This window comes from Hypomesus nipponensis, chromosome 18 (genome assembly GCF_054491055.1).
Source record: "Hypomesus nipponensis isolate SF chromosome 18, ASM5449105v1, whole genome shotgun sequence".
Taxonomy (NCBI): Eukaryota; Metazoa; Chordata; class Actinopteri; order Osmeriformes; family Osmeridae; genus Hypomesus; species Hypomesus nipponensis.
In genome coordinates, this window is record NC_140378.1 from 13055690 (window position 1) to 13302062 (window position 246373).

Here is a 246373-nt window from a genome sequence, read left to right on the forward strand (position 1 = left end):
GGTTAGGGCAGTGGTTCCCAACCCTGGTCCTCGGGATTCAAATGAATGGTCGTTAACAGGCTTCTGCAGAGCTGGATAACGACCCATTCATTTGAATCAGGTGTGTTGGAGCAGGGAAACATCTAAAACATGCAGGACAGGGGGTCCCAGGGACCAGGGTTGGGAACCACTGGGTTAGGGTAAGAGCCTGGTACTCTGAAACCATTCACTAGAATTGGCCAATTTACAGGATAAAGTTACTCTGTGGTTTGGTGTTCAAATCTAATTCTAAGAATTCAATACAAACATTTCTGTCTTTGTAACGCTGACTACAACAATCCAAGTCACGTGCCTAGTTCTGTTGTCCATGCATGGGTCTCCAGACTTTGCATCTTCATACATATGCGGACATCGTGAAAATTCATTCTCCCCTGTTGGAACAATTGAACTTTATGGCCCTCTTCACACCTTGTGCCCCACACTATCTGACGGGAGGTCACATTTGGAGATGAGGGTTGGAGCTTCCTGTATGTCTGTCAATATAGTAAACAAGTATCATGTTCTTACGTTTCACGTTGTATTCATGTTTTTAGTATTGTATGCCTTTATAATTTGCTTCACTGAATGAATGTTTTATATCGATTCTTATAAAAAATGGTAAACAAAAAGCATTTATTTCAAGTGGATTATCTTGTAGCCTATAATTTAACAAACGCGGGTAAGAATACACTGTCACTGACCTGATCGGATCTAATTATACCTCTTCATCATGAACATATGCATTTGAACTGCTATAGGAAGAAAACTGGGGCCCTTGAGTCATTATTTTATTCTGTCTTTCCAAGCTCCGTGCAGTTCACCGCATCTTTTTCACCGTCCATTTTTATAGGCCTACTTGAATCGTTGATTGAACTGTTTCGTGAACATGCTGGCATTTATACTGATGCCTCTATTGATACTCTACCTACTGGATATGCAATGTTTTTTACTCGAGGATAGGATACACATTTCAAAGCTGTAGTCAGACATTATCAACGACTTTATTGCCTGCCCTGATATCGTCCTCCAGGGCAAACGCTATTTCCCGGCCTTGCAAAAACGTATTTTATTAATTCCATTGCAATAACGATACTGTATCAGTAGTTACATCTTTTACAGGGAAATATGTATTGAACGTCCGACAACTGTACTAAACAGTAGTTTCCTTGACCTGATCTAAGCAACAGGCCTATGTAAACAGATGTTCTGATACAAAGAAATTCATACAAACTGAGAAGTATGACAATGTTGGCTAGTCTCCCCTTTTCACTTACATCCAAATACAACAATTACCATAGCATGTGTCAAGCTCAGTGTTTTCTATACTCTGTGCACACAAGGTAAACTGAATGAGATCATGTTAAACATGCAAAGCTTGCATAATATTATACACACAAAAGATGCACTGCTTGTGTGTGTTACATACTATGTTTTGTGTTATTCCAATTGGATTCCCAAGTCGCATTCAATTTGCAAGTAGTAATATCTATTTATGTATTATACATATATTATTTTAATCTGTCTGTTGTATCAATCCAACTGTAGAATTGTAGTATTCACACTACTTTTATAGTTATAAAAAGGTGTTGTGTCTCAACATGATATAAAAACTGAGACTTGCTGCATGTTTAGGATGCAGAATTGCTATCTTTGTTCAAGCTTTAAAATCTGTCTAACTTTTTTCAAAGCAACAGTTGTTGTCAAGCTACCCAGTCCACAGTGCTGGTTTCCCCTATGAACAATACGGTCTGTCAGCAGGAACCACTGTTTTGTCATTCTTGAAGAGGAAATGGCCAAGAAACAGGAAGTTGTCTGAAAACAGCACTGTTTTAGACACTGTGACTGACTAAAACCTAACTTGAATCTAAAGTAGCTGAATATGCAATAGGAAACAAAGACATTGACTTCCAAGCCACGAGTCAACAACCACATTAGTAACAAAGTGACAGTTTCACAGTTTTAACGCCATTGGCTTTGTTGCCATAAAAAACCGTAATATCTGTTTTTCTCCCAACTCACATGGAAGTGTACCATCACTGGCTCACCTAGAGTTCTAGATGTACAGATGTTTGTCCTGGATAGTCCTTACCCAGTCTGGAGGTCTGAGGGCAGTCACATGGTGACAGTGTAATCCTCTCTCACATGCAGACGATGAGTCTTCCTACTGAGCCCCTGTCAACCTTGTGACTTACTTCAGAAAGAGTACACACACCAGTAATCACATGCAATCACAAACAAATACATACACACATTAACTTTTTAAATACTTGTATATGTTTAAACATAGTTTACTACATGTTTATATGCTTCAAGTTAGGAGATTTTGTGCCCCACGAACATACTGTCTTTCTCAAAACATGGACAGAAATAAGACCATAGCATAGATATAGTACTTAAACATGTGTGCATACATCTCATTTTAGTGTTATTCAGGGGAAGGCCCTGACGTTACCTAGGAAAAACTTTCACTTGCTTATCTGTGTTTTGGTGACTAATGCTTTAAAGAGAGCATGCAAGGTTTAATCCCATATTACTGCAGTTAAATCATGTGAGTATCTGACTCTCCCACAGTGCCAAGAAGAGGCTCATGGCAGCACTCAGAAATAAACAGGCTTGATAATACTGGAGATAAGACTGGACCATAATGTCATACACATCTTCATCCTGGCATGGGTCATGGTATGACATTGGAGAGGAGATAAAATGTGCAAGGGCAGCTCAAGTGAGACTAAATCCCCTTTCTTGTCAGGCCAATTTTGTAAACTGGATCCTCTTGGCAGAAGCTTATAGCTAAACTTTGTGAACCATTCTAAACGTTACCCTTTCTTACATAATACCTGGTCCAACAAAGTTGCAGCAGATACACATTTAATCTCCGACGCTTCACAGGGGATAATACAGTCTCAATACAGTCAAGTCTCAAATGACAATGATTGAAAAAACAAAATCATTCTTATTGGCGGCATGGTTGAGGGTCAAAATGATGTTAGGGTTTTGTGAGGGAGCATGAAAGGTAAGTTATTACTGTGACATAAGCCATAAAGGGTAAAGGTTAGTGATAAGTGTGTTTGTGTGTCTGAGAGAAAGAAATAATGGGAACAGAGATCGAAAACATAAAAGAAAAAGAGTGAGGGTGAGACTGATAGTTTGCTGATCAGACTGTGGTTCATTTTAGAGCAGTACAGCACTGTATTAAACTCTCCCTGGTGATAATCCTACTTAGCAAATTAAGACATTAACAGTGACAGTATTGGTGAATCATGTCTACCGTCCGTCAGTCTGTCATGCGGGCACACAGGCCATCAGACTAGGTCACAAGTCAGCTGTATACTGTGAAAAAGGACATAAGTACATATCATTTACACTATTTAACTCTAAGGTGTTACTTGACTCTTGTGTATTTCCTTGTCAGAAGTTTATTTTGATATGTTGTGGTAATTCAGTTGATGAGAATCTTCACCCGTGCTCTGACCACTGACTCTGCTACTTGTACCCCTTTTGTGATACCTACCAGAAGTTTTCCTAATTCTTAACAGCTTTTACTTGTTATTTTCATGTTCAGACTGTCATTTTGGATTCAATATTTGTTTTTTGAACTTTTGCCTGTCCTTGGATTCTGAACCTGCCTGCCGTCTTTGTACCCGTTTGCTGTGTGAATTACTAAACTCTCACTTGTAGTTTTTTTGGTCTGCAAACGGTCTGTGTATCTCCTGCCAGGATTAATATTCACATAGATCCATTTACAGCCCTGCAAACATGTTTCAGCCTGCATAGTTGCTTGATGGGAGCAAGTTCAATAATCTTGTCAAACAACATGACAGATGATAGATATGGCACAGCCTTGTATGTTTAAAAAACTGTCCATTGTATTTGTCAGTTCTCAGGGACATTAACTCCATTGGATCAGTTGCGGTTGAATGTTAAGAGAGGAATTATAACCAAACAAAGAGTCGTCTCAACTCCCACACAGTGGTGTTGACTACAAAAAAGGAAGACATGAGAAAATGGGAGAGGTAGTAAATTTCCACTAGCTAACAGTCTTTGGCCCTGTTCAGAAGGCAGCGAGACTGTAGATGCAACCAAAGCCACACTCTAGTGTATTCTCAGCCCGTGAGGAGGGGCAGAATATGGATGTAATGTCACATGATAACCTTCTGCATCCAACTCCAGCAGACTATGGCTTTTACAGTGAACCAGAAAGGTACAAGGGATGAAACATCAGGAGTTTAAAGGAACTGTTTGTCCCACCCATTGACTAAGGTCTCCTTACTGCTCTGTCCCTCAAGGAGAGGCAAATGTCACTGTGGCCTTAAGAATGAGTCAGCCCTGTGATGAATCAGAATCCTGGTTGTTTTATTTGACCCTTTATAACATTTGACAGTTATCATTTTATGGTATGGTAGGAGTAATCCTCTTCCTCTCTGCTTGGTCCCTATCTTTGCTGATCTTCATTTTTGCTTCAAAACACTAGGAAATTGTTCTGGTAAACAATGGTCTTTGAGAGAATGGTCGAGATGTCAGCGCCCGCTCTTACTCGGCATGATTCATGACCACTGTGAGAAAAATGCAGTTGTTATTAAAGAACACAATGTCTGTCTAGTGAGGTCATAGCTGCAACATGCGGTTTCTCAAGACAATTGTCTTGTTTTTATTTTGTAATACAATGTTACAAATGATTATGTATCAGTAAATTAATGGTTGGATAACCAGGGTCTGTTAATTTAGTTTTTTTGTCTCATCTTCTAATGTTGGGTGGTATCCATAAAATAGGGAAGCATGAAAATGATGCAGAGATTTGTTCTGGTATTCTTGATCCATCAGCTCTTCATGTCTGTTGCCATGGCAATTGTTTTACTCTTGGAGAGAACGAGAGCATTCGGGAGTGGAGGAATAATATGCAAGGTTCTCTCTTATTATGCCTGAAAAATGCATCAAAATGCATTACTTGTAACTTTCCAATGAAAACAGAACAGTGTCAGATCGGACATAACACAATGACGCACAAAAACATATTTACCCATCACTTGATTCATTTCTATTTAGAGAATAAGCAGTATATAGTCTGAGGACATGAAGTTGTAGGGTCATTTTCTTCAATAAAAAAACTTTTTTTAATAAGGGTATGCTTAAGCCTCATAAAGATTCCCTTGTCTCGCCGTATTATAAGACGACAAACTGAACTTTCCCATCACCCCTGAGCCCAGAACCAGGAAGTTGCTTAGAAACAACTATAAAGAATGTGTAAAAGCAACTCGCTGGGGTCGTAACAAATTGTGTTGTTTACTCTCGTCTTTTGAACATGTAAGCCTTAAAGACTCTTGGAGCACAGCCAAGGATTTAGTCTTCTGATGGATTGAATTGGTGTTTAGGTTGATATATGCTTCAACATGTTTTCTCAGCCTTGGCCACAAATTACTCCCTGTTGTGCTTTAAGTCTTTTCTGTTCCAGACACTACCAAGAAAGCCTTGGAACATTATGATGACATAGATTTTGCCTTACCTCTGTGTTCCTTTGAAATAAGAATGAAGCCTTTGTGGGGAAACATAATGAACTCCCAATGCACACACATACACACACATACAAACCTTGAGTTATGTCACCTTAAACAAATAACCATCCTTCACTTCCTGTTGACCTTCTCCACACCTTCGTGGGCTCCTGACAAACTACGGCTGAAATGAGGAGACAAGTTACTGGTCGAGCTGCAGGCAGAGTGCCATCGTGGACTCCTTCTCATGAGTAGAAAGCCTTGGTAACAAGGGTAATGTCTTACATTTGCACATACACAAGCTAAATGTCTGTGTCCATGTAATGGTTTTTGCTGAATGACAAACATCTTTACTTCAAGATAAAGCAGACTTTCAAGATTAACGGGGGATTGGCGCCATCTTGAGGTTCCTGCTGAAACTGCAGAAGTGGCAAACGTCACCATTCTGTTAATGTTAGAGGACGAATGAATGTCAATCAATTTTAAATAAAACTTTAGGATGTAATGAACATAAACTTGTTGTTGTTGTTGTTGTTATATTTCATTTCACTACTAAGTTTATTGGAATTCCAAAACACTGTTACAACCAATGGTAACAATATGCAGGATTAAAGCATTAGAAAACCACTATGTCCTCAACCACCTTCTGCCATGTTGGTATAGGATGTACATATCAGAAATCACTAACATTACAATGGGGAACACAGTGGGTCAGTTAGCTTACCACACTTAAATTGTACTTCTTAGGGGTCCTCCATTAGACCCTATTGCAATCATTAGTATATAAAAAAAAATGTTACCCATAGTTACCTGTAAATTATGCACTGAATATAAGCTTCCCCTACATTTCACTTTACAGCCAAACAATCTATAACTGTTCAGTGGTAACTTTGTGTTTCGATACATATGTAAAATACATTCATATTTTAAGAGATAGAAATATATTAGAAAGCACCAAAGTGGAATGTTAGAACCAAACAAGAACAGAGTTAAGATGACCTGTTACCCTGTAAAAATACATTTTTGTAATAATACTTGCATCATGATTGTCATAATTATCAATCATATATGCACAGGTGCAACACTGTAAATGAAATGCTTGAAATTATCGTTTGTGCTGTACTTTATTCTCATGCTGATGCTTTAAGAAGCATTTTTATTTCCAGGTAGAGGTTGTACCCGGAAATAAAATGGGGTATCCTTGTGATTCTCAACAGAGATGACCCTGTAACCATGTTGAGTATGGATTACAAATGACAAATCAGTTTTGTGTACTCAAGTAATGTTAAGATATACCAGATCGGAGCTAATTGAGGGTACCCTCACTCTGAAAGCCCTTAAGCACTTTCATATTAATTTTTTAAACGCAAAGGAACATTTCTCACTTGGATTTTAGTTTTGACATTTAAAAAATTACTTATCATAGGCTTTCTCATTCATTACAACCAATAGAGGAAAGGCTGCTTTATTTTTCTTTTAAATCAAATTATATTCAGCAATGTAGCTATATATTATCCATACAATACAGAATACATGTATTTATATGATATAGCATACCTTAATACATATATTTTAAATGATACAATGTGTATTATATGTGTACTTTATAAAAACATTAGCAAGCAATTAAAACTATAAATAATGATTTTGATGATATAACACTCATATTCTGCCAAATTAATTAAATAAGATGCTACCTCAGAAGTGCTTTTTGTGGCAAGAGTTTACCACATCAATTGGTATATGAAATATACTACAACTACCAAATCTGCAGTTTTATCTATCAATATTTCTTTTGTATTATATTTCTCTGTAACTCTCTTTCACAATACAAGCGACACTTAATAGAAAACACTTAATAAAGCCTTTCTCCTTCCACACTGGGATCCGATGCACATAAATCCCTGTTTCGGCCATCTTAGCCTGCTGGAAGCCCCACAATCACCAGGTCCTTCAACTTTAACACTCCAGCCCGATGCTGGACAGAAGACTCTCCAAGGCGTCCAGTTTCTGGTTAGCCTCTTCGATGGCGCTGAAGGTCTGGACGTTGCTGGCGATGTGGAAGCGTATGTCGTCCACCAGAGGGATGGAGTCTGTCTCGTGTCTGTCCTCTACCGCCCCAGCATCCTCTTTGATGATCTCAGCAAACTCAACCTGTTCAACCAACTAAGACAAAGAAGAGGTTTAGATGGTAGGTAGAAAATATTGCACTCAACTTTCTCCTAAGCATTTCAGCTTCTTTAAACATTCACAGTGGAAACCGTGTCTCTACTGGCCTCAGACAAATATGACATGGGTGTTCTGCAAAGTTCTAGAGTGTGGTGACAAAGACTCACTGACCTTTTCTATGATCTTGGCCATGTATTCTGTACACTGGTCCTCCAGACGGGACAGGCGGAAGAGCCTGGCTGTTTTCCATATGTACACTACGTTGTCCTCACACAGTGTCTGGGCCAGGGTCTTACCACACAGGCGCTTCAGGCCCGGGAGCAGGTACATGTCAGCCACACACAGCACATCATACACGTTCTCTGTAGTCAGCTGGACATGCACACACAGAAGACGGACAACACAATCAGACATACTCTGCATTATATACTCTGAAAGCAACAAGGTAGTAATTCATATCTGATCTAGGTAAAGCTTTGTGGTTGTGAAGGCCAACTAACATCTGTGTCATCGCTGTAGATGTAGTAGAGGAGGCAGATAAAGATGTTGTGGGGGATGTTGTGGAGTGTGAGAACTGGGGTGCTGGGCTGGGATTGCATCATTTCTCCCTCACTGAAGTGGTCCTCCAGCAAGGCTTTGAAATAGTCACTACGTCCACAGAAAAAAGCCTAGACACAGACATGTAGGTGAGGTGTGGAAATAATCAGTTTATGATATGATGTCATATCCAATGTGCCGTGCCCTTTGTGATAGCACACAATGCATACCTTATGACACAGGAAATTAAAACTTTCAACCCGGAAGCATATGTCAGCGTAATCAGGAAAGTTGTCGATTCTGTTAAAGGGAAGCTCACCAAATCCAGCCTGGAGAAAAAATAAAAAAACAAGGACCATATACTCCAATGAGAAAACTATTTTACATTGGCAATATATTTAATAACTTCTAAATCAAAATATGTGGATGCTGTTTTATTTACACTATAGGCAAATAAATCACATGCAAGTGTTTACACATTTTAAAAACATTATCCCAGAGAATTACAGCTTGCCAACTCATTAAATTATTCCCCTCAAATGCCCAACAAACAACTCCAGTGACTTTGGATTGTGCATGCTTGATTGTCATCATGCACACAAAATTGCTAATTAAAGGTCACAGTCATGATGGCAATCTTACTCTGAGCTCTGACGGGACAGCGCAGTCTGCAAGCAGAGCCATTTCCCCCTGAAGCTGGCAGTTCTGAGGCTCCAGAGTGAGCACCTTCACACAGGTTCCAGGCTTATTGGACACTATGGGAGCCAGAGAATCACCCCATAAATCCTCACACATGCCTATAAAAGGTACTTTAACAGAGAAAAAAGCAGTTGGGGGGACGGGCTTACCAAACCCATAAACTTGTTTGCATTTGCTCTCCAGTTCGTCAATAAGGTCTACCATTTTGCACTGCTTGGCCAGTCGTTTGCAGTCCTCAACATGGCTCACATCAATATCCATACGTCCTTAAAATGGATATAATAAGACAGTGTCAGAAATATGGCAATGCAAATATAGTTTAACAACATCTAATTGGAAAAAAAGCAGCTTCACAGATCCCTTGGTAGAGTCTTACCTGTGTAAATATATTGCAGGATGGCCCCAAATGCTGCCGGGTTGATCTGAAACAGGCAATATTTACAAACATTAAATTTTTAGCATACCAATGATTAAAAAACAAATATTATTGAAAATTACAATTTAATTGTGATTCAATATAAATACAATTATTAATAATACCAGTAATACTATATGATAACAGTTTTTAAAGATCAACCAAATGCAGTCATGCCATTCAAGGGGAGGCTGATGGAACATGACACCTACCAGTGGATGTTTGAGGGCGATCATGTTCTTCCCGTTCCATTTGGTCTCAAACATGGCAGAGAAGTACTCGGAGCGGGCACTGAGCACACAGCGGTGAGCATGGAACGTCTCGCCATGAACCAGGAACGTAACATCACTGAACTGACCTTGCTCCAGCAGCCTGAGTACAGATAGATGGAATGGGATGTGTGTGTGTGCATGTGAGAGTGATTGAGTAAGAGAAATAGAGAGTAATCAGGGTTGAGGATGATGGGAAAAACTGCCAACCTGCCAACCACAGACTTAATAAGTATTTTAAATAACAAGGGGGCCTTAACTCCTTACATGTTTAGAAAGTGGTCATAATAGTCCCGCTGCATGGTTTTGGCTGTGATACACTTGTACTCCTTGAGCAGACGTCGTATGGAGTCATTCAGAGAGCCATACATACACCTCTCACCATCAAATGTGTTGGCTTCACACTTAGCTCCTGTATGTAAAGAAGGACAACAACTTGACATGTGGCATGCCCAATCCATTATTTCTCCTTTTTGTGTATATTTTGTCTATAGGTTTCCAACTTACCATTAGCCAACATGTACTGGACTAGTTCCTCATGGCCACAGAGACAGGCATAGTAGCTGTGGAACCAGAATGGTGTAATCAAACAAACATTAAAGGTTAGTAACCATAAATGGTAACCAGTTAGTAACCATAAATGGTTACTAACCCAACAGGTTTACATGCTAAATGTAACAATCTATGCACCTGACAGATGACTTATGATGATGCATCCTCTGACAATGATACTTACAGTGGGGTGCTGTCCCATTTATCCCTTACATTGAGTTCCACATCTCTTTGTTCAACAAGGTACCTGTAAAAAATATATTAACTACAATAGCTGCAAACATAGAAAGCCCTAAGTGTCAACAAGTTTACTAACCATCCACAATAATTCAAAGTTTGTGAAAAGAAATCTAGTGAATACATACTTATTAGATCAAACAAATCCTATGTCGGAACTCTGCCTAACACAAATTGCAATCATTACTTGCTTGGATTTATTTTTTGCAAGTCAGGATGGGACTTATTTAACACTTGACCTACTTAACTAGTGTATGTAGCCTACTTAACTAGCATGACAGTATGCATGCTAGCTACAAACACTTTTGTGAAACATAGCAAAGCCAGCAAGCTACAATTCTTATTTGAAAAGTTAACACAAGGCAAAATGCTTCTTATGCATTTGGCACAGATATTAGCTAGCTAGCTCAAACCCAACTAAGCATAAATGTACCTGACTCTCCAAATGTCGCCCTTTCTGCAACTTGTAAACAAATCGTATGCGTCCATCTCCGCAACGTTTTAGAATCTCTGTAATGCATTGAATCGGCCTGTCTAGTGGACAGGTGAAAGGTAAATTGTTAACTTGGCTTACAAAAAAATAATTATTTGTTTTTAGGGTGAGTTTAGCTAATGTGTTGATCGCTAGTATCATAGATTTTTGGCTGACGTTGGTTGACGCGTCTATTAATAAGTCACGTGACTAGACGAGGGCGGATCCAAAACAATCTGTTTTCCGGTGTTGTGCCATCAGATGCACGGCTTCCATGAGAGGCACCCCCTCGCGGGGGGAGCGAGCGCGAACCACTCGGAATCAGAGTGAAGGATTTCGTCTTGGTATTGCAACCAAACTGGGAGGAGACAGATGTCTTACATTATACTTTCTTTGTTATAGAATTAAAGAGAAGAATGTCTGTTATCTGTGTAGATAACAGATGTCATTTTCATCACAAAATCTTTAAAACTCGTCATTCAAACCGTATAGTAGCCTAACGAACGCGAACCAACACTCTTGCTCCACGACATCACATTCTGAGGAAATATACCACAGCTATGATTACCAAAAGAAATGTATTTTGTTTAGCAGGTTTAAAGCATTTCACATGGCTCTTCATACTAATGTATAGGTTCACGTGTGTTTGTATTAATTCTTGCCACCAAATGCACCCCCTGTTAACTCTGACTAGGAAAGTGTTACATGCCTGAAACAGACTCTGGTCACTCATATTAGTCCCCTCAGTGTAAGAATCATTTGATGCTGGGATATACGGAACGGAAATTTAATAGGGGGGTGCATTACAGGGTAGGCCTTGTTTTCCATTTAAGTTTCATGCATGTGACACCTTCCTAACCGGAAATTACAATTTGACACAATTGCTTCAAAGTTGTCAAACTGTCAATCTTGCAGTCCTTGAATTACCATCAAAGTCACAGCAAATCTGTTTGGGTTGATGTTGATGACAGATACCTTTAAAGTTATGGCTCATGCCATGTGTACCTGTCAAACTGCAGGTGTGTTTGTTAGTCAATCTCTAGTAGGCAGTAGAAGTGTGTCGCGGACATAGTTTACACCTAACACTGTGAATTTAATTACAGACGCTAGTGGCTAAGCAGATGTTCCAATCATAGAACTGTAAAACTTTTTTAAGACGCGCAGAACAGCGCGCTCCAGCGTCTCCTTAACAAAATACAAATCTCCCACAATAACATCACGTTGGATTTTGAAAGGTCGCGAGAACTCACTAGAGGTTGCAAGATTTTCAACATGGCAGGCAGTAAGTTGGTTTTAGAGGGAAGAATAAGTATTATAAGCTTTACCTTAGGACTCGGTGTGGTTATAATTCCCCTTATCAGAACATTCTTTGGACATCTTGACTGGGTATTTGACTATCTTACAGAAACAAGGGGGAAAATAGCTATTTCTGTGTACATAGCTGTTATCAATGGCCTCTTGCTGATCATATACAAGGGACCTCTCTATAAGGTAAGCATACCTAGCTAAATATTAACCAGTTTTCAAGCTACATTTCCAAACATCAACGTGCCGCACTTCGAAAATGTATTGCTTGACGGCTACTAGTTTAACGTAATAACGTAGCTAGCTAGGTACCTTTTGTGAGGGCTAATCCTATTACTTGAATAGGATAGAGACAGCTGTCAACATGATGAGCTAAAGATAGAGGTGTTAACCAAATGACTAGCTAAGGCTGTTGTTGTTAACGTATCCTGGATTTCTACCAAATTGTTGGTACCTGGTTGGCATAATGGGAGAGATTTATTTCATTTTTTACTGCTATACACATCTAGCGTGTGTGTTGCTCGTGGGCAAATGCTCTCTTTAGCTTGGTACATGCAACTTTACTTCCTTTTTCCGTAGGTTGCTGTAAGAGCATGCTTTCTTGGTTTTACATTTGGGTGTGGCTTGACAATTAGCTGTTCCCAGACGACATGGACACATTTTGGCTGGTATGTAAACAAACAATGTACACACACACACACACACAGAGAATATATATTGTATCAGCATTGTAGTGCTGACAATGTATCAGTGCCATTAATACCTCAACATTGCATTAACGTAATGTTGGTACTTCCAGGCAATGGAAATGTGAGCTGCTAAGAGTGTCTGAGAGAATTTCCGCTAATGCACTTGTATGATTGCAGGTACATGTGCTCCCTGTCTTTCTTCCACTACTCTGAGTACTTGGTAACAGCCATCATTAACCCTCATAGTCTGTCCCTGGACTCCTTCCTGCTCAACCACAGTGTGGAGTACACCTTGGCTGCTGTGTCCTCATGGGTGGAATTCACCATAGAGAAGCTGACTGTACCAGGTAACTTTATGGCAATGCTAATTTCCTTTTTTATAAATCAACTAAACATTGCTTTCAGTTGCGCTTCTTAGGTCTTTGTAGTTGTTTACAACTAGAAGTATATGCATGGAAAGTATGTAAATTTCCTTATTTCATTTTGAGCAAATATGACCATAGAAAAGTATGGAATTTCCATTTGTGTCATAAGTTAGTCAGTGTGCTTGATTTTCTTTCATGTCAACAACCATCTATAACTTAGTGACCTAATTCAGACTCTCATCTCATATACTAAGATGTTCATGTTGAACTGATGGATCCTCTTGGTAGCTTGGAGAGAAAGGTCATGTTGACACTACAGTGGAAAGAATCCCTCTATTGCAAATGTCACGCTGAGTTCACTGATGTTCTTCTTTCTCAGAGCTGAAGCAGCAGACCTGGGTCAGTGTGGTGGGACTTCTCATGGTGATGTGTGGGGAGGGCCTGCGCAAGTCTGCCATGCTGACTGCCGGCTCCAACTTCAACCACATAGTCCAGAACGAGAAGGCCCAGAGCCACGTGTTGGTCACCACCGGGGTGTACTCCTTTTTCAGACACCCCTCCTACGTGGGCTGGTTCTATTGGAGCATTGGCACACAGGTGTGGCTACCAGGCTAATTGATAAGCTTGTTCATACCACCAACCATCTCACACAAACTATCCATTATGACAATGTCAAGCTCAGATTTATCGCTGTATGTCAAAGGCCTGCTTTTATTGGTTATATGAACTTGAGTCATTCTTTACCTCCATTAAATAATATGCCACAAAATAAACTAATGGAACCTTTCCCCCCAACATTTCAACAGCGAACCATTAAACAATGTTCACTACTAATATATTTTCAATGATTTTATGTTTCAGGTGATGTTGTGCAATCCAGTTTGCATAGCGGGATATACACTAGCTAGTTGGCGTTTCTTCCGTGAACGTATCGAAGAGGAAGAGATCTCTCTCATACATTTCTTCGGGGAGGACTACCTTGAGTACAAGAAGAAGGTGTCTACCGGCCTGCCGTTTATCTCAGGCATACGTGTCGGATCCTAGGTGAACAAGATGGGTCCTGGACATATAAACATGAGCAGTCAGGCACTCTGAGGGGCAGCCCTGGTCAGCGTGTGGCTTTGCCCCCCCCCCCCCCGGCCGCCCCTGTGGGCATAGAACTCATGGAGGCCCTGACACCTATAGTCATGGTGGTCAATAGAGCCCTCATAATATTTTCCCCCATTACTTCAGCAGTTGCAATGGTTTGATATGGTTTGGACAGGATAAAAAAAAAAAAAAAAAAAAAAGTATGTTTGTCCACACATACTGTGGACCACTTCTGTTCTGCAGTATTTTGTTTGGTTTGTCTAAATAGACATTTGAAGTTCTGTGTTTTGGTGACATTTTCTGACATCTGCAATTGCTGGATGCTAATAGAAATGCACATTTTTCTGTTGTCCTTCCAGACCAGTTGAGTACATGCAGTAGATCCTGCATTGATTTTAGCTTTGGTTACTGAATCAGAATTGCTGTAATAAGCCTGGTTGAGTGTCTGGTGTTGCTCATCCTTTTGGTGTCTAAAGAGATTTCACTATTGGGCTTTACAGTTTACAGCATAATATTCCCCACTAGTGATTCACAATAAATACAATTTATTCAGTTTGTGCAGTAATACACAATGAAATTACAGCCTACATATTCAGACACAGCTGCACAATCACACATTTTTGCTTTGTGGTTTGGGAATCAATAAGATCTGATATGTATGAAGTTCTGAGTTTGTGGATTACAGAAACAAACATTGACAATCTATTCCGTTTTTTTTTTGTATAAATGTTTATCACAGACTTCTGTAAAAAATAATAAGCCGGAACAAATGGATAATTAATCAAGCGTGTCCACTATAAATGATTGATAACATCCACATATAGACATACGCAGTTCTGGTTCATTCTTGGGTCTCAAAGCACTTTAAGTTGAATAAGGTCACCCCATGACAAAACTCCCCCCATCCCTCCTCCCCCTGCTGCCTCATGTGTTTTATCTCTACACTTGTAGCAGAAGGATTGTGGTAGCAGAACATTTAAAAAATAATAATTTTTCTTTACGTACCACAGCAATAGTGTCTTGTTTATCTAGAAGTTATGTCGACCCTTCATTAATTTATTTGTGTCTCCTTACACTCACTGTGTATTAAAACACCAAAAGAAGCATTCCTACGGCTGAGGAGTTTTGAGAGCTGAGGTTGTTTCCATACCAACAAGCTCACCTCAATTTGACTCACACCTGAACTGCTGCATGACTCAGGTTCACCTGAGTGTGGCTGAAAGCTCACCTCTGCCCTCCACTTGGTGCCCAGACTGTATGGACCAGAAAGTGTGTGCATGTGTGTCTGACAGAGTGCTTGACAAGACTGTCCAGCACAGTTATTTGTGAATAGCACTGAAAAGTGTGGGATATATGAAATCCTAATTGAAAGCATCTATAATTAATATAAAAGCACATCTAGTTGGCTTCTGATATAATGGTTAGCTGCGCCAAGCATGGTGCACCTAAAATAATGGCTGTGGTTTTGCAGTGCTACAGCATAAAGAGAATACAAGAGAATTGTACCTGCAGATTACTAATAGTGTCTGTTTTGGAGTGGTTACTGTGCATTTATTCACATGACTAAACGTGTACTGAGCAACACTGTTCTATGAATAAACACTTATAAAAAATAAAACATTTCTTAGAAGATAAAGGTGTTTTAGTGGAGTGCAATATATTTCATAAGTCACTGTTACCCTACCATTCCTTACAGTGTAATTCTCTGTGTCTTTTAATTGAGGTACATTATAGTTCTTGAAAATTATACCATTATGGGAAGTTAACATTGATCTTTATTTGTACTTTAACACAAGCTTCAGCTGTCTATTTGCCACATGGAAGTCCTCTTTCCCCACATTTTGTTCTACTTTTGTAATAACCTATACTCTTAATTGATCAATGTAAAACAGTATAATCACTGAACAGTTTCTAGGTTACTACAACATTGTAAGGTGTTGCTATTTAGTTAGTTACATATCTCATGCTTACGTAAGGAGAAGTGTTACCTTAAATTAGGCTAATACTCTGACACCATATTACATGAAAGGTAATTTTGAAAATATGTTATGTGCAGCTATCTAGTTGCATGGTTCTGCTGTGCTAGAAGGACATCTCTATCCAACTGGCAGTCTCCATCGTATTCTGCTTCCCTGAACAATAGAAATCCTTGTTCTTAAACAAGGCCTCATCTGATGGGTTGCTGATAATGCAGTTGTCATCAGTGACAAAGGAGAGGTCATCCCTGTTGGAGAAGTCATTCCTGCTGCAGTAAATAATGGTTACTGCATGCACTGTCCCATTAAAATTATGGATTAGCTCATGTTGTCGTCGACATACAGTATATTACCTGTTGTGTTGTGTATCAGTGGCCATTGTGGCCATCGTACTGTCCTCATAGATCTTCAGCATGGCCTCTGTGCGGTCATCTTTTAGCTCCTTAGGACCATTTAGTCTGCGATGGTAAAGGAATCATGAATAGAGACCAAACTTCCACAAAAGTTATACAAGTACATAGTTTAACAGATATTAGTCTCTTGACTAACTCATCTTATTAGATAGTGACAACATTTAAGGAAGCATAGTAATGATCCCATGTGGTTCATCGGAGGTTGCGCTGCTTGGATACCTTGGTTCCAGTCGTTCCTTCACCTTGGCAATTGAACTAATGTAGGGGCCAATTTGCTTAGCAATAGTAGTCAGGTAACTGTTCTCCTGCTTTAGTTGCATCAGATCGTGAAGTTGAGCTGGAATCAGACCAGACACACATAATGATTATTTAACCCTGTTTGGTTTATGGTTTAGAAGAAAAAAAAAGGATCAGTTAGTTTTACCTTCATATATTTCCTGTTCATTCACAACCCTCTGATATGTTTCTTCCCAGATCTGGATGAGGAAGTAGAAATAGGAGATGAGCCTTGTCAGTGTGTGCTAGGTTACAATAAAAACACAACATCTTACCTCCTCAAATATGGCCCTCATGAGTTCCACAGAGGAGTACTCAGCAGAGATCTGTCTGTCCATCTGTATAGAGTGGTCCAGGATCTCAGCCATGGTGTCTTTCCTGATAAGTGAGTGGTGCTTGGTCAGATCTCTGTGGGTTTCCTGAACCTGGTCCTTCAGCTGTTGGATCACAGTCTGTAGCCTCTGCTCACAGAAATAAAAACACAGCAGGAATGAAAATCTCATCTGTTCTCATTCTAAATGAGATCGTAGCTATGACGTCTAGTTGGCCTCACCTTGTAGCTGTTCTCATAGTTGCAACAGTGATCGGTAAAGGGAGTGTCCCCACCCTCCGACAGGAGGACCTTGGTGCTGATGTAGCGATGGGCAGTAGGCTTCCTTACTGCTGAGGATCCCAGGGACATGTCACTGATGGCAGGGGAGTGGCAGGCCACAGACAGGGAAGATTGCAGGCTGAGTGGACCAGGGGGACATCAGGGATTTCATTGGAGCTATACATGTATCTCAAGGTGGAATAAAAAACGTATTTCAAAAGGTACAGTGCTACTTACAGACCACTGGCATTGCTTAACCCCAAACCAGACACACCACCAGTCATTGACACAGAGCGTCTTTGGCCTAGTAGCAACAGAGACTCCAGGCAGCGGGCAAACTCTGACCGATACTCTGTGTTTATCTAAACCAGAGGACAAAATAACCAAGCACAAAGTACGTATGGAGAGTAGTAAAAATACACACTATACTTATATACATGATTGATTTCTTCAGTTACAAAGTCAGTGTTGAGTACCTTGCTACTTTGTGCAGGTCTCAGTCTGTGTGGCAGCTTTACAATCTTTTTGAGACGTTCCATAAGTTGCTAGAAATGATCGAGTCTGTCAGTTAAATAAATGTATTACTAATACGCGATCCAAACTGTCAGTGTATGCATTGGACTACACTTACATAACCCATGTCTAGAAACTCAAACTTGTTGGCTGAACTTAGGAATGCAGAACAGGTGACTAGATGAACCTGTAGGTTTAAGTGACGACAAATGGTTTGTGAAAAATGGATGCTGGATGTTCAGTGCGGCACTTTCAAAGCCAGTTTAGACACATTACCTGTAGAGTAGGTAGTAGGGCGGCCAAGTGAGACAGCTGTTCTTTAAAAGCTCTTTCTTTCTCCTCATGCTGACTGTTAAAAACAGTGAAGAGTTTGAATTGCATGGATTTTACTTTCCAGACAGCTGGCATACTGTATGCCACATCAAATGACAAACATATTTTTATTTTCATTTGATCTACATCCATGCCTTTTGTATAGCCTCTGCCATGCTATTAATTGCTGTGCACATTTGATACTGGTTTTGAATGTAGAGCCATGCAGTCTTCACATAAACAACATCTGACACATGATAATTGATTTGGCTTTTATCTGTATTCTTGATCTATTCTGGCCTGTGGCCAGACAGATCTTGTATGGAATGGGGAGTAAGGATACGCCGCTAAAATGGCAAGATCTTTAAATGTGTAACAGGATACATGGGAGACAGGCAGGCACAAGATGCCCTGTATCGATGTCATACTGTACTATCGGGCTTTATTTCCTGCTTCGAGAGAACATTAGGTTGCAGTAATTTATAATTGCTAATGGAAACCATGGAATGACTAATGACGGGTACTCTCGTTTTATTCAAACAATGATAGTCTGGAACATCCAAAATAGTTTGAGGATGTTTTAAGTAATATTGTTGTAATTGTTGTATATTTCCCTATGTCTTTTATTGTATATAGATATATAGAAGTATATTTACATTTACATTTTACATTTAGTCATTTAGCAGACGCTCTTATCCAGAGCGACTTACAGTAAGTACAGGGACATTCCCCCCGAGGCAAGTAGGGTGAAGTGCCTTGCCCAAGGACACAACGTCATTTGGCACAGCGGGGAATCGATCCAGCAACCTTCTGATTACTAGCCCGACTCCCTCACCGCTCAGCCATCTGACTCCATTAATATGTAATAATGTAACTGTATTCTGCTCCATTGAATGATACTCTATGCCAGATTACTATTGCTGTTATGGAATCTATTTATTCTTACCTTTGTGCTGCTTTCAGGAGGATTTTCTTTCTCTCTGCCAATTTTTCCTTAGAATAAAAATCAGTATTAAAAATCATCCACACACTTTTAGAAAGGTTAAAAAGAGTGACCTCTTGTGGTAGAACTGAGTTGTGAAACAAAGCTGCTTCTAAATTGAAATAAACCAGGGTTCATTTTCAGTTATGTGCATTCATCAAAACAAGCCCTGGTTTCACACCTGCATGTTGTTAAAAAGAGTACTTATGGCATTCTCCTCCTCTTCCACATTGGCACGGACCTCTCCTATCATTGCCTTGAGCAGAACAATGGCCTCCCTGGCTGAGGTTTGCAGTTCCTTCACCGCCTGTAACAAACAGATTTTACAATATGAGAACATTGCGCTGCAGTCTGGCCAAGGTTGATGCAAACAACACTTGTTGGATCAAGCAAAATGTTTGTTGGCATTTCCATGCTTTATTGGAAGTTAAGTATGATAGGAAAGGCATGAAGAAAGATGGGGGAATACATGTAGCAAAGGGCCAAGGCCAGATTCGAACCCAGGACGCCGCTGTAAGGCCTCAGCCTACATGGCACGTGCACTTTTCTGGTGAGATACCTGGGCCGATCATGCTGAAATGTAATTTACCTAATTCCACAAGTTAAGAAAATGGGTTACAAATGATAACTTTGCATTAAAGGGTACACTTACTAGGACGGCCTGGTCCAGTTTTTCACAGCCTTGCATATATGCCGTTTCAATATCAATGCAGTGTGCCCTGCTTTCCCTTTATGGAAGACCGACACACACATATAGAAACATGAATGTATGGACACTACATACTGTACATACGCAGTAGTAAATAGGAAAAAGTTACACACAAATGCATCCACATACACTTGCATGTCTCTGAAACAGTTGATGCATAACATTGACTTCTTCTCTGTGGAAAACATAATGTACAGTTCCTCATGGAGGGCTATTGGAAAAAAGATACAATTCACAATGTAGAATTAGACTTTCTGGAGAACAGAACTGTAATTAAGAAGCTTCGTAACATAATCCATCTACTTTTTCGAAAACAACATATTTGTGAATAAAATGACGGGAGTTTATACTCACAGCACTTTTTGTGGGCCTCCTTTGTGCGCTTGGCCAGGGAGACAATCTCATGACGGGAGAACATCTTGGCTTTGTGGGTGCTTTCCTTACATTCTCCACACAGCGGTTGGCTACAAGTGTTGCAATAATACATGGTATCCACATCCTGTCAACACCAAAAATATATAGGATCGGTGTTCCAGATTTGAAAAGTTGAAAAGCCCTTAGACAGAAACGTTGCGTAAATGTATGTCAACACCTGTTTTTTGCACTCCAGGTCACAGTTGGAACACTGAACAGTCTCCTCACAATCCGTAGAGTTATCCACCAGGAACTTCAAAAGACGGTCCTCCGGAGGCAAAGCACTAAAGCCTTTTACACTGGACTGTTGCCTGTACATGAAAGAACATGATCATTTAAATTTCTGATGAACAATGGATGTCCTTGTACAGTGACATCCTGCATATTAGCAAGGTGCAGTGAAACAAGTGAACCTAGAAAGGCTTGTTCTATTAAATTATTATTTGGCTATATAGAGAAGGATATTGCTTTGCAGCTGTTGTACAGCTATTGTGCCATTGTTCTCAGCTTTACATCTACTATCCACTCCGATTACCAAGTATTTCCCCATCCATGGAAACGTGGCCACAAATAGCATCACACTGTTTGATGTCACTGACAAAAATAGCAACACACACTGCTAATTAAATGCTAAATGCTAATGCTAAATATAAATAAATAGGTAATTTAGGTGCTCTAAGAAAGCACATGTATAGAATCATTTGCAGCCATTAAATAAACAACGTATTTACTTACTGAAACAAGACACTGATCACCACTGTGGTTGTATGGGGAATATACATAGGTCTCTGACGCATACAACAATATCATTTGCTCAGGTCAACACAGAAGACACAGGCAGGTTCTCAAGCATAACTAATTCAAACCTGTACTAAACATATTAAAACCTAAAGTTTTGAAAAAGTCACAAAAAAAAATCAGTCATGCAGAGCAAGTTTGCCAGGAGCGAAACCCCAACCATCACTTTGTGTTGTATCATACACAGAATCACAATGTTAACAATGTCAACAAAAACTAAGATGAATCATAGGAAATTATTTACATTGATAGTAATGGACATGACACTTCAAATTGCCAAAGTAATTACAGTATTTTACAGACATAAATCATCCTCAGATGATGCTTCATTCATACAAACCTCCTATACCCCTATAACTAAATGTTTTTACTTTGGACCTATTTGACTTACCCACAGAGAGGACAACTGAGGCGTCCCTCCACCGCCCTGCCTCGCAGACAGCTGGCACAGAAGGTGTGGTAACAGTCAAGAAGACAGGGGTGTTCGTATTGCTCATGGCACAAGTGGCACACCAAAGGGTGGCAATTGGCACTGTCTGGATCATATAGGTTTTCCAAAGGGCAGAAGATTCCTCCAGACATCTGAAATACAGCATCCCTCAGAAATGGATTATCAGATACATTATGATAAGCTTCTTATTATAAGTAAGCAGCAGGTCCTGTTTCGGCCATAAAAACACCTATTTGATTCATGAACAGTGCTATACTGTGGATACAGATAATAAACATGGTACTTGAACCTTTCCATATAAATCTGTAACACAAACCAGCATATTACTTCTTTGTTATAAAAAAAGGCATAGTAAACGTCCCTTCAACAACATAAACAGTTTTGTTACAAAAAAATATACAAGTAAACCTGGTTCTTTACCTTGCAACCGTCCTGTCTTCAGTCCCAAGCAGGAATGACAGATATGCAGAGGGTCACTGACGTCAAAGCGTAGCCATGGTAGTACCCAGCAGTTACAGTGTGGTGGGGGTATGAACAAAAGTGTGTCCATAGAACAGTAAGTAAATGACAAAAGAGGCAACACCTCTCATCTGTCAACAAGTGACCAACATACTTTCCACCTCTCTAATCCCACAGGCACCCTCTGGGACATGGCAGAAACAGACCCGCTGTCCAATTCTTTTTGTCCATCAGTAGGCTAAACTGAATGATCAAATTACTATTAACTAATAATCTACACCCTACAATAATTAAATACACAAAGGTGTTAATTTATATTTAACTAAATGTGAATTTCAGCTGATTTAGTGTAATTAGTAAAGAGAATCTGCCATGTTGGAATGTATGACCAATACATACCATGTAAAGTAAAAAATAATAATAAAAAATGTCAACTTTGTTAAGAGCACAATCCAAAACCAGGGCAACATAGAATCGAGCACCGGTAAGAGGATTGCATCGATTATATCTGTATTTGACCAACCAAAATGTAGCGCACGCGCACACCGGATTCTTCCTTTCTGCAAAATTCTTCGCAATGGCTCCCGTGGTGAGTCAAATCGCTTGCTACAAATAATCCCACAATATTTGTTTTTAGTGTACATACACGAACATGACTGGTCGGAGGCAGAACCGTAAAGTCTGCGCTTTTATACCAATATGTCAAGTTTTATCAGTTACCATTGTGGACATTTTAGTTGGCTATAAGAATCTGCCAAGCGAGGCCTGCAATATTTTGGCCCTTGCTAGTGCTACCTAGCTAGCTGGAGTCCACCACGTTGTGTCTCTTGGAATTGTTTGCAAGTGGGTTCATATGCCGGGTATTATATTTTGTTAGCTAGCTAGGGTTTATTTCGATAGCGTGTTGCTGAGTTACGAAAGCATTATTGGGATCTATAACCTAACTGATGAAAAATCTTCGTCTTGATCGGCCAGGCTAGCCGACTTTCTGGCTAACGGTAGCTAATTCAAGGTAGCTAACTCAAGTTAGCTACATGTGTCCTTTCCCAGCTTGTAACGCTAGACGAGTAGTAGCAGTAAGGAAGTGGGTAGACCATCTGGAGTGCTGGCACTTGAATGCGTAAACTGTTCTGAGGCCATACATCAGTATGTATACCATAATCAACATGTCTTGCAACAGTAGATTTCAGATGTCTATTTGATTTTTTTTCAGAAGAAGCAGACCACTAAAGGTGGCAAGAAGAAGAAGCAGGTCCTGAAGTTTACATTGGACTGCACCCACCCTGTTGAAGATGGCATCATGGACGCAGCCAACTTCGTCAGTAACTCTTAATATTCTAGAAGTTTTGTAATTACTACAAATTAGTTATTTTAATAAGTCTCGTTTAGAAACTAAAATGTGTACAATAGCAATGTGATGCAAGACCATTCCTAGTTTATTGGGGTGTGATGAAGGCTATTGACATTATCCTTGATGGTGAAGTCTTGCATTTAGTCATTTAGCAGACGCTCTTATGCAGAGCGACTCCCAGTAAGTACAGGGACATTACCCCGAGGCAAGGTGAAGTGCCTTGCCCAAAGACACAACGTCATGTGGCTCGGCCGAGAATCGAACCGGCAACCTTCTGAAAATAGCCCAATTAACTAAACCGCCAAAGAGTAACATCAGGAAATCAAATTTTATTAGGATAGTGCGTTCTTGATGTGGCTTGACAATGCTGAATCTACTGTAAATATTTGGTTTGTTCTCTACAGGAGCAGTTTCTTCAGGAGCGCATCAAGGTGAATGGAAAAGCTGGAAATCTCGGTGGAGGTGTGGTGTCCATTGACAGGAGCAAGAGCAAGATCACAGTTTCATCTGAGGTTCCTTTCTCCAAGAGGTAATTTAATATTTTTTATTATGCATCAGTGTATTGGTTTCCCCACTGAAGAAATTAAAAGAATAAATGAACATGGGGATGCCCATAGTCTGTTTTGATTCCTTCTGCATTAATACAGCTATAACACCTGTGGGTTTCAAGGGGTCCTTGTTTTTTCTTTTTAAACTTTAACCAGAATATTTATGTACACTGAACAACCACTACTACAAATCAACATTTGGAGTGATAGATCCAGTAGTTTACATCCTTTTGTCTGGATTCAAAGTTGACTGCCCTGTCTTGTGTATTTTTTGTTGTTGTTGGGCAAATTGATTCATAGCACCACTGAGATGACAGGAATAGGTCTAGGACCCATCTGACAGTCATTTGTTGTTCATTGACAGATACCTGAAGTATCTGACAAAGAAGTATCTGAAGAAGAACAACCTTCGTGACTGGCTGCGTGTTGTTGCCAACACTAAGGAGAGTTACGAACTCCGTTACTTCCAGATTAACCAGGATGAAGAGGAGGAGGAAGATGAGGATTAAACTTTTGTACATTCAATTAAATTCACAATAATACTACTTGTCTTTTGGCGTTTAATTGTGATATTAATTTGTGTCCAGGGTTATGAAATGCTTGACCTTGAGCACAATTTAAATGCTTTTCGCAAATACAACAGAATTGATACAAGTTTATCTTCATTACATTTTTTTAATGCTATGGTTACGATTCTAATCTTAATTATCAGGCTCTTGTTTAGACTTTTACATGAATGTGGACAGAAGAATGAACACACAATCACCAATTTACATGACTTTATTTATAATTTCCATGAAAAAGGTTTTGAAATTTAAAACAAGTGGGGTTTTTGACCCTGAGACAAACCACAATACCAAATTAATGCAATACAGATTGGCCAAATTTTAGAAAAATCTTTAAAACCAGGGTACACACTTTCATACCCTGTTGAGCAATTTATGACCACCGGATGTGCAACATTTAAATCCTCAATCTGCTAAATTTAATTCCTGCCTAGTGCTAAATCTGAATCGTATAACTGCATTTAACAAGTCCCTCAGGTTAATCTAATGACACTGACAAAAAGGCAAGAATCAAATCTAGCACATTGTGGCCAATAAGTTACATGTGAACCCGATTTAAACAAAACAGATCAAAATTTAAGGAATGTAACAGAATTCAACAAGTGGAGCCTATTGACTTGCCAAATAGTCTCCAATCCTGATTGTGTCTTTCTTACAGCACAGACACATTAATACTGCCACCGACCTTATTAACAAAGACTCCAACAAATCTAACATTGGTCTTTGGGAACAAAAAGAAATATAAATTCCATATCCTGAAAAAACATTAAAAGGCACAGATATGGAGTGTTGGTCTTTGAGGCATCTCCTAACTAGGAAATGACTTGCCCCAGAGTGGGACTGACTTGATGTAGCACCCATTATTGTGAGGGGGAGAACATGAGGAAGAAAAAAAAAAGGTACAAGCATGTAAATGGAGTGAATGCGTCAACAGACCTCCATGGGGAATCCAAGAAGGGGGGTGGGGTGGTAGCACTGTGGGAAGTAGTAAGTGCTTGGTAGAATCTGCAGCAGACTCCCTCCTCAGCTGTGGGATGTCCAATGACGATTCTGTGAGCTGAACAAGCACCATCAATGCAGATGAGCCGTCAGTGCATCTCAGTCTGTTGAGCTTTCTCAGATTAATCTTCCAAAACAGTGTAGACACGATTTGAGGCATGTGCAGTACATACCCATGACTCGTCATAACCTCCCCCATTCCCCAAACATCCCAGTACTATCCCATCATGACATACACAGGTGACCAAGAAGCCAGATGCATTCTGTTTAGCATCAGAAGCCTCTCAGAAGTGGAATCAAATTAAAAAAAGGTGAGAGGTCATGAGCTGGTGCCTTATCAGAGTGTGCGGGGATTGTACTCTGGAAGCTTCTTGAGTTTCTCCTGTTCCTGCTGGCTGTCCTGTCTGGCAATGACCAGGGAGTGGGCATATCCCATCACCACCTGAAACCCATTACAAATCATGCTCAAAATAGGATAAGAGGTGTTGTGCATGTCCAATATGCAAAAAGTATTAGTTTCATAAAATATTTCTCCCAAGTAGCTGTTGCATACCTGTTCAGCGTAAATCCCATCCATGGTTTTCACCTCTTGGGCAGTGGTGGAAGACTTGGGTTTATTGTCTCCATATCCCTGCAAGAGACAAACTGGTCAAAATGTATTGCTGATACACAGAAAAACACACAGAAAAACATTTGGGACTGAAATAATTTTTTATAGGGATTACCAGTGCAGAAAAAAAACCTACCAGTTCACCAAAAGTAGGAGATGGACCCCAGCTGATGGTACTCTCATCTGCAGCAATTATAATACTGCTCTTCCTAAAATAAAGTACATTCATTCAAACTCCTTTGTGGCACCGCTAAGCAAGTACAGTTTTAGTTTGTATCCCTGTTATGAGCCATGAGTGGTCACAAAGTAGTGGTAGCACCATCACTTACCCACACGCCAGATTGCGGATCTTCCAGCCACATAGGTCCTGTACAGACTTGGGGTACATCGTTGACTCCCTTGAAGTATTTGTGACCCCCCAGAAAAACAGTCCTCCTGCATGCAAAATGTCTACGTCAGCCAACAACGCAGCGGTATGTGAAGATGTGTGGCGCATGTTTGAATGGCCTACTTACCCATTTCATTGACTGCAAAGGAGCACTGGTAGCCAGTGTAGATTTGGGAAGCCCCACGTCCAGGGAAGTCAAAGAGCTTTACCAGTCTTGGCACCATCTCGTCCTTCTGCTCAGTGTGTCCCAAGCGGCCGTAGCCACCAAAGCCCCAGGAGAACACTCTCTTCTGGGAGTCTAGCACCAGCTGCACATAACATTCACAGTCAATATTAAGAACTACAGCACAGATGCTGCCATCTGGAAGCTCATTAATTAAACAGAGCAATGTCTTACATTTTGCAGTAATTATTTAAAAATGGAGGTGGACAGACAAATTAGTCTTCCCATACATATACGCTCAGCTTAGTTTAGTAGGTGATATTGGACTTCTGTTCTATATTGACAAATTTCTAAATTTTAATTTCACATGAAGGCTCAATAAGGGACTAAAACTGACTTCCTTACCGTGTGATTCCCTCCACAAGCTACATCTCGCACTACCACGTTGGGCACTGGCATCACCTGACCGTCCTTGGTCTTTTCAATGAAGATTGCGACACGACGTGGGATAAGCTCACAGTCAAACTCAATTCGCTGGGCACGAGCAATGAACTTCCCATCAGAGTTGTGTCCTTTGAAGGGGCAGACATGGTGAACATTTGTAACACTCAGATGTGAGGTGTCCAGATGGTATTTTGAATAGTGAGACGTCCTAGCTTGATGGAACATACCTAGCTGGCCATATTCTGGGCAACCAAATGAGTAGAGGTTCCCTTTGCAGTCCACCACCATGCTGAACTCTGCTCCACATGCCACTTTGACCAGGGGCTGTCCATTATACTGGATCTAAGAGAGGACAGGGAAAAGCTTAGAGCCTTAAAAAGGCCATTGTTCATTTGTACTAATGTGTAGAAGATGCAGGTATAGCTTACTGTTGCTGGGCTGAGGACTGCATCCGTCTGGTTTCCCTGGCCAAGCTGGCCCAGTTTGTTCTCTCCAAATGAGTATGCAATACCGTTTTCTGAGGAAAACAGACAGGGTTAATCACAGGTTTCAGTCCTGAGTTCAAGACTAAGGCCCAGGATACAATCTCATGTCAAATGCCAACCTGTCAATGCCATGGTGTGGTTCCGTCCACAGGCGGCAGCCACCACCACCTCTTCTCCCAGGGCCTCGATCAGCTTTGGGGCTTCCAGGCGCTTTGTGTCCCCATGACCCAGCTGACCCTTCTCATTACGCCCTGAAAAGAACCAGATAGAAGACACTCAGCAATCGATGGGTAAATGGTCTCAAATTGAACTTTGCTAGGAACTGCAGTGATGTTTGTCCTCACCCCAGCTCCAAAGCTTGCCCTCAGTGGTGATGAGGAGGCTGTGGGCAGCGCAGGGCCCAGACACCACACAGCTGACCTGCACGTCATTCAGACAGCCATAGCGGTGTGGGCCCCACAAGTTCTGGCCTAGGTTCCTATACGCCACTGACAGGCACACAGGAAAAACAAGCACACTTCAATACAGCTGTGAAGTCAACAATTGATCACCAAGTGGAGTATAAATAATGCAAGCCTTGTTGATCATCTATTGCTTGGACATCTGGCGCTGACAGTACGCCATCTAGTCAGTCTTAAAAGACAAATCTGTACCGCTTAGTTGAAATCAATTTATATGGGCTAAACACTGAAACAAGTGTAGTGTCACAACATTAAGACTGCAGCCCATACAGAAGAGAGATGCTTTTTGTGAACACAACGTATCTATGCAGCTGCTGCTTCTACCAGTGCGCCCAACCCCCAGTCTCAACACTACGCCAGCCTATCACTGAGTGCCCGTGTAGCCAGTCTCTATGGCCTTGCCATACCCTGAAGCATGAAAGGAATCCCAGCAGGGGGTGGGATTAGACATGCATACATTTGAATATACATTAGATTAGAATGGGCATGGGTTTTAATCGCCAGGGCTGTGCTCACATGGTCTAAAATCTATAGAACCTGCAAACAAGGAGTGTAAATTATTAGGCTCAAGATGTGCCAGGATGAGCCTCAGAAAAGAATCAACTAAAAAGCAAAAGGTGTTTAAAACAGTCAACATGTAACAGCAAAATAACTGCACTGGTATCATTTGTTTTCCCAATCACTAAGGTCAGCAACACACAGAATTCAGTCATATTTTCAAGTCTGGAATGCATTTGTCCTAATCAATCAAATTATGTTGAATTTGAAATATGCTATTTTAATAATTGTTGCACAAATAACTACAGATAAACCAACTCTAGACAGGAAGGGAGGGAGGCCCTGTAAGTGAACAATTTAACACTGACTCAGTTTGATCACCGACTACGTATCCACAGTCTAGCGTTCACCCCTCCTAGTCCATTGGCGAAAAGAGGAACTGTAAACTGAATCTCACCACTCTAGATCAAGTCAATTTAATCGTATATACAAAGCCTGTATACAAAGTATATGTATGAGGGGGTGTTCAGAGAAAGGACAAGGTCATACCTTGTTGTTTTGGCACCTCCTTCCTTCCAATCAGATCCCAGTTGGTGGCCCCGAAAATTAGAAGTTGGCCTTTGACTTTGGGACACTCAAGTTTCTACAAAAATAACACAATGTTGCTGTCATTATAGACCTGTTGCAATTTCAATGTCGTATATCTGATGTACTAGTGATAAAATACTTTGCATATGCAATGCCCATAAATAAACCATGCAGAGCAGGGCAACAACTGGTACCCTTTCTTCTATCATAGAATTTCTCTCAGGACACTTACTATTTTTTCCTTTATGTCATCAGCTACAGTTACTGGCTGAAGGCCTGACTTGGTGGCAGGCTTGCCAGGTTTCTTATTATTCTCCTGCTCAAAATCATCAAACTCATCATCACTGCTGAAATCTCTCTCTTTTCTTTTGCTCCCTCCTCTCTTCCTCTTCAATCCACCATTACCAGAGACCTCTGTCACCTTCTTCCTTGGCATTTTGGTAGAGGTCTGAATAAATAAATAAAAATAACACAAGTTAATGTCTTTAGCCATTCTCATTCAAATCAGTTTCTAGAGTGCTTTGTCACAAATAAGGAAGGTGGGTAATAAAAACATTAACAGTGCATCAATATATTGGGTTTGTTTTTCAGGAAGGCCTTTCACTCACAAAATGAACAATCAACTTTAAGTTTCTGTGAATAAGGTCGGAACGCCACCAAACTTGTAGCGAGATACCTAGTGCAAGTAGTCTATATTAGCAATGTAAGGCAAAATAATAGCTAGCAAATGAAGTTATCTAGGTGACATTAACAAATCTTCAAACTAGTCAGAGGATAATATGTTTGACGAGCAAAAATGCCAGTTACAACAAGCTAGCTACAAATCAGTATCACATCCATCTACGCTAGTACTACCGCTAGCTAGCTTGTTTCTTTGTTGTATTGGGCAACTGTGGATATCGTTTACCAGCAACATCGACAGCAGCTAGCTAACTGGCTAATTTGGAAAATGCCAACACGTTTATTGGGTCTTAAAAATATAGCTAGTTTACATAGTAAGCACAACATACAATGTCAACGAAATAACCCGTTACACCCCCAAATGATCAATTGGGAAGCGTTAGCTAGGTAGATATACATGTATTAATCAACTACAGTAACGGGAATGCTAGCTAGCTAACACAGCCGGTTTCTAAACAAAGACACAAACCTTGGCTACAATGTACCGATAAAAAACTTTTTTTATCTTTCTCAAACTGTGCTGGGAGGTTTAAAATGAAGTAAAAAAATACCCCCCTTTGCGTATTAACCCTCGACAGTTAACGATTACCTAAATATTTTAGCTTACTAATTAGTAACCTCGCAAAACGATTTCCTGATTCTGCAGCTCCTCTCGTGCCTGTCCGTCTTCCTCGTTTTTTGATTGATTTGGAACAAAAGAATCTGCAGTCTCCTCGATCAAACCACGTGGGTTCTGCCTCCTTACATTAATGAGACCTCTGTTACAGCTACGTTAGCCAAACAAATATGGCTGAAGTTTCAACTAACAAATGTACACTTGAGTCTAGATTTAACCCTGATAAAGTAAATAAACTAGCTATCAAAATGCAACAGCCAAAACTTTGTACATTTTTATTTTACCTGCGGTGGATAAGTCCGGGTTGGTTCCGAAAGCCTGAGCTATGTGCTTGTTTCACAACACCACTCTGTATTTTGTTAAAATGGTCTGTCGATTTTACATGATTGTGAAGAGCGGTAACGTATAGCCTAAATAACGAACCAACTCAGAAACTAAAGAAAACTACAACAGAAGGGATTTTGCGACTCTTTAAGTACAACCAACAAACTTAATATATCGCCCTCTTGTGCCTGGGATGAATTTTGAGTTTGCTTTGTCCGAGCCCTGCTGTAACAACAAGCTAGTTGAGATGCAATCGCGCTTTGCTAGTCTAAACTGCATTTGGACGCAATTAGATTCACTCCATGCCTTACGTTATTGTAGGCTATTGTTTTAAGATCTTGCCGCTAATAACACACCTAATTGGTGTTGCAATTATTTGGATGGACATTTGTTTAGAAAATATTACATGCCATCAAATGTATTCTGATTTGTAATTATGGTGTTAGTTTGTCAGTGGGTTCCTTTTTCTACATTTCTCTCCCCGTTATCCCAGATCAATGTAAACCTTCAGGATTCCCACAGCTCTGATTGGTGGAAGTAGCTCTGTGCTCTAGGATTGGCTGGTGTGTATTATGAGCATTGCGCCTTTCGTGTAGGCTGTGCTGATGCACTGCAGGGAGTGAGAGGGAGAAAGAAGAGAGGGAGGAGACAGCGTTAACAAACCTAGACAGAGAAGTTTTCGTGTAGCAGGAACTAGTGACAGCCTTTGTGTGTGTTTAGAGCACTGTGTTACTCTATTGTTTGAGAGTAACAACAGAGAAGAATATGTAGTTGGGAGGGAACAGATTGGGACATGTTCAGGGACACCCTGGGTTTAGAGTGAGTTGATCAGCGATGGGTGCACCCTGGACAAACCGGCTGTGTTAACTACCAGTATAGTCAGTGCCTGGGATTAAAGGATTGAAGGCAGACGTGCATGAGGTGGTAGCTGTCTACCCAGGACCTGGAGGTGAGAGCTCATTGTTTGAAATTCCCGTCCGTTTTTCTCCCAACCCCAATCTTGCAACAAAAAGCAAATGGGTGGTGAGTGGTTTGGTAGAGGTGACAGGATGGATATGTCCTTGATCAGTTTTTGATAGTAGTCTTGGAGGCTTTGATTAGTGTCTGAAGAGGAAAGTGAAGATAAGGGGATCATATTATTGTGTAATGAATATTATACATATTCTATAAATATTCTGTTGAAGAAATTAGAAGAATACATAGACATACATATTTAAAAAACATGTTGTACTGTAACTGTTCATCTACTGTACACATTAAATATTACATCAGTTTGTAGGCAAACATAAAAACCTATTGGAATATTCAGTTAGTTTAAATTATTATAAATATTTTTGGGGATAGACCATGATATCATAGCATACTTATGGCTTAATGTATTCACAGACACACCTGCTTATAGGACAATATTTATTGATGTGTATTGATTACATTTGGTCTGTCACATGCTATCGTTCAATCAAGAAACATGACTACCTGGACAGTTATTTCCTTTACTGTGGCAATGAGTAGATACATAGTAGATTCATATTTGCTGAATAATGTTATATTTAATGATTTGTCTGGGAGGAGGTTGTCATGAGAAAGGAGTAGGCGAAAGCACACTGGGGGCCTTAATGTGTGTTGACAGGCAGATGTTCCAGAATTTTTTTAGAGCTGCACTATTTATACAGCAAGCTTGGCCATCTCCATGACGATGGCCGCTTGAAAACCCTCATGTCTTCTTTTAGCCATGGAGGTTGACTGGGTCATTCTGCAAAAGCTGTTTACCCTAGAAATGTTCTGACCTTATGTAGACCCTGATCCTTACTCCATGCTAGATGAAGTTCTGAACAACAGCCAGAACAATTAATATGCTGTATGTTTCTCAACATAGTTTGAAAATGCTTATCTTGCTATAATGCTTATCATACTTTTGTCAATCGTGGTAATAAAAAACTTGTGTCTGCGAGAACACTGACAAACCAATTATGTATCATCAGTGAAATAGTATTTTTGGACATGCCAATCTAATCCAAAACCGATGAAACAGGCGTTTGAATTAATGTTTTGGCCTGCTACTACAAACAGTGACTATGGTCAATGCAAAGCTAAATCCACAACAGATAAAGCAAGCGACACATGGATGCATCCATACTCTTCTTTAGTGTAGCCTATGCTACTTTTCAAGCTATGCTGATGGAGTGTTGTGTACAGGTTTCTCTGGTAGTAAAGCACAGACAGGGGTTCCCTTGGCTCAAACAATCTATCTGTTGTTCTCACTGTAGATTACAGTGCTTCTCTATTGTCCATTGATGCACCCAGCCCACAGCATCTGGGGCCGCTGCTCTCCATAGCTTTCTGAATTATTCATCTAGTATGACGCCCACCATACACACACTTACACACACCCCTTTCCCCTTCTTCTTGATACAATGCTAAAGCAAAGACGATGCCCCCTCAAAGAGCAATGAAGCACTTCTGTGTACTTCCAACTCTCTTTGTGGGCTATTATGAATCAGTCTTTTAAACATGTGCCTACAACTGGGTAATCAGCTATTCAGATGTTCCTGTATATAATCCGTATTTTGGAAGCCTAGTGCTTGATTGGCCAACTCTGTTTACCTTGCCCGATTTGCAGATGAAAAGTCAGTCTGAAACCACATGTCTGGATCTGCTGCATATATGTGAGGAATTTGACACATGCAGGCTATGGTACAAACATCTGGTACAAACCCTCTCTCTCTCTCTCTCTCTCTCTCTCTCTCTCTCTCTCTCTCTCTCTCTCTCTCTCTCTCTCTCTCTCTCTCTCTCTCTCTCTCTCTCTCTCTCTCTCTCTCTCTCTCTCTCCCTCTCTCTCTCTCTCTCTCTCTCTCTCTCACACACACACACACACACACACTCACTTTCCTTCTGCACGCTCTGTTACAGGTGTCTGTGTCATTTTAGTTCCATACACCCTAAACCTGTTTGTTTGATTGTGGGTTTTCTACTGAAGATGTTATTTCAGGTCAAGTGAGTGTTTAGTCACTGACATGCTACAACAAGAGCCTGTGGAGTTGTCACTGTATAATTTACCCAGAGGGTTGCATATTGCTTTACTTAGACATCACACTGCCAAGCAAAACAATATACATTTTGATCATTGAAATTAAATATTGTACACTTTAATGTGTCCATCAGTTATGGTTTTCTTATCTTAGGGCTCTCTTTTTTTCAGAGAGACTGATGTGATCACAGAGGATCAACATGTCGTCACCACACCCACTTATCCCTCAAACATCAGGTGAGATTGAAGCGGCTCTTTGAATATGTCTATCACAGAGAAGGGGCTGGTAAAAAAGGCTTCTTAGAACTTTTTCATTGTGTTTTGCATTGTTGCAACAGAATTAATCTTGCGGAATCTTATTGCTCACAGATTGTTTCTACTATGTAATGGAATAAACGTACTCCACCTCAGTGTGGTCATTGCTTGTATAAATAAATGGTGTCACTGTTGCTTTGTGATGTTCTGAAGCACAGTCTCTGTGTGTGCTCTTAGGGTTATTTGTAAGCAAAGGGATCTTCACAGTGATTATGAACATGGTGACAACGACTTCTCCATCTGACCAGGAACTTATAAGGTCGCAGTAGCAGTGTGACACAGCAGTCTAAGCCTTCCCAGGAATCTGCACAATCATCCAACCGTTGACAGTACTCTATCTCTCTGTCTCGTCTGTAAAGCACCAAGTATGTCAGCCTTCTCGGAAACCGGAGATAAACACAGTCCCAGACAGTGCTGTGATTTGACTCTGACAACTCACAGCCAGCAGGTTAAACTCTTTCTAATCCGCCTGGGCTGGGGAAAGGGAGAGCATCCCATGGGGGCCTTAGCCTACTGACCATAAGCTGCATCACAAGCACCTTGATACCACTGGACCATATGTGCCTTAGATGCCCTTGACACAAATCCATCTGTCAAACATGAAGGCGGTTTGACTTGTACCTGCTCACCTAGCTACCTAAAAAAATGCTAACCTCTGAAAAAGAAAGTCCCTTGTTGCAGGACTGGAAGGAGAGAGCGTATGTACTGTGGGAAAATGATAGCATTTGAATGGCTCATTGTCATGTTCACTGTTTTATTTAATGCCTCAAGTTGCATGAAAAAGGAGAAAGAAAATGTTCACACAAACCCTCAACTGTACCTTCAGCTTTAATGATTTTAAAGACATGGTGTCACACTGTGTTTATGAAGCACAAAATCACAGCAACATAGAGTCATTGACCCTATGTAGAATCTGCAGAACAAGAGCTGCATGATTTATATGTCACTAATTCAGAGTTGTAAATGTGTTATTGCTGTCAGGTGCTGTAATATAAGCGCTAAGAGTCTTGGGTAGATCCAGGGCAAATCCAGGCCTGGTTACTTATAAGCCATATGCTCACCTACTGTTTGTTAGAGCTTAATCCTCCCTTTTAACTGTTCCCCTTAATCACAGTAGCAAGATGCCTCTTAATCTGTTTCTATCATTGCAGAGGTGTTCAAGTGTTTACCCTCTCTAGTGTCCTTCTGTTTTTGAAGGTGCTCAAGAAGGTTCTCATTTTCCAATGCAACAACCAAAAATCCTACTTTACTGAAAATATGACACACATATTCTTAATGCTTCTACAAGCAGTGGAGTTTGACTATTAGTTCACACCACATCTCTGACATAATTATTTCCTTCTTACTCCCCAGTCTTCACTATCTTCTGTCCCATAAGACTGACCGTTTCATTTTCTTGCTGAGCCAGTCACATGTTTTGAACAGTATTGACGTTGGACTACTGTCTTGGCGTGTCAAGAAACAGTATATTTTCCACCATTCTTTGACAGCTAAGACAACTCTTACAGAGTCTTTGAAGAGACACACCTAGTTACTCATAGCCTCTCCTTTGTCTGCTCATTCATTTTCATAAATAAAACCAGGAAAAATGGTTGAACCCGAGCTGGGTTACTATACGGAAATGCATACGCAAGCATAGAAAACATGGGATGAATAATGCTACGTTCTCTGTCTAACCTTTTATTTGTGTGGCTCTTGAGTGTGTTATGTGTACTGAATCTGTCATCCATGATATAATAATAACAACATTCAAATGAGTGCAGTGTCATACAGTATCTCCCTTTGATATCACTCATCAATGATAATTCATCGGTGATGAGCCCTGATGGCACACAGGAAGTGTACAAAGTTTTGATATACAGTATTTCTAAATATATACATTCAGAACAGCTTGTTGTGGAATATTTATGTCATGTTTAACAGGAATTTTCAAAAAATCTGGGAAAGATACTGTCATGTTTGTATTTGAAGCAGTAACAACACATGGGGTCATGGCTATGCTTCCTCATTAAGAGAGTCACTTAGAATATACTGAGGGATTTCCTATTTATATGAATATGAATCTGTTTTTCAGTGTCCATAACCAATGCTGCACTTCATCTGGAGGATGAAGAGGAGCAAGGAGAGAGTTTTGAGTTTGATGACAGTGAGGAGGAGGGTTGTACAACAGTGGACGTTGGGAAGACAAAGGGTTTTGGCACCGCTGTGCTGGGATCTGCACTAAACTCATGCTCCAACCAGAACAAAACTTTCAAAAGGGATACAATGGATCCTGCTTCCTCTGAAGACCCAGTAAACACACACAATAGAACAAATGGAAGTCCCTGTACTGGAGACGAGGACCCAAGCATTCAGCCACTCTATCATTCTAAAGGCTTAGGTGAGACACATGTTGCTAGATGCTAAACAGCATTTTACTGTAATGTTGACCCTGCTGCTTATGATTGTGTTTGATTTAATTCCTTGAAATCAATTAATTAACAAATTGGTCTGATTTTCTCCCTACAGATATGGTGGTCAGAGAATCTCCTGAAGGGTAGAATATTTTAGCTTTTTATTGTAAGGACTTTTATTTGAGCTTTTAACTGGTGCTGGAATTCCATAAAGGCTCATGAACTTTGTTTCAGAGGATGACAGCATTAGTTAAACAGTAGTGCATGTTCTCATATAAAGGTAGAGGATAGTTGATCATTTATTACCAGGATCGTTTGGTCACTGTTGTGTATGCTGTTGAATTACAAAACCAGAAACACTGTTGTGCATTGTAATGGTCTGGTGTTTCCTAGATGATCTCATCATTCCATCCATAATCCCTGTTACTGCTAACAATGAGGCAGCAGGGTCTCTTTATGTAAACAAATGTGTTGTTGATGGCAGATGCAATATGCTTATATGGTAACTGGGCCACACCATCTAGAAACATTGATGATATCAAAGTGAACATGAAGAGAGATGAATAGGAGTGCACGTTTCAGGAACTAGTTTTTGTCAATGTTTCAGACGATCAATCTCATCTGAACTGGGAGTGATCGGTGGGTCAGACAGCTCCTGGAAGGGAAGCAGCACGTATGAAGGTAAAGAAGGGGGGCAGTCTTTTACTCCAGAGGCTCATCGTGCCTTACGCATGCACTACTCCCTGGTACTCGTAATGATTACTTTCTAATATGTTTTTGAACTAATAATGTTCAAAAACCTGCTCTTGTTCTCAGCAGTATTAAAACAGTATGTAATACTCCTTCCTACTGTATCAAGCCTTGTCTCTGTCAATGGCATTTTTTAGGTTTGAGTTCTGGGACTGAGTACCTCTACACACCTGTTTTAAAAAAGGCTGACCGCTTGGGTGCTCATGCAGGTCTGTTGTCATCGTCAAAGGTGGTGGGGTCACATACTCACCATCCTGAACAACCACAATGGTCTGGTCCAGAAACAAACCCCTAGAACCTACTCCTGGGAAATTCAATCATCTAATTCAACTATAACAAATTAAGCCTTAAACCAATCTGGATATTTCAGTTGTAATATAAATATCCCTCAACTAAGGACTGGCTGGACCAGGGTTGTTTCTGGAATAAGTTAGCACAATCATGGCCTCTTCTTTTGGCGTCTTGCTAGAGTCACGGATTGTGCTAATCAAATTCCGGGCTAATCTCAGCACCAAAAATCTAATTCAAATTGATTCCAAATTATGCACGGATCAACCAGATTAACGTATCAAATAAATTTGTGCTGTTTTAAATGACACAAAATCACTGTCACTCATGCATAAATGAGCTACATTTGAGCAGATTCCTCTATCACCATAGGCGATGTTGATAGAGACGTGTGATCTCAGTGTGCGTGGGAGTTAAGGATGAATCAAGCCGCATGTGCATGGGGTCAGTTGTATCTTCACAGCAGAACATGTTTATTTGTTCAGTTCAGGCACCATATCAAGCCAAGGAATGGTTCACTGTGGTTTCAGAGCTCACTCTGCGACTGCATAAAGGTACACCAACTCCTCTAGACTAGTCTTAGCTAGTCTGTATTTGGTCCCCAGTCTATAGCCACCTCCGCCCTAGTCTTCTTTACTCAGTCCCAGTGCAAATGTATATAAATATTAGTGTAGCAAGTAAACCCATACACACCTCTATATTATTTTTATTATCAGTAGTTACAAAAGATTAGATGGCAATAGCAACCTTTACTAATTTATATTCTAAATATGAATCCCCCAAACTGTATCCCTAACCATTTATATATATTTTTTTAATCCTAACTTATGTAGTGAAGATAGAAACAAACAAATATAAACTGTACCTGTGAATAGAGCAAAGTTACAATGATAATACAAGTTTGGCTTTTCCACAGGGGCAGAAAGAGTAGTGTCTGTGTGTATCGATTCACCTTCACTGTGGTAACAGGAGAGTAATTATTGACTGTGCTATATTGACAAGGCCATGAACCTTATTCATTAGAGGCAGAGCAGACATACTGTGTGTACCAGGAATCAGGTTTTCTCATGACCTTGAGACACAAAGGCCAATGATGCAACCCCATTTGGTGGGGGTAGGGAGGCCAGCACTGCTAGCCCCCTTCTTGTTGATGCGTCCCATATAACAGATTTAGAGAGACGTATACACATACACACACACACACACCCTGCTACACACCCCCATCTGGGTCAGATGCTGACGTAAACAGTTTCTCCCTCTGAGATGTCCTTTATGATGACGAGACAGAAACCCACACTCAGCAATAAACAGCTGTAACCTCCCCAGCCGAATCTGGCTACATAACCTCAGAGTGGCTACATAGCTTGATGTAGTTCAGCACAAATTGATTCTTCATTTTCTGCTGTAAATTCTGATTAATTGCAGTGGACAGAAACCACAGACTCTTTACATGCTGTTCTTCCAATGCTTGAACGTTTTGTTTTTGTTCCTCTACCTTTTGTGTTAGCAGCATAAGCATGCAAAAAGTCATATGTTATGCATGAGACAAGTATTGGGTTGATGACCTCAGCTTTAGATGTTTTCCAACTTTAATTTGGCTTGGTTATCTTCTAGGAAAGACTTTTTCCAAATGCGATGCTGGGAGTCAGGGTGATGCAGACAGCATTCAGGATGTCTCCAGTCCTGACAACACATGCAGTCCAAACATGGTGTCTAGTCATGATGCTCTGCACTGTCCAGAGGGAATGGTTGTCACAGACAATGTGGCCAGTCCTGACCAGATGACCAGTCCAGAGGTCATCTATGACGATGTTCCCTGTGAGAGCCTACTCTCTCCTATAGAAGGTAACGGCATCATCTTGATTTAATGTGTACAGTGAGTGAGTGTCTGAGTGAAAGAGTTAAGTGTGGTATTTTCTTTTTGCCCTCTTGGCTTCCAGATGACATCTATGAGGATATCCAGAGGCCTACAGACCGTCATGGCAGCAACAATGGCTGGAGCTCCAGTGAGTTTGAGAGCTATGATGAGCTATCAGACAGTGAGACCAAACCCCCAGTCCGCAGTAGCAGTAAGGTAAGGCTCCTTTTATTAAAATCTCAAATTAGTCTGCCACAAGATGGTGCTGTAATCTTGGCACAAACTTGGCATCACATTTACAAGTAAACTGCATCATTGTTGAAAAAAATACCTCTGTCCCCTGAGGGACAGTCCACATCTGTGCAGTCTTAATGCACTGCCTGGTTTGAGGAAGTGAGCGATGGGTGTTTTGTCGGTTAAATTAGCTCTTTGCTCTGTCAGCAGTCTCTACTTGGTTCCTTTCTCTTCCTCTCTGGTTATTCCCTGGCCTGTCAGTCCATGTACCAGCTTACTGACTCTACTGCTTTTCTTGCTGCTTAGCCTATCTTGGAGGGATTGGACGTTCGAGACAGGATTCTGTCTTTTGTGTGACAAGTTCTTGTTTTTGTCTTTTTAAGTAAGGTTTTACTCAGTTTTGAATGATATTCTGATTGATGTTTTGTAGCTTTTCTATGATTTAGGAACCAGAGGAAGCAATATATTTTTTATCCAAAAGGGAGAAGTGTTTAAACACGAAACTGCATTTAGTTGCCAATGGTTTTTTATCCAAGAATTGAACCATAGGTAAAATCTTTATTTTTTCTCTTCTGTTCTTGGAATGGACTTTATGAGGATACCATTCAATGATTATTTCACCTGCTTCTGCCCTGATTCTCTGCTTCTTTCCCTTTTTAATCCTTCCATGTATCTGTCCTGCTGATCTGCTGAACTGTCCGATTCTTTGCGGTGTTTACCTTTGGCATGGCAATGCCTACCCTAGCTGTCTCCCGAACTGCGTGGACTAAAGGAGCGCTGTGTCAAGACCAAGCGTGACCTGGCCGTGCGCTTAGGGTCGCGTGATGTCACACACATCAAACAGAGCTGTGACATCAAGGTACAGGGACATCAGAGGACACACACGGGCATTCGCCGAATGACAGGCTGTTCTTTTTTTGACATCCATCAAAGAAACTTTGTCTCTTGTCTTCTGTTTTCTTCTTCCTCTCGGTGTCTTCTACATGTTTATTTACATTTCCTTACACTCTGTTTCTTTGTGTTCTCTTGTAGGTCCAGAAGCTTATGAAAGCAGCCAGAAATGGCACCAAGGGTGGACTAGAAAAGACAAAATTAGCCATGATGCGCAAAGTCTCTTTCCTACAGAAAAAAGATACCAGCGGTGAGTACCTATAATATTTGAAAAAATACCAGCTCATAAAACCAATGTTTGGTAGCAAAGCCTGCATTCAATCCAGTTTCGGTTCACTTAGATAGAGTGATTGATTGATTTCACTCTTCAGGAGACAGTGATGATGATGCTGGTTACCTAGATGTCACTGTGTCTGAAGTAAAGCACCCACCTCCACAGTTGAGCCCTATGCCTGAGGGTCTTACCACCCAACAGGTGTGTGTGTGGGTAGTTTGTGGGACCTCACAATTGACCTTTTAACTCTGCAGAGTTTATTCTGTTTTCCTGGGAGTGCTTATCATGACACGGTTTGTGTCTTGGTCTAGATTGTGAGACGCCACATCCTCAGTTCCATTATTCAAAGTGAGAGGAGCTACGTAGACTCTCTCAGGAGAATCCTACAGGTGAACAAATATTTTGGATTTACATCTTGATGGAATTTTTAAGTCTAGTTATTTTTTTGCTACGGCCTAATTTACAAGAAATGTATATGTGTCAAGATAGTAGGGTGCACCTGTTTGATGCCAAGAATATAATTGTACCAATATTATCAATACAGCCTCCATATATTGTTAGCTTCTGTGAGGAAGCAGGGGTATCTGGGAATTGTCAGATTGAATTATCAATCTGTTTCCATAGGAGTACCAAAAGCCCTTGTTGGAGCCAGAGGTCCGGATCCTAAATCCAAAGAAGGTCCCTCCCATATTCTACCGCCTGCGGGAGATCCTGCAATGCCACTCCATGTTCCAGATCGCCCTGGCGTCCCGCGTGGCCGAGTGGGAGGACAGTGAGAAGATAGGAGACCTCTTTGTTGCCTCGGTCAGTCCAACAGATGGATCTATTGTAGAAATGTTCAGTGGCCTGTCCCAAAATGTGCAGTCATGTCAAGTAATCTCTGATCTAACATAAAGTCTATATTGTGAAACTGGATTTTCAGAGTTGAGAAAGTTATAGTTGGTCCTTTGTTTTCTCCATAGTTTTCGAAGTCAATGGTACTAGATGTGTACAGTGACTATGTCAACAACTTTACCAATGCCATGGCACTTATTAAGAAAGCCTGCATCTCCAAACCAGCATTCCTGGAGTTTCTCAAGGTGAGCTATTCCAATCTATAGGATTATTATGCAACCATTGTGTTTTTGCCAGATGAACAAGTATTTAGGCCTATGCAGCATGTAGGCAGATTGTTCTTGAGTCTGATCATTCTTTTTGACCCTAACAGAAGAAACAGGCATCCAGCCCTGACAGAATCACTCTCTATGGCCTGATGGTGAAACCAATACAGCGCTTCCCTCAGTTCATCCTTCTGCTACAGGTAAGCTGTGAGCACCAAACCTTGTTTGTTTAAATCAACTGATTACAGTTTGCCTCATGAGTAAACCATTTCTGATTCATTGAAAAAAAGGAACAAAAAAAGACAATGTTCTGAAAGTCAATACTTTGTCAAGTGTGGCCAGGTAGAAACTCATGAGTCGATCTTATTAGCTGTAAGAGGTGAAATGTTCCACAGAACATTTATGTAAGTTTCCAGCAGGAGGAAGTGAGACGTGATGTTTGAATACGTTTTCTGTCTGTTTTGGAAATGGAAATGTTATCTGTAACTGATAGGACACAATTGTTCTTAAAATAAGTGTTTATAAGTGTGTAATAATACATGCCACTCTGCCTCTCTCAACCCCAAATACACCTCTCAGGACATGCTGAAGAACACTCCACCAGCCCACCCCGACCGCCTGCCCCTGCAACTAGCCCTCACTGAGCTGGAAACCCTTGCTGAGAAGCTCAACGAGCAGAAACGCATGGCCGACCAGGTGGTGGAGATTCAGCAGCTGGCCCGCAGCATTGGAGACAGGAACCTCAGCAAGGTGACATATATAAACATATAGACCCTCTGTCCCTTCACCCCTATCAGGTCATATTGACTTTTCTGTATCTTCACCTCCTCCCCTCTCCCTCTCCAGCTGTTGAACTCAGACCAGAGGCAGCTGGTGCTGTGTGAGGTGCTCATTGAGACGGTGTACGGGGACAAAGGACAGGTCCTCAAGTCGAAGGAGCGCAAAGTCTTCCTTCTCAATGACATGCTAATTTGTGGCAACGTCAACATTAAGTGAGTCTGCCCTCAGCTGTCCTCTGCTGTAGCATCAGAAACATGAGTCAGAATCTGTGAGAGACCTTTTGTTTCTGTCCCGTCCACCTGCTGTAGATCTGAGTGTGGTATTGATAACATCATTAATGAGCAAAGGTAATATTTATCACAAGTTTGCGCGTTCAAATGCCAAACTTGCTTTAAGATCAAAGACCTGAAGAAAGGACATCTTTCTGATTCCACCCCATTAAATTCAACTTCCCATCATTGCTCCCAATGAATCTTCTAAGAAACTGGATCAGGATGCCCCTCATGCATTATCATGAGAATGTATGAATAGTAATGTGCCCCAGAATCAGCAGGGGTCCTCTAGAGAGGAATTCATCTGATCAGAAGAATCCTAATGACAGAATTCTCCCTGGAGGAAATGTTTATGTTGATTCTAAGAATCTGGCCCATTTAGAGAGATTGCACATATTGCACACAAGCATGAATTATTTACAAATGTTTCATCATTTTTGTTGGAAACTTCCATTTCTTAAACCAGTAACAAACAGGATGAAAGAAAATTAACTAATCACTGATAGGTGATCCCATTTCAGAATGGGTCTTGCAAATGTTAATGTAAACTGTGTTTCGCCCACTAGGGGTCCCCCTGATATCAGCAGCCTGGTTCCCATTGGTCCTAAGTACACTGTGAAGTGGAGCGCTCCCCTGATGCAGGTGCAGGTTGTGGAGGTGGGACAGGACAGTGTCCAGAGCAAGGACGTCCCTGGTGGAGGGAAACGACTCAACTCTGTGTCAAGTGTTCCAGGTAAAGAACTCACCGCGTGGCTCACCAGGCTGCTCTCAGCTTTTATAGTTCACAAAAATCCTACAGTCACCTCATGTGTGGCTGTCATTTCATCCCATCTCAAGTAAAAGGCCTGCTGACTTTTACAAAGGCATTGAATAAAGTAATTGCCAAGGGAACAAAGAAACTGCCTTTTAAGGAAAATCTATATTATTGATTTTCTGATACGCAGACATAAACAAAACCAGGGCTTGGAGCCAAAAGTGTGTCAGTGAAATGTTGGACAAATATGAATATAACAGGTCAAATGAAAGCTCTCAGCGAGATCTTTTCAGTAACAAAAGGACACAGCTGAAATGATGACCCCTAGGTTGTAATGACAAAAGACTGAAAGGCATAACAGTAAATGTGGGTCTGTGGGTAACATTTGTTTAGGCTCTTAAAGGGGTGTAACGCACTTCCACCAATTTGGCTCCAAGCTCCTCAGAAATACAATGGCAGATACACAACAGTTATTCAGCTACATTCAGGTAGCTTGAATCAAACAAATTAACTGTTTAAGAAGAACTCCGATTTTAATTGACCAATAACAGCTACCTCAGTAAGTCAACCAAACACCAGTCAAAAATATGTTGGAACACACATACACAGACAAACACTCCCACACACACCACACGATTTGTCAACTCATACCAAGCTGTCGAAAGAAATCTGGTTAGACTGAGATTGTGTCTCTCTGGGCCCTTGTCCAAATCCCTACCCATATTCCCCAGCTTGAAAAGAACAGACTCATTTCAAAATCTCCAGGGCTTCAATGCCCTAATTGAAAGTTAAAAGAGGCAGCATATTGGCTTTGTGGAATATTTCAGCTGTTCTCCCCTGTGTTTCTCACTGCATAGGCATAAACATATAAGCATTATAATTTTTTTTTTTTTTAATCCTTGTTAAAAATGACAAATCAAACCGTTTTAGTGGAGAGCCTTAACTTGATGGTTTGTAACTGTATATCAAAAACCATTACATCTAGAAAACAGTTTTCTAGGACCATACATACCGCAATAGAGACAATGTTCCAAACAGCTTAATTTGTTGAATATAAATGGGAATTCTCTGATGAAGATCTTCCAAAGAAAATGTTTTGGATACATTTGCTGTTACTGAGGGACAGGATGGATGATGGTGATGATGAAGATACCAACATGTGTGTTCCAGGTAAACTGATCCTGGGTCCTCCCAGGTTGTACCAGGACCTGGAGGAGCTGCAGCATGACCTGGGTGTGGTGGAACAGGTCACTCTAATGGTGGGGACTCTACATGGAGAATACCAGGTATGTCAGGGACATACCAGGTAGTCAGGTGGCTAGGGAATCGGGCTAGTAATCTGAAGGTCGTGCCAAATGACGTTGTGTTCTTAGGTAAGGCACTTCACCCTACTTGCCTCGGGGGAATGTCCCTGTACTTACTGTAAGTTGCTCTGGATAAGAGGGTCTGCTAAATGACTAAATGTAAATGTTCACAGCCCTCTCCAGACCCTCACAGGATCTCTCCTCATACAGTGAAAGTTCATTTGTGTCTAAGATTATATACATCTACAACATCATTTGTCCACAAGTACATGGAGTATGAATCACTGCCTCCTCCTTCGCTTGATCTACCCATCATTTTCCCTCCTTTTCCCATCCCTTCTTTCCTTTCTTTTTCTCCCTCCAGAACCTGAACACAACAGTGGGCCAGGACTGGTGTTTGGCTCTCCAGAGACTCATCCGTATCAAAGAGGAGGAGATTCAGTGTGCCAACAAATGCCGCCTGCGGCTGTCAGTGCCAGGCAAGCCAGACAAGTGAGTGCCCAGAAGGTCAGCTGGGGTTTAAGAGTCTGGCCTGTACTGTCTAACCCTGTACTGTATTCATAAGTTATTGGACTAATGAGTAGTAGTGGTTTTCAGTGAAACATCCTAACTAGATCTGTGTGTGTGTGTGTGTGTGTGTTTGTGTGTGTAGGCATTGTTGTAAGCCCAGAGGCTGATCTCAAGGACTCACTGTGGGTCAGATGAGTTTGAAAGAACAGATGGCAGGGCAGCTTGGAAGGAGTAGGTGGCAGGGCCTGGCTCCCTTTGTCGCCAACCTGGGGATGGGATTCAATAGGCTGTGGTTTACCTTAACATGGCTTATATTGTAATCACAGTGCCCTTTAGACTAACTGTGCATAACAGATCCATAGCCAACAAATCTAATAGCAAAATTGGGTATTGAAGAGATAACAAAGTTATCATTTGCATTTCTCCCCTGCTGGGTATTTACTCAAGCAATTAAAGTTTAGTGTCAACAAAGCTCTGGGGCATGCAAGTATTAGCATGCTAATGTGTAGACATGGTGACAAGTCATCAAACCTGCTCAGGGCAGGGGCTTGGGCATGGCAGGGGCTAGTTTACCCACATATATCTCTTCTTAACATTCCCACCCACTCCTTCCTATCTTGTGAACCACTCTTAGTTTGTTTTTTAAAGCTGCAGGGAATGTCGTAAAGAAATACTAATATTGGCAGAATTTTAAATTGAACTACATAATTGAAGAGACTTTCCAGTGGCTCCATCCTCCTCACGGTATTGCAGAAGTCTCATATCTCTCTCTTCCCCGCTGTTGAAAATAACATGCTGGGCACTCTGGAATTAGCTTACACTGCACATATGTTTTTCTTTGCTCACTGAGTGTGTCTGTGTGTGTGTAAATGCATGCCTATATATTAATGTGTGTTTTGATTTTCAGATCTGGACGTCCGGTCAGTTTCATGGTGGTCTTCAACACCCCCAGCCCCCTCAGCAAAATCTCTTGGGTGAACCGACTGCACCTATCCAAGATAGCCCAGAGTGAGAAATCAGTCTACATTTCACTGTTGTGTTGTGGTGATGAAGAGATCATTACAAACCAGAGCGTAATAAGACAGCTTCTTGAAAGGCAGCTTTCTGAGAAGAGAAGTTTCAGAGAAGGTGACCATGTGTCTGTGTCCACAGGGGAGGAGAACACACCAGGTTGGGTCTGTACAGAGGATGATGGGAAGACCAAACCTCCACTCTGGTGCCCGCTGCTTGCCTACCGGATGCCTATTATCTCTGCCAAGGATAACCAAAAAGTGAGTAGAAACTACTATGGTAGACATGAGTGGAATTATAGCATGCATCGTAGGAAAACACAAAAGTGTAGTGTCAAAGCTGTATTTGATGTTTTTGATGTGAATATGCCTCAAAGATGTGTGAAAGCCTCCACTATAGTCGAACAGAGACAAAGGGAATGAAGATTGTAATGTGTCGCGTGAAAGGTTTTCTTTAGGGTGGCTTATTCGGTTCTGGATTTACTTCAGAATAGGGACAAAGGATACACTGGATGCTCAGGCTTTGATTAAATCCACAGGAGGATAAGAAGATTGAATTGGCAGTCAACAAAGTCACTGTGGATCTTTTGTGTGTTGTGTGCTATGATTAGAAGTTTTACTCTAACCCCAGTTATTTCAATGACAGTCTGTCCTGTGATTCGAAGGAGTGAGGCTCAGGGGTGGGCATAACTGCCAGATGAGATTGAGAACGCTGTTTGATAAAGGAAATGAAATCCTAGTCACATGACTAGCAGCAGTTCTGGCTCACCTGAGGGGAGCACTGTCTGTCTTGTGGTGTGAATAAACAGTGTGTGCATGTGTGCAGTACATGTGTCTGTGTGTCTGGTTTTCCCAAGCTAATATAGGTTTCAGTGATCTGGATTTTAGTTGAATCAGTATTTATCATAGAAATTGGAAAGGAAATTAATGATAAACCGTACAGTTTGTATGTTTTTAGAGGACACAAGAGGTAGCCAAGAATAGAAAACCAGTGTATCCCACTCCAGTGTATTACTCACAAGACCTACTTCATTCACCAAGTAAACTTTCCTGTCAATCTTCCAGAATGAATTTAAAGTTCCCTGGGTTTTAGAGTTAAAAAGTGTCTTCTATTTTGGACCATTTAGATACTGTAATGTATTTTATTTCCAGTGTAATTATTTTGAATATAACAAATGAGACTTTCTCTCCTGCTATTCCATTGTAGAGCCCCCAACTAAGGCAAGCAACCACAATAATTACACACACGATGCATTTTCTTGGGGAAAATAGGTATGTTAACTTGGATAAAGACAAATCAGATAACAGCTAGAACATTTTATTCTGCAATTGCTGTCTATTGATGTCAGTAAGTGAGTTGCTGAGGGATTGACAGCAATAGGTTCATCAGAGTTGGCATGTCTTTTATGTCACGTCATGTGATAGCAATCTGGAGTTACTGAATTATCTGTAGTCTGCAGGGGAGAAAAGAGTATGCTGAATGCTAAATATTTGAAGGGATGTCTGTCTTGAAAATCATCCAACAGATGTGTATACATTTTCTTTGCCAGTGGCAGGGTATTTACAATGTTAGTTCCTGTGCCAAATGTCTTTGTGATTGGATGTGAGGTTGATCATTTTGGTTGATTTTGTATGGAAGTGATGACCAAGCCATGGATGCTTGGGTCTTGATCTCTTGTGTTGACACTTTTCATCTGTTTTGATACATTGCAGCAATGGAGACCCACTTCACTGTGAGTTTCAATGATGCAAGGCCGTAGATCCAACCTGAACTATTCCCTTTTACCTACAAAAATACCCTGTCACCGAACCATGCATTTGAAGATGTGTGTGTGTGTGTGTGTGTGCGTGTGTGTGTGTATGTGTGTGTGTGAAAATGTCAAAACAAAGTTGTCTTTCAGTAAAATGTTAGTAAGGACATAAAAGAATACCTGAAGAAGTTATGTTCCTCCCAGAACACTATCATGCTGGGCCAAAACACAGTTTGCCTGGCAGGATTAAGAATAGAGAGAATGGTAAAGTATAAAGTAACTGCACTGCTGGAACCTGGGGATAGGCAAAATAAGCTTGCTCATTGAAATGGATTATACAAGGTATTTTTTGTGTGTGTGAGGGGTGTCTGTGTGCACACGCACACACATTCATGTTGTGTTGCACAACTACACACAAAAGCTAAGTAAGGTTAACAACATGGGTAGTCTCAAATTGCACGTTTGTCAGCTGTCAACCAACCCCAATCATCCCCCGAGTGTTTCTCTTTCAGAATATAGAACAGAATTGTCAGTTTTGTTCCCATTCACAATCCACTCATCACACTTCCTTTAAAGGTTAATCTCCTTTCATTCCTCCACTTTCAAACTCTTGATGTATGCATTAGATCAAAGGTTTTTTATCTTGCTTAAACCATTTTGTCCTGATGATAATCCACAGCTGTGAGGAAAATACTGGATGGTAATCTTCATTTGAGTTGATGAAAACTTAAAGATGTGCCATTTTCTTTAACTTTTTATGAAAATGTACAACGCATAATTCATAAATCTCATATCTACTGTTTATATGAACAAGGATTTATTTACTGTTATTTACTGTTTACTATATCTATATACTGTTAATATATATATATATTTTAGCCATGTCCCTTCATCTTAATAATTTGAAATTCAGATCCCTTCGTTGCTGAAATGTGGCACATGGCATTTCCAATTCAAAGGACCCCCTACTGGCAAAACCATACATTCTGTTTATTAGTATGGAAATGAATCTGCAGGTGACAGTTATCTAGAGGCCACACAACACTCAGGGGTGTTTGGTCTGGACGTTTACATAGATCAAATAAGCATCACTACTGCAACAAGATTATGTAGTTCATGTTCTTCATGTATTTGTTGAATGTTGAATTTTAGTTATGTTGTACACAAAAACAATAGTGGTGTACAAACGTCAATTATACACATGTCACATAAATAATGCAAGCAATAGATATCATAGATAAATTCACCACTTAAACAGTTTTGGGACTGAACAGTTTGATTATTTATCAAGTCATAGAATACTCTCAATACTCAAACTAACATTTCTGCAGTGTGAAGAATATTATCTCTATTTCTCTGACACCAAAGTCTTTACTCAGTCAAACTTGATCAAACATTCATAATCACAACCAGATAGAATTCAAGTGATCAGCCAACTATTCTGCACGGTGTGACAAAACAATTATGCAGAATACAGATGATTTTGCATCTGTCAAAGACTGACTGAGCTTAACATTTTGCCTCCAGAATCCTATGTTGATGCATGTTGAAGACAATGCATCCTTATTGCACAATTAAAACCTTTTTGCAGAGCTGTAGGGTTAAACAAATCTGAATGTTGTTCTATCCAGCCCTTTCTGTTGAAGCCAAGAGCTGCATGTCAAACACATTTTCTTCATGCTCTAAGGAATATGGTATTTGACTTGCCCTGGAAAACTGGATGATAGTTAGGCTATGTTTGCCAGAGCCAACAACATTAGTGACGAGGAGATCTAAGAGTAAACTATTACCTCTTTTTTGTTGTATACAGCTGACCACTGCCCTTCACAATCCTGTCCAGTTTGCCCTGCTTGGCTTCTCTGTTGCTAGCACATCATTGCCCCAAGGATACCTCTGGGTACGTATTATACTGCCTGTAACTGCTTGACATCCCCCAACACTACAACAATTGCTATAAATGTAGCAGTCCTATAACATTGATGAGGGACTACTAGATAATAGGACTAATTACATTTAGACCTTCTTTCAGACCAGATGTAATCGCTTTATCCGAACATTGGTTGACTCCTTCCACCCTGGGTATATTGTTATACAGGTGTCCAGTGGAGGTAACTCCAATGAAGGCCAAATAGAGATCTTCTCCTTAAACCGGTCCACACCTCGCACTGTCAAATCCATCCAGCTGGGGGCGCCAGTCCTGTGTCTGGAGTATGTGGCAGAGCCCAGTCTTCCAGAGGAAGGGGAGCAGGGAAAGGCAGCTGAGAACACAGCCAGAAATGGCAACACCATCTGTGTGGGTCTGCAGGATGGCAAGTGAGTCATCTGCACAAGCACAGCGTGATGAAGCTAGTCTTCAGAATACAAATCATGCTCAGAAATTCATTCACCGTCATCATGCTTCAATTGTGCCTTTTTCTATGTGCCTCTTCCAGAATAATTTTTTTCCAAACCTTCCTCTGTGATATAATATTTTCACATTCTGTTGATATAGTGACATGTTTTGTATTTAATGAGTTGTACAGCCATTACAATCTGTCCTATGAACTCTGTTTCCCAGCATCCTGGTATATAGTAGTGTGGACACAGCTGCCCAATGCCTGCTAACCCTTGCAAACTCTGAGGGCTGTCCAGTCCTGTGCCTGAAACACTCAGCATCCTTTCTGTTCGCTGGCCTGGCCAATGGAAAGGTTTTGGTTTACAAACAAAAGAGTGGAGGTGAGACACATCCCCAACATTAAGGTCAAATTATGGGCAACATTTGTACATTCAAACACTAAGCATGGGTCCTTTTTCTGTTTTCCCAGAGAGTCTTTGGGACCCAGAGTTGTACAGGCTGATTACTGTTGGCCTCGCCCCCGTTCGTACTCTTCTGACCCTGCAGGACTCAGTGTGGGCAAGCTGTGCCAACCAGGTTACTGTCATCAAGGGTGCCAGCCTCACTACCCAGGTCGGTCAGCTCTCTGGACCACTTGCTAAATCCCCTGTCAGGTATGGAAAGGAGAGAGAGTAGACTGTAGGGAAAGACACAGAGGGAGGGCAGCAGAACACAATAAAGATGGGTGGGAAAAGACATCCTCTAAGCTAAGTATGGTGTCGTCTAGTGAAGCTGCTGCACTGCATCCGAACTAGAAGGATTATGGAGTATGATGCATGGCCCTCCTTGTTCATGTCCCTGGTGAAGGTGGTTGTTGTTCAGACTGAGTGGGGATTATGTGCACAGGCCCCTGAGCTTCTTCAGACTTCTCTCTTTTGATCATGACTGACAGGTGAGCCAACCCCCCTTTCTAGCCTGAGGGGGGACATCCTCTCTCTTCTCTTCAACTCCAGACTCTCAGGAACTGGAGCAGCTATCTGGGATTCTGCTTGTTTGCAATCTGGTTCTGTCTAGTGCAGAGAGAAATTATTAGATTTCATCCACACATCGAGGACAATGCTTCCTTATGTTACAATAATAAAAATGCTGATGGCATTAATATTGAATTTTCTGTCTCTCTTTCCCTCTCGCTCTCATCCTCTCCGTGACAGAGGTTTGAGGTGCATCCAGAGCTCACTGCCAGTGTGAGTCACATGATACAGGCTGGCGGTGGTGTATGGATGGCCTTCACCCAGGGATCCTCCATTCGTCTGTTCCATACTGAGACACTGGAGCACCTGCAGGAGATCAACATCTCCACACGCATCTCTCACCTGACTCCAGGCATGTGTTCTAAAACGGGGCTAAGGTCAAAGAGGGCTCACAACCCCCAGGAATGACCCACTTGCTCTTTCAATAGCAATGCATTTGTATCTTTTGACAGTAAGTCTCTTCAACACACGTTCAGAGCTAATTTAGTTTAACTGTGTCTTCTAGGTCAGGGTGCTGTCCAGGTCACCAGCCTTCTCATCTGCCAGGGGCTTCTCTGGGTGGGCACTGCACAGGGCATCATCATCACCCTGCCTGTGCCAAAGCTGGAGGGCATCCCCAAAATTACAGGTCAGACTAAGAATCTCACATGGAGCATGGCATAATTCTATATTCGTAAACTGTATTCTGAATCTAATGAACAATAACGTAAAATGGTTTGTCCCCTCAGGTAAAGGGATGACCTCCCTGAATGCTCACTGTGGCCCAGTAGACTTCCTGGTCGCCACCTCCAGCACCCTGTCACCTGACATGCTCAAGCGAGACTCTGTCTATGAAGGAAATGACCAGACTAATGGCATTGGAGAAGGAAACGAAGTGAGAAGCGGAGGAGGAGGCGATGTGTCTTCGGAGCGAAAAGACTTGTCCCAGGACTGCCTGTCTCAGCAGCAGGATGGCTCCACAAGGAGAGAGGCCAAGCCCAGGGGAGTGCTGCTCCAGTACCAACTCCGCTCCACCTCCCAGCTCCCAGGGAAGTTGCTGACGGCCCAACCTGACCAGGGTCCCAATGAGCCCATCCTGGACTCTCCAGAGCACAGCCCGGAGGATGGCTCAATCTACGAGCTGAGCGAAGACCCTGACGTGTGGGTGCGGGGGAGGCCAGTGGGAGGGGCCAGGGAGGGACAGGGGCGGAGGGAGAAGGTCACCTCAGTGGCAATCTTCTCGGGAGGAAGAGGTTTCCGTAGTCTGAGCGATGGATCCACCACAGCCAGTGGGGGTAACACATGGGAAAGTACACTCATGGTTTGGCAACTCCCATTAGTTGTTAACCAATGAAGAAGAAAGGCAGTTTATCTGCTCCCCCTTGTCAGGTGCATATAGCATGAGAGGAACAGATAAGAAATGTGTTCCAGGATGGAACATTCATCCATTTCCATGTTGGTCAGTTGTGTCTAAGGAGTTACAGAGTGCAGTAGTGAACTCCTGTAACTGCAGCTTCTGTGTCAGCCATGTTTTAGTCCCTCAGGCCACCCATTGGACCATCTGAGAGCTTTTAACATGCACAGTTTTAGGCAGATGATGCATCAGTATGGCAGAACACATCTGCACCGAGGGGAGGGGGATGGCTACCATCAGATGAGATTTGAAGAGACTCAAACAAGATGACTCTGTATATCTATTGCGTGGATACAGGGAGAAATAAGGGAAAAGTGACTGAGATGTGACTGTCAGATTGGAATGTTTGGCTCCTGGAGGGGCTTGACAAATACACTTTCTGCATTGTCACTCATAAATGTCTCATAAATACACAATCTGTGTTCTTGAAACAGCTGATGATAGTTTACTGTTGAGACACTATTGGAGTATATTTAACGGATCTAACGGCTAGCCTGTATAGTTGTATAGTAATGTATCATGTATGAAAAAGGGAATTCTACAAATCTGTCATACTGTACACCCTAAAGTTTACAATGCATCCAAAAACTAAGTAAATCTATTATTGTTTGGTGAAGAACAAATACCGTAAATAACTTATTTTCAGTTATTCCTTATGATGTGAAGTGAAGCCAATGTTTTAAAATGATAGAGCCATGCTCTGCAACGTTCAATTGTTTGATGGTACATTTGACACTGTGTCACTTTGCTTTTAAAATAAAATGCATCATAGACCTTTTTCTTTCTTGACGGGAAAAGACAAAAGCTCAGGCTTTGTCAGATCTTCTACATATTATTTTGTGTGTATAGCTTAGAATGCTCTTACTTTCAAATTATATTAGAAGATGCAAACGTGTCATCTTGTATAGTCAGCACACAATGATTTGGGTACATGGAGAGATTAAGAAACTGAAGAAAAAAGTTATTGTATAAAAGTTAATGCTGCGTTGAGGTTAAAACGTGAACGTTCTTGTGTGAGCGAAGACAGAATGAGAGTGAGGGCAAGAGAGTGTGAGAGTCAGCGCATGAGAGACAGGGTGTGAGAGAAAGGGAGACTGAGAGAGGAAGAGGAGGATAATTTTTTCAAGCAAATCTGTTGCCATGTTTAATCCGAACACGATGTTTTCCTAGATGCAATAATGGGAGAGAGAAATATATCCGAAAGCTCAAAATACATGGCCGGTCCAATATAGCATGAAGCTTTCGGAATGCGGATTCGAGTTCGATCCCATGCCACGGGCAAGGTGGATGACAAATCGTCGGTGTCTGGTAGCAGATGGAGTCAACTTGACCAAGAAACAACGGAAGATGAGTGGTGCTTTTTCTCTGTGCTTTCTTGTGTGTGCCGATTTCTTACATTTAGCCGTTGGTAAGTCATATTTCGTTGTTTAAGTAAACGCTAGTATGTTTGATGGATTTAATTTCCCAGCATGGCTAAAAGTTTATTGCATGAACTTGTGAACATTTGTTTCTATCATGGTAGTCCTTTAAGTCCTTTCTGTACTTTGGTGGAAAAAACTATTGATCTATTTTGGAACTAGCTATTTTACATATTTCTAGAACTTGAATTGATGGCTGAGGCGGTTGACTCAGCCTTAAAAGACGGCAGCTCTTTACATTTAACATTGTGTTGTAGAGCACGTTGTCTTTGACAGAATTGATTGAAAGACTAGATTTGTTACCCTCTCATTCTCGTTTCTCCACCACATCAATCCGTATGAATACAGTTTTAATATCTAAGGGTTCTTAATGGAGAACATGTTTGATATAATCGAAAATTAATTTGGGTATTGGGTGCTCCGTGCTGTGATGTCCTAGTTATCCAAACCAGGTTGCTGATTGATTATCTGGGGGGATAAACTCTTTTGTTTGGCTCTGACCCATTTAGCAAAAGTAATCTGAACACTAAAATGATTAAATTATTCTGCCGTCCCAAGGCCAGTGGACTGGAAAAAACGCCTACAAACCAAACATTCAGAAAATTATTTGAAGCATTTATCATCAACATATAGAGCTTAAAGATGGATCATGATCATTAAAATATGTCAATCCCATCACAGGAGACTGATAGATAAAACGTGTGGAAATGGAGATGGAAATGACCAGCCTAAGCTAATACTTTCCATGATCAGTCCTTGAGAATGCCTCTGTCACCCATCGAAAGTACAATCAGGCTATGCTTCTATTCATTGAGGCAGAGCAATAGTTATGATGACATTACTTTGGCTACATAGAGGGCTTTCACTGTCAATCATCTGCTAGATACAGCTAGATACTGCTAGATACAGTCTGAGAGTTGTCCCTCAAGATGCCTGCCCTGAATAATGGAGCCTGTCAAGCCTTGTGATCAAAGTGGAGCTTTGAGGCACGCCCCTAGTTATACAGTGGAGACCATCTCAGGTGTTGACAGGCTTCGTCTCTTCATAAGTGACCATAATGAAGGACTTTTCCTTTCAAGCCACTGGTTGGCGTTGATCTGGTTATCCTTATCTTTGGTTTGGGGGCTAAGCAGGCATTATGTTGTCGTCTGTGAGTCAAAGTCCACAATTCAAAAACAGCAATGGCTCAGATAACGACTGATCTAAAGGAAGAAATATCTCTATACAAATGGAATGAGACCATACTGATACATATACTTTTCTAAGAATTGCAACTGTATGTTGTAAGGCACAAGGACATAGTGATAGGTCTTGAATACATACACCAGCATTCTTATTTGAAATGTATTTTGCTTGTACAACCGTGCATACATGTTTTCTGTTAAGGAATCAAGGAGTAGCACTATGTTTTCTTCCTCTCCCAATCGCTCAAGCCAATGTACGGTAGCTCTGCCCCCCTATGTATTAAGAGGAGCAGGAGGCAGTTGTGAATCGCTGGGTCTGTGGATGAAAAGCTGGGAGGATTAGGGGAAAACATGGAGAAAAAATAATCTGGTGGGTGACGTCAGGATGTAGAGGCCAATGTTGCGGAGGTGGTGCAGGCTGACTGTCTCCCTGAGGACCATATACTGGGATCTTTCCTAGGCCATTACACTGAGTAGCCTGAAGACCAATGGGGCCAAAAGGTCTTTAAGTAGGCTATAGCTACATGATCCTACAAGCATTAGCATGACTACAGCTTGATGCTTTAGATAATACTATATATTTATATTCATAGAAGTATTTTTTAGATTCTGTCGGTCACCATGTATATATTTAAATAGTTTACTAATAATGCTCTGATGGAAAGTATTCATGGCTGTGCATGAGAGAGATTATTTCTTTAAGAGCTGGAGAGTTAGGTAGAGGAGACAAGCTTAATTTTGTCCCTGATTTACAGAGGCTGGTTATTTTCTAGCCGTCGTAGAGGTCATTTAAATGGTTTAGTTGTCTAGATATTTAGATCCAACTGTTGCTTAAGCACAAAAAAGTGTTTAAATAGCAGAACAAATTAAAATTGAATGTTATAAGTTTATGGTGGGATTTCACTAGTTGAAATACAGTTAATCCGATACAATTTTAGCTTGTTTCACATAGAATAAACAACGTGTTAAATATAAGTGCTTCCTGATTGTGTTTTGTTTTTGTAACAACAGGTTATTTAACCGTCACCATTGAGCCCCTCCCTCCCGTGGTCATTGGAGACACAGTAACACTCAAGTGCAATTTCAGGACGGATGGCAACCTGCGAGAGATTGTGTGGTTTCGGGTGAGAAGTTGATCTTGACATGGTGAAACCACATGTCCATTAAGTAGCATGAGACGTCACATTTCTTTATGGGTATTTATTTATGTTTCATGATCTTATGGACAAGATTAAGTCTACTGAGAAAATCCAACAGTTAATTGAATGTGCTTCAAGTTGTGTAATTCTTGACTATAATATAAGAAATATTTACCAACGGTTATAGAGTTAACAGCCCATATCTAAGGGTTTTTTTTATTCTGGAAATCTCTTGACAGTTTGCAGTGTTTTTTGACACCTCAATTAAAACCCTGTCACTTGGATCAAAGCCTTACTCAGAGGCGAAGAGAAATATAGCTGTCCACAGATAGGTTGTTCTCTTCTAGCTTTTAGAAATTGGCTCAGTTCAAGCTCTCATTAACTGCACTCCCCACTGTGTTCATAGTGATGCACCTCAAATCCAGTTTTCACCTTGAATTTACAGACCCTCGATAAAATCATTTCGAAAAAGCCCACTTGCCATACATAACTGATCAAAATCTAAAAACTAGACGTTTTTGCTAAAAATTAAATACTCTGGCTTAAGAAATAACAAAATATTAGTTGCATTAATTGTTTATGGAACATACATACTACAGTAGTCATGCAAGTTATAATGAGCAACTGAGTAATGCTTTGCAGGTGATAGATGGTGGTGGTGCCAAGCAGAAGATTTTCACCTACGATGCCATGTACAACACCAATTTCTCCCACATGGAAGATAACCGCAAACGAGAGGACTTGGTCTACCAGTCAACTGTCCGGTAAGCTGTTTTACTTGCCACCCAACGATGCACAACAAAGTAATTTCAATGTACATCTTTTTTGATTAAATCCATAAATGTATGTGTGCTGGTAGGCTACCAGAGGTCCAGATGCAGGATGACGGGCCCTATGAGTGTCACGTGGGGATCTATGACAGAGCGTCCAGTGACAAGGTCGTCCTAGCATCTGGGAGTATCATGCTCCCCGTCATGGGTAAGAGTCAAGACAAACATTTTTAATGGTGAAGGTTGCCAGTTCAATTCCCGGCTGTGCCAAATGACGTTGTGTCCTTGGGCAAGGCACTTCACCCTACTTGCCTCGGGGGGAATGTCCCTGTACTTACTGTAAGTCACTCTGGATAAGAGCGTCTGCTAAATGACTGCTGTAAATGTAATGGACTGAAACATTTTTTTTTGTGTTGTTGTTAGTCCTTAAATCAATGTAAGACAAAAGAGTCAGTCAATTAATTAAATGGCTTGATTATAGTGTGTTTTGTTAATCTTCATGTGCTCTTCTGTCATAGTACCTCCCAAGTCCATCTCTGTAGTGGCTGCAGACCGTCTTGCGCCATTTAGTCGCTATGAAGCCCAGAATTTCACTCTGGTGTGCATCGTAACTGGGGGGAAGCCAGCTCCTGTGGTGAGTAAGGCACCTCCTGTTTCCTGTTTGTCTCCTGTTTGTCTCTAACCTTAATCTGCTTTGTGTATATCACAGACTTTCAATGTTTCTTGTCTCCTCTATCAGGTATACTTCAAACGGGATGGGGAGTTGATCGAGGTGGTCCCCTCAGCCCAGTCGTTTTCCATAGAGGGTGGCCAGAGCCAGAGCAGGGGCCTGGCAGGGCTTCGGGGGTCGCAACCCATCGTCAGCCGAGATCTAGATGACACCAAGCTTAAGAAATCCCTCTCTCTGCTGGAGGAGGGTAAACCTGAGCGCCTGGATCAGGACAGCCCTGGGGTCGTGGAACCAGGGAAAGAACCCAGTGCTCCTGGTGCTGACTCAAACTTTAATCCCACCACTGAAGTAATCCCAGAAACAGTGGTGAGTCGGGAGTTCCCACGCTGGGTCCAAAGCACAGACCCCCTGTACTACTTCCAGCACCGGCAGCGGGCCTCCAGTGATGGTACCATGGAGGTGCGTGCCCTGCTGACCTGGAGCCTCAACCCCCAGCTAGACAATGATGCTCTGTTCAGCTGTGAGGTTAAACACCCAGCCCTGTCCATGCCCATGCAGGCGGAGGTTACTCTGGGTGAGTTATCTCTATCAAATGTCCTACATGTTGGGCTGTTGGATGTGGCAATCACTAGACTCCTGCCCTGGCACAGTATCATGTCTCGAAAAATCGAATTTTGCTTGTGCATACTTTGAATGTTTCAACTCACACTACTTATCAGAGTATTTTGATTAATGGCTGTAACTGCCATGAGTCAGACACCACACGTCCACACATGAAATAAGATATCTGGTACAAAAGAACAAACTTACAGTTCATTCATCACACACACACTCTTTTGTATGAAGAGGCAGAGCAGGCAAGTATACAGTGCATTGCCTATAGGATCTGTAGTCGACAACCACATTCAGTAAAATAATCTTTTTACTTTACAGGTGACCTACCTCTTTGAAAATTCAGCTTTAGTTATATTAATTGTGTTGGGAATATTAAAATAATTGGATTGATTGCAGTGAGATTTTGCCAGACATATTTACCGTGTAACAAACGCATCTACTTTATTGTACATGTACTCAAGGGTTGCATACTTATGTCAGTGTGAATTATTATATGTAGGCAGGTAAAAAACAAACATTTATTTCACATTTATTATTTAACAATTTATTATTTAACAATTCAGACTGACAAAACTGGATTTTATCCACTGTATATAACTCACACCAGGCAAGTTAATTTTGTGAAATGTTTTTTTGCACATTTCAAAAGCTTTTATATTGTTCAAAGATTGCATCATAATAGTAACATTATTAAACAACTTCCCCTTAAGAAAAATACCACCTTCACTTTTCAACCCCCCCCCCCCTACACAGGACATGCCTGGTTTGCAGCCTAATAGTTATCTCAGAGCCACAACCATCACTAATATGGAACCAACGCCTACATGAAGCATTAGTAAACCTTTGCAGACCTCATCACTATTCAGGTTTACTCATTGGTTTAAGCCTAGTACACATGAGCCAATGTTTGCTTGTGACTGGTGAGTCACATAATTGAGGTGTGTTTTGACATGCTATTAGTCTGACTTGGTTTAGAATTCCCACAGCAGCCCAGCCATTCACATGCATACAGAATAGCTATTACTGTGTAATCCCATAAGAAGGCACACCTACACACAAGTATTCTGAAAGCAAGCCAAGCATGACTATTATAACATAAACCTCACTTCAGTAAATATGACTGGATTATGAGATATTGTAGAGATTTGTTCATTAATTCCGAAACTAAAAGCTTTTAGTGTAATACATAGAGAACATAACCATATAAGTTGTCAACAAACAAAAATGCCTACGGAGACTATGGTCAAATATACATATTATTAAGAACAATCAAACAATAATAATTCCTTTTTTTCCTGTAGCGGCCCCTAGGGGCCCTAAACTGTCAATGAGCCCCAGTAGGGCCAAGGTAGGAGACACTGTGCGAATCACAGTGCAGGGATTCCAGGTAGGATCATCTGGGGTAAGTGCAAAGCATACCTTTTATAAATTCATTGCTCATTGTATAAAGCATTTAAATGCAGTAACATTTGGACAAAAATGACCTAAGCTTTCTGCAGTAAGGCCTTAGCCCATGTGATACGTGTCCACACCCTGGGAGACACCAAGGCACCCTAGGAACAATATTTTCAAACCTTTTGAATACAGTTCACAATATGATTTACCTTTATTAAAAATAGTTTGCTTCCATGATTGACTATCAAACTAATTTAACTCTGAATTTACTAGTTTAGTGTTCAAATATTTATGTTCCACTGTATTTTTTTCAATATAAATGTTAAGTATGAAGCATTGATCTATGCATTTTAAAAGGTTTATGTATTCAAGCAGTTGCTTTGATGGAAATATGATCTTGTTTTATCCAAGCTTATCTAGGTCCTTTTGAGAAGGCATCTGCTGGATTAACACGTAAAATGTTCAAAAGCTCTGTAACCAAACCAACAGTGTTAATGGTTATCCACCAGATGTCTCTATAGAACTATATTCAGTTACCCTGATGGGAGCATTTTAATATACAAACTCTACCTTTCACAGTCAAAGCTGAAAGTAAAAATTAAGTAACAAAGCCTTACACACCTGTAGACAATCACAGTATAAAGCTTGTGTTCACGTATACAAGTTTACAACTGTATATATGAAAATACCTACCACCTACCTCACCTGTGCATCACAGAGGGGGGTTTATGAGGGATGTTATCTTGAGCTTTGAAGCTATGATGCCAAATACAAATAAATGTTTTGTGTTCTGCTTTACATGAACCCTAAAGAACGAGGTGTTCCCAGAGCCTCTGTTTACCTGGACTAAGGTTGGCGGCCCTCTGCTGGACGGGAGAGAACAGCATGATGGGAGGCAGCTGGTGCTGGACCGAGTACCAGCCGAGCTCAATGGCTCCATGTTCCGCTGCACGGCCCAGAATCCTCTTGGCTCAACTGACACACACACGCGCCTCATTGTTTTTGGTTAGTGTATGTTGAGATTTTCCTATTGGTTCATGAAATATATTAGAAAATGTGACCGTTGACTCTTTGTCTTAACAGAAAATCCAAGGCTTAAGAAGGGAAAGCAGAAATTTCCTGGTAAGCATTTCTCTGTAAGAATTTGGAAATAAGACGTGATCAATGAAATAAACAAATGCATGTGCTTTAATGTGTCTTTCTGTTGGTGCTGATCAACAGCTGATGCTGCATGCTGTAAGGAGATGATGGGACTGAAGACCATGCTGCTGCTTCTGCTGAGCCTCATACTAGAGATGACATGATGGAAAACTGAGGCGCATGTGCATGCTCTTTCAGCCTATGCTTGATTCCCAAACCAACACCTTGCCTCAGCCCACCACAGAGAATTCCTTCCAGCCAAATAGGAGGCGAAGTAGCAGTATAGTTGGAACCTGTTTGTTGGAACTACTAGTGGTCAGATCTAGAAGTGTTAAGGGCTAGTGACTAGGACTTGACATGGAATTCAGTATTATCCCTATCTGCTGATGTTTCCCCCCTTTGGCATAAGGCAGGTCTGACTAAAGAGTACAACATCCATTCCAAAATCTGAGCAATCCTGTTGTCATGCTGCCTCAAGGATTAACTATCAGGCTTTTGGCCTACTATTGTCTGAGCTCACAGTATTAGCGGTTCACAGAATTCTTCTAAAGACTTAACCTCACAAGCCCAAACATAAACAGCATGTCCATCCTAAGATATCCTGATAACCAAAAAGTGTTCTGGGTATAAAATTATATCCTCCCTTTTCTAGTCAATATCCCACAAAACACTTTTCCAATTCCAAACTGTGGTACATTCATGATGACTATAAGAACAGTAGATGTCTAAAGTGTCATAGATGTATTTTTATTTTCTTCCATTCTTTGAGATGTTGTGGGCTGGCCCACACCTGATGTTTTCTCCTATTCTACTATTTCAACATCAGGACACAGATTGCTTATTTTGCAAGTAGTGTATCATTAAGTACTTAAATAAAAGTGTAATTAAGTGAATATAAGACTGATCTTTTGGTTGTGGAATGTTATTTGTCACTTTCATTTTTGTATGAATGATTACATTTAGATATCATCTTCAAGAAATAGTGAGTAAGTGATGACAATGAAGACATGAAACATCTGAGAATGTCCCCATTCTCTGCTCCATTTACTGTGAACCGTAATGTGTCTGTCTCCCTCTAGTGACTCTTTTCTTGAAATGAAAAAACAAAAACAAGGATTGAAAGCAAATGAGTGTCTGTATTTTGTCAAAACATGAGACTTGACTCAGCTGGTGGGGATTCTGTTGAAAGAAAATTAGATCATTATAATTAGCAAAATGACTGCTCTGAAAATACCTTGACATGGATACACTACCATCTATCTGCCACCTACTTAGGTATTATGGTTGTGTACACAGTATTCTAAATGTTCACAACTTTCAAATTAGAACTCACACTAATGAATAGGCATCCATCCACTTCACTCTTCTTTCAGCCCTGGATGGTGGACATAGCTAGCTGCCATTTCAGACCATCCGTCTGATGGTAGAGGTAGGGATGCCCTATTGTCAAGGATGGAGTCTGAAACTAAGTAACTTTGAATAACAGGGCCAAAAGAAACTTTCCAAGATCCTTGTTTCTCATTCAAAGCAGTGGTCAAACTGGAGAAACTGTTTGAGTTGTTCTGGTTGGTCTTGCCATCACTTGCTTCTGGCTGGTTGAATTCATCTAATGAACTGGAGGTATGAAAGTTAATGATCTCAGTGGGGGCCTCCTTTGAAACCCTTGAAATGGGTTGGGGTTCGGCACGAGGTTGACATCTCTTCCTCAGGTCATTAGCGACACCTTTAGGCAACTCAAAGGCTCTTAGAGACTGCAGCACTCGTTTTGAGTAACCCCAGGACTTGCGAGCCTTCTTTTCCCTCACATTTCTCTCTAAGGCTTCTTTCCGGGCATCAGTCAGAAAAGCTAAGTTACTTGTCATCATTTTGATCTCATACTGTGGCTTAGGGACAGCCTTACTCAGGTCTGTCTTGCACTCCTTGGATAGGACTGCATTTGTAGACTTTTGAACTACCTGAGACAAGCCCAAGAGTTGCTGGATCTTCTTGCATTTGATGTGAAACTCTAGCTTGTCTCTGATCTCTTTACTGGGAAAAGGTGTCTCAGAGCTGACTAACTGTACCTTTGGGGATAGCAATGGTGTTTCTTGTATATTTTCTTGTAGAGATGCTTTAGGTTTGATTAAATCCATGGATTTATGAAAGAGGGTATGTGGTCCCAATAGATTTTCCAGATGTTTTTGTTTCAAGTTAATCTCAATTAGGTCAAGAGTTTCCTTCTTCATGAACAGAATGGGTTTCACTCTGGAGATAGAATCAAGCACTTCTATCACATTCTTAACATTACTCTTAGGGGAAGCTAACGTAATCTCGAAGTAGTTCCTCTTTAAAGGGGTTTCAGGGTTGATCTTTATACTAGTAGTACATCGCTCTTTCATCAAATCATGACAGTTTGTGTCTTTCAATTTGTCAAACTTACATGATTGTCCCTCGTTAAAAGAATCAATAGCCATATCTCTTGTCATTTCAGGCCAAAATATTTTCTTGGTTTCTTCTGTGGATGTTGAAGTTGCTTGGTCACTGCTTTTACTCTTATTCAGTTGGTCAGACAGTTGGTCAGCAACTTGAGACAGATGATCTATTTGTGAGTTATTCTCTACACTATTTCTTCTATTGTGGATCTTGTCAACTTGTTTTAACTTGGGGGCTTGAGCCATAAAGCCTCTAGCTGAGTGAGAAACAAGCTTAGGAAGACCCCAGCGGTGCTGTATGACTTTGAGTTTGACGTGAGACTCCAGTTTGTCTCTGTGTTCCTGGGGGATGAATGGTGTTTTTACACCTCGAAAAGACAGTAGAAAAGATGGCCGTGAACCCAATAACACCTTTTCAGCTTCTAGCTTTGCCAGAGAGTCAGAGTATAGAGTGAACACTCCTAGAAGCTGCTGCAGGTGATTTTGCCTGACAGTCATCTCAAGGAGATCTGTTATCTTCATACCTAGGTGGTAGACTACAAATGACCTTGACTTTGGGGGTTCAGATTCATTGGCAAGACCTTTAGTAGGACGGGGACACATCAACACTGACCTGAGTATGACATTTGAAGGTACTTTCCTTTCACGTGTCGAAATCTTCGGACACCATGACTTATGAGTAATGTAATTTATTGGAATTTTTCCGAGAGTCATTTCAGGAGCTGTGTGGATCACTTTAGGTTCAAACATGGCACGTTTACTTTGAAAACTGATTATAAAGCTGTCTACTTGGTCTGGCCCTGTTGCACTGTCAGACACTAGCTGAGCCTGCCTTTGTGTGTGGAGAGTGACATCACCATCAGGCCTTCGCTGCTTTGTCTCACGTTTCAGTCTATTGGGGAGTAACATGTTAATGATCCGCACCATCAGTATGGCACGTCTCCACAGCCTGCGAATGAAGGTCCGTCTGAGACTTCTCTTCATACTCTGGTCCCCATCAATCAAATGGGTGAGTGGCTGGTTCACCTTGGAGATGCTCATATCATTAGCCAGTTTGTCAGTGGAGACTTGCTTACCATAGAAAACCTCATGTCGGATGTGATCCATTTCCCTCAATCTGGACTTTGCAGATACAGCAGAGGTTTGGCTGGACTTTAAGGAACTGAGGGATGGCAGCGTGGTAAAGGTGTCAATGATGGATTCACTGTTAGAGTCCTGAGAGTCCATTTTAACATCAAGGCATTGTCCACCACTGTTGTTACACAAATGGATGGACTTGTGTTGCTTGCAGTTAGATGGGCACTGGACATGTTGAGAATAACATGAATCACCTTCATTGTCAGAGCAGGTATCAGGGTTAACGTATGTGCAGCAGCAGCAGCATGAGCTGCCTTCATCTCGGCTATAGAATGAGCCACATTTAGCGTGAGTATCTGAATATTCCTGTTCGTTCTCCTCTTGGTCCAACAAGTACATCTCTAGCAGTTCTTCGAAACAGTCCACACAGCTACTGTACAAGGTGACGGTGTGAGATGTAGCATCGTTCAACAGGTCCCTATTGTGATAAAACCATGTTGTCAGTGATGACTTTGCTAAAACATGGACACAAACACACATACACTACGACTAGATACATTTAAAGAATTGTACACTTACAAATCAATTTCTTCATAGCCTTCATCCTGGTTGATTACGGAAATAAAAGGGGCATTATCATTCCAATATAGTACAGTAACTTAGCAGATACATTTGAATGGTGAATTTATAAAAATATAAGATTTTGCTAACCTCCTGCTTTCGACGTTTTCGGTGGAGATGCAGAGACCACAACTGTAACATAATTAGGACGAGTAGACACACAAAACCATAGTGGAGAGGTCCCAAATCAAAGTCCAGCAAAGGAAACCGAGGTGGCACATTCCCTCTATTGTTAAAGTATTTCTTTGCAGTGGAGAACATTGTGGCAAAAAGCCCCATGCTCCGCTACATTTCGAGTGGTAAACGCCACACTAAGGTTTGTAAATTTGTTCTTACAATTTATTTAGTCAATTCACAATTAATTAACTATTGCGTCATAGTGCAAGTATTCCAAGTACCTACCCTGGCGCTGCTCACGGTTGTGGCTGCCAGGTATAGTGATGTCACAAAAGAGAACATAAGCGATATATCGCTATAGCTATCTAGCTTTGCAGTCAAACCAAATAGCAAATAATCTTAATTTAACGGAATTATTTGTTTTAGTAAAGCAGGCTTCATAGGCTAAATGTAGGATATAGGCCTACATGTGGGTTGTAAGCTATACTTTCACATGTTACACATTTAGTATAAATTATGTTAATAATAGCCTATTAACCAATATCAAAACGTTCCTCTATTCTTTGTGACAAAAAAGAATTCAATGTTTTGGTTGCTTCTGTGCGCTTTTCATGTAGGAAAAATAAAGCGCATTAGCACTACTTTAGTCGGAGGGTTTGCCTGTTCAACAACATTTAAACTGTCTGTCAAAATAAGTGGACTATAAACCCCCCCTTTCATTCACTCCCACATGCAGAATCAAATAGGAGCACTTGCAGTCGGATGCATGAAGGCACCGAAGTGATCAGACAGTCACTGAGTGAAGTCAACTGTGTGTGTGGTTTAGAGAGGAATAATCATTAGCCTATCGAATAAGGATACTCTTCATTTTCATCATTAATCTTCAAGGACGGTCGTCTCTTCAGTTTCACAGAAGTATTTATTTGAAAGGAGGCTGCAGCGCTTCTGCGGTCCCCGGGTGCACAGCCCACGACCAGTTGATAGAAGAATAGCTTGTTATATGTCCTTTAAGCAATCAGGGTTGTGCCCAGCACATAGGACTGAATCTATGAGATGTTGGTGTTTTGATTACCCAATTACTCAAGAAACCTGGATGAGCTCAAAGCTGTTCTGATATCTGTTCACTCAACTATATTTTCTTGGAGGAATCTTATATATTTATCCACATATATCTAGCCTACTAAATGGATATACAACAATTTGCACACGCGTTTTTTTTCCCATTTCATATGATATTCTGCATATTAAAAGCCACTTTTGGATTGTTGCTACCAACCAGACGGAAAGACCTTCAGGGCGAGGTGGTGCTGATAACCGGCGGTGGAAGGGGCATAGGACGGCATCTGGCTAAGGAGTTTGCTGGACAGGGTTGTAAAAAGGTACGCACTGCGTTGTAGCGTCAATTCAGTGAACAAAACTCACTATCAATGAGGCAGCTGTCACATTGCTGACTGCCACTTTAGCATATAATGCAACAAATAACATTTTATTTCAGACGTGTTCTAGAAAGATAGCTACTAAAATGTAACAACTGTAGCCTATTAGGTTTTGTATTGAAAGTGTGAGCTGGAAGACTGACCAAAGAAACTTGGCATGTGGCAGATACCCAGAAACTTCCACTGAGCTTCCAGTGAACTCTTACCCTGGCGTTGAGTATTATTTTCCCCATTGCTTTGTAGCCTAAGTAAGGCACGCATGCAGGTGTTTCCTTAGTCCCTGCGCTTTGACAAAGCTCAACAATGGAGTGTTGACAGGCTGGGCGGGGAGCCTCTGGCTGTTACAATGATGTGTGACTTTTTAACCTGCTGACTCCTGCTCCTCTGGGTACATTTAAGAAGGTTCACTTGGAGGGTATAGTGAAAGGGAAAATGTTTTATTCAAATTTGAATATATTTGTAATCCTTTTCTTGTTGTGAAGACAAATACAGAGTGCAATGCTGTAGTCTCTCTCTTTCTTCCTCTTTCACTTTCTCCTCACACATCATGTGAAGGCTACACCTTGAAAATCGAGTGTGGTTCAGAGGCTGGTCAACTATCTTTTTTCATACTTCAGTTAATTCTTCATTTTCTGTTGTGATGATCTCATCTGTGCACTCCTCTCCAGAGGAAACAGCTAAAGTGGGTATCACTACTTTTTCTTTAAATGCTTGCTGCTTTGTGGGATAATTAAGGATTAGTGCTGTCAGACAGCAGTAGATAGGAAATTATGTATGTCACACAGCTCCTATAGTAAAATGTAAACTAGGAAAAGGTGCACTCGTTCTATTACGTTAACATCTCACCCATCTGTTTGAGATTGTCTGACATTATGGCGAGCCGTATGATGACCTGCAGGAGGAGGGTTTGGCTTGAGATCTGATCCCCCCTCAGGAATGGGCTCTTTGATTTGCAGTTAGAAATGGGAATCCAGAGCACTAGATCAGTCTCTGTAGAAGCCCCTTTACACTAATAACCCTGGAAGGTTGGCCACTGGCCAGACTTCCTTACACACACATGCACACACACTCACACAATTTGTCTTTCTTTCAAATACAAAACAATACCATGGCTCTATGTGTCTATATATCTCGGTTCCCATCTCACTTATGTGTAATAATATAATAAACTTGTCAGTTAACCCTTGTCCCTTATCTGTCTTGTCAGGTGATCCTCTGGGGCCGCACTGAAAAATGTCTGAAAGACACCTGCCAGGAGATCGCACTTACAGGAACTGAATGTCATTACTTCCTGTGTGATGTAGCCAATCGCGAGGAGGTGTATAAACAGGCCAAGGTGGTCCGAGAGAAGGTGAATCATCCTGATATCATCAGATTATTTTATTCAAATTCACTTTTCATTCATTTATCCAAACTACATAAGAGCTCTTTAAAGAGTCATCATTTGAGTATAATATATCACAGCATAAAATACTTTTTAACCTGTCTGTCACCTTAATTTATAACACAAAAAAAATACAATTCTAAACTTTATCTTTCACTTCAAAACTAAACAATGAAGTGGATCAGGTTTTTGTTACAATCATGGATTCCATATCAACAATTTACAAAAATACCTAAATAAAAAAAGAGAAGCGCAACAAGCAACTTGACATTAAGAAGTTGTAATGCACATTTCACTGATCCAAAGTAAAATGCATCTTGCTTCATATGTCTCAATAGGTGGGTGATGTCACCATTCTAGTAAACAATGCAGCAGTGGTTCATGGGAAGAGTCTAATGGACAGTGACGACAATGCTCTGATGAAAAGCCAGCACATCAACACACTGGGCCAGTTCTGGGTAATTGGAAAATATTGATTTGTACTCTGATCTATCCCTCACACAACGCTTTTGCTCTGTCTGCAATCTCACTCTCTTCTCCTACACCTCTTCAGACTACCAAGGCCTTCTTACCCCGTATGCTGGAACTATGCCATGGCCACGTGGTCTGTATCAACTCCATCCTGTCCCTGGCCTCTATCCCAGGAGCCATAGACTACTGCACATCTAAGGCCTCTTCCCTGGCCTACATGGAGAGCCTGACCCTGGGCCTGCTAGACTGTCCTGGGGTTGCCTGCACCACCATACTCCCTTTCCACACCAACACAGATATGTTCCAGGGCATGAAAGTACGGTGGGTGTTCTGCTTAAGGCTATACATCCCTCTCTATCTCGTTATTTCTGATTAGTGCTTATGGACTACCTACTAGTCCTTCTGTAAAAAAAGACCACAGGAGTTTCTTGGTATTTACTATTACAAGACCCAAACACAGGCATAACCTTATTACATTATTTTTGTTAAGATGTTCCCTCAGCCTGACTTAGAGCCATTGTTAGGCATTGACACTATTGTTTCATTCAACAGGTTTCCTCATCTGTTCCCCCCTCTGAATCCTGAACTGGTGGCTCAGAGGACTGTGGAGGCAGTCAGGACCAACACAGCATTTGTCTACCTTCCTTGGACAATGAGGGCGCTAGTCATTCTCAAGAGGTTGTTACAGGATACAGTTTGTTCCTTAGTCCTGGTGTTCTCTGTTTCGGTGTAATTCCAACCTTAGGCTTCTCCTCCCTCTTTCAGCTTCCTGCCTGAGGTAGCACTGGAAGAGATTCAGCGCTTCTCAGGATGCTACACCTGTATGGACACCTTCAAAGGACGGACATAAGAATCACTGCACTCATGTCATATTGAATTAAATGCAATCTAATTTAATATGCAAAGGTGCCCAGGCAAAAGCGGATCAAGTAAGCACACCAAGATGTGCAGCTCAGAAACTAGTAGCAACAATACTGCGGCCCACCATTGGAGTTGGAACGTTGCTAACGCAACTGAGAACTAATGAACTATGAAAACTACAAATCTTAAACTGAAAAATTCTCACTTGGTGCAGTGTTGACTGACACACAACCATAGTATCTGAAACTGGTTGTTCTGAAGGTCAACATTTGGGGTTTGTGTCATCTTATACAGCTTGAACTGGTGATCATAGCTGCTAGGTGACAAACATATTCACTGTTCTACCAGGTTTAGGATTAGCTTTGTAAATTGATGAATACCATTGACACCGACTGAAATAAAGACGGTATGAAATACTGATTGTCTTTTGTGTGGAAACTTAGTGGGGTACCCAGTCTGTGTGTGCTGGTTCATACCTTGCCAAGGCTTTCAGTCATCTCATGGCCAACATTCCTGCACTGTTACCCAGCCAGTACTTAGCTCATTGTTGGTTTTGTTAAGGTTGTCATAACACTCCATAGGAAAGCATACCAAAGAAATATCTCAATTGGGAACTAAATACATTTAGTTTTAAGACAGGCACATACCTTGTAATAAGTTGATTCAGAGTACAAACACAGAATCGTAAAAGCCTTCAAACAAAAAACTAATGTTTGTGAATCTTCTCTTTGTAAGATGTTGATAGGAGTAAGGGAAAGAGGCAGTGCGTGTGTTGGAGAAGACAGCTCAAATCTCAGGGGGTGAGTTCAGAGTGAGGTTAGCCAAATAGCAGCTGGGTTTACGGAGGTAGTTGGACTGACGACTCCCCCAGAGCTGAACTCTTCACCCTGTGGCCAACTTGGGCTCCAGATCCATGACTGAAGAATCAGGTGGAGGAGATGGGGGGCAGAAACTAACTGACCCTGGTAGCTGCTCCCCCAAGGCAGCTTCTAAGGTGCTGAGGCCTGTTGCAGGTGTGATACAAGTAGCCAAAGCCAAATCTAAATAGTTGATTTGGCTCTGGCCTATAGGCCTTTTACTTGTACTCCATATTTGATAGACTGAATTTCACCGTATCTTTGAATCATACCCATAATATGATATGCATTCCTTTTATTTTTGATGGAAACAGATCTGTATTTGATTATAAGGTTAAGTGAAGATGCCTCAAACATTACATTTATTTAGAAAATCCTAGATTTGGATAATTGTCTTCCTTTACTTGCAAAGCTTGTGGCTGACTTAAGAGCCTGTGTCTTATTACTCATTAAAGATCTACCAAAACCCCTGTCAAACTGAGTTGGCTTTGCTACAACGGCATAAAGAAGCAATCTAGAGGAAGCAGGATACGGGTGTTTCCCAGCCAAATATCCCATCTTATTTGACGCTTTCATAAAGGCTTATAGTGGTTTGTCAAATGTATTTTACTGACAAAGTCATTTACAAATTCAGCTCCCACTAAAAGAAAATAAATCCTGTGGTGATTGTACGCCAACGTCAGAAGATGATGACCCATCTACAGAAATTTGACTTGCCTAACAATTCTTTGGTCATGGTATTACATTAAGTTATCATAATGAATGGGTCGTCAGACTTGTTTACACAGTGATTCATCCATCAGAATGCAGAGCAGGAGGTCTGGGGAGACTAACGAGGGCAGGCGTAGCCCTCCAGTAGGGGGGGACCCCATGCCTACTCTGGTCTGCCACTCCAGAAGATTGATGAGGAAGGCAGGAGTTTGTACACCAGCAGCGATAGCGCTAGATAAAGATGGATAGAGTTAGCACACACACATAAATTAGTATTGCAGTTGTGGTGCTTTATTTTAGGCAATAGATCATTTATTTAGTAATCTTTCACAAGGTAAATGCTCGTTTCCCAACTGTGACTAGCTTTGGGATATTAGGCCCCATTCCATCACAGTCAAATTCCTATCTTTAGAGCAGACCTAGATCCAAATATGATTTTGATTAAATACTTTGGTTTGATCAACCAATGGAGCAATGGAATATTGCACAACAAAAACAAATCAAACCAGCAAGAAATATTTGACTGAAATCAAAAGCTATTGGACTAGGTCTGGTTCAAGGAAGCATACCAACCACCTATCCAGTAGCTCTCTGGTGCAAATTTGTTAAAAAGGACACTGGTAAAAAAAAGTCTTTAAATAAAAAGTAGAGTGATACCAGAGTGAGGTCCATGATTGTAAAAGGCTAAAGACAAGAGTGGCAGCTCCCATGGTCACGTTACTGTGATCGGGGTGGGTAGGGGACACCCCAGTGTCAGTGCAATTAATTCAGTGTCTTCAACCAGGAAAAATACTTTTATACACAATATAAAGACATTTTTAAAGGCAGCTTTTTACAGCATTTCACATCAACCTCACTATCTTTTTTTTCTTCTCTTTTTTTATACTTCACAACTGATATGTACATAGTTGGATAGTGTTATATTGGTATGTAGCTATATATGTACATAAGCGTCTATTAACAAACATATTTAACACTACTTGGGATGTGTACATCTACATCAACGTATATTTATCGTCTTATAAACATCTTTGTAAAACAAAATAATCTCATCATCTTGTAAATGTACAGAATGCATTAAAACACGTTTGCATATGTAGTTATTTAAATGTGCTTCTTGGGATATCAAACCCTCACACTATGTTCTTCTACCAAGGGCACGGGTGCTCAATCCTGACCCCAAAAGTTACTCAAACTAATCTGCGACCTCACCAAAAGCACTCAGACACCTGCTTACAGAGTCTGCTGTGTCCACTTGTTTGTCTAACAAGAGGTGGACAACTTTTATTTGTGGCTTTCATGATGAGGACTGGTCAATATCTCTCTCCTTAGGTGTATAAACGCAAGTAGTAAGTGCAGATATCCTCAAACTATATCACGACTAAAGAAAGACAAGTCCACCTTCATGGCTAGATAAAGCCTCATTAGGACTCTAATAACAAGCAGTCTTCGTTCTCGTTGGGAGGCAGCATGAGCTGCTGTTCGTAGTAAAGGCTCTTGGCATAGTTGATTTCTTGAGAGATTTTCACAGCAAGATTCTCACTCTTTACATGAACCTGTGGAGGAAAACCATCCTTAAATACATACTGTTGGATTACTACAATCAAAAAGAAACATACCACATTATAATCAGAACAACGACACACTATATACTGTCTGCTTTCCACTGGTACATTGTGGGAGATGGGGAGTCTTACCATAGGCTTCTGGTGGGAGGGGCCTGGCATGGCCACCCCACTGCTGGTGCCCTCCGCCTTCTTGGTGAGCTGCACATACACCTTTCCATGGTCCTTGGAGACCAGACAGTGGTAGAGGTCATCGTACTTGACCTCCAGGAAGATAGCTTCACGGTCTACAAACTCACCAGGTTTCAGGAAGTACACCACCTTGGAGGAGATGAGCACACAGTAGGAGTCTATGGGCTCCACAGCGATGAAGCTAAGGAAGGTGGAAGGAAAGTGAGAAGGAATTATTTGAATAAAACTGTGAGAATTGTATCACGTTTCATATTTGTGAAAGTGTGTCCACTTGGCAGAAAATACTAGGTGCTAAAAGCCGAACGAAAAACGTTTATGATCAAAAGTGCTCGAAAGGAAAATCGCTATTCAGTCTCTGGCATGACAGTCTCACTCAAGACGGGCAGGAAAGTTCAGCCTGGAGAGAGAGGCTGCCTGGGGCCAAGTAATCATCACCTCTCAGGTCAGAGGTCGGGGCCGGAGACAGGGGATCCAGCATGCCTGGATTTATGGGAGTGGGAGCTGACTTGTACAAGAAGAAAGTGAAGCGAGAGAGAGGCGTGACTCACAACTCGGAGTGGATGTTGTCAGTGAGGTGGAAGAGCTGCTCCTGGCCATCCGCCTGGCTGGGGGAGAAGCGAGGGAGCAGGCCCTGGGGGCCCTTACAGCAGCGGGGCTTCCTGACACGCTGGACACTTAGCCTGGAGACATGTATTCAATCATACACACATCAGCTTAAAACTGCTACAACATTCATTCCACTGAACACTGCAGTCTAACTTGATACAGGGTGATTCAACCAGACATGTCAGATTTAGCACAGAAGCAAAAGAAACACTAAAAAGTCCATCCCTCCCAACTCTATATTTCTCATTCTCTCTCTCTGTCTCTCTCTGTCTCTCTCTGTCTCTCTCTGTCTCTCTCTGTCTCTCTCTGTCTCTCTCTGTCTCTCTCTGTCTCTCTCTGTCTCTCTCTGTCTCTCTCTGTCTCTCTCTGTCTCTCTCTCTCTCTCCTTCACCAGCTCCATAGCCCTTTCAGTATTCTGTATATTCCTCTTTCTTCCATCTCTGCTCTCAGCTGCCTGATACTCTATCTTTCTCCTCATTTCATTCATCATTTCTCATACTCTGACTTGGTTTTCTAGGTCCCACTCTGTCTATTCCTCCAGAACTCCTTTTATGTCCTACACACTAACAACAGACCTGCCCGGCTAGAATTCACACATCTGGCTTGAATCTGGTCTGGGGTGTGGGTGGGTACAGTGCTGCCTTCTGATTGAGGCTTGATGGGCTCTGCTGGATTGACACAGACAGGTCTGTGTGCTGGCCGGGTCAGACTCTGATCTGCTTCTCTCTGCTGCCGGGGGTTGACTTTTCTTCCAGGAGAGACAGGTTCCAGGCTGTCTGCAGCTGGAGGTGTGCTGCAGACAGAGGTGGCTGGACTGAGTGTGTGGGCAGGCTGGGAGCCATAAGACAGGGCATGTGTTGGTTGGATGGGGCATTTGTAGAGGGCTAGACTTTGTGGCTGGATGTGAGCGGGGGTGGTCAGGCGCCACTATCCGCCACATCCAAATATCTGTGCGAATTCCATCAGGTAGGCCAGGCCATGGCTGAATGGGTACTGGGAGTGGGGGGGGGGGGGGGCAGACATGGGGATAGTACATGGGGGTGAGGGGCAGAGAGGCGCAGGTGAATAAGTGTCGAAAAAATCCACATGAGTGTGATTCCCAGCAGGGCGTCCAGCTCCCCTGGCTGCTGACTGACTCCAGCATGTGAGGAGCGCCGAGGGAGCGGCTGGCCAACAGCACCGGAGACCTGCTTCGTCTGCAGGGTTCACTGCTGGGTCACACTCAGGGGCCTGGAGGAGAGCCAGACTGCTGTCAGCAGCCCGGCACAAACAAACAGTTCATACTGCCTCTGCCATGGCCCTGTTCCCCTGCACTGCCTGCTCCCACATCTACCTCCAGCACCCACCACAGCCCTGGGCTTCTTGCAGCTCCGCGTTCCAGCAAGAGGTGCTGGAGGTGTGTGTGAGGAATGAGGAGGGGAGGGAGCAAGACTTCACTCCTGCTTTGTTTGGGGATTGTAACTGAGCAGGCTCTGGAATTCTGCCAGAGCTCAGGGATGGGGAGGTGTGGTGTGTGTGTGTGTGTGTGTGTGTGTGTGTGTGTGTGGCTGAAGGGTTGGGTGAAAGAAGGGAGGGACAGTTCACGGGCAGGGCAGGGGAGTATGGACAGGCTGTATCTCTTTGACTTGTTGTTTGTTTACCGACTGTGCTCTTGAAGATGTGCTCCGTATGATCAGAGGGCATAGCTTTGCTTACTCGCTCATCACACAATTTGCTTACAAAGTCAGTTATCATACATTATACTGGTCCTACATCGCATTGAATATATATACACACACACACAACATGATTGTGTAGGTGTGCGTGTCTGCAAGTTTGCATGGTGGGGGGGGGAGGGGGGGGGCGAACTTTGGCTGAACTGGCGGACACACTGTGGCAGGCACGCTTCAACCTCCTCCCACCCCCCCCTCGCCCCCCTCAAAAGGCCTCTCTCAAAAGAAAACAGTTCATCAGGTCCCTTCCCATTCTCAGTGTTCACATCAGACATGTGAATGCAAGCCCACACACACGCCAACAAGGAAGACGCATGGAGACGAGCACATATTTCAAACGACTTATTCGAGCCCTCTGACATGCTTCCCTGTTCCAGCGTAATCCCATGTTCTGATGCACACCTACACAGATGTGTACAGAACACTGAGCCTCGGGTTGACAGGGTTTGTGTTGATGATGGGGGGGGTTTGGAGCTACTCTCCTTTTAGCATCAGTAGTGCCAACAGATATCAGCCTGCGGCCTGGGACCAGGCCCTTCAAACCCACGACTGAAGATCGCTTTCACAGGGAGGAACTCCACTGACAGGAGTTTCACCATCAGTGAGTCAAATGAAAGAGGCTGTCAGGGATTAAAGGCCATTCGTCAGACTATTGTATGGGAGTGTTCAGCAAGCGGCACTGTGTGAGTGTGACTCACTGGCACTGTGTGATGGTGTGAGTGTGTCAGGGTGTTTATGGGTGTGTGGGACAGCTTCCTGACGCTCTCAGTCCTCCTGAGCATCGTCACAAACTTCAGAGATGGCGGGAGAGGTGCTTGGACGTAGAGGGTCACACCAACCTGTGGTTACTGAGGCTGGCCATGTCACGAACCGTCTGTGCCGTCTCTGAGGCAAAGTCCAGCGCTCCCGCCACTGGTTTGGTTACCGTGCCGACCAGTCCTTTGCCCAGGCCTGAGAAGAAACCGCTGACCCCGCCCTCAGTCTTCACCCCCTCCACCGTGGATGTGATGACACTGGTCAGACCGCCGATGATACCTGCCCCAAACAATACAACAGCTGGTTAAAATCCCTGGTGATCCAAGGACAGATTTGTAATCTGGGGTGACTAGGATTAAAGAGCAATAATGTACTGCTGCCTAAGTGTGGAGCAGAATACCATGTTAAAGATCAACCAATGATAATCCCCGACTTGCATAAGCATTGTGTGGTAATATGCTCAATGACGTGACTGTGGTGGCTTAGATAGGGTGACATACTGCAAATGTACCGGGATATTCCTATCACAGTCCACCTTACCTGATGTTCTCCTATCTCTATACATCTACTGTATATCCAATCTTCGTTGAGACATGACAAAGCCTAACATGATTACATCTAACATCCAGAGGTATAGTATGGCTTTGGGGAATCAATTTCACTGCATAGAATCTAGAATCTTGTACTCGTGCAGATGTGATCCTGTTCTTACCGTGAGCCAGGCCGTGAATCCCCGCCACCAGGTGTTCCCCGCTGGTAGCACCATGGTAACGGATGTACTCTCGTTCACTCTGGTGCCGGTTGTCCATGGTCTTGCCCAGACCGTCTGACAGGGTTCCAGCAAACTGAGGGTGGCCAGAGGGGATATTTAGAGTTAGACAAAATATTTTGTGTTTTCGCTAAACCTCCAACACATTTGAATGTATTCCTTTAATCAAACATTGCCATTTGCCCAACCCTAAATAGTCAAAACAACCAGGTTAACAGAAAATCCACAAAAAGTGTCTTTATACTGGGGTCAAATAAACAAATACTGTATTTTGACAACATTTCTACACCAACACACAATTTTTGTCATGGCAGATGACTGTAGGCTAGTGTCTCTTTGGTCCACATCCATACTAAAATACTGTAGGTAGTAACTACTCTGACCACTTTCACCCTAACACAGGGCAATCAGCTTTGGCTGGTGTGGGCTTTTAACTGGAATGATGGATTAGGTATCATTTGTCTCAGTCAAAGACGCTCGAGAAATGCTCATTCTCTAACAAACAAAGATCCAGACTCCTCTCCTGTCCCCGTCCTTCCTCCTCCTCTCTCTCTCTTCTCCTCCCCTTCTTCCTCCTCCCTCTCTCTCCTCCATCTCTCTCCTCCTTCCCTTCTCCTCCCTCTCTCTTCTCCTCCCCTTCTCCTCCCTTCCTCCTCCTCCCTCTCTCTCCTCCTCCCCTTCTCCTCTCTCTCTCTTCTCCTCCCCTTCTCCTCCTCCCTCCCTCTCTGTCCTCCTCCCCTTCTCCTCTCTCTCTTCTCCTCCCCTTCTCCTCCTCCCTCTCTCTCCTCCTCCCCTTCTCCTCCCTCTCTCTCCTCTTCCCTCTCTCTCCTCCTCCCTCTCTCTCCTCCTCCCTCCCTTCCTCCTCCTCCCTCTCCCTCCTCCTCCCTCTCTCTCCTCCTCCCTCTATCTCCTCCTCCCTTCCTCCTCCTCCCCTGCTCTCCATTCCTCAGCAGGTGCCTTCTGGAAGTAGGTTTGTGTTACAGACAGTGGGAGGTTGGGCTCTGTGTAAACACACTCTGGGCCTCCGCCACGCTCACTAACTCGCTCTGCGAGCCAGCGCCAGGCATGAACTTGGGATGACCCTGCCTTGCAAAGTCCCCGGCGAGTTCATCGGAAGGCCAGCACCAACTCTCTCCTCCTCCTACTCCCCCACTCCACCCTTTGTGAAACTAAACCAATACACTTACCAGACCTCTCCCAGGGGTAGGAGGAGGGAGATGAGAATGCTTTCAAGTTTATGTCTCCCCTTCCAGCACGCACACACACACAGTGTGAGCGTGAGGGGTGTGTGAGAAAATGAGACCATAGTATCACTAATGAAGCGGGTGAAGGTGAAACTAAACCCAGCCAAGAACAAGGCAACGATTCAAAGGTGATTCAAATGTAGTAAGCAGCTGCAACATGATACACAGAGACGCACACACAAAAGTAATTGAATGACGTTAACAAAGCATCATTGGAACTCTGAGATCATAGACATCCAGATATTCTCCTTTTATATCTCAACTAAATGCTAAACAAAATGTAGCCTACCACTTATCTTTCTCATCTATGCCTCATCTATAGTCTTTTTGGGAAGAGTAAGAGTCATATTCATGGAGTTCTCAGTCACTATGGCTCTTTAACCTGTACTAGGGAACGAGCTGAACAGACCAAGCCATAAAAAAGAGCGAAGCTCCCAGAAGGCTTGTGAAAAGATAATAAACATCAACCTGAAATGCAGACGAAGAACCAGTGCCAATGGCAAACGGCACCAGGGTATAAAAACAAACGCAATCCGGAATCCAACTAAATTAAATTCACTGTCAACTAAGTCATACAAATAGCTTACCATACTTTTTGTAGAATTGTTGGAAGTTAGCATTGGGTTCTTAATTCACTATTAAACACTCACTGCTTTAACAACATTTTTTAAATAACTTTTTCCATTGGATACTGTTGAATGGAATTTTTATGAGTCAGTTTGATGTTTTGGCATGGATCGCCAATGCAGCAGGGGCTTGTATTTTGTTGATGCTCACCAGGCTTAGCGGGTGGGTATGAAGGAAAACAATGTTGTTTTCCCCCAAAACATAAAATAACCTGAAAATGAAGAATCTAATCCACCTGTGGCTGACAAATTTATAAGGACTACATACAGGCACAGCTGTCTTCTTTCACCTAAACATAGTAAACCAATGAGAATACCTAAATGAAGAAAGCCCACATTTTCTTCAAAGAAGAGATGAATAGCACCACACTCTCTCAGTTCTGCAGCAGGAGACTGGATAACTAAACGATTCTGTTTGTCACCACCAACAGCAGGCAGGGCCTTGCAGCTGAAACCTGGCCCGGGTGAGTGGTGGGTGTGGGGGCAATTGGCCGGTCAAGAGCTAGGGCTGGGGCTGTGTGACCTGGTCGACTGGCTGTCTCAAACTCATGACATCAATGCCACAGCACAAATGCGAGTAAATTGTGTGCAGCAAAAGAGGACAAAGAGACCACAGAGAGAGCGGGGACTTAGAGAGAGAGGGGGGGGAGAGGGAGAGGGAGAGAAACAATGTGAGAGTTGAGAGAGGGAAAGTGTGAGAGAGGGAGGACAAGCCACATAGAGAGGGAAGGAAAGAAACAAGAGGAGAGAGTTAGAAAAGGAGAGAGCCCTGACAATAATCTGGCTGTTACAAAAAGGCGGGGAGTCATGGCGTCTGGGGGATTTCTCCAGCAGCATGCTGGGAGCTGGCTATGGGACCCAGAGAGAGAGAAAAGAGGACTGGGTTGGGCTGGGCTGGCTGGGCTATAGACTGATGAACAGGGAAACAAGTACAAAATGATACATAACAATACTGCCAACACTACTTACTCTTAAAACCAATACATAATTGTCAACTTAGTAAGACTACAGAGCGGTGACATTTGCAACTGAAATTGTGTGAATTTCTGTTGAAAAAATACAAAAATAAAATTACTAGCCTAATATACAATTGTGTGTATAGTAGTGAAAATCAAACCTAAGGGCAAGAATAACAAGAGGTCAACAAAGGGGTCTAACCCATGATTGAAAAGAAGGGGGAATAAGAAACACATGGTCAACAAGCTGCGGGTCAACCTCAGAGAAAGGAAGGCATGTCCATGACCTTACCTTAGCTGCAGAGTTGGACACGCCGTGGGTGACGTTGCGGATGAGACCGCCCACGTTGCCATACTTGATGAGCTCAGACACGCCCTCGCTGACGTCGTTAAGGAGCCCCATGGGGTTACCAAGGAAGTCCACGGAGCCCAGGATCTGAGCCGCCTGGCTGATCAGCTCCTGCGGACAGGAAGGAGGGGGTTAGATAACGGCCCACATTCAGACAGCAGGTAGATGGAAGGGCGGGCCCCTCACCTCCCGGAAGTGCTTGAGGATGTCATTGAGGATGATTTCCTGGGTCTCGTAGGGGTGCACGCGTGTGAAGGGATACATGTTGATCACGGCGTCCTCAAAGCGGATGAGTGGAATTCCCAGGGTGCTTTTGAGAGCCTGAGTATGAAGGATAATGACAATTCCATTGACTCTCTGCCACTGACTGACTGATCAATTTGTTACTTCAAAAGCTAAGTCAATTCACATTTCAGTTTGAGATATTATGACACTCAAGATATTAGACAAAAGGTATACAGCACCCCCATGAGTAGAGAATGAGTAATACAAAAGAACTAATTCTTGCTTTCAACACAATTCCTTGTTATTTTTTTTGTATAGGGTTTGCATTGCAATGACATAAAACCAACAGAGCCTACTGCCTGGTTCAGTTTTAGTACCTAATGTCCATTTATGACCGCGGTATGTTACCTTGAGGTCTGGGGGGAGCTTGTGGGAGGTGAACACGCTCAGCTTGACCTGAGGAAGGCTGATCTTCAGGTTCTCAAAGTAGTATCGCTTAGCAGCTCCCGCCTCCTCGCTGACCCTCTCATACAGGTTCTCATCCAGCTTCTCCAGCTCTGACCCAACAAACAACACTTTGGTGAAACCTCTCCAAAATCAACCACGCCTGGCTGACACCAGTAGATGACTAGGGAAGCTGCCTGGGGAAGAAACAGGCATCCACCCACCTGCTTCTGTGTGTCCATAACCGAAGAAGCTCAGCAATTTGAGCAGGAGTTTCTCCTCGATGATGACGGTGAAGCGGCGGGCGGTGACCATCAGGTGCTGTGGAAATACCAGGGCGTTACCTCAGTCTCACGTTCACGTCTTCCTCGCAAGCGTAACGCAGGAAGTGTTACAGTGGATCCTCTCGTTTCGTCCGCCACCACGCTTACTTTAAGTTGCCCATTGGTTGAAGAAAGGAATTTGCAAGAGGGCCTCACCTTGAACAGGTCGGTGAGCATGAGGTTGCTAGGAACCTTGACCGAGTTGATCTGCAGGGCCGAGCCAGTATCAGCAATGCTGCTCTCACTGGAGCCAGGGCTCACACACAGCATCACCGGCTGAGTGGTGCCCAGGAGCTGGTTGTCCACCTGGGGGAGAGAGAGGACCCACTTTCACAATGCTGTGTGGAAAGCTAACTTGATGCTGAGGAGGGTGTTATGAATGGCTTGATGGACGATGCTAAAAGCCTTGTGGGTCATCACCTGGATGTTCTGAACGCTGAGCTCCAGGACCTCGTTGGTGGCCGTGCGGGTGAAGTGGATGTCGATGCCCGACAGAGTGGTGAACACCAGCTCCTCCGGCAGCTTGTTGACCAGGGACAGCCCCACGCCCTCCTCCAGGTTCACCAACACCTGGAAGCCAGACGGAGACGGCTCAGTACACCAACACACACGCTTCTGTTCTACATGACATGTTGTGATGGGACGAGGAGCTGCACCTCCAGCTCCTGCTCAGGGTCCTTCCTCTGAACGGGGTCTTTATTCTGGTCTTCCTCCGTGCTTGGGGAGGTTCGGTTCATCCGCCTCTGGTTAAAGTCACTGATCTAGACACAGCACCACACACCCAGTCAGCAGACTCCAACTAGTTCATTTAGTATTCAAATAAGCATGCATTATTTGGTGACCTCCAATCCCAAATCTCTTCAAATAAGATTGACTCGATTATATCTAGCATATATATATGCATATTGTACCAGCTGAAATCGAAACGGTGATTGGATGTGCAGTGGCAGGAGGAGTCTCTAACCTGCAGGACTCGTGTGGGTCCGTCAGGCAGCACCTGGACTGAGAGGACCCCAGAACCTGGTCTCATCTTCTGGTTGATGAACTGCTGCTCGGGACCTGGCTCCATCAGGACCTGGTTCTGTGCTGAATCTGGCCCCAGGACCACCTCCGCCCCATCAAATAGTCCCTCCACACCACCCTTAGCCTTGAAGAAGGCATGAGAACAAAGAAGGAAAAGCAGTTAGAGTCAATCAATAATTGAGCCAAGACAGGCCATCAGAGTCAGCAGTAAATCATCCTTAACCAACGCCAAATTGAGGAAATGAGCATCAAATGAGATTATCAGAGGGTTATGACAGTGGGCACTGGAAGATCTCCACCTGTACAACCAGACGGGGAAGGCCACAGGTCAGCATGCTGGAGCTGAAGTGCCATGTCTGGGTGGTGCTGCGACGTGGGTCTGGCCTCCTCAGCATCAACGGCTCAAAGCTGGAGGGACAAGCAGAGTGAAAACATGGATTATTATATACACGTACAATTACTGCTCTGTTTTGGGGTGAAGTCAAGAGGCGGACAAACTGACCTGTTGTCAGTGACGGCTGCCAGTCCAGCAATGTCCAGCACCAGGGATGAGTCCAGGGGGCGGGGCTGGGCAGGCTTGCTCTGGGGAGGGGAGGAGCCTTCATGGCACAGCATCCCAGTGCCGGTCATCCTCCACAACTGGGACCGCTTCCCTGGCTCCTAAGACAGAGAACGGGAACATTGGCAAGGACAATGCTGTCAGAAACCGGTTTCGACTGTGTGTTTGTAGTGGATAACTTGTACAGTGGGTGACTTCCAGGCACATTTTAGAGAGCAGTTCAACCTTTTTCTTGAGAATGACTCGCTGGGTCTTGGGCTCCACATCCAGCACCAGCTCAGCACAGCTCACCAGGCGCTTCTTCCCCACAGGCCTCTTCCCAGCGTCTCTGCAGGAGAACAGCACATCACACTCAGCCAATCATCTCAGCCGAGCACCACAATACTGCTAAATCATCTGCTGGGAGTCAGATGGCTGAGCGGTGAGGGAGTTGGGCTCGTAATCAGAAGCTTGCCTGATCGATTTCCCCGCCGTGCAAAAGGACGTTGTGTCCTTGGGCAAGGCACTTCACCCTACTTGCCTCGGGGGGAATGTCCCTGTACTTACTGTAAGTCGCTTTGGATAAGAGCGTCTGCTAAATGACTAAAATGTAAAATGTACGTACTGGGAGAAGGTGTGTGTAGCAGCGATGTAGATGAAGTTCTCGTAGTAGAGCTTGTTGTACTCCCGGAAGAAGTTCATATCGGCGGTGACCTCCGAGGAGCCTGCCCCCTTAACGATGAGGGTGAGGTAGGGGGGCAGAGTGGGCTCGTCACAGGCAAAGTCCAACACGGAACCTGCCTTCACCTCGGTGTGCAGACGGATGTCAACCACCCCATGCTGCCTGAACTGGATGGGCACCTGCCAAAGAACCCGTCATATTTAATACAGTATCCACACGTGACGTCCATTCTTTCCACATTTTTGGTTCATAAATGGACAACAGGATGGATTGATCCTTGGAGGCAGTGTAGTTCTACCTCTGAGATGTTGTCGATCCTGAACGGGGGAGGCAGTTGGTCGGTGTCGCTGAAGGAGATCTGATAGGTGGCGCCTTTCAGTGTGATTTCAGCCCGCAGGAAGAAACAGTTCCCCAGTGTGTCCCTGTCAGGAGGACAAGACACAGATGCACTTCAGCTGGTAGACCGAGCACGTGTTCTCACAGTATCTGTCGGTGTGGAACAGTGACCTTCTTAAGTTGATCCACATTCTAGGCTTACCTCATGTTGACATGGAAGGACTTGGGCTTGTTGACCTCGAACCCTCCAGACCAGGTGCAGTCTGGCGTGTCCATGAGGCGGACGCACAGCAGCTGGTCGTAGTCGTTCCTGGGCCAGTGGAAGACCACGCTGGAGCCCGGCAGGGTGGAGATGTAGCCCTCAGGGTTGGCTGTGCCCTGGCAGGCACAAGGGTCCAGCAGGAGTTACACAACAAGGGCCAATTTAAGAGTGAATTTGTATCGTACTCTGTAATGCCTCTGGTCTCACCTTTCCCCTGGCAAACTCTCTCTGTGAGAAGGCTAGTTTGTGCGTAGAGCGGTTGTCCAACAGGTAACGGGGGGCAAAGGTCACGATGTGGGTGTCTCTGTAGCGGCCCTTCCCTTTGCGGACGTTGATGCCTGTGGTGGACAGACACAGTAGCAACAAATTAAAGTATGTGATGCTAGAGTTGATTTTTAATATCTTTTATCTCTGTAGTTCAGTTTCATTTCAGACAATATAGTTCCACTAAAGCTTCATACCTATGTTGTAGATGAGTCCTGGCCTGTTCCCATGCTGGATGACCTTCACTGCTCTGACTCCACTGCCTCCGTCCAGAGAAAAGCCCTGACACCAACCAGGAACCCCGTCTGGATGGATGCCCTTACCAATCCGCATCGTGCACCTGGAGGGCGAGGCCGAGAAGAATATACTGATGGAGCAATGGGCAATAAAAAGCTAAATGTTTGAGACCTGGAAGTACTAGAACGCCTCAATGAATATGTAATCCACTCAGTCTATCTGAGAGCTTGACATGCTAAAGAGAGTACGGGATAGGTCGAGAGTTGGAACCACCACATGAGCCGTTGTCTTACATGGCCGGCTGCTCCTTGTCAGTGTAACAGAACAGCAGTGGGCTGAGGCTGCGTGCCAGCTCATGCTCCTCAAACTGGCCAGCAGCATCTGTTTTACCGTTGTCCTGGCGGAAAATCAACGGCAAGCCTGAGGGGGGAAACACATTGGGATTCGCCTTTTTCATGAGTGAATTCCAATTTAATGAATGGATGAACAAAACGAATCAGTGTTACATTTTACGTGTTAAAACTGAACTGTTGACCCTACAAAGATGTCGGGTGAGGATGAGTTTACCGGTCTTGTTGATGAGCCAGTAGGGGGAGGAGATGAGGATCTTGAGAGCGCCCTGTGCCCGTAAGATGATGCGAATGGTGAGGCACAGCAGCCGCTTGTTGGCGTCGTACAGCCGCATCCGCACCACGTAGTTCTGCGTGCCAGGAGGAATCAGAAGCTCCTTACACACCGGAAAGTTCTCCAGCAACACTCCTGAAAGGACAGCAACGACACCGTCTGGGTGAAAACTTAAAAAACATCATCGGGGCCCCGTTACTGTATCCTCCAGAAGTGAGCTACAGAGGAGGCTGGTTCTGACCTAGCTCCATGTTCTGGGAGGTGTCTGCCGCATGCAGCACGGCCTCCTTGCCAGGTTTCAGAGAGCCCTTGATGGACGTGCCCTTGATGTAGTAGTTGAGGTCGCAGGGCATCAGGTTGGCCAATACCAAGGTGGGCAGCAGGTAGATGGTGTGGCCAGGCTGACGGTAGATCTGCTTGGCACTGCCCGACACAGTCTTAGCAGGCTGCTGGTCTGGGTAGTTCTCTTTCTTGATCACCACACAAAACCTGGGACCAGCCAGATAAGAGAAGAGGGCGGAAATGAACGGTGCATTCGAAAACAGCTAAACATTACTGAGACACACCTCTGGTCTCTTCCCTTCCTGTACTGGACCATTACCATTTGCTGCTCGTGTTTACCTGAAGCTGCGTTTGAGGTGATCCTCAAAGTCTGCCGAATGGCACTCTCTCTTGCTGCTGTTGATTTCCCCGGGCCTCTCCACACTGGTCCAGTGGATGGGCACCTTACAGAAGAAGAGGCCCAGGCCTTTGGGCCGGGCCTGCAGCCTCCAGGAGGTCAGGTGCAGGGGCACTGCCAGGGCCTCGCCTGGAAGGATGGGGGGCAGCACCACCGGTTCTGGAGATGGAAGACAGGTTTGGCTTAGTCACTTCCTTCCCATAAACTAACAAATCTACGAAGTGTGTAATGTAGAGTTTGAGTGACAGACTCACTGTCTGGAGCGGAGGGGCTGTCCAGGCGGACCTCCATGGGCACCTCCAGGCGGTTCTTGACCATGAGGGCAGAGCGGACAGTGATCACCTTCCTGGCACTGCCCTCCATGGTGATGGAGAACACCACTCTGACAGGCGGCAGGGCAGAGAACTACAAAAGGGAGAGGATTTACACACATGTACATGCAGCAACCTACAGGAATGTTGTCAGTGGCACAAACTGTTTAGATAGATCACTTACATAGACATGTGGGTGTATGATGTTGGTCCTGCTGATAGGGCTCCCAACCTAGCCAATGAGAACAGTGTAAATACAGCATTATTATAGCACTTTGACGCTATAAAAAATGTCAAACAAGTATCTGCCAACACATCTGTTATTGAGAAAATGAGTTGTGAGCCAAGCACGCATTCTTGTGCCAAACTCACAGTGTTTGAGGGATTGTTGCGATCTGGCGCTGCATAGCGGAAGAACACTCCAACTTTATCCACAGACACGGGTTTGACCTGCTCCCAGCCACCAACACGCACCAGCAACTGATGCAGCTTCAGCTCATGAGTGTGCCTGCAGAGGCGAGTCAGAAGTGGCTTAGACACACAGACACAAAGCCCTGGGTCGACACATGGACACCTGCTGGCCCATGCTGTACCTGTGCCGGAGTTTTTCGCGAGCCTCAAACTCAAAGGGGATCTCCTCTCCTGGCAGCACCTCTCGCCACTGGCTGACGTTGTGGGTGTCGTCTGTTCCTGGCCCGTGCACGTCTGAGATGGAGTCTGCACTGCCACTGTGAGACAGCGCCACCCTGTGTCAGGGAGGAGAGGACACACAGGTGATCCAGGGGGGAGAGCGATAACACCACACTCCTCAGCTCATGAACTGGGACACAATATAGTCCTCAAATGTGTTCTCAGTAAGGTGAGGATGATCTTACCTGGTGGGGGTGGTGGTGAGCGTGGCGAACCACATGGTACATCCGGTGAGGTTCCGCAGGGCGTAGGGCACGAAGGGCTGCCTGCGCTTGGACAGCTTCACGTCCGCTGGAACGAGGCAGAGCATGGACAGTCAACCACATGTCTTTTATTAGCCCTCAATGACTCAAGAATCTCTTTTTTATTTTGACCTAATATGATTACTATTATTATATAGTCATATATTGATCCAGTATCTATATATGTATATAAAATAGACAAGCAGATGATGGCCATCTTACATGAATAAGGTACATTTATTATACGTGCACTAAATGTTAAATGCAATGTCCCAAACTGTAAAACAGCAACAGATAAAACACAAGTATCAATGAAGTCCTAAAAACAGAACATGAAATACGCAAGAAATAAGGTCATATTAGACATGATAACAAATGCCCACAAATGCTGCTGTAACGATGTATTACTCAGCAGGTACACTGGTGTAGACGACCTTTCACCAAGTTGGTGACATGGTCAAATGTGTACAACACCGTTCCCACAATGCAATTCCTAACAAGGTAAGAGTTCATGCAATGATAACACGAATGATGAAGAAACAGACCCTGCTCTTTCAAAGGTCATTCAGGGATGAGTAAACAAAAGACACATCACACAAACTGGAATTAAAGGAAAGGGCATGAGAGAAACAGAGAGAAAGAAAAAAAAGGAAAGTCTTATCACTAAGGGTAACCTTATAATCTGACTTCCCAAGACTACAGCCCTAATTCAATCAAACCTGCAAGGCATCACCTTTACTGTGTGTGTTTGAGTGTTCTCATTCAGCCAGCATTAGGCCAGCATACCTTGCACTGCATTGATATCACACAGCAGGTTTAACTGAATTGTAGCAACTAACACCAAACAACAGGATGACTGTTCCATCTAGCTGGTCAGGAAGGGAAGCTTGCTGGCCTGTCTGAGTCTCTGAGCTGTGAACTGTACCTCTGGAGTGAATCTGCTGCTCGAGGCAGGTCAAGCTGGCAGTGCTCCTAGTTCTAAGGTGGGAAAGAGGGACACCTGACAGCAGAAAGAGACAGTTATAACAGGGGAAAGACATGCAGGGCTCAGACAAGAGGGTTAGGGATCTGTAGTCATGTGACCATGACCCCTGTGAAGCTCCGGACCCGGTTAGCAAAAGCAAGATATTAGTTGAGGTTTGATTTTATGATAATATAGTTTTTTTTGTTTGTTTTCTTCTTTACAACACAGCTGACAAAGTGTTTGTAGTTCAAGCACGTTCAGTATTACTAAATCTTGGAATCTAAAACACAATTGTGCACATTCCATGCTAATGCAGTATTATTAGCTACTTCAGGAATATGTGTGTGTGTGTGATTGTGTGTGAGGTTGTGACTCACTTTGTGCGAAGCAGGGAGGGTCGACTGAGGAGCCCATCCAAGGCAGAGCAGCAGAGCTCTGCGGAGCCTGCTCTTCCTCCTTACAGTAGTCTGCCAACCAGGAACTCTTGGTGGTGCTGTACTGCTCTGTAAAGCCAGGAGACGGTGGCAGCAGGGAGAAATATGTCCACAATTAAATCAATAAAACCAACCGTCTGATCTATGCAGTATTAAAAGGGATTAGTGGGGTAATGAGTGGATTTAGGCAGCGGATGAAGCTAATCAAACAGACATAAACTCCTAGCGAACCCTGCCAGATGAGAGCAGAACTCTGACGACGTACCCAAGAGGACCGAGGTGATGTTGATGTCCAGCCTCTGCTTGGCACGAACGCCCATCTTGAGGCGTGGCGGGTGAAGGCGGCCAGCGGCCTGCTGCTGCCAGTTGATGAAACAGGGCCAGGGCTCGATGAAGGGCTCCCAACCTGTCATGACAACACCAATATTACTGTCCCACAGCTTTAACAAGGCCCGTGCTTCATCACAGCGGCGTGAGGCCTGCCTCACCAGAGAGTTCTCTGTTGTAGTAGTCTCCGGACAGGGTGAAGCTGGCGTTGCCCTCCTGGGTGGAGCCGATCCGCTGAAGCACATACAACCCTGCCGTGGCAGAAAAAAAAGAGGACGCATAACCTTTTACCTCTCAAAAAATGACAAGATTTAAGGATGGGCTGGATCCAAAAAAATAAAGGATCACAAGACTCACGTGAGAAGGTCACCTCAGCCAGAGGGATGTCGCAGTCCAGACAGTCGTCGATGAAGCAGATACACACGCTCTCTGCTTTGACCTCGACCCCAGAGAGAGGAGTGGAAGAGTGGCTGGCAGAGTCTGAGTCTGTCCTGGCCCTGGGGTGACCCGCCATGGTCTCTGCATTCTCCAGCAGCCAGGTGGCCGCCTGGTCCAGCTGGCCTGATGGGGCCACAAGGTTTCATTCAGTGTTATTGGCCGTACGTTATGGAGTGGCACCTTTACTGGCATTAGACACCATTAAAGTTTGCCTTACCTTTGCAGTGGACAAGGGCTCTCTTGCAGTCATCCTTCCTGAAGCCTAGATCCTGCAACCGTGTCAGCTGGCCCTCTAAAGACAGAGGAAAACGCCCGTTCAACTTTCCTCTGGTTACATTTGTCCATTCATATGTTTTAAGATCAAGACATTGAACGATTTGGATTCCTCTCCAAACTACAAACATGCTGGACATGCTAAATCCCCAAACTGAAGTGCCCACCTAGCAGAGCCTCAGTCTTGTGCCTGAAGCTGTCCTTCAGGCTGCTGGTGGGCTCCAGGCTGGCCGCTGAGGTGCCGGCATGGGCACCGTCCGCAGCATCGCTGGGCTCGGGAGTGCCCGAGGTCGGGATGGATTTGGCAATAGCCAGGAAGAGCTGGACGTCATTGTAAGACAGACGGATGTCCAGAGCAGGGAACTGGATCTGTGAGGATATACACAGACAGGTTGGGATTCGGCCATATGGATTGTTTCTATCTAGGAATGTCAGCAGTTTGAGAGCCCACCTCCAGCAGAGGGGGGAAGTCCTCCATGTTGAAGGCATCCAGCAGGCCGGAGCTGCTCTGGTAGGTGGGGCTTCCACACAGTTCCACCTGGATGTTGACAGGGTCGATGATGGACAGGGCTGTCTCCTGCTCGCTGCCCAAACAACAGGAGAACACCTGGGGTGGGAGGAGAGGGGAGTGAAGGTCGCGTTAGAAACAGCTTTAAACCCTTCATAAAACATTTGACTGCCCATGAACATTACTGAAGTGGTCACCTCGATGCCGGCCAGGCTGCCAGAGAAGGGGCGGTCCAGAAGACGAGGCTTATAAGTGAGAACGGTGGTGCCCTTCAGAATGATGGCACTGGTGTCCAGACAAGACGAGTCCTCTACCACCACAAACTCTGTGCCTGAGGGGAAAATAACATTCGAGACAGATTTCAGTTCACATCCAAGCATTCACGGTGTTCTGGTTGTATCCATGAGTTTGAATGTGTGTGTAATGTGTATCTGGTCCAGTCCAGTATGTCTCTTCTCTCACCTGTCACGTTGACCTTGACCTCTAGGTAGCGGTCCTGGGTGACCGTCACTGTGGACCTCTTGGTAACCACCCCACTCTTCACCGTCTTGGGCATGACCGCCCCGGTGGTACCGGGGTCGCTGTTGCCACTGGGCCAGCGCTGGCGGGGCGGGGCGCCCGCCCCATCCTCCGCGGGCATCCGCAGGAAGTCACGAACCAGCTGGAGCCAATCAAAAATGAGGAAGACCCTCAAGTTGTTGAGCACCACGGTGAAACAGGAGGAGTCTCGTGTGGATCTGACGTAGGAACGAGGGAAAAGGATTCTGTATTAGTGTCTGATGAAAAACCCACCCATAGTTACCAACATACAATTTCACTGAAGTGAACTGACATCACATGTACCTGTAATGCAGCTCAAGCTGCAGTGATGCCCGGTTGGTGCCTGTCTTTGAAGGCTGGAGGATGCAGTCAAAGACATTGTGCTTGGCCCTGGTACCTGTGCCCATATTAGCTCCATTGTAGCGAGTATCATATGCCAACAAGGAGTGAGACACCAGGTTGACGGACTTGGACCCGTTTGAGAAACTCTCAAACAGCAGCTTGGATTTCATGAAGTCAAACCTTTTGAGGGAGGGAGGAATTTGTTTCAAAGGGGAAAAGGAAAATGCCTGAGAATCCCTACCTCAATAGTATCATTTGCACGCGTCTTTGAGCGACAACACAAACACAAAATAAGAAGCCAAAAACCCACCTGGCTAGTGAGCATTTCTGGGCGCCAGCGTTGGGCTTGTCGAACAGCTCCAGACTGACATTCATCATGTCAACGAGGAAAGACAGGCTGGTGTACACATCACCACTCAACACCGTCTGCAACCAAGCCCGCCCCCCCAAAAAAGCAGTTTTAAAACTACTCTTTTTAGTATGAAATCATAAATCTATATTCAATATCCTCGCTCTACCCTGAGTGGAAGGCAGCCACTTGTTATTAGTGTACCATGTAAATGTGACAGGCTTTTGTGAATGAGGGTATGGCTGCTTGTGCGTGACTGGCTGTGTTCTCACATAGCTGCTGGGGTCCTGCAGGTTGTATGGGCGGAGGAACTCCTCGACCGGTTCCCCCAGGTTGTTATCCAGGAGCCCTCTGATCAGCTGGTAGCGCTCTAGGTCCAGGGAGCAGTGGACGGATGACAGGCTGCCGTGAATGGACATGTCCGGCACTGCGTGACTGAGCTCCCTGGTGGCACGTGGAAAAGACTTAGGATAAAGAATGTGTCACGTGTAAAGATCACCCCCTCAGGTACCTTCAGACAAATGTGCATAACAACAATGAAATTCAACCATGTTGATCCAGTTATTCCAGTACGCCCGGTTTCTGCTTGACACAGATGCCCATCTCCAGTTGGGTCCAGTTATTCCAGAAGTGAGAGGTACATGCAGACATAGCCTTACTTGTCTAGGTTGCGCTCCACCTTGAGCTTCAGGCGGCAGCGTTCCTTGAGTAGGTTGTCTCCGGTGCGGCGCACAGAGTAAGATGGGAAGACCAGGTCAGAGTCCGGCTGCTTCCCAGCACTGTCCCACGGCTGGCAGGGCAGACGCTCCGCAGCAAAGATGTCCATCTCCTGCAGGTCCAGGGCTATACAGTCCAGCAGGCACACATGGTCCTCCACTGCATTTACACACAGGAAGAATATTAGGGTCTATTCAACCCTATATCTATGCCATTTTTTAATATATATATAATACAATCAGGTTAGATAACATGATATATAGGGTTCTTGACAGCACAGGCGGTGGTTTCAGTCATTTGAACTGCCTGGTGTGGAGATGGCACTGATTAGGTGTTCACTGTGACAGACTCACCCAGGTAGAGGGACGTGTCCTCCTCAGGGATCCTCCCAGCAGCAGGGGGCTGGGGCCGGTCCAGGGTGAACCCTGAGGATGTGGTGGAGGAGGCGGTGGGGCCGGAGGAGGCGGTGGGGCCGGAGGAGGCGGTGGGGCCGGAGGCGGCCGGGCCGGGGGCTTTAGTCTTCTCAGCAGACTCCTCTTCACTGCTCTTGGCTGCTGAGCTCTGTGGCTGGGCGCTGCTCACACGGTCCTTCAGTCACAAATGTTAAACTGTTAGTGATACGTCTGATGTTCACAAAACAGTTCTCTATTTCTCTACAATTAACCTCCTTGTATGATTTTTAATTTTTTTATTAACAAAGCATACAAATCACAGCAATATAAGAAGTGTTTCCCCCATCACTGACTGACAATTCCTTTGGACAGCCTTTACTAAGATGTCAAATATAAAATGTAGGGCCATTCAGCAGGTGCTCAGGGAAACACATTTGATTTGGGTCAAGCACGGAAGGCATGGAAAAACAATATAGGCCTGGAGATTGAGGGTTTGCAGTTCATCAAGAAATAATCCAATAAACACAGCAAACCAAGCCTCACATCAAAAACATGCCAGAATACCTTGTAATGGGAGGGATCCTTGTAAGCATTTGCATGCAATATCAAATTCTTGACAGACACAATACAACAATCAATTTTCTATAAATAACATATTACCATCCTAAGGTGTCTAGCAAAAACTGTCACAGACAAATTTCAAACAAAGATGACACATTTCTTTGAGTTATGGATCTGCTTGCATAACCAACTCATGCTCAAGTTAAATCTCTGGACGTCTTGTATTCATGAAGCACTTCATCTTTGATATACTTTGTATACTATATAAAGATAACTTAACTGTAGCAGAAATGCTGTTATCATTCTTCCTTGATATAAAATGCTTCATAAATAGAACCATGTTAGGTCATGTCAGGGCAGTGGGAGTCTAACAAAAACAAAGTTGCGCTTCATGCAAGCAGAACTCACCAGAGATGGGAAAAAAGCATGTGCCATGGTAAGTTTCTCTACCTTGTCTCTGAGTGAGAAGGTACCATGGGTGCCTGCAGGCAGGAAGGAGTTGCGCACGCGCAGCTGGCCCAGGTTGGCCACGATGAGGCGTGGTGAGCGAGAGCTCTCGGGGATTAGAAGCACAGGGGCGCCCGCCTCGATGTCCAGGAGCACACGGGACGCTCTCTGGGGCCGCTCACGGACCTGTGATGCAGGCGCACAATCGAGGCAGAGGGGGTGAGGTTGGACGATATGGCTGGACAGACAAGGAAATGATGCGGTTGTCTATTTGTAGCCCTCTCTAATGAAGTTAGACAGACTGATCTTTGCTGCTACTCCTGAACAGGTGCCCAAGGCTAGAGAAAGATTGAAAAGGCTGACATGGTTTGAATAAAGGTTAAAAAGGACAGGAGACATGCATTTAAATCATATTTTTGTAGTGCTCGGATTCTTAAAGTATTCTGTTGGTATTACCAACAAGGCAAATTGGAACGAAGAGCAAATTGAAGTTGTGAACGTGATATAGTCAGTGACCGCCTAGTCAGTGACCTGTATGGGGCTGGGATTTAAGTGGCAGGTCGCCCAGAAATGGGCTTCAGTGTCCAGCCACAACACAATAAAGATGGCCACCAAGCCTTAGGTCAGTGGGAGGGAGATTAAAGGTGACAGTTTCTTAGCCAGGCCACCCATGGAACCAACTGGCCCAGCACAGAACATATTAGAGGGACAAAGCCCCAACAAATTATTTAATACTTTAATATATCATTTATTTTGTAAACGTATATTATGTATATAATACAGTGTTGACAGTGTGACACTTGTTTTGTTCAGAAGCTTTGTAAGATTGAACGTTGGAGAGAGCATAGTTACAGTACTTATATTAAAACCACCACTAGAGCTAGACAAGATATTTAGATGACCCAAGGGCCAAACCTACAGCCTGGCCCTCCATTGCCGCCCTCTGCCTGCCAAGGACGTCCTGCAGCTGGGTGAAGTGCTGGATAAAGGCCACCACCTCTGCCTGGAAGCGCTGTGTGTGGACATACTGGACAGAGGCCATCTGTAAGGACACCTTGATGTCACATTCCCTCTCCAGGTCAGGATCAGGCTGTCCATACCTAGACAGACAACAGCAGCGTCAACAGACTGGTAGAAATACAGGCCCGTCTGAAATATGATGTATTAAAGATACGAGTAATTGATGTGGTCCCGGGGTAACATACTTGTGGATGTTAAAAACGAGAGCCTCTCCACCTCTTGTGGTGAAGCGCTCCCTGTAGAGGTCACCATGTGGGGTCAGGTCACTCAGAGACAAGCTACCCAGACTCCCCTGCAACCCCAGGTCCCCCTCTAAAATACAGGACATTGGTTTGACATTACAAACACGTTTTTTGGCTTCACCAAACTCCTGCTTCTGCAAATATTGACACACAACATTTTGGATACTAACCAAGCATTTCTAGGTGAGCTGATAATTTGGACACACTCGCTTTAGCAAGTTCGTTAGTCTTCTTGTTTAGAACAAGAGACAGGGAATGGACCTGAGAGTGAAACGTTAGTTAGAACATTCAAGGATTTTAATGACTAATGACTGATGTATGACTTAATGTAACAGCTGAATTACCATTCTGAATTCACAATTATACAAAATAAAAAAATCCAAGAAGCAGGATATTACTACTGAAGTACCTTTAGATCGAGTTTGGTATTGACCACCTCCACCTCCTCTTCCACAATGTCTTGGTACATGTCTCCCAAGTCATGTGGTCCAGGTTGGTACAGAGGATGCCCTGGCATGGGCTGGGGGGACATGGTGGGCACCTTGACCGCATGGTTGTTGGCAGTGGAGCCGATGCCAAAGAAGTCCAAAATGACCACCCAGGTCTGCAACGTGATCAGCACGTCTAGGCAGTTAAAGTCAACATCCACACTTCGCCCAATGCTGCCATAGCGGGTCTTGAACTCTGGATGCCGTCTGTCCACCAGTAGCACATTGATGTGCACCAGTGAGTCATCAAATTCTGGGGTGGGTTGTGGGGAAGGGCTTTGTCTGGTGGGGGATGGTGGAGGAGTGCTGGGGCAGGCAGGGTCTTTCTTGCTCTTGCGGCTGCTGGCAGACGGGGTACTGGGATGCCTCTGGTAGAGCTGGAAGACATTCTGGGCCTCCTCCATGTGAGCAGGGAGGGAGCGGGGCATTTCTGGGTACAAGGCATTGGAGGAAGAGGGGCAGCTCTGCGACAGATACTCCTTGGGGCTAAATGTGGAGGGCTTTGGGGCACCACGGGATATCATCAGATGTTTGTACTTGGACTCTGGGTTCTGTTCCAGGAGGTCCTCCATCTGCAGGGAGCGCAATGTCAGCTGGACAGACAGGGAATGGGGGTGATCCTTGGTGAAGTCGCCCTCCAGGTCTTGGAAGCGTAAGCTGACAAGTCCCTGAGAGCCCTGGGTGAGGTCAGCACTGAGCTGCACCTGAAGTTCTGCCACCCGAAAGGTGGCACGCACCTGAGTGAAGGAGGGTGGCTGGAATGGGGGGCTATGTGCCTGCAAGGGCTTGGGAGCTGAGAGCGAGTTTGACAAGGAGGAATAGGAGAGGCTGATGTGGGGTGGGTCCCGGGCAAAGAGTCCTCCTTGGGGGTCTGGAAAGCGGTGGGGTTTGGTGGAGGAAGGGGTGGGGGGTGGCGGGGTGGGAGGCTGACTGGGACTCACTCGATGTTCTTCAATGAGAGAGAGGTTGTCCAAGGTCTGTAACACCTGCTCATACACAGGCTTGGCCAGGAACACCTGTGTAAATCAAAGTAAAATACTGTATCATCAAGTGACACCATTCTACTCACATTAAAAGGGTCAATTGGTTACAATGGAAATCATTATCAATCACAGAAAAACATTGATATACTATTGTTATACCTGAACTGGGTTAACAAATTTGCCTTCAACTCTGAGTAGTCCTGTACTTTGATATGGTTCCTCCGTAGTTAGAAAGGGGAACTGGGTATCTTCCTCATCGATAGAGACTTTCTCCAAGGTAAACTGAATAGTTGTGTCTTTCAGAATATGAAAGGCTGTGTGAGAAAATGGAAACAAGTAATGACTTCAATTATTACAAACTACGTACCAGGACACACAAACGTGGTCACTCATCCTGCAGTAAACTCATTCATCAAATAATTAACTCTCACCTTTTCCACGGCTTAGAGATTCAAAGAAGTCATGGCGGGTAAACTGTGGCTCCTCCTGATTAACATTGCTATTATGGGAAGGGGACATGCTGGAGCCAGCACTGCTGTCATTTCTGGTTGTCTTTCGTAAAACAAGGTGACTTGTATTGAGCGAGTAGAGTCGTATATCCTTTACCAACACCTGTAACCTCTCACCTTGAGAGTCCTGGCCAGTCACAAAGTTCTGTATAGTTATACTTCCTAAATGACCAACCAGAAGTTCGGGGTGACCAGGTTTACGAGGGATGGATACGACAGGTGACTCAATGCTGACGTTAAGGGTCAGTTTCACCATGAATGAGTCTAAAGTGGGTTCTTCCTCCTGTATAGTGAGATCCTCCTCATCCTCAAAGGGATATGTCCAGTTAGGTCCACTTTGGCTCTGAGTACGAGATCTCCTGGAGGGCGTCTCAAAAAGAGAAACCATCCCACTGTATTCTGCAGTCTTGGTGGCCAGCACTGTGGACACTTTAGTAGCAGCTGTTTTCAGCATAGATCTGAAGTTGTCCTCCACCTCGTTGGCAGACAGACTGAGCTCTTTCAGGAACTTGGCAGAATGGTTGTAGTGTAAGGATGCCATCTGAAGCTGTAAAGAGCACTCTCCTTGAGACTTCTCCATGAGGCGAAAGTTCAAGGCCTCTGAAGGGGAACTTCCAGCACCTGCAAAGAAGGCTACCCCTCCAACTGAAGAATCTTCCTCTACATTCCCAATGCTGACCACAAACTGACTCCTCCCTCCTTCCTGAGTAAGGTCAACCAGCTGCATGGACCCTAGCGAACCATTAACATCCAGACGGCTGCCCATGGACAGATTGACCTTGGTGCCATTAATGCTGGCAGTAGCAATCTTTATACCTTTCTTTTCCCTGCCAAGGACAGTCCCTGTGGCCACGGTACGAAGGAGTAGTAGGTTGAGCCGATGGATCTCCACCGTTAGCTCTTTGTTCTGATCGTAGGTGGACTGGAAGGTCTCATCCTGGTCCTCTCCTGTAGGTAATGGAGAGGGCTGCTGAGTTGATGGAGTCCAGGTCGTTTCCTCCTTGGGGAAAGACTGCTGTAAGAACTTTAATAGTTCCACCATGGTTTCTGGGTTGAGGATGATGTCCAGGTTGTTGACCTGCAGGGTGGTTACTTGGAGCGAGCTGTCCAAGTTCATGGAAGGGCAGTCGGAACTGACAAACTGGTACTCCAGCCTGATTAAGGCCTCCTGGTCCCTGAGGAAGGAGCTGAAGGGAGAGATTTTGTCAAAAAGCATCCCAGAGGATGAGCCACGATGAAAGGATGGGTGCTCAGGGGATCTTCCCTCAGGTGAGGTGGGGGAGGAAGGTTGGCTTTCACGGAGGCTGCCTGTGGGCACATCAAAGCTGAGGTGTTTGTGAGAGGCCACCAGGAGGTCAAAGTCAGAGCCATAGGTCTGTAACGTGTCCACCAGCAAGAGTCCATGAACAGTTAGAGAAACCTCAGCATCATAGGGACGCTTTACAAAGTGGGCATTGGTGCCAAAGACCTTAAGGACTGAAATGTAGCGTCCGTTGCTCTCCACGCCCAGCTGCATGTAATTAATGTTGAACTCGGCCAGGAGGAGCCGAGACTCCACCAGGACTTCTCGTGTGTGCTGCTCCAGGGTCATCACACTCTGGGTCAGGTTTTTAGCTGAGCCCTGGAGTTTCCACTGGCTGTCTTCTCTTTGAAAGATCTTCTCATGGCGCAGTGTCAAGGGGTCTGGGGATTTGACACTCTGGCCTTTTCCCTCCATTTCCTCTCCATCTGCAGGCGTGCTTAGACGAGCTAGACAGCTCCTGAGCGCAGTCATCTTCTCCAGGTTGATGTGTACCTTCAGGTCTGGTAGAGTGCCTGAGAGGACTGCCCCGGGGAGCTGGGGATCCGAGGTGTAACGCAGCCTCTGCTCCAGCTGCAACAGCACATTGAACTTCTCTACCACATGAGTGGGCCCAACTTCACTCTCCTGGAGGTGCTTCCAGTTGTCTTTGTATCGACCTACCATGATCTGCAAGTCTTTGAACGATAGGGAATACTTCTCATACAGGTTTCTGCAGAAGGCTTGAGCGCCTTCAGGGGACTTGAAGCTGGGGAGTTCATGGCTCTTAGTGTGGTCTTTGGACATGGTCTCAAATTCAGGGGCTGGGGACTCGGGAGGTGTGCCCAGTGGAGTCTGGTACTCTTCGTCACTCAGCTCCTCTCCCTCCGGCTGAGAGATCTTGGACTTGGCTTTTGTCTCCTCTTTAGAAAGTAGAACAAGGAACAGGTTTATACCATTCAGCAAATGCAGAAAAGAAAAACGATCTCAAACAAGCCTTAAGGGTGATAAGCTAATTTACCTTGAGAGTTAGTGAGAAGAATGCGGCCCAGATCGACCACAACTAGCATGGGGTCCTCGGATTGAAAGTCATCAGGAAAGATAACTTGGGGTGCACAGATGTCCAGCTTCATGGTCCAGCGCTTACTATTCTCCTATTGTGACACATGAAATACTTTTAGCACTAGCATTTAGCACGAAGGACATTTTTTGTATGTTTCGGATATTAGTTCAAACTAAAAGTAGATCAATCAAAGGATTCTGTGAGTATTCCCATTTAATTCAATCTTACAATGAACTCTCCAACCAGCAGCTGGTCGATAGTTTGTCTGATCTCTGCCTTGGTCTGCATTTTCAGCTTGTTGTACTGCCTCCTGGCAGCTTCTGCTACCTTCAGCTCCAGTTCAGACTGGTACCCAAAGCCTGAAGAACAGACAGGATGAACAGGACATGTCTTTATATTCTATTTCAATTCTCCTTAAGCTGCTCTGCTCCAAAGGATCAGACATGTACATTGCCGGACAATACATAACACCAGTCACCAGCTTATGATATCAATGCATGATGGCAATACACTGTGCTGTTGCAATGCTTTTGATGCGTCTTACCTGAAGTATGGACCCTTCCTTTGTAGAAGAAATCTGTCACTTTCTTGATGGCTTGGGGGTTATAGATGATATTGAGTGGGCTGGTTTTTACATCCAGTCTCCTCTCAAATGAACTTCTCACAGGGTTGCGCTCATAGATCATTTCAAACACAGGAGGTGCAGATGATTCAGGGCCTAAAATGCAACACAAATTACAATTACATTGATTGGAGCACAATTCAGGACTATTCATATATTTACATGAACTGCTATATTCTATACCTGAGCTGTTTATTTCTCCACTGTAGGGCTGCCCAAAAGGTTGATTTATGGCAACTCTGTTCTGTAAGAGGGGTTAAACAATATTACATTTTGCACATTTAGCTACAGCATGACAAATCTTCAAGTTCATCTTTGATTCATCTGTGACACAGTATGTCAACTGAACTGGTTTATTCACTGGCTCCAACTTGTGACTCACCGGTTTGGGGGAAACGAGCACAGGAAAGATAGAGCCCTGGGTGGTGAGGTCTCTGAGGAACAACCCACCCAGTTTAACAGAGAACAGAGAGGTCTCTGAGCGAGGCAGAGATTCCACTCCCACTTTGACCCCTAAGAAAGAATCAATACACTCCAATTCAGAACAAGCATGGTAAATAAAAAAGCTGTGTGAATGGCCTAAGCAGACCAAAAAAGCACCCAAAGCTCAATTAATTTCCCCACTGTTAGCGTATTGCATCACAAAGGATGTTTTGCCAGTGAACACTACCTATTTCATTTTGGTTCATATTACCACACAGCAGGCCTACCAGAGAACTCCAGCTGGATGACTCCACTCTCCTGGAGTGTGCCTGCCCTCCTGTCCTGGTGGAACAGTGTGACTGAACCTTTCTCCAGCAGGAACTCCAGCCGGGCAAACAGGTGGTCCCTCCTGGTGAAGGTGTTCAGTGTCTGAGAGTCTTCAAGGGGATCAAATAGGTCCTCTGTCTCTGCTGGAAAGGGTAATAGAGGGATATGCTGTTATTGTGTGCATTATTATTATTATTATTATGCAGAGGGTGTAAGGTATGGTTAGGTTTGATATATTTATTCTATTCTTGAATAGTCCTATGTATACGTGACAACAGTCTTCTGGATCACGGTACCCACCAAGGATGTCCCATGTGGCGGGGCCTGGTAGAAGCTCATCAGAGCCCCTCTCTGGGCCCTGCGTGTCTCCGTACCAACCTCCCCAACCAGGGAACCATGACTGCAGGTACTGGATCATCCCTGAGCTCCCACTCTTAGGGATTGAGCCAGTGGGAGAGCAGGGTGGGGGGTCAGAAATGGGTTCTCGTACATTCTGGAGCGATAAGAAGGAGTATATCAGATCAATTTGAAAATGCTAAATTGTAATTACATGGCACCATCATTTGTAACGGTAACCAAAGCCTTAAACCAGTCAGGTATTAGATATATTCTGAACAAAGCAGGCCATTTCTCTCCATGGGGGCACAAATACCTTAATGACAGTTCAGTTAATTCCAGTTAAGCTCTATCAGTGTAATAATCTTAGCTTGCCTCTGCGATCTCCTCCTGCTTGCGGAAGCAGTCATGAACTACTCCTCTTAGACTCTGCAACTCCTCCAAAGTCTGCTCCTCTTCCACTCTATCCAACTCACACTGGATAAAAAGGAAACAGCCCAAACATTTCAATATTCAACCTATGTATGCGTGAAAGGTTTGAGAAATATAGATATGATATAAATAGGATGTTTTTTAATACCTCTTCATGTGGGTCAAGGGGCGCTCCCTTTAGTCTCTGGAAGTAGAGGTTAGTGTAGACTTGTGCATCCCGCGCTCGCTGCAGGGCAAAGTCCCAGTTCCTCCTCCGCCTGAGCTCCCTGATCTCACTCAGGTTGGCATGGATTGCAAATGTCCACCACTGTCTGCAGCTAAACACAGCACCCACATAAATGCAAAAAACACTAACCTGAATGTACATACACCAGCATGGAGAAACAAATATAAAAACCATAGAGTCAAGTAAGCATGGTGGACTTATGCAAAGATATAAAACAAAGAGAGCAAACCTACTTTCCAGAGACTGGAACTTTGGGTCTCCACTTGCGAAAAAGCATCTCCCTCTCCCTGCGGTCCAGCTCTTTGAAGAAGGCCATGATCTGCTGATACTGGACCTGAAAGTACCCAAACATGTTACTAATATCTGGATGAGTCGGACTGCTGGACTGCTCCTTGGACTGGTTAAAGGCAGTGTAAAGGTACTAATATGTGTGACAGGTATGAGGCCAGGGTAAAAAGAAGACTTGGCTTACGGAGAGACTAGAGTATTACCTGTGAAAGACGTAGAGACAGAGGCTCCAGCTGGACCTGGCCCTCGATGCGAGGCGTGTGGCGAGACCTCAGAGGCTCCTTGGAGGCATTCCTCCGCAGCAGCACTGAGGCACACACAGGCTCAAAGATATACTGGTGCTCCCGGCTCTGCATGCATTTAGTCATGGCCTCCTAGAAAGTCCCACAAAGAAAAAACGGGGGAAAAAAACAACTGTTATTTGTCATGACAAAAGACGACCAAAGCATTTGGTTATAACATGGGAATTGTATTCATGAATCAAACTAAACAGTGTTGGTATCTGTTACCTGAATTTCACTAGTAGGGAGGGCTCCCAGCATGCTAGACTCTGTGTCCCAGTAGACACTGAATTCTTCAATCTCCAGCTGCTTTTGACGTAAGAGTTTCTGAGTCTAGGAACCAAAATATATTTCCATTGATTCAACATTAGCTTCAGAGCCCAATATTTCAGCTGTTGGCAATGTCTTAGGCTTGTTAACTTACCGGTTCTTTGGATGAGTTTTGAGCAGACACATTGTTAATACAAACACCAAAGCAAAAGGGCTTTTCTGGATTAGAGAAGTTGTCCTCAAATCGTAAGTGGACACCCTGTATCTTCAGCTAAAACAGGCAAACACAGGCAAAGTATGTGATTCTAATTACGCAACAGGGTAGCCAAGCATAATTAAAAAATTGATCTAGTGATCCTAAGACATCTGACTGTTTACCTCAATGTTTTCTACTATCCTGGTGACCACAGAGGCAGTGACTGAGTACCAGTACGACTCTCCTCTCTGCTCACACTCACTCTGCAAGAAACATCAGGCAAAAGAATCAGCACACATGCTGTCAAATCAGCAGAATTCCATTCGATCAACCTTTCAGAATAAATAAAACCCTTTCACTTACCTTCCATCTGTCTTCTAGGGCTTTTAGCAATAGTTTCTTGCGCTCCCTCTCCTCCTCCCGCTCCTTCTCTTCATCATACTCCTGGGGGCGTGCAGGGCCGATGATCAGATTGAGCTGGGACATTGAGATGACCCAGGGGTCACTGTGAGGTCGGTAGAAGGGGATCTGGAGCGTGATCTTCCCAATAAAGCCTATTGGAGAACAAGAAGGAGGTTTGATTTACAAACACCTGAAATATTCTATACATAAAAAATAGACACCAGTATAAAGATGACAACCTTAAAACGCATGCTAGAGATATTTTTTTATACACCCCTACATACTGATGCCCGAATAGGAAATAACTTTTTTTATAGATCCAAAACAGTGCTAGTAGCCCAACTTCACAACTCATAAGGCTGGAGATGCATCTGGTTAAAACATGACTAATGAGCACTTCCTCACCAGCTTTGACCTCAAAGGGTAGATCAAACTCTCTAAGGGCATCTTTTCTCAGGGGGAGGTTTTCCAGCTCCACCGCCCCTGTGGAAAAAATAGGGAGTATGAACTTTTCAAGCAGAAACAATTACACATAGAGGGCATACACAGTCCATTGATTAAGTGTAATTGACAGATTAAGTCATTAGACTGCATGAGTTAACACACATACAGACAGGCATGCATTCAGCAAAAATGCACACAGGATACACTGACAAGCGCTAAGTACCTTTCAATAAGGCGATGGAAAGCTGGTCGGTATTTAGGTTGCTCACATATCTTCCTAGGTATGTGTTGAGTACCCAGGCAACAAGTCCCTCCAACATTCTGAGGGCTCGGGGAGGGGAAATGGGGGGCGTTGGGGCTCAGCGAGGAAGGTGTGGGAGGGATAATTGGATGAAAGGATCTTGAGTCTTGCAATGAAAGCCTCAACACGATTAAAAAGTATGCCTAGAAAAATGACACAAAACAAACAATAATATCAACAATCAAAATCAAGAGTAACTTATTCTCACTGTACCAAACCAATCCATTGAAACCGGTTAGGATTCCAGTTGTACTGTATGCAGTGTACATGCCTCATTATTTGAGTGCACTTCCAACTTAAACTTAGTTACCTTACAGTTTAACACATGCATCCTTGCGTCTGTTTTACAGACACTGAACAAAACTGACAGCTAACTGGTATAACTTCAGCCTGACACTAGACACCACCAGACCAAAGCCAATGTCGAAATTCGAATTAACTGTAACTATCTACATGCTGAAGCTTCTATTCAAGTGCTTTACTTAACAAAACAAATCATAAAGCGCAAGATGTCTAACGTTATCTTTGACTTTTTGGCAGCTTCTGGCTATGTCGATAGTTTGTTAGTTGGCAATCTTGTTCACTGCTATGTAATTAATCTCTCATCTGACACAACTCAAGATCTGTAACGCTACAACTGGCTTAGCTTAACTCTGGCTTCTTCTCTTTTTAACAAACTATTACTATTATGTGAATGTTTGCTGACTGTCAATTTAACAAGGCTGGTTTAGCCAGATACCTGTCAGAGCGCTGCTACTAGTAAAGCTTGCAATGTCAACGCAGGTATTGCTGCATGCACGGGCAGGGAGACAATGGCGTTCCGCCTAGCAACTAGCAATCTAAACCAGAACAGGTTTACTGAATTAAATGGCGTCAATAGTGAAGACAAAGTAGTGACAACTCAGCTGGCACAAAAACACCACTTTGTTAGCTTCCTAGGAAAGAATGCTGGGTTGAGGACAAGGTTGTTGTTATGCTAGCTGCTTAGCTTGCTAGGAAGATTGCACGTAGGCTACTACCTAAACTAGCTACTTTCCTAGTGAAGAGTCACACAAACAACAATCGATTTGACAGCGCCAGCCAAGCAAGCTAATGAAAACGAATAATTGCAGCAGAAAGGCTTGCTCACTAGGTACTTGTGCCGATATCCATGATGCTAATTTATTCTCCAGTCATACTTCGCCCATAGTTACATGTCAGTGTCGCGAGCGTAGAAAATAACAGAGGTGTGCACTTCCTCGTACCTCAGAACCTCCAACGAGCGTTTTCCTGTCACGTGACCAAAACAAAACAATTTCTGTGGCATGATTCGCGAGCAGACGAGGACATCTACTGTTCGGAAGCCAAACTTATTTATTTTAATAGTAAATGTCTCCCTTTAGTTAACGTTTGGGGTTATCGCTGTAGATACTGGAGGGTTCTGATGTTTCTTTTTAGTTTTTTAGTTTTTGATTTACAGTGATAGACATCTAACTGTTCAAGCATGATTAGGGTGTATTGTAAATTAATCTACTGTGCGATTACACCGCAGGGAGGCGCATTTGTCTGGTAGTTTTTTGGACAACCACAGTGAACAAGAAATCTCCTCAAGGCAAACTAGGAAAGAGACGACGAATACAGTAGGCATATACTGTACTGTTACGTAGTTGAGAAAACTTTATGTTTAAATAGTTTAAGGTCCAAAAATGTGTAACTACATTTTACTCCTCACAATTAAATTAACTAAATTCGAACTTCTTATTCACTAAACACCTTAACATTTATGGAATGCCTTAAAAGTGATTTTTCAATAATATTTCCTGTCTACGATAGGTCAGATTGTATACTGCATAGTTGGACATGTAAATTGGCCTCATGTTGTGACAGAGCTTGCCAGATTTAACAGTAACTTAACCTTTATCTATTGTAAATGGCAATGCAATGATGAATACAGCAGATGGGTTTAAAGGTGTCAATGTAAGAAGACTTGGGTATGTTCAAAGTAGAATTGAAGTGGGTGTGTGTTTGCCTAGGCTGTAGCTTACTAATGAGTCAGCAAGGCGACGAAGGGGACATGGCAGGGGCTTGTGGGTATTTATAGATTAGGTAGTAGATTCCACATGAAGTTCAATTAATGTATTGTTAAAATATCTTCACCACTTTACATTGTCTTTCCTCAACTACAACATTCATCTAATACAATGCAGTTACACAACTAAAATAACATGTGTAGGGTTGTGTGATGTTGAAGGTGGGCCATCTGAAATTCTGCAGCAGTTATAATGAGTTGTGTGGCTTTTCATTGAGTACTAACACCTTTTATAAGATTCGCTGTCTAATGCTCTCCATCTTTTCTATCCATGTATCTCTTCTTAGACCATAAATTAATGACCGCATTCTCTAATCACACAGTGTGTTTCAGAGCACCAAATGTAATTACTGGTCTGGCCTGATCTCAATAGTTCATCAGATCTTCTAAATGTACTGAGAACACTAATCCATCCACACCCCACAAATCTAATCGTCCAAACCACACCCAACCATGGTGCACAGAGGGCTTTGTTGCACAAACAAACAGAAACACACAGGCACACACACACACACACACACACACACACACACACACTATAGAGTACTTTATTGCACTTTCACAGAAACACAGTAAACTCTTACACTCATACTTGGTGTATACTGACTGTACATCCAACCATCAAATCTTCTGTACTTTTAATATTACAGAATATGTAACATACAATGAATCTATTCCTACACCCCCAGTCCCACCCCTCCCCCCACAATAACAATAATCCCTCCAGATGTGAATCTCGCATCACACTACTACTCCCATGAACGCCACCCCCACCCTGTAGGCTGGTCCAGTGCCACCCACCCACATAATCCAAGTTAGGTGCACAGTTGCAAAGAGGGCCATCTGTTCCAGCTCCCAGATCTGCTACCAGCCACAGCTGGACATGGCACTTGGGCCAGGGGCAGATGGGTATGCCCCATTCACCCTCAACTGGGCTCTGATATGAAATGATTGCTGTCACTCTTACACACACACACGAATCCCGTCGTCCTTGATTTATTGATATAAGATGATTTTCATGCGTGCCTGACATTGTGTGTCATACATATTTCATTCAGTGTATTATGTTGTATGTTTGGCACATTTGACCCACTTACTATAGCTCAGTGTGACAGAAGCCTTAAGCCCTGGACATCCAGATCTCTTGCAGCTGATAACAGCTTCCTCTCAACACACCCGCTAGCACGATTTTACACAACCTGTTGTAATCACAGACTTTAAGTGGGTTAGAGTGTACACTGAGGAGCATCAGTTACTGAAACAGGAATCAAGTGTAGGAAAGAAGGTCATGTAGGTTGTGAACTAAGGGTATGAATTTCCTTTGGGTTGCACGTAGAGGAAGGTCATGTAGGTTGTGAACTAAGGGTATGAATTTCCTTTGGGTTGATAACACAGTAGAGGATGGCTCTTGAAATAAGTCAATGGTCAAATCTGACATGTACAGTAGATACAGTCTATGACATTAAGCATCATCTAACACTAGATTAATGTAGTTTGCACATAATGTTAAGTGTACAGTTGACATGATTTGGATCCAAGAAGGTTGAATCCTATCATTGCCAAGACAGCAATGGACACCAACATTGTGGTTTATGTTTGTGCTATGATTGTGCTATTCTGTGCTATATCTGTTTTAATTTACCCAGGGCTTTGTGATTACACCTGGAAGGACAAGTCAAATCTTGGTATTCTAATTGTAATTCAGGGGCTTCTTGTGACTGGATTAGATCATATTTCAGACAGTAATCTGAAGCAATCCCAGAGAGATTGGTAATAAGGGAGGGAGAGGAGCTGTGAGAGGAATGTGGTAGAGTGTGAGTGAGCCAGAGTGTTTGAGAGAAAATGGGGAATTGAGGGAGTGAAATAAAAAGGGTGAGGGAGAGAGATGGAGAAGGAAAAAGGCTGCAAGGGAGGGGGGGATGAGAGCAAGAGAGAGCAGTGACGTAGCAAATCTGAAAGCTCTTCCTCAGTGATGGAGCCTGCTTCCAAAAGGCCCCAGGCTACGTAACCATGGCGACAACTGAAATTTGCTGGGTGCGGGAATATCCTTATTTTCTGCTTTTCATTTCCCCCTCCTCTCATCCCATCATCGTTCCATCCTGTTTTCAGGCTCACCTGGCACAATGTTTGAGGAGACAGCAATATTGTACACACTTCCTTAATTCACATTTCTGTCTGACGTTAATTTGAGCCACATCACACATCTGCTTTTCCATGATTTCTTCTTGTGTGTCTGCAACCTAAGGGTACAACCATGAGTTGTCCAGTCACTTCAAAACATGCAATATAGGGCTGTTTTTCAGCATTTCAACATTCACCTCAGTGTAGAGAAACATTACAGATCGTCGTACACAAGGCACTTTTTCATGGTATTACTACACAAATCCAGAGAATAGCATATATTAGACTTTAACACAAAAAGACTAGGTACATAGTGCAAAATGTTGCAGCGAGCTAAACTTGCCGACCTGCCACATGTTTAGAAAGCTGCTTGGTAAACACTATTTGCAGTAACGTTTCATAAAAGAAAACTTAAATGTCCATATAAACTATGTAGTCAGTGCATATTTTATTTCAGTATCCTAGTAAACAAACCAGTTACCCTGTGACAAATAACAGCTATAGTCCTAAAAACATGTGTTGCCGTTGCCTATACTCTCTTTAACGTTCTGCTTTCATCCTCACCTCGCTGGACCCTTGCATGTGATGTGAATCCCAGCTGTAGCATACTGGGACCTCTGATTACTCGACCGAAGAAGCCGACTTTATCAAGCGTTAAGGGCACTCTATTGGTCACATATGGGTTCCAATGGGAACAGCGACAGTGCCTGTCACAGTGCGCTGCCAGGTCCAAATGCACAATTTATGGCTTGAGAAATTAGTAGAGGTTTCATTTATAAAGGCTGATATTCTGTATGAAGGGCATTGTACATTAATGGTTAGTTCTGGTTCTGCTTAATAGAAGAGGCTTATTACAATTATGAACCATCTACTAAAATGATTATCAAACCCCATGTGAAATTGTTAATCATGTCGCAGAACTAAGACAAAACAACGGCAAACCTTAATCAGTTAACGTAAGTTAAAAGTTGCTTTTGTTTTTACATGGCATCTACAGTATGGTATATCAATATCTGAATACATTATACTGCGTGGAAGTTGTTTATTTTTTTAACAACATATCAGAAATAAATGAAAAAATTCAAAGCACAATTGTTTAATGTATGACATACATCCTCCTTAAATTCCTCTTAAACGTAATTGATGATTCACCTCTTCATAAGGTATTAGTAAATTGAAAAAAAGCCCTTCTAAATGTTTTGGGGGGGGGGATGTCTCAAGATGAATGGGTTACCAAATATAACTGACATTTGAGTACACAACATTTGAACAGCCTTTTGGAGTACGTCTTCAAACAGTTTACAGACACTATGACGGTTTAGTGCTTTTATGGACTAATAACCATGTACACTTTACCAATGAAAACAACAAACACATTTGACCTACAATAGATCTGACATCACCTTCTGTCATTGCTACAGTATCAGCACTGAGGTGAAGTTTCTCCTTTAAACCGATCTGGAATCATTCTTCTCGAATCACTAGGGAGAAACCAAACTGACCACAACATAAGTAAGCATCTCTGATAACAATTCCAGTCATCAGTGGGATTAAAGGCAGACATACGGAGGCCTGTAAGGCTTAATAATCCTGGGGCAATAAAGATGTTGCGTATTTTAAATGAACTACTCTTACTTCATAATTACAGTATCTCAATGTTCACATCAGATGTGCTGTTACTGTTACTATGTGAAATCCCCCAAATTAATGAGGACAATCGCATTTCTGAACATTTTATGTTTTAATTAAAAAACTATATGTGCTTTAAGATGAAACAGGGAAAAGCATTGGTCCACTTAGAAGTTATATCTACTCCTAGTATAGCTTATTTTAGCAGCTTTAGTTTTACACAGTATACAGTCCTATAAGCTACACATTTTCTCAACAAGAATACATTGTGCTTCAAAAACTATGTGATGAAGCCTGTTATATCAACTTCCACATTTGCTTTCATGTGAGTGAAATCCTTTTACAACGTTAGTTTCAACAAACAGTCCCCTCAGTGTACAGAGATCAATATCTATGTCACCTCTACACATCTTTGGTAAACATGAAGATCAGTGCTCAACAACCTACAATACCAGTACTGTAAAGCATTAACTCTTTTTAGGTGTCAACCAATTGGCACCCAGTTATCTTTGTTGAGATGAAAACTGTTTCTGCATGTGTGTTTGTGTTCATGTGTGTGTGTGTGTGTGTGTGTGAGTGTGTGTGTGTGTGTGTGTGTGTGTATGTGTGTTTTCCTTTTCCCTATAATTGCATTCTGAGTTTAAATATATTTCCCGTGCAGTTATTTGAACTCTTTCCTCCAAATTATTTTCCTCTGTCCACACCTCCCAACTAACCCACATTCTTTTGCTTATACTGTATCACCAGGTAACGTCTATGGAAGGTATGGACATATCGCATTTGAAACTTGAATCAGAGCCCAGACTACCACTGGTGAAAATACCATTAAGGACAGGTGCAAAGTGGAAACTCTCAAAATATAATGAGTCGGTTTGAGAAGTAAGGCTGCAGTCAACAAATAAAATGTACTCAGTTAATGTAGCAGTTATCACAACACCTTACCATCATTCAGATTTTTCTAACCTAATTGATCGTAATATGGAATCAGTCAGTCTCTCCTTCATGGTATGCCGGTTGCTGTCATCATTATGTACAGGAGTACAGGATTTCACATGGGACTTTTGGCTCTTTCCACGTTTTCTGCCAATTCCAATATCCTATTCTGTGTTGGCCACTTCTACCTCTCTTTCTATGCCTTGCTCTCCTGTTTCTCATGTTTCCTCCATACAGGCCTTCGTAGAAGTTACTTAGTAGTAGTGTATTGTCATTTGTGACACTACACAATGTCCTAACACATTCGATTTTTCCTTCAGTCATTCCCTTCTTCCTCATCTGCTTTGCCACCCTTGCTGAGACGCTGGAAGCAGTGGACTGTGGAGGCTAGGAAGAAGCTGGCCATGATGGCTGCCACAGAAACTGAAATACCGGAAAAGATGACAATGAGGTAGTCTGTGAGGGTGAGGATACCCCGGCACTCCCGGAAACTTTCCTCTGAGAGCAGACTTAAAGACACCCGTTGTCCGTCCAATGGAAGCGAGCACTCCATTCCGTCCATACCTAACAGAACAAAGTAGGATGTCATACCATTATTTGCTAGTATTGTTTGCACTTTGCAGATAGATGTACCAGTATCATCACATCAAAGCTAGGTATATCGTAGTTAATGTGTAATAACCAGAAATAAGAGAGAACATATTTCAAATTTAAACATAATGTAGGTGTGCATACAAATATATATATATATATATATATATATATATATATATATATATATATATATATATATATATATGGTTAAGACTGAAAAGCTGCTAGTTTGGAATAGAATCTGTAGTGAATTGTCAGGTGTTAAACTTTTTACGTCCTGGATTGAAGATGGTTGTTTGAGTGCATCATAACATTTATGCTTTTCATATGCATTCATAACCAAAGGAATTTATTGTTGTCTTTAACAGACATATAAATACAGGTGTTTAGTGCCAGCATTCCCCAGTGTTGTAGATGTGTGATTTAAAGAGGCTTCATGGGACACATAATTCTTATGACATAATTTCACTACAATATGAGGATTCACATCCACTCCCAACAAAATGTCTGTCCCTTTTGTGATAGGAAAACACATTTGTAAAATGTTCACTATCTATCTGCTTTGGGGCTTTTCACAGAATGTTGGCCTAATCTGCTCCAACCAACCAGTGGTGACCAGACCAGACACCAGATGACAAGAGACAAAGGGGAACATCCCTCTGGTAAAAGTACATCACAGACAGATGCCACTGCTAGCATAGCATTCACTCAGAATAATCACTTTTACACTTGTTAGAATATCTGTTTGGGGGTCAAATATTACATTATTTGAAAATTATAGGACTGTTTAAGGTTTGGAACAGCAACATTACATTATTTTGTTCATATATTCATATGAAACCACTTTTCATTATATTCTGCCATTCTGACTTGTTTCATTACAAAACCATGGTAAAGGGAATCCTCACAATTTTGTGAGGATTCAATTTTGTATGATATTGGAAAGCTGAAATCACATGAGTGAGAAGATGAAGATCATATTAATATTGAGTATTATTTCAATACTGTCAGATTTTGGATACTCAAATCCAACTGAAATCATGCACAGCCCATCCTTTTCCTCCTGTGATCATGAAGGAAGAGTAAATGCTGTTTTAGGCTGTTTTTAGCCTGCCTGTTTTGTAGCCTTGTCCAGCAGTCAGTAGACATTATTATCAACTCCGACCCTGTATATATCTGTGTGTGTCTCTGGGTTTGTGTGTGTGTTAACATGTGTGCGTGTGTGCTTGCATGTTTGACAAGAATTTACGCGTGCATGTGTAGCACTGAGTCACAGTTAGACCAGAAGGGGTTTTCCAAATGCAAAGGGACTTAGTGACCTCATCACTCTGTGATATTCGAGTCACGTGGACTTCCTTGATGCACAACAAGCTCATCCAGACACACGCACAGACAAACACACTCCTCTCTGAGTGTGGAGGGACCCAGAATACAAAATGGATGGGGAAATTAAGTCAGCAAGTAGTTCTATCTGATACACGTTGCAACAGAATAATTTATTAAGTGGCATTCCCTCAAAAACGGTATCAATTATGTCTGCTCTAGATTACGTCTGTTCAAACCGTGTTTTGAATCTTTGGTGTGAATCTCTGTTGAGTCTATTTTTTTTGTGTTAGTGCCCCTTTGTGTGTGTTTACTTCAAAGAGGGCATGGTGTCTTTTAACTGTGAGAACAGTCTAGACTGTGTCACTGGCATGCTGTCCTTGGTATCAGATCGGGTGTAGCAGTGAATAATACATGCTGGATGTTCATCCTTCAACACCACTGGTGACAGGAGAACATGGTGACCTCTTTAAATGACTGACGCTTGCTTATCTTAAATACTATTGTAAAATGTCCACATTGACTACAATTACAGAAAGATCTAATGAAACTGTTTTCTTTTTCTCTATTTCTACAATGATATATTGTGTGTAGTAGGTCAATCCATCATCTAGAAACACCCACAGAGAGATCGTTAAACTGGAATATTCATTTGTGGTTACACATTTTGTACTCCAGCCTACCGCAATATTCGTAGATACTTCACGCATAACCTGATTCAGACCTGGGTCAAGTAAAGGCATCCATAGCAGTCAGGATTTTATTCACATAATTGTAGGTTATACAAATGTATAATGTATCCTCTGTGTGCAGCTCACAAGAACATCCATCTCCAGTCTGCTGCCTCAATAGAATGACAAGATTATCATAGCATGTATCTAGTCTGTCCCCCAAGGTATGAAATTAGAAGAGTAGGTCTGAGAGTGTGTCGTTGAGCTTTAGTGGAGACTTGTACGCTTGTACACATACTGTGGAGATGATGTGAGGATAGCAGTAAAGGGATGCTGTTGTACGAGAAGGCAGGGGACTGAAACACATGCAGCACAAGAAGACTTGTTTTGTCATTAAAGTGGATTTTGTCGATACTTCATAACCTACATGGTTCTTATACATCTCTCCATTCACTCCAAGCAAACACCAAATAAATATCATGACATGACATACCACAGCTGACATTTTGTTTTTACATTTAGCAAACGCTCTTATCCAGAGCGGTTCACAGTAAGTACAGGGACGTTCCCCCCGAGGCAAGTGGGGTGAAGTGCCTTGCCCAAGGACACAATGTCATTTTGCACGGCGGGGAATCAATCTAGTAACCTTCTGATTACCAGCCCGATTCCCTCACCTCTCAGCCATCTGACTCCACTTTTTAAAGTACACCAAGGCAAGAGTAACTCAACGTGAAATGTCAGAAGATCTGTTTCCAATTTACTGAGGACATATTTCCTTAACCTTCTCAGATTGCATAAATAAGGGAACTATTGTGTGCAGCATGCACTGAGTATAAATAGTTTGAAAACGGTTACCATTGCCCCTGTGGTTCCACAATTACTGAAGTTTCCTACAAGCGCTTACGTGAGATGTCGAGTACACAGGGAAATCTGGAGCTTGTCATAGAGCTAGAGCTGTAGAGTTTCCTGTTGCTTTAATTGATTGTTACAAGGCGGTGTGATGTAGCATGAATCAAATGATAACAAATTCAGTGAAATGTAGAACACCTTCAGAATAGTTGTGGTTGTTCAAGGATGATTAAAAGCATAATATTAGACCAGTATATACAAACAAACGAAAAAGTAGAAAGTCAGAAAAGCCCAGTTAAAACATTCATACCATATGGAGACCCTTCTGTGTATGAAGGTGCAGAAAAGGTGTTTGGAAGAGTTCATGGTTAAACAGTTGAGTTAGACATAGTTAAACAGTTGAGTTAGACAGTTCGATATCTTTTTAGGCCATGCTTACCATTGTGCAATTGCACAGATATGAAGTGAGCTTTGGACAAGGAGAACATATTACATATACTGTCATCTAATGTACTGTACATCCCCAAGTAAGAAGTGGTAGCCAATGCTGATAGAGTTCTGTGTTACGACAGTAACCTGATCATGTGTTACGACACTAACACAGGAAGACTCACATTTTATGTAGACTCGCATAAAAAAACTTCAAATTCTTATTTTCCAGGTTAAGTGTTCCTGTGTAATGGCACCTGGTCAAGTACATATACGTGTCCTGTTGTGACTTTGATTTTGCACAGGAATCATTGCAATCTATTCTAATATTTCCTATAGACATTTGTATTTATTCATGCAACATTTGAATCCGACATTCAAAATTATAAGCCTACGTCTTGCACTACTTTATTTTAGATTGGATGGATGGATTTTAGCAGGCAGTAGTCAAGCGTCAAAAAATGAGACCTGCACATATCATGTATGGGACAACACATTCATAATCAGAGGCCATTAACCATATGTTTCAGTCATTATTCATACAAAAGCAAATGTGGACAGATGGATTTGGGTAGATTTTACAATACAATTTTTTGGGGTGTACAAAATACATGAAACTGTATTAGATGCCTTCTTTGAAATTCTGAATTTCTATAAAGAACACATTGCATTTGAACGTAGCAATGACGTTGTTACTATATCTAAATGTCATTTTGTTTTTGGTCAGTATGTTTTTATAATTATGACATTTGAAAGTTATACTTGACGTATTTTAGTCTCACAAATGACCCAACCTTTGTGACATTGCATCAGAAACAAGTTAGTTGTTGGGATTAGCACAAAATAGTTATTTTCTATGTCATACTCTAGCATGGCATAAAAATTGTAAACACACTCTTTAAGCAGCTTAGCTCACCCGTTGGAAGCTTGTTCTGGTTCTCCGTCAGCCACACAAATAGTTTGGCAAAGTGACAGTTGCAGATCCAGGGGTTGCCCTCCAGGCGTAGTAACCGCAGGGAGGGCAGGCGCTCCAGGACCCTTACGTCGAGGCCTGCAAGGCCGTTTCTCTCCAGCCCCAGCTCCCTCAGAGAGGTCAGGCCTTGGAAGGCATCCGTGCCCACCATGGTCAGGTAGGGGTTATTGCCCAGGCGAAGTTTGATGAGGTTTCGAGACTCCCCAAAGGTTCCTGAGGGGATCTCTGTCAGGTTGTTGCTGCCCAGGTCCAGGAAGACCAGTCTGGAGGAGGTGCTGAGTGTTCCAGGCTCCAGCCTGTTCAGGGAGTTGTTCCTTAGGTCCAAGTAGACCAGGTCACTGTACAGAACCAGGAAGTCAGAGGGGATCCAGGAAATCCAGTTGTCGGAGAGCAAGAGGCGCCGCACGTCCAAGGGAATGGAATCCGGGAGGCGGGTGAGACTTTGGCCGGTGCAGTCCACTGTGTGGTGATCCGGACACAGGCAGCTGGAAGGGCAGTATTGGCCCCGCGTGAGCAAGGTGGAGGACAGCAAGGCAAGGAAAGGCTGAAGCCAGTTAATGCATGGTAACATTGTCAAGAGGAGGGGAGCTGAAAGGGAGAGTGGGTTTGTTTAGGTAGGGAAGAGGGAAAAGAAGACTGGTAAGCAGGTCCAGAAAGAAGTGAGGATGGGGACGCTGGGTAAGATGAAGGGAAGGGGAAATCAAGGAAGGGGAAGGGGAAGGTAAGGATGAAAGAGAGGAGTCAATGTCCTAGCGCTGGCATCTTTCTTTCTCTTGGAGTGTAATCTACAAAAGGCCGGCCATCGAGCGGCGAGAGAGACACGGAACGGCGTTTTCCAGGAGATCATGTAGCATGCAGTCTGGTTAGAATAGCAGCCTGCTGGCTTTTAGAGAATAAGGGGAGGAGTAATAAAGAGAGGGAGCGATGCGAGTGAGAAAGAGAGAGAGAAAGAGGTTGTGTGTGTGTCTGTGGGGGGGGGGGGATTAACACAGAGGTAAATAGAGACCAGAGAACGAGAGACACGGAGGGAGGGGGACACAGTAAGAAGTAGTGTGCGGGGAGGCAGGCGGTGTAGACTTGCAGGGTCAATCCTGTGTGCCTCATTAACCCTGTGTTAGACAGTTAATGAGGGAGGCCGACTGTGTGCGTGACCCAGAAGACTACCCCGCAAGGTTTCCAATGGGAAAACAATACTGACAGCTTGGACAGTTGTCTCTGCGCCTCTCTGTGCTTTTCACGCTGCAGGGTGTCAGAGAAATCCAGTGTCGTTTATCAAATCCCACGTTATATTCCCAGACCACATGTGATGATGTCAGAGCATCCTGGGAGGGGGCGTGGTCATATGGGCGGTGATCCTCGGGAATCGTGAGCATCTCTTCCCTCCCTTTCCCTTTTCGTTGCATGATTTCATGTTTGGTGGATAGGGACGTGTGGGGGGGGGTGTCCTATCGCTGTTCTGTTGCCATGACAACAGGCTCTAAACATCCACCATGAACAAATGTCCTTAAATTGTCATTTTGAGAAAACCCTCTCTTGACAGCTTACCACGACGAGGTGATTCAATTGTCTTGTGCTATCTTCTTCCAATGAGCAACAGGCTGAATGACTGACATCGAATAACACAAACACTGTGGAGCTGTTTGGAGCAAATTCCAACAATTGGTGGAATATCATGTGCACAAGATTGTGTGCATAAAATATGTTAATTGTATAGCTACAGTGCAAATACATTAAATTATATTTTAATTTATATTGTGTTTTATGTTGTATTTGTGCAATACATTTTTGTTTCAATTATTTGAAAAAGATTTATGAAGATGTTTTTCCTCAAACAGAGAATTGGCTATTCTCATGACCCTAGGCTTTTATAAACACAAGGACTACAAAAAAGCTTAAAGTCAACACAACAATATTGTTGTTATATATTATATTATAATATAATATATATATATATATATATATAATATAATTTCTTGAAACAAAAATTAAAATATTGTTTTTATTAGGTCAGTGTAGGGATTCCCTGTGGGGACAACTGACTGAGAGGAGGAACAGGCAAATGTTAAACCCACTTATATGTAAATAAATGATGAATGTCATTTGCTGCCTGGTGTTTGCCACTGTGGGTAAACAGGCAGATACAGGGTGCAGGGAGGTGGTCGGGTGCTATGGAAAAGACACTGGGCACAGGAAAGCTGCAAATGGCTCCAACTCACTTTGCAAATGCCACATCACTTTTGCAATGGCCTCAGTGTTCCAAACATCTAAGACACTGAGGCCCAACTGTCACTCTCTAAATTGTGCTTAAGCAGGTGTGACTCTGTTCTGCATGGCCAGCATGCCCGCTGGTGGTGTGCCAGGTTAGGGTGCCAGTCAAGGACAGAAACAGGAGAGGTGATGCCACTGTGCAAGGTTACACATACAGTCCGTTATCCGAGGGGATTTATAGTGGAAGGAAACCTGAGATGAGCTGTGTGTGTGCTTGTGTGTGTGTCTCTTTTTGTTGATGTGGGGGTATGTGAGTGAGAGGATATAGGAGGAGGTGGAGAGGCCCACTAATGTTTGTATCCTCAAAACAACACACACCTCCCAATGGCAAAACTGGAACAAGGCTAACAGAAATGTGAATCACCCTGCATGTCTGTGGTGTTAGTCTACACTGTTAATGTTGCAAAAAGGTAAATACTATTTGCACCAGTGAAAAGTACAAAAGGTTAGGCTCATTTGATGTCAAGATCTGTTAGACAATGAAGACCCTTTTTTGATAAATATATCAAGTGTTAAATACTGTACATCTTAGTTGTTCTTAGGAATAATGTCACAGTCATGAAGCTTTTAATGACACAGAACTATCAGACAAGGGACATACATGCTACACAAATCTTTATTTGATAAATTTGTGGCCATAGCCACAGCCAAGCTTACAATTCTGAAATGTCTTCTGAAAACATGACATTATTCAGGTCACATTTGCTAACAGTGATGGCCATGTACCTTGATGTGGTCTCTATTTCCCCCTTGTGTTCAGTGTCGATAATGACAGTACTTTCATGTTATGAAATTTATAAAATATTTTATCAATTCATTGATGGGCTAAACTTAAGTAAAGGAAGCCACAGTTTCAGCAGTTATAGAACATCTTCCATAGCTAGGTAACTGGCAACTGTAAAATATTTTAACCATAAGTCATAGGCAGCCACAGGAAGGTTATGGAGATGATGTCTGCGAAGGTAAATATGTTGCAAGATGAGAGAGCTTGTACCTTCACACTCCTTGATAGTCAGATTGATAGGAAAAATTATTGATCTGGCCTAGATACCATTGTTTTTGGTTACCTCATTGAAATATAAATGTTTTATTGTCTGTCAAAAAGTTACATAAATGTTACTTTAACAAAGCTCAACAAAAAAACAATCATGCACATTTTGAAAAACACAAACACACATATGTAAGCCGCATCAGGAGTCGTTCTGACAGAGATCCACCTCAAAAAGCATCTCTTATACCTACCAGGGTATCACTACTGGCGAAAACCACTTTGTAAGAGCCAAAGCAATTCCAAGGTGAGACACAATGGTAAATGTCCCAGTGATGAAAGGTGCATTTTGACAAAATTACATGGGTCAGAGACTGAATGTCATGTATTTTCTTTTATTTAGGACAGTCCCTACGAGGCCCCAGTTTGTTGTAGTTTTTTCTTTTTTTGTCTTTTTTTCTACAAAATAGACCAATAACAGTATTACAAATAATTAAAATCATTACATCATTCACAGGGATACAGTCATTTGTACATTTATACAGAAACAGAGATAAAGGTTCAAATTGCAATCACAGTGGCAGGGATTGAGAGGAGAGGTGTGAAAGGCCCAATGTGTTTTAGGGAAACCAGGAGTGGGATGACAGTGCGAGAGTGTGGACAGAATATTGTTTAAAGGTAAAGAGATGCCGCAGTGCAGTTCAAACTTGGGATCACCATATGAAAGGATATAAGTACAGTGCACAGTGTAAGAGTTATTTTATATATTGAAACAATTACAAAAAATGTGCATGAATACTGTACATGGAGAGGGAACAATAATGTTGACTTGAGGTCTGGTGGGGGCATCCATTTTGGTTTACTTTGTTTACTGACAGCCATACAGAGATGACTGAGTTCTGAAATGACAGCAGCAGCAGCAGCAGCAAAAAAAAAAAGAAAGTATTTTCAGCAACTTTGAAACGGTGTGAACTTTCTTCACACAGCCTCCTTTGCGTTTCAAAAAGAGTAAGATGCTGTGTTATGTCAGTCTTTGTCAGATGCTGTTTCTTACTGAAATTTATGTTCACGATAAGGAAAATGTTTCTATTGACAGCCATATGATGTTTGACCAAACATTAAGCAAACATGAATGAATTTGCTAAAGGTATGCTATGAATTGTCAAAAATTTGGGACAATGTGCATCCTTTTGTATGTTCAAGACTGGATTTCACTCCATGCTTTCCATTGTAGTTAGTTTGACAGGATATCTAGAACACAATTCATACAAGGACACACAAAATGGTACAACTGGTATTTGGAAGCACTTTAAAACAACAGCTCTATAGAAGTATTGTATCTTATCATAATTATTAATTAGTCACATGTGGAAGCCAAGAAGTAATATTGAAACAGAGGCTTGACCTAGATATTGATCATTGATCTGTCTAGTCAGATCATGATGTACTGTGTCTGGATCATATTGTACTACTGCTCTGGGTTGGAATGTTTATAAAAGTGTGACTAAATATGATGTTGTACAACATTTCAATAACATTGGTAGTATGATAGTAATATGAAGTGGAGATATGATTCTAAGGGGTACCTTAATTGTACCAATAGAACAATATCAATGACTTGTGGCAAATGGCTAATGGTGAAGTGCTGAGACACATTGGAAGTGTGCAGGCACTGCAGCACTTAAGGATCCCACAGATTTTTGGCTGCTTATAACAACACTTGTTAAAAACGGTTTAAAAAGTTTTCATGCTGATCCCTGAACCTCAAATACAGTACAGTATGGAGTATCAATGTGTAAACGTGTAGTGACCTGTGGTGGCACAATAAGAAAGAGGTATGCCTATATATACCATACTGTAGGTATTGTATGTTCCTATACAAAAGTGTTTACATGTAAAAAAAAAAAAAAAAAAAAAAAAAAGATGTTTCTAATGTCATCACTTGCAAAACAATCAGCATAATTGTCTCTGGGATGATTCATTACCATGTGCTTCTTTGCTTTTCTGACAATACCCCCCCGTGCATGACTTTTATTAGATTGAGTGAAAATTCACAAATCTATTGTCAAAGGTAAATAGTTGTCATAGCAGTACAGTATAAAAATCACAAAACATTATCTCAAAATATTTAAAAAGAAACAAATATGTATACATGTGGGAATAGTAGTTCAGTGGAGTCTTCTAAAACCAGACTCCCTTTAGAATAATTTCCCACTTTTTGTGGTGAGCTGCCATATTGGCAATTACAATACACCTGGCCTCATACCGGAATGTGGCCATTTTGAACCATAAAGGTGCTTTTGTCATAAAATGCCAAAAACTGTTCATAAATCCTCAAAACATACAGTAATAGAGAAAACCATGGGAAATATAAATCAAAATGTTTTGAGGAAGGGAACATCTTACTTAATCATTCAAGGTAAACATACAAACAAAAAATAAGAATGCTTTATTTTACAATCCTATCATACAGTTCATAGCAACTACTTAGGATCAACTCTAAAATGCCTTTGTGGCAATCACTTTCATGTGTATGTATTTACTTGACACTATGCGGCAATTAGAGAAATAATACGCTTAAATAATGAACTTCTCAAATGTTCATGGTACTGTAATTATGGAATAGGTGGTATAGATGTATTACTATGTTTCTTTAATTTAGGAGACTATAGAATAAAGCATTTCTAAAAAGCATGGCAAACTAAAAACACATTGCAACTGAGTCAGTCACATCCGCAATGACACAAATTGCATGTTAATGTTGACAGTTTGTTGTTTAAAATAGTTAGCAGCATTCAACTGCTGCAAACTATTGGTGTGACAAAAACAGAAAGTCAAATGCATCTGATATGTACAAGAATGACATGCATGGTTCAGTACATTTACAAGCTGTTGTTTCAGAATGTTGAAAGAGTGCTTCGGTTATAAAAAGGTTTTTTTTTTTTGAGAGAGAGAGAAATAGATAGAGAATAAGGGGAAGTGTAGGAAACAGAACTATTCATTACACCTTTTTCGGCGTGTAATCAGGATGTTATTCACAGGGTCAGTCAGTTCTCCTGGGCCAGGCTGGATGGTCAGAAGATGAGAGCCATTTGAGAAGCTCCTGTTTTTCCAGCCCATAACCCTTGTTACAGACCAAGTCAAAGCATGCAAGACCATGGAGCTACACAGTTCTTTCACTTGTTCATATTGCCTACCCACAAATCATTTGCTCCATTCAGAATGCTGGTCAGGTCTGCTGAATAATATCAGAGCTGGATGGTAGAGAATGATGTGGAGGTCCCACTAGGCAGGGTCCCAACACTTTTCATTAAAGGCCCTTTTAAAGGGCAGGTTCTCTGCTTCATTTCCACCTGGGAGTCAACATAAATAATATACAACATACATAAACAAAGTCATACTAGTTAACAAAGACTGCAGCTTCAGTAAGAATACGCAGAGAGACTGAAGTCAGACTTGACACGGTTGTAGACTCAGGAATGCTGCTGACTGCACACGGGGACTGCTGCGGTTCTAACTGAACATGAAACTGAGCAGACTGGACAGAGGATGTGAGGGCTGTGGTTTACTAACTATCATGGAGCACAGCGAGTAACTGAACACAGCTACCAACTGAACTGTCCAGTCCGGCAGAGGGTGTGAGCTGGGTGAGGTGTGGGGTTTAGTGGGGCCCACAGTCTGAGACAAAGACCAGGCTGGGGCCGAGGCCTGGGGATAGGGGTCCTGGCTTGATGTCCTCCCCATATTTAAGGTCAGACCTCTATAGAGGTTATCTGGTTCATCTGGGCCCTCATGGACTGAATGCTGTTCAGGATCTTCTTCTGGTGTCCAGCAAGCGTCACCCCAATTCTAAGAATGTCCCTGTAGAGAAAGTACAATCAGTACAATGACACAGCCAAGATGGTCCGAGCAATGTTTGTGAGAAGGTGTATTGTATATCAATGAGGATGCCTACAATACGGAAGCCTGCTGTATGGAGGGCAACTTACTCCATGGTCATTTGGGAGACCACGTCAAAGCTTGTGAACTCTGCATTGGCAAAGTTGTCTTTGTACTGGCCCATCTTGATGGCATCCAGCCATTCGTCCACTGTGCTGAAGGATGCAAAGTCTGGCGTGCTGCGGTCCAGCAGAGGTAGGTGAACACTGGAGAATATCACAAATGGCCAGTGAGAAAACAAACTGAACATAAATAGGTGTCAGCTACACAATGCTACTTGGGGTATATCAAGGAATTAATTCATTCGTTCCTCCATTCTTTTTCTCATCTTAGACCAGGGGACGTGAACTGACAGAGACTAGGAAAGGAGGTCATCTGAGAGTGGGTTGAGGTGGGGTGACAGTCTGCAGTACCTTGATGAGAGAGGTGTCATGGCCTTCAGACTGTTGGGGTTACGGATCATCTTGTCTAAGGTGTTGACAATCTGGCTGAACTTGGGACGATTGTTGCGATCCTTCTGCCAGCAGTCCAGCATGAGCTGGTGCAATGCACTAGGGCAGTCCATAGGGGGCGGTAACCGATAGTCCTGTTCTATGGCATTAATCACCTGTGTGCAAAAGACACAGACACAATAAAAACATCAACATTTCCAAACTTTTTCATTTTACACCAATTTGATCCACAATTACTTTACTTTATCTCTCACTCTCTGAGAAGAAGTATAAAAAGGAGACAAAGAAAAAGAAAAATGAGAAGAAGAAAAAAGAAGAAGAATTTGTAGTTATTCTTATTTTTTTGCATTTGGCTCAAATTATCCATGTTACTGGCTTCCAGTGCATGCTTACATCTTGATTACTCATATCCCAGTATGGCCTCTCTCCGTAAGACATCACTTCCCACATCACAATTCCATAGCTCCACCCATCACTGGAGGAAGTGAATTTCCTGTACTGTATAGCTTCAGGAGCTGTCCATCGGATGGGGATCTTTCCTCCCTGACAAGAAAAAGAAAACTGTGATTACACATCCACTACCAAACTAATGTTGACTGAGACTACCATTGACCTGAGGAAACACTCACCAGGGCGCTAGTATAGGTGGGGTCTGAAGTGTCGTCCTCAAGAAAACGAGACAAACCAAAGTCAGACACCTTGCACACCAGGTTGCTGTTGACCAGGATGTTGCGTGCTGCCAGGTCGCGGTGGACGTAGTTCATGTCACACAGGTACTTCATGCCCGAGGCGATGCCACGCAGCATGCCCACCAGCTGGATCACCGTGAACTGCCCATCGTTTTGCTACAATGCAGAGAAAAGAGAAAGAAACACTATTGTTGTTGTTTTTTACTCTTGTGACTTCAGATTTGTGTGCAATTTTTCTCTCGATCCTAACTTCTCGAACCAAAAACATGGAGATTAGGAATCTACAGTGTTGGCCTATTATTACCCTGAGGAATGAATCCAGAGATCCGTTCTCCATGAACTCAGTGATGATCATGACAGGACTGCTTTTGGTAACCACGCCCTCCAGGTGGATTATGTTGGGGTGGTCAAACTGGCCCATGATTGACGCCTCAGAAAGGAAGTCTCTCCTCTGTCTCTCAGTATAGCCAGCCTTGAGGGTCTTAATGGCCACCAGGATCTCTCTCTTCCCAGGGAGTCGCAGGTTCCCACTGCACACCTCCCCAAACTCTCCTAGAGGGGTCGGATGAGTATTGTTCAGGCTTATGGTTAGCTGGGATTAATACCATCTGACACCAGACATAAAGACCCCCACACTATGAATGCATTATCCTCCCCTGTCTGCTTGTACTGCCATCAACATTTGAATGTATTTTTATTTATTCAGTGTATGCCACATAACAAAATATAATTTACCTGCACCGATGACTTGCTCAATCTTCACACACGAGCTATCTATCTCCTTGGCAAACTCTCTGACTGCCTCATTGGGGTCCTCATACGTAAATGGGTCAATGTAGATTTTCATTCCGGGGGACACTTCTCAAGAGGGAAAGATGGATGTTATATAGACAGAGAAAGATGTGGGGACATACACAGAAACATCTTGGCTGGCTGGCTTGGTGAATGATCAAAACTGACAATAAGTTACTCACTATGCCCACTGGTGTACTGCTGCAACTTGTCTGTATACTCAGACTCCGGTCTCTCCACAGTTCTTCTGTTAAGAAGAAAGAAGAAGAAAAAAAAACAGTGTTAAGACCTTCATTACACAAACAACAGCACAACAAATGCATATTATAATAGGTCAACCACAAACCCTATAATATTAAAACTTTTGGCATTGAGTTGAGTGCGTTGTAAAAGTAGGCATTTTTTGTGGTAGGCCTACATGACCAATTGGCTCACCGATTGCAAACAATTACAAACACAACAATGGCGATGATGAAGACTACACCCGCAGCAGCTGAACCAATGATGAGCGGCAGTTTCTCCTGTATGCTGGACTTATATTCCTCTGCAAATACAAACAAATCCTTCACTGATCCTAAAACAACCTACTTGACATATGTAATTGCTCAGTTGACATCAGATCAATAAATAGATTTTCCTTTCTTTGTCAAGATGGTTGATAGTGGGATACCTTCAGTCATAGTCTGAAAGTACATCTTTCCGCTGAATCGTCCAAACCCAGCCACGGTACGAGCCCGCACCTGGAACACGTAGATGGCCCCGGCCTTCAGGCTGCGGATGACGGCCGTGTTGGTCTGACTCCTGACTACAGAGGAGTTCCACTCTGCCTGACTCTACAACAACACCAAAGTGTACAGGATCTCTGAATACTCCAGTGGTTTGAATACTATAACGTACCATTTGGAGATGACGTCATGGTAAATGGAGCCAAACAAAAGTACAATCTTCGTTTTGAGCTGAGGTACCTTTTCATAGTACTGCAGCTCATAGTCAAGGATGAGGCCGTTGGGCTGGTCAGGCTGGGACCAGGACAGAGTGATGCTGTCAGGTGTCCGACTGACCTGGTGCATGATGGACACAGCGGATGGTGCTGGGGGTGGGAGACAATAAAGACAGTGTGATGCAGAGAAGGAATCAGAGAAAAGACAAAGAGAGGAGAGTGGGAGGGGGAATCGAGAGCGGAGAGATAGAGAAGGAGAGACAGATGCACGAGAGTGCCTTCGTAATGAGGTCCTAATGAGGCCCTAATGAGTACATGTTTATGCAACATTTGCGCTTCTTATTATACATGTAATTGCTGCCTGGTGTGACATTTGAACGGGTCCCGGATCCAGAGAGTGAACTGAAGCTCATGGGAACCAGAGGTTTCTTCCTTAGTTTCAACTCAGATGCTAACTGAGACAGACAGGTAGTGCAGCAGAGAAAAGAAACACAGCAGGAGTTCTACAATACATACTGGCTCAGTGCAATGAGCACATTCATTTCAACCCTTTCAACATCTTGAAGAGACGGAAAGGTCTTTGAAACGAGTCAAGTATTTATCAATAAGTCATAAATCGTGATGAGTAAGTAATATCATTAGAAACAGTCTCATTGAGCACAGAGAGGCGCCAGTTGGTTCAGTACCAGCTTGGTTGGTGGTGATGTTGACTGAGGAGTACTGTGGTGAGTAGGGGCTCTGGTCTGACACCCCGTTGACCGCCTGGATCTCAAAGGTGTACTGCGTGTGTGCTAGCAGGTCGCTGATGTGCACGCGAGTCTCGGTCAGGCCCAGCTGACGAGGCACAAACTGCACGTTGTCTCCGCAGCGCGTGCACCCGCCCCGCCCGCCGCCGCAGCTCTTGCAGATGATGTTGTAAACCACGTCGTCCCGGCCGCCACCCTCACGCGGACTGCTCCACTCCAGCCTCAAGGAAGTCTCGTTCACCATGGAGATGACGTTCTGGGGTGCGGAGGGTATGGCTGTGTAGGGTAGGGTCAGGGTTGGAAAATTTATATTTCAGATGGATTAGATACCACTGTCATAATGCATTTAAGCAAGGCGATTGAATTGAAAATAATCAAAGTGCATTTTAATTACTGTAGCATCTAATAATAGGACACTGAATTCATGAGTGTCATGTGAATTGATTTAATTCAATGCCATTACGCTTCAGATCAACACCTCAAGAATGGGAAAGGCAGTGAAAAGAGCAGTATGCTTCAACAGCCCAGTTAGACATGAGACACAAAGGCTATCCATGCATGCTCATTTCAGCTTTTTCATCACAGAGACCCTGGTGTGAGCCCACACCCCATTGTGGTTCTGTTTTTACATTCTAAACAGCTGCACCGCCTCACAAGGGACAGACTTATGCAAATCTCTCCAGCTATTTTTCTCCAGGGTCCTTTCAGACTTGTTACACCAATGGAGGACGCATTCCACCAGCCCTCAGAGGTGGTGACAAAGGACGGCCACCTCATGCCAGGATGAAACATAACCTCCTGGCATGCCTTCAGGCGCCATGCACGTTGAAGTACTCGTCACGTGGGCAGATTCTGATGTGAAATTAATGATGAAAGGAGAGTTTGTAAAAGAGTGGGCTCAAAAGGTTTTTGATATGCATTTGCAGCTCCATCTTAATGCTAATTGTACTATGCACAAAAATGCATTCATCTACAAAATGATCAAAAGGAGAGGGAAGAGGATATTTGAGCAGCTTGCCTGCTCCAATGGCTACATATCAGTCCTGTGTGGTACAGAAGGATAAATCTCAGCCTGAATTCTGGGTTGGTATGCCATCTAGGAGGTAGTGTGGTGGTAGTGTGTCATCCAGTACGTACTTGTGCAGGGCATCTGAGGCGGGTCGGAGTCAGTGCGGTAGTAGCCATTGCGGCACACACAGTTGGTGGCTCCCTCATTGGTGGTGCGACTGTTGATGGGACACTGAAGACACTTGTGGTCTCCCTGTGCTGGCTTGAAGAACCCAGACACACATGCTGCAGTAGAGAAGGGTGGGAGGAGAAAGAGAGAAAAAGAGAAGAAAAACAAGCGAGGAGGCAGAGAAATAGTGGAGGTTAGTGGGAGGAGGTGAGAGAGAAAAACATGGGGGAACAATTCAGGGAAATGTATGAATGAACCTATTATGCTGAAGAGTGATACACTGTAAATTCATACATCCAACATAAATTCCCCAGACATATTATAAAAGATTGGTCTTGAAATACACAGAAATATTAGTCTCAGGATGTCACTTTTCATATGGTTCATTAAAGACAAGACAGGAAGCCAGGGCTCACAGTTCAGCTTTGGGTTTCATGGTACATTTGAACCTCTGGGAATATGGGAGATTAAATGGTTGTACAGGACACCAGATTTACTATTGCAGTTTTCCTGTGGCCTTTACAATATATATGAGTATTTGTTTTTGAAAATCATATATTATTTTCAACAGTCCCAGTGCCATTACATTGATAAAAAACAATGAGTTATTACCAAGTTCTTATGGTACTATTATGGGCAGCTGACCACATCATCTGATTCCCTGTGATTGACAGGACAAACTACGGCTCTATAGGCACAATGATTCTAGCAATATTCATATTAACCTTGTACTGACTCTAACCTGAACCCTTCCTGTTTGGGTGTTTAAATCATGGATGAGCTGAGGTTAACATTGCCACAGGTTTTGGGAACTACTGTACAGTAATTAAGATTGTTTGATAAACATCTCTTTGCCTGGCACAGCAGACAACATTGAGTGTTATTCTTAGGATATTCTAATCATGTTATTTTCCAAGTGGCCCAAGTTAAATCTACATTTGTTTGTAGCAATGCATCCTAGTCACAGTAGGCCACTTAAGAATGCCAGTCAGACAGGACAGCCAATAGGGTCAAACAAAAGGATGAGTCTGTGGGTGGAGGCATCAGAGGAACACCCACTGGTGGCTGAGGAGACGTGATGAGCGAGAGGGGAGAGAGAAAGACCTGATTGACAGCAGAATAATATGGGTCAGAGACAGAGCAGGGGACAACTGTGCATGTTATATATGGCCTTCAGTCTCAGTAGAGACAAAACCACCACCACCATCATTAGGAGTGTTATGAAGAGCAGTTAAATATCCAGGAGTATACATTTTTCTGCATATCCAGAGATCACCCAGGATCAAATTCCCAGTCTGCTGACAATATATGATGACAGATGTCAGGCTTGAGGATCCATACCACAGATCAATAACTGGTGTGTGAACTGTACTATATACCATTACCGCTTGGAACTGAAGTGGGTCAGCCTGTCTTGTGTTCAGAAATGTATGCCATCTGTAATACTAGGCTCCCACTGCAGGCAGTAAAGAATTTCCTAATGTACGATCATGAATAATGTAGATATGATGGAGAGGTTGCCAGTGTGTGTGTGTGTGTGTGTGTGTGTGTGTGTGTATGTGTGTGTGTGTGAGCTTGTGTGTTTTTTTTGCATGTGTGTGAATGTGCCAGACATGGGCAAACAGAGAAGCTGGCATTGTAATAGCAGTCAGGCTACACTGTGGGAACTGTCATAGCGACGTGTTGTCATTGACAACGTGTTGCCTGGGGCATTCCCTGAGCCTGTGTTTGAATGGCTGGTTCAGAAACTTTCTGTCTGTCAACAAAGACCGAGCCAGAACTCATTGGGAAAACAAACATACAAACACACACACACACACACACACACATACACACACATACTGTATATTCAGTCATCTTGGCCTGTGTGTGGTGTGTGGTCTACATTAAGGAAAGCTGTCGTAACTCATTTTCAAGCAGGGTGCTTTGGTAGGACAGAGGTTAAGGACAGCATGTATGAGAAAATAGGAAAATATTGGTGACCCAAGACGTTCTGTTAGTATTTCCTGTATGTGGGAACATTTTCTACACATCATATCCAAGACAGAGTGTTTAGTCTCAATGCTACATGAACCTTAATTCCGCCTGATCTTATCAACACTCTCGTTTATGGCACGAGAGAGTGTGGATTCAGAAGGGAATTGGATTATCTTGGAAGTTTTCTCCAGAGACTGATACACAAATCTCAGAAGGCTGTTCCTTGGTACACTGTAGTTCTTGTCTGACTGAACCTGAAATAAGTTCTTCTCAGTTTCTCTGTGTTCTAAAAGAGAACAAGTTATCGTAATGGGATATTTAGAAGCAACTCAATGATTATACGGCATATTGAGTGAGTGTGAAACAAGGCGAGGGATCCATAACCTGATATCCAGGCTTAGCTCAGTGTGGGATGAAGGAGGTGTAAAAATATGACAACTCCATCTAAACCACACAAGGGTGTTAACTTCTAAACAGTATCTTGTTATAACCATGAACCAATGTTGCCACCTACAAAAGCCTTTCTGTTGAATTGCAATAATGTTTTTCCATATCACAGCAGAGGGGCTTCATCATATTTCAGAAAAAAATAAGTACAACATAAAGTATATTTCAGCTCAATAAACAACAGATGGAAAATGTATCAAACATACTGACATCTTCATGACCATTTTCATTCCCCTTGGACTGTCATTTTATAAACTAAGAAGAAATCCTTCATTCTCATTGCCATCTGTCTTGTTACTGCCACTTTAGTACTTTATCCCTATGTACTGTGAAGTGTCCATGGTGTATTGTATATATTATTTGTTTTGTCTCTTTGCCTCCAGGGTGTTAGACACAAAAGTGTTACGAAGTGTTTGTGAGTCAGTGTATGGGTGTGGGTGTGAACAGAAGAGAGAGAAAGAGAGAGAAAGAGAAAAATAAAGAGTGAGAGGAGATTGGCAGAGAGAGAGAGCACTCAGGTTGTGTGTGTCAGCAGTTACTGTAGCACACCATCATTGACAGTGACAAGGAAAATTCCCACCTCTGCTTGTGTGCATTCTCTGCTAGCTGAATTAATCAGTACACAGAATCAACACTGCTCTTTGGCATCTGTCAAGTGAAAGAGCATAAGCATTGTGCACATAGCTCGCTAAAAAATGAAGAGGTCAACCGCAAGTAACCACTGCTCTCATGTGGACTGAATTTCAGAGCAAAGAGAGGGAGGATGTGGATCTTCCCCATTATCCTTCTTAGTCTGGTTTTGATGCAGTACTCTGCTTTTCTCATCTGGCTGTAAGTAAAACTGAGAGCTGGGAGGAAGGGAGAGAGATACAGAGCAAAATTTAGAGAGAAATGGAAAAAGTGACAGTGAGAGAGAAAGGGAGTCTGACAGGTAGCGTCTGTTGAAAACAGCTCCAGAGACCTTTTTCTGTCTGAATCCTAGGGGCCTGGATGCTGAGACTCAACTCCCACCGGGGGTCTTTGATCAATGGGGCTGTTGGTGATGACAACAGGACACCTGCACCCTGTCAAAGGAGGGGCAAGCCCCAGCAACAATGTGTGGACAGCCACCAATCAGCGGGGATTACGGTTCTCTCCACCCTATCAGAAAAGCCCTTCTGAAATCTAGACCAGGGGCACCATGAAAAATAAATGGAAGATAGACTGAATAGAACTAACTAGTGTATTTTCATGCTACAGTATGTGCTCTTATATACCATTGCAAAATTGGTAAATGCAATATGTACTAAGCACTGTCTACAAAACGGCATTCTTCCAAAGTAAATACATTCTTAAATCATTTAACTTTTCACTCTATCACTTAAACATTAAACATACGTTATTTATATATTTTCCCACAAAAATAAAGAATGATTCAACATGATGTTCAATACTATTCATATGAGGTGAAATTTTACTTTGCCCTTATCTGAGGCTTAAACAAACTGGACATATAGCAAAGGTCAAATTATAAACAACACCTGAGTTTGGTGCAGCATCTGGTAAAGAGCGGGAACGTCCATCAAAGATAGAGCACTGCCTAATTCTCAAGCAATTATATTACTAAAAGAATAACAGGAGAACAGAACACAGTACTCATTCTGTGTCCTTTTTGAGCCTGTTCATTGAAATCAGCATACAGTGAATTGTGGAGATTACGGCCCGCTGTTTCCCTGAGCTTGTGATCTGACCAGGAAAAAGGGTGGGAAGAGGATTTCTTCTAGTCTGATTACACATTCAGAAAACAATTGTGGTAGAACTTCAGGACATATGGCCATGTAGATCTCACAACCCAAAAATCACGGAATTAGCTTGGTGGACATAATAATCGATGGATGAATGAATGGAAGGATAGATTGACAGTTGCGTAGGACAGTGGGCTGACATATAAGTATGCTGATCATTTCTCAGGGATGCAATTTAGTCAGTTTGTCCACTGATAACGCATGGACAATTCCTGGAGAGCAATGCTAGGCAAGAGTGTACAAAGAGGTACTTACATACATCCTAGATAAATGCTCTAAGCATATTATTTCTACTTGAATTAACAATTATACTGCATATAGTATGAGTCTCAAACCTTTGTAGACAGCTGGGATTAACTCGTGTCATCGCTTCATCGCTGCAGTTAGAAATAAGGTGTTGACCAAATTAAGCCTGTTTTTGTTTTCTTTTATAAAATAACACAATACAGACTAAAATCAGGCTGGATTTAAATCATTCCGGGGTCTGTTAACTAGCGTCAAGTATGGTACCCATGTGTTTTTGATTGAAAAAAGCTTTGCAATTTATGTTCCTGTACAGTTACAGTTATGATGCCCTACAATGTAGTCCATAGGACCATCTGCCAGTTTGAGGTGATAGGGGGGTAAATAGTGTGTTGCTGTTCATGTTGCAGTAATGCATGTCTAATCTCATAGTGACCTGTTTCTCAGAATCTTTTAGTTTACTGGCTCAAGTACAGTAGTATTTTGCCACATGCATTTTTTATTTAATGTCAATTTTCTGTCATTTTCAGATTACTTTGCCAAAAAGACTCTAGAGTCCAATACATTTCAAGAGTATACTGTAGTCAGAATGTTCACTGTTTTGTGTTGATTTAACCACTGTAGGACAGCAAGTGAGGCAGTTGTCTCTCCCTCTACCAGATTCTGGCATTTTTCTGCCTTTTTCCCCTCTCTCCCGGAGAACATCTACTTTGGCAGCAACTTACATCGTCTCCCAGGGATAAGCTAAAAGTTGACCAAAACCATTTCTTTGGAGTCCCTGACCTATAAGGTGCCATTAATTTCCAACATAGCAAGGTTGACACAGTTTACATTTAGTATTTAAGCTGGGTGTGTTTGATTTTGCTGTCCCAGAACTATAGAGCCAGTGAAACATCAAGAAAGCCATAAACCTGCTAATTCCACAAGACAAATCAAGTGTCTCCAAGTCATTAAAAGAAACCCAATACTATGACTAGCGCCCGCACCCAACCCAAGGTCTTCACCTGTCTGGCCCCCCAATGGTGGAATCATCTCCCCACCTCCATCAGAGACACTAACTGTCTCCCCACCTTCAGGAAAAGGATTAAGACGCACTTGTTCCGGGAGTACAACGGTACTTAAGAAAGATTTGTTGGATCCAATGTTAGGTTATTTCCTCCGGGAACACAATGACACTTATTGAGGGAATTCTTGCACTTGTTGGTTAGTTTTTAACTGATTTAACTACTTGAACTCGCTTTCCTACAGGTACACTCTTGCACTTTTTGAGGTTCATGTTGTTTCATTTGTAATTTGTTCAACTACATGCTCTCATATTTCTTCCTAGTGGCACTTATTTTCTTTTCACAGTGTATGCTTCATGTTTTGGCTACCCGCAATGTTTTTGGGGCTATCTCGTTGTTTATGATCATTGACCTATGGACTTTTGTAAAGCTCTCTCTTGGAAATCGTTTTGGTTAAAAGTGTCTGCTAAATGAATAAATGTAAATGTAAGCGTGTCAATACTTCTCATCATTTCCAATTTGAATATGTCCATATGTCTGCTGAATCATTGTTTGTACTGAAGGTACCTCATCATCTCTGAGTCAACAAGACTATGTGTATATTTGTCTGTTCGCAAGCATAGCGTTAATTAGGCCCCGTTCTTCTGTTTTGGGGGCTGGTATGGGCCTTATTCTCACAACACAGAGAAGTGAGTTGAGCGATCTTGGCATCATGAGAGCATCTTGCTTAAACGGTGGAGCTGTGGCTGAGTTTTTGCCACATTATTGCCTAAGGGACTTGGAACTGAGCAACACTGAATATGCACCCTAATAAGGTCTTTCCCGGAATACATGACATTCTGGCTTTTAACAGGCCTTACATAAACCAAAGAGTACAGTTTATTAATATATGAGTTCCCTATAGGTTATATATAGCAGATAGTCTAGATGAGTAAGAAGGTGCCTGGTGGTATGCAGTCACTGTGCTCCAGCAGTTGTCTTAAGAAGCATGTCATGTCAAATCATAATCAAGATGTCTTCTGAAATAATGACTTCAGAAAGGACTGAAGCGAATGAGATGACACAGGGGCAGTCACGTTTCGGTCTCTGGGCGCAATTCTGGCTCTGTGACAGTGCTTTTGAACAGCTGGGCTATTTCAGGGCTTGTCCATTCAGAGAGGAACCAGTACGGTGTGCATACTGTTAGGAGAGGTTGCTCAAGGCTTCATTAGCTGAGCTTAAAATTTCTTATACAATTGTTGAGAGAAACTACCCAGGATACCCCCATCTACATGGAATGAACCTTTACATGATCATAATTAGTCAGTTATCACTGCCATTAAAGCAGGAAACTATCCAGGATTATTTTCAAGATATGTACAAGGTACAACACACACACACACACACACAAGCACACGCACAATTCCACACACACAGAGCATAGGCCAAGGATATTACCTGTGGGCTGAGGATATCTCTATCCATCAGCTCTCCCAGATGGTCATTGAGATTCTGTCAGCAGCACAGGGGCAAATTCTGCCAAAAACCCTCCCTTCCCTCCAGGACAGAATGGAAAACACCTTGTCACTTTGTCTCTCTATTCTTGACAACTTGGCTGACGTGTGTGAGTGCATGTGTGCATGCATTAATGTGTGTGGGTATGCATGCATGTGGGCACAGTTGATGTGTGTGTGTGTGTGTGTGTGTGTGTGGGGGGGGGGTTCTTCTCTCCACACTGACAAAGATGAAAGATAAATCACTTCTTTAAAGCCTTGTCATAATCGCTGGGGTGTCTTAAACATTAGACACAACACCAATTGTTTCCTTTTCTCATACCAACTATCACAGCTGCTGATTTTCTCAGCCCTACAATGTTTAGTAAAACAAAGACAAATATTGCATATTTGCCAAAAATAACAACAAACATGTGAGCCCACAAATCTTTCTAAACCATATGCTTCTATAACCAAAAACCCCAAGGGCAAATATCCAAAGGTATGCTCACTAGGTCTTCAGCAACCCATAACTTAATATCGTCTGGTTGATGTTTCCACCTTTGATAATGTGATTGGGCATCAATGGTCAACACCAGGTGAGCAGCGAGTCTTACCTCTGCAGACTGTGCCATTCTCCACCGCCTCAAACCCGGCTTTACACATGCATCTTCCGATAGGCACCATCCACTCTCCGTCCCCATTACAGTACAGCTTAATGGGCACATCCACCTCCTCCCCATTGGGGACACACACCCCCCTTGCCGCCACCAGGGAGGTGCTCTCTGCCCCTGAGAGCGTCTCTGAGAAGACGGCACCGTTCTGGACCACACGGGGGCACTTTCTGTAGAAGACGCGCACAGCGATGAGGGACATGCAGGCGCCATAGTCCTGGAAGGCCAGGTAGAAGCCGTGCCGTGAAACAGGGCCGAAGCTTCGCACCTCCGTGTTGATCTTCATCACCCGCCCGCCCAGGTCCACCTGGGAGAACGACTCGTCAGCCGCGATGGTGTCCACCTTAATCCAGGGGTTCTCCATCCAGGCCGGGGACACCTTGTTGGCTGTGTCTGAGTCTGACTCGTAGTAGTAGAGGTTGAAGGTCTCCTTGCAGGAGCCGGGGACATTGGGGATGGAGCTGCAGTCGCGCACTGAGAACTTCATCTGGACATGGATGCGCTGTGCTCCTCGTCGCCGTATGTACTTGGTCCTGACCCAGTTGTTCTGATTGATGTCGAAGACGTTGCATACCTGGTACGTGCGGATGGTGTTCATGTTCTCATCGTAGCCGCTCACTTCTTCCCACTGTGGAGAGAGAATGGGTAAAGGTAAGCCCCTGAAGCTAAATGCTTTTCTATGTTCTTGGTCCTCTTTATTGGCTTGAGAAGCTGGCAGTCAGAACATTAAGTGGTAGCATCGCCAAGAAATCCCACTCTACTCACAGCGTTGACATAATTCCACTCTGTTTATCTTTCTGACACCACAGACTTTGTGAATTATTCATCGAACCATGACACGACAATTTCTCTCACCGCTCCAACCACTAAGTGGTAAGGCCTTTTCATCTACCTTTACTAGATAAATTCCCGTAAAAATATATATTTATTTAATTCCTGTTTTACCATATTGTAGTCACATTTAACTGTGGAGATTTGTACTCTGAAAAGGAAAGAACAGGAGGGTGGCCTTTTGGAGCCTTTGAGCCATTGGTTGTCAAGGAGGACAGATGGGTCAGAAGATTGTACTTTAAATACAGCCCAATAGGTGTTTAGATTTGATCCTGTTGCCTATATTTACTTCAAACGGAGCATAAATATAACAATTAATTTTATGTACTTACCCCTTGTGATGGGTAAATGGTCCAACCCAGCTCTGCTGTGGCTGTGGTGGAGTCCATGAGGATTTCTGCAGAAAAACATAAAGAGTTTAATGGACTGGACTAGAAATATATATAATATCTGTAAAACACAAAATTTGGCTAAGCATGATCACTTTTTGATAATCATAGCGTATCTTTCTGTAAACATTCATAATCCTGGAGAATTTGCTTGTGCTTGTTTTCCCAAGTAAGATATGCTCCAATGAGTGGACTGAGAAATACAGTGAGATGATAAAATGTGCCAAGGAAGCACTACCTTCATATGTCATATTTTACAGATGGGACAATGATGTCTCTCGTGGGGGACCATATGCCTGAGCAGTGTTGGGTTTGCACAGTGTTCATGGCCATAGAGGGGATTACCAAAGACAGATATTAGATCATTATATTGCTGGTGTGCTGCCATTAGCTCGGAGGACCACACAGTAGCACACACTCTAGCTATGGTAGGTACAACAATAGATTGCGACATCTGCTCTCTCTCTCTTTCTCTCTCTCTTTCTCTTTCTCTCTCTTTCTCTATAATACGCTTACACATTGTCACTGATCCATATTCACTGAATGTCTGTATCCTCTCATCTATACTTACAAGCCCACACCAACACACATAAAGACACAAACACAGCCAAGCCCATAATCTCTGTGGCCAGTCCCAACAGAGGAGGGAGGGCAAGTAGATGAGTGTTGCCCTGCTCCACTAGTGTATCCTGACACATTTTAAATTATTCACAGGCTGCTATCTGGGCAGTGCTGCTGAGTGGGACATCCTAAAAAGCTGGTCTCACTTGGTGGCAGAGAATAAAGGAGTGGGATGAACTGGTAAAGCACCACCATAGTTAACAAAATGTGTCAAAAACAACAGAATGCCACATAAACGTTGAAAGAAAGACACTGTTTACTTATTATATCTGAATGGATATAACAACTAAACTTATATGATTTTTACATAAAACTGGGTTGGAAGAAACTGTCCAGAGTCTTTGGGACCTGAAGGACCCATGTTTGGTAAGGACGAGCATCCATACATATTTTTGCACAACTCTTTCTTATTACCTGTCATGTCACTATGGCCTTCATTCAAAAGAAAGGCGGTCCAATTACAGATCAAAATGAACCATGAACTGAATGAGCCAGGTACTGAAAGGGCCAATATGCTCATGTTCTTGTCTGTGTCCATTACCAGAAGAGGCCTACTGATCATCATCACCAGCTGAACCATGAGAGACAAACAAAAGGACACAGAAGAACATAGTGGACCATCATGCATACTGAATGGCTACACTGACTTTCAACAAACAAATGTGGCATTCTGAGGCATTTCATTATCTTTTTTTCAAGAAACTTTGAATAACCTACTGCAAGCTTGAAACCTAGGTTAACAGTGATTGCTCTAGACTCATAACACAAGGGCATTTTTTAGTCAAGTTTACACAAAACACCACCGGCATCCCAAATCAACCCTGAACACGAGCAACCACTGTTGCTTCCAAATGGGACATTTTTCCGGGTGCTCAGTTCCTGTTAGTATCAGTAGCGATTAATGAGGAGCAGGGAGGGAGCGGCGAGCCAGGTGTCAGAGCCGCCGCTAAACGGGAATAAAGAGGCCGTGTGCACTGACCCGCGACCAATTCCCATGGACTGAGCCAAGAGGGTTAGGAAGGGAGTGGGTATGGGTGGGAGTTAGATTTGGAAGGAGGAGGAGAAGGAGAAGGAGGAGGGTATATGTGGGTCTATGTGCCTTTGTGAGTCCTGTGTAGAGTCAAAAGACAGTACAGGTATATCTGATGATGTCTTAAGTAAGACCCAATGAACTTTAATTAAGTAACATCTGTCGGTTGAATGAAGGTGGTTGCGCCACACAGTATTCAACCTTGGGGGATGTAGGTTGACATTTGTGAAGAGGATGGCTTTGATGAGCCACAAAACTGTAATCCTGTACAAAATGTTTTTGTTCAGGATCTACAAATCCTATTCTACCTAAAGACTTCAGAAACATCAATTCATGTGGCACGGGGACACAATGTTTACCACAATGTGGTAAATGGGGACAGGGTGAGCTTAGAGGGGGTGGTGCATTGGTGTGTCATCTTGTTCTGTGACTAGACGTTCTTCACAACAATTCAGTTTCTGTGTAAGCATGAGAGCGTGCACAATGTTGCTAAAATGTACACACACAAATGACAAGTAATGTAGCGCAACAGCAGCAAATACTGTCATTGACACAATCTGAAAAATCCAGTTTACCACAGAATTATATTTCAATTAACACTTTAATTTTAGGAAATATATCTGAAACTGTAACTATATATTTGATGATTTTATGGTCAACATAATTTGTTGCAAATTGCAGTGGTCTGCGCTTCTGTGGATCTGCGGTTTTTAGCTGGGTGGTTGAATTGCTTTCTACACACAGTGGCTTTCAAAAATAACAAACACTAATCCATCATTAAACAATCACTTCACAATCAAATCCATTATAGATCAACCGTCCGCAATCTACGATCAATTCTGTAACCAAAATAATTATTAATGCATATAGAGAGAAAATAAAGTTTCTCTTTTTCTCCTTCTCCCTTTCTCCCAACTCCCCCCTTGCAAACCCGCTCACTCCATCTGTCCCTGCATTCCTGCAATATATAGAGCTCTCTCTTTCTTTCCATATTTCAATGAAAAGTAGGGCAACGAGGAGAAGAGTGGGGCAACTAAGTCCAGCACACGTAATCCTTGTAGGCTGCGCCACGCTCTGTACGCCACACTGGATTAAACCCAGGGGGAAACATCGTAGGGCTTCACTTGGTTTTATGTCACTGTGCCGCTGCACATCTCTAAGACCCACATTTGATATATTTCTGTTTGTTTGGCCTTGTGTTTACAGCTCTATATTGTAGCAGCAAAACAGATATACTGAAGCTGTTGCAAGTATTTCATTTAGAAGCATGGTATTTTTGGATAACTAAGATATTTGTGTGCAGACCTATTCTGATGTTAAAAGTGATACATGTTTTGCCCTGCACAAGTTAAAGCAATCAAAAAATACTTTACTTTATGTACAACACCCAGTTGTGTACCATTGTAACAATGTATCACCCCATACTGCTGCATCATTGCTGCATTTCAAGAAACTGGACAGGTAATGGCAGAAACTAAATGCAAAGACTGCATTTATAAACAGCATTTTTACTCATTGTCTGCTTTCTTAAGAAGAACTATGATAACTCTCATGGATAGCTTTAGAGCCATGTTGAATTATTCATGGGGTGTTAATTAATTCACAGCATAGCTTTGATTCACCATGACACGCTGAAGTTGAGAAGTCTCCCAGACCTCCCAGCCTTCCCAAAGTCTCAGATAAACACTCTGTGGCAACTGGCAACTATTCTACAGTAGCAGGGAGACCAGATACTTCATTGTTAATTTTATATTAGCATATCTCTAATTGTACACACCCACAAGACCTCTTTTTAACAGCGGGAAATGCTCCCAGCAGTGTCTGAGCTGAGGGAGTGAACTATACACTGAGATTAGAGAGAATGAACTCTTTGGTTAGTATTATCATTTGAAAAACATATTCTGAAAGCAGAATCTGTCCCTGTAATACAATCCCAAATGGTCCTTATGTTATTTTTGTCAGAAGCTTGAACATTTAGACTTCTGTGGGTAAGGAGGAGGAAAGCATTAGTGATGTGGGTTTGCCTTCGATAATTAATATATGTGGAGTTAAAGTGTTGAGAGTTTGTAACACTCACACAAGGTAGACTACTCACTAGATGTTCATATCACTCTGACTCGTGTCACATTTCTTTAAGTAACTAAAACAGATTTCTTTTTTTACTGTGTACATTTGGTTTCGTGTTTAGAAATGTAAAAAACGAAATGAAATTATTCTGTTTAAGTAAATAATAAAGTTGGCTATTATATGTTTATTTGATTTGGTGCTATTTCTCAAATGTGGATGCAATCTTATCAATTTAACATAATGACAGCTTGAAAACATCATTCTTTTTGAAGAATCACTACTTACCTCTCACTCTCACAATCAAAACACCATAAATTGCAGTTCTGCTGATACAACAACAATGGCTTACTCCACACTTGGATTGTGTATCACACTTTTTCAACTCTTACAAGAACCAGAGACAAGGGCTGATTCTCCTTAATAGAAGGGGCGAACTAGGGTGAACTAGGGTTGGGGAGAAAAGGGAACTGGTGAAAAGGGTCCAGCTGACATTAGAGATAAGGGAACTAGTACATATGATGAATCATGAGTAAATAGGAACAAATTAGAAAGTCTAGCTTTTTCTGTCTTCCTGTATCAACTGCTGCATTGCTTAATAAACCCTCAAGTTGCCTTGATATTCCACTCCAACTTTTTCTTTTGACCCAAAACCTTTCTGTTGAACAAAAATATTCTACATTATATAAACACAAAACAGATTCTGAAGATCCTTTGTTGTTATTTGATGAGCTCTGATACAGGGGGTCAAACACAAAATACACACACAAATGCACATTTCAAGATAGACATATACACATCGCATATGTGCACACAGACACAGACACACACACTCTCAAACAGTGACAAAAAATAAACAAAAAATCACACAAAATGTGTTTGAATGAATAGAATAATTGGTATCCATTGATTTTGTAATGCTCCAGTTCTGTCACTCACAGGACCTGTAACACTACGGAGGGGTTGGAAAACATGATTGATGACGCTCAAAGCTCTGAAATGTCACCATGTGAACAGTATTGCACTCATTAATATGGAGCAGTGGCTGAGCAGTACATTTGTCATTTTGTATGTGAGGGACTTCGAGCCCAACATATCACGTGTCTCACTCGCTATCTGTGAAAACTTTACATTGACATTCCCCGCCACTTGTCTAATAGTTGGCCCATCCTGTGCTGAGATGAAGAGAAAAAGTAAAGACAGAAATCCTAAACAGATTATGTCTGGCTGTCTAGTGTCCCCAGCTACATGAACACAACAGATAGTATTTGTCCATAAATAATGTCCATTGAGAAGACTTTAACTCATGATCCTATTTATCAACTCCATGTCCAGTTATAATGTATTGGATTATAATGGATTTGTAATCTTACTGTTTGAATGAGAAGTAATGTCTGTTTTTAAGCCATTGTTGAGCCCTGCGACTAAATATGTGGAACATAATACATGTACTGGTGTAAAATATGTATGCAAAAAGTCTAAAAACCTTTTAAATGGTGCTGTTGTGTTCATATGCCTTCATATGGGTCTGTAAACAGAATCCAATATCTTAGTTGATGAATGTCCAGACAGTTCCAAAATGTACCTTCCCTTTACAAATCTATCACAATTCTTAGGATGGAGTGTACATTTTCTTTTTGTTGTTTGAGATTTTGTTTTTTGTTTCAAAGTGTCTTAGTGTTTTGTATCCCACCATAGGGTAACACAGAAATATCTAACTTGCTGTTTTGATGGTTGATATGTCCTGTCACTGCTCCCACAGGGGAAAGACGTTGTGCATTGAATAGAATAACACTGAAATGGACTGACTAAGAATATTTATTTTAACAAGAAAAATTGTCTGCAAAGGGTACTGAGGCCCTGCAGGTCTTTTCTCAAACACAGTATTACTTTTAAATAGTTTATTGTCAACCACAATGTGTTAACCTTATTTTAGCTTGGCCATGGTTAGCGGGTTAGCATTAGCTTTCAGACAAAAGCTTTGCAGGACTAACAGTAGTCTGTCCACAGCCGTGCTTTGGGAAATGAGCAGATATCGCTCTGTCATAGGACTGTTTCTATGCCAGTGAACACGGCTAAAAGAAGAGAACAAATGTAACATAAAAGCAAGCACAGTGCACCGTGAGTGAGAGGGAACCAGAGAGTCAGGTACAAGACATTGCAATTATGTGGCAAACATTTACATCTGCCATTACTCACAGGCCTCAGTACTTGCCACATCTGACCAAATACCCAACCTCTTTACTAAAGCCATTCTTTTTGATCAAAAACACAAGCAATGTTTGTAAGGGCGTGAATAAAGAAAAAAGAACAGAGTAAAAGAAAGAGAAAGTAGGAGATATAGAAGAACGAGAAACAAGAAACAAGAAACAAGAGAGAGAGAGAGAGAGAGAGAGAGAGAGATAGAGAGAGAGAGAGAGAGAGAGAGAGAGAGAGAGAGAGAGAGAGAGAGAGAGAGAGAGAGAGAGAGAGAGAGAGAGAGAGAGAGAGAGAGAGAGAGAGAGAGAGAGAGAAAGAAAGAAAGAAAGATGTGATTTTCCAGACTATGCAGGCCAGAGATGAGTCGATGGCTTCTGACGTGGCTGAAATCGGTCAGGTCTGCCTGCTTACATAAAGGGCTAGGGAACATGGCGGCTGAGCTAGGGGGAGGTCTCAGTCCTGATCCAGAGGGACGGGAGGGGAGGGGACAGGAGGCAGAGACCAGACCAGGCAGACGTCACATGATGAGGCCCAGAGCTGACAGACAGACATCACGTGATAACCAGCACCACAACTCCACGTATTTGGGTTAACTGATGAGATGCAAGAAAATGTGGACCCACTCTGCTGGTGTGGTATGGTGGTATGGTCTCCTCACATACAGTCATGTGCAATAGTAAACCACACAGTAATAGTAGTGACAACTTTCATTGGTTTCATAGGCAATAGAAAAGACAGAGAGAGTCACATGCTGATAACTAACATTCAACTTTATCTAGGATATGGGAACAGTCACTGGAACAATATCATTGATTACATTTGGGAAAACGTACTATTTGTTTCGAGCGCAGACCATGCCAAACTAATTTAACCACTTTGTCTGATCAATGAGCTCTTACCCCAATAGAATTACATTTGATAGTCAGTGCACTATATAACTATAGAACTATACAGTAACATTATGCTAGACACATACTGTAATTGTGACCCCAATAACAATTAATGTATCACTGTTGTGAGAAATATTGTGTTGCAAGATATGTAACAAAAGAAAAGTAATATCACAAAACTTGTGACCTTATTTTTTGTCTTACTACAAGTTCTCCATCAGATCTTTGTTAGACACATGATGTACTTTCACCCAGTTACTACTACAGATCAACGAGTGTAGTGAATTGTATTCTTATTTAGGATAAACAAATGTCCTAATATTAGGCGAGATGGAAATCCAACTGCAGAAATGAAATTACGCAATAGTGGTGCAAGTTTAATGTAATCCCTTGAAGTTCTCCACACCAACTAAACTCTACTTAAGTAGTTTACTCTTAACTCCTGAAAATCCTCAGGACAGGCCAAACAAACTGCAGGACTAAATCAGCTTTTCAATCAAAAAAGTCTGTCCATGCTTTTAACAGATCTGCGGAATTTCCATTAAATGTGATCATGGGTTAGTTTTGTTTTCCCACAATTGGTCCATATTTTATTATTTCAAAAGTAAAAGAGAATATGTAAAATAGTGAATACGTTTAAGCATGTCTTGTGGTGTTTTATGGATGAACCAGGTCTAAATGGAGGTCTAAAGAATTGGGCCAATACAATGTTTGGCAAAACATATTAGTATAATAATTGTATAATAATTATAGTAGTCACTTTATTATAATTACACTACAATGGGCTGTACCTCAACAGGTGTGTGTCTGACAAAGAGAGAGATAGAAAAGAAACAGACGTGAAAATACTGAGAAAGAAGGACAGAGTGTGTGTGTGTGTGTGAGAGAGAGAGAGAGAGAGAGAGAGAGAGAGAGAGAGAGAGAGAGAGAGAGAGAGAGAGAAAGAAAAAACAAAGTGAGTGAGAGAGACAGGAAGAGAGAGAGATCAAGTTGATGAAGCTATGTTACACAAGGCACAAGAAAGCAATTAAAGTAATGTCAAAATGGCTTTGTTACAATTGCTAGTATTCCATGATAGGTGATAAGTGCATAACAAGTGTTCAATTTGCACTTTCCCATTGTATTGTTTAAATTTGATACAATCAAGTTAAGTACATATAAGGCAAGGTCCAACCTCACCTAGGACAATATATTACCATACCAGGATTGATATCTAGAAAGATTTCCATGCGTTTTCTGTCAAAATCACACAGTTCATGCAAAATCCAGACACAAGATGAGGACCACACACAGACAGCTCACACTGAAAATTGTTGAAGTTAGGTCATTGAAGCCGTTTTATCTTTTGGCAATATAAAACATTGATTTATTGTTTTACGAAGCTAGCAAGCATTTTCATATGTAATTGATATCCAATCAACGGCGCCTATGTGAGTAACATAACCATACAAATTCCGCCGATCTGCATTCACCATCGTCCGATGACAACAGTTACAATATATTTACGTTATTGCTTCATGTATTATAAGGATTTTGTAGGCTACTGCATAATTAATGGTCTTGCTGAACGCATTTTCACATTGACAGTTGCTCATGCACGTTTTAGTTATGCATATAAAATGCGTAATATCTTACCTTCGACAGCCCACACCGTTGGCAATATCCATAAAAAATATAAGAAATCCATAACAACTAAAATCCTTGGCATTTGACTATAAAAAGCCAATGCATTCATAGAAAACATGTCCACCAGCGGGCCATTGACAGCGAATTCATCTATGGATGGAAGCGCAAGTGTTCCCAACCAATAGAATGAATCGGTTATGCTGAGAGAACACGGATCTTAGCCAATTTTGGGCGAAACCAAAGGGGAAGCCTCTTAAGGGGAGAATAACGTATGCCCAAATGTCATATTGTCTTGACTTTACTACGTGTGGAAAAATTAGGTTAGAATATGGAAACCTAACATCCATGTCAATATAAAACTAATTTGTTAAGTGACAACTCACATTTTCATCGTATTGTCAAGTCCTATGTGGCTTCAAACCTTGTACATTGTGTACGACTTTTCACTAGACACGCTGCTACCCTCTGCACATTGCACCTACCACAACCAGTTGCTATATCTTGAAATTACAGTTGACTTGAATGAACATGAAGGAATTTGACAAAAACATCATCCATCCAACAGCCAACTGCAGGCCTACACCTACATCCTCCCATGTAAACAGAATCTGCAAAAACAATGTAATTATTGTTCAATGATTTAGTCACATCTTTACATTCCTCTTAGAGTTTATAATGACTTATGACTGTTATGGTTACAATAGCAGTGCACATGTTTAGATTGCATGAGCGATTTTGTGAGGTTTTTCCAAAAATATTACAATTAGGAACAGTCAATGGGTAGGTGAGGTCAATCAAATTGACACTTAGAGGACTTAATCATATAGACAGAATATAGACCTTGTACAAGTTGCATCATTGTACTCAGAATACACGCTTGTGGCATCCACATCACTGGGTTTGTACAATTTACTGAAGCCATGCTAGTAATACATTTTGAATGTATCTAGTAATACAAATACAAAAAGTTGTAGGTATTATATTTATTTTAGAGACCAAACATCATCTACACTGTGTTTTTGCTAACCCTATCCTTATCAGTCGACCAATAGTGCCACCCTGAGAAGACAGTGGAAACTACATGACATGCTGTGGATTTCTACTAAAATGAACAGAAAAATAATCTGAAATAAAGTAAATACTATAACAGTTTCATTATTTCAATATATGCTTACCATGTTTAAGCTGATGACTTAAAGGTTTTTGCAATTCACAAAAGTAAAAGCACACAAAGTTAATTTTATCTTTGGAAACATGTCTATTGCTGTGACTCTATGATAATATTGCTGTGATTAAACCTTTCAGTACTTTAACATTGTTATACAGACAGACAGAATATGAGGATAATCATGTGGGTGTTAAGGAAAAAGTGGCCCAGTGTCAAGCCCAAACTGGACTTGACACAGTAAACTGTGAGCACCCACTATTCCGTAGTTAGTCTCCATTGTTCACCTCAGACGTGGATTACAACACCTCCAGTGATTGTTATCTGGGCTTTTTAAAACGATACCCATGGATATTCAATGAAGCTGCTTAAAAAGAAAAACGTGAAAGTCATGAGTGGTTGAATGTGAACATAATGGGTTGAATAAAAACCATGACATCACAAATAAAACTGGGTGCTTTGGAGCAAGAAAAGGGCTTTTTGGAGAGATAGTATGATGTCTGGCTGGACCTAGCACATCCTCTCTTCTGGGACCCCCTCAGACATTTCAACGGAACCCACATGTGCATGTCTAGTATCATGGCACACTCTGTGAGAGACTGCAGATGAGCTCTGCTCACTCCCTTTGCTCTCTCCTGCCGCTTAACAGCTGAGAACAGCTCCATGTCAGGAGCCTTCAGCACAGAATACAGCTGAATAATAGATCACATATTACTATAGCATTAAAAGGTATTGTCTGTATGAGGTTTCATTTTAATCTTCATGTTATGTGGATTCTAGAAAATCTTTTAATATATTTGATTCCGTATTATTTATTTGTATTGTAATAGAACGTATTATTTTCAACTACCAATGGTGGAAAGCCTTGGCTAGAAATATGTTGTGAGATTTCATCTGATTCATCATAATTGTTGTGCAGTAGACAAAGATCAAAATGGGTTAGCAGCATGCAGACCAGTGAGGGGGTGAGAGGAGAAGAGGGGGGAGGGGGAGACTAGCGAGGGAGTAGGTCTAGAGAGTGAGGAAATAGAGCAGAAGAATATGGGACTGACATAAAGGAATCCAACAGAACTCAGCCTCAAGATGAGTGAGGGCTGCAAAACAGCAGATTAGAGGAGCCAATGGGTCGTTCCCATGGAAACCTTTGCCCAGGGAGATCGGCGACCATCCAGTCTGCCAATGCGAGCACAGCACAGATTGTAGGTCACACATGGCACCAACGATCCAATCAGGACTAATCTGTCCTGACTTGCGGGTCATAAATTGAACTATGAAGCTGGTTTCTCTCTGGCTTCTTTCATATCTTCATTAAAGATATATCATTATCTTTATTATATATATATTATATATATATATATACATTATATATATATATATATATTGCCTTGGAATATATATATATATATATATATATATATATATTCCAAGGCAATACAAGACAAATTCCTGACCAGCATGTGAGATGAAAATCTCTCTGTCGCACACATAAGAACATGCACACACAGGCACACACACAGAAACACGCACACACGTTGTTGAGTCTCTTACAGTACACAAAGAGCTAAACAACTGCATAGAAATAGCTTTTAATAGCCTTCTTTATTCTATGGAGTTACGTCATGCTGTAAGAAAAGCACACCCACTCTGCCTAAAGGCAAGTGCTGGAAACTCACACCAGGATCAAACAGCACCCCTGACCCTTTCATGTCTACAATGACACAACACAGTCCATGGGATTTAAGCTTTATGGTAAAAAAGTGTTTCCTCCAGGCTAAAACAAGTCCCTGAGAAACATAAATCAACTGGGCCAGTGATCACTGTATCAAATTATGTTTGACAGCAATTTTGCTTAGTACTGATTCAGTAGATTAGATGACACATCTGGTAAGATATACATATTTAGATGTTTGCTTCATGAACGCATTAGACAAATAAATATAGTAAATTTCCCAGCCCCACGCAGCCGTTGAAAGTGTGCTTGATCGTGATGCGTGCTGAAGTAAGGTTGCCCTTTAAGGCCTCTGCACTAAATTGAAAAGATTGACCTTGCTGGCGGAGGTGACACAAGCCTACTATTCCAGCAATGTCCAGAGGGTATGCACTAACATGACTACCATGCAGTCTGCAGGATAAGCTAATATTGAAAAGTTATTACACCTCTGGAGCAGACATTTCTCAAATGAAAACCTATTTTGTTCGATGAAGAAATTATAAAATTTTATTATCCTGAATTGGAACATGTTTCAAAGTTGGTAAAACAAAATCAACTCAGCTAGCATGTCATTTAATTCAATTAAATATGGATCAGGAACAGATGATCAGAATCACTATTAATGGCAACTGTTTGCGGCAGGGAGAGCAGATCATTCAAGCAAGTGGAGCTGATATCAGACTGTGAATCCACTGCTCAGTGACCTTCCACTGTGCTCTTGCCTGGTTGCAGTGATGAGATCACACAAGAGATGGGAGGGGTCACACATGAGCAGCAGGTGGCAACTTCCTTTTTCTCTTCCAGCATATATGGAATAAGCAAGACTTAATGAAAACAGTGCCTTGTAAAAAAAAAAGAAAAGGCTGAAAATGCATTGTGTTCAGTTATCTCTTTCTTTCTCAAATAGTATTGTAACTCATGAAACTAAATAAATACTCAACGTAAATCTAAATAATTTGATTGTAAATACGAGGCCTATATTAAATACTTCTTCACGCTGCACAATTTTTTTTGTTTTTCAACATCGTTTGCATCCAGGTACCATTAAGTTTGTCGTCTGGATTTCCTCTCCACCCTCGGTCTTTGTTTGACTTGATGTTTAGTCTACAGCTATAGCACAGCTACGACAAAAATAATTCCCAAATGAATACAGGCAAGCCAGGAAGTTGGAGGTCTTTCACTCTGGTAAGCAACTTTAGGGCGGAGGAGTTTTTTGGCCGAGGGCCACTGTGTATGCTCAGATCAAATGTGGGAGGTTTGATTGACATGTGATGTCATACCAAGGACAAAAAGAAGACGTTTTAAAATAAACAGTTTTAGATAACGGTATTTCAGGACAATATTTACATAACTAGTAAAACGTTTACATTTTTTATAATTGTATCGTGTTTAAAGTGATTTTATGATTCCCGGAACCTCTGAATGATCCACGAGGACCGTCTGGCAGTTTTCTGAGACAGATCTGCCAGCTTTCGTCCCATTTTCATCCAATCCTGATTTTGTTTAGATAGATCACAGTTTCTAAATAATCCCAAAAGAATCCAACCTGATGTGATGCGTTTTAATGTGATAAAATTACAGTATCTACCGCCCTCTTCTGGAAGGACTGGAATACCCGTCCGAGAAAGACAAAAAGAGAGACGAAGGCTGAAGTGAAGAAAAAGCCAAAGTAGCTTGAATAAAAATAAGTGTTTAGCCTTTCCTGATGCGTATGATAACATACAGTACATCCGTGTTCATATCAATGAGATCGTTAAAATGTCAGTGAGGATATCTCATGGACGCAGGATGTATTGACCTAAGGAGTCAAACCCAGCTGTCACCTGTTATTTACACCTGCCATCCATTCTCCAGGCCCACCTCAAAGTGCAGTGTTTTTCTATACATTTGGCAGCATGTGGTAAAAATGTTTTTCCTTGTTAACTGCGCATGTGTGAAGCTATTGAATTACCCTTAGGGATATCAAGGGAACAGATACGATGTCAAGTTTAGAATATAATGCATGCCTTGGTTTGGTTCTGAATGAGTTAGGCTAGCTGGTTCAATAGGGTTAGTAAAAAGATGTGAATCTATAACTATTTTTGCTTGTGATTGTGGGTATGGTTATGGTCATGGTAATGCTTATGGCAATGCTTATGTTTAAGATCAAGGTCAGTAAAAGTTCAACTATTGATATTTATTCATTTGTAAACCATCTATGGTGGACCCGAAAGTATTTGCAGGAATATTATTTATAACGTCACTTTAAGAGTAGTTGTACTGAATACCATTGAATTGATTGTAGTAGGAAACAATGGCATATATCTGATAATCGCCATCTGTTTTTCATCAAAGAAACACAGCATACCACACAGGCATTACAGTGTAATTTGGTCTGTCTAATCCACAGCCTTCAGTGTGTCAGTGGGTGGCTTTGATCAACAGAGCTTCAAACCAAGTGACTTGACAGTGTCATAGTCAAGATGGTTACAGAACCACCACTATCCTGATTCATAATTATTGACTTTCATAATGAATCACTTATTTGATTACTTTTGGTATGGATATCAATTTTGCCATTCTGTAACCTCCAAACAGCAGTCCAGTCCTTTTGTTGATGCCCTGTTGGAAGTATAATCACAAGAACCAAATGTTGGATGAGTGAAGCCAGTATAGAAACCCCCTCTACCCTCCTCCAAAGTGGAATGATTTGATTGCTGAGGATGACAGCTTAAGGGTTTCCCTCCTCAGCCCCACCGTCAACCGGTTTACAGCTGAATCTCCGCAGATTATGATGTCACAGTCCTGTAGTTGGTGGAGTGGGAATAGAATCACCCGTTCAGGGATCATGGGTAGGATTAAGTTCTTGTAGGTAGTGGGTGGCAAGTGAATGCTCAGGAACGATATGTCTGAGCAGAAACAGTACTGAAAGCTTGTCTTGTGAAGAGGTAATAGGAACAAAAACATTGGTTTTCTGAATGGGGGGTTAATTTTGATGAAGTCCCTTTGAAGATAAGCCATCCATAATGGGAGAAGTTTTGATCTTGTAAAGCTTTTCTTCTCAAGTGAGCAACTTAGTGGTAAGTCAACTGTACTACAACAGTTCAGTCAATCGGTCTGTAGATTACATATGTTTAGCTCAGGTTATATTTCATGGTGATGTTGAACTTGTTTGTGTCAACTGATATTGTTCCTGTTGTTAAGCTTGGTGTTGAAAAGTATTGAGCATTGCTGGGACACACAGACTCTAGGTTTCACAAACAAAACAAGTTGCTCAAACGTCAGGAAAAAACAAAATAGGCTATGGTGTGACAGAAAGCAATCTATTACATAACTAACATCTAACTTTCTATTAAATCCACAGAACACTCAGGATGAAGGTGAAATGGACCAAGTTAGGGATGGTGGTCTTTTTCCTGCTTTCCTGTGTGATGACTGGATGTTTTGTATGGCAGTACAGGATGCCAAAACTCCAAACAGGTAAAACTAAGGAGGTTGTTTCTAGAAAGACATGACATGTAACTCCCCATGCTCTCATTCGTTTTTGAAGACCATGTCTTTATTCCTCAGATGAGTCCTGTTCTAGTAACAACATTCTTAGATGCACACATTGTCCCAAGCAAACAATGAACCTATGAGAAACAATGTTTACATATGTAACCACTTTTGTACATTTGGCTTCCTTAGCCTCTTTGGCATAATTGCTCGTTTGCATGGGCTGCTGGGGGATTACACAAAGCTGGACATAGTGACTGCAGGATTACCAGGTCTTTTAAAGCAGGCTTTAAATGTGGAAAGGGGGGAGGGGGCCAGAGGAGGGGTACTGTAGGAGGGTGGGCGTTCCTCTACTGGAGACTAGCATGGTCTGATAACATGACCAGAACCTTCGATTTGTGATAGAAAACAGTATGGTACAGAAGTAATCACTTGTCTAATTGGGAGCACACTATAATTTATACCTGATATTGAGTATCAATGATGGTAGACAAATGCAGTGCTTTTTATCTTGGGTTTTGCTGTTGTCACTGGCAAGTGTAATACATCATGTGACTTCCCCTTTTCTATTGTTCAGTAGAAATTGAAGAAAGAAAGGGGGTGAAAGAACAAAAGATGTGCCCTCGCTTCCCAGAGCCTGTACCCTTGCAGCACCCTATTGCAGTGCTCAAGGAGGCCTTAGAACAGGTGAGTTGGTCCTAACATGTTGATGTCAAACAGGAGTGAATTTCCCTGTTCATAGTTGCAAACAAGATTTAAAGATGTCATATCATTGAACGCTTTTCAATTTCACCACTTCCCCAACAGATAGATACAGTTTTAAGGTCAAGTATTGACGACATCAGCCTACCAGCTCTTTCTGCCATTGTAGTTTTCAATGACTCTGTGCTATGGAATGGACACTTTGGCAAATTAAATGGAAGTAGCCCTTCCTCACCTCCACCCAATGAATACACAGTGTATAGGTGAGACTGTAATTTAAAAAAAAATCCAATATGATGTAATGCCACATTTTGAATATGATGTACGTATAAGAAATCATTGTGCAATAAACCTAAATCTCGTTCTTTTTACCCCACAGAATTGCCAGTCTGTCAAAGATCTTCCCTACTCTGATGTTGTATAAGCTTTGGGAGGAAGGAAAGATTGAATCCTTGGATGACCCCTTGGAGAAATATGCTGAGAACTTTACCGTTAAGAATCCCTTGGGGAAGAGATGGGACACAGGCATACCACTGGCCCGGGGGCCCCGCTTTCCATCTCTTACCTTACGCCGTATGGCCAGCCAGCTGTCTGGTAAATACATGGTTTTAATTCCACATTACTTTACATAATTACTTCCATTGTTTCATAACAGCATCTGAGGAGGCACCTGGTACAATGACACTTGATTACATTGAAGCACAATGGATAACAGAGCAACTGTGTCCCTGTACACTGTGTCTGTACACCATACAAAACAGATGAGTATACGGCGTACAGAAGCAGTAGCCTACCATTGGCTCCAAGAAAATGAGGACACTAGAGGGAAATTGGAAGGGAAATACCCATGCCTGGGTGCTAATGCTAATATGGCGTTCTCCTTCTTAAGGACTGGCTACCCCAAACCTTATCTAACCTAGAATCTATCATTAGCTCCAGGCTTGTCTCTAAAGATAGATCCACAGTAATGAGCTATCTGACCAGCTAACATCTCAGGCCAGCCCAGGACACTCACCTGAGGAGCCTTGCACACACACAGGTGCTGCAGTAGGGAGGGATTCAATAGGGTTTATAGGTATTTCACCTTATCAGAATCAAAATTTGGTTTTATTCGCCATGCAGGTTAACACAAACACGGAATTTACTGTGGCCGGAAAGTGCGAACAATAAACATATATAACATACAATAAACATAAAAATATAACCTACCTAATGACTACTTTAACATAATATGACTGTTCAAGATGAAAACATACTTTTGTTCTTTACAGGGTTGCCTAGAAGGCTGAGAGCAACCAGTCTCCTTTGGGATGGAGACACTGAGTCCGCCACTGATTTGTTAAAGGATGATGTCCTAGTGGCAGACCCAGGCACCAGGTAAGTAACCTAACCTCCCTCACTGTTTATCCTTGTCCTTCGGACACTTTGTTCTTGACCATGTGGATTACTGCACTTCTTGGAGTCCTGGCCCATTATATGCTCCCATTCATCAGTAATAGGTAACTTAATGAGTATCACATATGACCATATTTTTCCCGATCCCAGGTGTCACTATAGCAACGTGGCCTTCTCTTTGTTGGCTAACGTGTTGGCCCAGAAGATAACAGACTCAGACTATGAGCAATGGGTGTCTGAAAACCTCCTGTCCAAAGTAGGGATGGAGGACACAGGCTTCGACATCACCCCGGGCATTCAGAACCGGATGGCTGTGGGAGTGTACAGCAGTGGCAAACCAGCTCCCCTCTACGACCTGGGTTGGTACCGCCCTGCAGGTCAGATGTACTCGACAGCAGCTGACATGGCCAAGTTGGCTATGATTCTGCTGGGGGCCTATAGCCGGCCCTTTCTTCGGCAAGACACCCTGAAGACCATGCTGACCCCGCTATTCCGCTGCCACGATGGCTACTTTGCCAACTCCACTGGCACGCCCTGGGAAGTCAATGAGCAGCTGGGCTATGAAGTGGTGAGGAAGGATGGAGATTTGGATGGATACGCAGCCACCTTCTCCCTGGTCCCACAATTAAAGCTTGGACTCGTTGTTCTGATGGCAGGGGTGCGACCAGGGAAACAGGACCTTCTCACCCAAGCCTACAGCTCCCTCATCCCTGCCATGGAGAGCGCCTTTAGGGATGCCCGACGTAACCTCACTCCACCTCCCGACCCAATGCCCTACATGGGTGTCTTCACCTACAAGAACATGACCTTCTATGAGATCAAGGTGGATGTGGATGGGGTTTTGATCATGCAGCAGTTTGGGCCCCAGGTGGACACCTCTGTGCCAGTTAAGTACAGGACTATCAGGCTGGACTACCTGGAGGAGAGGGTGTTCAGGGTTGTGTTTGAGAGGGAGTATCCCTGCAAACTGAAGGTCAACAGCGCCTCCGTGTCACTCGAGGCCCAGGACAGACAGCTCTTTAACTTCTACGTCTTCAATAAAAAGGGGCAGTCACCTGGATTCGACTCCCCAGGACTAAACACGTACAACGTGATCCGGATATCTCGTCGACCAATATTTACCAAATAAACTCAGAGCACAAACATGAACATTACCAAAATGGAAGTGATTGAAATATCGTCCATCTATGCCCGTCGCTCACCAATCAGTAGCTTTTTCGTTGTATGGCAAATTACGTTTTCTTGAAGGGCGTATGTATGAACTTCCAAAGTTTAAAGTTCATTGCACCTGAGTGACTACAAAACTAGGAAATACAACATGGAGGTTCCCATGACAAAGTGCCCCATTGACTCTTTAGGGGAGAGGGAAGAAAAGAAAAAAAGTCTGAAGACTGGAGAAATACTTTTTATTGATAGGACCTTTTTATACCCATTGAGCAATTTGAAATGCCTATGTTTGAATGTGGATGAAGCCAAGTAAATGGTTGTGTATTTTTTTTAAACTCTATATCAATTGTCAGCGGCCCTTTTTTATGAGTTCTGAAGCACTTGATCAAGTTATTTCGCATCTTCTATGCAGTATATGTGCCATGAAGGGCTAATAATAACAAACGTTTTAAGCATTTAGCATCTAGCCACCTAAGGCAATGTCTTCCGGTGATTATGATGAACACATTTCCTTCTGAAGCACACGGCATGTTACACCTATTTTTAGACTTTCCTTCCCCTTGTCTGTAACCTTTCTGATTTATTTAAAGATGGCCTCCGGTAAACCTCTGTAATCCCCTCAGTCCCCTCAGTCCCGCCATGTAAGCAGTGACCAAAAGACAAATCACAACAGGAGCTGGAAACAGCACTTTCAATGTAAAACGGTTCAATCGACAATGAACAAATGAATGAAAACATTTAATTCTGGGGATTACCTAAAGCCAGGATAAGCAAGTAGCCTGAAAATGAAATGGAATAAAACATAAAAAGCATATTAGTGCAGTATGGCTTACAGAGTAGTGTCATCAACCAAGTGTTAAATGTATGTTATTGCATACATTTTCAAATAGAGAAGTAGAATTAACTATATGTGGTAATCCTTTTAGCTAAATTCAAACATAGGAGGATGATTACTGACAGCAAAAAGTTATTTATGAACAAAGATTGCATACAAAAATTCAATTTCACATTAAAGACTACCAAACAGCCAACAGGTCACATGCATTACACGCATCCAACAAAACACATTTCAAATCCATTAGTTCCTCTTTGATATTGCAACTATAGGAACGATTCCTAGACTTTTACAGCACCATAAAGAGTGACATGGTATTTACTAACTAAATAACACATTTTCTGGCCAATAATAAGCTCTAAGAGTTACCTACTGGATCCCTTATAAGGGAAGTAACACTTTTCTGTTATCAAATCACTTTTTGATATTAAAAGAGAAGGAACTCAGCTAATGAGAAACTCAAATGAAGACCAAGATGAAGACTGCATTCTCCATTGCGCTGGTTCTTCTGACTTTAGGCCATTTGTCTAATGCTGTCATTGTCCAGGTAAGAACTCATTCAAATTTGAGTTGGCAGTTCAGGTAGTCAAACACAGATTGTAATTTTTAACAATAACAAAAATGCATTCTGTAGTTGAGATGATGCATAAAACTATGATAACATTTTGGTTTTGACTCCTAAATACACTGCTTTACATTCGTTTTTTAACTAATATGAGGGTCTTGTAAAAATCAAATTTTATTTGGTTTTGAGTCCTAAACACACTGCTTTACGTTTGTTTTTAACAAATATGAGGGTTTTGTAAAAAAAAACCATTTTAATTTACCAAAACTGTCAAACTTTTGACTAGGAAAGAAACTTCATATTCTCACTTAAGGCTGTGATGAAAATCTGGTATCTGATGTCCAATGCTGATGCAACATCCAACAATCTTGATTCAGTACAGATCAACAGGGTGGCTATATGTGCTGACTCCTCTCTCCCTACCGAGATTCAACCCTTGTGTCAAAGCAAGGAGTTTGGTACTTCCTTCGCCAAGCTAGGTAAATAGGGCAGGGAGAAACTTCAAAATATTCTTATTTTTCCTTATCATTAAAGGTTTGAGGTTTGTGGTTCAAGTTAACCTCCTTATAATTAGAGTATGGGTGTGAAAGCGAAACAGTAAGAATGTATGTGGATTGTGCTTTGTGCCTGCATTTGGCTTGTTTCCATTTATTCCGGCATGCTTCTGCATTTGCGAGTAAGTCAACTAATGCTACTTCCTCCATGTATTTGAAATAAATCCTTAATCAACTTCACTTACTGTTTATTTGTGTCACCAGCATTTGTTGCAGCACATTATGATGCTTGTGAGATCTGCACATTTCCTGCCTGCATTCGTTGTTGAGTGGAGACCTTCATCTCTCCGATAATGTGCCATTAATTCAAGCTAAGATTTTGACTTTTATTTTCTGTAGTGTCTTATGTATTTAAGACCCATTTAATTAAAAGCATTTTAAATAATTTCATGATAAATGACAATATTGTTGCATTTCTTAATTTTTCCCACTCTTTAGTGTCAGAGATATTCTAATGAAAATAAGTATGAATATGCATTACCAATACTGCCTTGTGGCAACAAGGTCATCATTTGTTTCTGCACATATTTACTAGATATTTACATGCATACGTGATAGTTTACACTGACCTTAAACCTTTTTTGTGTCGTGGGAGACTAAATTTTGAGACATTGGAGGCCAAGTCAGTATTCATACAGTAAACTACACTTATTTTATAAAATACAAAGTGTCTCAACCTTTTAACCCTTAACAGGAATTGTGTTTTGCAGGCAAGTATGTAATGACAACCTTTATCATTTGTAAGTGATTTACAAGATTAACTCTAAAAAGATATTCAACCATAATGGGTGAGGGGGGCAAACTGAGCACTTGATTATGGATTTAGTTTTGCTTTGATTATGTCACATGTTCATGTTAATGTAGGATATGCCTAAAGGACACTGATGAATGTATAACATTCTGGCAAACATTCATTTCCTACTTTTATTGAATACAGTCATACTTGTTCTGACCAAGTAAGTGACCATCCTCTACAGACCCTTGATAATCTTCTTTGTACATCATTTTATTACAACAGTCTGTGGATATGCCAACGTATAATTTCCAGAAATGTTTACAAAATGTAAATTTCATGGATCAACAGGATGAAACATTTGATTTCATGGAAGGGGTATTTTTGGTGGTAGATATGGTTTAATGAACAGGCATTCATGGTTTAGATAACCATCACAACACAAGATCTAATATCAAATCTAACCTCACACATTACATGTATTGTACTACAAGCACCACTAGAGTGTCTGTTACATTCGACAAAGACAAAATATGAACAAAGGCATCTTGTGCTTCTTTTCTGAATATTTCATCCAGAATCCCGATACACATCCAAATATTGTGTATGAACCAAAATACTGTCCCCCAAGAAACAAATAATGAGTTATTCTAAAGCTGGTGACACATGATCAGGATTGAAAGCGCTCTGCGCTGGTTGTGCCATTGTTTTCGAATGGGGAGAGCAGTGGATCCCATGCAGAAGCTACCATTGGTGCGGCGCACTGCTCAAACTTGCCACAAAGCACCGCACTCAAAGTTCATACACTTGAACTCTGACCTTGGTTTTCAAAGCCCAACCGATGTGATAATAGTATGTGATTGTATGTGACACACATGGCACACATACAATTGGAAAAAAGAAATTAATACTCAGTGTTTCATAGTTCCCCAAACTGTATAATATAACGTTAAAAACTGATCAAGATCTTAGCTGGAAGAGCAATGCTTGGTGAAATGTCAGCAGTCCGATGGGAATTACAAGTTTTTGAATAGGCGTACAGGTTTACGAACTTGGCAAAATCCAATGCTAAAGCTAGCTTAGCTGTTAAAAGTACAATGCTATGCCTGCAAGGCAGACAGTGGCTGCACTATACTCTGTGCCCTACCTTGTGGTGAGCAAATGGAGAATCACATGTGACCACCTTTATTTTTTAAGCTCACATTTGGTAAAACCTGACCTAACTATTTGTAAAAGACTTGTCACACCTTTGTGTCCATTTGGGGTGTAGCTTGTTCATGCTACCCGGTTTTCATCCACAGTGATAAAATGAAGTTACTTAAACAGTAGAGGCTGTCCATCGACTTGAAACAAAGACATTCTATGGACTCATCTTCACTGTGCCACACATGATGCGCTATGGACCAGTGGTGCGCTAGTCTTACACAACCGCCCAGCATATTTAGGGTTTAGCTGTCAGAGGTCTGTTTTTGGAATTCTGGCCAGTACCATGTTCTTTCTGCCAAGACAGAGCTGGCCTAAAGAGGAGGTGGCTACGAGTCTCTGAGAATGCTGATTTGAGCGAAGATCTTGAGCGCTGGTCCCAATTTGATGTTCATGGTCCCCATTAAGTGGTCCTCTTTCAGCAGCAATAAGGCTTGGCCATCGATTTCCTGAGAACGGAACTCTTCAGCAATCTCCAAGCAACCTAGGACCAAAATACACAGCACTTGGTCAGTCAGGAAAACAACCTTGGTAACAGTATTGACTGCATTTGAGTATAATTTTTAAAACCTGGTAGTGCCCACCTGGCAGAGAGCAGATGAACTCATACACATGTTCTACGTTCCACTTTCCAGGGTCACTGGGCAGGAAGTGTTGGGAGAGGAGGGGCAGCTGTCTCCCACAACTTTCTAAGCGCTCAGGCCCTCTGCCCGTCTGCACCCGCAGGGTACCAGAGCTGGCAGCAGACAGTGGAGAAGGAGGACCGTCGTAACTTGACATGTCTGAGAAATGGCCGGACTCCCCCTGACCGGCATGGACAGACGACAAAGAGCCACCAGCTGGTTGCTTGGCAGCAGTAGTCTGAAAACAAATAGGTGGACCTCAACTAATTATTGTGTAATAGAGCATTCACACAAGTCACTTTCGGTTTCTAAAATACATTTAAAAAACACTTGTCCAATGCAGTAGCTGACCATCACTACCATTCTTTTGTTACACACTAGGTATATACCGCAAACTAGGACGCTTGTAGCTAACAAACCTGGCAAGCTAAATCTATGTAGGTGCCAACATAAAATATGCTCTCACACACACACACACACACTCACCTGTTTTTTGGACTCCAAGCTGGTATTCTGGTTGTTTCCATTGGAAGCCCTCTGTTTCTTTAGTTTCTCCATTGCAGTATTTCGATTGGGAAAAAGGCCCACTCTCTTTGTGCACCCCACATTGTACCTACCAAAGAATAAAAGATGAAGGAAAAAAAATCCTCTCAGATGAGAATTTCTGTACATAATAGGCATGTGCGGCACAAGACCATTTTTAAGAGTTGGTCAATAGTATAGCTGTGTGTAAATCAACATTCCTAAGCTAACTCACACAGGGAAACTCGGTTACCTTTTGGCACACACTGTGGAGCAGAACCTCTTGGACCTCTTGAAGATGTAGGCAAAGTCAACTCTGCCACACAGCTCACAGGTCAGCATGGGCTCTTCCTGCTGCTGCTGCTTCAGATCTGCACACACAGAACAGTCACAGATTCACTGAGCAAAATAGAGAACATGCCAAAAGTATTGACAGAATATTTTAAGATTAAAAGATGATGTCATTAAGACATTTTTCATGGACCTTGGTCTTGAGAGGGTCTAGCTTTTAAGTGGCTCCTACCTTGCTGAGACAGGTCCTCCATCTCGGAGTCTGTGGTATTGATGTGGGTCGGCTTCTGCTTCTTCAGGTTCTCGATCAGAAACGAGGGACGTTCCACCTGGAAGGACAGAAAGACACCGCAGAATTTAACTGAAAAGTTCCAAATTTAAGTGCTGCAAGGTATAGACAGGACCAAACTGTGCTGTTCTTCACGTTACTAATCATCAACTCCTAGTGTCATGGAACATGTTTCATAGTAAGATATATAGGATCCAGTGCTTTTGTTGTCCACTAGAGGGAAGTAAAATATCACTGTATTCTAGTGACTTGGACCTAGTCCAATGGCCCTGACCACATGGTTCAAATAACTCCAAAAACAACCAATCTCACTACAGATACATCCAAGAACCACAAAGAAATATAACTCAATTAGAGCAGGTTTAGCTAAGTACAAAAATCAGACATGATTATCATCACGAATGTGTATGAGTGCGCGCGACTAAGTGTGTGTGTGTGCATAGGTTTTCTACCAAGTTTTGTAGCCTACTCACAGGGAAAGGCTCGGCTCCTTCCTGGATAACGAATCCTTCTATAACGTGGGTTAGGATCTGAGGCTTGACTATGGCCTGGGGGGGTTTGCTCTCGCCATTCTGTGGGGTGCTGCCAGTCACCGTGGGCGCATTGTTCCCATTCCCCGATGTCATGACTGGGGCTGAGCACGCACCTGGTGGTTTCGCATTCAGCCTCTCGACGCCCCCCTTATCTGCTGGTGAAATTGCAACAGCGTTATTATTGCCACTATATATTTTTTTTTATCAGGTGTGCACGCATGCATTACGGACGTAAAATGCGGAATGCCCATTACCATCACAGACTTGCTGGACAAAAGTGGGTACCTGTGGCTGTGCATTTGTTTTTTGGAAATAAAAGCATACAGTCTACACTGCAGGAGCATTGCCTTGATCAAACAATAGTAGGCTACTTTTTATAGTTTGTTTACTCTTCTCCCTGTGGATTGTTAGACCACCAACTATCACCAAATTGAATGTGAGACCAACAAAACATTCACGTTTTGTTCAAATAGAAAAATAAATCAACTTTAACCGCCTATCTAGTTTATTACGCGATGTGGTAGGCTAAGCATGGTTAAACAGGGTAGTATATTATTTCTTATTAGTACGACAACGTGAAAAGTTGCCTGTAACATTTTTATAATACTATCAGTTTGGCCGAAGCACAAAGCAAATATATCCGCATACACGTTTCTTCAAATTACAAATCTAGCCGCTCTGAACCAGACGCCTTGACAATGGTCAACGGGGAAGAAAAGCACACCCCTTTGTTCGACTGCTCCAAACAACGCTTTCTTTCATAATCCCTCCGCCAAGGTAACCCAGAACAAGCACACCATAACCTTAAATACCTCAAAATATTCCATGAAACCACGCACCCTTTACATGAGTAGATGGGAAGTAGCCCACAAAATCACATCCAAACTTTTTCCAGCGTTTCTTCTGTTTAGTCGAGCACGATAGCTCCCACAGGCCACAGTTTGCATGTACACTATAATCGCCTTTGTATGCGGGAACTGAATAGGAAATAAAGGACCCCCACCATTGGCCCGCGCGAGTAGGAATGGTATCCAATGGTGGTGAGTAGCTGAATCAAGCTTTCTCTCTGATTGGCTAAATCCGTAAACCTAGAGCTACAACAACCATCAATGACACACATCGACGGAGGCTTTTATCCTTTCACTGCTGACTACATTGACACCAAGAAGCAGCAGAAAAAGACTTTCATATCATTCAATTCATTTAAAAATAAACTAGAAATAAAGAACTAATATCTGGGTAACATGCATGCTCCGATGGGTCCACAGCTTGGCACAAGGTCACTTTGGAACCTGGCGGAGGTCTACGGGGGTTACACTAGGTAGTCTAGCAAGTGACACCACCACAAAAGAATAGCTCTTACTTTATTTGCTCGACAGGACTTGCTAAATGGTTCTTGTTCTGGTTCTTACAGTTTTAATATTAATGTGTGAATACTCAGTAGATAGACAAGACACCATCCAGACATGATGGTCACCTTTCTTCTCCACAGACCCTCTCCCATAATTGCAGTGAAAGCTGTCTTTGGCGGAGCAGTACAATGGACACTAGGGTGTGACAGATTTAGTCTTCCGCTTGAGGGGAAAGCTGGAGTGGAGGCTGCCATTGTTACTAGGGTCTAGGGAAACCTACAGATGGCTGTGAATAAGGGAGGGAGTGATGTCATAGGCAGTCAATAAGCCTTCTCTTGCCAGCAATAGCCCACTCTGTCAGCCACTTTCTACTGGGCACACAACAGGCATTTTTGTTTCACATTATGGAGAGTTTCAGTTTGTATCTGTCTCTGTCTTGCAACAAACTCTGTACCCAGTCACCTCAACCTCATGCCTACCTTCAGTGTGAATGGTTGGTTTGCTCAGGGTATCTGGACCAAGTTCTCTAGTGGTGCCTTCCTGACTAGATTTCATGGTTAGCTGCTGGTTAAATGGGGTTGAGCTGTGGTCCAAGGCTAGCTCAAGTTTGGACATCACTTTATTGGCACTGTCCTACATCAGAAAAGGAGAATATGAAGAGTAATGTAATATACCATGTATGATGATAAACTGCAAAGCATAGTAGATGATAATAGCAAAAGCATCTCTTTCAGTTGCATTCTAACCTGGATTGGATATTGTGACTCAATCTGAAGATTGACTGCAGCCTGCTGCAGAGGTTTGGCACAAGGCTGACCAGCCTGGCTCTGGGAAGGGATGGGTCTGCTGTCATTCTGGGTGCAAGATGATCCATTCTGGGACTGGGTTGAACCATTGTGGGCTAGCACCTTAGGGGTAACAGTTGCATGGAAGATAGTGGTCTGCTGGCTGGGGACAGGTATTTTTGGGAGCACAGGGACTGGACCTTGTCTGGAATGGGTCTGACCCTGGAGATGGATTGCCAGGTCTTGCACCGTCTGGCCCTGTGTGTGGGTATGGAGGGACGCTGTGTGAAGCACTGCGGCCTGGCTCCTCTGGGGTGGATGAGACTGTTGCTGCTGCTGGATCACAAACTGCTGTTGCTTATGTTGTTGAAGTAGTTGGTGAGTCTGGATCTGGGTATATGCTGTAACAGACAGAACATGTCAACATCCTAAACAGCTAGAAAGCTTCTTTTAAGAAAAAGTTTGGATGTAATATGTGAATGAGTGGAAGCCATGTTGGACTCCCAACTTATGTAAAACGCTTCTCTCATGCTACATTAGATATCTGCTTGTGTTGAAGTCCCTTAAACACAGTTTTGCAAATGTTAACTTTTGAGAGCTTCTGCAAGTTTAAATTCAATATGTTTTTACATACTTTTCATTTCGTTTTCCATTCCACACAAGAATTTTAGCATTTTGCCGTCTAAATCGCAAAGCTGTGCCAACAATGTGTAGCATAATAGCTTTGACATCCCCTGGAGTCCCATCACAATGTGCAGCACAGACTGTGCGCCTTAGGTTAATGAGATCAGTCACCTGGGTCTCATTCTTTACATTGCACTCCCAAACGGATGGAGGCTGTGAAATAGCTCTGCTCATCCACATGTGAAACTAAGTTACTTTGTATGCAGGAATGGATAGAGATGGCCACAAAGAAATGTGAGGTCATATTTCAGATGTGGAACCTCTCATGGTCTTCGGCCCTAGATTATGCTTCCTTTGATGTGGCCAACTCATGAGATAAACTACAGTTTCTATGTAACCGTAGGCTTCAAAACAATGAGAGAGTAGATGGTGTGTTTCAACAACTCACTCTGCTATCGGTTCAGGGTTAGTTCTCTGGTAAAGTAGTGGGGAACTTTTGTGCTTGAGGCCAGAAAAGGGTACTGTAGAAGGGGTGTGCATGACTTTTTTATTTCTTATGTTGACCAATTCTAGGAAACATCCAGGAAATGTCAAAATGTGAAACATTACTTCACTTAGAAATAACACGTCACACAAAGAACATGTAACTAGGACAATATTACTTGACATCCATCCATCCACTGCTTTTGAGATATTTAGGTAAAAATCAGTGCCAAGAGACGTGAGTCAGACCTCCCATGTGCACATGTTTCTGTGGCCTCAGCTGGAGTTGGTGCAGAGTGCCACACCACCCTTATTCAGTTTACCACCCCATCTGCCAACCTCATACTCAAGTGCAGTGTTGTGATTTTCAAGTCCAGACAAGGCAGGCTGACCACAATGTGTGATCTCTGGCTTGCACTGAAGAACAACAGCAGCTGTTGTCATGAGGATCTGGATGGCTAGGAGTACGCTAGAGACAAGTTAACATGAGTCAGATGTACAGGCAAGAATTCATTTGAGCCCAAGTGACCCTTCCAACCCCAATATCATGCAGCTAGATCAAAGGAAAATTTACGGTAAAACAAAACGGTAGCCCAATCCCTTGCAACATGCATGTTAATAAAAAACAGAAGCTTCTGTCCCTGCCTATTGATTTTTAACCCCTAAAATGGGGGGATGGGTTTCCTGTGTGCGCATGCTTGGGGACATAGAAGATGTGCCGTCCTCTCAGCCTCCATCTGGTAGCTCATTATAAACAGCTCATAGAAGGGAGGCCCGGCCTGGGCCTTCGCTGCAGCCCCACACATCTCACCTTTAGCTTCCCCTGCACACTGGTCTGGTTTTGCTTAAGAACTATAAAGCAGCAGGAAATAGAAGACTGTAGAAGACTCTATGAAGATCTTAATGTGCTATTGAAATCTAAATATTACTTAAATCAGTAAGTAAATATAGAAATGGGAGGATTGTTATATTAGAAATGGTGTGGTCTTGAGCTCATGATTGCTTTATAGTTTATGTTACTTTTAGACCTACATGTTGCAGAAAGAGATCAGGTGAGTTAACTGTGATTAATTGCAACTGCTCTTTTTTAAACTGCACATAATTTTGCCAATATATGAATAAGACACCTTACTTTTTCTTGCTTTAGGACCCATCACAAGGTTCATATTGTCCGATGTGAAGCCATTCTCCCCATGAGCCATTTCCTGTATTACTGGGCGTATTTGGAGCGGCCTGACATTGCCTAATGAGGGGCTGGTTTGCATTTGGAGTAAAGCCTGCTTTACTTTGATAGTGCTGAAATTCCTGTCAGTACTGATGTGTGTGGAAATGGGGAAGCTTAAGGAGTGCACTCGGTTGGTGTGCATACAACTCAAAATCAGTTCTCTTGGCATGTGCATCCGAAATGTAGAAGAAGAGTGTCTACATTTCTGTGGTCTTACCTGGGCTGATGAGGGGGTGGCTACTAACAGCCGTCAAACTGCGGCTCACGCTCACCAGGTGTGTCAGCTCCAGTGGACCCTCTGCTTTCTGCCCTCCGCCTGAGGAGACACCCTGGGGACTCGCCCTTTGTCCCGGCCCTTGGGCAGGGCTCCTGGCATGGGCAGCCGGTAGGGAGAGCTGAGACCCTGTGGAGGTTTGCTTTAGACACAGGCCCTGGAGTTGAGCACAGGAGGAGGAGGTGGAGGTGAGGGTGGAGGGGCAGGTTGTGAGAGTCCCCTGCTGGCTGTGGATAGCAAGGTTCTGGACCTGAGAAAAGAAAGGAAATTGTCAAATAACAGCTTTGGATGATTCTTTTCCAGTGCAGTGCAATGAAAAAGCAACGCCCAGATACATAGAAGTGGTGATGATGTGGTGGACATCACCTGTGCGCAAGCAGATGGTCGGTTGGAAAACTGGGCTGAAGCCTTAGACTGGACAGCAGTAACAGCTGCACTTGGGGTGAAAATAAGCTGGAAGATGGATAGCAATGGATTTTTTTGCATACCATTTAAGGTGCATATCAATTTATAAAATTATCAAAACCACCACAACCACAGAAAAAGTCCCTGTTCCAAAATCTCAAAATTCTCTGTAACACTTTTGGCGATAAAAACACAGCTGCCACTCCACCTTCAATCTCTCTTCCAATCTACATTACCCTATATGTTAACAGTTAAATAACTGACTATCCAGACCACATGAAGACGATAATTCATACATTTAGGAGGATTTAGGAGAAATAACAAGTTATTAATTCCCAGAATGAACCAGTAGAAACATGCTGTGTCTAATTCTCTACAGTAGATGACATACTCTCACAGAATACGAATAAGATTTTGCACACATTCTCAAAGACCATAACTGCATGTTCAAAAAGGCTCCATGTGAAAGTATATGTGTGTAGGCTGGTACAATATATGCAAAGAAACCCAGTTCCTCACCATCTGAGCCCGCAGATACATCTGAGCCTGGCTTGCTGTTAGGGCCTGGCTGGAGGCATTACCTAAGAGCACTGCTTGCCGAGGGATGCATGTGGGGGCGGAGCTAACACACTGGGCTCTGTTGATTAGCTGTGCTGATGTTGTAGGTGTGGCCAGGTTGATCTGTGATGAGTTGACAGAGGCAGCACAGTAATCACTGGAACCATTTCTGTGAATCTTTTTGAACTTAATGCTCTTTTTAACTTAACGTTAATGCTATGTTCGTGTGAGTATCCCTGGACACATTACTCACAGTGGTCTGTGCGATTCCGGTCTGTTGAGTTGTGTTACTATTTTCATTGGAGCTCTGTCTTCCGGCCATCATGCTTGCCTTGGGGAAAAAAACATGTTAACAAAAAAGTATCTATTTTACCAATCGTTGTTGTATTTAAAGGCTAATCAATTTACGTATAGTGGTCAATTTACGTAAAGTACAGTGCTTTGCAAACCGTCTCTCTATTTGCAGAGCAATCCATGATCCCATGATGGAGACCCAAAGTGGTTTATTATCCGTCTTAGCCTACAGACCCTCATAGTGTAAGATGAGTGTTCCCCATGGGAGGGGCGAGTTATACATCAGGCCATGTTTACACCCCGGCCCCAGACAGATGGAGACCAGTGAATGCTGTGCTGTGTTCAAGCTGGATGATGGGAAAAGACTTGTCAGAGGTCCATTGATGAGCTCATCAGCACAAATGTAAGTGTGTAGTGTTAATGGTTGTAATTACTGCTGTTGTCAAGGGTGGACTATGAATTTTGTCAGTCAATGTGGTTAGTTTGTGCACTTTAGCAACTGTATCCACTGTATTCAGATTGATGTTTTAATACTGTCTTGTCTCACACAAACCACTACAAAGGGTGTGGTGCCATGCAATATCCCTCCGTAAAGAAAGAATGTGACAGAGACAAGAAAAACCACATAGAGCAGACATCAAGCTATCATATACATGTGTAGCTGATGTCTTCACTGATTGTCTGATCAAGGATATGAGGAAAGACGTGGGGGATGTTGTTGTGAGACCCTTGGCTGTACAGGCCCAGTATACCCCATGTAAACAGTCATTCGTCACTGTCAGAGTTCAGGAAATACCGTGGGCATAAGGGAAGGGAATAAAGGAAGTTCTTTGAGAGAGTCAGAGCACCATAAGTTCTAAATCTTCATGTAACCCCCCTGGACACAAGAGCTCCAACAGGAAGGGGAAAAGCTAGTAAGCGTGGAGGCAGCGTGGTGTCTCATCCTTCTGCAACAGTTGCATTTGTTTATTTATCAATCCACAAAAAGTAGCCGGTAAGTTGTGGGCAGTGTAGATCAGCTGACCTGCTGCACTGCTGCTAGACTCTGGAGCTGAGCACTGCTCAGGTGTTGCTGCTGGGCTGCTGTTTGCAGCATGAGGTGTTGCTGCTGGGCTGCGTACATCTGCTGCAGGTACTGAGCTGCAGTACTGGGCTGCCTGTGCAGGGCCTGCTGGATCACCTACAGCAAAGTAGGGAGGGAGAGAGAGAGAGAGAGAGAGAGAGAGAGAGACATGAGGTTACCACATAGACAGTGCAGGTTTATACAAGAGCAAGTGTCAAGATGTTTATCTTGTATCCAACATTAAAACTCGATTGAAAAAATGGAAAGAATTCTAGAACTGTCTGGTCAGTGCCCCATCACCCCCCAGTCATCAGTCAGAGTGGTGACAGCCGAGCCACATTCCCAACTATACCCCCCCCCCCCCCCCCCCCCCCGGACCCAGTGACCCCCAGTGGGCCAGTCCTACTCCATCACTGCCGCCACACTACTGAACTAGCCCTAGGGCCCCTGTTTAAACACTGGTAGACTGCAAACCAAACCAAGTGTGAATTGTTATGCCCGTTTGCAACATCTGTGTATGATTTCTATACATATACACAGTATATTTATGTTGTGATTTACGTATCAGATGTCTACCGCAGCCGAGTTAGTAAAAATATAATGCTATAAAAACTTTATTACTAATTAAACATACTCAAAGCATCAATATGAACTGCCTCAATAAGATTAATAATAATACAAATACAAACTTTGATAGACGTGACTGACTACTCACCACACTAAAGATATTTAAGAAAGAAAAATCATCTTGAGTGCCCTGAACAAAATGCATCCAGTAAAAAAAAAAAAAATACTATCTATCCAATTTTAGTGTGAACAATAAAATTATTATTGTCATTTTTTTTGTCAACTTCAAGAGCTATATAATGTAAGGAACTTAGAACCTTTTTGAACCTGGATTCACTAGTACTTGGTGAACTCCTCTAAATGCATGTTGTGTCTGTGTAGCCAATTGCTCCTGTGAGCAGCCCAGCTCTCCCACCTCCCCTTGGAGGACTCACCAGCAGCATCATCACATCTCAGAATAACTGACAGCCAATGTGAGGTTGCATGGCAACATGGAGATATCTGTGCTTGGCCTAAGGGTTGACCTGTGACCTGTTTTTTCATATGTGTCCACCCTCCTGGATTCCTGGCGTTCAACATGATAAGAATGACTATCGATGACGATAAAACATTAAACGGATTAAACATTAAAGACACCCTCATCCTCATGACAGCCTAGATTTATTCAGTGACCATTTTTAAATGGGTTGCCCTCTTTGGAAAGGTTGTCAACTATGAAAATAACTTCATTCAGACAGGTCCTTTGTTGCTGAACCATGGCACTGTCAATAGTGTCAGCAATAGAGATCAAAATGAAGACATGCTAACTACAACACAGACAACAGAGACTGTCTGAATGATCTGTGAGTGCCAGCCTTGCAAGATAAAATCAATTATATATAAGATAAATGTTGAATTTAATTTCAATTTTCAACTCATTTCAGATCCATGTGAATGTCTGAGTGTATGTAATATCTACCTGCACAGTGGTATGTCGACCAGTAGATGGCAACAATGACCAGCAAAGTTTCCTTTAAAAGGCCAGTCTTTCAGCCTGGTCCTAACCAGACCTAGCCTGGTCCTAACCAGACCCTCGTACATGTCATTTGTACAGAGGGTCTGGGATCTCTCCATTGACAAACGTTAATTTCCTTGAAGGAGGGTCCTCTGTTGAAGTTTAAAACTATTGGATCCGCCCAGAGCCACTCTGGTTTGCCATAACCAATCGCAAGCGTACGCCTTAGCCAACTCCTTCACCACTACTGTAACGGAGCTAGCTGCCGTAGCTGGAAAATCAAACTTTTCCTGAACCCCGTGGGGAGGAGGGCCACAACATCATGGCCACCTACAAAACTCAGCAAGAAATGTTCTTGCTCTGGCTTTAACCTATGGATATTCGGCTGCGTTGCTGCCACAACCGCGGAATAGTTTCGCTCGCATCTTTCTCCACCGCCATTACTGAACTACGCAAACTAGTGCACGACATTAACGTCATCGTTCTCAGCCACTCCCTCTGTTTGCTGATTGGGCCTACAAAAAAATTGTTTCTAGAAACCGACTTCAGAGCCTAGTTCCCAGACCTAGTACAGAAGCTAAATCCAAATTGAGCGGAAGTAGTAGGAGGGCAGAGCCGGGTTAAGTCTTTTCAGGGCAAAGAAATTGAAGTGCCAAGGGAATGTTGTACCTGGACAGTTTGTCTGTCAGGAATCCCTCCATAGACTGAGATTTGGGACACAGTAGGGCTCCCCGTGCTGGTAGTGGTGACAATACTGGCTGCCACACTGGTGATACTGGGTGTTGTAATGCCAGCACTAGAGGCTGATGGGCCCTGCTCATTCTGCATGGTGCCCTCCACCTCCACTTTCCACGATCCACTGTGACTGCTCTGTCTGACACTTTCAATACCTGAAAGAAACAAGTGAAAGGTAGAAAGAGACAGATTTTTAAAATATTTATCCTGGTACATTTTGTGTGTTTTCAATTTTAAATAATGGTTATTCATTTGTATGTGAAGCACGTGTAGAACAAACCAAACTTATTTTGGATCCCAATTCTAAGGTCACCTAAGAGTCATTCAGGTCTGATGAAACTAATTAAATGTTCTAACAGGTGTGTAGCAGTAATTTGAAGTTGTAAATGTTCAGTGCCCTAAAGAATGATTATTGAAATATGTTTTTTATTCCAATTGCTCTCTAAACTGAAGATAAATAGTTTATGACTGTGCATGACTTCATTAGCGTGGAAACCCCACTGATTCTGAATCCAGCACTGCTTCCAGGAGAAACCATCACACTGGCTAAAACAGAAACACACTTGTACAACTTGTGCATTTCTGTAGCACCTTTAAAATGTTTTGCCTGTCTCATAAAACACAGTCAGGGTGTTGTTAACATTATAGCTCTCTCCCTCCTGGCTCGTGACCCCTCAGCCCCAATATCACAGACCACTCCGAGAGGTGAGAGGCCAAGGACTCAAGTTTCAGACAAATTGCTCATTAACAAGTCACTCAGAGAAACTGGAGGAACATGAATCGCTGGCCTAAAACCACATTGCTCTCTCATGATGACTATAAAAAGCAGGACTAACTAATGACAACTTCTACAATGACACTAATTTACACAAACAGATGGTGTGTTTATATTTGACTCAATGTAGATAGTAACTCTACTCTATATCAAGAGATATCAACAGTTAAAGTAGTTTAAAAAAATGAATTAATGCTACCCAGGCAGTGGTGTAACACATTTGAGACATCCTCTAACCTTCCTTCAAACCTCCTCTCTTCACTTAACAGTTTGAACTTAAATGCCCAAGAGGGGTAAGAATTATGTGTCCCATCATCATTAACAAACTCTTTGAACTCAATCTTCTTGCTTCTCTCGATTCGCTGGGATCTCAAATAACTAAGCATTCATTTGTTAGTAAAGCGTATTGTTAGAGTCAAATAACATAATTTGCTGCATGTAAAACCACAGGCATATTCAGCATCTAAGATTATTGTTAGGTTAAGATTTTAAAATCCAAGTTAATGTTCAACAAATATCAAACTAAAATGGACAAAAGTACAATAAAGTATTTACATTTGTTAACCAAATTCATAAATATAAAAATATAGCTACACATAATAAAACAAATTAGTTTCAACATATGCGTTATATAGTATGTTGAAGCTACACATAATAATTGTTTGTGCCATGAAAGGTAACAAAACTGGGACCCACTGTACCCACTCATATAAGGTAGTGGACAGTTGCCATGAAATACTGCAGACAAGCTTCAGATCAACTAATTGTCCATGAATAATACTGAGGAAACGTTTGACAAATGTTGCTTTAAATTACTGGAATCAATTTAGTGCACACACTCCATGTTCTCTTTTTCTTTTCTCAGTCTTTCTGTCTCATGCCCTCCATTCCCCTCCTTTAATCTGAAGTCTAGGTTTGAGAAATTAGGGGATAATGGAGGGTGGGTAAGTTTGGGGCAAGTGGAGGATGACTCATGGACTTACAGTTGTGTGTGCAGAGCAGCTCCACTAACATCAGGCTCTCCCACACATTGCTGCCAAATGGGAGTGTGGGAGAGCGTCTGCTCAAGTCTGTTCACCTGTCAGCACAGGCACTTGCTTTGCAACACACACACACACATACAGACACACTAACATGCAATGCAAAAAGGAATTAACTGACCAATAGGGTAGAGATGTTATAAGGACACTGCACTCAAGTAATACCCCCAGAAAATACTGTCTCTTCCTATTTTCGTCTCATTTCCTAATCTCTCATACGTGTTTAACAGACCCATTCCTTTTCTCTCTTGATATTCAAACGTTGCCTGACAATAAAAACATAACCAAGATAAAACAAATTGCACTGCTCTATGCAATTGAAAACCCCACAAGGGACTGTGGTAAAGTTAGTATTAACCTGTCAAGTTTTCTTTAAGCTCAAATGTTATGCTATGTCACATAGCATCTGGGGATTTAGCTGCAAGAAGTTAGATATGACACCAAACATAGGCCTGTCTGGACAGGACAGGTTACCGAATCATCTAACAGCAAGTCTCAACCTCCCTTCCAGTGAAGGGAGATGGTATAATATCATGTCAATGTGACAAAAATAAATGTATGATTTACTTAATCTTCATTTTGCTTCATCATGTTCTTTATCTTATAATATGGCTGTAACTAAGCAACACAAAATGCACTTTGTCATTATGCCTGAATGTTCAGTTGTATCTTCAAGTCCTTCACAGGTTGTTGACAGTGTCACATGTTTCTGTCACACCTGAAAGCTTAGACTCTCAACCTGCAACTTCAGGGATAAGGTTACTTCACGGATTTGCTAATTAAACTAAACGAATTGACAAACTAAACCATGTGTTTGCTAGAATGTGAGAAAAAGAGGGGAATGAAAGAGAGAGAGTTGGGGAGAGAGAGGGAAAGATATGGAGAAGAACACCTGGTGGTGAGTGTGGACAGGGACAGAGAGAGTGGAGGGAGAGTGTAAGAGGGAAAAAGAGAGTAAGTGTAGGTTGGGGTAGCTTACACATCAGCTTATGTCTTACATTGCTTACCCATACACCATTAGCCCCCATCAATGTTTTGAGTGAATTTATTAAAGGTCTTTCCTGGGGAGGCCTAATAATACAGAGACTCAGAGAGCCAGTGCACTGTACAATACTTGTGGTTTGAAGAATTTTTACCTTATGACTCCTTTGCCACTACAGTATTTCAGGTAATGAGAGATGGAATTCTTAAGAAAGGTAACATTTTTCTTCTGTTTCCTGTAAAAAATGTCAGGCGCATCTGAAGAAAACTAGTAGAGGAGTAACTGAATTGCTGAAGGCAGTTCATATCCCCTTACTTTGAAATCCTCAATGGGTGTGTTGTAGGGGTAATTTCTGCTCTCCCTGACAGACTTGGAGATTTGTTGCCCTTATTTCCTTAAGATGTGCCATAAACCTGCCTGCTTTGTCTGCAAGGGATGACTCTTTGTGTGAGGGGAGGCCGAGTGATATACAACTTCTGTTGTCCTGGGCTTTCTTGTTTGGGGAATCATGCAGAGAAGGGACAGTATTGAGGATGCACTTTGTTTTCTGACTACTGTTAAGGAGGAAAACCTGATAGTATTAGATATTTTGGCTCTAATCTGACAAGAAACCCCCCTGATAAATGGTACACTATACATCATCATGCGTTATACTATATTATTTCACTGAGTTGCACTTTCAGTATCATAAAGACAACTAGGGATTTGTTTGTGTTTGTTTCCTTTTGAATTTGTGTGTGTGTGTGTGTGTGTGTGTGTGTGTATTTAGGGGGGGGGGGGTCTAAAATAGTACCCTTCAATTGTAAATTAAGGACAGAAAGATCATATAAGATGAGTGAAACCAATTTTGGCATGTGATTTTATTATTAGAACTATGTGTTTATCATGAAACTGAATCAGTAGATCTTACTATTAGCATGCTTATGTGCAGGCTACAAGGAAATAAAATGAGCAATATTGTTAAATCAGGTTAACATGATCATAAATCTCTTCTATAGCCTATTACCTGTTTATCACAGTAGAATCATAGGAATAATTCAATTCTCTATTCAAGGATGTAACATTAAACATGGTTTAAAATCACAAACTTGCTTTATCATGAAAATGCTACACAGTAAATTTAAAATTCAAGAACACACTAGAAGGTCATGTTTTGAGCGTTTTTAAGTCTAAGAAAAGGCGTCAACAATAGTCTGGCACCTGAACAAATAAGCCATTGGTGAAATTGAGAGGGAACGAAGGTTTTAGACTTGTCTCCAACAGTTGAATTGTCCAGTACAATGCCTCTCCCTCCAGTGGTTGGCTCCTAGCCAGTAGGAATGTGTGAGAAGTGTGTGTCCACTCCAGCAGTCTGCAGTACAGTACACAGACACATAAGAAACATTCTTAGATTGAAAGCTATAAAGCTGAACTAAATGATGGGAGACCAACTTCACACAGCTGCTACTCATACAGAGAGTTGAAAGGAGCCTTACTGAGAACACATGGAAAACCAGAATGAAAGAAAGAAAAAGAAAAAGAGGGGAGAGAGACAGTTGGAGAGAGAGAGAGAAATATAGAGAGAGAGTAAGAGAGAGAGAGAGAGAGAGAGAGAGAGAGAGAGAGAGAGAGAGAGAGAGAGAGAGAGAGAGAGAGAGAGATGGGGGAGAGAGTTGGGGGAGAGAGAGGGAAAGATATGGAGAGAGCGATAGGGGAGGAACACCTGGTGGTGAGTGTGGACAGGGACAGGATAGAGAGTAGAAATGACTTTCATCTGTTTCAGGCTTGTTGGAGCACATGAGCAACATCAAAAAGATGGGAGGAGGCACACCGAAATCATTCAACTTAAGAACCCCAAAACTCCAACCTGTCTGCACCAGGGTTACACTTTCTATCAACAGTCTCAGCTGTCAGTTTATTTCTTACGCACCTTTAGGGTCAGTTTTCGTACAGAATATAGGTTTAGCAGTCCCCAATGGTCTACATTACCACTAAATGTGTGAACAAAGACTTCATACTCAGATTCTAAGGTGAGCTTAAACTGTCTCTGAAAGTTCTTATTTCATACTCAACTAGGGGGAGTGGGATTTGAGCTTGGCTGAAGTTTCCCACTAATGACATTGCCGTAAATGAGATACATTAAGATAGTTATACCGTGTCATAACTCAAAAGTCTCCTTATTCCTTGTACTGTTGTCAAGAACTTTTGGGTGAGTATGGTCCAGATAGTAAAGACACACAAGCAAGTGTACGTCTTACTTTGACAAGGTGTTCAGCAGGCTAAACTGACACAGACACATGCACACAAAGATTCACACCCGTGTACATGTAGATTCAAACAGTATGAGTCCTGACACATCTACAAGTTTCTTGGGATTTTCTCAAAATTACAGAACTGGTAAAATGATCAATTCTGATTCACACCAAGCTAAGAAACGTGCTCTGCAGTGCTGTCGAGATTCCAATTATGTATAGACATGAATGTATCCTTAAATACTAGTGTACTCACACACACATACTCTTAGACCAAGGTTGTGGTAGCAGCAATAAGGCAGTAGAAAAGCCCTTAGAGAAAGACACAAAGCCATGCCTCCATACCTTCAACTCCCTCCTTGCCGCTGGTTTCTGTTATCCTACACCATATCTGGGTCTCACTCTGTCTGCAAGCCTTGCAAGAGACTGAGGGGAGAGGCACAGGAGGTGGAAAAAAAATCTAGAATGAATTAGCATTCCAAAAGCAACCATGTGATTAAAATCAGCCAATAGTTAGTGGTTGTTTGCCTGTGGCCCTCCCCCTTTCCACTGGCCCTCCTCTCTTGTTGTCTTGTAGAATGGCGATGACAGGGCCGTAGCACTGAAGTCTGGTCATTGTCTCCATGGTAGCACTCAAGGATTTAACCCTAACTAGACATGTTATGGCTTTTCCCCTTGAAACTGGCACCTGGCCCTATTCAACTGTGAGTGTGAGATAGTGATTCCAATTATTATCTAACGTTTCCCTATACATACAAGTGAAATTCATACTTTAACAATCAACCTTCATATTTCCTGTCATATTTTACATGTCTAATGTTCATGCGTTAATAGCAACAACAAAACAATAGGTGTGCGTGTGACTATGTGTGAGTGTGTGTGTGTGTGTGTGTGTGTGTGTGTGTGTGTGTGTGTGTGTGTGAGTGTGCGTGTGTGTGTGCATGTGTGTGTTAGCCTATTACAGTCACCTAAATCACAATTTTCTAATCCCAGTCTCATTAGTTGGGACAGTGGGGGACTTGTACAAGAACATAAAGCTTGACCCTGACTTTATGACTTCTTCCAGCATGCTGCCACAGGAGCTCCACCTAAGATTGAAAAGATGGTGCTAAAGTGTTCCTTTTGAAATGACTTGAATAATAATGATTTGGTCTCAAACATGAGCAGTATAAAATTAAATTAGATTTGGTTGGAGTATGCCGAGTTCTTATTGTGTTTGTAATTGTCTTTGACACACAGGTGCACTGGCTGCAGCAGTGTAATAGATCAACACAAAAACACGATGCTGGCATATAACTGCAGTAGAATGTGGAATTTAACATTTTAAATTAACACATCTTATCTGTCATTTGTCCCTTTTCCAACCGACCAATATGTGATTGGTCATCTATCTGATGTGAGTCACAGCACCTTCTTTATTGGTCTGGCACTTAAATGCTTAAGTTTGTAAAAACTTTGGAAAGAAAGTTGTAAAAACGTTCTTAAAGTCAAAGAGTCTTACTTTTGATGATACATTTTGAAACTTTAATGATCAAGTTTGGGAAAATGTCTAAGTGGGCCTAATTTGAACAAGGGTAAAACACACCCTTTGAAGACGGGTGGATGTGGTAAGAAAATGAGTTTATAGCCCACTCTATTTTTTAAGCACTCTCACTAGCCAGTCTAGTGAGACCATATCCTACACTTGAAGACAATGTGCATCGTAGTTCAAAGGATGAACATCCATCACTCTTTATGGGCCTCCACTCATGGACAGCAGTGTTTTTTATCAGCTGTAAACGCTCACTTTCACTCTAATTGTCCATCCGCATAGAAAGGCTTCCTCCCACCCTTCAATACCGTGTAGCCAGATCACCTCTCACCATAAAGCCAATCCAATGGATATTTTCCTACCAGCCCTTTCTGATCTCATACGTACAGGTAAGTGATATAAAAACACAGTGTAAAATATGTAGCCTATTATTTTATTTTTATTAGAAGATTTGTTTTTGATCGATATGATTGACACCTATATAACTAGCTCGCAAAACACTTTTTTAGGGCTACATGCAAGACACAACTTTGTTGCGAATTGAACATGTGAAATGTTAACACACATTCATATTACTGACCATTTACATACACAAACATATGACATGCTCGCACAGACACATGTGAAACACATTCACACACGCACATATGAAATGTTCAAATCCGTGGGTGTTTCTAGCCCTATTTTGTCCCCACCCCCCCCCCCAGAAAAAATCAAAATGTATATATATTTTTTTTCTTTCATATTTTAAATGTAATGTGTTCATTTCTCTTCCTAAAACCCACTAGAGGACACTATTTAAAAGGATACTTTCAAAAAAAAATTCTGGGGGAACATGCCCCCAGACCAGTTTTGCTGGGTCACAGGAAAAATAATAGGTTTTATCTAGGGGCTTTGCCCCCCCAAAAATGGGACCCTAGATTCGCTCCTGCTCAAATCTCATCAATGTAAGATATGAGAACATTTTCACTATATCCGGAAGGCATGCGTGTGGGAACATTTCACATGTGAATGCGTTTCATGTGTCTATGCGAGCATTTCACACATGTGGATGTGAGTTTTCAGTAGTGTGGATGTGTGTGAACGTTTCATATGTGTATGTGTTTCATATGTGTTTGTGTAAGGACAGTCTAAAATATTTTCTAAACGGTCACTAAAAGGCTTGTAGCAGCATTAAATAGCTCACTTTATTTATGAACAAAATACCAGAGCTCCACCATGTGGTTGGATTTCAGAACTGCAATTTGTGATCAATTTATACTCACTACTGCCATTTCGCTAAAACAATTACATTACATTACATGTATTCATTTAGCAGACGTTTTTATCCAAAGCGACTTCCCAGAGAGAGCTTTACAAAAGTGCATAGGCCACTGATCATAAAACCGAGATATCCCCAAACATAGCGGGTAGCCAAACATGAAGCATACATTGTGAAAAAAAACAAATAACTAATAACCAATAACCAAGCCCCCGGCAGCCTGCAGCGGAAAATGTTGCGAATCAGACGATTACTGGACAGTTTCGCGTTACAGACTTTTCAGGAAACTGGACCACGTTCTGCATTACCACCTATTTCAAATGTACCCGTGGTGGTTTAAAATGTCAACTTAATCCGAATTTTAGGATTGAGATGGTGGCCTAGAGCAAGATCCTCTGCAGACGCTGTAGCCCCACAAAACCTATTCATCTTAATGTATTCTTTATAAAAGTTAATGAATGTTCATTATTGCTATCTATTAGGTGTGTGTGTGTGTGTGTGTGTGTGGGGGGGGGGGGGGGGGAGTATGGGGGGAGGTGGTCAAGACTAAATTGAATTGGGCCTACACACACCCCACGCAGACACACAGGGAGTGTCTTAACTCCTCCTGAGCCAGTGGGATTGAAACAGAGGAGGATCAGACAACTGTCTCTCCTGCAGTGAGGTCCTGTTGCTCTGGTCCAGTCAGCTTCCCTCCACAGTGCTCACCAGAGACCATGCCCACCAGAGAGAGTGTCAAACCCCCCGTCACATACCCCACGGAGGCCACCAGCCTGGTCCAGGGAGCCAGTGATGCAGAGGTAAGTAAGTATAAGGACCCATCTCCTAATGCTTCAGCACAAATGTTTGCTGTGGAATATTTGGATATTTATTTTCTGCAGGATGTTTATGAATCACAATATCTAAAGCAAACCATTTTTATACGTGGATAGATCAACTATAGATTGTGTTATATGTATTATTAGGCCTAAAGAAATGACAAAACAAATTAATATTTAGCATTAGTGTACACTGCATATTATGTTTGCTTACTTAAAAGAACCGAAGACAAAAAAAGCATCAAATTATAAAAGTTTTAGAGCTCAATGCTGTTTATCATGGTGTAGATGGTACACTGTAATCTGATTACAAAATGGGACTGTGTAATCCAGTTTGCCAACAGTTATTGTAAAAGGATTATGGTGGTCTGATATCCCTTTCTTGATTTTAGGAATAAAACAGTTGGCCCCTAATGTACCTACCTGTATTGTATGTGAGATTCTAGTTGCATTGCTTAAAAAATGTTCTCATACTGTTAGAGAATACCTGGGAAAAAATGATCTTGTTCGTTCAGCTAGTTTGTCAGTCACACCCCCACGGCCATGCCCCAGCTTCTGTTTGCTGACCCTAGTGTGTCCCTGTGTTCTCTGTTCTGTGTTTATTAGGTTCACCTGTGTCTTGTTGATTGTCTCATTAGTGTTGCGTTCACCTGTGTCTTGTTTGGTTTCGTATTTACTCCCTGTTCTTTATTTAGTCTGGGTCAGTTGTTGTTTTGTGTAGCGTGTGAGTTTGTTGTCTATCCCTGCGGTCTCAATGTTTTTGAGTAAAACCTTTTTTTTCCTGTATACTGCGTTGCCTGTCTCCTTTTGCCTGGGTCCTCTCCGCAACTCATCTGTTCCAGTCACCAAATCCATGCACTTACTAAACAGCTTTCCAAATAAATTCTCAATTACCAACTGCCTTATCAGTTGATGCCGTATTTTCTCAACCCATGCACTGAGGAAGTATCATGTGGGAGAGCCTCTGGGAAATATCTGATGTGCCATTAGTGCTGGTAATTGGAAGCCCTTTGCTGTATGATCGAGTAAAGACAACATGGAACAAGAGAAGTCTGTGTGTATAAACAGAGGCCTACTATGAACTGACATCATGCACCCCTACATTCTGAGTTGTCACTCCCATTACACAAATCCAATAACATGCTTACCCTCATACAGAGGAACCGGTCTTGAGTTTTTTCTAAAGTCATTCATTTCATTTTATGACTGATTTTACTAAAACATGTGACAATTCTGTTCACCTGGGCGTGGAGGATGAAATAAAGCATGAATTGGTGTTGAGTCCATATTGTTTGTTCATAAAGACTTGCCAATACAACAAGAGAAGGGCAACACCCTGCTGGCAGTCATCAATGACAGATTAGTTATTTTCCATAATATGCATGGCTTTTATATGGAACTAATTTTAGGTGTGGGAGGCTACTAGTGTAGAGTCCCATCTCACTCTTACGCTGACTCAAACTTAGTACTACTACTGACACATAGGGTGGTGTCTGTCTCTTTTCAAAGGAATGGACTGGAAGTCAATGGATAACAGTGTGGAGATACTGTGATTCTAAGAGCATGACTGTAGTGAATATGGAAGACACTGCCTGGTCATGGGGAACATGTGTTTCACAGGTGGACCCATATTAGATCCTCACTTTTTGATGTTTTTGGACAATCTTTTAGTTAACTACAAATGATGCCTGATGTTGTTGAGAGATTAATGTAGTCTTATTTTAGCATTCAGATGTAATGAATAATTGCCTAAAGGGGTTGAAGCTGCATCAATAATGGCACAGTTTTAAACATGTGATCTGTCTGATCTCTGAATTGCACACCAAGTGCATGTCACACTTGTCCTATTTCTTACTCCTCCACTAGATGGCAGTAAGAAACCATTTTACATCTTCCCAAAATGTAGCTGATGTTTACAGTTACAGTTTAAACAAGGAAAATATGTGAAAACTATGAATTGGCAATTGCCATTTGATTTATTATTTACAGGTTATTTACATAAACTTTTATGTTGGTTAAAAAACAGGCCATTATGGTGAAGGTTATCAAACTCTTAAACATGTCTGTATATTCACACTTTATCATTGGTATCATCAACGTAGACATAATCAAGTACTTTCAAAACCTTGATGAAACCATAAACTATCTCAAGACTGCACAGAAGGGTGGTATCTACCTGGAAACCTAAAGCTTGAATCGAAGGTTTTCTATGTTTTTAACTGGGGCCTGGCCTATTGTAGGGATTTTTACATCTAAAACCTTTGAAGCTTGCTAGGACCTTTCCTTTTCCAAGTGAAGAAGCCACAATATTAGTTTAGTAGTCAGGTGTGTCTACAAGGATTTTACTATGTATGACTACACAGGGAAATACTGGAACTTGATTGTTCAGCACCCTCTCTGACTTCACTGATGAAAACTGTCAATTTCCACTTCTTCTGCCAGCCCCCTATGACTCATTAAATCTAATAACTAGTCAAGTGTAGGGTGATCGCCTGGTCGCCTATTCATTCTAGAGGCAAAGAGGCCAGGATCTCGTACAGTAATTGGTCAGAGTGAATAAGTTCAGTATTTTACCATAGGGGGGAAATAAGGCTCATTGCCAGTGGACACACCTCTGTGGCATGAACATACTTGTATTGGACAGTAATGTCATCCTTCCAACTCAGCTGAAAGCTATTTTCTAACACCCCCCTTTCATGTGGGTGTCCCAAATCCTCTGAGAATATTGTTCTCAATCTCAAAATTACAGCACTGATGGGTAGGATGCGAGCGGTGAGAAAGGAAATGAAGTTTATAATAATCCAGTTTAAGATCAACTCACCTATTGACTGTATTCAAACTCAAGGCATGTTGATGACTTTACCAAAAGAGAGATTTGAGGGAGACTGCATGGTGTCCCTTGTTGTGAAAATGTACAAATGTTTTATGCCAAGGTTCAAACTACAGACATTATTAGATCTAATATGCTGAGGAAAACTGACTATAGGTTTGCTCCGAGCTGAGCTTGGATGCTACTTTGGGGGGCAGGGCAGGCTTCAGGTGTCTGAGCAGGTGAGGGGGATCGGGTTTCTGTCATGTGAGGGTGACTCACAGTAGAGGTAGGCCATTGCTGGTCTGTAGTTTGAGTCACATGACTACCTGGATTAGGTGTCATGTCCTTAACCAAGCTCATCCTCTCTCAAGGGAGGTCAGGCTGGCCAGAGGCCAGAAGATATGAACACAGACCACACAACAATAGGACATACAAGTGTTTTATAGATAAAAATAGATAGGTAGAAGAAGGTGGACAGAGGAGCATAGGATCTAAAAAGAATCAATCGAAATGGAGAAGATTACACATACAGCATTTGTTTCACCCGTGTCCTCCCAGTGTATTGCTGTGTATAATTAAGTCAGCCCCATGATTGTTGGGACAAATTGAGCAACATCATCATGTCAAATGTTTTGGCATCTAAGCCATTGTGGATTTTACTAATTGCAAAATGCTTCCTTAAAAATAGCAGCTGTCTCTGACTCTGGGGGATTACAGTAAGAGCCAGAACACTTCTGGCCAGATTAGCGCTCTCTCACTTGAGCATGTATGACAGAAAACAATGAATCCTTAGCCACAACAGGTGAGTCAAATATCAGAAAGACACAAATAGACAGACAATGACATTGATTATTCTGAACAAGCTATGACACATCACTTGTTAGGCTGCTTGTAAGTTCAAAGACTAAATATCAAGTGGTGGGATCACACCACATGTTGTCCGGCTGGCAATGAGACAGAGCAGACCTTGTCTCCTCTCTGTGAATTCCACCAGAGCAGAAACAAATACTGATTTACCCTTCTTCACTATTCTATCTTACAGGAACAGATCAACTCTTTCATTGGGCATAAGCACTGTTATATGCTGCCCAAAAGCTTTGTCTCGAGTTGAAAACAATGTTTGTGTTTTGTTTGGCTTGCAAGCAACTCTTTGAAAACATAACTATCTCACTGAAAAAGCTCAGCATTTTGGAGTTGGATCCTTTTCAGTGGGAGGTGATAACATAAAGATGTTAATACTAATGTCCATGCTGGGCTCTTTTAATCTCTTATCTCTAGACTGGCTCTTTGACACTCAATAGTTTTGAAAAAAAGTATCTCATTCCTTTTCAACTCTGTTTTGTGGCTGAGGACATCTGGGGACATGGCTGGGAAAGTCTTTCTGAGTCCTCTTTATGCTGGCTAGCTCGTAAATCTCAAGTGTGGGGAGCTAGAATATATTGGGGAGCTAGAATATATTGCGACATGAACTTTTAGTTAAGTTAAATTATGTAAAATACCTCTTTTACAAATACTGCACATGTAGTCCACAAGAGATATACAACCTGAACCTGTTTTTTTTCCTCTGACCCATGTGCCATGTTGTTGTGGCTTCATGGTGAACATGACTGCTTAGTCTCACTATCTTCTGAACTTCTTATTTGCAGTGTATCATGGATAGTTAAGTCATGTGATACATGCTGACAGTGTGTGTAGGTTGGTGTGTAATCCATGACCAACTGGTCATGGATGCTAAGGTGACCGCTGAGAATCCCTTAGGCCTATTATCACAGCAGAGTGTGAACCTTACTCAAGCATGCAATCACCGTTTTTATCTGTACAAATGATCCCAAGGTGAGCATTTGTGCTAGTCTGTTGACTGTAAACTGAACATATTCTAAGTGTTGAATTCAGACAAATTCTCCAAGATTCATTATATGGACAGGACAAATGTTAACAGTTTAAGAACTATTTCTAATCCTTGATTACAATTATGGAATAATTCAGTACAACAATATCCAAAATGTAAACATACATCCTGTAAATTCCACCCTGAAATGGACTGCGTCATCCATGGCTGTCTATTATCGTCTTTTAGCTGCAGCCATGTTAGACACCGCCCACACCTTGCCCCAAGGCAAACGCTAGCCAATCACAGTGCTATATCTAATAATATTAACCGGTTTAGGTCTTCTACCTGAACGTCAATGGAAGTCTGTTACGGGACAATAAACAAATGAAGCAGAAGAAATTAATGCGTAATGGTAGCCTTAAAATGACATACTGATTTTAATTCTTTTTTTCTTTTTTAAGTGGTATCTAAAGGACTACTTGTATGTGTGTGTACTCTTTATCGGCCTCAGCATTTATTTGAGTATCCTGTTCAAAATCACTAATATCTACACACGTAAAAGGTACAAGATATCCTGAAAGACTCAACAAAATTTCAATCACTTATACCATGGAATCCGGGAGTAAGGTAATAGTAAAACATGTTTTTTAATTTAACTTTATTGATTTATATGTTATCTGTTTGTGTGTCTGTCTTGGTACTTCAAACGTCTAGTCTGATATCAACTTTCTCACGCATTTCAGTCAATATGTGTTTCACGCTCTCACTCAACACATATTTCTCACGCATTTCAACCATTTATCATGCTGAGAAGTAAGGGATAACAAGTCCCGTTACATACAATTAATGGACCAGGCGCAGGCATACTGAGGGAAGATATTTGCCGATGATAGTTCGAGTTATAAAGAGTTAGATGCCAATCAGAAAACATCACCAGCACGCCCTACTAGTAGGGTAAGAGATCAATGTGGATGTATGCTGATTCTGTATGTTGATTGTGTGCGACCTGACAACTTACAGCTTATGTTAAACCATAAACCTTAATGCCAAGTTGTTGAATACTTATCAAGGATGACCATGCAGTTGTGTTAAAAGCCAGGTGTGAGTTTTAATTTTATTTGACCTGAAACTCAGTGGTTGGTAACACAATGTGTCTCCATCTCAAATGTCACATCCCCATCTGACCCACCTCTGTGTGTAGACGTGCGGTTGTGCATGCATCCCTGTATTTGTATACAAATACAGGTATATGGATACTAGCATCAATGGAGGAAAAGTAGATAGGTCCCATACTCACACTATACTTGTCATTTTATGACATGTGACAACAGTCTTGTGTTTGTGTGTTCACACGCAGGTTTGCAGGAGTGCATGTATGTGTTTTTAGTCCCTGCTCAATGGGTTGTTGTATGTATTGATTGCAAAATTTGTGGACTGTGGATGGACCATGCCCTTATGTATTATTTATCAGGTTTTCTGAAGAGATGTTTGTTACATTTGCACACAGTCATGCATAGACAACATCAGATACAAATGAATGTGCTTACATATATTTAATACAGTAATAAAGATAGGCCATACGATGACTCACTCTCACTCACTCACACCCAAACACACACACACATACAGTACACATTTCCCGCACACATCCCCACCTGCTTATACTGAACAAACCAATGTCCTGCATCATCACCGCCTTCTGTTTTTACTAAGCAAACCATCGTGCTGGACAGTGATATGGATTTAGTCTTGGTTATGCTAGGATGAAATCTTGGAGGACATAAAGGGATAGTTAAATATATATAATCGGTCTTTATAGCAGTAGAATGGGGGTATTGTTAGAACGACAATACACACAACAGATAATCCTTAGAAAGCTGTGTGTTGGCTGGTTTCTAATTGCTTCACTGGAAATAACCTTCAACTTGCTGTAGAGCCCTGTCATCAAAAGACAGGAGCCAGAGATTAAACACTATTCACAGACCACTGACGTAACCTGCTCCAGGCTGAACCAATGGAATATAGACTTCTATGGTGTCTTACCAATCTCAGGTTTTGAGATGATTTACAATGTATTTATTCTACCAAGCAATTACAATTATTTTATGGTATGCAACTCAACTTTTTCCTTTGTTAATTTGATACATAATTGCATTTTGTCTTGAAAAGCACCTGTTGAATACAACCTTCTGTGAAGTCAAGTGGGATAGTGTGTGAGTTTTGCCAGCCGTAGATCTGCATCAAGAGGTTACTTACTAATAGATGTACAAAGGATTGTGTTTAGGTGTACTCGTTACATAAAGGCTTAGTGTGTGGGAATGGCTTAAGGCAAGTCTCAAGTGTGTGGCCTGTGTTGACATCTTGTGCACACAGTCAAGTTGTGATATGCCTTATAAGAGCAATACATCAGTGGTGGCCAGTTTATTTGACCTCTTAGACACTAAACAAAAAATAGCACTGTATATAATAGCTCATAGTGTAAAGCTTGAACAGAAACCAGACTTGTGTTATAATTTATATTTAAAAGGCTAGCTAAGCCTCAATATCTGTATTTATTCTCTTTTTTTCTCTGCCTCTCTCACCCAAACAAACTTAAAACGTTCTTAAACTTATTTGAAAACGTTCTTCTTTTTTTGCATGTTACAGCAAGTGACAGGCCAGCTATTGATGGCTGTGGGGACAGCTGTAATTGGCTCCCTGCAGTTTGGCTATAACACAGGGGTCATCAACGCTCCTCAGAAGGTGAGTATTGGATTGGACTGGACAAAAATAAGGCACTAAATACTATGTCATAACACGCGTTATGAGTTAGGTGGAAAACTGACAACATAATGAAAGCTTTATGATATTATGAGCTGGACCAGTGCGTTACACGGTAAAGTAAAAGAACTATCATTGACATGGATTATAAAAAAATGGTGGTGAGAACTACACAGCACACATCATTACTATTATTGCACACAATGTCATTATCCAAATACATAAACAACTGGTGCTTACCTTTGGCTTCAACCATGCATTGACGGAAATGGGTGAATGAGACCGAGCTTGATTGTCCCCACTGTGGGGGGTGGGGGGCTAGGAAACTGTGTGTATCAGCATGGTATAGATAGCCACAGTCTCCGGACACATCCTTTAGAGGACACTGCACCCTCTGCTTGACTCCTATCAACTGCAGCCTAGCGAACAGTTATTCGTTAACATGAAATGATTGTGTGCAAAAAAAAAGATCTTTGGTTGAGTTTTCCAGGGGGTTTTTAGATAGTTTGAAAGTAGCTGTTTGACATATATTCCATGCTTATCTGGAAAATTTGTTTAAATTATCCAGTTTCAATTGATACCCCACATGTTGAATTGTGTTTCAGATCATTGAGAACTTCTACAATGAGACATGGCACAGCAGATATTCGGAACATATCCCCCAAACCTCCCTGACCACAATGTGGTCCGTCTCCGTAGCCATCTTTTCTGTGGGAGGAATGTTTGGCTCCTTCTCTGTAGGCCTGTTTGTCAATCGACTAGGAAGGTACAATACTAGTGTTTGGTCAAACCTGATAGACATTTTTGATTAAAAAAAGATTGAAAAAGATTACATATATGTCCATTTCCTGCTTTACAGGAAAAACTCCATGTTCCTAGCCAACGTGTTGGCCTTCATCGCAGCTGCCTTTATGGGCTTCTCTAAGATGGCAGCTTCCTGGGAGATGCTGATCACTGGCCGCTTCATTGTGGGCCTGTACTCAGGACTATCTACTGGTTTTGTGCCCATGTATGTAGGGGAGATCTCGCCCACCTCCCTCCGTGGGGCTCTCGGCACCCTACATCAGCTGGGCATCGTCATTGGCATCCTCATGGCACAAGTAAGTTAACAAACGTGTTAGTTGATGGATCCAATCAAGTGTAGTAATCAATACCATACCTGAACAGACCATTGGGTATTCTTTGTACTCCTGAAGTACAGTTCTAGAGTGAATATAGAGTAAAATGGATTGTATTGCCTGATGGCATTGCTGCCACCTGTTCAGGTCTTTGGAATTGAGTCGATCATGGGGAACAGTTCGTTGTGGCCCCTCCTGCTGGGTTTCACCTGCATTCCAGCCCTAGTGCAGTGCTCCCTGCTGCCCTTCTGCCCAGAGAGTCCCCGCTTCCTCCTCATCAACCGCAATGAGGAAAACAAGGCCAAGAGTGGTAACACAACACTTGTCTTTTACTAAACTATAACTTTTACTAAACTATTACATTGAAGACTGAGATTGGAGCAAGTTGTATTGAGCCTTTTGAGAAATTTCACAGTTTTGAAAAAACTGCGAGGCACAGATGAGGTGAGTGCCGACATGCATGAGATGAAAGAGGAGAGTAGACAAATGATGAGGGAGAAGAAGGTGACCATCGCTGAGCTGTTCCGCTCTCCCCTATACCGCCAGCCCATCTTCATTGCAATCATGTTGCAGCTCTCCCAGCAGCTGTCTGGCATCAATGCTGTGAGTCCTGCTCACCTTGACAACATTAACACACTTCTACACAGATACTACATCTTGCATCCACTGACACTCACACATCAATTTTGTACATGATGAGCGTGTATACGCAAATACTTATAACAGTACATCTCTCCATATTGTGTGATGCCACAGATTTTCTACTACTCCACCAGGATTTTTGAGAAGGCTGGGGTGTCTCAGCCAGTCTATGCCACAATCGGAGCAGGGATTGTCAACACGGCCTTCACTGTGGTGTCTGTAAGTTACAGAATCTGTCTTCCAGCATAACTCCCCAAGCTAGTAGTCAGTACAGACTATGATTAAATCAAATGCTCATGTAACCCCCTATAATAACCATGCTTATACTCCTATAATTCTCGGTCTTTCATATTTGTTCATAGCTGTTTGTGGTGGAGCGTGCTGGTAGAAGATCCCTCCATCTCATTGGGTTGCTGGGAATGGCCGGATCAGCAGTCTTGATGACCATCGCCATGGCATTGTTGGTATGTAGATAATCTCATTCCTCTCCTTTACGAGTGTCTTAAAGAAAATATAATGAGCCATGCGGTATAGTAACACATAACACATTTTTGTTTCCCTTTCTTCATCAGGACCAGTTGAAGTGGATGTCATATGTCAGTATTGTGGCCATATTCAGTTTTGTGGCCTTTTTTGAGATTGGCCCTGGCCCCATCCCTTGGTTCATTGTGGCTGAACTCTTCAGCCAAGGTCCTCGGCCCTCAGCATTCGCTGTAGCAGGCTTTTCTAACTGGTCTTCAAACTTCCTTGTGGGCATGTGCTTTCAGTATGTTGAGGTAAGGAGTCATCTAGTCAATTATTTTGTCACATGATAATCATAATACATTAGTCAAAGGATCTCTTGACTCACTTCTACAAATTTCTCTTCAGCAACTGTGTGGCCCTTATGTCTTTATCATCTTCACTGTGCTGTTACTCGGCTTCTTCGTCTTCACCTTCTTCAAAGTGCCTGAGACTAAAGGACGGACCTTCGACGAGATCTCAGCTGGCTTTCGCCAGAGTGCAGGACAGGGGGCGGACAAGTATTCTGCACCTGAGGAGCTCAATACGCTTGGGGGGGCAGATTCTGAGCTTTGAATACCCCAACTTATTCATATAGTAACTTCACCACACATACATACACCTGCATCTCTACAAACTAAACTGTTCGGCTGCACTGATGGACCACAACTACTTATGGTGTGATAGATATTACACTAGGAGTGATTGAATGCTTTTAAGTCAAAAGAGGCATATGTAAATATGTATTTCATTATTACTCACAGTTTATACTTGAAAGTACTTGAAATGTTGGTCTCTTGAAAGGGCTATTCTACTACTTTTCTATTAATAATATATATTTATTATTGTTTCTCAATGTAATAACAAGAAAGGTGTTAATATCCTAAGTCAAACTATTGACAAATCATTGTGTTTTAAGATAATAAACCAGGGGAACAATCTCAATAAAGTGTCAGTATATAAGAGATGTATTTTGTGTATGTTATGGTTTATGTTATTGGATGTTATATTGGGTGACCATCTTTATGTGCCCATAACCCACTCTCTTCTCAAATGAAATAGAGAATTTGCCAGTATTTATTTGTTTGTTATCCAAGGAATGTTCACTGGACACTAAGAAAGGCATATTGACTTGATTTAGTATGTGAGCGTGCTTGTGTGTCTTCACTATATGATTAGTGGCTTTTCCTTTACTATTGAACATAATTGCATACTCTAAATAACATAAAAGGAAGTAACTGTAAATATGCTCTCAGCCTAACAGTTAGTGTAATATTTACGAACATGGCAGAACATTCATTAGGGCTCTGCCTTCAAATGCTCTGAGGGCTAAAAGTGTCTAACACAATGCAATCTAGTGAGGCACTGAACAAGAACATATTGTCAAGACAAATCTGTGTGTATTAGATACGAGTGATACTTTTTTTGTAAAGATAATGTGCCAAGACATGCTGCTGTCATGACAATTCTGTTTCATGAGACATCATGTGATAGTTGAGTTTTAGGATCAATAAATCGAAGCTGCACAAAGAATAAAATATGAATGGCTGTCTTTCTCTACTACACACAGTAATTATTTGTATAGTACCCACTAGTAACGGATTTGCCTGATGTCTACCAAGACCTACTAAAGTTTCTATATAAATAAAGGCCTAAAATTGCCAAACGTGGAAATGCCATGCATAAGTTGCTGTGGTTGCTGTTCTCATCTTTCTGCCAAGCTAATCGCGTGTGCCCCCTGGTGCCGAAAATTATTTCAGAAAAGAAAGCTCAAGACTGCCCGAAGAACGAGGCAATGGCTTAGAACGGAGTGGACCCTATGCACACATTACTGACACTATTAAAATGTATTAAAACATTACGGCGATTATATGTATATATTTATACAATCCCTTAACTGAATGATATTTTAAACGTGGCACGAATTAATCAGTCGCTAGTGAGCGAACACATTTTCTTGATTCGTTTTTTTTTTTTGTCAGGCAGAGTATGGGCTACTTTTTGAATGAATTTAAGACCCCGTTTGTATAGTATCCGATCTGGAATTTAATGGTTGAAATAATTGATGTAATGTTCTTCGTAGATGGTGACCAGTGACATGTTCATGCAAGCGGGTTTCTTACATTTGTTTTCAAATGTTGTGTTTGCTGTTATGCGCAAATAGCTTTCAAGTTGCTATTGAGGAAGCATACGATATTAGCCTACTTCCTGAAACGATTAGACTGTATTGTTGACTTGGGGTGTTCTTGCCTTAATCTATCTGTTTAAACATGGCAGACGAAGCCCTTTTTCAGTTCTTACACAACGAAGTTATTCAGTACATTTACAAATCTGATGAAAATGAAGAAATGGTAAGCTATATGCATGTTGTTCTAATTAGCCTATATAGAAATGCTTGAGAATTTTGAGAATATAATTTTTTGACAACCCTGTAATTATAGGAAAATGGAAGGTGCATTACCAAACTGGAGAATATGGGCTTCAGGGTGGGCCAAGGACTGATAGAAAGGTTGGTTTTATATTTTTCCTGATAGGTCTATGGTACTGATCCTATTTTAAGCTTTTTGTGTACTGACAGTGATGTTTATGATGTTGTAAACATAGATTAACATCCCTTGTCCCCTAATGTTCCACGCTCATGACTATGTCTTTGGGTTATATTGATGAAAGGAAATGAAAAACTGAGTGTGAAAACTGATTTTTTGTTTTTATTAAGGTTCACCAAAGACACAGCTAGGTTTAAAGATGAACTGGATGTCATGAAATTCATCTGCAAGGACTTTTGGACCAGCGTTTTCAAAAAGCAAATAGACAACCTCAGAACAAATCACCAAGTAAGACTTATGATAAACACTTAATAACCTGTTAAGTCAACATCTATTTAAAATCCACATTTCCACTATAGTAATTGAGGCATAATCACACACAAAGGAATAGTGCTGATGAATGTGTCTTCTTTTGCAGGGTATTTATGTTCTGCAGGATAACAAGTTCCGGTTACTCACACAGCTCTCAGCTGGTAAACAGCATTTAGAGCATGCACCTAAGGTGAGGAAAGTGTCAAATTGACAATGTAAAAAAGTATTCCAGTAGTGTAATGGAAGAATTATAATTTGTATTTCTAGTTTGTAGTTATAGTAGTTCCTATCTTATTCGTTTTATGTGTGTGCTAACTATAATTGGATGTATCTTTACAGTATTTGGCTTTTACGTGTGGCCTGGTGCGAGGAGGGCTTTCCAACCTTGGGGTGAAGAGTATTGTCACAGCTGAGGTTTCTGTCATGCCTGCCTGTAAGAGTTTTTGAATATTTAGACCACCACAGTTAAGCACAATATGACAAAGTTGAGTCCCAATCTGCTGCATTGATCCTAATAATAACATGCTCAACATAATTTGTCTCAATGTTGTGTAACAGATGTTATTATGATATAACAATTATTTGATTAGATTCAATTGTATTGTCATTGTGCTCAGTATGAATACAAAGCCAATGAAAAGCATTTAGCATCTAACTAGAAGTGCAAATAATAATAGCTAAACAGGCATAATGTGTGAGGTAAGAATGATATTGTTTCACTGTTTAATTTATCCACAGGTAAATTTCAAGTTATGATCCAGAAAATGTAGGACCCATCTGAAGACTTCTTCACTTAAAGCCTTTTCATATCAGCCAAATTGCCTTTTTTGTTTGAGATCAAAAGCAACCCTGCATGACTGTTCAGACATATGTTTTTTTTTCAATTGGTGTAGTCTTTATGTTGATAATTATAAAATAAACAATGATTGCCTTTAGTATTTTATCTTATCATTTTGAATATACTAACGTGAAATGTTGTTATATTATTTTCACTGAATGTTGAATAAACACTCCATGGTATTAACAAGTTGTCATTCAAAATGATGTAATCGACTGTTGAAATTCAACAATTTGTCTGTGATCAAAGCAACTTTTAATAATGGCAATGTCTTTTTTTATATTATTGCCAAGGTCTACAAAAATATAAAATACAGATGTACATACTTAATAAAAGTATCTCATACAAATATAAAGCAAAAAGCACTTAATTAAACACAAATATAATGTATTACCAAAATTCTACAGGTTCATTGTTTGAGGAGATTTTTTAAGGTAAACTACTTTGGATGTATTGCTTTATCTCTTTTTTCAACTCCAAAAAAGCTTTTAATGATAGTCAAATTTGACAAGTAGCAATAATCAAATTTTTTGTCTTTGTTAATGCGATAGAAACTAAAGAACAAATCCGTAAACTACACAGAGAAACCCAAAAGAACGTTCTGGTTAATAATATTACAAAAATCATTTGCACAATTCCAAATGATGCATTACACATGATCTAATCCAATTAAAAGTGTTGGCTACAGTTTATAGATAAGACTAATTTAAAAAGTTCAGTTCCAAATGCCTGCTGATGTTTTTAGATGACGACTTCCCTGTTTATCAGGAAAGGTTTTAGTGAACCAATGAATTACCGGGAAATCTTAACCCGATTGGTCATTGGTTTGTTTAAAATGGAGGGAATTCAAACGGCATTCAAATCTCCTCCCTCATTTTAGTTGTGTTGACGGTTGTGCACACTTTTGTATTTCTTGACCGGGCCCGACTGAACATTTTGTAAAGGTATGTTGAGCAATCATTTGTATTTGTGCTTTAATTTAGATTAACTGTACTGTATTTAAGTGGCCAAATAGGAGTTTGTGAGCCCAAACTTCGGGAAATTAAGTATGGTACTTGCACTGCCTGGCTGTGTGTATACACTAGTTAGTTAGCTAGCACTAAGCAAGCTAACTAGACTAGTAGTACTAGCACTAGTACCGTAGTTAACTCGTTGTAGAAGATTTTTGGAGACTGTTGGCTAGCACTAGTTGCTAAACATTGTCGTCAAATATTGATTTTCGACATCTTCAATTAAAATGTGTTTTAAAGTAGCTTTGTGTTTGTTAGCCCTGTCCAGCCCATCCCAGATAAAGGGTTGATGGATGGATGTAGCCTACATCAATCAGAATTCGGTTTATTCGACATGTACAAGTGTATATGTTACACGAACACGGAATTTACTGTGGCAGGAGGGTGCTGACAATAAAATTAAATTGTTTAGTAAAATAATATGTATTTTTCAGATATGGCGCAAAGTGAGTCTGCTAATCTTTATGAATACGATGCCCCGTCTGATGTCGTCGATTTTGAAGCACCGGACCACGAGGACAAAGTAGACCATTGGTTTGGTGAGTGATCTTTCCTTTTAGTGTACTTTTGGCGTTTTGATTACATCTGTAGCAAATTAACTGTCGTAGCCGTCTATCGATGGCCTGTATGCTGCCAGCTGAAACTGATTTCTTGCATTCATAATAAATGTGAGGATACATTTCCAGAACAACAAGGTTCAGGAGAGGACGGGTTCAGATTGAACCTTGCTACACCACCAAGGCATAATATTCCTTTCTGTGGAAATGACAAGGCAAGCCTTCCCCTTGCGGTGATTTCTCCCAGAGTGAAAGAGGGTGCATGCTCTGGTGAGACTTCCAAATACTACTTGGTGTAATTATATTTGTGAAACTTGTCAGGGGTCAGGTGGCTGAGCGGTTAGGGAATCGGCTAGTAATCAGAAGGTTGCCGGTTCGATTTCCAGCCGTGTAAAAAATTGTGTCCTTGGGCAAGGCACTTCACCCTACTTGCCTCGGGGAGAATGTCCCTGTACTTTTAAGTCGCTCTGGATAAGACTGAGCGTCTGCTTGATGACTAAATATAAATATCTGTTAATTGGACTCAGACATTAGAGCATTTCTTGTTTGCATATGTCATTTATCAGTCACCCCTGAATGGCTTATGCTGAGTCTTGTATGAAATTGCCAATTTGCAGATGCCCAAAGCACATCTGTCGCAAGCGTATCCAACATTGTCACGTCTTGGGGACCCACAAGGCCAGTTCAGAAGACTGTCCAGCCAAAAAGGAAAGGACCCGTTGTCCAGCCTCGCAGGTATGGTTCTGTTTGGGCTCCATAACCTAAGATTGCAGATTTATGACCTTGTTTTAACTAACTCAATGCAGTGGTAGTATGTTGTATATAACTGGATTTCAATGCTTAATCTGGTAGGAATTAACTTTTTCACTAACACTGTCAAAATTGCGTTAATAGAATCTTTTAGCTACCAAGCATTATATGTACTTGCTGTGTTCACAAGTGGCCTTTTTTTCTAAAAGGGTTTCAAAGCGCAATCAAGCAGCCATTAATGAACCCACGGTTCCAGTTTCACCAGCTGCAAAGAAACGAAGGTTGGTCCTTATCTGTTGCCACAGGTCCATATGCATTCGTTGCAGAAATTATTGGTTAAGGCAGTTAGATGTTCATTATGGTATCAATGTTCACAGAAATGTCAATACTGTAACATCATTTCAACCCCGACGAAGGTAAATCCTATGTGTCAACAGTTCACTTGGTGTCAAATGTATTGCTCTGGTCACAATGCCTGCATGGGGGGAAAGTATAACAAAGGGGTCCAAACCATTTATTTGAATGTTGTGGTTTACTGACTTAAATGTTTAATGGCTTTGCTGGTTTTGTTCCTTTAGGAGCAGCAATTCTATAGCTACCAGACAGCGGAGTGCTGCCCGTGCCAGTGTTCGCCTTGAGTCTAGAACGAAACCCAAGGCTCAGGCTGCAACAGCTACACAATCACAGTGAGTCATCCTGATCGCACGGCTTGTATGTTCAGCTAATGCTCCACTTAAGTCTGAGGTCAATTTCCAACGTCCAAACGTTCCAGGTGCACAACACCAAAGAAACATCATTGCTGAACACCATGGAGGGGGGGGGCTGAACTGGCAGAAATCTGCATATCATATTGGCAATCAGTTTTATTTCACCTAGCACTTGCGTCTGAGCTGATTGACAAGCTGAATCTTGTTTGTCAAATGGGTTTTGCAGGATGTTGGACCTCCAGGAACAGGGTTAGGCAGATCTGAGTAAACAATGCATTTTCTGTCTTGCCCCCACCCTATGGAATGTAAAAGCAAGAAATTGTGTTAACTGTGGTTTGGCCTGCGGCTTATCTAGTCAGGCAACTTGGTGTGCTCTAGCTATGCCTAAATGTGACCACCTATCCATTTTTTCCAGACAAAAGAGCTCTGAGCAGCAGGAGATGGAGCGCATCAAAAGTCTTCAGAAAGAGGTGGCTGAGCAGAGAAAGAGGAACGAGGCTAGCTACAGAGCTGCCATGGCAGGCAGTAAGAATCCCTTCCAGCACTACCTGAAGTCAACTTACTGAATATCAGACTGAGAACCCCTCAAACAAAAATTAAGACGATCATGCATGATTTGCAATACGTTTTTAATGTTCCTCACCTTTTTTCTTTAAGGTCAGCCACCAAGGAAGATGGTGCTGTCCACTACAGTGCCCAAGGAGTTCAGCTTCAGCACCGATGGACGAGTTAAACCCAGCAGTTCATCAACAGACAACTCCCAAAAGCAGATTGATTTCAATGCTCAGCTCCGCAAACACCCCTCCTCCCCTGTAAGGACATTTGACTGTGTATACTGGTTTGGATAAAAGCATCTGTTAAATTTACTCTACCACTAAAGATATTGCTTGTACATTTCAACCTTCAAAATTTAACTTTTTTTTTTGTCTCGTTTTCCTTAAGGCAAAGGGACCAAGAGGTGCCACTGTGCCAAAGCCTTTCAACCTGTCGACGGGCAGCAAGCGTAAGGGGGAGGACCCTGCCCCCTATGTGTCCGTAGCTGAGCAGATAGAACAGTTCCAGAAGCGTACCCCAGCTCGCTACCACCTGCGCAGCCGCATGAGTCAGGAGAGGGGTATGCACGTTTTACATTTTCTACCTAATATGTTTCTATTATAAAAATGTTTGTAGAGCTGTTCAAGATGAGTATTTGTAATGTTAGCTTTTCCGCTGCCCCCCTAAACCGATGGCAGGCCCAGCCCTTGTGAAGAGTGAGCACCGGAGGATCACCCAGCCTCACACCCCCCAGCTAATGACTAGGACAAGGAGCCGCCCTACAGTCACCAAGAGCAGTGCTGAGCTGGAGGAAGAAGAGTTGCAGAAACTTCAACAGTGAGTCAATCTCCCTCTTAACAGGCTCCTGTTCACTCATGTCTGGGAACACTGTTACAAGCTAATTTGTGTTGTCCCTCAGGTTTAAGTTCAAGGCATTGGAGCTGAACAGGAAGATACTGGAGGGAGCCCTGAACCCCAAGAAGCCTGCAGCGAAGGAGCCCACCAAGCCAGAGGGATTCCATCTGCAGATGGACAAGAGGCTCCAGGAGAAGCATGCCAGCAAGAAACCGGAGGAACCTGAGGAGCATTACTCCTTCCACTCTCGCCCACTGCCCACCAGGATCCTTGAGGAGGTTGTGGTGAGTGCTGCTCCTAGACCATTGTTTGTTTTAAAGTGCAAGTACACTATTCTCCTCACTCCTGGGTCTGGCTCAAACCTATTGGATTTACAATTTACGAACTTGTTGACAGGGAGTTCCAGAGAAGAAGGTGCTCCACCCCACTATCCCAGAGTCCCCAGCATTTGCCCTGAAGAACAGGGTGCGCATAGAAAAGAAGGTGGAGGAGGTAGGCTGGCTAACAATGTTGTCAAATGAATATATTTCATATGGGACAGTGCTCTCATTGGGATTGGAGTTTGCTGAATTGGCATGTTATTGGTTCCAGGTGAATGTGCCAGCCCCAATCAAAGCCCATGCTGCACCTCACTTTGGCTTGCCCTTCCTTCCCAAACTCCAAGAGAAGAGCCAAGTGGATGTATGCCCCTTCTCTTTTGACGAACGGGAGCGCGAGAGGAGAGTAATGAAGGAAAAGAGACTGGAAGAGCTACGACATGAAGAGGTACATTTGGGGGGTTTCTGGCATTTGAGCTCACAGGGTTTTACCAGTGTTTCATAATGTCCTTCCAAAACGGGATTATGGGAAGAGAAATGACACGCTGCATCCTTTCCAGGTGCCCAAGTTCAAAGCCCAACCACTGCCAGACTTCCATGAAGTGGTCTTACCAGAGAAGAAAGTGGTGGAGCCCACCAAGCCTGAGCCCTTCAAGCTGCTCATTGATGAGAGGGGTGCCGTCAAGAGTGACCGCTGGGAGCAGGCTGTAAGACATCCAGTTACCTAAGGGGGCCTTGGCAACAGACATGAAAGGACAACCTGCTCACTCTTGCATTGTGCTCTTTCCTCAGTTGAAAGAGGAGCAGAAGCATCAGATAGAGGCGGCCTCCTTCAAAGCTAGACCAAACACAGTGACTCACAAAGAGCCATTCCTCCCTAAAAAAGAGAACCGCACTGTTCTGGGTAAGTAAGACACTGCAATTATCAAGAGATTTTGCTCCCCGCCCCCCTTCCCAGCTATCTGCACAGGTTAGACAAGGTCTCGCCATGTCTTTTGCACTTTAAAAGAACATGTCATGCTAAAGGAAATTATTCTTCTGAGATTTGGAGACAAATGTAGTTTGCTTCTACTGCCATTCAAGTGCACATGCTGGCTCAGGGTTTCTCGGTGTGGTTAACATGCTTTCTTACAGCCTGTTGTGCACCCCTAACAGTTCTGTGTGTTTCTTCCCACCTTTGACTTCTTCCTCCACCACTAAATTCATTCCTACCCATGCCACCTTTTCCAACTGCTTGCTTTCGCTGGGCTCTGTAGAAGACATTAACCGTTCCGTAGTTCCAGAGGGTGTCCAGCTCTCCACAGAGCGCCGTGCCAAAGAGCGGCAGGAATTTGACCGCATCATCTGTGAGAAGGAGGCGCTGAGGGCACGTGTGGAAGAGCAGCACCGTAGGGAGCAGGAGGAGCGGCAGAAGGTGGAGATTGCGGCCTTGCGCCACGATCAGGTGACTTGAGAATCTTGGACTGGATATAATTATGAGCCTTAAATGTGGTTTGTGTTGTGAATAACGTGCACTAATGTTGATGTCATTGTTTTTTTCTTCAGGTTCATAAGGCCCAACCAATTAGGCATTACAAGCCTGTGGAATTGAAGAAGAGTGATGTCTCTCTGACCGTGCCCCAGTCGCCCAACTTCTCAGACCGTTTCCGCATGTGATATAGTAGAGGAGGTGTTTTGCTTGTATATATTTGCCACTACTGTGCATCTGAACCTTTTTTATATATAAATGCCTTTTTAAGTTGGTGTTCTTCTCGAACTCTTGCTACCATTCTTAATGCATATTACAATTTTGCCTCTTGTTACTTGTCTAATAAACATATTTTGGAATCTAATGCTTTTTTTAACAATTATTTCAAACTGGACTTGACCTCTGTCCAAGGGATGTTGCATCACCAACTGTTAATACAGATAGGTTTGGTTAAGTTACTGAAAGATGAAACCCATGTTTAGTTGATCTTGAAGCCTATTAGTAAATTCTTATGGAGGGATGTTGAATGACCAGTGCAACCCATCCTGGATCATTCAGCAGTGTAATGCTTGTCCTGCATACCTTGGTTATCTGTAATACACTCCAGTCCCCCTACTCCCCTTGGGTGCCTATTTTTGGACCTGAAGCTGGAGCAGTGATTTAAGTGGTTGCCAGCCATTCTCTACCCCTCTGCATGGGAACAATACTTCCAATGCGTCTTACAAACATCCTCTATTCTCTTCAGTGATCCTCAAAACCACAGGTAAGTACCACCGTAAGTTCTAGAAATTGTACAAATGTATTTGTAAGTAGCAATAAACTGCCTGGGGGTCACAGCCTGATGTGGACCTCCCCTCTCAATCATGGCCCTGACTGCTGACTATTTCTGTTTTAAGACTGCTGGTGGTGGCGTACTTTGGACTCTATAAAGATGGCTTCTGAATGGAGTCCAGCTCATTCTCTAAGCCTACCTTCTTTAGAAGCCAAAGTAGATAACCTTTCTTACAAGCTGGATCAGCTTTTCTCGAGAGGAAATGCAAGCTGCCCTATCTGCTCCACCTGCAGTCTGCACACCTCTAGATGGGAGGCAGCTGAGAGACGTCTTTCTGACCAGTCTCGACTTCTGGAGAGACTGGAGAAGAGAATTGACTTGATGCTTAATTCCCTAGATGGGCATATCATAGGTACAATGATGTCCCTCTCAAATACAGAATATTTGAATGCTGTGTATTCAAATATGTTGGAGATACTCAGACCATCAAACTTTACCCATGTCCTTTTTCTTGGGATCGGTAGATAAGGTGGTGGAAGATAGATCCCAGGATGGAGATCCCACAGAAAAGCAGTCCATTGGAACCCTGGATGGAGATCCCACAGAAAAGCAGTCAATTGGAGGAAACCTCCAACAGCTAGGGGGCCAACCAATGGCAGAGTCTAAAAGAAAAAAAGAGAGAAAGGGAACAGGAGAAACTGTCATGGCTACTGTGGTTGTCCCATCAACAGTTGTCTCTCAAAAGACCCAGAAAACATCAATTACTACAAAGGTACTCTCTGTCCATTCATCTATCCTAAAGACATGATGTATATATGTCTTAAGCAAAATGTGCTGGCTGTCTAAGCAAATGTCAGTGGTGCTTTCTCCTTCACTCAGGGTGACACTCCAAATCAACTGGATATTGGACAGCAGGGTAAAAAACAACAAACAGGCACCATTCCTCCCAGGAAAGGAGACGAGTTCTCAATGGGAGAACAACCAATCAGATTGGATCTTCAAGAGGTCAGATGTAAACCAGTGGTTGTGACAACAGCTGTAACAACAGTACCATATAAGATCACACCCACTATAATAACTGGAAAGGTACTCATCTCATGTTCTATTTCTTTCATTTTATACATATATTTAGGTATTGGGGATTTTACATTTAATACTTAAAATTAATTTAATTAAATGTGATTGTTCAATTGTTTCTTCCCAAATAAGATGGATATACAACAGTCTAGAACACAGTCCCACCCTAGTGCTCATTCAAAGAAAGGAGAGAATGGATCTGCAGCAGAACGGCCAACTGTTTTCACTGGAAAGAAATCTGTGGAGGTCAGAAGTCATTCAGTAGCCGTGGTGTCCTCTGTCGATGCACACCTTTAATATTTGACTAATTGTGTATTGAGTTCAACAAATACTAAAAGTGTTATCTTTCTGTCGGATGCTGTGCTACTCTTATACAGGCTGACACCACAAATGATCTAATAATACAACAGCACGGTACAAAACAACAACCTCTACCTGTTTCTCCAAAGAAAAGAGACAGAGGTTCCACCTCAGACCACCAAATAGTTGAAAACTCCCAGATGGGACAATCAAAGGCAGAGTCTCGAAGAAGCTCTGGAAAGGATGAGGCTGTTGTGGATGTCATCCCTAATCAGTCAATGCAAGTCCCTCCAAAGACAGGAACTACTGTCATGACTGTCACCAAACCAGCTGCAGTGATTTCACAGCTTGTGCCACAAAAGAAGTACGTACTGTCTGTCCCAACTCCAACAACCACTGAGAGCTCTTCCCTTCGACATGTCCACAGCTGTCCAGAGTCATTGCAAAGGTAAACTCCCACCATAGACTCCTTCACATCATGGGAATTGTTGAGTTTCTGTGTCATCATGACCCATACTTAACTGTTGTTGAAACACTGTTAAAATGTTATGGGATTCTACTGCATTATAAAATCTGTTAGATTTGACATTAGTACTCTAGTTTATGTACCCTTAGTATAGATAGTTCATATATTTTAATTTTAGGTTCCTATATGTTTATTGTATGCACCTTCCTGCAGAAGTAAATCGCTTGTCTGTGCAAACTTTCATGGCGAATAAATCCCTTTCTGATTCTGATTTTCTGATTCTACTCTTTGTCTATGGTCACAGACTCCAGTGCCCTGGGCCCGTTCCTCCACCTGTGTTCTTAGCCCCTGGCTCTTCTCAGGAGAAGAGCTCCAGTACAGTGAGAGGGACTGGTCCTGGTTCAGGCTCATGCTCAGCCAGTGGAATCCATATCAGAGTTGATGCTGCCGCACCAGACAGGACCACACCCAAAACCCCACCAAAAACATGTTACAAAGTCATAGGTAAATGACAACTCAAAATAACATGTACTGACTGTGTAAGTGCATGCATTGCTCACATACTGAATATAATTTTCTCTGGCAGATGATGTTCCTCCACAGCCAGCTCCTTTCCTCCATCGTTGTGTAGCATTACGGTCCAACCCTCCATCGGATGCCTTCATCGTCCACAGCAAAGACATCCTTGGGGGGTGAGCTACTATGGGTAGAACAGCAAGCAGAGCAAAAATCTGATGCAGAACAAGTATTTGGAATACTAGATAGATGGGTTGGATTTTGCCTAATTGATACACTGACTGGTCATGTTTGTTCATTTCCTTTGTGTTGCTCATGCTAGTGGAATCACAAGCATGATGGTTCTCACCAGGTGTGTTTTGGAGCCTTTTTGTCAACTTTATTTATAGGAAACAACTTCCTAAAAGGAAAGAAGGGAGCTCTGGGGGAATACATGCAGGAAATGGCCTGGGCTGGAACTGAACCCAGGCCCCTGCTCTGAGGCCTTAGTCTCAGTAGTATGCACTCTTAGTAGTATGCACTCTGGTATGGTACTGTTGCTGAATCAGTATTTGAATTGGGGAAAAGATTATTATGAAACAGCACCTTCTGATCAGGAATGTGTACTGTATTTGATGTGCATGTACTGTAATAGACTAAAGATAACCTTCTGTTGATCTAGTGGACGCTTTGGAAAAGTACACCGGTGTACAGAGAAGTTATCTGTACTAAAACTGGCAGCCAAAGTAATCAACACACGAAATTTGAAAGAAAAGGTAAGACTTGTATATATGTGTTTGTAAATCTTTTGTGTGTATATCTATATGATTTCAATGCTGGGGTGTTTGCCACTCACAGGAAATGGCCATGAACGAGGTGCAGGTGATGAACCAGTTAAATCACGCTAACATCCTCCAGCTTTATGAGGCCTTTGAGACAAAGAACCAAGTGGTGTTAATCCTTGAATAGTAAGAAGCTGAATGTCATCCCTTTTCCATTTTCATACTATTTCAAACTATTATTCTGCCATATTTTAACTATTTGAAAATAACAGACTTTCTCAAAAATTTAGTGTGATAACCAAAACTGTATAACCAATAATTCATTGATTCATTTGTTCATGCGGATATGTTGTTCAGTGTTGAGGGTGGAGAGTTGTTTGATAGGATCGTAGATGAAAGCACACCTTTGACAGAGGTAGATGCCATGGTGTTTGTAAAACAGATCTGCGAGGGGATCCACTACATGCACCAGATGTTTGTTCTCCACCTTGACTTGAAGGTGAGGTGCAACTGAACAGTGTCATGTCTCCATGAACCAGTGTGTACTATGTAAATTTGTTGTGGAATAATATGTTCCATAAAGTTTGTGTTGTCTTTCAACAGCCAGAGAATATCCTTTGTGTGAATCGCACCAGCCATCAGGTTAAAATAATTGACTTTGGTTTAGCAAGAAGGTAAAGAACCCTCTTCTCTCGGTTAAAAAGGTTGAACATTTAATTGTAAAGTTGAAAGTACAATTGCCTTACATATATATTGAGTTTACCTTGAATATTTGTTTTTGTATTTCTTCATGGCTCTTGTGGCTCTTTATTTCTGAAAAATAGATACAAACCACGGGAAAAGATGCGTGTAAATTTCGGAACACCTGAGTTTCTGGCCCCGGAGGTGGTGGACTTTGACTTTGTCTCCTTCCCCACTGACATGTGGACCCTTGGAGTTGTCACATACATGCTGTGAGTTCTATACTGATTGATTCTGCTTTCAACATAATGAAATGCATTTATAAACCATATCCTGTCATGAAAATGGAATGGCATTTTGCTGTTTTCAGCACTATTGTGTGTTGGTACAATGTTTTCCTCTGTTCCTGTGCAGCCTGAGTGGCCTGTCACCATTCCTGGGTGACGATGAGAGCCAAACCCTCAACAATGTCCTGGCTGTCAACTGGTACTTTGAGGAAGAGGCTTTTGAGCACATCTCAGCAGAGGCCAGGGACTTTATCTCTAACTTGCTTATCCGTGAAAAGGGGTGAGAAGCTAAATTAACATGTGATACTTTTTGGGGGTTTCATGCTACTTCCATGTGGTGTCAGATTAACATGTATTTTACCATGTGATAGTATGGAGATAAATCCATTCTAATTAGCCCATCTATAACTATAAAGGTTTAAATCGGGTAAAATAACTCACGTTTGTGTTTTTTTTTATTTTTTTTTATATTTATGCTATTGCCTGTGACTGAGTCTTATTCCTTGCATGGGTTTCCAAATGCCTGCCTGTTTTCCTTGAAATGTGCAGTGTTCCACAGTTATACCTTTAAATGGAAATGTATTCTAATTGGTCAGGGGAAGACTCAGTGCTGCCAAATGTCTCAAGCATCCCTGGCTCAACAACATCTCAGAGAAGGCTAAACACAACAACATAGTACTCAAATCCCAGGTCCTGCTGAAGAAATACATGGCCAAGAGGTTGTGGAGGGTCAGTAAAACAGCTTTGGCACCACTTTCACACAGAATACTGCTCCACAGTGAGACCACTGACAATGTCCCGACCATAAACCTAAACACATACATTTGGATTCCAGATGTGAGGCTGCAATGCATGTTTCACATTATGCCTTTTACCAAAGATAAATCTGCGCAATTGAACAAATACAGTATTGCATCTTCCTTGTTGTATATGTTATTAAATGTGTTGTGTTTTACAGAAAAACTACATTGCAATAGCAGCAGCGAACAGATTCAAGAAAATCAGCAGTTCGGGTTCCCTAACCTCTCTGGGATTCTGAGTCTCTGATCGCTGAGGCCTCAGCATTAAGCCTCAGTCATAGATGACATCCACGGCAGAGCTCTAAAGCCTTTCCTTGCTCACACCAGCTGCAAGACACTCAACATACAAGATCAGAAGTACTGTTTTTTGTGGAACTGGACAAACCAATTAACTATTGGTGGGAAAGCCACCCTCCAAATCCAAAGTATACAGGACAGGAGCATGCAAAAACGCAAAAATATTTGAATAGGCAGATTTCTGACTTTTTTTTTGTTCATGTTAGAACACACATTGGAGATCCTGTTTCCAATGTAACCTTATGATTGCTGCACCTTATGATTTGACTCAATATTGAAATCAATTATCATATATGTTTATTTGTGGCCACTTATTTATACATTGAAAGAACTCCAGTTTTATGAATGATTCAAAATATAACATTTGTTTAACAAATTAAAAGAATGAACAGGTTAACTACAAACTGCTTGTGCATACTCTTGCATTGTCACAAATATTTGCAATTGAGTGGCTACAGTTTGGCTGCAGTATCGCTATAAACTAGCCACTCAACTGCAAATTCTGATGAGGGTGGAGGAAAAGCCACAGATCACATAGCCAGAAAAACCTGTAACCCTTTGAAATGATGTTAAGACACACAAAGTCTCTGAAGCATGGAATTGCAGTTTTGATGTTCCACAGTCAAATATCTAGAAAATGCCGACAGAGCACTCTGTGAAATGTATAGGTCATGTGAGCTGCTCCAGAACGGACGGTTTAGAAGAGTAACAGGAGATGACTAGAACACCCATTCCATTTAGTAGATTAAATTCACCATTGTGTGTGCCTACTGTCCAATGCATGCAGATATATGCAAATCCATTTCATATCCTCACCCCCTTGTAATTTCCTGTGACAAGGCAACACAAAATATACTGTTACCTGAAGTATTTAGCTGAATGGAAACATAGGCATATGACACTAGATAAACATGTGAAAAGTAAATATTTCAAGACAAAAATCACCAAAATCTAAAGAATACTTTATTGTTTAATGTTCTGACAACAAATTACAACGTAATATGTAAGAGCAGTTTAACCATTCACCTTTTCATATTTCTCTAATCTATAATTTGATTAACAACTAGACCAATATTGTTCTAATTCAAAAAAGGTTGTGGTGATACCTGCACATTAGTATAGCTCCATGCTAAATCTAATGTCGGTATCAGAATAATACATTTTTATATGAATTACTCAATACAGTTTCATTGGAACATTACTTGTACTCCACTTACACTTACTTTTTCCATGTTCTATGCTAATCTAAATACAAAGCTATATCTACACATTATGTGCGTTTGTTCCACTGACAAAAATAAACTATACAGACAGATGGAGAGTAACCTGTCACTTTTCGATGAGGTAGTCAACAAGGACAAATGCTTAATGAGCATGGATTAACATATCTATGAATGAGAATATACAACTATTAGTGAAGGAGCACACACACAACAATGATCAAGAAGATTGTTTCCCATTCCCACAATTCAATACCCTATATTTTCAGACTTCTAAATTGTTACACTTGTGGCTGTTAAACCATGCTCTTAAACAGAATAAGACAGAGGTAGCATGTTATGGGTCAATAGTGTCTATTTTAGCTAATAAAAAAAAAGAACACTTAGATTCTTAAAATCTACCATTTCACTTTAAACCTAATGGCACAAATAAAAGCCAAAATAACTAGGAAAGAAAATACAAAGAAGATCATAACCTATTCTTCTCAGAGGGAGCGCATGTTTGTTGAGGTAAATTACATTTGATAAGAGATCAATTATTTTATTTAATAATGTCATAAGTGCTTAAACCCGGTCTAGAGGCTAGATCACCCTAGAGAGGCACAACAGTAGCAGTTTAAGACATAAGTTGCAACATTACAAGGCTCATGACAATGCTTAGGTAAAAGCCTATAATAAATGATACACTAAAATGCAAGTAGGGATAAACGATAAGGTAAAACCCCATTCAGTAACAAATTATTGTAAGGTAAACTCATCAAGATTACATTGTCACACAAAGTTGCCACCTCCAACTTGTCACAGCAACAATATTCAGGCTAAATGTACCCCTACAAATTTGAGTATCCATTGAGGAAAGCCAATTTTTAAAGAGACAATATTCTGACACGTTAATATGTTGGTGTTTTGGGTCTTTCTTGAATTGTCTATTATAAGATCAATTATGTAGAGTAAATACAGCTTTGCTAGTACTTTTATAAACAACTAATCATGACACATCAGCAAACTTGAATGGCAAACTGGTCTTGGAAGTGTGTGAATATTGTCACTGAGCTAAGGGAACTCAGTAACTCATTCAGTACGTTATTGAAAATACGTTTTTCCTTTCAATTATGTACCGCACATAGTTATTTTGGGGAACATAATGGCTTTAAAGCCATTTACAGCCATTCTTCACTTCAATAAGTGCAACCATTGTTTGTAACAAGTTTTGATAAAAACATTTTTGGTTGCAGTAAGATACCCTATGATCTCCTTCCTCTCAAATATTTATTTGATGAGGTAATACTGACGAGGTGATTTGTTGTGTTAAAAAAAAAAAAAAAAAAAAAGTAAGAAAAAGAAGCAAACTGGCTATGATTAGCAACATTAGCAAAATAAGCTAAATTAGCAAGAAGGCTCATGCAAAGTACAATTCCCATTTTTTTGCCCATTTCAAAATAAACTTCAGCACATTGGAAGTCAATACTTGTCACTCATATATTCAAGTCATTGCAGAAAGACTCTTTTCCTATGCTGTTCTTCATGATGGTTTTGTATGTGTTCTGGATCAAGTTTGTCACTGTTGGAAGGCCTGGTAATAGCGAGGTAGGGAGTTGGAAGTGCTCATAGCAGGGCTGCTGAACCCCTGAGGTAGCTGGTTGTGGTGGGGTCCAGGGCCTTGGGATACCTGGGCTTGTGGAGGCTGCAGGATGGTAAAGGGCCCTTGGGTCTGAGAGGACAGGGGCGGGGTAGACGCTGAAGAGGAGGCAGCAGAGGTGGAGGTAGAAGGATAGCCCATCACAAGCCCTCCCATACTCATATGGGCACTGTAGGGTGGTAAACCAAAGGGCAGGAATCCCAGCAGAGGACCCAGGTCCATGTTAGCAGCACAGGAGAGCTCGGCTGTGGAAAGAGCAGGGCTCCTAGACAGGAGGTGGGGGTCCCCAGGTCCACCCTGGGCCTCTGAAAGAACGTCCCTCTGGGGAGAGGCAGAGGAGGAAGTGGAAGAAGGGGCAGCTGTAAGGTGTGGGGGCAATCCACTCTGAAGGTCCATGAGGAAGCTCTCCATGTCACTTCGAGGGTATGAGGTAGATCCATGCTGGTACCTGGGCATATGACCATAGGCCTGCTGGTGCTGCTGCTGGGGTTGGAGGTGGTGGTGAGGGTGAGGGGAGGGAGGAGGCATGTGACGACCCACGCCAATGGCTGTGGAAAGGGAGCCCTGCATTAGGGAGTGATGATGGCCCATTCCAGGGTTGGCCATGTTGGGCATGGAGTAGGAGTTGTACATGTCCATAGAGAAGGCTTCCGGGGGTTCCTTGGAGACAGGACCCATGTCACATGCCACAGGACTAGGCTCCTCCTTGACCGGACATGGGGTTATGGGAGTAGGAGGAGCTGTGGGAGTAGTGGGTGTGCCCGAGGGTGTAGGGGCTGCCTCCTGGCTGTGGCTCTTCTTCAGGTGGCGGGTTAGGTGGTCTCGACGGCCAAAGCGCTGGGCACAACGTGGGCAGAGGAAGTCGCGGCGACCAGTGTGAACAACAGCATGGCGCCGCACATCTTTGCGGGTGTAGAAACGTCGGTCACAGCGCTCGCAAGAGTACTTCCTCTCTCGGACTGCTACAGCAGGGTTTGTGGCACCCTCCAATGGAGGAGGCCTGTCATTGTGACTCCCCAGCTGCTCTAGAAGAGAGGGTGCCCCATCTTGGCAGGGGAGCTCACTTGGAAGGGAAGCAGCAGGGGTGTGGGCAGCCACTAAGTGACGTCTATATCCAAGCTGGGTGTTGTACTGCTTACCACACTCCTCACACTGGAACACCTGCCTGTTAGAGTCATGGGTCTGCAGGTGGCTCTTCAGGTGGTCTTGCTGTTGGAACATCCTCTACCAGAGGGAACAGCACTGGGTCTTCTGCAGAGGGATACTGGCCATAAGCCTGACCATACAAAAAGAACACTCATGGGGTACTTTCAGATTAACCATCAACCGGAGACCTTCCTTTGCTGTACTGTTATTGGAAAGATGTGGGAAGAGTGCTGAGTGTTGCTTCTTTAGTGTTCCGTTTCCTCTCCAGGCGATACGTAGTCTGTCCTCCCTTACCTGTGGAAGCAGCTGCCATAGCAACCCAAAAGGGCTGGTGGTGACTGAGTTTGTGTGCGTTTTCCCCAAATGTGATCCCTTGTATAGGAGTTCCCTCACCCAGCCACACTTGTCGATTGAGAGAACCAGTGTTTCCTTATCACAGCCCTGTTGAGAAAATAAATAAATAATACATTGGAGTTGTCTAACATTTGAATTGAGCAAGGTATGTGATCCAACTGCAAACCACCTCAACTCATACAATATGTAAATATAATTATTGTATACTTAAGTGTGTATAGCTAAAACTAACATACACCATAGCATTCAAACCAACTGAAACAAAACACTAGTAGCAAATCCCACCCCCCAAGCAACACTTGCTTGTTATGTCTATGTTGTTAATTGACATGAGGGCTCCAACATCTGTCTATGCTGTATCCATTAACCCAAATGCCTTAACTTTCTATGGCTTGCTGGACAATATTGCACTCCATTGCTTGTAAGTGTCTCGTGTGCATCACATGCTTCATCCAGACAAATTATACATTATCGCAATAAATCTACTGAACTGCAAGTTGCTTTGGATAAAGCTAAATTACCTACATGCGTTGTCATTATTGTTACGGGGCTCCATGATTCTTTCAACTTATATTAACACGTTTTAAGTATTCTATTGAGAATCGCCAAAGGGATACAGTGCCATCTTGTGGGAGCCAAAATGGATGAAGTACGAGACTTCGTGAACTTGATTATTTGTATGTTTCAAAATACAAGATTTGTTTTTAAACATATTGAATTGTGTAGCTGTATATGAGTATGATAATATTATTGTAGGCTAAACTTTGCAAATAAGTAGAAAATGACAGTCAAATTACCACTGTAATTAGGTTTTCCTAGCTAATTCATAAAGTAAAAAATGCAACCTATACGATAGAGAAACAATTCCAAACGTTGCAATGCGTGTTACATTTTATGAATAATACCGCAAGGGCATAAGCTCCAAAGATCCAAATTCACGTAACATTTCTTAGGCTCCAACTCATACGAATGATATAAGCTAAGCTATTCACGAGGCAACATCCAGTGTCAAAACATCATTACGCAAAGTCGTCGTTCACCACCATTATTTGAAAAATTATGTGCGGCAGAATTAAAACAATGTATTTTGGTAATGGAAACGATTTCATTCGCGGATAATACATACAAAATCGGCCAAATTCCGACTATTCAACAAGTTTAGGCTATGACACCGAGTTTCAAGTCGGCATGGGTCGACTTTTGTATTAATCTAGAAGCCGACTGTTTGAAACCTGTACCTCCAACCATAGCAAAAACTTACCTTTAAAACATTCACGTTGACTCTCTACGCCATTTTCATTCAACTCTTAAGTTAAATATTTTTCCCAATTTATTTTACATTTATTATTTTTAGGGCCTGGACCCTTCTGTGCGGCGCTAGAGTTGTAGAGCGCGTGCATTGTGGGAGCGTGACGTCAGACACACCACTTTGACAAACTTTTGCAATTCTGATAATTCTGAGCAGGCACACCACCTTAGTCAAAAACATCTGTCAGTTGGATGTTGAAGTAAAACTGTAAATGTATTTTTAAATGTGTTCAAAAATGTGATAAAAAAAAATCAGAATATGATTTATCGGCCATGAATATGTACAAGAAATATGACTCAGGTTTTTACATTGCTCTCAACATACTTACACAGAAGAAGACATCAAGTTAAGCAACTAAGCTGAGCAAATAAAGGTAAAAACAACATGAATACAAATCTCTATATAGAAGTCAAGATCAATGTGATATTTTGCTTAAACAACCTAAAATCAATAATTACTCTCAATCTTATCCTATCTTGCAAACAGGAATCCGATGATGAAGTGTGTGGCCAATAACGGAGAAGAGAAAACAATCACTGCTGTTGAATAGAAGCAGAATCTTACAGACAATGTTATGCCACTGTCTTTGTCTGGGTTTTGGAGACCTCTTACATGGAACTTAACTGAATCTAGATATGACCTTGCTTTACTATTTAAACCCTGAAGCTAACATGCGCTTTATCTTTCACTTTCCACTTTTTCCCTTTAGTGTTGACTTACCTGTTGGAATTGGACCCAAATAGTACCCCACATGATAGGTAACCTTTTCTAAGACACCTTACAATCACCTTACAAACAGTCTAAGCTGTTGCAAGCAATTTATTTCTGTATGTTTGTACTTGTTCACTCCTCTTTGGCACGTTGCTTGTTTTTTAGCTTTGAAATTTTGCTTTCATAATTCATTTGACATTAAGGGGAATAAAAAGTAATAGGCTACTTTTCTCAAGAACCCACAGATGGCCAAACCAAACTTTGAGTGCTGGCTAACCCAGATATTCATTCCTAAATCACATTTGCTTCCACGCCCTATTATGCATGTTGCAACCTTCTCTTATGTCTGTTATGTTTTGTGTTTTCTGGTCATAGGGATTGTTAAGTGTTCCAATTTGTTAGAAGGCAGAGGTTTTTCAGTATGCAATCCATTTTACTATCGGATTTCCAAACGGAAAGAAAGGAGTTGAAGTTTACTAGTTTAAGAGTAGCTATAGCTTATCCACCATGTCTTGAAATTGAGTGAATATTTTTCATCGGTTCTGCTTTTTGCTGTTTTGCATTGTAATATATTTACGTGAAATGAAGGCGGCGCAAATTCCCTTTTAAAATAATAGTACGCTACAGCGTTTTCCAGTGTTTTTGTGTGGTTTCACTTCAACTGCCGTCGTAGCACTTTGTAGTCCGACTGAGAGAGGGGGTGGGGAAACGATAGTTGTTTTGTGTTGCATTCCTGCAGTGTGTCTGACCTTTGACCCCGTTGTTGTGTTCTCTCCGCCTTGCATTCCAAAGTGAGGGTTTCCTGCAGTACACCAGAGGCGCTCGCAGCTAGGGCTCGCTCGCTTTGCGCCCCATTTGTATTTACTACTGCTAGCCAGCTAGCCAGCCACCCACCTTTGTAGCCAACATTACAGAGTACATTAGAATACAACAAATGATGAATACGTCTGGCTAGGTAACTGGCTAGGGAATACAAGACGAGCGAGAAAAACAAGTCAGTTGTTGGTAGCCTAGCAAAACGGGTGCCCTGCTAGGTAGCTCTAGCTAGCTTAAAAGCTAACCAGTTAGCGCGCACGGTTTTCTGACCCACCGACCGTATTTAGCTTGCTTTGTGGCAGCTGAAGATAGACGCAGCCCTACAGGGAGTAGTGTACCAAGCTTTCAGAGAGAAGGAAATGAAGGACAAACAGAAGAGAAAGAAGGAGCGCACGTGGGCAGAGGCTGCTCGCATGGTAAAATATATATTCGATCTTATTTATTTTTTAAATCTAAGGTAAGATACTGACAGCCCGTATGCGCCAGCATAGACGAACAACAGCCCCCATGTATGGCTAGATTGTCAGCCACAGAGCTCAGTCTATGCGCTGCGGTTAGCTAGCTAGCTATAATTGTATGTTCGGTACCAATATAGCTATATTGACTAAGGTTAGGGTAGCTACTCTACCTGGCTAGCAAAGAAGTCTATTATATAACTAATTCACTATGAATAAATGGCTACACAGTAAGGTTGACAATCAAACCACAAGCACATCCTCGAACAATATACATATAATTAGCGATTAGTAATGGATCGCTAGCTAACCCTTATTGTTGACAGTACATAGTTTGCCAGCGTACAAGGTTAGCATGAAAACCGCTAGCTAATATATCTTGTTAGCTATGTGCTAATGTTTGCCCCCTTTGTTTAGCTTATGCTAGCTATTCTGGCGAGCATGAGAAAATTCCTCTCAATAAGCAACCTTTCTAGAAATTGTTTCACATTGATGGAAACTAGCTGTATTAGGCAGTTGCGTCGTGCTATTTGCTTAGCTTTTCAGCGGCTAGTGTAGATAGCTATACTAAATATATTTTCATCTACGAGTGAAAAATTACTAGCTAAATTGATTCATATTCAGTCAATGATAAATATCTCGACCGAAATGAGTCAGGAAAGGTCGGAGACACTTGTCAGAGAAATGTCAATTATCATTGATCTGTATCAGTTGAGTTGATGTCTAACATTAGTTATACACCAAGTTACTCTTCCACCATCCAACTAGCTTGCTAGTCATCTAATCATCGTGGTCTCTAGTTTTAATTAACATCCATCTGTATCAGTTGAGTTGATGTCTAACTCAAGGCTTGTTGATTAGTTCCATAGTTTGCTGTGATGCATGCCCTTTAAAAAGGAGGCATACTTACTTTGAAGTATAATAAATTAGCCAGGTATGAATGGCTGAACTAATATATTTGTGCCACTGTCTTGATTATAATATGTTGAAACACTTACATGGGTTCTTCTTATCATGCAGGACTACCTATTCTATAAGAAGCAATACAACCAGTTTATCCATAAACAAACCTTGTTTACACCTTTCATCATGTATCACCCATCAACCAATGCCCAATTTGATTAGTTTAGTTGAAGTTGTCTGCTATCGAGTCATATGTGTTAGAAATGTGTAGAATAAGATAACACATTCCTGAAAGACAGTGTGTCTGAGTTCATTTGCCAGAGCCTACATTTAATGCTTCCTATCAATGTCAGTCTCATCTATGCATTGCAGTGCAACAAAGCCCTTTGCCTTTTTGGGGTTAGGCTGTGGCCCTCTGCATGTATTTATAAACAGGGCCCATGTGTTGCAGCAAAGCCTTGTGTTGGGACTTTGAAGCTTTTGTGGTAGCCGAAATCTCTTGGAGTCTTGGATGTTGGCACAATAGGTTACAATCTCAAGCTCTACTTTTGGTCTCACTTGACAGCTAGCCTCTTACTTGTTACTACCTTAATATAACTTCAAATCAGCAAAACAATAATAAAGCGTAATCCTATTAATTAACATCAGAATAACATGAGCATTGACTGCGTGTGCTTATGTAGACTTATAACAAAATCATTCATTGGTCCATCTGAGGGAGGGCTCATGGTGAGACTAACTCAAATATCCTACATGTTACAAATCTGCATGGTCTTGTAGAGACATGCTTGCTTATGCATGCTTACGTCTTCTATGACATAGGGTTACATTTGAGAGATTTGGAACCAGTCCAAAATCTGTACACAATTGTTAAGCCAAAAGTTGTTATAATTCTAAATCTGCTAATTACATAGCCATTTATCGTCCCCGGACTCTTAGTTTTCTACCTTTGCTTGAAGCTCATGTTTTTATTATTTATTCTCAGACAATACTCTAAACAAAATAAAGTTTTCATATACATTTTTAAACATTTGGGTAGCCAATTATTTAATGCAAGGAAGTGAGGTGTCACATTTTTCGTGACAACAGCTAAGAGTTCAGTTGTGTGGCAAAGTAGGCTATGCACAGCGTATCAAAAGCATACAACATTTACAAGGTTGTTCAACTGTTTAGATAATTTGAAGATTTTGTGACAGCCTTTAACCTCATTAGCAGTGTATACAAATTAGGTTCTGGAATTAATATGCTTAACGAGAGACGCAGTTCTCTTAATTGATATATGATTACATTTTATATAAGGTATATTTAATATACATTAACAAGCTCACTCTAGCAGGCAAATGCTGAACTACAAATTTGAAGATTAATTATGCAAATATAGTATTGAGCTATGGATGGTTGAATAATAATCCATTCAGCACCTTGGACAGCCCTCTTAACGACTTTGTTACAATGCACTTTATAAATATTGTTTATGCACTTGGAAAACAGATATAGGCCTACCTCCATCATTAGAAAGGTACATGCAGCCTTACATAAATCTTAGGACCTTTGTTATTGGGAAACCAGACATACAACAAGAAGCAACAGCTTTTTGAGTACATGGCAGACTTTGTGTCTGATTGCATTGGATTCTTATAATCACTTTATTGCCATTTTAAGAAAAGCAAAATACTTCACTCACTCTAGATCTTTGACCACCTTAAATAGTTTTGCCACCAGCATTTCTACTTTGGTAAAATATAACGTAGATCTGAATTAGGCTTTGATACTTGAGGTTTTTATAAAGCTTTTTGTGCTCTGGGTTTTCTTCATTGATGAGATGGGTTAGGCCATCGTCTCCATTGTTTAAAGAGTGCTAACATAGGACATATCCAGCTTCTGGTACTAGGAGCTCTTCTACAACATTAACCTCTCTGCAGTATAAATGATCACATTCAGGTTACTCTGTCTTTTGTGCCTTTTGTGTGTGTGTGTGCACTAGTGTGTGTAGATGCATGAGCTTTCTGTGCTTGTGTCTGGCTTATTTAGGCCACCCTTCCGCTTAGTCCCATTTCCTGCAAGTCAGTAGGTTTGTTTAAAGCAGTGCTATTCCCAGTATGTATGCATGCTGTATTGTAATCTCTCTCGTCACAGTACTCTATTATATCCTGTTACAACTACATTCAAGAGGGCCTTGATTGTAGACTTTTGTGTAAAAATGTAAAAAATATTTTTTTATTACAGGGTAATATAGAAAATCATATGTAGGTTTTTATGCTGCATCATTGTTAAATTGGTTGTTTTCCCCTAGATGTCAGTTGATGGTTCTGGGTGTATATATGTGTGCAAGTCAGTTTTTTTTGTACTGGAGTGATTAAAGTCACATGGTTTCTGCTGGTGAAGTTGGTGTGGTTAGGTTAAATGTTTTGAAGCATTTTAATAAACAGATACTTTTGTAACTGCCTTTGAGTCTTTTACATGAAGGGTAGAACTACTGTAACTCTTTTTCAATCTGTTCATTAGTTATTTTTAATCATTTATTATTGCCAATGTTTTTCAGGTCCTTGAGAACTTCTCTGATGCTCCAATGACACCAAAACAGATCTTACATGTTATACAGACAAAGGGACTCAAAGAGATGAGGTAACCGTCCAGCACCACACTTTCTTATGCCTCCTCAAATAAGTGTATATATAAGTAATATCAAGTATTTCTAAGATGCCATCGTAGAAATTATAGTTGAAATAAAATAATAATACAATTGAACTTTTTTTCTTTCTCAATCTTCTTCTTGATCTGCATTACACTGCTGAAATAGAAGGTGAGATAGTTTTTAAATTTCTGCACACAGTGCATACATTTGTCACTTTGCATTTCACTGTGTTAATACTCGACACTCATTTCTCTGTCCCTTTTCTTGCCTTCTTTTTAATGGCCGTTAGTGGCACGGCTCCCCTAGCATGTCTGGTGACCATGCTGCACTCCCAAGTAAGAGGAGACCGAGTCAAAAACAGCATCTTCTTCAAGCTGCCTGGCAGGATGAGCCTCTTCACATTAAAGGTATGGAAATACAATCCCTTCAAATACACTCATGTAAACGTACACACACACACACATATACATTTGCAGGAGTGTTTCTCAACAAAGCTCTGTCATTGTAGAAAAACGCCCTGCAGTGGACCAAGAGTGCTACAGAGTCAGATACAGTGGAATCCGCCTCCACCACTACCCCAGCCTCCACCACCAGCACAGCAACAGCTGCCCCCGCAGACGAGCAGGAGAGCTGTGACTCCACAGAGACTACTGCTGCCAGTGGAGAGAACGATGGTAGTTATAACCAGTTCACACTGAGGGGTATTGAACATCACACTTTTGTGATGAAGAAGATGTAAATCAGTTTATTAGCATTACATTTAAACGACTAGAATGGTGGTAACTATTCGTAACAAAAAGTCTTCCTCATTCTCTAAAGCATTCTGCATTAACCTGGCTTATTGGGGAAAATTAATTTCTGGAGCTTGAACTTGAGCAATAAAGCAAACCAGAGAGGCCTGTTTTTTTGGGGGGGAGCCCTAGATGTGTTTGTTGCCATGGTTGCATGACACTGCTAGCTGTGGCCTAGATCACATATGTTTAGTGAATGTGTATGTGCATGATTGGGATCCACCAACATGTCCCTTTCAGTTAGTTACATTTCCATAAACTAAGCCACGGGGATAGTGATGGGCATGTTTATTTGAATAAACAGCCTTTTAAACAACCTGCTTATCAATATTGTATTTGAGACAAAGAGCTTTTCTTGTCTTTTGTGTGGGCCTTTTTTGATCAGTCATGTCTAAAACATAATGCATCCAACCCCTTTTAAGCAACACAAGCACCCGTCCGTTCATCTTGTCGAACAAAGCCATACAGTTTGGATGGAGGCAGGATTAAAAGACAGTATATGAAGGTATACTGTGTAACCCCGCTCTGTCCTTCCCTACAGCGTCAGTAGATGAGACCTCCTCGAGTGCCTCATGCTCTACAGACCCCCCGCCCCAGAACCAGCCCCAGACCCGGCTGAGTAGGGCAGGACAGGCACGCTCCGACGCCCAGACCCAGCACACCCCGCCCCAGCATGCCCAGACCAGGCTCAGTCGCTCCAGACAGGTACGCACTTCACAAGCCCACCACACCTCAGGGCTCCCATCGTCTTTATCTGAAACTCTAAATAAGGATTACATGGACGAGGGATGAGTTGGTCATGTTTACATGGACAATACGATTGTGTTTGGAGTTTTGTCTCTGCATACATTGTAGTTTGGGAATGATATGTAAGGGAGATTTCCTTTTTAATTTCAAATATATTTGGAGACGTTAATACTATTACACTACTAGCTACTACAGAGCTAATATTTACAAGTAACCAATGCAGCTTTGTCTCTGTGTATCCATCCAGAGTCAGACAGAAACCTGCTATGTAAACCCCAGACTGAATTCTGGAAAACATAGTTGATTAATGCAAATGTTCCCTTGAGTAACCACTGTGTCTCTAATTGCTGAACAGTTAACACAGATTAGATTGAATTAGTATTAATAATATAATAATATAACAAATTATGACATGCGGTTTGGTAATTGAAATTCAAACATTTGACATGGCTGCAGTGTTTTCCCCCTTTAGTTTTTATTGAGATGTTCTTCCTCTCTGTTGATCTCTCTCTCTCGGTCACTGCTGCAGTCTGGGAGACAGAGGAAGAAGGCAGTGATGATGCCACGTGTTGTCCTCACGCCGCTCAAGGTCAACGGTGAACACGTCCCCTCAGGTATGTACTATTCTCTACCAGCCGACTCTGCCCCAGACTCGCTCTCTCCCTCTCCTAGTACACACATTCACACACAGAGTGTCATGTTGCACTAGAAAATGTCTGGATCACACCTTCTACGACTAGACAAAGTAAGACAATATCAGGATAACCATTGCCAACTTTCTTCTCAGCGTCATCGACAAATTGGAAATGAAATCTGCAAAGAAGATGGGGTAGAGTCAGAGAGTGGTAGTCGACATATTTGATCATGTCTGTTTTTCAATAAGAAGGTGATAGCTAAGACTTCCTTTAAAATCCACAGTAACCGTTAACAGGAAAACACTCCTCTATGTGCTTCAAATAGATTTTCTGCCTTCAACTCACTTTTTCCAATCGTTACGTTCATTGGATGAACTGTGGTTGTAGAGTCCTTAATCCGTTGTGTTCCTATGGGTACAATTAGACCATTAAACCAAATACACCGTCAAAACCTTTCCAGCAAATTATTTGGTTTTCTCTGCACTTGTGTGCTAATCAGCCTTCCTATGCCTGGCAGTACCCTGGAACTTTCCCCACCTTGTGGCTAGTTGTCTGTCAGTTTTTATTTGTGCAGGATACTTCTCCTTACCATTCTATGCACCTGCGATGTCTGTCGCCCCTTCTGCTTGTGTGTGCACCTGGAATATCAGCCCCCCCCCCACCTGCCGTATGTCTGAGAGACACTCAGCTGCTCTGTGTTGTCATGCTTTGGGCTCAAGCGTCCTGAAGCTCTGCCCCAGATGCTCAGCTTGGATGTGTGACCCCCCCTTTCCCATTCCCACCCAAACTCATCCTCTTTTCCTTTATCTGTGTCTGTGGGTCTGGGTAACTCACCTTCTTCCCTTGCTTTGTGTGTGTGCACTCTGCACACCTGCAGACTCCTGACTCTCGCCCTTGTTATCAGGGCTTTGCTACCCCCATGGCCCGTCTTGCTTGGCCAACCTGCCAACCCGCCCCTGCATCACTCCCAGCCTCCTTTCTTCCACATGACCTGAGTGTCTCACTGGCCCCTCCTCCTCCCACCTCTCCCCCTTAGGAGCAGAAGGGAGGCGCAGGGAAGGCTCTAGGGGGGGTCCAGGCCCCACACTGCGCACCCGCCCTGAGCTGGGCTGGAAGCGCCCCCAGCACTTCAAGAGCATGCGTGCCCACCGCTCAGGTACAAGGCTTAGAGCCGAGAAACCCCAACTTCCACCACCCCACTCAATCTCCCCACAGTAACCCCTAAAACACCACTCCCAAACTACTCCTTGGCTTCACCCGATTAAATAATCACTGTCCTGATTTCATGACTGACAATGGACACGTGAGGAATCCTCAGAGTTTATATGGGGATGGATTTAGACTTAGTCTAAACAACAATCAAGACAGTTTTTGTCCTTCTGAGAAATACATTTTGAAACAAAGTGAACTGAAGTTGATGTATAATTTGCTAATCTTTGTGTTGCCTCAATTACATTTAGATGAAAATAAAGACCCCTAAGATGTTGGTACTTTAAGACCAGTATTGGTTATTAATAAGTTGCTCAATGAACGTGACAAGGATTAGCCGGTTGGTGTTTGGTCCTTCAAGTCAGCCTAACTCTGAACTAAACCACCTTCAATTTTGAGTGCTATTTTGATGCCGTTAGTTGCTGAACTAAAATGCCTGGTTGTGCCGCTGGTTAACCAAATGCTACATCTTTTCTGGCAATGAAAAACATTGCACATGACTTGCTTCATTCAATAAAAAGCCATCGGTGTGTTTGAAGCTGCTGAGCTTAAGGGTTGTCTGTGTATACAGGTCCGATGAAGAGGAGCCGAGGAGGGGTAGAAGTAGACTTTGAGACCCCGGGATCCATCCTGGTCAACACAAACATCCGGGCCCTCATCAACATGCGGACCTTCGCAGCCTTCCCGCCACACTCCCAACAGCAGCTCCTGCAGCTCCTCCCCGAGGTGGATCGTCAGGTCAGTGTGTGCATGTGTGACCATCGTCATCACACATACCTGGTGTCTCCTCTCTCATTATCACTGACTTGGATTCAAACCAAGATCCAACTCATTCCAAAACCATCAGGAACAATCTATGTGGTTAATAAGGACTCTACCTATTCTGGTGATGTAAATGACACCTGACTGTGTTTTGTTTGCGTTTCTCCTCCTCCCAGGCTGGACCGGACAGTCTGGCTCGTCTTAGTAGCTCGGCTCTTAATAATGAGTTTTTCACTCATGCCTCCCAGAGCTGGAAAGAAAGGCTAGCAGAAGGTGACTATGACGAGTCTGTCAGATGGTGGGGGTTGATGATGTCCTCAGTCATGGAACATCTTAGAGGATGTATCACCTACATCCAAGTCACAGTAGACATGTGAATTTAGCTCTCTTTTATGGACATCCTATAGATACAAAAGCCTCAAAAGGAGCAGTGGGCACCCTAATGATGACCTAAAGCTAGCTGGCTCTGCCCTTGCCATAGAGCACAAGAGTAGCTAAGTAAATGAAAATGTTCTTAACTATTGAATCACAGTACTAAAACAATATACTGTTTTGTTTGTGTTCATTCTTTTGACATTTTCAGGTGAGTTCACTCACGAGATGCAAGTGCGCTTCCGGCAGGAGATGGAAAAGGAGAAGAAAGTGGAGGCATGGAAGGAGAAATTCTTTGAAGAGTACCATGGCCAAAAGTACATGAACACAACTAGTTTTAATCCAGCTTTTACATGCTTTGACATTCAATGAGCTGGTTTTGGTTGCATTTGGCATTTAGCATTTATGCATTTTCTCTGTATCCCCCATAGATCTGGCCTGACACGAGAGGAGTCTTTGAAGTTGACAATGAGCGAAGCTGCAGATGGCAGTGTCGCCACCAGTGTTTTAGACAGCGAGGTGGCCGCCGCGGCAGCTGGGACACCCAAGCGTCGGAGCGTAGGCCGCAGACGGCGAGACGGCAGGATGAGGAGGCGCACGCGGGCTGACCTGAGGCGCAGAGCACGACGCACCCTTTGCAAGGCCACCACCCCAACGCTTCAGTCTCCGGAGCAGGCCGAGGGCACTCCCCCCCTAGATGCCGTTTCCGTCTCTGTGTGCTCGCCCATGGCTGAGGCCACTGTGGTCCAAGGAGAGGTGGTCCTGCAGGCTGAATCTGGGTTGGAGGTCCCTTCGGAGTGTGCCTCCCCTGCCCCAGTGCCTTCCCCTGCCCCTGTTTCCTCCACCGTGCCAGGGCCCAGTTCGGTGCCCAGTTCGGTGCCCAGTTCGGTGCCCAGTCCGAGCCCCAGCCCAGCTTCCATCAGTGCCAACGAGGAGCCTGAGGTCACGGCGCGTCTACTCCCTGAAGAACCCACACCTGCCATGGCCTCGACATCCTCTCCATCCTCCTCTTCCTCTTCTTCCTCCTCCTCGTCCTCCCCCTCCTCCTCTCCCTCCTCCCCCTCCTCCGACAGGCCGGGGGTCTTTGCTGCCGGCCTGGACTCGTCCTCCTCATCCTCGTCTGCCTCCTCCACCGTTGCAGCCGCTGTCGACCCGTTGGATGATGGCGCCTCCGCGGTCACGTCCGTCACTGGTGGCACTGCCACCAGCAGCCGTGAGAGCAGCCCTGCCGCCAGCCCAGCGCCTGCCCCCTCCTCCGCCCAGCTCAAGGATCAGAAGAGGAGGCCAGATGAGCCCCAGGCCTTCTCCAGCTTTCCCGAGAAAAGGCCCCGGCTTGACGACCGTCAGTCCTTTCGTACCACAATCGACAGTGTCCACTCGGAAAAGCCACAGCCGACAATCGAGGAACCCAAGGTCCCACCTATCCGGGTATGACCAATACTTAGATAGAACTATATTGTGGGGGTAGACATGAGCCATAAATTAGCATGATGCCTTACCTGTTAAATCCATGTTAAGGTATCATTCCGAGGTGTGACATGTTTCTGTTGTCTATGTTTCCGCAGATTCAACTCTCCAGGATCAAACCGCCCTGGGTCAAAGGGCCGCCCACCTACCAGATCTGTCCCCGCATCGTCCCCCCCGGCGAGGGCTCGCGGCGGTCGGGCACGGGGGCGCGCACCCTGGCAGACATCAAAGCCCGGGCCCAACAAGCCAGGGCCCAGCGCGAGGCCGCTGCTGCTGTTGCAGCCACTGGCGACGGGGCAGGGCCGGGCGGGGGTGGGTTGCGGACTGGTACTGGGCTATCGGATCGCAGCAGTGGACGACGAGCGCGAGAGCACCCAGGACCTGTCGAGCCCGGAGGAGGAGGAGGAAGAGCAGGGGGAGGTAGCTTGGAAGAGCAGGGATCGCCTGCGGACTCTAATTCGTCTGGAGCACAACTACAGTCTTCCACTGTAGAGCCCTCAGAGAGGACCACGGCAAACACCCCTCAGCCTGCACCATCACCCTCCCTGTCCACCACTTCTACCTCCTTGTCTTCCGAGCCCCCGCAAACCCCTACTCCCCCTTCACCCACTAGAGAGGACAAGGCGGAGGAGCTGAGTGTAGAGGAAGGGACTGCAGCAGTGTCCCAAAGCACCTCCAACGGACCTCTGGACAAGACGGCAGCTTCTCCAGCTCTGGAGGCTGAGGCTGTAGCCAACTGTGCTGCCTCCGAGAGGACAGATGGACCGGGTGGAAGTCCGTCTCTGGCTCCTACCTCCATCCCAGACTCTTTACCCAGGTTTGGGGCCCAGGGTGTGGATGTGATTAGGAGCTTGGCAGCCCCCAGTCAGCTGTGGGAAGGAGAGCAGGCTCGAGCTGAACACAGAGGGTCTGGTGCCGGAGGAGGCGGGGTCATCCAGCACGGCTCCCACCACGTAGGGCCCCAGGAGGCCCCCCCTGCTTCAGGCAGAGAGGCTCGTAACCAGGCTGAAAGACAGCAAGCAGACACCCCACCCCTCACACAACTTCCCGTCTCGATAAGAGAGAGGGTGGACGAATCCGGGGCTCATAGTGACTCCACTGAGACTGCGTCTGATTGTGAGAATGAGAGCCAGGAAGACGATCCCCTCAGTGATTGGCACCATCACCTCGCCAGCGCCCAGCGCAATGGTACTACGCACTTACACAGAGGCTCCTTGCCGCTGCACAGCCAGCCAGTTATCCACAGTCCTCCCCCTCAGAACCAGCAGCCGGTCATCCAGGCCCACGTGTCGAGCCGCCACGGGCAGACAGTCATCCAACCCCGCTTCCCCAACGGTCTGTCCAGTCAAGCACACCCTCAGTCTGCCCAGAAGCAGCAACAGCTGGCTGGACGTTCTCACCTCCAACCTCTAGACCACCAAGGTCACCCTCCAACCCAGTCCCAATCTCAACGGGGCAACAGACTGATGGATGGAAGTGGAAACATGTTTGCCAAAACAGAAACCAATGATGACTCTAAGGTAGGCAGCAGGGGCACTCCTGAGGATGACTGTAGGGGGGGGCTCAAACCCTCTCAGACGCCCCCCATTGCTGCTACTACTACAGGCTCTAAGAGGCCCCCCAACTCCAGCAGACCTGTTTCCACTGTGGAGGCTAACAATCCCCTGGTCACTCAGCTGCTACAGGGCAGTTTATCCCTGGAGAAGGTCCTTCCCCAATCCCACTCTGCCAGCAAGCTGGAGATCAACCGGCTGCCTGGTGCACTCCCATCGGGCCCCCAGCCAAGGGGTCCTCCACCTAGGAACCCAGGCCCTCGACTCCGGGGCCAACCTGAAGCTACAGGGGAGTCCCCCTCTCCAGAGTTGTCGTCCTTCTCTCAGAGCCAGCAGAAGACCCCTGCAGGCCGCGGCTCCCCAGGAGCGGGCCGCTGCTTCGGGCCCTCCCCATCTCGCATGGCCTGCCTAATGGAGGAGGCCTCATCCCGTGCCACAGCCATGCAGCAGTACCTCTCGCAACAGCCAGGTGGTGCTGTGCCACCGGGGGCAGTGCCTGTCATAACCTCCCTCTCTTCCTCCTCGTCCTCCTCGTCCTCCTCCTCAAGACGCAGCTCAGACTTCAACTCCCAGAGTACAGCAGCCTTTGAGTCGGCTGTTATCAGAGAGTCATCTCTGCCTCAGGCCTCGCGGGGTGCCACTCCAGATAGGCCAGCTGGTGTTCAGCAGTCCCCCTACCGGACTACTCCGGATGCCCCCTCACCTCCTCACGGCGACCTCTGCCCCACCGAAGTGGTGCCCACCATCAAGATCAACTGGCACCCCTCTAAAGCCCTGCCCACTCAGACCCACCCCCACCAACAGCAACACTCACCTGCACCTAGCGTGAAGAATGAGGTCACCTCGCGGCCCTCTTGCCAATCTCTTGCCAAAACCTCCCCTTCTGCTCCAATAGGTAGTGGGGCACCGATGGTTGTTACCAAAAAAGAGCCTTTGAACTCAGTGGACGGTTATCTGGGTGGAGGCGCTATGGAGGGACTGCTCAACATGGAGATGTCATTGGCCAGGATGGCCAAGAAGGAACATAACAAATCTTCCTACTCCTCTGCCTCCCCTTCCTCCTCCTCCTCTCCATCATCCGCCTCGTCTGCCTCCTCCCTTCCCTTTCAGTTGTATGGGAAGCTGCCCAAGCAAAGTGGAGGTGTTGGAGGGAGTGGCGGTGGAGGCAATGCGCCTGGCTTTAGCTACACCGCCAATGTGTCTGTTATGGATGGCAGTGGGTTTTCAAGAAGCATCGCCGATGGGGTCCTACAGCTGCGCCCACGACATGGCTCTGCCCAGAGTGCTACTCTCAGCATCCAGGCCTTTGCCGACAGTGCAGCAGAGGAGGTGGCACTGAAGTGCTCGTGTCGCCTCAAGGCCATGATCATGTGCCAGGGCTGTGGCGCCTTCTGCCACGACGATTGCATCGGCCCCTCCAAACTGTGTGTGTCTTGTCTGGTGGTCAGATAAGCGTGTTTCTACCAGTCTACACTACTGTGGGTATACCTTTACACACCCATTTAACATATTCAAGTATTAAACACCCAGAACTTATGAATAGGACAGAAGAGGGTGTTTGGACGTGTACAGAACCCTGATGAGGGTAGAGAGGGGAGGCACAGGGACAGGAGGTTGCCTTGTATTATAAAATTGGTCTGTATTTTTTTGTTGCACATTTTCTTCTAATGCCGTTCTGATGTTATAATTATAATTATTATTATTTTTGTTTAATATGTGAATTTACAGGGCATGGTTGGTTGTGCCTTTTTTTTTCTCTGAAACATTTACCTCATCTTATCTTTACACACCCATCATCAATTGTGTGAAAATGATGGCTGTTGTTTTTCCGTTCTCTCCGAGCTGGCACATAGGGCTTCGAGAAACTTGTTGTTCTTGTCTCTTTTCGCAAAGAAATATTTTTTTAACCATTAAAGCCAATGGCATTGTTTCCTTTTTTGTATGTGCTTTGTCATTTAGTTTTTCTTCCAAAGTTATGTCTGTTCTTGCAGTTAACTTGCAGTTAAGCACAGTATTCTGTACCAATAAAACAAAGAATGAGCAGTCTGTTGTTTAAAAATGGCATTCGTTTTGCAGATCGTAGTAATAGAGATGTGTATTGGCCCCTTTTCCTGATTAAATTAAAATATATCACCAAGAAATACATTTCAGGATTCCTACCTCATTAATACAGTGTTTGAGTTTGGGTACAGACAATATTTCTGGCCATTTAGTGGACCCATAACTTGCTAAATGTATGTCAGTTCAATGTATTTGATATCAACAGCAATCAAGGCATTTTTATTTTTTCCCCCAAAGTCTCAATACTGATCGTCATACATTTGCAGGACTAATCAACACACTGTAGAACTTAACACCAAGTGAAGAAAAATTTGAACCCATCCAGTGCTCGAGATTTTTTGGCACCGATGCATCAGACATTAGAAAATACAACATCAATAGGACAATAACAAGTCCCTCACATAGACATTTACACTTGCAAAAAAAACACAAGTTCATCAGCATAACTACTTTTGCTGGAGGAGGAAGCAATTCCCACAAGAAAGCATGATATATGCATAATAAAAGAGTGCACATTAGCACATCTAATGCCCATCCCCAGACTTTTGAGAGTTGAAAAAGTTGAATTTTATTCTTCCTTCAAGCTCTCAAAAACTGACATCACTTACTGACAAGCTCACACTTGCAACATGGCCAAATAATTCTGTACTGCATTAGATAAACTACAAGCACTTGGGTACAGGATGTTGGGGGTGTAATGGTGGCAGTTTCAAAAGGGATACAAGTTTGACAAAAGTGCAGGGCATTGATCTATGTATTGATCAAATATTTACATACAGTAAACCTATGAGTGCAAGAAAGTACTAATAATACAATCTTGAACTTTTTCAAGAGTAAAATACTTTTTCTTTTTTTGTCGCCAACCTCGTTTTCATGAATAGCATGACTACAGTCTATGGGTCAAGGCAATGCAAAAAAAAATGTAACTCCGGCAATGCCAAAATTGTTTTACTGCAACCTTGTGTTATTTGGTAGCGTGCTTTTTGTATAGAATTGGCCCCTTCGGCAAAAATGCTTTGATAAGCATTAGGACAGACAGAAGGAAGAAGACATTATAAACATGAAGAAAGACAATATACACCCTTTCCAGGATTCAAACAAGTCAAATTCAACCATATTCATACTATGTCCATTTTAACGTGAAATCATATCACAATCGAACATTTAGGAGAAATTCAAATGATCTAAACACAAAAAGAAATAGGAACTAGATGAGACCAGTTTCTCTTGTGTCAGACAACAAGGGGAATGGAAAGCGTATGTGGCTGGTGCCGTGACATGAGGACTCCAGTGTTCAGGGGGAAGGAAGGGGTGTAGGGCTGGGAATCGTTCAAGGTGCTGTCCAATTTTCTAACCCACTTTTTTCATCTTCCAAATTGAAAGAGAACTGTCTCTGGTAAATGGTTTACACTCATAGCCACTCAGTATTACTAGCCTATTTGATCTGCATTTCCCACAACATATCCAGACGGGGCATGGGAACGAGTAGATGGAACAGCAATGCATAGCCTTTGAGCCCTGCATCACTTTTCTCTGTAGTGCAACAGATACATCTTTAGTGGCTCAGGGAGAGGCAGACCCAAGATCTTCTCTCTCAGCTGGTTAACTGGAGCCTCAATCAAGAGAGCCCCATCCTCCCTTCTCTCTTCCTCTTCTTCGTCTTGATCGAGCTCCTCCTCTTCCTTGGGCTCTGCTATGGCCCTGCAGTCCTCTCCCTCCTCTTCGCTGTCAGAGAAGTTGTTGTTGTCATCCATGGGCTCAGGGATCAGACGGCTCATAAAGACGTAGCGGTTGGAGAGTAAGGTGGAACCACGCTGTTGAGCCCGCCTCCTTCTGAGCCTCTCCCCTCCACCACGTGTTAACCTCCTCCTGGGCAGAGGCCCCGCCCCTACACCCACCACTGTCTGCTTCAGGGTATGACGGATGGAGATACGAGCCAAGTCCTGCAGATTCCTCACCTCAAACATGGCGGCTGGAGAAGAAATTTGGATCAATTATCAATGTACTATTAAAGCTGTCAATCTTAACCTAGCATTCGCATTCAAGAGGAGGTACTTTACAGACCTGAAAAGCATGGTTTGAAGCTGACATTCAACATACAACAATCTTCACCTTTCACTATGGTAGCCCTAATCATTACAGTAGAGTACTTACGTAAAGGCACTGCTCTTGGTTTACTGTTGTCTCTATGTTTGGGCAGCACCAGGGGGGCAAAAGACACTGCTATGATCTTCTTGGTGTCCCAGCAATTATAGCTTGTCCGTGTAATCTTGGTCAACTAAAAGGAAAGCAAATGGCAAATGTGTAGTTCAAATATAGGATAAACTGAAGATGTTTTCTGTCCTAAAACTGTATGTGTAAAATGAAAGTGTTGGTGTAGAGTTTTGCAAAGTGACCTTCTCCTCAAGGGGTAGGACAAGGATTCCACCTATTTTCAAAAGATTTTTCATGTAGTCCTCATGTTCCTTCTGGACACCAGCTCCACAGTACACCCTGTCATACTGACGGCTCTCAGGGGCAATCTCCAAACAATTCCCTGCCACAAAGCATGGCTCGCAGAACTCAAACCTTCAAACACACACATAAAAGTAATGTATAAATACTAAACAATAAGGTTGATAGATCAAAGCTGTATGAAATTACTTAGGAACAGTGTAATAGCATTTGTATATTTGTATAATATTTATGTGCCCTATTTTCTTTGCTCTCTTTATTTATACATATTAGTTTCCTTGCGCAAAAAAACAGCAAGCGATGTTACAACAAGGTATACACTGACATGTAAACTGCAACAGACAGTCAAATATGTACAAAGTGTGCTACAGAAAACAGTGTGTGTCTCAGTGTTTGAGTTATGTGTGTTTGAAATACCTGTCAAAGCTGTCACTTGTCTTAATGAAGAACTCCAGTTTCTGATATGCATACTCAATGACATCTGTATGCAGCTCAACCCCATGGTTTACTCCAAATGGACCTGCAGATGGCATCAGAAACCAGAAGAGAGACTCACCCATATATCAACACTTAGTACTGACAACACTTGTTTTAGAGTTGTGGTGAACTCACCCAGTATAAGGCCCACCATTGTGCTGAGATAGCCTGTGCCACTGCCCAGATTAAGGAAGGACAATCCAGGCTGTAAGTCTAAGGCCTCCATCACCTCAGAGTAGATACATGGGGCGGAGAGGTGAATGTTGCCATGTCGCCAGGCTAGGTCTTTATAGGCACTGTCCCTGAACTCCTCTAGGTAGTAGTCAGCTCGATCAATGGCCCTGAATGCACTCTCTACCAACTCTGAACGGATGTACTGAGCCTCCTTCAGGTTGTCAATCAACTCATCATTGTCTTCCCCCGCACTCACTGCCCCTCCCATCTTTGCACTGCACTAGCACAGAGAGAAAGACAAACACAATTGACATAATAAACCAGTATTTTCAGACAATTACATTTTCAGACCATTACAATTATATTAGATGAGACACAGTCTCATCTCTATGTTTATTTTGATACCCAGATAACCATAAATTATGTGCAGGTTTTGAAACGATTTCTCTGTGGATATATCTGAGTAAAATACCCCTTGTTCTTTCATACACAGAAAAATAAAAAAAACACTTACAATAACTTAAACTTTTCTTACAGCTTTACAGGAAATAATGCCCTCAGTTTAGATGGGAAGTGGACATCCAGAATTCTGTCTTTGAGGGATAAAACCAGCACCTCCTAGTTGACGCTGCTCACTACAGCCAAACCACAAACCCTAATCGTCACTTGTCTGGGAATACATCTTAAGTGATGACAACCATACTGCCCGGAAGAGGGTTTCTGGTACAGTAGCTTACCTCTGCAGGCTGTCACATCAGAAGGGAGGAAGTGCAAAGTATCAATGGGTTCTCAAAATGTGTGTATTCATAGGCCCTGACACACACCCTAAGATGGAGTAATGGGGGTGAATGTTTGCTGATGAATTACACACGGCTTATGCCAGTAGTAGGGTGCAAGACATCAGACACACCTTGTATAAAGGTTTTCTTAGAAAAAGATTGCTAGAAAAATAACTAAATTATTGGGCTAATTTAACCACGTGAGGCCATATTGAATTTGACAAGCACATACCAGTAGGCCTACCTATGGAGAGCAAGTATTTAATATACTCTCTATTAGGCAGTGGTAAATAGAGCCAGTTGATAGAGGAAGACCCACTTTGAATGTATTGACTAATATTCAGGGAGTAATGTGTAATGGTGTTTTCATGGCTGAACCCATTCTGACCAAATGAAACATTTATCGGTGACAGTAGACTCTCGTCTTTTATGCAGCGTTCTAATAATGCATGAGTAACCGAGCGGTGGCACTGCAGCTGCTTATAAGTTCCCCCAATGACAATTCCTTGGTAACTGCAGAGGCATATTCCCACCAATCAACGCACACATAAAATACAGCTGCGCCACTGAGTTACAAAGCGTTTTGTGTGGTAAAGGCCAAAAATGTCCAGTGTTTACAAAACTGCTGCTGCTTTATGCAGTCTATTGCACTGCCAAACTAGCTTTAGCAGCGTTCTTTGTAACAATGAAGACAATAGTTTCCAATTCTTGCTAACGTGACAAAATTACAATCCGCCATAGCAATATGAGACGAACAAATAGGCTATGATCACCTTTGTCTTTGATGATTTGTCGAGTGCAAACAACGCAGTGCACAACGAGGAAGGGCAAATGTGGTCAAGCCGCACCAGACAAAGAAATCACAATGTTGCTTGTAGGCCTACCGTATACGGAGTGTTTTATCGACGTTTCTCCAAATGTTTAGTTGGTAAAAAGATGTTAAAAGTACCAGTCGTGCGAAGTATTGCCCCAGAAGCACTCAATACATGTCACCTAAATTCTGGATGTAAACATTGACCAGCTGACAATTTGACGTCATGCACACAAACACACCAAAATGTGCGCTGAGGTGGAGTTGCACCGCCGCTCAACGCATAACTCTCATCGGATTGTTCCGATGTTCACACCGGTAATCGGTCTAATACAGAGTACATTCATTCTAATGATACTAGAGGAAACTGAAAGTTTAACTTTTAAGCTGTAATTACAACTGTTTTGAACTAAACACTGAAATACAGAACCCGCAACGCAAAGCCATTCGAGCTCAGATTGGCAACACTGTATTTTTTTCCAACGTTACATGAAATGACCGACAGGTGTCATCTACGAACATAATGCACATATGCTTTAGTAACTGAGGCCAGTAGAGGCTACTCATAATACTACAATACATAAAACATAATACAGTGTTTAAACTGCTGCAAGGGTATCCTTTATTTCATCAGCAACATGTGGGTAAAGACTAATCCATACACGGCCATCATTAACACATAGACAATACAAAATAAATATACACCCATCTCCATTCACTTTGTTCTTCATCACCAAATAAATATTAAATACGTACATCACATTATTTTCAGTTCAAGTGTCTCAAAATACTTTCATGGAAATAAAAAGAAATAATATTAACAAAAGCATAATCTTTTAAAAAATTATCAAAACTTGTCGGTTACAAAATATTTGCACTTAAAAAGATCCCAGTATTTCAAATAAATAATAAGATATATAAAAGAATTTATAGTTGATATTTTAAAATATTTCCTCTTTTTCAACAATGCTGAGGAAAAATCCCTCCTCTCAGTCGTTTAAAAACGTCTTCAGTAGCATTTTGTCTAGTAAAAAAAAAATCAATAAATAGATGCAGAATAAATAAGCAAAACTAATACAACAGCATTAATAAATAATATATTAAACAGTCATTTCAGAGACTCAAATAGTTACACAACATGAAACTACAAACTAGTCCTGGAAGTGCAACAACTATGGTCATAAATACTATCAACATTACTCAGTGGGATCGGGATACATACTCTACCTAAGAGAATCTGGTATGGTGTGGTTTATGGGCAATATACTGCATTCTACATCTGTTCTGTACCATTATAGTAGGAGGATGGTTAGGCCTATTTGAAATATATACTGTACCCATCAATATTTCCTTCACACCAACACAGTTTTACTCCAGTTCAATCTCAGACACTTAAATATTCAATGGACACATCCATATTGATCCATACACAAGTCTGTCCTTTGATCCTCATAAACCAACATGCAAAAAGAGGGGGGAGGGGGGACTCAAGACAGACAACATATTTGCACCAAAGCAACAAAAAAAAAAAAGATAATTATCAAACATATACTCCAAAAGCGCTTTAAAATAGGGATGAATCTAGGTGGGATTGGTGTCCATATGGCACCCTGTCTTCTCATTCTCTGCTTTCAATGCTCTCTCATGTTCACATTCTTTTTTACTCTCTACTTAGATTAAACCTCGATGCCTTTCACAGCCTGGTTGATGGACTCCAAAAGAGCCCTGTTCTCTGGGTTCTGGTAGCAATCTTTGTTGGAGAACATATGAGTCAGGGTGTCCACATAGGTATCAAAGTTCTGCTCTGTGATTGGTTCCTGCTGGAATTAACACAAAAGAAAATTAGCTAATGATGCACATTGAAAAACGTGTGTGTTTGATTTCCATTCATGTGTGTAACTCACCATGTGTGGCAGGCGAATGTTAGATAGGCTGCGGATAAGAGCCTGGCTCAGGCCTGAAAGTTCCACAAACAAGGCTTCATTTCTCTCCTCAATCTGCTTGTTCTCCTCCTCCATACTCTTCAGGTTCTTCTCCATTGATGAAATCTAGAGCATAGCAACAGAAAACATTCAGCATTTTCTTGCCTATGTGGCCTGACTGTAAAACAGCTTTATTGGTATTTAAAGATGCCCTAAAGTCTAAGTTATTTCTGACGTGCCATACTGACCTGGGTGTGTAAGTTCATCATGTCTGCCTCCATCTCTGTGTTAGACTCACTCAGCTCACTAATCTCCTGGTTGAGCTGTTTAATATCTTCATCATTGTCCAGAACTGAGAAGAAAAGCAATACAATTGTTTTGTGAATTGACTGACCACAGAGAGGCTCCATTTTATCAACAGAGTTGTTATGGATAAAAAACGTATTTCAAAACTTTACAATAACTTAGAGTTGAAGCTTAAGCACCTGTTTCTAATATAACACATCTGTGAGGCGGAATGTGTTTTGCCCAAACTCACCATCACTGGCCCTGAATTTAGCTGTGATGTACTCATCTCCCGGGAAACGGGTTCTTTTCTTATTAGCTGATGCTCTGGGACAACCTGAGAGACTGAGGTAGAAGAAGGAGAAAGGGAAGTCAGGCTAGTGCGGTACAATCTAAATAGATTGTTACAAAACTTGCAATTGTAATACCAGCTCAATGCCATAATTTTAAAATGAAACGGTATAGACTACAGTTGAAAAATATGGTGTGCAAAGAAAATAGTCTAGTATTATTTTGTTATAGAGAACTACATCCCCAGAATCAACAACCAGTGACATGATTATAAGTTGTACTGTTGTGCTATTTCCTAGACTTGCAATTAAAAGAGATAGTGGGCGCTCAACCTGCGGTGTGTGAGAAAGCTTCCGTTGGCATGACCTGAGCCATCACACCCAGGAGTAGGGCAGGTGGGACCCTCTGTCTTAAAGGCCTTCCAGGAGAACGGCGAGCCATTCAGAAGCCCCTCCTTCTGGCGACGTGCTGCCAGGGGGCACCCATAGGCACTGCGGTGGGTGGCATACTTTCCACTGATGTGGCCCAGGCTGTCACAGCCGGGCACTGGGCACCTACTGAGGACGGTTATATGCATTAGTGACATGTCCTATCTGTTGTCAGACCAATAGTACAAAGGACTAATAGTGTAAAGGGTGTTTTGAGCTAATGTTATCTCATTGATACCAACCTCAGTAGCTCAGAGTCCTCCTTGTCATCTTTGGTGGGTGTTAATTTCACCCCTCCCTTCTTGGCACGAGGGCATCCAGACAGACTGTCAGAGAGAAAGAAACTGAATATTATTGCTAGCTCAGCAACATAAATAGACAGATGACAGCAAAAAAATAGACCCAGACTCAAAATCTCATGAGTATGTAGCTGCAACATGGGAACATGTTTCAAATGGAATCTTGAACATAAAACAAAAAAATATATATATTTTTAATAAAACAAATCTTATCTACCTTCTATGGGAGGCATAATTCCCTGTTATGTGTCCTGATCCATCACAGCCTGGGGTGGGACATCTGAAGGACAGCAAAGACAGAGATTAGACTATTACATGACAGCATAGCTTTGCATGAGAGTGCAGTCTGCCACTGCAAATCATAGCACAAGGCAGCACAGCTGAAATGACTGAACATAGTATTCTGCTCTTAACCCCATTTCTCAACCGACTTACTTTATATCCCTTATATGTAAATTGAAGATCTCTTAAGTGCCACTCTTTTGTTCTAAAAATAATTGACTTCTCTGAAAGCAAATCCTTTGCCCATCAACTGAAGGATGGGTTTACAAAGAGATGTTTCGTCAATCTTTTCCATTCAGAACTGCAAGGGTCAAGAGTGTCGAGTTGGGGTTGTTTATGGCCAGAATGAACAGAGCAGTATGTTGCCAGTAAATATGGTACCAGATCCATGAAATAAATTCAGAGACAGACAACATACAAAGTGGGTAAATAAGTTCAGTAAGTTTAGTTTAGAAGGAAAAAAGAACCTAAGCGCAGACATACTTTAGTTCAGCAGTGTGGGCAGCCATGAGGGTCCGAAGAGATTTATCAGCAAGAGGACAGCCTGACAGACTGGAGGATATGGAAACCAGAGAGACATTTGGAGAGACAGAGAGAAAGAGACAGACAGGGAGGAAGGTTAAGATAAGATAGAGGAGAGCAAAGAGAAAGAGGGAGAGGGATGTGTTGAGATCTTAGTTAAAGCAGAATAAAGGAAGGACTAAATTAGTACCCACCCCATAATAAGTATTGTTTCCAGGATTTATCTTAGTGTAGCGTTAGAGTGAACAGAAGGTAGTGACAATCATGTCGGCATCGAATCGTGTAATCCAGATTTGGTGATTAGTTTCCTCGTGCATCACCAAAAACAAAAAGGTAGCGTGTCTAAAAGATTTGGTTTTCTGACTCACCTTCTGTGTGACGCATAGTTTCCAGTTATATGCCCACTGCCGTCACAACCTGGGGTAGGACAACTAGTGGAGGGAATGACATGCTGGATGAGAACTATAAATGTGTCTGTGCTCATGGACTGTTCATGTTTTCTAGCTGTGGAATATGTTGGCATTGCGAGAATTTTTGAACAGACTTACAGTAAAACTTCTTTCTTGCAGTCCTTGGGCTGGAATTTGACCTTGAAGCTGGAAGTGGTGACTTCTCCTGGGTACTTCCTGTCTTCCATACCCTCTTGATTGAGTTCATCATCCTCAACGTCAGATGAGGTGTAAGAATGAGCCACGTACTCCATCTAGAGATGAGTTAGTTATGCAGTTTAGTACAGCTCAAACTTAAACTGTGTTTTATTTACAACTGACAAATGGTTACCTCATCTTGCTCCTCCTCCTTCTGGCCACTTGGCTTGGTAAAGTCCAGAGGTCCCTCCCACTCTGCCTGTGTGTGGCTCTGAGTGGAGGTCCTTCCTCCCAGATTCTGAGAGGAAGAGGAGGAGGAAGAAGATGGGACTGGTGATTGCATCCCTTCGCTCTTGATAGGCTTCTTCATACTCAGGTCCAGTGTGCCGTTCTCATCCACTTCAATATCTGGATCCTGAGGAGCCATGAGATACATGTTCTATTGTTTGTAATAGTACTATTTACATCAGGCTGTAAAACCTGTTTATACCAGCAGGATTGATCCAGTTATAACATTTTCTAAGATGGCTTGAAATTTTGGTCAGGCACTAAATAACTATTAAGTAAAGATCAGTTCATTTGGAGGTATGAGACCCTTTGCCGGCCATAGTGATGGTTTGAACCTTTACCTTGCTGTCTGGGTCTCCCTGCTTGGTGCTGAGGTTCTCCGGCCTCTCCCAGCAGCGCGTGGACAAGTTCAGAATGGCCGTGGCCGCCATGTGAGCTGCCTCAGCATCGTGGGTGTAATCATACCCGCTGGATGAAGAGGAGGAGCTGCTTTTGGCATACCCTCCGGACAGGCTGTGGCTCGGGGATGAAGCCTTGGGGAATGGTTTGGCTGTCGGAACATGGTCCAGATTCATTTACGCTTTGATCATATCTCACAGGCGTAGCCACATTATTCATGCATGGAGATATTTTAGCGGATTGCCTTATTTCTGTAATCACTACTTAGACAATGATTCTAAATCTTTAAACCATTCACAACTTACATTTGAAGGCTTTGGGTGAAGTATCGCTGGTGGGCATCTTTGGAACAAGCATAGGCTTGCCAAACACCTGGACGTCAAAGCTTGCATAGTCGAAGGACACCTTGGAGTACTTCTCCAGCTCTTTGGCCAGGTTGGCACGAGGCGTGGCGGGAACCATGTTGGGTCTGTAGCTGCCGTACTGAGGGATCTCCAGCTGCTTGACAAAACACATGGGCCTAGAGACAAACAAGGGGAAAAGAAAAACGTTGAGTAAATACTTGTTGTAAAGAAAATTACAAAAATTTTGATTGTCAAGTAAAAAATAAGCCAGAAAGGGGTGGATTATATGATAAGAGGAACGAAGGAAAAGAGGACAGGGAGAAAGGGGGGAGAGGAGAATTAAGGATAGAAATTGAATAGATTAAAGGGTGAGGTTTAAAAGAGAAGAACAGGAGAGTGCTCACCTGAGAACTCTGTCTGAGTGGGGGCTTCCAGCAGGCTCACTGACTGAGGACTGAGGGTAAACTGGTTTTTCATGGCTCTTGGAGAGCTTCTCTGCTGCTGCAATGGGACAGCCCGACAAACTGGCAAGGAAAGAGTAGGAGGTATTGATAAAAAGGCAACCCACAACATTGAGGAACCCAAAACAAAGGAATACATTTTACATATAGCTTGTATTGGACCGCTTACAAGAAGTGTAGAGTTTTACTTTTTGGGCAGTGTGTACCTGCGATGTGTGTTACGATTGCTGTTGACATGACCCTGGCCTGTGCACCCAGGAGTTGGACACTTCAGCACGTTCTCATGCATAGCCAGGACTGGACAGAGAGAGAGAGAGAGAGAGAGAGAGAGAGAGAGAGAGAGAGAGAGAGAGAGAGAGAGAGAGAGAGAGAGAGAGAGAGAGAGAGAGAGAGAGAGAGAGAGATAGACTACATTATTCTCTACATGTTACATTTTGATCAAAATGGAATGTGTGTGGCTCTTTTTGCCCTCGGTCAGTCCTACATATGTTTTGATAAAGTACTCACTCTCAGGCGGGATCCTGTCTTTGTGAGGGCACCCAGAGAGACTGCGATGGTGAGGATACAGCCCAGTCACATGGCCTGTCCCATCACACCCAGGGGTAGGGCATTTAACCTCCTTCTTATCTGTAAAAGTAAGGGGGGTTTAGCTTATTAAGTTTGTTTTTGCTGGAACTCACATGATTAATGGCTTTGCAAAATACACAACAACAATGAACAAACCATAGGTATTAAGGCTGATATGTACAAGTCTCAAGGTTAGGTATAGGTCAAAGGAATACTATCACCATTGTTTTGTATACTTGTATTTAAAAAAGACAATTTCGTTTCCGGTCATACCTTTGCTATAGTGTCCTCCCCTGCGCACAGCTGAAGCAGCATCCAGACTGTGGACTGAAGCCCTGTCGCTGGGACTGTGGTAATGTTGGTACTCGGGGGACTCGTCCTCTTCATGAGGACCCCTGACCTGCTCCGCCTTCAGGGCGATAGCTTGCTCGAGAAGCCCTAGGTTCCCCCGTGTCATATCCCAGTTCTCAGAATCATCTGTCACTTCTGAGCCCTCTGAGAGACGGTCCTCTTCCTCCTCTTCTTCTTCCCCTTCGTCTGCCTCCTCCTCTTCCTCCTCATACTCCTCCTCTGACTGGACCTCGATCACCAGTACAGTGGGGGAGGCTTTGTGAGAATCCTCTTCCCTCACTTCGCCTGCCTCCCTGTCCTCCCCCTCCTCTTCTACCTCATCCTCCTCTTCCTCATCTGTCAAGGAGGAAATCTTAACCTCGTCGTGTGTCTCCTCTACTTCTGGTTCCTTGGCAAGAGGGCTTGATATAGGATGCACATCGGGCTCCACATGGTCCTCTGTTACCTGCTCATCGCTCCCTTCCTCCTCTTCCTCCTCCTCTTCTTCCTCCTCTTCTGTTTCTCCTTTGTGCTCTTTGGCCAAATGTGTGTTGTAGTCCCCACTGGAGTATGGGTGATCAGAGTTCTCCTGGGTCACACACTGGCTATCCTCTGCTTCCTCTCCCTCCTCTTCCTCCTCTACCCCTTCCTCCTCAGCTCCCTCCTTCCCCCCCTCAACCACCACCCTCTCTGATTCAGTGTTTACTTTAGACTGCTCTGTTGTCTTCTCCTCTTCTGCTGTCTTCTCCGTTTCTTTCACTACCTCTTCCTTCTCTTCAATAGCTTCTATCTCTGCTACAACATCTACCCCCTCTTTGCGTTTGTCTACCTCTGTTTCAGTCTCTGTTTCTATATGAATCTGCGGGGCTGTGGTGGCTTTTTCAGAGTCGTCCTCTGAACTCTGGACTTCAGGTTGGGCAGCGGTGTTAGAAGCCTTGTCTATAATGTCTGGTACCTCAGGTACCACTGATGAGCAATCTGCTGAACAAAAGGTTTGTAAATGTATACTCACTACGGACAATCAACTGGATTGTAAGGGACTCTATACAGTATGATCTAATCATCGGAGCACATTATTTACTGTTTTTGAAAGTCCAGTCAACAGCATTCTTTCAGCTATTTGTTATTTCCAGAACTTACCTTTTGTGGAATCTTGAGAAGTTTTTTTGTTCTTGTCTTTTTCTTTGACCTCTTCAGACTCTGACTCCTCCCCTTCCTTTTGCTCGGCCTCACTGCTAGCATCACTGTCTGCATTGAAGCCTTCATCCATGGCCACTTTTAAAGGCTGGGCCCTCTTCTTGGGGGAAGGTTGATTCTCCTCTGCTTCTGCTTCTGCTTCCAATTTTCTCTTCTTAATAATTGGACATCCCAGTACACTGTATGGGAAAGGGAAGGTAGTATTTCAATAGTCAAATTAGAATCTTTTGTCAATGACAGCACAGACTAAAAAGTACAGTTCACAAAACACTGTCCAATCTATTACTTAAAACATAAAACAACTACATTCTAGAGAATCTTGTTTTACTATTTATTATGACATACCTTCTGTGTCGTGAGTATCTTCCACTGACATGGCCTGAGCCATCACAGCCAGGGGTGGGGCAGCTGCTTGAGGATACAAGCATTAAGGAACCGTAAGTTCATTTGCTTTCCGTTTGATCTCTTTATTTTTTCTTACCAATCTGAATACATAAAATACGTTACTGCAAATATAACTGCAACATACAGTCCTCTCACCTCAAATCTTGTCCTACAACTTCCAAGGGAACTGGGCATGGAAATAAAGGTGAGAATAGGGTTCATTAGCCACATCCATAACATAATTTTACTGTCAGTGTGTCAGTGTGTGTGTGTGTGTGTGTGCATGCGTGTGTGTACTTACCTCGGATCCCTTTTGAGCGGGTCCGTGTACGTGTTTCTGCTATGTCCTGACTCATCTGAAACCCAGAGTAAGGAGTTACAGTTCATCCATCCCTTTAAATTACTAAATTCTGAAACTGCTACTATATATAACAAAAGTGAGACCTTGCCACGAACCACCAATACAAAATCATACATGTTATCATCTTATATTGGATGAGAGAGGGGATAATATGAAGAGACATTTATAACACAGGCACACATGCACACTTCTCACTTTGATTCGAAGGCTCCTCTTGGTCTCCCAGCTGCTGATTCTGTCTCCTCTCGTCCACCTCTGATTCAGCAGCTGCCCTCTGAACTCATTTTCTATTGGGCAAGACATACACAAAAGCGTTAAAGTAATGTTTTACACTTTTTTTTTTTACACCAGAAATACTCAATTTGAATACACAATACATTGTGCTTCAAAATATAGCTAAAAGTGAATTTAGTTACTTTTAAGTGTAAAATACCCCATGATATTGTCAATAAATTTGTCTTCATTTTGTTTGACCCATCTGTTTAAGTACTACTCTCTCACTTCATCGAAAGCAATTGCGTCATGAGGGCACCTGGTGCCTCAGTGCTCCCCAAACACAATGACTGTGGGTAAGATTCCCCTGGAGAAATATAGAGGAAAAATACTACAATACAGCTTACAATGTAGTAGCTTGTGTTTTCAAAGCTAAACATTCTACTACCTAGTAATAGTACAAGTTCTGCTTTTAAAGATACAATACTCTGATATTCCCATTAGTAAAGTGCAGCCAAATTGGGCATGAAACAGATTTAAAGAGTCAAATAAGCACATTGTAGGCTACCCACCGGCAGAAAAGTATGGAACACAAATTTGGCACACTTCCATTTTAGTGCTGCGACTTTATGGAATTGCTTGTGCTTGGACATCCACAAAACTTGCTATACTGACACACTGGCACTTTATTCAAGTAAACGCAGTAGCCTACACTATTTTTAACCCGGTTATAGTGCAGACGTTTTTTTGTGTAATGTGTCTATCAATACTATATTAATAAGATTGTTTAATGCCACTTTAAGCACATAGCCTCAGGAGATAAGACAGATGAGGGTGAATGGGTTTTCGGAAATTTCATCCATTATGTCCCACCGACTTCCGAGCAGTGACTTGACACACAACCCCATGCGAGCGCAGTAAACCAGGCCTCGAACAGCAAATCCACTCATTGAAACAATGTTATAGGCCGACTGCGTGTACAATTTTCTATTGGGATTACTTATACAATGAAAAGATGTAATGGCAAGACATAAAAACAGAAATAATAGGCCCGTAAGGTAAGACAATGCAGGTGATAAAACGGTAGGTTTCAGATAACTGAAGGCCTATTGTTTGAAAAGCAAACCGATGTAGTGTCGCACAGCCATAATCAGGTGATTCCTTGGTGTTTGACTGGATGTGCGGAAGAAACAATATCCTACATTGAAAATATCCCGAAAATGGTCTACTACAAAGCCATACTGCCGAGCATAGCAGGATATCCACCTTTCAAACTTCTCAACCGCTGTATGTTATGGGTGCATTAGGCTATCAAATTTGAGTTGTATCCATGTAACCAATAAGAAGTATGCATAATTGTTGTTTTTCAGAAAGGAATTGTTATTTTATAAACCTAGCAGGTTATGCCTAAAACCAGACACTTTATTCGCCTAATATTATGATCGTTGTGTGTAAGCAAGACGCATTCGGGCCTATAGGCCGGTTTACATGAATTACAAAAGTGCATAGATAAAATGTATGATGCTGCATAGGCCTAATCATATTTATACATATTAATAAATCGTGACCGCTTCTTCAGGAATTAGGACACCGTCCATAATGGAACTCGAATGAAATGAAAGCTCGCCGAAACGCAACCTAAAGCGTAAACGTAAATTGACTGCATATGATTAAACAGCAGACCTACAACAGCACCTCGAGCAAATACACCATAAAGAAATGTCTCAGTAGCTTCAATCTCACGTAATATAGGCCTCTTGGTCCCTTTTGCAATAACTTCTACTCAGCGGTGAACAGTCTACGTCCACGATATTCTTGCATCTCCTTCATTGACTGTTACAGATATCCAACACAATCCGCATGTGAGTGCTATTCGGACACCACTTATTTTCCCCAAATAAGCATTGTACCAGTTTAAAAAGTAAACAGTATATTCGGAATTCACTGTAACATATCGTTTGCCTTTGTCAGCTACAGATATTCCCTTACCTTTCGCTCATGGACCATTGTTCACCCCTCCCCCAATGCCGTGACATCACCAAAGCAAGCCTTACAACATAATAGGGGCAGGGCTTCGGCTAGCCCATTCCTTGTAAATTTGTATTGTAGTCAACGACCACAGCATTCAAAAATACATTTTATTACCATTAAAGTCAGTATCTAAGCATTGTAAGAGAGGGTTTTGACGAAACTATTTCAGCACCCAGGACAGCGTCACTCTTGCGCACGAATGTGAGTTTCAGTACCATGGACAGTAGCACTTCCTTTCTGGTGAAATTTGACCGGCAGGGTTGTGTTCTCCTGTCACAAAGATTATCAATTCACATTAAGAAGAACCCCATTTTAACTCACTGGAGAAATAGTTTTGTCTTTGGACTTGAATTGTGATTGGTTTGGTCTATCAGATGTTTCAAAGATTACAGTTTGGAAACAAGCAAAACTCGTTGACATCTATGCAAATAATTTTGTTTAAAAACGATTTAGCCTTCAGAGGATCTAGTTTTTCTTGCGCAATGATCAACTTTAACATGCAGTAATCCTCACAAAATATGAATATAATCCTGGGCCATTTTCAGCCCAACCAATGTTACATACCCTATTTGGAGACCTTAAGGAACAGTGTGAAATACCCAATAAAGTCAGTCAATGACCTCTTTAAGACACTTTTATATAATACGCTATTATAAGCATATGAAAGACGTAAGCAAGGTCTTTTGAAGGTTTCATCTGAGTTTGATACGCTACTTTTATTTAGTGTACACTATTTTCATTTTAGGCCTACCTCGGGGACCAAATAATAGGCTAGGTCTTCACTTGCAGACCTTTAATCTTATTGTGTATTTTATTGACATAGACCTGGCGTGGTAATGCAATGTCGTGAATGGCTTACATACGTCATTAACCCATAGCCTTGGTGCAGACAGGATGGTCAACAAATGAATATTTAGATAACGGTGTCTACATGGTATAGGCTACTTAGCCTACTTAGTCCACTGACTAAAAGGAAAAAAGTTTGGCCCTCCAAGTGTGCTTCGAATATAAGTTTTGTACATCTAAAGAGTCTCCACTTTTCTATAGTTAACAGCTGGGGTCTCTACAGTCATTTCTTGTATAGCGCGAGTGCAGATGGACAGCCCTAGCTCTTGAATACAATTAGCGCCGGGTGTGCTGTGACGAAGATGGGCTGTAGCCTATAAATATTACATGGTTGCGGGGTAGGCACTCTCGTCGCAGAAACAGATGGGCCAATCTGACAGACACCCCCACCCCACATGAACAGAACTTTTTTAATACGCCTGCAGTCTGACGTAGGCTAAACACTAATCCTCGAGGAGACAAAACTTTCCTTTGTCTAAAAACTGTCCGTTAAGGGTATGAGTTCGGAAAAGTGACCTTTTGTGGGTAAGCCTATTCTGTCAAACCTATGTTGTTTCTCTGTTTTGGTCTTTTTGTGTGTATTATTAAATTATGACGTTTTCAAAAACAAAATGAAAACAAGTTGAATAAAAAATAACTCCATAGATGTCACTTGATTTGAAAAGCAGTTTTTACCTTTGTATAGCCTAATGTTTACAACACCACTGCAGACATATCATTTAGTATAGTCTGTATTACCCAGCTCAAGAAACTCGTTTTCGATGCAAATCATATGAAATAGCCCGTTTGCAGGCTATCATAAACCACATTTTGATAACATGGATCTTATAGCCTACATCCCCTTCTATCACATTAATAACCCAACATCCTAAACTATACAATCGTAGACCCACATCTTCGTTAGATATGTAGGCTACAGTTGCTTTTAGAGTAGTTTAGTTAATGTCTCTACAAATACAAAATAATCATAAATAAGACGTGTATGTCAAAGTAAACGTTCTACAAGTGCGAGGTGCTCATGGTCAGCTCTTAACTGCAAAGAAAGAGTTGACAGAAGCAAGTTAACTCACCCAAAAAAGTTTTACACAGCTTCATGTTGGCTGTGATTTTTCGTTCACCACTCCGATTTAAAACGCTATGAACTTTACTTCATACTGAAGAAAGTTTGAGAGAGAAACTTATTAGTTGGGGTACGGCTGCAGAGCAGCTGTGAAATTAAACCAATCAGATGCAAGTAGCTTTCTCATTGTCCCCAAATCTAGCCAATGAGAGTGGCGTACACAGTCAGCTTTCCAAAACAATGACCATTGAAAACGAACACAAAAGGGTCGGGGTATCCCCAGTGGTCACATGGCAAAATCCAACTTTTCCTTCTTTCTCTCATTTCATTGACTGGGACGTCTCAAAATCCTTGAGAATTTAACAGATAACCAATGAAAAGGTTGATTCTCCAGAAACCTATCAGCAGTTAACAGCCCAACATTAAAATCAAGATTCCTTCTAAATAATGAAACACAGATTCATTATACATTTAATATATTTTTTATGCTTAGTTGCAAACCCAACTGATGTTCATATTGCACCCCAAAGGATACTTCATGTTGAATATTAACATATAAAAAGCTTATTTTATTTGACCCCACAGTATCTCACTTGTGCAATGGTGCCCATTTGACAAAAATGGGCAAAACAAAACAAAAACCATGTCAAGGACTTTACATCTATAAATCTATATTTATAAATACAACATTTTTTTCTCTATTTTATTTTTCCTGATTAATAAAAATGATGTCCTCTCCTGTCTGCACATCTCAGTTTGTGTGGTGGCCTGTCTGTCTATCTGTCTCACACTCCCCTCCTCTCTGTCTGAGTGCTCTGAAACTTTGCAGAGCAGCATATGTCCTGACTTTGTACTTCTTCCCAGCCCAAGTCTGGAGACTGAGTGCCCCTGTACACCCCTATGACAGATGGTCCTGCAGATAATGATGACTGCGGCCCCCACCTCCTTTAGAGGGGGTTTCTGATTGTAGTCCAGGCATCTGCAGGCCTGGGGCTCTGGGAGCATGTGTGTGGATTGGGGGCTGTGTGTTTGTGTGCAGGGGGGAGGGGGGTTCTCTGCTAAAGTTTTTATACTTCAATTACCATTTCACTTTTAGATATTATACCTTGTGTATTTTCATATGCTAAACACGCATTGCTTGTAAAAGACATACCAACTAAAATATACTTTTTATTACTATATAATAATTTGCATAATAATTTGTCTCAATAATTGTAACATTGAATGCAAAGTAAATGTATGTCATAGGGTGGACTGTTCAACAATATTTACTAATACAGCAATAATATCTGTTAGTTTTGTTTGCTTATGTATTTGCTTTTGTGCTGCCCACACATTTTTTAAACTACTGTAGATGGGAGCTGAGAGTGTGGGCTTGATGCCTGCTTGTGAAGTTTCCTTGGATTGCACACACACACACACACACACACACACACACACACACACAATAAGCAGCCTCTTGTTCAATGGCCTGGAAATCATACTGCTAGCTCCTCCCCAAAAGTGTGAGCAGCCTTTGTTATTGTAATCAGACTCTGGCATGAATGTGAGCGTGCTGGCCATAAGTGTGTTTCTGTGTGTGTGTGTGTGTGTGCATCTTAGTGTGTGTGTTGGTGTGCATTTGTGTGAATAGTGAGAAAAAGGGTATTTGGCACAGCTGTCATTCGAGAGCAATATCAGTACTCTATTTCACATTTCTGTGAAAGGAACAACACTGCCATGCTACAAATTTATCATTTGTGTGTGATTTTCTCTCTGATTAATAAAAAAATATAGTACAAGTCAATTCCAAGGTTTTGGCACAGAAAGTCTCTAAAGCTTGACTTAAACAAAAGCTTCACTTATAAAATGCATGATTATGCCCATTATTCTTAGCATGATCCTTATTATTATGATGGTTATTTTTGTAACTAGTAGTAGTAGTTAATTCATTTGAATAATTGTGCATTAGTAAATATGGATATTACTAAACCAGTGCAGTTGTATATGATTACTCAGCATTTTTCTTTGTCACAGAATTCTGTAGGTGCACAACAATCATCAGCCCCAAACCAATTGACAGGACTATGGTTGACCTTAAACAGATTGTGGCCACAATGACCTTTAATGACAAAAGATAGATCTAATATTCAGTTTGAAAATTTGAGGTTTATGATTCACACAACCAAAATATTCACTAGTGACGAATATGTTAGCTAGCCTTGTTAAGTATAAGAGGAGAAGTTATTAAATTCTATCAAATTAGCCCAGCAGATGTCCAAAAGTATAGGTTTACTTGCTTTGTGGGGGTGTGCCAGAAGAACTCTATTCAATAATCCCTACATTTATCCACTAATTCACCCATCTCACTCACCCCTCCCTTTAAGACAATTTCCTATCTCCTTTAGACGTCCTTGCCACCTGCCCTTTTTTTACCCTTCCCCCAACCCCCCTCTCATCTCTATTCACACCTCCCCAATTAAGTGCACACATTTTCTGGACTCTTGACAAGTTACCTTTCCAATGACAATACCACTGCGAAATGCTATAAAATACATGAAAAACATAAATTTACCTTTGACTGTTCCACTACTAGCCTATGATGCCTCACCTTGGATTAGGTTTTACTCTGCCCCACCCACTAAAGTATCCATGCCATTCCAACTCAACATTCATCTCCATGGCATTGGGCCAGTGGGCCAGCAGGCTGTCGTAGCTTGGTAACTAGGGGTGCTGAAACCCCTCCCCCACCCCTTTTCACATCCAACCAACAGGCCTGACTTGGCATCTGTATGCAAATCATCTTAATGGTATATGGGTAATGTATGGAGGGTGAGGAAAATTAGTCCATACTTATGCACTAAGAGGTAAATTGGCTGATATTATGTGAGCAGCTGTCTGCCTTTTATTGAACTTAAGAGTGGAAAACATAGTTGACACTTTTAAAGAAATAATATTTTTTTTAAATTATATTTTATTGTAATTGTGCTCATTTACATACATATGTATGTCTAGAGATAGAGTAGACATAATTACCTTGCTTTGTTTTTGTGTAATACATTTGACCATGGTCTTGGTAAATTAATATGTTAAAGAATAAACTATATATTCAAATATGTTTCTTAATACCATATATTTACAATTGTGTCAAGTCTCTGACCATTGATATAATCTGATCCAAAATACTATCTTGTTTTTTTTCCAAATTCCCTTCTGACACAGTTTTCTCGAAGAAACCTTGAAGTTGGGCCTAAAATTAACACAATAGGATGAAGATAAATTTGACACCATTCCAGAAGAACTTGGGAGCACTGGGCAGCACTTCCAGGTTGTGATTTGGTCGAGCAGAGAGAACCAGAATTGTCAATAGACAGCCCTACTGGTCACTGTGTAACCTTTGACCCAATGGAGGTGCAGAGTACGAGAGGTCAAACCCCCAGGGAGGCTTGTCTTTCTTCTTCCAGCATGAGCAGGTGTTGGAGCAGGGCTGACCTCTTCACAGAGAATCACTGGGATTCGTGCTTATTTACTGGATTTGAATGCATAACACGTGCCTTGCTCCCAAGGGTTGAGAAATGTTGGCAGGAATCCTGCCAACATTTTAAAACTCAGTCCCAACCTCAACAACCCCATATTTTTAACCATCACATTATTAAGTTATTACATATTCCATATGTCACATGAATGTATGCTACAGCATAGGACTCTACAAGGATCCCTCATCACCCGTTTTTTCGGGACAGATAAGATAAGAGGTGATATCACAAGGCCTTAAGGCCTATAAGGTTTTCTGCACAGAACAAACAAGCATCTACAGGGTAGATCTTCAGGCAAGACCACCCGCAGGTGAACTCATTCAGAGGCCTATAAAAACCTTCTGCTTGCACAGCAAGTCCTCTCACCACTCCACCACCACAATAACAACAACGACCAACTGCACTAAAAAGAGAAACCTCCACAATGGGAGCTTCTAATTAGCAGAGCACTGCTCAGTCACATTGACATATGCTCATGGTGTTAGAGAGGAAGAGAGGTGGAAGAAAGGGCTGAAACATAGATGGAAGGAGGAGGCACTGAGTGACCTTATAAATGTCTTGAAAGTCATAAAAATATAGAGACAAAGAAAGGGGAAACCTAGTCACAGGGATTGGAATGAGGAGTTCCCATACCAGAAGGAGATTGT

General features: G+C 42.4%; 22 protein-coding genes and 2 long non-coding RNA genes across 52 annotated transcripts; 12 read left to right on the forward strand and 12 right to left on the reverse strand.

The window, feature by feature from the left end:
* Positions 1-4382: 4382 nt before the first annotated feature.
* Positions 4383-5842, reverse strand: LOC146252212 (uncharacterized). The gene is made up of 3 exons (XR_014732161.1): positions 5793-5842; positions 5605-5691; positions 4383-4571 (listed from the first exon to the last, which is right to left on the reverse strand). It is a non-coding gene; the product is annotated as an uncharacterized LOC146252212 (long non-coding RNA).
* Positions 5843-6956: 1114 nt separating this feature from the next.
* On the reverse strand, positions 6957-11062 carry abtb1 (ankyrin repeat and BTB (POZ) domain containing 1). Its single transcript, XM_084681252.1, has 12 exons — positions 10819-11062; positions 10333-10395; positions 10104-10159; positions 9864-10008; positions 9540-9699; positions 9289-9334; positions 9062-9178; positions 8856-8968; positions 8444-8542; positions 8177-8344; positions 7848-8048; positions 6957-7673 (listed from the first exon to the last, which is right to left on the reverse strand). Exons 1-12 carry the CDS (start codon positions 10872-10874, stop codon positions 7467-7469), a joined length of 1431 nt encoding a protein of 476 aa, XP_084537378.1. The 5' UTR covers positions 10875-11062; the 3' UTR covers positions 6957-7466.
* A 1040-nt stretch (positions 11063-12102) lies between these two features.
* Positions 12103-15941, forward strand: icmt (isoprenylcysteine carboxyl methyltransferase). Of its 2 annotated transcripts, XM_084680878.1 has the most exons (6): positions 12104-12139; positions 12263-12348; positions 12742-12830; positions 13029-13198; positions 13596-13813; positions 14078-15941. In XM_084680878.1, exons 1-6 carry the CDS (start codon positions 12130-12132, stop codon positions 14258-14260), a joined length of 756 nt encoding a protein of 251 aa, XP_084537004.1. In that variant the 5' UTR covers positions 12104-12129; the 3' UTR covers positions 14261-15941. The 2 variants fall into 2 exon arrangements, with proteins under 2 accessions (XP_084537003.1, XP_084537004.1); XM_084680877.1 differs by having other exon boundaries at positions 12103-12348.
* A 116-nt stretch (positions 15942-16057) lies between these two features.
* Positions 16058-22253, reverse strand: rnf207b (ring finger protein 207b). 7 transcript variants are annotated; one of them, XM_084680875.1, is made up of 18 exons: positions 22162-22253; positions 21682-21872; positions 20671-20803; positions 20433-20577; positions 20208-20289; positions 20022-20097; positions 19611-19676; positions 19334-19380; positions 18352-18424; positions 18194-18262; positions 18039-18107; positions 17800-17924; positions 17524-17701; positions 17246-17431; positions 17119-17170; positions 16914-17031; positions 16635-16739; positions 16058-16550 (listed from the first exon to the last, which is right to left on the reverse strand). In XM_084680875.1, the coding sequence occupies exons 2-18, from the start codon at positions 21870-21872 to the stop codon at positions 16388-16390; spliced, it is 1878 nt and encodes a 625-aa protein (XP_084537001.1). In that variant the 5' UTR covers positions 22162-22253; the 3' UTR covers positions 16058-16387. The 7 variants fall into 7 exon arrangements, with proteins under 7 accessions (XP_084537001.1, XP_084537000.1, XP_084536999.1 ...); XM_084680874.1 differs by having other exon boundaries at positions 16058-16529; positions 19551-19676; XM_084680873.1 differs by having other exon boundaries at positions 16058-16547; positions 19551-19676.
* Positions 22254-22701: 448 nt separating this feature from the next.
* On the forward strand, positions 22702-24644 carry LOC146252216 (large ribosomal subunit protein eL22). Its single transcript, XM_084679801.1, has 4 exons — positions 22702-22789; positions 23414-23518; positions 23956-24080; positions 24464-24644. The coding sequence occupies exons 1-4, from the start codon at positions 22778-22780 to the stop codon at positions 24606-24608; spliced, it is 387 nt and encodes a 128-aa protein (XP_084535927.1). The 5' UTR covers positions 22702-22777; the 3' UTR covers positions 24609-24644.
* A 219-nt stretch (positions 24645-24863) lies between these two features.
* Positions 24864-31098, reverse strand: rcc2 (regulator of chromosome condensation 2). 5 transcript variants are annotated; one of them, XM_084679796.1, is made up of 13 exons: positions 30883-31098; positions 29534-29749; positions 29263-29356; positions 28099-28242; positions 27874-28005; positions 27698-27786; positions 27497-27611; positions 27231-27397; positions 26790-26970; positions 26604-26709; positions 26411-26483; positions 26218-26295; positions 24864-26106 (listed from the first exon to the last, which is right to left on the reverse strand). In XM_084679796.1, the coding sequence occupies exons 2-13, from the start codon at positions 29735-29737 to the stop codon at positions 26002-26004; spliced, it is 1488 nt and encodes a 495-aa protein (XP_084535922.1). In that variant the 5' UTR covers positions 29738-29749; positions 30883-31098; the 3' UTR covers positions 24864-26001. The 5 variants fall into 5 exon arrangements, with proteins under 5 accessions (XP_084535922.1, XP_084535923.1, XP_084535924.1 ...); XM_084679797.1 differs by lacking the exon at positions 30883-31098 and adding an exon at positions 30590-30736; XM_084679798.1 differs by lacking the exon at positions 30883-31098 and adding an exon at positions 30601-30731.
* A 455-nt stretch (positions 31099-31553) lies between these two features.
* arhgef10lb (Rho guanine nucleotide exchange factor (GEF) 10-like b) lies at positions 31554-53950 on the forward strand. Of its 2 annotated transcripts, XM_084680737.1 has the most exons (28): positions 31554-31871; positions 34122-34187; positions 36340-36645; positions 36774-36801; positions 37266-37339; positions 39311-39541; positions 39637-39770; positions 40534-40647; positions 40821-40929; positions 41051-41154; positions 41265-41342; positions 41578-41757; positions 41916-42032; positions 42161-42253; positions 42633-42803; positions 42900-43045; positions 43672-43838; positions 45030-45145; positions 45528-45655; positions 46581-46681; positions 46826-46944; positions 50245-50331; positions 50530-50747; positions 50992-51149; positions 51239-51381; positions 51960-52131; positions 52285-52407; positions 52508-53950. In XM_084680737.1, exons 2-28 carry the CDS (start codon positions 34151-34153, stop codon positions 53110-53112), a joined length of 4059 nt encoding a protein of 1352 aa, XP_084536863.1. In that variant the 5' UTR covers positions 31554-31871; positions 34122-34150; the 3' UTR covers positions 53113-53950. The 2 variants fall into 2 exon arrangements, with proteins under 2 accessions (XP_084536863.1, XP_084536864.1); XM_084680738.1 differs by lacking the exon at positions 40534-40647.
* A 292-nt stretch (positions 53951-54242) lies between these two features.
* On the forward strand, positions 54243-62400 carry igsf21b (immunoglobin superfamily, member 21b). The gene is made up of 10 exons (XM_084680243.1): positions 54243-54580; positions 56786-56898; positions 57556-57677; positions 57773-57891; positions 58202-58317; positions 58423-58927; positions 60270-60370; positions 61176-61368; positions 61447-61485; positions 61585-62400. The coding sequence occupies exons 1-10, from the start codon at positions 54406-54408 to the stop codon at positions 61665-61667; spliced, it is 1566 nt and encodes a 521-aa protein (XP_084536369.1). The 5' UTR covers positions 54243-54405; the 3' UTR covers positions 61668-62400.
* A 234-nt stretch (positions 62401-62634) lies between these two features.
* On the reverse strand, positions 62635-65909 carry LOC146252220 (uncharacterized). The gene is made up of 4 exons (XM_084680751.1): positions 65703-65909; positions 65571-65596; positions 62837-65469; positions 62635-62682 (listed from the first exon to the last, which is right to left on the reverse strand). The coding sequence occupies exons 1-3, from the start codon at positions 65889-65891 to the stop codon at positions 62862-62864; spliced, it is 2823 nt and encodes a 940-aa protein (XP_084536877.1). The 5' UTR covers positions 65892-65909; the 3' UTR covers positions 62635-62682; positions 62837-62861.
* Positions 65910-66353: 444 nt separating this feature from the next.
* dhrs3a (dehydrogenase/reductase (SDR family) member 3a) lies at positions 66354-70299 on the forward strand. The gene is made up of 6 exons (XM_084680244.1): positions 66354-67108; positions 68373-68516; positions 68888-69007; positions 69103-69341; positions 69573-69698; positions 69786-70299. The coding sequence occupies exons 1-6, from the start codon at positions 66914-66916 to the stop codon at positions 69868-69870; spliced, it is 909 nt and encodes a 302-aa protein (XP_084536370.1). The 5' UTR covers positions 66354-66913; the 3' UTR covers positions 69871-70299.
* Positions 70300-71714: 1415 nt separating this feature from the next.
* On the reverse strand, positions 71715-104776 carry vps13d (vacuolar protein sorting 13 homolog D). Of its 2 annotated transcripts, none has more exons than XM_084679474.1 (70): positions 104658-104776; positions 103451-103671; positions 103189-103266; positions 102745-102935; positions 102564-102644; positions 102340-102456; positions 102144-102248; positions 101838-102008; positions 101580-101680; positions 101269-101437; positions 101064-101165; positions 100653-100845; positions 100313-100495; positions 99985-100115; positions 99786-99846; positions 99525-99698; positions 99209-99339; positions 98939-99071; positions 96561-98840; positions 96289-96443; positions 95068-96162; positions 94829-94919; positions 94602-94728; positions 94316-94496; positions 93400-93582; positions 92350-92584; positions 91939-92155; positions 91552-91723; positions 91241-91356; positions 90892-91110; positions 90511-90785; positions 90246-90379; positions 89992-90147; positions 89708-89909; positions 89485-89559; positions 89187-89390; positions 88991-89080; positions 88768-88908; positions 88446-88571; positions 88030-88104; positions 87048-87153; positions 86766-86918; positions 86545-86680; positions 86357-86404; positions 86116-86266; positions 85804-86020; positions 85424-85671; positions 85126-85317; positions 84852-84978; positions 84519-84661; positions 84265-84395; positions 83998-84173; positions 83758-83881; positions 83403-83638; positions 83024-83126; positions 82742-82899; positions 82539-82647; positions 82181-82363; positions 81873-81977; positions 81637-81786; positions 81373-81522; positions 81118-81214; positions 80858-81006; positions 80411-80545; positions 80168-80335; positions 76993-77125; positions 76364-76559; positions 73755-73886; positions 73147-73387; positions 71715-73005 (listed from the first exon to the last, which is right to left on the reverse strand). In XM_084679474.1, the coding sequence occupies exons 2-70, from the start codon at positions 103545-103547 to the stop codon at positions 72874-72876; spliced, it is 13296 nt and encodes a 4431-aa protein (XP_084535600.1). In that variant the 5' UTR covers positions 103548-103671; positions 104658-104776; the 3' UTR covers positions 71715-72873. The 2 variants fall into 2 exon arrangements, with proteins under 2 accessions (XP_084535600.1, XP_084535599.1); XM_084679473.1 differs by having other exon boundaries at positions 93358-93582.
* A 316-nt stretch (positions 104777-105092) lies between these two features.
* LOC146252223 (uncharacterized) lies at positions 105093-111569 on the forward strand. The gene is made up of 3 exons (XR_014732133.1): positions 105093-105147; positions 110600-110856; positions 111452-111569. It is a non-coding gene; the product is annotated as an uncharacterized LOC146252223 (long non-coding RNA).
* lrrc38a (leucine rich repeat containing 38a) lies at positions 110435-115689 on the reverse strand. The gene is made up of 2 exons (XM_084680954.1): positions 115062-115689; positions 110435-110843 (listed from the first exon to the last, which is right to left on the reverse strand). The coding sequence occupies exons 1-2, from the start codon at positions 115687-115689 to the stop codon at positions 110596-110598; spliced, it is 876 nt and encodes a 291-aa protein (XP_084537080.1). The 3' UTR covers positions 110435-110595.
* Positions 115690-120277: 4588 nt separating this feature from the next.
* On the reverse strand, positions 120278-144469 carry ephb2a (eph receptor B2a). 3 transcript variants are annotated; one of them, XM_084679598.1, is made up of 17 exons: positions 144370-144421; positions 135870-135938; positions 135758-135777; positions 134654-135338; positions 127070-127225; positions 125873-126208; positions 125212-125336; positions 124917-125079; positions 124682-124790; positions 124429-124493; positions 124190-124312; positions 123759-124006; positions 123395-123610; positions 123159-123308; positions 122727-122920; positions 122364-122519; positions 120278-122235 (listed from the first exon to the last, which is right to left on the reverse strand). In XM_084679598.1, exons 1-17 carry the CDS (start codon positions 144419-144421, stop codon positions 122127-122129), a joined length of 2976 nt encoding a protein of 991 aa, XP_084535724.1. In that variant the 3' UTR covers positions 120278-122126. The 3 variants fall into 3 exon arrangements, with proteins under 3 accessions (XP_084535724.1, XP_084535723.1, XP_084535721.1); XM_084679597.1 differs by lacking the exon at positions 135758-135777 and having other exon boundaries at positions 135874-135938; positions 144370-144469; XM_084679595.1 differs by lacking the exon at positions 135758-135777 and having other exon boundaries at positions 124190-124315; positions 135874-135938; positions 144370-144469.
* Positions 144470-150586: 6117 nt separating this feature from the next.
* Positions 150587-154267, forward strand: lactbl1a (lactamase, beta-like 1a). Its single transcript, XM_084680854.1, has 6 exons — positions 150587-150695; positions 151288-151397; positions 151518-151675; positions 151792-152006; positions 152684-152789; positions 152958-154267. Exons 1-6 carry the CDS (start codon positions 150590-150592, stop codon positions 153934-153936), a joined length of 1674 nt encoding a protein of 557 aa, XP_084536980.1. The 5' UTR covers positions 150587-150589; the 3' UTR covers positions 153937-154267.
* A 3027-nt stretch (positions 154268-157294) lies between these two features.
* phc2a (polyhomeotic homolog 2a (Drosophila)) lies at positions 157295-169629 on the reverse strand. Of its 2 annotated transcripts, XM_084681271.1 has the most exons (14): positions 169416-169629; positions 167147-167302; positions 166082-166159; positions 165790-165951; positions 165232-165318; positions 164809-165115; positions 162221-162660; positions 161954-162107; positions 160063-160274; positions 159533-159629; positions 159263-159380; positions 158974-159100; positions 158449-158725; positions 157295-158348 (listed from the first exon to the last, which is right to left on the reverse strand). In XM_084681271.1, exons 1-14 carry the CDS (start codon positions 169572-169574, stop codon positions 158194-158196), a joined length of 2529 nt encoding a protein of 842 aa, XP_084537397.1. In that variant the 5' UTR covers positions 169575-169629; the 3' UTR covers positions 157295-158193. The 2 variants fall into 2 exon arrangements, with proteins under 2 accessions (XP_084537397.1, XP_084537398.1); XM_084681272.1 differs by lacking the exons at positions 161954-162107; positions 162221-162660; positions 164809-165115; ... (3 more) ...; positions 167147-167302; positions 169416-169629 and adding an exon at positions 160962-161082.
* Positions 169630-183371: 13742 nt separating this feature from the next.
* LOC146252228 (solute carrier family 2, facilitated glucose transporter member 1-like) lies at positions 183372-189023 on the forward strand. Of its 3 annotated transcripts, none has more exons than XM_084679332.1 (10): positions 183372-183395; positions 185409-185504; positions 186128-186288; positions 186382-186622; positions 186788-186950; positions 187056-187243; positions 187397-187501; positions 187645-187746; positions 187855-188058; positions 188153-189023. In XM_084679332.1, exons 1-10 carry the CDS (start codon positions 183372-183374, stop codon positions 188357-188359), a joined length of 1491 nt encoding a protein of 496 aa, XP_084535458.1. In that variant the 3' UTR covers positions 188360-189023. The 3 variants fall into 3 exon arrangements, with proteins under 3 accessions (XP_084535458.1, XP_084535461.1, XP_084535462.1); XM_084679335.1 differs by having other exon boundaries at positions 183372-183389; XM_084679336.1 differs by lacking the exon at positions 183372-183395 and adding an exon at positions 183609-183623.
* Positions 189024-189780: 757 nt separating this feature from the next.
* Positions 189781-191599, forward strand: trappc6b (trafficking protein particle complex subunit 6B). The gene is made up of 6 exons (XM_084679337.1): positions 189781-190134; positions 190225-190292; positions 190500-190617; positions 190748-190831; positions 190981-191074; positions 191380-191599. Exons 1-6 carry the CDS (start codon positions 190054-190056, stop codon positions 191409-191411), a joined length of 477 nt encoding a protein of 158 aa, XP_084535463.1. The 5' UTR covers positions 189781-190053; the 3' UTR covers positions 191412-191599.
* A 665-nt stretch (positions 191600-192264) lies between these two features.
* On the forward strand, positions 192265-198041 carry tpx2 (TPX2 microtubule nucleation factor). 3 transcript variants are annotated; one of them, XM_084679329.1, is made up of 18 exons: positions 192265-192423; positions 192924-193028; positions 193176-193316; positions 193664-193781; positions 194006-194077; positions 194174-194212; positions 194375-194482; positions 194919-195028; positions 195161-195315; positions 195446-195617; positions 195736-195874; positions 195957-196176; positions 196289-196384; positions 196484-196657; positions 196770-196916; positions 197002-197113; positions 197466-197653; positions 197755-198041. In XM_084679329.1, exons 2-18 carry the CDS (start codon positions 192926-192928, stop codon positions 197863-197865), a joined length of 2205 nt encoding a protein of 734 aa, XP_084535455.1. In that variant the 5' UTR covers positions 192265-192423; positions 192924-192925; the 3' UTR covers positions 197866-198041. The 3 variants fall into 3 exon arrangements, with proteins under 3 accessions (XP_084535455.1, XP_084535456.1, XP_084535457.1); XM_084679330.1 differs by having other exon boundaries at positions 197487-197653; XM_084679331.1 differs by lacking the exon at positions 194174-194212.
* Positions 198042-198608: 567 nt separating this feature from the next.
* Positions 198609-203970, forward strand: mylk2 (myosin light chain kinase 2). Its single transcript, XM_084680867.1, has 15 exons — positions 198609-198861; positions 198974-199221; positions 199329-199535; positions 199659-199772; positions 199904-200274; positions 200597-200796; positions 200879-200984; positions 201470-201563; positions 201646-201755; positions 201927-202068; positions 202173-202243; positions 202394-202522; positions 202665-202817; positions 203134-203266; positions 203496-203970. The coding sequence occupies exons 1-15, from the start codon at positions 198609-198611 to the stop codon at positions 203574-203576; spliced, it is 2412 nt and encodes an 803-aa protein (XP_084536993.1). The 3' UTR covers positions 203577-203970.
* A 605-nt stretch (positions 203971-204575) lies between these two features.
* On the reverse strand, positions 204576-209387 carry plagx (pleiomorphic adenoma gene X). The gene is made up of 2 exons (XM_084681285.1): positions 209255-209387; positions 204576-208080 (listed from the first exon to the last, which is right to left on the reverse strand). Exon 2 carries the CDS (start codon positions 207712-207714, stop codon positions 206413-206415), a length of 1302 nt encoding a protein of 433 aa, XP_084537411.1. The 5' UTR covers positions 207715-208080; positions 209255-209387; the 3' UTR covers positions 204576-206412.
* A 1330-nt stretch (positions 209388-210717) lies between these two features.
* Positions 210718-224300, forward strand: asxl1 (ASXL transcriptional regulator 1). 3 transcript variants are annotated; one of them, XM_084679834.1, is made up of 12 exons: positions 210718-211245; positions 214730-214812; positions 214988-214990; positions 215112-215229; positions 215331-215496; positions 216155-216318; positions 216890-216974; positions 218776-218942; positions 219143-219239; positions 219550-219655; positions 219770-220766; positions 220904-224300. In XM_084679834.1, exons 1-12 carry the CDS (start codon positions 211189-211191, stop codon positions 223808-223810), a joined length of 4950 nt encoding a protein of 1649 aa, XP_084535960.1. In that variant the 5' UTR covers positions 210718-211188; the 3' UTR covers positions 223811-224300. The 3 variants fall into 3 exon arrangements, with proteins under 3 accessions (XP_084535960.1, XP_084535958.1, XP_084535959.1); XM_084679832.1 differs by lacking the exons at positions 210718-211245; positions 214730-214812; positions 214988-214990 and adding an exon at positions 218032-218151 and having other exon boundaries at positions 215116-215229; XM_084679833.1 differs by lacking the exons at positions 210718-211245; positions 214730-214812; positions 214988-214990 and having other exon boundaries at positions 215116-215229.
* Positions 224301-224610: 310 nt separating this feature from the next.
* On the reverse strand, positions 224611-229567 carry pcmtd2a (protein-L-isoaspartate (D-aspartate) O-methyltransferase domain containing 2a). Of its 5 annotated transcripts, none has more exons than XM_084679837.1 (6): positions 229188-229567; positions 227486-227799; positions 227291-227393; positions 226816-226987; positions 226574-226697; positions 224611-226391 (listed from the first exon to the last, which is right to left on the reverse strand). In XM_084679837.1, the coding sequence occupies exons 2-6, from the start codon at positions 227790-227792 to the stop codon at positions 225943-225945; spliced, it is 1155 nt and encodes a 384-aa protein (XP_084535963.1). In that variant the 5' UTR covers positions 227793-227799; positions 229188-229567; the 3' UTR covers positions 224611-225942. The 5 variants fall into 5 exon arrangements, with proteins under 5 accessions (XP_084535963.1, XP_084535964.1, XP_084535961.1 ...); XM_084679838.1 differs by having other exon boundaries at positions 227486-227804; XM_084679835.1 differs by having other exon boundaries at positions 229077-229567.
* A 173-nt stretch (positions 229568-229740) lies between these two features.
* Positions 229741-238366, reverse strand: myt1a (myelin transcription factor 1a). Of its 3 annotated transcripts, none has more exons than XM_084679862.1 (22): positions 238257-238366; positions 238002-238056; positions 237857-237887; positions 237662-237724; positions 237260-237495; positions 236063-237097; positions 235730-235849; positions 235429-235519; positions 235166-235285; positions 234723-234937; positions 234360-234568; positions 233924-234145; positions 233692-233846; positions 233512-233574; positions 233105-233173; positions 232557-232619; positions 232283-232366; positions 231945-232169; positions 231575-231666; positions 231285-231388; positions 231019-231162; positions 229741-230934 (listed from the first exon to the last, which is right to left on the reverse strand). In XM_084679862.1, exons 1-22 carry the CDS (start codon positions 238362-238364, stop codon positions 230791-230793), a joined length of 3648 nt encoding a protein of 1215 aa, XP_084535988.1. In that variant the 5' UTR covers positions 238365-238366; the 3' UTR covers positions 229741-230790. The 3 variants fall into 3 exon arrangements, with proteins under 3 accessions (XP_084535988.1, XP_084535986.1, XP_084535987.1); XM_084679860.1 differs by having other exon boundaries at positions 237662-237727; XM_084679861.1 differs by lacking the exon at positions 233105-233173 and having other exon boundaries at positions 237662-237727.
* Positions 238367-246373: the final 8007 nt, after the last annotated feature.

What these genes read in the sequence shown, in the direction of transcription:
- abtb1 (XM_084681252.1), bottom strand. Translation starts at nt 10,874, where the DNA reads ATGGACGCATACGATTTGTTTACAAGTTGCAGAAAGGGCGACATTTGG. An exon ending in AAATGGGACAGCACCCCACT is followed by an intron (nt 10,160 to 10,332) that starts GTAAGTATCATT and finishes CTGGTTCCACAG; the next exon opens with CTACTATGCCTGTCTCTGTG. An exon ending in TCGCCCTCAAACATCCACTG is followed by an intron (nt 9,335 to 9,539) that starts GTAGGTGTCATG and finishes TGCCTGTTTCAG; the next exon opens with ATCAACCCGGCAGCATTTGG.
- icmt (XM_084680877.1), top strand. Translation starts at nt 12,130, where the DNA reads ATGGCAGGCAGTAAGTTGGTTTTAGAGGGAAGAATAAGTATTATAAGC. An exon ending in ACAAGGGACCTCTCTATAAG is followed by an intron (nt 12,349 to 12,741) that starts GTAAGCATACCT and finishes CTTTTTCCGTAG; the next exon opens with GTTGCTGTAAGAGCATGCTT. An exon ending in AGAGAAGCTGACTGTACCAG is followed by an intron (nt 13,199 to 13,595) that starts GTAACTTTATGG and finishes CTTCTTTCTCAG; the next exon opens with AGCTGAAGCAGCAGACCTGG.
- rnf207b (XM_084680872.1), bottom strand. Translation starts at nt 21,872, where the DNA reads ATGTCTGGAGGAATCTTCTGCCCTTTGGAAAACCTATATGATCCAGAC. An exon ending in CTCTTTTTAACAACATGCAG is followed by an intron (nt 19,381 to 19,550) that starts GTGTGAAACCAG and finishes TTTTATTCTAAG; the next exon opens with GAAAAATTGGCAGAGAGAAA. An exon ending in AGTTTCTAGACATGGGTTAT is followed by an intron (nt 18,108 to 18,193) that starts GTAAGTGTAGTC and finishes GATCATTTCTAG; the next exon opens with CAACTTATGGAACGTCTCAA.
- LOC146252216 (XM_084679801.1), top strand. An exon ending in TCATGGACGCAGCCAACTTC is followed by an intron (nt 23,519 to 23,955) that starts GTCAGTAACTCT and finishes TGTTCTCTACAG; the next exon opens with GAGCAGTTTCTTCAGGAGCG. An exon ending in GAGGTTCCTTTCTCCAAGAG is followed by an intron (nt 24,081 to 24,463) that starts GTAATTTAATAT and finishes GTTCATTGACAG; the next exon opens with ATACCTGAAGTATCTGACAA.
- rcc2 (XM_084679796.1), bottom strand. Translation starts at nt 29,737, where the DNA reads ATGCCAAGGAAGAAGGTGACAGAGGTCTCTGGTAATGGTGGATTGAAG. An exon ending in GGGCAAGCTTTGGAGCTGGG is followed by an intron (nt 28,006 to 28,098) that starts GTGAGGACAAAC and finishes GGTTCTTTTCAG; the next exon opens with GGCGTAATGAGAAGGGTCAG. An exon ending in CCACACCATGGCATTGACAG is followed by an intron (nt 27,787 to 27,873) that starts GTTGGCATTTGA and finishes TGTTTTCCTCAG; the next exon opens with AAAACGGTATTGCATACTCA.
- arhgef10lb (XM_084680737.1), top strand. Translation starts at nt 34,151, where the DNA reads ATGTCGTCACCACACCCACTTATCCCTCAAACATCAG. An exon ending in AGTTCATCCTTCTGCTACAG is followed by an intron (nt 42,254 to 42,632) that starts GTAAGCTGTGAG and finishes TACACCTCTCAG; the next exon opens with GACATGCTGAAGAACACTCC. An exon ending in GGGCATCCCCAAAATTACAG is followed by an intron (nt 52,408 to 52,507) that starts GTCAGACTAAGA and finishes TTGTCCCCTCAG; the next exon opens with GTAAAGGGATGACCTCCCTG.
- igsf21b (XM_084680243.1), top strand. Translation starts at nt 54,406, where the DNA reads ATGAAGCTTTCGGAATGCGGATTCGAGTTCGATCCCATGCCACGGGCA. An exon ending in TATCATGCTCCCCGTCATGG is followed by an intron (nt 57,892 to 58,201) that starts GTAAGAGTCAAG and finishes CTTCTGTCATAG; the next exon opens with TACCTCCCAAGTCCATCTCT. An exon ending in GGGAAAGCAGAAATTTCCTG is followed by an intron (nt 61,486 to 61,584) that starts GTAAGCATTTCT and finishes GCTGATCAACAG; the next exon opens with CTGATGCTGCATGCTGTAAG.
- LOC146252220 (XM_084680751.1), bottom strand. Translation starts at nt 65,891, where the DNA reads ATGGGGCTTTTTGCCACAATGTTCTCCACTGCAAAGAAATACTTTAAC. An exon ending in GAAAACGTCGAAAGCAGGAG is followed by an intron (nt 65,597 to 65,702) that starts GTTAGCAAAATC and finishes GTAATCAACCAG; the next exon opens with GATGAAGGCTATGAAGAAAT. An exon ending in GGCTATGAAGAAATTGATTT is followed by an intron (nt 65,470 to 65,570) that starts GTAAGTGTACAA and finishes TTATCACAATAG; the next exon opens with GGACCTGTTGAACGATGCTA.
- dhrs3a (XM_084680244.1), top strand. Translation starts at nt 66,914, where the DNA reads ATGGATATACAACAATTTGCACACGCGTTTTTTTTCCCATTTCATATG. An exon ending in CTGGACAGGGTTGTAAAAAG is followed by an intron (nt 67,109 to 68,372) that starts GTACGCACTGCG and finishes CTGTCTTGTCAG; the next exon opens with GTGATCCTCTGGGGCCGCAC. An exon ending in ACACACTGGGCCAGTTCTGG is followed by an intron (nt 69,008 to 69,102) that starts GTAATTGGAAAA and finishes ACACCTCTTCAG; the next exon opens with ACTACCAAGGCCTTCTTACC.
- vps13d (XM_084679473.1), bottom strand. Translation starts at nt 103,547, where the DNA reads ATGTTGGAGGGACTTGTTGCCTGGGTACTCAACACATACCTAGGAAGA. An exon ending in CGCGAAAAACTCCGGCACAG is followed by an intron (nt 86,681 to 86,765) that starts GTACAGCATGGG and finishes TCGCCTCTGCAG; the next exon opens with GCACACTCATGAGCTGAAGC. An exon ending in ACCCTGAGCAGGAGCTGGAG is followed by an intron (nt 81,787 to 81,872) that starts GTGCAGCTCCTC and finishes TCTGGCTTCCAG; the next exon opens with GTGTTGGTGAACCTGGAGGA.
- lrrc38a (XM_084680954.1), bottom strand. Translation starts at nt 115,689, where the DNA reads ATGTTACCATGCATTAACTGGCTTCAGCCTTTCCTTGCCTTGCTGTCC. An exon ending in CCAGAACAAGCTTCCAACGG is followed by an intron (nt 110,844 to 115,061) that starts GTGAGCTAAGCT and finishes TTGTTCTGTTAG; the next exon opens with GTATGGACGGAATGGAGTGC.
- ephb2a (XM_084679595.1), bottom strand. Translation starts at nt 144,469, where the DNA reads ATGAATGCATTGGCTTTTTATAGTCAAATGCCAAGGATTTTAGTTGTT. An exon ending in GGGATATGAGTAATCAAGAT is followed by an intron (nt 122,921 to 123,158) that starts GTAAGCATGCAC and finishes TTTTGCACACAG; the next exon opens with GTGATTAATGCCATAGAACA. An exon ending in GTCTCCCAAATGACCATGGA is followed by an intron (nt 122,236 to 122,363) that starts GTAAGTTGCCCT and finishes CTTTCTCTACAG; the next exon opens with GGACATTCTTAGAATTGGGG.
- lactbl1a (XM_084680854.1), top strand. Translation starts at nt 150,590, where the DNA reads ATGAAGGTGAAATGGACCAAGTTAGGGATGGTGGTCTTTTTCCTGCTT. An exon ending in AATGAATACACAGTGTATAG is followed by an intron (nt 151,676 to 151,791) that starts GTGAGACTGTAA and finishes TTTACCCCACAG; the next exon opens with AATTGCCAGTCTGTCAAAGA. An exon ending in GTGGCAGACCCAGGCACCAG is followed by an intron (nt 152,790 to 152,957) that starts GTAAGTAACCTA and finishes TCCCGATCCCAG; the next exon opens with GTGTCACTATAGCAACGTGG.
- phc2a (XM_084681271.1), bottom strand. Translation starts at nt 169,574, where the DNA reads ATGCAGAATGAGCAGGGCCCATCAGCCTCTAGTGCTGGCATTACAACA. An exon ending in ACCAACCATTCACACTGAAG is followed by an intron (nt 160,275 to 161,953) that starts GTAGGCATGAGG and finishes TTTCACCAGCAG; the next exon opens with ATAAGGGGGGCGTCGAGAGG. An exon ending in TCCACAGTGTGTGCCAAAAG is followed by an intron (nt 159,101 to 159,262) that starts GTAACCGAGTTT and finishes ATTCTTTGGTAG; the next exon opens with GTACAATGTGGGGTGCACAA.
- LOC146252228 (XM_084679332.1), top strand. Translation starts at nt 183,372, where the DNA reads ATGGAATCCGGGAGTAAGGTAATA. An exon ending in CGGCCTTCACTGTGGTGTCT is followed by an intron (nt 187,502 to 187,644) that starts GTAAGTTACAGA and finishes ATTTGTTCATAG; the next exon opens with CTGTTTGTGGTGGAGCGTGC. An exon ending in CCATCGCCATGGCATTGTTG is followed by an intron (nt 187,747 to 187,854) that starts GTATGTAGATAA and finishes TTTCTTCATCAG; the next exon opens with GACCAGTTGAAGTGGATGTC.
- trappc6b (XM_084679337.1), top strand. Translation starts at nt 190,054, where the DNA reads ATGGCAGACGAAGCCCTTTTTCAGTTCTTACACAACGAAGTTATTCAG. An exon ending in ATTTAGAGCATGCACCTAAG is followed by an intron (nt 190,832 to 190,980) that starts GTGAGGAAAGTG and finishes GTATCTTTACAG; the next exon opens with TATTTGGCTTTTACGTGTGG. An exon ending in GGTTTCTGTCATGCCTGCCT is followed by an intron (nt 191,075 to 191,379) that starts GTAAGAGTTTTT and finishes ATTTATCCACAG; the next exon opens with GTAAATTTCAAGTTATGATC.
- tpx2 (XM_084679329.1), top strand. Translation starts at nt 192,926, where the DNA reads ATGGCGCAAAGTGAGTCTGCTAATCTTTATGAATACGATGCCCCGTCT. An exon ending in GCAAACACCCCTCCTCCCCT is followed by an intron (nt 195,316 to 195,445) that starts GTAAGGACATTT and finishes GTTTTCCTTAAG; the next exon opens with GCAAAGGGACCAAGAGGTGC. An exon ending in TAGAAAAGAAGGTGGAGGAG is followed by an intron (nt 196,385 to 196,483) that starts GTAGGCTGGCTA and finishes TATTGGTTCCAG; the next exon opens with GTGAATGTGCCAGCCCCAAT.
- mylk2 (XM_084680867.1), top strand. Translation starts at nt 198,609, where the DNA reads ATGGCTTCTGAATGGAGTCCAGCTCATTCTCTAAGCCTACCTTCTTTA. An exon ending in CCACTATAATAACTGGAAAG is followed by an intron (nt 199,536 to 199,658) that starts GTACTCATCTCA and finishes TTCCCAAATAAG; the next exon opens with ATGGATATACAACAGTCTAG. An exon ending in TGGCCAAGAGGTTGTGGAGG is followed by an intron (nt 203,267 to 203,495) that starts GTCAGTAAAACA and finishes TGTGTTTTACAG; the next exon opens with AAAAACTACATTGCAATAGC.
- plagx (XM_084681285.1), bottom strand. Translation starts at nt 207,714, where the DNA reads ATGTTCCAACAGCAAGACCACCTGAAGAGCCACCTGCAGACCCATGAC.
- asxl1 (XM_084679834.1), top strand. Translation starts at nt 211,189, where the DNA reads ATGAAGGACAAACAGAAGAGAAAGAAGGAGCGCACGTGGGCAGAGGCT. An exon ending in GGGCAGAGGCTGCTCGCATG is followed by an intron (nt 211,246 to 214,729) that starts GTAAAATATATA and finishes AATGTTTTTCAG; the next exon opens with GTCCTTGAGAACTTCTCTGA. An exon ending in CGGTGAACACGTCCCCTCAG is followed by an intron (nt 216,975 to 218,775) that starts GTATGTACTATT and finishes CTGTGTATACAG; the next exon opens with GTCCGATGAAGAGGAGCCGA.
- pcmtd2a (XM_084679837.1), bottom strand. Translation starts at nt 227,792, where the DNA reads ATGGGAGGGGCAGTGAGTGCGGGGGAAGACAATGATGAGTTGATTGAC. An exon ending in TCCTACCCCTTGAGGAGAAG is followed by an intron (nt 226,698 to 226,815) that starts GTCACTTTGCAA and finishes CTTTCCTTTTAG; the next exon opens with TTGACCAAGATTACACGGAC. An exon ending in ACCAAGAGCAGTGCCTTTAC is followed by an intron (nt 226,392 to 226,573) that starts GTAAGTACTCTA and finishes TTTCTTCTCCAG; the next exon opens with CCGCCATGTTTGAGGTGAGG.
- myt1a (XM_084679860.1), bottom strand. Translation starts at nt 238,364, where the DNA reads ATGTCTTGCCCAATAGAAAATGAGTTCAGAGGGCAGCTGCTGAATCAG. An exon ending in AATCGTAACACACATCGCAG is followed by an intron (nt 235,286 to 235,428) that starts GTACACACTGCC and finishes TTTCCTTGCCAG; the next exon opens with TTTGTCGGGCTGTCCCATTG. An exon ending in GAGGACTCTGAGCTACTGAG is followed by an intron (nt 232,170 to 232,282) that starts GTTGGTATCAAT and finishes AACCGTCCTCAG; the next exon opens with TAGGTGCCCAGTGCCCGGCT.